We start from the raw sequence: 288,358 nt of genomic DNA on the forward strand, positions 1-288,358 counted from the left end.
TGAAAGATTCCTCGAATCACTGGTGAGTGACGCGGTTAACAAGATTAATATCACATAGGTTTGTGTTCAACATGCTAGCCAGGATGTTACTAACAACACAAGGTAAATCTTAAAAGAATACCCTGGTGCTGTTTATTTTTCGAGTTCCTTAACTCATCTATCTAGTTCTTTAATACCGCTCAACACTGGCTCTGACTCAGACCGATAATACCAGGTCTGTGTTAACCGCAACACCAAACCCTTGGTGTTAAAATAACATGCTAAAGAGATAGTCATGCTAGGACCACTGGCCTGTATCAAAATGTCCTACTCTTTCATTCATCCTCCTAGTTCTTTAACACCACTAAATACTAGCTCTGTCTTAGACCGATAATACCAGGTCTGTGTTAACCGCAACAACGGACCCTTGGTATTAAAATAAAATGCTAAAGTGGTAGTCATGCTGGTACCACTGACTTGTATCAAAATATCCTACTCTTTCATTCATCTTCATAGTTCTTTAGCACCACTCAACACCGACTCTGTCTCAGACCGATAATACCAGGTCTGTGTTAACCGCAAAACCAAACTCTTGATGTTAAAATAACATGCTAAAGAGCTAGTCATGCTGGGACCACTGGCCTGTATCAAAATTTAATTGTATTAACACTATCTTTTTGCAATGTACCCAGTGCCATCTATAGCTTTGCGTCATTTAGTTTATATTACTCTTCAAGCTTAAAACGGGCTTATATACTGTTAATAATTTAATTGCCTTTCATCCGTTTAATAATACTTACTCTATAGGCATAGAAATGGATCTATCTTTGTACGATCCGTCTTGTCGTCGTAAAACATTGAATAGAGTTCCAACGGCTGTGGAAGAGAAGATTGATTTAAGTTAATCTGTCAAAACATGTTTCATAATTGCCTGGCATAATATAATAGCAAGAAACTGTACCAAAACTTTATGATGAATGTTTCTACAGTTTGGTAGTAATTACATAATTTTTCAGGAGTATCTCAAACTTTACCAATGTTTATCATATCTTCGGAATAGTTTTATACATGGCTGCCAAGTTTTCCAGAGAGAGAAAGGAAGATTTTACTTTTTCTTTTAGAAAAAAAAAAAAGGAAAATATGTGATATTTAGAATTTACATATAACAAAAACACATATGTTAGCGGTGCAATCAAGTGCTGTATGGAACGTGACTGACATAGACTATACGGAAAAGGCTCGTTTCTTCATTGTTCAAAAGCCAGAACTAGGGTACTGACAAACAGGTCTCTGAGCGGAACAATGTTGTAGTCAAGGAACATACTTAGGGTTGTCATATTTCCAAAATGAAAATCCTGGACGCTGTCAACGCATGAAACATAACACACTCCAAAACTCACAGGAGCACTGAGAAACAGTTAGTGCTCGTGTGAGTTTTGGAGTGCGTTGTGTCTCATGTGTTGGTAGCGTTCCGGATTTTAGCGTCAAGGATTAACTGTTTCTCAGTCAGACTAGTAACAAGACGAGCACTCTAGTGACTAACAAGAAACTAGATTTCACACTGTGACACTGATGGCTCAGAGCCCCCGCCAAGTGAACTTTGTGGTGGACAAACACCGTGTGCGTGGGTTTTCTCGGGGTTCTCCCGTTTCCTCCCACTTTCTTCATTCCACCATTTCATTCATCATTCATCATCACCGTCTCCTTTAGCATAACCGGCATAACCGTGGGACGTAAAACTCAAAGATTTCATTTCATTTTCACTGATGGCTCAGAAGGGACAACGGAAACGCGTAACCATTGTTGCGTTAAAAGAAACAAAAAGAAATCTGCCACAAATAATTAAAAAAAAAACGTTTTCCCCCACCTCATAAACTTGTATTTTTTTTAAAAAATATTCCAACATTTTCCCATTGTTGTCTGTTCAGTTTTGTTAATTATTAAAACAATATATTTTTCTTCCTGAATGTTCAGCGGAAAATTGAATGGTCAGGGATTACTGATTAAAATATTTCAAAAGCAAGAGGCAGATTGAATCAGAGTACTAAATATAACAATAAGATTAAGCAGTAAAACCTTTTGTCCCTGGCCAATGAAACAAATACTTCGTTCATTTCGAAGTAGTTAGATCGTAAACTGAATTAAATCCATGTTTTATGTATTCAAGTCTTTTTTCAACTTTCGAATTGCCATACTCAGAAGTTGAAGAGAATAATTACATCCTTAATCCTGTGAAAAAAGCACTGGCGGAAATCCCGAGGGAATGAGGGGGACATCCCCTCCAACCTTGGAACAGAAGGGGACTGTCTCCCTGAATATGATTTGAAATGTGTTTTTTTTTTTTTTGGAGGGGGGAGAAATTTGATGATGTGTGTCCGATTGTCACAAAGGAAAGTTAGATGAAATTGATGTCCCCCAGAATAAGCCTCAACTCTGTCCGCCTCCAAATGTTGAAGACAACTCTGCTTCCCTGATCCTCCACAGCATTATTTTTCTACTTCATAAATACTTTGAACATCACTAAAAAATAAAAAAAATAAAAAAAACATGGGAATGGTTTTATACATATACCTGTCCCCCCAATGTTCAAGACAGATTTGCGCCGCTGGAAAAAAGCAAACTATAATATTCCCTTTATTTCTTTTTCGCTGAAATCCGGGATATTTAAGCCTCCCGAGAAATATTTTCGGGACGTAGATCTCGATTCCACGACGGTCCTGGATTTTCCGGGACGAATGACAACCCTAAATATATCTACTACAAGTTTTCTCCAGTTTTCTACGAATTCATTGAAATGTACCGTACCCTGTTATTCGACGAGATGCTTCAATTATTAAACAACTATTGTGCTGCTGAAATATGTACTTTCTATGTCTTAATATTTACTTGTTTATTCCTAACAATGGTCTTGTCACCGTTTAGCAGACAAGCTGGTGACACAATTGTTAGATATAAAATATTAACCAACGAATATAAGATATATAAGATACAGTGAATACATACGTTCGCATGTCCACTGCACTGTTCTATTAGCACGCAGAATGCAACGGTCATTCAGGTAGCAACAATCATTTGTTGTCTTGCACTGTTATGATAAAAGAAAAAACTGATAATAAGTAAAAATGAAAGAGTAAAAGAAAAGTAGATAATATGTAATTAGAAATAATTAACAAAGATAAAAACACTTGCTGTTTGTCAGTAATGTATTGTTAGAATTTTGGTAAGGTAGCTCGATGGTTTATGGAAGACAATACTTCATGTCATGTGATCTTACAAAATAATATATTAAGCGGGCAGACTACTAAAAAATTATACAATAGCTAACCATTTTTCTTTTGCCCGTTTTTCGTAAGTGAAAAAGAGATAATGAAATGTAATTTACCACAATAATAGATAATATTATTCTACACCCGAAAATACGAATCAACAGAATTTTTAGTGTTGCCATCCATAGAAATTACAGTGTGGCCAGAATATGAATTACCCAAAAAGTTAGGTTTAAGGCAGCGACCAGAAAAATGAACTAAACGCTAATTGATGACTTATCATGTTGTTTTGGTTCCTTTTTAACTACTTTTTAAATAATATTTGTACTTATTTTGTACTGTTTATTACAAGTTTATTTATTTTGTACTGTTTATTACAAAATAAATAGAAATATTGTTAATATCCAGCTGCGTATGTGATCCGTATACGTTGGTATTTCATAGTGACATAATAGCTTCTTCAATTTTGAAAATTTTGGTCCTCATACTGTTCAAGTGCACCACTTCTTTCCTTGTATTAACTTTTGGTGCAGAGTAAGAATATGGAGACACTATTTCGAAGATTTACGGATAAAATGTATGTATTCGCAAAGAGAGAGTAAAATCTAAGGAACTTAAATGTTTGCGTAATAAGTAGAAATATCTTAATTAGTAGGTCTACGCATGGAACTAAAGCAATACAGTAAAAGAAGCACAATTACGGTGTCATTATTGTGTAATTCACCATACGGAAAGCAATTATATACAATATTAACTGATATTAGATCTGATACATTTCCCAAAGTAGCTATGTACCACATTTATGTAAATAGCTCTCCGCTGAGTACCTTCCGTCCTCTAACGCACTTGTTAGTTTACTGCCTTCGCTTGCAATGAAATTTCAAACTTACTTTTAAGAACTAAGAAGTAAAGTCACATTGCTTGTAAATAGAGACCGCAGCAGTGTTATCGGTGCCCTAACCCTCAGTGCTACTACTCTCCCGATTGGTTAAGAAATATTCTCTCGCACAAGCATGCCTAATAAAATAGAACATCGCCAATAGTTCGGTATTTTTTATGTTATTACGAATTTATTGTCCGCATAACGCAATATGTATATGGTTAGAACGCAGCACTCTTACTCTTGTTAATCAATGCATGAGAGATCTGAAATTATAAATAACGTTATATGCAGGTACTCGACCGAAAACAACTTCTGAAGTTGTTAGCGTACATGAAAAACACTTACGTATGCACGGATTATCTTTATAAACCACTCTCTATATTCCTAATGGAGATTCAAATCGTTCCCACAATGCAACGAAAGTGATTCGGCGACACTACCGGCTAGAGTTGTAACTAACTGCATCGTCTGCTACTGGCGGTAGCTAAGTGTATTATTGGCTAATTGTATCAGACTCACAAGCTCTGAATGATTTGAATCGTTCTTGCTTTTAGTAGTTCGTAGTACCCAACTTCTTTGAGAGGCGGCGCCACAGTCTCCACAGTTTAAGCGGGAAGAGCAGCTGAAACTTCTTATATCGTTAATCTACTTACAAACTATTTCGCATGTTTTTCCGTTTTCCATTTCTTAAACCATTATTTTTTCTACCAGTAGTGGCAACGTTACACTACTCGACGTCATGTTAAAAGTTATTTTCGTTTCCTACTTTCTAAACGTAAGATACAATATAGTTTATCTCTTTTATTCTAATATTATAGTTGTTTACCCTTAATAACTAAGACTCAAAACAAAACTAAAACGATTTTAAAAAACATTTCTTTCATCATTCAATAATCTCTAGAATCCATGTATTACCTTAGTGATCAGCCCAGTAACAATAAAAGAAGAATTTTATCTTACCTCCCCATATGTAAACACACATCCATAGCACATTCTGAAGCAGAGTATCATCAAAATCGTACATGTTACACAAGTGTAACTCTGAATATAGTTGTGCTTGATCATACTTCATTCGTGGAGGTTCACATTTCCAGATGAACGCTTAATACAAACTGTTAACAACGGTTCGAGTCTAGTACAACTGAGCCGGATTTTAACACGTCAGTCTTTATTTTCTCACATGCCTTACTTTTCAAACAATATGCTGAAATGTGGAAATAAATAGTAATAAGAAACGGAAGTCGTTAGCTGGGAATAAACAATATTTTTTTTTTTTAGTTTTTAATAGGAGACAACAGGAATAATTTTGTAAATCAAGATATTAAGCGGGAAAATGGTTCAATTATAAAGTGAAAAGAAATTTAAACCTTTGAATGCATGGTTATTTAATGGCTTAGCTTTGCGTACAAGATTAGTTTGTTTAAATGTAGTGCCCCTTTTCAACTTCCAGTGCTACGCGAGACATGCACTTCCAGTTTAAGGCGAAATTTGAATCATCGTAATGAAGTGAAATTTTTAATACTCTCCCATCAGAAATATAATCTTGGATTACGTGCACCAAAGGAGCAGGCCCTAGTCAATAGACCAGTAGAGACAGCTCTATTAAACTAGTTTCCTGGTTGATCACTGACAAATGAACTTAAAAGTATTCATAAAGGACAATTAGAACGCGAAGTGAGTTTTCAAATTTGTAGGACATTGGAGAAAGATTATTTAAATATTTAAACTACCGAGAGGTTAATATACACAACCTAGGAAGAAATTAACTCGTTATTAAACACAGTATGTAATCTTTAAACCCTTAATCAATTTTAACTAAACAAAAAGTATCTGTTTCTTGCAATGCTAGAGTTTATGACATGATATTTTATTTTGGCATTGCAGAAAATAGAGATGAAATGTTTAACCTTGTGATCTCACTAATGTCGTTGCCGTTATCAGTGATCGAGCATGGTAAAACGTTTAACCTGCCTGAGCAATTCAGCTGGCACCACAGGTCGAAGTATATCAGTTCGTTTACCAAGTACAAATATGGTGGTGAAAGGACCTGGTGCCCTCGTTGATGCAAAGGAACAAGCAACTGACAATTGAATCTAATAAACATAAGTTCTGCAGCAGATATTTGAAGATGAGTTCGCATTTCAAAATTCTGACAGAGGGAAATGTTAAAGTGAAATACCCCAGAATCCATAAAGACAGAAAAGTAGTTTAACCTGACACACAAGCTGAACTGTTCTGAAGTGAAGGAACCGTTGAACGGAATCCACGTTACCACAATGAATCATCGGCGGAAGACTGTGATCATTGGTTGAATTATGGGGAAATGCTGCTTTCTTGGTATGAAGATTAATTTTTTTTAAAAAAAAGCCTTTGGATAAATGAAAACATGTTTCATGCTTGGGGTTTACTTTCGTACAGAACTACAACGCTTGATAAAGTGGAGGAGCGAATTAGCTAAGTCGTTACAAAGTAACTGCTGGTGCTCGCTTATGCAACATTAAACGTCGTACCACGATTCGTAACTGATATCGGCAATGACACTAGCATTACTAAGATACCATGTAGTAGTTATCCTACTATTGAAATGAGCAAAATACTTTTTTTTTATTAACCTTGGTTTATCATTTAAAACATTTTCAATAGAATTAATACTAGTCTGATATACAATATACATTATATATATATATATATAATGCATCTCCACTGATTCACACACATTAGCTGACCTCCGAAACGATTGGGTCTAGGAACTGTAAATTTTGTACAAATGGCTTCTTGTATTGACTTTGAACCCTAGACTTTAGACAAAAATGAAAAATGAAGCCTAGGCAAAATGCGAGATCTAAACGGGAAAAAGGACGTTCAAAGTATTTTCGTCCTTCATCAATCTTTGAGCTGTATTAGGAATAAGAGTTTGAAAATTTGTATATTTCCCTGTTAGATCCTAGACAGAGAATAAGACGGAGTTTTGTGAAATGGAAATCCTAATGAAGAAAAAATAGACTTAAACATTTTTCGCCTTTCACTGAATCTCCGAAACTGTTAGACGTATCAACTTAAAATTATATATAAATGTTCTTGAATCCTAGGCGGAAGGTCACAACATTCTTTTAGTCACATTTGTACAAATTTAGAAGAAACCACAACCTGAAACAAGGTAAAACTAAAATAGTGTCCAAATAGGAATTTCCAAATTTGAGTTCATTCTTGTCTTAAAATTTGTGGTTCTTAAATTTCTATCCAGGTTTCAATTTCCACATTATTGCTGTGTTCATATTATACTACTTCGTCTGCGATAGTAGACACGTGAACTCGTTAAATATGTTTTCTTGACGTTCTTAAGTAACAACAACAATTGGACAATGAAATCCGTGTAACTAAAATCAATGATGTTATAAAATAAGGGATGTTTATGATGTTAGGTATAATCAATGATGTTATATGCCCATATGCATTTTCATCCTATTAACTCAATGAAGGCAGAAAACAAACGAGCATCAGCACGGCTGATTGGCTATTCTCGTCTCTGAGAATCTTGGCTCATAACATTGCGATGTTATCGGCCGAAGCGGGCAGAGTGGAGGTGATGAAACGGTGACGTGTGGCATCACGATTTTATTGTATAGGCAGATCCTCTATTTTATAACATCCTTGACTAAAATACAAATAACTGAAGAATATTTATAACAGATACTGTGTTTACTCACGACCCGCTCGGGAGAGTAATACTCCCGGAAGTACGTTTTTCCACGCGCTAGTCTAGCCAGCTGTTTTACGCGCTATCCTAACCAGTTGTTTTAAGCCGGTCACAAAATTTATATCGAAGTACAAAGGGAAACAAAACGAGCCCTATATCATGGAGTACAAGGGCATAAGTACTACAACTACTTATCTGCACAAAAATAAATAAATCACTTTTTTAAGTATTATTTTCATATTATTTTAATTTAATAAGTGTTATAAAAATGTAAAAAAAAAAGTAAAAAAAACTTTCCTCGGGCCGGGTTTGAACTCGCGTCAAAAGAGACTTTTAGTACTAGTATATAGCGCTAGCCCACTCGGCCACGAAGGCCGACAGGGGAAAGCGTTTGATTTCAGCTATTTTAATGCAACGTGGCACGAAGTGGATAACGCCAACCAATCAGAACTGTGTTTCTCGTTTCTACTTCCGGGAGCATTACTCTCCCGAGCTAGTCCTGTTTACTCACGGTTTTAACACAACTAGAAGAATATGATTACAACTAGTACATACTGAACTGTGTTGACAATTAAATAATAAAATACACAATGATTATTTTCCAAATTGTATATAAGCAATAAAATAAATTTCAAACAGTCAAGTTTTGTTACATTTAATACATAAAATGATTAAAACAAAACAACTCGTATTAAGTAAGAATCTCACAAAGAAATCTAATTACAACTTTTTCTTCAGCTTAATAAATGCGATATATTTTTCCTGGTTGTTTAAATTCCAGCTTAAATTGTAAATCCATTTCTCATATAGCCGAGTTGCTGAAAACGGACGTCGAACTTCAACAAAAAATCCAGTATTCTTCTTTCCACATTACTTCAATTCAATGTTCTATTCTTGATAGAGGTCTCAACTCTTGCAGTGATAGTAGCATTAGGCTAGCTAAGAAATTATATATCTAAATCATTTTAAGTAAAGCAACACTTTGGGAAATACGCCATTGTGTAGGTGAAAGTAAAGATAGATAAGGGAGTAATGTATCAAAGAACCTTAGAGATGTGGGTAATAATAACTAGGATTTACGGTGAAACTTTCAAATCTTTAGTTTTTTGTGTAAATTTCAAATTACGAATTCTCCCTCATATCCGTACTAAATTCTATATTCCTACCTCGTGTTATTATTATTACCTACTATTCATTCCGGGTAAGCTGATAGACAATCTTAACAAACTCCCCCTCTATCCATCTATTTACTATTGAAGAAGAGGAAAACAACTCACTAATATTGACAGGAAGGGAAGCTTTTTCAAAATATAATATCAGATAAAATCTAAATAATTCGGTTGCACTTGATGTTGGAAAGTTATTGCTATTCCTTTAAGCCACTATCTAATCTTGCTGTCTTTGTTATCATTCTCATTTTTTGCCTGTAAAAGCTCGTATTGCTTATTATTTATGTACACTCATGTCCAAAATGATTGTCGCATATCTATAACTGTCTTCTTGTAAGAATATAATTTGATCATGATTTTGCAGGGTACTTTTAATACTGATACTATGTTTATAGTCGGGAAATGTATATTTGTGGTAAATTTCATAGGAAAAGAATTATAAATACGAAAATTAGAATGAGTAAAACAAAATGTTGCTTAATGGACAAGAAAAGTTTCTTTTCGTTATATTGTTCTTATTTATTGCTCTTTTGACATGCAATTTTCCGCATACATGTCCTTGCCAATTACACACACATTAACATTGTAAGAAATACCGAGCGAACTCGTTATCAAATTATATTCCTACAACAACATATTTATGGACATGCGACAATAATTTTGGACATGGGTGTATTAAAAGTTTGACTCTTGTCGTATTTTTAAAAATGAATTTTCTAGAAATAAGTACTCATTTACTAAAAGTTAAATTCCACAATTCTTTCACTTAATTCGGAAAAGGTTGTTAATTCAAACCAATCCTGTTAAAATCCTATCTTTTTGTCTTTTCTTAATTAACATTTCAAGTTCCACTTTTATCATGTTGGCACTTCGATACTTTTCCCATGTAGATTGTATTTGCTCTTAGATTACATATTAATCTGAAATTATTGCTTGAAAACAGTAAATATCCAACCCTGTCATCGCTTGCAATTGAAACACCATTTCACAACCCTGACTACCAAGAAAACGACAATTGTTCACTTGAAGTCACTATTATACTAAAAGATGTGTTACTTATCTCACTAATAGATAAATTATTTTAAATTATGTGGAGTTATTATTAATAATTAATTCTTTAGATGTATTTACATTTATTCTATATCTCCGCGTGCAGGAATTAATGGCGGAAACATCGAGATCCACGTTTATCAGACCACGTGGGTGCACGTCATGTATAGAAAACTTGTTTTGATCTTGTCTCAGCTTATCTGGAATGAACTATAGTTTCATCTATCGCTCGCCACCTTTAGCTTATAAGGCATGACTAGGGATGCTAGACTGAAAATCTAATCGCATCACATTTGCCTGAATCTTCTATTTATTTACCTTCTTAAAAGAAATATTTTGCAACGAAAATTCATTACCTGTATCTAGAGAAGCTATCGTTCCTTAAATTTATTGATTTCATTTCCTTGTTTTGAATATTCACCAACAATAATATAATTTAATAAAACACAAGATTTCACACAATGAAAGAAAGTACAAGACAATGCGCAGTTTATTTTATTCTAGTTTTCAATCTTTACCTTGTTAACTTTTATGAAGAATTATATTTACGATTTGTTTACGCATTCCTTACGCTGTCGTACCATTTGAATCCTTGCACAGAACAATTCAACTTGGCGTAGCAGATTAAAACTCTTCACCTTCTTTTCTTCTTTTAATCAAGAGCATCTGCAAATGTTTTCAATGCGTACATTAGAAGAAAAAATATGTTCCGAAACAATAGCTTTTAAACCCTTAGTAATTATTCCTGGTTAATTGGCTTATTATAGCATTTAAACGAATTTTTTTTTATTTTGTTATCGCTAATAACTCTTGTTCTGCTTTCAGTACAATCGATTTCAGCTTATAGATACAGAAAAAAGCAGACGTTGTTTGAAAACATACTCCATGAAACAGGTAACCATATCCTTTTTCTGCACTATACAAGCTCCTAAAAGCTTCAGAACACCTAATTATATAACGACATTCATTTAGTTTGTATTAATTTCAAGATATGAACTTTAAAAAGGTAGAAACATGCATTTTGATATGAAATTTGGTGACAGCTCTCCTCATTATCAGTGTTACCGACATGTCCCTTCACAACGTAGCATGTAACGCAGAAACCATCATAAATAAAAAATTTCTAAACTAACTTAAAATATACCAGGTTTGTCCTGAAAGTAAAGTCAGTGAATTTATTGTGACGCGACTGTACGTTGGAGCGCGGTCTAACTGGCTGCAACTGGTAGTGGGGGAACACAGCTAAGCAGCCACAGACTAGAATATATAAGACCGCAAACTCAGCGGAAAAATGAAAACCTGGCGACAGTAGCGCCTCTAACACACGATGTCGGAACTAACCAGTCGATCTGAAGTCACATACGTGGAAATTTCGAAAGTAACCACAGACTAGATTATTTTTCTTCTCATTATTTTTCTTCCATTTTGTTATACAATCGTAATATTGGATAGTAGTATTGGCTTAATATCACTGCTACATCTGATAACTAGAGGGAATAAACGCTTGTATGTCACATTAAATATACGTAATACAGGATAAAATAAGTTATTTCCTCCATTTAGCACGTAAATCTATCAGTGGTGTTCTCTGGTGTAAACACTGCTCTGAAAGTGAACTCTTTTAAAAGGAAGAAAATTCTATCAATATAAAAGAAAAAAGCTGGAAAGGAACATCTAGTTCAGAGACAGTGTTGGCTGTTAAGGTGCAACACGTCCTTAAAGTTACATTTCTTAGATTCCCACTTGGACTTCTATCTTGACAACTGTGATATTGTAAGCGACGAACACGGGGAACTTTTCTACCAGCAAATTTCGGACATGGAAATGAGATACCGGGGGAAGTGGTGTGCATCAATGTTAGCCGATTACTGCTGGGCACTAATAAGGGAATCACTAGCAGTAACTTACAAACGCCAGGGAAAGCGGTTGTGCCTTCAGTGATCTTTCTCCGAAGAAAAACAACAAAATAAATACATGCAGAAGCTAATATAGGAAATAAAGTTAAGTTGTCATAACTTCAAAACGAGAGCTAATCTTGCATTTTCATTAACATTTTCGTATTCAGCAAGCCCAAAAACATAAAGATTAGCTGTGTTCATGTCAGTTACAGAAAAAAATAAAATTTTGTTGGCTAGTGTAATAGAAGAATTGCTAGAATAAAAAAGGGAGGAAACGGCAGTGTCTCGAGAAAATCCACGGACATGATGTTGTCTACCACAAACTTTCTTGGCTAGGGATCGAACCAGGGACTCCACAGTCCAGAGGCAAGCACTCTACCACTGAACCACCGTGGTGCCGCGTAAATAAACTCTGCTAGGCAGTAGAAAAAATCACAAGAAGTTTTAGATTTTGTCCGGTAGATGTCAACAGCTGTAAGATGCTTGCTGCTATCTAGCGGTGAAATGTGTAATTTTTACTACTTTTTTTCAATAGTAGAAAATGAATTATGGATAGCTACGATGAAGGTCACCGTTACCCAGCGGATGTTAACGGGTTAACTCCATCAGGTACGTCGGCCGAGATAATTGTTCCGACTAAGCATTGCGAAACACACAACTTTAAAATTCGGCTTCGTTAAAGAATTGTGTGGAGGAACGGACGTGTTAACACAATAATCTTTAAAGTGCCACTTTAGTGATTCTAATGAAATAAAAATAATAGAAAAATAAGTACATTATTCATTAATCTAACTAGATCTAAGATTAAGGAAGGTTAAACAAGAAGATAATATGCTTCATTAACAGTAGCGTACGCAGGACTTTATTTCGGGGTTCCAAACTTAATATAGGTATTTATATTAGAATTTCTAAAATTGCCCCTAAAATTAGGCTAAATTTACACAAAAGTCGAAATTTCAGCGGGTCCGGATCCGCAGGACCCACCCCCTGCGTACGTCCCTGTTCATTAGCCTACATGTTGTGATATTTAGAACGCTTGTGGCGTCCCTGATTCTAACCCCGGCCAAGTAAGTTTGTGCTGGACAACATCTTGTCGTGGAGTTTTCTCGGGGTACTCCTGTTTCTTCCCACATTTTTATTCCACCAAATTCTTGCATCATTATTCACTTCCATTAATTATCTGTCTCCCTTAGCCTAAAAGGGCATAATTGCGTGGGACGTTAAACGGAAAGATTTCATTTTCCTTGTTGTGATCTGTTTTTTGGAATAACAAGATAATATAATTATGAAGTACTTCTTACGTCAGATATTTTACACTTTACAGCCTACATTCGGAAATATAGTTAGCAAATCTGATAACGGAAAAGGGTCAAAGCCATTGCGAGGTCTAATCATAAATATACAAGAACAATAACACTAAAGCTATCTTGGAGAAAACAAGTAATGGTGTCACATGTACGCAGCCTAAAGGAGTTTGTTTTATATGGCATGATGTTTTCTTCACTAATATTGGAACCGGAAGTTGTAGTAGATTTCTACTACTTCCGGTTTTAATAGGAGATTAGAGTAGACAGGGAATATACTCTTGGAACGCATAATTGATTGCAGAAAACCGCTTCTAGTTATCTATTACCGTTTTCTACTCTACAGTGATAACGTTAGAACCGGAAGTGGTTGATTTCTGCTGTTTCCGGTTTGAATAGAGGGTTAACAGAGATGGGACCTTTTCTTAAAACTCTAAATAGATTTTAAAAAAACTGTTTATCTCTTTCTCTTATTGCTTTTATTCTATGTAGATCAATATGTATTGAAACCGGAAGTTGTAGTGGATATCTATCACTTCCGGTTTTAGTGGAGAGTTAAGGATGGGATAAAATGTCTTTGGAACGCTTAATCGATTGCAGAAAACCGTTTCCCGCTATCTGTTAGCGTTTATGTTGAAAGAGCGTTCAGTAACCACTTCGAGTCTGGTTGACTATTTCATTTATAGAGTAAATTATTCCGTTCTTACTATTCACCATTGTTAAACGAATCTATTTATTCAGAAACGTAACTAATTTAACTACTGCATTGTTGCTTAAAATTTAAAACGCAAAAATGTACTTTTTCTTCCCCCTTTTTTCCACAACTTTTATTTATTTATTTATTTATTTCAATTAACTCTAAAACAACTTTCCAACATTAATAATAGCAACATGAAATGAATTTATCAACACTACTCTAAAAATTAACAATATTTTTCAGAATCTCAAAGATCATATCCTCAAATAAAGTACTAATTAATGTTTTAGGAGGTCTCCATAGCAACCAATTGGCCTTTTGATCACGCGTTGTTTCGTTCACCACATACTGGCAATAATAAGGATCCTGTTCGTTACTTAGTACTTGAACTATATGTCTGAAACACTCATCGTGGACAACGTCCCTGGAAGAAAAGAAAAGCAAATCAATTCAAATCAAGGATCTTATAAAATAGAGGATTTGCCCATATGTATCTTCATCCTATTAAATCGGTGAAGCCAAAAAACAACCGATCATCGGCACGTCTGATTGGCTGCTCTCGTTTCTGCCATCGTCTGATTGGCTACTTTCGTTTCCGCCATGATTGTTGGCTCAAAACATTGCGATCCTATTGGGCGGAGTGGGCAGAGTAGGGGTGGCGAAACTGTGACGTATGGCTTCAAGATTTTGTTGTAAGGGCAGATAGTGTATTTTATAAGATCCTTGATTCAAATATTGCGTTAACCAAATTAACAGGGAAAAAAAAAGAAAAAATGAAATTCAAAATGATTAGACGTGAACTGGAGATAAGTTTGACTATTTACAGGTTTTGAAGTGATATACTGATGTAATCGTACATATAAATACATTCTGACTTGCGTCATATCTAACTTAATGATGGCTCCAGTAAGAATTGAAGTACCATATAGAATGATGTCCTAAACACAAGCAACAGTTGGGCGTACAAGAGAAGACATTGAGTTTCATTTGTTTTGCTTCACCTTTACCGAATAACACAAATAAATATTTATTTAACAAGGACGTATAATGAAATTCATTCTTTTAAAATTAAAGAATTTGATTTTTTCCCTATTTAATCACAATATCTGTTAGAAATTTTATAATTCACTACTTGGGTTTCTTAATCTTTATGAAAAATTGTCCTATGGTATATTAATTATTTTTTCTCTTCTTTTAACACAAAAATTTAGCCGTAGAGATTACGACCCGCTCGGGAGAGTAATATCTCCCGGAAGTACGTTTTTCCGCGCGCTACTCTAGCCAGCTGTTTTACGCGCTATCCTAGCCAGTTGTTTTAAGTTGGTCACTAAATTTATATCATAGAGTACAAGGGGAACAAAACGAGCCCTATATCATGGAGTACAAGGGGAATACTACTACTACTACTAATCTGCACAAAAGTAAGTAAATCACTTTTTGATTATTATTTTCATATTATTTTAATTTAATAAGTGTTATAAAAATGTAAAAAAAAAAATCCTCAGGCCGGGTTTCAACTCACGCCAAAAGAGACTTTTGTTACTAGCATATAGCGCTAGCCCACTCAGCCACGAAGACCGACAGCAGGAAGCGTTTGATTTCTGCTATTTTAATGCCAACGTGGCAAGAAGTGGATAACGCCAACCAATCAGAACTGTGTTTCTCGTTTCTACTTCCGGGAGCATTACTCTCCTGAGCTAGTCCTTAGAGATTAACATAAAAGTAAGTCAACCTAGAATAATGTAAAAGATTTTCTGCCAAAGATGTTATAAATGTTTTAGATAGAGAATATATATAGAGATATATATAACCAGTTGAGAATGCTCCAAGAGCATTGCCAGAACAAACTTAAAAAGAACTCTTTGTTGTCTACGGCAAATTTCATATATATACAGGGTGGACAATTTATGTTGATCATCCGTGATAGCAGAGAAACCAAAAGAGAGAAAAGCGAAACTGTACGAAGCAAGTATAAGGAGGGGGACATCGTTTTACATATTAAGCAACATCACCTAGTAAACAGTGCTGCCATCCCAATATAAAGTTATGTTTTGTCAAATGACACTACGTCAGATTAGTACATATTTCAAATCAACATGTCAAATAAAAACATAAAATACCACATTTATTATCCAGTGTTGCAAACTAAGGATGTTATAATTTGGATCACAAACATCCAAAGTTTAGAAGTCTCTATCACATATACAGCACAACGGAGATAGAAGTGATAATGCAGAAAGCGTTTGGTTTATACGAAGGAGGAAACCTGTTAAAACGTTTCACGATATGTTGTTTTACGAAGACACATACGCAAAATTGAAAAAAATTGCAAAATATCATCTCTCTATGACTTACGGTTCCCGAGATATGGCTCTCCCAAAATCAGAACTTGTTTGGCCAATATCGGAACTTTTTCGGTAACGGTAAGAGTGACGCAAAAAATTCTATCTCTTTCTCAGATATTTTTTATGCTCTATCGAATGGAAGGCTCAAAATGGAAAATTTCCCAAGTAACAGACAGACAGAGAGAATTCAGTAACGAATTTTTAAAGTTCGTTGAGTATGTAATACGATAATAAATTAACACATAATACATTATATAATAAATTGAAGTTCCTACCACAAGATGGCTTAATACTGACAAAAAATCCAGCGACGATTCCTTTGCTGAAGATAATAAAAAGTCATAGATACTTCCAAGTTAATTTAAAATTCTTATCACAAACTCTAGGTAGTTTTTGTTAGTATGTAATGAATACTTTCTTATATATACATATAATAAAGGGGAGGACAAGAAAAATGGGAGGAGAAATCTAAAATGGAACTTAGAGCGACTAAGAAGTATGGATAGTGATGTGAATAAAGAGATTGAACAAAAATTCTCTGCAATGGGAGATACCATTGACATTTTAGAGAATAGTTGGGGAAAAGTTAAACAGATTCTACTTGACAGACTCCACAATAACATTGGCAGGATGTAAAGAGCACCGAGAAAACCACGGATAACTGAAGCGATGCTTAAGAAGATGGAGGAACGCAGATGCGAAAAGCACGGACATCAATAAATACAGAAGGCTGAACAATTAATTAAGAAGAGAGACAGACAATGCCAAAGAAAAGTACATGGAACAAATATGTGAAGAAATAATGGAATTTCAACGGCGCGGTAGATATGATCTATTGTATCAACCACAAGAATTAGGAGGAAAACTCTAAAAAAATCATACGCACATTTGGAATCTAAGATCAACAAGGCCATATAGTCACTGCCCATCAAAGAATTCTTAGAGTTTGGGAAGAGTACATAAAAGATCTGTATGATCAGAAGAACCGCCCCGAAGATATTGCAATCTAAGCAGAAGAAGAGGTGGATAATGAAAAAAAAAGACCCAGTATATTGAAAAGTAAAGTAATACTAGCAATCAAAGACATGCGAAGGAGAAAGGCCACTGGAGACGACGACTTATCAGTAGATTTGCTCAAGGAATAGGAGATAATGCAATGAAAATACTGACTTCACTTATTAACAAGTGAGTGGAGAATGGCCAAAGGATTTTCTTGATGTTACAATGATAGCATTACCCAAGAAAAAGGAAGCAAAGAAGTGCAGCGATCACAGAACCGTTAATCTTATTTCACACACTGGAAAGATAATTGCGCGCATATTGAACAGGCGGCTGAAAAGTAAGATAAAAGAGATGTTAGAAGTAGATCAATTTGGATTCCGGAAAGGAAAAGGCACCCGAGATGCTATTGGGTTTATGAGAATTATATCAGAACGAGTTCTTGATGTGAAGGAACAGAGCTATGTTTGTGCTTCATCGACTGGCAAAAAGCTTTCGACCGGGTCAATTCGACGAAACGTTCGAAAATACTTAAAGAGATCGGAGTCAACTGGAGAGACCGACGACTCATTCAAAGCTTGTACATAGGACAACGAGTGAAGCTGCGCTTGAATGAAGGTGACCCAGTAGTGTGAAGATCGGAAGAGGAATCAGACAAGGATGTAGTATGTCACCACAATTATTCAACATTTACGATGAATGTTTAATGAAGGAAGCATTAATAGGAATTGGAGATTTCAAGATTGGAGGGCAGATCATTAACAAGATCAGGTATGCAGATGATACGGTTATAATAGCTAAAACCGAAGGAGGACTACAAGAGATGATTGACAAAATAGTTGACACTGGACAACTGTATGGAATGGAAATTGACATTGAAAAGTCGAAAGTCATGAAAATATCCCGTGGAAACACGCCCTTACGGATCAGAGTAGAACAAAGAGAACTTGAAGAGGTCGATAATTTCAAGTATCTGGGAAGTATTTTGACGAGAGACGCTTACTGCACCAAAGAGATCAGGTGAAGAATTGCCACAGCGAAAGAAGCATTCAACAAGAAAAGATCACTCTTAACTAGCAGGATCAATATTAGACTTAAGAAGAAGTTGGTCAAGTGCTATATATGGAGCATTGGACTGTATGGTTCAGAGACTTGGACATTACGGAAGTTAGAGAGGAAATATTTGGAGAGCTTCGAAATGTGGTGTTGGAGGAAGATGGAGAAGATAAAACGGACAGAAAGAGCAACAAACGAAGATATTTTAAAACGGATAGGAAAGAAGAGGATACTTCTAGACAGCATCCTTCTTAGGAAGACCCAATTGGATTGGACACATCTTGCGAAGAAATTGTCTTCTTCCTACGGCCATAGAAAGAAAGATGGAAGGAAAGCGAAGAATAGGAAGAAGAAGAACACAACTGATCGATGATTTGAGAAAACAGAAGAAAATATTGGACGTTAAAAGAGGAAGCTGAGGATCGAAAAACATGGAAGAAACATTTCCATGCCTAAATCTAAAATAAAAAAAGACCCTCTTTAGTCCCAGGACCTGCCGAAAGGCAGAATACTTAATAATATAATAATAGAAGTCAAGAATCAAAGTGACGGTATTTTTTAAATAACAAGTAAGAAAAATATTGCTTATGTTTCAATATGTGTTTATAATTTATATGTTACCGGATAATAAATTGTTTTCATATATTAACTTTTTAAAAAAATATATTGGCTAATACGAGCACATACATAATAGTAAACAGGGGGGGGGGGCTTTAGCGTTTTAATTTTCGGTAGGTCCGCTTGTTCGTTTATGGATACATATACACGTTTGATTGATTAATTTTCGGTGCTTGGGGTCCCTGGTTCGATCCCAGTTCGCGCCGTGTGGACTTTGTGGACACACCGTGCTCGTGGGTTTTCTCGGGGTTCTCCCGTTTCCTCCCACTTTCTTCATTCCACCATTTCACTCATCTCTCATCATCACCGTCTTCTTTAGCCTAACCGACATAACCGTGGGACGTAAAACTTAAAAGATTTCATTTCATTTTTTGATTGATTAATGATAGTAGAAAATTACTTTTACAGTAGTTGTTGACGCTATTTGTTAAATAATTATCTACCATTAATATAAATAGTGGAAAATATATTTAATCTTTACTGTATCTTTTAGTGTTTATATATTTTTCAAAATTTTACCCAGCCTACCCACTAAAACCGCCACTGTTAGTAACTCTTGCAATTCAGCTTTTTGAGATGTGTAAAAATTTCAAAATTCTTGTGTTGATAGTGTGAACTAATCACATCATCAGAAATATTTACTTTACGGATATTTGGTCAAATTAGGTTTAAAATAACTATCTACACTTATGAATAATTTTCTTCTTAGATTTTAGTTTAGAAAATAAGTACTAGTATAAATTGTAGCTCTTTTCGAAAACGAAAAGCAAAATCTAATCCAAATTTCTTAGCCATGATATCTCAGATATATGGTAATACATCACATACAGAAGAATTTTGAATTTTCTTATAAATTTTCTGGAAAGAAAGAGGAAAGTGCATAGTATAGCTCTTATGTATTACGAATGAAACATTCTAACTAAAATATTTTAATACCTATGATCTTACCAGATAATTTTCTCAAGTATATCTCCTATAATGCGTTTTCCCTTCTTCTTTAATGGCTCAGGCTGCGTTTTATCTCTCTTGTAGAGCTCATCAGGTGGGAAAAATTTCAGCTGATCATTCCATTTCATTTTAACATCTATATGTAACTCATCAATGATCAGTCCAATCAGCATTAGACTTATAATTGTAGGCTGAGGCTTCACTACTCCAAAATCACGATAATCAACAATGGGTTTCTGCAAATAAACAATGTTAACATATAAGTACACTTCTGTCACAATTATTCAAATTATTTTCCAAATGTTCGGATAATTAATGTTCAATGTGTTAACAATACAGTAAAATCAGTGCTGTTTTTTCAGCTGGTCCTTCGAATCGGTTGTTAAAGTTTTTCCGGTTCCCGGAACTGGTTCTTAAAGGTGTCACTTTCCTAGTCCTCATTACTATTACCACTGGATAAATAATTCTAAGAATAAATACATAAATTATATAACAATAAAATTAACATTAATTATTACCATATAATTAACACTAGACTAATCATAGAACCGGTTATTGAATACTAATCATAGAGTCGGTTGTTAAATGCTAATCATAGAGCCGGTTGTTAAATACTAATCATAGAACCAGTTTTTAAATAATAATCATAGAACGGGTTGTTTAATGATTTGAATGACTCCACTGAGCACAACCCTTATTGTTGGATTTCGCGTACGAGGAATCAGAATTACTAATTGCTGCGCTACCTTCGAAGTGTAAAGAGGGGCATGGCAACACATTTTCTTTTTAACAATTTGATACGATTAAACTTAATACGAACTGCTTGGATTTATGTATGCAGTCATATCGTTATGCCTCATGGTGTAACGAAGGGAAATAGCACTATAACTAGAGTGCGTGCAATGTAAAATCGACCCTGTGGTACATTCAAATTAAAACATTCCTCAATTTCGTTTAAAATGTTCGTGATTTGTTACATTGTTCTACCAAACTTGTACATATACATACTTATATATAACGGACCGATGTGAGGGAATACAAAGAATGGAAAGGGAAGGAAAAGAGAGAGGGTGGATCTCAGATATGAGTAACTGATTTTGAAGACAGTTTCAAGCTAAAACGAAAAGAATTATGCAAAACATTATGGGCTCATTATGCATTAGATTTTTATTAGGTAAAACAAGTGTTAACCTCTAACAAATTAGATATTAATGTAATTTTACTGAATTAAATACATCATTGTGAAGAATGTTTTTAACATTAATAGTTTCCATTCGTTTTGTTACTGTTTACTCGCTTGTGTATCGTCTCTTAAAAATATTATATTTGTTATTATTTGTTGATTATGTGAAATGAAAGGGATGAGATCTGTTAACAGATTTATTAGACAAATAATATACAATGTCACATTTTGCTTCTTTGCTATTACAGGCACGGTTATGGAGAATACTTAATTAGCTATATATGTGCCATTAGCATAAGCAGATATATTTAAACAAACATAATGATAAATCGGGAGCCAAATGAGATTTATATTCTCAAAAACAAATGTTTAGTTAACATGATAATTACATAAATGATAATTTTGAATGCTCAGTAGTATTAGTGAAGCCTGTTGTTGGAAGACCTACCAACAATCTGGCATAGCTAATGTCATCATAACAATAAGCAGTTAGGAGAGAAAGGACAATTTACTGGCCAGGAGAATGTGCTGCCATTCTTGAAAAACCTCGAAGAACCTATTCAAGATCTTGGTAGTCGAATCTTAAGTTGTTGTTAAGAGTGAGGCTTTTTATATGATTGTGGCAGAACACTTTCCCTTTTACCAGAAGTTGTTTACAATGATTTGTACGTCTGATGAAATACCTTGTTTTCTAAAGAGTGTTGCTATTGCCTTTATATTTAAATGAGTTTTAAAAAGTTTTAATTATACTCAATATCATTATCAAATTTATATTAAACAACACACTTGATTTTATTAATCAGAAGAATAATAAAATTTATATTGTTATATTTGTATGAAGTAGTTAAGTCTTCTGTTACTTAAATTATGTCACTTTACACAATACAAAACCAAGCTCAGAAAGTCTGACTATCAGTCTACTTACAGATTTCTGCGAAACCGGATTTTCACTCATGGCGGTGATCAAATTCAAATATAGGTCAAAAATAAATCTCCAGAAAGAGATATGTCTTGCCATTTCAAAATATATGCAAAGATTTAATAAATTGTGTGTCTCAAAACCAGCTCATATATATCCCATTGACTTTGCTCAACATTTAAATGTGCCAGTTTTTTATTATTTAAATTCCATTTCTGCTCGTATTTTCAATTTTAATATAAATATCTGAGTTACCACAATTTATAGTTATCAACATCGGCTAATAACATTAAAAGATGTAGTCATTATGTACAAAGTAGATCACCTGTGTTAGTGAGATATTTCCATTAGTGATTAATAAATGAAACATAGTTTATCATAGTGATAGTCTTTCTTTCAGGGACACATGACATTTCTGAGAGGAGAGGCGCGTTCAGACTTTGGTGGTTGAGGGGAGCCTCAACTGCAAAAAGTTTGAAAACCCCTGGTTTAGCCCCTCTCTTGATCCTATCCTGGATCCACCAATATACATACATACATACATACACACACACACACACACATATGGAAATATATCATTAACACAGGTGATCTACTTTGTACACACTGACTACATCTTTTAATGTTATTAACCGATGTTGATAATTATAAATTGTGGTAACTCAGATATTTATATTAAAATTGAAAATACGAGCAGAGATGGAATTTAAATACATCCATCTCTGCTGTATATAAAGAGTAGGAATTTATATACTTACAGATTGATAAAATCCATCTTCTGTGATGGTGAATTCCACGTTCTTTCTCTGATTGATGTATCTGAGAATCTGTTTGTTCGTTTCGTAGATATCATGTGCTGTCACATTAAAAATATAGCAATCAACTTTACACTTCACGGTTGATTGATAAGAAAGACTTTTCATAGTAAGCCTACAAGCAGTTACTTCTCCTGGTTTTAAGACTCCACAATCTGGTACAACACATATGTTTACTACATCATTAATAACAACATTGTTCCATATAAACTTGTATGTGTCACAAGAAACATTCTTCACAAAAACAATCCTTTCCACTTCTCTATGGACGACAAGTGGTTTAATAGTAATCAAAGAATCCGATAGAACAACCGGAATAGTAGGAATTATTGCCTGGTTGCGTGGGGGAACTTTCGCTCGTAGTGCTGTCGAATGGTCTTTGAATTGTAATAGTCCATTGCCATGAACACGTATAAACCGAGTTTTGTGGCCACATCTCATTCGCAAAGTTACCTGAAAGTTTGATTAAAAAAAAATAATAATAATAAGTAAATGCCTAATTCAAGTACTTATTTAAATAGAGAACTATTCATAATATCACTGAACACCAAGGTGACCAGAATTTTTACTTGCAAAAACGGGACGCATGCGAATCGGCGACGGGGGGGGGGGGGGCTTAATATTTGAGTTCCAGATTGCATTTTGGGACTCAGCAGTGTTCTCAATTTACAAAATACACAAGTAAGAGCTATAACACAGATTTTCTAACATAAGTACTATCCAAAAATATTTTTAACTACTTGAAAACTCAAAATTCCCACTCAATTCTCACTTGAACCACGAACATTCAATTCCCATTTGAAAATTCAGAAGTTCACGGCTGAACCTTCCCAACGAGTGTTGGTACGGAAGAGTGTAGAATTAGCATTGACCATTTATATTTTGAATAATAATTACGGGACACCTGAGTCATGTTTGCTTAAAAACGGGACATTTAGGCGTCCCGTTTGAGAATCAGAAAAAACCGGAACAACGGTTGAAAATAAGGGACTGTCCCGGCTAAAACGGGACGTCTGGTCACCTTGCTTAACACCAATACAGGGGACAAATTATTTTAACACTACTTTGTCTTTGCATTTTCCAAAATAAGCATTTATTTCTCTCAAATAGTGTTATTAGATGATAATAGGCCAAATTTATCTGTTACATTTGGTTCATGTTTGTTTGTTGCTTTATGCTGACATTGTAATACGCCTGTCTAATTATTTTTTGTTAATTTCTATTGGTGAGTCAATCTTATTTTGTATTTGTGAGATGTGCTAACTACCTATCTTTATATTTAATTATCAATTTTTATTTGAAAAACAATTAACCATAGATGTTAATATATGTAGAATGCTGAATTTACATCGTTCAGACAATTGCACACTTTTGTCATCACATTCATTTATGAATTAGAAAATTTTATGCTATTTTTAAATAGATGGCATATCACATGGCGGCAGTACGAAACTTTTAGTACTGTTTATTCTGTACTGTGTGAAATTAAGGCATTTAAATTCTATTCATACGGAAACAAAGACTTATATTGTGTGCTACTAACAATACTCGATTGGATAAAGAATAACATTTTGAAATATAATAAGTTTCTCGCGTTGTTTGAAGTCAATGATCATACGTGTAGCATTGTGACTCGAAAGTCAAGCTGATCTTAATATTATATTGTGACAATGTTTAGATTGTTTGATATGTGTATGAAAACCTATATAATGTGCTGCTAATAGTTAGACTTAAAGGATAGAGGCTACGTTGATAAAAATAGGTGCAGATTTACAGGAAGGAAATTAAGATTTAACCAAACAATAATAATAATTCACAAAATACAAATTAAAAGAATTGTCTTCTTTTCTCATTGTTAGAGTTTATAAAAATAGCTATCGATTTACGGGTGGGGATGGGGGGAATTTAAGATTTAAAGAGAAAAATGATTCTATATCTACAACCCAGAAAAATAATCTTCCTATTTCATTGATACAGACAGGCACGTAGCCAGGATTTGGAAATAAGAGGGTCCGCAACATAAAATACTATGGTTGTCACACCATGGGTTCGATCATTCTAAACCTTTTTACTGGCAACAAATATTTGTTCGTTTAGCCACGATTTGGTAATCGGGATTGGGGGGGGGGGGTGACATGAAATATTGTGGTTATCACACCAGGGAGTCGATCAATTAATACTGTTTTACTGGCAACATATATTAGTTTGTTAGAACAATAAAATGAGGACATGTTAGTAAGTATTTTAATAACAAAATATGAAGATATCTCGAGTAAAATAATATTAACAAATTATTTTAAAAATTTTACAATATCTACGTTCCTTCCTCTGTTCATTCAAATAAAAAGATTTTCCTTTCATTATGACCTCAACTATTATAAAATATACATATTCACTATTATAAAAAGTACATACTCAATAATGTCTTGTAAAATATTTTACAATATTTGTGTTCCTTTCTCTGTTGAACAAATTGTTAACAGAACTTTCTTTCCGCATAAATTTTTGTTTTTATTATTGCGTCAACTACTGTCTTCCAAATGACAAGTTATAGGAGCAGTAGAAAAGTGTTTCTGAAATAACGTGTTTGATATTGCAGAGAAGGAATGACGAAAAATTATGATAAATAAAATGTCCACACTGTTACAGAACGACACAATGTTTTCGAAATCTTGAAATTTCCCTGACTAGTAGCAGAAATTCTGAGAATTCCGTAACGTTTCTAGAAATTTCAAATTCCCTGACTTTCCCAGGATATTCCGGTCATTCGACACCATGTATTGCAAGTGATTCATTTAATGCGTTCCTCGTAAAGCTGGAGTGAAGAGGAAACAATGAGAAGGGCACATGCCGACAACGCTGTGCTCAAGTTTGCGTATCATTAGCTACCGCTCATATAACCCTTAACAGACCAAGCGGGGTTCTCTAGGTACCCCAGGGGGTGATATTTGGTGATACTGCTGCAACCTTAAGAACCAATTTCTCGATTTTTATATGTGCCCTGCACCCTTTTGAGATATCTGCTACATAATTAGATCAATGATACATTCGTTAAAAAAGTGCAAAAAATAAGTTGAGAAAATAATACTTAGGGTCCCTAGAAGACCTCAGCTTGGTAAACAACGTTGGCGATTTAGGCTTGGTGCGTTAAGGATTAACTTGTCATTTGGAACAGACAGTAAAACACACGTCAATAACTTCCTCATTCTGTCTAACAAATATTTTTCTCGTTTCTTTTTGTTTCATCCTTCCTTAATTTTTTCTTCATTTCTGGTTTCGAAGGGGAGGGGGTCAGGACCCCCTGGACCCACCCCTTGGCTACGTGCCTGGATACAGACTATAAAAGCAGGTTCGAATTTGCATTGAGCAAGTTAAGGTTTAAAGAGGGCAGCAAGTATATCCTAATTTACATGCTTTGGGTTGTAAGATATTCTCCGATATATTCATATTTAAATGGTTAAGTAGGAGACAAATCAAACATGGGTTTCAATACCACTTAAAACACTCTAAGTGCTATTAAATAAATAAATAAAAATTTTGGGCACCGTATTTGATATTTCCAGAATATCTTTCAGAGCCACTTTTTCACAAATTTTGAAGTACTGCAAAAGTTGTTAAAACAAAAGTCGGCCTTGAGAAAAGTAAATTTAATGTCTAAGTTTGACTATGGTAAGTAGGCATTAGCGTATTAAGAATTTTGTTTCAGGGGGAGTTATGCACAACACGGGGAAGCAGGGGGGGCAATTGCTCACCTGAGTTTGAGAATTAAATATATTTTAATCGATTGTCTATTAATATATGAGGGAAAAACGTGAAACTCGTATGTGGGTTTAGGATCTTACCCCCCTCCCCCAGGCAAATCTGAAATGACGCTCCTGCAAACACACGTTGAATACTTGTAATCTCATTTCAACTTAACTGAATTCATTTTAGAAAAAAAAATTGAAATATTCAGTTTTATCTGTGCACGTTTTTACCTTAATGAAAATGTTGAGACAAGTTGAAGCTGAAATATACTGCCTGCAGTTTTAATGGCAAGAATTGCAGACTGGTGAATCTTATGGGATATGATACAAAAATTTAGCACTGAATCTAACCTTTTGTTCTATTCATAGAAGGAAAAGAAAGCATCGCCTTGGTCTACCTAATTTCCCGGTCTACTAATTCCCCCATCCCCTCTTGATTTTCTTTAATTCAAACATTTACCTTTCTTTATAAATAAACGATGTAAATATTCCTTTGCTATAATAACTAAAGTCCCGTTATGTTGATATCCGTGGAATACCAGTTTCGCTTATCAGCTCCTCTTAATTTTGGTGTTATTGACGACGGCCGACTTGAATCACAACTAACAATGATCAAAAGTATGATAGGAGAAACGAAAGAAAGTAACAATTAAGAAAAAGAAACAGAAGAGTAGAACGCAGTTCTTACATGAACAAACGAAAAAAAAAAAAGAAAAAAAGAATGCAGTTCTTACATGGAATGAAATTTGACAAATACAGTATTATTTCTGAAGAAAGAGCATAAGAAAATGGAAAGTCATGAAATTCTTAGAAATGTTAAGAAAGATTATTGTCAGTGGTCGAAGTGAGACGGTATGCGGTGGAATGCTATACCGCCTCTGGTTTTTCAGTAATGAGGACATACCGTCTCTGGTTTTTCAGTTATCAATTCAATATTTAAATAGCCTGTATGTTGAGTCAAATCATAGTAAAACATACCGCCTCTGCTTTTTTCCCACTTCGAACACTGATTATTGTTATACGTGGAATGCGAAAAACTAACAAATTTATTTGGGGGGATAGGGGGAGTTTGAGCTCAATAACCCTCTAAATACGCAACTGTATGTAAGACAGAAATCAAAGAACATTTAAGATCATCTATTTTATATATAACAAAAATACGATGCCATAAATTTAATACTTACTGCCGTTCTTATCATTGAAAAATATATTCTTACGTTAAGATGAAGAGGATTTCAGATAAAACATGACAATCTCAGCTAATGGCAAGATAAATATCACAACACGAATTATTAATATGTTCATCTATATATTCAACCATAAAATAAGAGTCCTATATATCTACCTCATATGTTTTCATTGCAATGGGATGAAATGCAAATGCTACACCATGCAAACGTTTCGAAGCAATTTTCCCTTCTGGATTCAAACACGTTATTATAGGTTGTCCAAAGTTATTTTTCTTCAGTTCTTGCAATGGTTCTATGTCTATGCGATAAGCCTCTTCGACTACGAATGAGGAATTATTATATAGCCACAGAAACTGAAATAAATAAATAAAAGTTTATTAGATGGATCATATCTACAGAGAGCGATTCCTTACATAAACGAAACAAAATTTAAGTAGCTGTTAGTCTTTCAAAACGAAAAACAAACCTGAAACAGGACTCTCCTAAACCACAAAAATCGATTCAACAATCCGATCCCATCATTTCTCTTCAAAACTTAAATTAAGTTTGAAATAGTTAATCGTTTTCATATGCTTCATCTCAAACGTAAGATTTCTACAAAGTAAACATTGCAGGATTAGCCCAAAGTGACTGTGATGTCATTGAAGAAGACAAATTTCATATTGTGTGTGTGTGTTATTTATGGAAGTCGTATAAATTTTACATAAAGTATTAGATTAGATTAAATTTATTAATTATTCTGTGGACCATATTAGATGTACGTTTGTACAAAATGGTATAGAACTCGTCAGTATATAAAATAGACACAATACTTAGAACAAATGCTCTTCTTTTAACAGCTTGCGAATATATATATATAGGCTAAACCAATTCTACAATATATATATATATATGAGTTAATTAGTGTATATTTGTATTTACCATCTGATGTATATAATAAGGATTTAATCATTTTTCGAAGTTTCCCAATAAGCTGTTAAGGTATTCATCTAGTCTATATAATGTGTTATTTAATAGGAGTTTGCGCATTAAGTTGATAAAGAAGCTCTTTTCATGCCCAGGTAGCTTATTATACAGTTTTAAATCCATATGCATATGTGATTTTGCATATGTAGATGTTCTATGATACACAGTTGATAAATTATCTTTTCCACGCGTAAGAAAGTTGTATCACTATTTCTTTTAATATTATCCAAATGATCCCAAGTAATTTCGAGAAGTTCAAATATGTACAAAGAAGGAACTGTCATTACATTGAATGATTCAAATAGTTTCCTACAACTGGTGCGTTTCCGTGATTTTGTAATGATTCTTATGACATTTTTGTTATTTGAATACATTCTGAAGTTTTGGCGAAGACCCCCAGAAGGCAATTCTATATTCAATATGAGAATAGAATATGACATAGTACAAAGACAGAATTGATTGTAGATTCAGTATTGGAACTAGAGCTCGTATTATGTACATATTCTGAGTTAATTTTTGGCTTAGTTTGTCTAAGTGTTCTTGTCATGAAAATTTATGATCTAGTTACACACCGAAAAGTTTTATGGTATTAGTAAATGTATATACTTCATGATTCATGAATATCTGCGGTAGTTAGTGTAATGGTGTGTGAGATAAATGGTAGTAGATACATTTTGTTTTATCTGCATTCAGTTTTAATTTATTTGCAGAAAACCAATGCATAAGTTGGGATGTTGTAAGATCAATGACTTCTTGCAAATTATTTCTGTCTTTTTCAGCTACAATTACTGCTGTGTCATCAGCAAAAAGGAGTATGTTATTCTTTTCCATATTTAAGGATAAATCATTAAGATAACAGAAAAAAATAGTATAGGTCCTAGAACTGACCCTTGCGGAACACTTTTTTCTATTTTTATTTGACACTGAATTTATTTTGCTCAGAGTTTTAGTCATTTCATCCATATATATTACGAGTTGTTAGTGGTTTTATTCATGTATATTACGAGCACAAGTCGTATACATTTTACATAATATATTACAACCGTATAAATTTTACATTTTACAGATTAGTGACGCAATATTTCACTATCAGACCGGAAACTTTTGGAAATACCCTCGTAAAAACCAACTTCTATTATATGTTCACAATAATGACAAACTTACATTATATGCCTTACAGAAATGGGTCAATTAAATCATGACCAAATTACGATATGTTCCAGGTTCTAAAACTAAATGACCATAAATATAAACAGTCAATTAATGTGCACGTTCCAGGTTGTGAAACTAAATGACTGTAAATACAAGTATAAATGGTTGATTCATGTGTATGTTTCAGGTTCTAAAACTAAATGACTGTAAATACAAGTATAAATGGTCAATTCATGTGCATGTTCCAGGTTCTAAAACTAAATAACTGTAAATACATGTACAAATGGTCGATTCATGTGTATGTTCCAGGTTCTAAAACTAAATGACTGTAAATACATGTACAAATGGTCGATTCGTGTGCATGTTCCAAGTTCTAAAACTAAATGACTGTAAATACAAGTATAAATGGTCGATTCATGTGCATGTTCTAGGTTCTGAAACTAAATGACTGTAAATACAAGTATAAATGGTCAATTCATGTGCATGTTCCAGGTTCTAAAACTAAATGACTGTAAATACATGTACAAATGGTCGATTCATGTGTATGTTCCAGGTTCTAAAACTAAATGACTGTAAATACATGTACAAATGGTCGATTCATGTGCATGTTTCAGTTTCTAAAACTAAATGACTGTAAATACATGTACAAATGGTCGATTTATGTGCATGTTCCAAATTCTAAAACTAAATGACTGTAAATACATGTACAAATGGTCGATTCATGTGCATGTTCCAGGTTCTAAAACTAAATGACTGTAAATACATGTACAAATGGTCGATTCATGTGCATGTTCCAGGTTCTAAAACTAAATGATTGTAAATACAAATATAAATGGTCGATTCATGTGCATGTTTCAGGTTCTAAAACTAAATGACTGTATGTACAAATGGTCGATTCATGTGCATATTCCATAAAACTAGACAATTACAGTTGCTACAACTTTTCAGGTTTTATTGCAATTTCAATATTATTCATAAAGCACTAAAAAAAATTTGCGTAAAGCATTCCAAAATGTGCATATATGACTAGAACAATATTCGATTACATTTAACATAAAATAAAGCAAAATCTATGAATTTGAAACTGAGATACATACCTCATATGTAGGCCGTAAGTTTCCTATGAAGCTACCTGGAAATTTAACATTTCGACTGTAACATTCCACACGATAGAGCGACTCAATCACTGGTATAAGTGACAACTCCTTTTCTGATTTGAGTGTTGTAAAATTTGCGTACAATGTTATAATACGTTTGTGAATATGAAGGTCTGCTTTCACAAGATGATTGCCTGCTTTCGTATAATTCACATTCATTATTATGCTTTGACGTTCTTTAGGCTAAGATAAGGAATAAATACTTTTATTAGTATCATAGTAACGCAGATAATACCAGTATATTTGTATTAGTACTTCATAAGATTGTAATATAGACAGGGCTGTGTTTTACATTTTTGTCGCCCCAGGTCACTAAAAAAAATGCCACCCCATCAATATCAATAAATATGGATGTAGAAAATTTGGGACAGTAAAGTATTGAGTTGAGTTAATAAGCGTTGAAAACTGTAATCCTGGGAGTTAATCAACGATGGAAGAAAATAAATAACGTATATAAATCCATAACTAAAAGATTAATCACCACTTTTTAACCAGACAGATTTTTGTTGCTTGGACATTTACAGAAGTAAAAATCTAGTATCATGTCCATATGTTATAATAAATTTCTGAAATTTTCAGAACTGAAGTATAAAAATAAACTAGTTCACGAAATTCTACTTACAGATTTCTGTAATTCCTGAGTTTTCTTTAAGCTTTCAAGTTTTCAACTCTCCCCTGGAGTCTTGGTCACGCAGATTAAAAACAGGAAAAAAAGAACAGAAACATCAAGGAATAAAAGAGGGACGGACTTACCAAGCTTTCAACTCTCCCCTGGAGTCCTGGTCACGCAGGTTAAAGACAGGAAGAAAAAGAATCAAGCAATAAAGGAAGACAGGAAGACAGGAAGAAGAAGCATCAAGGAATAAAAATAGGATGGACTTACCAAGCTTTCAACTCTCCCCTGGAGTCTTGGTCACGTAGGTTAAAAACAGGAAGAAAAAGAACAGAAACATCAAGGAATAAAAAAAAGGACGGACTTACCAAGCTTTCAACTCTCCCCTGGAGTCTTGGTCACGCAAGTTAAAAACAGGAAGAAAAAGAACAGAAACATCAAGAAATAAAAAAGGGACGGACTTACCAAGCTTTCAACTCTCCCCTGGAGTCTTGGTCACGCAGGTTAAAAACAGGAAGAAAAAGAACAGAAACATCAAGGAATAAAAACAGGGACGGACTTACCAAGCTTTCAACTCTCCCCTGGAGTCTTGGTCACGCAAGTTAAAAACAGGAAGAAAAAGAACAGAAACATCAAGGAATAAAAATAGGATGGACTTACCAAGAGAGGAGCTGTGTTGTAGGGAAACACGTTGACAAGTACGTCAGTAATCACTAGATGAAGATGACGCAAACTAAAATATGACGGAGTCAAATTGTACGTCTTTCTTGTTCCTTATTGGAAGGTTGCCAACTTATGTTATTATTTTGATTGTGATTCAATGCCGTAAAAATTTTGTAATTACCGTCTCCCATTCGTTACTCAACTATTCCTTGTCTAGATTTCTTTTTTTTTTAAATGAATAAATACACTTTCAAAAACCAGTGTCTCTACTTCATTTCTAGTTTGAAATAAAATTTTTGAATCTTCTACCCTGTGTTGCGTTTCTTTTAAATGTTTCGATAAACCTGATCCCATTTTTTTTGCTTTTGAATCTCTAATATGTTCCTTTATTCGGACTTTCAGATTTCTTTTCGTTTCGCCTATATAACTCTTTTGACAAATATATTATTTCGTAAATACCCGATTTTTCTTTAGATCAGTGTAATAACTCTTAAATTGGAGCCCCCTTCCAAAAAAAAAAAAAAAAAAAAAAAAAAGAACGTTGGAGAAGAACATTACTCCAATTTCTGACCTTGGTTTTGCATTGTCTGTAGTTCACGAACATCTGCTGCTCCTTAAATCTTGCTGCTGAGAGTCACAGCCCATGCGTAAGTAATGAGTATTGATATGTCGTTCATTTTGGGGATAATATCTTCATTTGTTTCTTCTTGATTTGATCAATTCGATCTTGCATTTTTTGCTTTCGCATCTTAAATGATATTCTTTTGTTGCAGGAAATTTCAGTGTCTCAAATTACGATGAAGAACTGGAGTGAAGAACTTTCTTAAAGACACTTAAATAAGTTATTTAACGCTAATATCTCATAAGAATCATTGTAATTCCATATTATTAATTATATAAGTTAGAATTGTAAAATTCTACATGAGACATAATGAAATGTCGTAAATGCAGTGGTGCTATTCAGCCGGTTCGTAGCGGTTTGCTATTATCACGGAAGTTTCTCTCTAATATCTTATTTCTTCTTACCTGATAAAACATCAGCGAAAATTATTATTACATAGTTTTTTTCTTTATTTGTACTTCGTTGTTTTTTTAAAACTTATTTCTGGTAAGTTCTTTATTACCCTGGCATGTTTTGAGCTTACATTTTGAAACGTTATTTATAATACTACACAATAAATATATAACGTGCTAAAACTTTAAAAAATAATATATTTAATAACATTATGTAAGTAGTATTCGTTAACAATACAAGAAAACGTAGTCAAAACAAAATCTTAGTAAGGCAGAAACTGTGGTGTTTAACCATTTCTAGAAGTCATGTAGTCCCGCTGGAAAAAAGAATGTATATAACCCACTGTATAGGCTCGTAGTCCCACTGTACTAACCAAATCGTAGTGTTTAACAAATTTCAAATGCTATTGTAGTCCCGCTGCAATAATACAAAAGCTACCTATGTTTATTCTTGTCTTTGTGAAAATTCTATTCATATACGAGGGTCACTTCCAAAGTCTTGCACACAGCACATACGCTACCGTTTGAGTGGTGTGATCAAGTTCAATTTTATGTCAGTTGTGAGTCATAGTTTGGGCTTGACGGTTGTGTCTGCTGGTTCATGTGGCTGTGTTGTGAGAAATTCAGTCAGTGCTAAAATGGAAAGTAAACTCGACTCAGTTCGGATTACACTTAGTGACCAGATATCCTATATCAAGATCGAAACTCTATGTGGAAAGAATCCAACTGAAATTTACAATGCTTTGCGAGTGGTTTGTGAAAATAGTGTGGTGGATCGTAGCACTGTATCACGGTGGTCAGCTGGTTTCCGTGAAGGTCGTGTAAGCACTGTGGATAACCCTAGAAGTGGAAGACCATCAACTGCAATAGACTACACCTCTGAGATTATTGTGAATAACATTTTGAGAAAGGATCGACGAAAAATGTGTGAGGAAATTGCGTGTAAGGCCACAGTATTTGTCACTTCAGTTTACAGAATCATTACTGAAAAGTTAAAGATGAGAAAAATCGCTGCCAGATGGATTCTGTATGATCTGAGTGTAGAGTAGAAAAGAATCGCAGAAGAATTTCTTCAACTTCAAATACTTCACCACTCACCATATAATTCTGATTTAAGCCCACCAGACTTTGATTTGTTTCAACTACTCCGTGGAAAACGTTTCGATAAAATTGAAGCTTGCGGTGAGGTGACCCGAGTAATCAGACAGCTCAACAATGAAAGAGTCCTATCTAGAATACAGAATTTACCAAAACATTTTGGGAAGCTGTCATAAGCAAGAATGAAGATTATAATAAAGGCCTGTAAAGACATTTTGTACAATAAATTATTTACTTCCATAAAATCTTTTAGTGTGAAGAACTTTTGAAATTACCCTCGTATAAAAGAACTACGAGGTTAAACCATAAAGATGTAGTTCAATAAAATAATAATAATAATAATAATAATAATAATAATAATAATAATAATAATAATAATAATAATAATAATAATAATAATAATAATAATAATAATAATAATGGCCAATCACTAGGCTAGCATTTAACTAGTTAAAGAGGCTTGGAAATCTACGAGTTAACTTTCAGCCATGGCCGTAGGTCTAACATACCTTCTATAGATTTACTGTAAATGGTATCGTAGTAGTAATCATAATTTGTCACCATGTCTGAAAGAGCTAACATAAATTTACTTAAAGTAGATTATTGTTCAAGACAGAAAACGTGGATCTCCGCCTTAACGAGATTTTGATGTAATTACATGAATCTTGAGCTATCATATAAAAACGTCGCAGAATTTTACCTCTAATAGAATTTTACCTCTAATTCTCCAGTCGTCGGCTGAATCTTAAAAGCCTCCCTATGAGGACATTTATAAATTTTCACTCGTCGATATGGATTGTTAGGATCTTCTTTAATGGGACAATCACAATCAAATCGAGGTCGGAACATCCATTTGAGTGGCATCTCAGAAACATTCTCAATTGACATGTAAATAGTAAAAGCTGGTTTGCCCTCTGCACCACTAGGAAACACCATTTGAATTGCGTCTTTGTTGAATTTTGAGGGACAATGAGATGCCACGTAATTTAATCTACGAGAAAAAAAAACAACTTCATCTTAACATCGGTTTTCAAACTCAGAGAACGAGTCATTTCAGAAATTTCATATTAAGTTTCTTCCCTAAGCTCACCACTACTTCTCTTTTTTAAATTAATGAATACCTTAAAGACAATGACGAATATATAAAAAAAAATAGATAGTGAGCCAAGCGCTATCTAGAAAATGCTATTATATGAATTATAAAGATAACCAAAAAAAAAAGTTCTGACACTTTTTGTGGAGGTCAGTGTTATATTGGCCTTCACATCGTGAGTTGAATGCGAATAGAGATAAGGCGAAGGTCAGTTGTTAGTGTGGGTATATCCAACATACTACCTGGTTGTGGCAGTTCAGTTATCCTGTGAACTAACAGAAGGAGAGAGAACATTGGACCTCCACAAAACGTCATAAGGGCGCGTATGCTGTACGAGTTCAGCGGAAAGGAAGATATGCCAGGCCTTTAGTGAGGGTGTTGTGACTACGCGGACAGTGCAGCGATGGTTTAACAAGTTTAAGGACAGTGAAACACCCGAAGAGGCATCACGTGCCGGAAGACCGACACATGTGCAAAATGAAGATCTTCAGGCAGCATTCGAGACGAACAGTGGCCAGACATGTGAGGAACTGGGATTACAATTCAGTGTGAGTGGAGAAACCATTCGGCAGCACCTCCATCAGCTTGGGAAGGACTACAAGTTGGGTCAATAGTCCAGCATGATTTAACTCCGGACCAGAAGGCAACGCGAGCTGACATCTGTGTTTCTTTGCTGTCTCGTCTGAGGAAGGAGCCATTTCTGGACAGGGTATTGATATGTGATGAGAAGTGGGTCCTGTAAGACAAAGCTCCACGGTGCCGTCATCATTGGTTAGCATCCCATGAACCAGTTCCAAAAGAGCCGAAACCAGCACTGCACCAGAAGAAGTTCCTCCTGTGTGTTTGATGTACTGTTATCAGCTGGTCAGAGCATCAATGCAACAGCACACAGTTGTACCATGTTCAAGAAAAACTCAAACCTCTGGAACTATCAATTCTGAATCGCAAAGGGGTTCTCCTGTTATAGGACAACGTTAAGCCCCACATGGCTAGGATCACCCTGTGACCCGGAAATGAAATGAAATCTTTGAGTTTTACGTCCCACGATTATGCCGGTTAGGCTAAAGGAGACGCTGATGATGAGTAATGAATGAAATGGTGGAAAGAAGAAAGTGGGAGGGAACGGGAAAACACCGAGGAAACCCACGCACACGGTGTTTGTCCACCACAAAGTTTACTTGGCGGGGGCTGGGATCGAACCCGGGACCCTAAGCACCAGAGGTGAATGCTCTACCACTGGGCCACCGCGGCCCTTCCTGTGATCCGGGACACCATTCTACGCCTCTGGTGAGAAACACTGTTGCATCCGCCATACTCCCCGGACATTGTATCTTCCGATTATCACGTGTTTCATTCCTTAGTTCAATTGCCTACTAGAGGTGCAAAATGCACTTGCTACCTTCTTAACTTCACGGCCCACCAAATTCTAGCACGATGGAATCCTTGGCCTTCCAGAACGTTGGTATATGGTTGTCGATGCTGATGGGGACTATTTTTGAACTTCCAGGTAGGTCTTAGGTAACATATCGATGTTCGAAGGTGTGGGTGAAAAAGCGACAGAGCTTTCTTGGTTACCTTATAATAATTGTTTTCAACATCCTCCCTGCAGTTATTAATATTAATGAATAAATTAAAGATAATAAAGAATATAAATAATGTAGAAGTCAGATAGTATTTACAAAATGCTATTATATGAACTAATAATTGTGGAGTTTGATGTAATGAGGGAGTAAGCGAGTTTACACCCTTTTTGCATCAAACGCATTTGTGGCTTTTGCCATGCTTGTTTAACCTCCTGTAACATTTCAATTGAATATCGGAATAAAATGCTAAATGTTACATTGTTTTATGTAAGAAAAAAAAAACTACTTCAACATCGTTTTTCTCCAACTGCATGTCTCAGACTTACGCCCTTATTGCATCTAACTCTTTAATTGTTTTCAACACCCTCAGTGTAGTTATTAATATTAGCGAATAAATTATCATGCTCTGGACTAATCTTTCTGTCAGTGACGGGGAAAAGAATCGTGCTCTTGACTGTACTTTCTGACTTTCTAAACAATTACACAGTTGTTATGAACAAAAAAGTTTGATGTACCCATTTGCTTTTTAATTATCGTGAATATTGTGAAAGGGAAAGGAAAAAAAATCCTCTTATAAGGACCTTCTCTTAAACACAAATACAAGCAACGTAACATTTGCGAACGATTTAGTGCCAATACGCTTATTGCAACTAAAACAAAGACTTACTCGTTGATATTAAGCATTTTCCAGAGAACATATTTATTCGAATGTGGTGACAGCTCAGCAGTCTGAATGTCAAAGACTCTTACTCGTGGAAGACACACATAAAACGTAAGTTTGATGATTGGAATGAATGAGCTGGCCATAGTGGAAGTTCTCTTGCTTTCCATCAGGGCGTAGCATAGGAAGAACTCGTGGAAGCCGATATCCTTAGGAGCTATTTCAATCCTTATGGTCATGCTTTCGCTACTTTCCAAATCACCAGATATCGGTTGTAGATGAATACCTTCACAATCCGGGATTGTAATCATGTAAGGATTCAAACATTTTAGCTGGAATATAGCTCTGCTAATGCCATCATTTTGGATAGTAAATTGTTCTAATTTTGTGTCCCCATATCTTATAATCCCTGCATCTATGATGTCTGGAATGCCCTGAAAAGAACAATTAGTAGGTCAATTCTGTAATTAGTATTCGCTTTCCACAGCTGAGAGTTTTCAACTTTTTTTTCGTTAAGATTGGTTTAAAGGGACAAGTTTTGCCTTTAGATGTAACTACAGTCTTCGTATCTCTCCCATGTATTTTTTATCTTTCACGAAAATTGACGATTTCTTTTATAAATTTCAACGTAGAGACTTCAAATTTTTAAAGAAGGAACTTCATAACCTATTAAAGGGAACAATCCCTGCCGATTTTTTATTTAGAATTTTCTTCATTGTTGAAATGGCTTGATTATTGAAATGGATATCCAAACCTTTAACAATGGAATTGTTTCAACAATGAAGAAAATTCTAAGTAAAAAATCGGCACGGATTGTTCCCTTTAATAGGTTATGAAGTTCTTCTCTAAAAATTTGAAGTCTCTACGTTGAAATTTATAAAAGAAATTGTAAATTTTCCTGAAAGGTAAAAAATACATGGGAGAGATACGAAGACTGTAGTGACATCTATCGACAAAACTTGTCCCTTTACACTAACCTTAAGGACCTGACTTAGAAACACTAAAATAACAATGCCAGAATACTCAAGGAATTAGTATTTGAAGTGTATGTTGTTGGTGGTGGAAAATGCTTGCATTTAAATAATAACCAATGAGTTCAAGAGATTTATTCTGTGGTTGAAAAATCGGGTGTTGAATATGGCGTAATTGTAAGAACAATAAAGGACTTAGGGAAGTCCGATACTTGATGTATTTAAAAGTGTTATTAAGTCTATTTAAGAATGTAAGTCTGCTGATGGATTAAGATGAGTCTACCTGTATGGTAGCTACTCGGGTATGGATCAAAAAGTTCTGGGTGGAGAAATATAGCGATTGAAGACAGATTCCCAACGTATGTAATGTACTATTGATTTATATATTATCTATATATGTAAAAGTGAAAATGTCTATGTTTGTGACTTCGCACTGCTTGAAGTATCCAACCAATCTCCATCGAATTTTCAACATAGATGAAGTTTTGCCCTGGGAGTGTTTTTATCATTTCATTTTGACGGAACAACGTACGAGAGGAGGAGGGACGAGATATATATATAAAAATTAATAAAATGTAATAAGTCTTGAACCACTCAACCGATCTCGATCACATTTTCAACACAGATGAGCTTCGAGTCTGGGAGTGTTTTTATCTTAGAGTCTGGGAGTGTTTTTATCACTTCATTTTGATAGTACAACGTAGGGAAGGGGGAAATATTATATCACAATGATAGAAAATGACCGATATTTGTGTCGAATCCATATATATATATATATATATATATATATATATATATATATATATGTGTGTATATATATGTGTGTTTCTTTTCGTTACAAGCATTAGTTCCAAATATATTTTTAGTATTTATAACTACACAAGATTATGATAAATCACACCACAATTATACACTTTAGAATACGTATATTTCGTAATATATATCGAATTTGACTCATTAAAATAATGAACATTCAATTCTTACAAGATGGTTCTTCATTCTATATTTCTTAGTTACCCTATCAACGAGATAAACAGGTTGTCATAGCAACCAAAACAAGAAATATGTCGATACAATACTAATATTTAAATTATTTCTTTATATATTTTCTCCTTCTTCTTCTTAACAGCTTGTGCATTTTAAATAACACTTTCGTCCCTAAATAGAAACAATATTGGAAAGAACATACAAAATATACATAAATATACATTATCGTTGTATATACGAGGTTGGCAATTAAATAACGAGACTGCCCACCTCCTGTCGCGCAGGATCGTGGGGGGAGGTAGCTAATGATGTGTTGTTGATCTTGAACCTTCATGACCAGCCAGTTTGTTTCATGATTTTGAAAGCTTTTCTTTTCTTTGCAGGCCTGCATGAAGAGGACAGTGCTCTGTAGTAGTGCCGGAATCATGGTGAACAGTAAAGTTGAGCAGCGCATTAACATCAAATTTCTGGTGAAATTAAACAAAACACTGACGGAGTTTGCAACGTTAAAAGAGGTGATAATGCTATGTCACGTGCGCGAGTTTTCGAATAGCACAAACGGTTTTCAGAAGGTAGGGAGGAGGGTGAAGATGATGAACGACCCGGCCGCCCTTTGAGTTCAAGAACGGACGAAAATGTTCAAAAATTAGTGAACCTGCGCAGAAAGACACGTCTGAGCATTCGGATGATCGCAGACATGACGAACATTAACAAAGAGACAGTAAGACAAATTTTGTATGACAATTTAAACATGACAAAACTTTGTGCAAAAATTGTCTCGAAAAACTGCTCTCACGAACAAAAAGACATTTGAAAGACCATTTGCTGTGACGTCATGAAACGACTCAAAGCAGAACCAGACTTGCTAACACGTGTCATCACATGTGATGAAACATGGATTTTCCAGTATGACCCCGAGACTAAGTGTCAATCCATGCACTGGAAGACTCCCACATCGTCAAGAATGAAAAAAGCACGTATAAGCAAGTCGATAGTGAAGTCAATGCTCATCGTTTTTTTTTGTTTTTTTTTTCTTCGATATCAGGGGCATCATCGTGACTGAATGGGTGCCTCAGGGTCAAACGGTGAATCAGACCTACTACAAAGAAGTCCTAATCAAGCTGAAAAAAAGAATAAGGAAGAAGAGACCGGATTTATGGAAGAACGATGCATGGTTTCTCCACCAAGACAATGTGCCTGCCCATAATGCCCTTTCTGTGAAGCACTTTTTAGCAGCCAAACGCATTCCTGTGCTCGACCATCCTCCGTATTCCCCAAACCTGGCTTTCTGTGACTTTTATCTATTCCCAAAAGTGAAAAGTGCATTGAAGGGAACACATTTTCATCTGTGGAAGAGGTGAAACGAAAAACGGCAGAGTCGTTACACAGTGTGACATCTGATGACCTACAGCTTTGCTTTGAACAATGGAAGGCACGTATGCAGCGGTGTATAGATAGGGGAGGGGAGTATATTGAAGGGGATAACATCACAATACATCACATCTATGACACCAGTCTCGTTATTTAATTGCCACACCTCGTATATACAGGGTGTAACAAAAAGGTACGCAAAATTTTAGAGGTGGATTCCTTACGAGTAGACAAGCAAAAATGTTCAGATGACCATATGTCGGGAAATGCATCGTTACAGAATTACGGCCATTGAGCTGTCTGATTGATTGATTGATTTATAGTTTAGCGACGCTATGTGAGACGTTCAGCTACTGTTTAACGTGGAATCCGAATGACATGAGCTCCCGCCGGGAATCGAACCCGGGCTCCCACATTGAGCCGTCTATGCTGTGAAATAGTCACATTCTGGTCGCACCTTAATCTGACTCAATTTAAACCTCAATAACTCAGCCACTAATTAAGGTAGAAAGATAATTTTGGTATCAATGTGTTCCTGAAGGATGAAACTTTCCGCCGATATGTATTTTATGTAGGTGGGGGATACCATTGCGGACGTGGGAGAAAAACTACCCTTTTTTGCATCAGGATTTTGGAGATGGCATTCCTTCCCCCTTGGGGGTACACGCATAAATATTGGTGTGTGAATCAATGAAGTAGTCCACTACATGCTAATACCCCTGTATATGTACTTGTTGCTTACATGGGGTGGAGGGTGGAGAGCAAAGTTGGACAAGTTTTTGAGTTTCAGTTTTTAATGTAAATTACATTTGTTTCCAGGGCGGACTACTTTATTGTCTCACGTACCAAATTTATGAGTGTACACCGAGGGGGAAGGAATACCATCTCCAAAATCCCGATGAAAAAAAAAAAACAACGTAGTTACCCTCCCCGCCCGCCGTGGTAGCACTATATACATTAAATACACATCAGTCGAAACCCTAATCCTTCAGGAACACATTGATACCAAAATAATCTTCCTACCTTAATTAGGAGGTGAGCTATTGAGGTTTAAATTGAGACATTTTAAGGAGCGACCAGAATGTGATTATTTCACAGCATCAGACGACTCAATGGCCGTAACTCTGTAACGATGCATTTCCTGACAAATGGTCAATGGTCATATTAATTTTTTTGCTTATCTACCCATAAGAATCCACCCCTGAAATTATGTCGTACATTTTTGTTATATATATATATATATATATATATATATATATATATATATATATATATATATATATATATATATATATATATATATAGAGAGAGAGAGAGAGAGAGAGAGAGAGAGAGAGAGAGAGGGGGGGGTGTTAATGAACTATACCGACAAATTGTAAGAAGTGATTCCTCACATCAAAATAAGAGAAAAGTTCATATGGACCTATGGCGAAAAGTACATAGTTTCAGAGCTAGGGCTGTCCAAAACCTCGAAAAAGCCAAATTTCAAGAAGCCCTATTTCGAATTCGAGAGACTGTGGATGTGCTTTTATCAGCGTAAAGGAATCCACGCATACACAATCCAAAAGTGCATATTTCATCAATTGTCAATAGATGTAGAGGGTATTTCCTACAGGGTGTAATTCTCAGATATGTTTTAAATAGAGGTTTCAGATTTCAAGAAGGGCCCAAAATAGGCAGAAGATAGGCCTTGATAACAGTGGACATCCAATGCTTCGGAGGGAAGGCGGAAGTGCTAGGAACCGGCAGCTTCATGTTTCTTTGTGTGCGGAATAACGTGATGAAATGTATTTTGTCACGGTATATTTCACGTTTGCTTCACTTATAAGCGTGCAGGAAAACATCGCACCATGCGTTTTCTCAAGCACGAGAGACCGTGATGCAGACGATCCCTAACACTTCCGACATCGCGCCAAAGGATTCCGTGTTCACTGCTATCAAGGCTTATCGTTTGCCACTTTGGACCAATCATAAAGCCAGAGCATATCTCAAAATTCGGTTAATGGCATATCTGGGAATTTCACCCTGCAGGGAATAATCTGTACACCCATTGAACATTAATGAAATATGCATTTTTGGATTGCGTATGGGTGACTTCCTTTCCGCTGATAAGGATCACCATCCACTGTCTCTCGAATTCGAAATAGGGCCTCTTGAAATTTGGCTTTTTCGAGATTTTGGACAACCCAGCTCTGAAACTATGCACTTTTCGTCATATGTCCATATGAACTTTTTCTCCTATTTTGATATGAGGAATCATCTCTTAAAGTTTGTCGGTATAGTTCATTAACACCCTGCGCCAAAATATATAGTACTGAAATGAAAAGATGAACAAAAATTACATTATTGTCATCTGTGAGTTTATTTCACCTCAAAAGAAATTAACATACACACTACATATATACATACACACACACACTATTAGCGTGTTGATTTACCACGGTATGCGTAATGTAAGTGTTCAAATTGTGCACCGCCTCGCCGTAAACAGTGTTCATATCCTTCACGCAGATTCTCAAACATATCCTGAAACAAAGGTTGCTGCAGACTCCTGCAAAAGGGAATGATTATCTCACGTAATGCAGGCACAGTTCTTGGTGGATCTTCACAGTTGAAGACACTCTTTTTTAACGTTCCTCACAGTTAGGCATCAGGCGGTGTAAGATCGGGGGAATCGGACGGGTATGGGAAATGATTCGGTTCGTTCTGGAAATTTTTCCTGCAGCATGGCTAGAGATTCTCGAGCTGTATAGCTGGTCGCCCGTCCTGTTGATACCACTCAGTGGCGTAGGGAAGGGGGGGGCCCGGAGGGGCCGGGCCCCCCCCAAAGAGGTCCGACAATGTACTTTAGTACTTTGATGTTTGTAATTTTTTTTATATATTTTTATGTTTATATATTTTTTTGTTTGTAATTTTTCTATATGTACCTATAACAGTACTTGGGCCCCCCCCAAACACACATCCTGGCTACGCTACTGATACCACTGTCTTTTCATCTGAATGTTCCTTGTACGACAGAACCTTCTCAAATCCTGAAGAAATGGCTATATCATTAAACCCCTATAGTGTTCTTGGGTAACGGCAAGAGCATTGCTTTCCTCATCTTCAACGAAATAGGGGCCTAATAAACCGTGTGCTGAGATACACTATGTAGTCGTTTCTGGACGATAGTACCTAGCTGATTAAAACCAAGGACGCAAGTTGTCTGGCGATTGACGTAGTCGTTCAGGCGAATGCGACTTTCGTAGAAGAACCACACATTTTTCAAGAAATCTGGATCCTCGTACACCATGGCCAAAAATGTTCCACAACACACCATTCTGGTTTGCATATCTGGCTCTGTCAAGCGTTGTCCAATCTATATCCGGTTCGAAAATCCACCTATGTCCTTAAACAATCGGCGAACGGACGTACCGCTGACGTTCAGTTTCAAGATTGTTCGTCGTAGACTTCGTCGGGGCGAATGCAGCACCTACTGGAGAATATGCGCGTGATTCTCATTTGTCGACACAATTCCTGATCGACCAGACTTCCCCTTCCGTTGACACAGTACACTACCAGAACGGCGAAATTTCGTAACAATAGACAGCATAACTGTGTTACTTGGTGTCGTCTTATTAAACTCCTCTCGGAATTGTTCTGCCACCTTCTTCAAACTCGGTCCACCTTCACGACCGCTTCCGTATAAACGGAAATAATGCTCAACTATGAATAATCTTTTCCTCCGTCAACACACCTATTTCCAACAACTGCAAAATACAACTTCATTTTCAGTACTGCGTTCCACATACATATACATAAAAAATTTACGATTAAAGACAGGGTTGCGCGATACACCTGTTGGTTAAGAATTTGTTTACTTTGATTACCAGCTAGTTGTTTAGTAGGTATCTCAACAACGCTTTAAGTCTAATGTGTTTGCTTATTATTGGATGTTGCTAATTATTATTATCTTGGAAAATAATTAATTTAACAAATTGACGATTGTACAAAAGAAAAATAACTCAGCCTCATACTTACTGTAGATTAGCTTACTACCATCACCATAATATGGTATATGCTTTTTTCTTTTTATCAAGGAAAATGACGCATCGATCAATCACCTCAAAGTTCTGTGTTCTGAGAAAGAGAGACATACTCGTGTCTTGTGGAATGCGGTTGCAAAAGAAATTAGTCTATTGCTTTATTTCCTATTTTATAACAACTGTTAAGAATGGTTTTACAGATTTCTAATTCCTATATAAGATTTCTAATTCTTGTATGTCCCGGATCACAACGACAACTGGATGCTTGAAAAGTTAAGTATGAAGAATTCTGATTATGAAGAAATCTTTTATCTAATATGGAAATTAAACTTCCAGAATACAACAGAACGAGGAGCAGTCGGGTCCTTACCTAACGTTATTACTAGGACAACCCAGAAGCATAAAAAGCATAACAGCAATTTACACACATATGATTGGTACCTTGAACACGATTGTGGTTGTCTAAGGGTACAGAAGAAACTAATTTTAAAAGCACAATTTTAGAAAATAAAGCATAAGGCATAATTTAAAATATATAGCACAGTTCTTGGAAAATTCTGTTTAACTGCAAGTTTAACATACTATATTAATATTTTTTAAAACCAATATTTACAATGCAAAATCATTAAGAACATAACAATGCAACAATGAAAATCTTATTTTTATTTCTGTGAACTTCTCGGAGTAATGCTTTGATGTGGAGAAAAGAAAAAAGGAAAAGAAGAAAACTTTCCGCCAACAATAAATAGTACACAGGAACTCCATACTGTATTGTTATGTGTATCTCTTGAACTTGAGCATTTTCTGTACTTTTTGGTGGCATCTTTTATTTTCCCTTTCTGTATATATGCACCTCTAAAGCGCACAGAAGTAATAGAAAAAACTGACTGGAGTAAAGCACATCTCTTTACAGTGCATAAAGTAGAAAGTTCCTTAAATCTGAAAGAAACTGGTTGCATAAAATATTAATAAATAGATCATGATATTTAGAATATTTAATGTATAGTAAATATTATACGTTACACACGATTAATGTGAAACAATGATTGAAATTAATAATAATGCATAATAAAGCTAAAGCATAATGTCGATTGCTCTAGTTATTACGATATCAATATTTTGGTTACTTTAATAGAGTAACTATCATCAGGATCAAACTCGGACTTAAATAGGAATTTCTTACAAGTAATTTAGTGTACTAAACTTTAAGCACAGATTTATATTCTTGAAATAATAATAATAATAATAATAATAATAATAATAATAATAATAATAATAATAATAATAATAATAATAATAATAATAATAATATGATGATGATGATGATGATGATGTTAACTGGATAAATATTAAGTCATTGATACAATTTGTTATATACGAGGGGAAGTCAAAACTTTCCCGGAATGCTGTTGTAATTTTGGAATTTGTGATGCAATCACAAAAAAAAATCTTGTACAGTGCAGTTTTTAGGCTGCCTAATTATAAAATTGACAAGTATGAACAGGCCATATCAGGCAGTGTACGAGTAGTATAGCTGAACGGAGAGGTCTGTGTAGTGATCAGTCGTCCGAATTTCACAGATCGAGCAATGCGCAAACATCAAGTTCATATGCAAATTTGGAAAAATCTGATTCAGAGAGCTTGATAGGCTTAAAAACAGTTTAGCACCATCGGATATTTGCAGTGGCGTAGCAATAGGGTAGACAGGGTAGGCATTGCCTACGGGCGCAGGGAGTTTTGGTATATTAGGGGGCGTCCCAGATGTTTAATAAAAAAAGAAGCAAATTATATAAACAGAGCCTCAAGTTTTTGCTGTCTTCCTTTTTGAACATGGCAAGAATACAAATATCTGTTCACTATCAGTTTATTACATTTGCGTATCAAATTATTGGCATTACTGTAAACTCGTCTAGGTTATAGCACTGTATGATTAAGAAATTAATCTTCCTGTATTAATACGATATCAGTCCTATATTGCATGTATTGAGCTTACTAACTTTAAATAAAATTCCCCTACGAAACAGGCTTCAACAATAATGACAAATTCTATGACCTATAAGATCTGGATTACAACAAGTTAAAAAGTGTTGTCATGATTAGGAAACAGTACAATTGCCACGTGCCGCGGCTACACAGAACCAAAAACAAACACCCAGGGTCGGGCAAACCGGGCAACTGCTCAGGGCGCCAACCTCAGGGTTCCCAAAAAACACCCCAAAACAAATTTTCAAACGTATTTTGTAGTATCTCTGTAATAAAATATTAAAGATAGGCTAGGACTAGGTCGGGTGGGGTGGGGAAGAAGAAAACACTTTGATCGTGAAAATTGTGATCATGAATTGGACATCTCTAATCTGATAAAAAAAAAAATGCATAAGCAAAAGTGAGAAGAACACTTCTGATTTTGTATACAATTTGTCGATTAAAAAAAAAAAAAAAAATGAACATAGAAAAAATGCTTATAAGCGGTTTCACAAAATTTTATAATTATGTCAAATCGTAACATATATATATATATATATATATATATATATATATATATATGTTCATTTGAAATCGTCTTGATAATGCTGGTTGATACATTACTATTTATTTACACTACCACTGCAAAAAGTCCGAATTTTACATGAGTATATTTTTAATGAACAGGACACACTGTCCAGTTTACTTTTAAAATACATACCACAACGATATAAAAAGAAAAACGGTCAGTACCCTCGCACTGATAATTTTCGCATAATGATTGTTTCTGCGCGTACGATAAGTTATAGATGGTCATGCATGGGGCCTATTCGATGGGTGAGGGGACGCCACTAGGGATTTTGCCAACGGGCGCCAAAGACTATTGTTACGCCGCTGGATGTTTGGCTCTTTATGCGATGGAAGAACTTCGGAAGATACCAAAACGGGCCTTTCGCCGGTTTCCACCAATCGCAGGAGCGGTGGAACAAGTCTCTGTGTGTGTGTGTGTTCCGAAGGTGCCAACTTTGAAGGCAATTATGTAAATGTGTACTTATTTATTTATTTAACAATCACCAGATACAGCTCAGAGGCCATTTTACACTGGATATCCAACAACAACAACAACAACAATGGAAAGGATTTGGGAAGGTATCGGCCAGGGCCTGTTTTAGTAGGCACCATCCCGGCATTTGCCTGGTAGGACTGAGGGAAATCCTGGAAAACCACAGTCAAGATGGTCGGCAGTGGGATTCGAACTCACTACCTCCCGAATGCGAAGCCAATACTCTACCACTTGAGCTACTTCGCTCGATATATTGTGGTAATAACGAGCCACAACAGAATTCCGGGAACTTTCTGACTACTCCTCGTATTTTCAATTATTTCCATTGACTTATTGCAACTAAGCAAGTGAAGAACTTATTGCAGAGCATGGTTTAACCTGATGATGGTTATTCGATTAAAGTAACCGAAATATCGGTATTGTTGCTAATAAAACTACAACTGACCAAAGCAGTATATATATATTTTAAAATTATATATTTGTGTTACAGTTTCGGCTATGTAACATAGCCTTCCTCAGACAACATTATCTGACATAGCCGAAACTGTAACACAAATATATAATTTTAAAGTATATATATACTGCTTTGGTCAGTTGGAGTTCAAAATCAGTAATCTTGAATTTTCCAAAACTACAATGAATAATTTATCGATATTGTAATGACTAGACATCTGGTTTTCATTCAAATGCATAACTCGTTTGCTTATATACATTTCTGTTAAATCTGGTAGAGGTTTTCTAACAACAATAAAGCAGCATGAATAAGAATTATTTATTGTCGTTAAACAACATGATGTTGTAATAAACAACGTCAAAATTTAAGTTTGCGTACATATAATATTTACAATTATAATTTATCTATACAATACTTTATATTTAACCTAGTACTACTTTTCTATTCTAATCCTGAAATTTCTTCCTATTTCATTAATTTTAAGTATGCATAAAAATCCGACATCTAGTATATAACGATATTGTGTATTTTACATGTAATATTAAATATCATTTCTTGTATTTACGGGCAATATGTGTTACTGAAATATGCACAAGTTAGTTAGAAGAAGAAGAAGAAAATGTAAAAAGAAGTAAAAATTAATTATTTTCTGATATTATTATTGATATTTTGTTAACATGGTAATCTGACGATATGTGTAATTGGTCCTCATAGAAACGAGAAGCATAATATATATAACAGAAGATTCATTTTGTAGAACCGACATGTATAATATTTAAAAGGTGTAAATGTTTAATTTATTACATATGATAATAAAAAGGAAATATCAAAATGGTGTGTTCAAGTAAATTTCAGAAAAAGGTATTAGACTAGATTATATTTATTCGAACTGTAAGCTGAAGTGTAACTCTGAAAATACTAATTAAATATATTGGTTACAAGTAATGATATTATCTATACGTATAAGAATGCTATGAAGTTTTATTACAATGTATTTCTTACTTCTATAAATAAGTATTAACAGAAAAGAGGGACTGAAGTACAAAATATTATCTATTTGACACTCTTAAAGTTGCAGAAAATCTTACTGTACATCTTGAAATACAGGGTTTTCATAAAGTATGGACGGATTTAATCCGCTTATAATTTACATAAAAATGCTCATATTGAAATCAAATAAAGTGCAAACGGTAGCGGAAGAATTAAATTTTTGCCTGTAATCTGCACCAGCTCAGTTCATTCACCGCCACACCTCCAACTGGGCGCCTCACCCTTACCCTGATGCTTTCCCTTACCCTGCTCACTGTTGCAGGCGATGTTGGCGGCCTCCCACTTCGAGGACGGTCCAGGACGCTTCTTGTCTCCAAGAACTCACTTTCGGATTGCACTCTCAGTCGGTGCTGGCTTTTTGAACTCTTTGGTGAACTTTCGACACACCAGAATTGGTGATTTTAGCTCTGCGTACCACAGAACACATTGCGCTTTCTCTTTCACCGACGCCATCTTTGATACGGTAAAAAAAATAGTCTTCTCAAAGGAGTTTTTCATTTATTTATTTCTTTAAAAGACACACACACCAATACAGCTTACAACTTACTTTTAACAGTCAACATTGAAACAACAATGGATGGAATTTGGTAAGAAATTGACCCTTGCCCTCCCTCTCCCTCTCTCAACGTGTTCAGAGTTGCCGCTTATCTAACAGTGTTGCCAACTAAAAATTTAATTCTTCCGCTACCGTTTGCACTTTATTTGATTTATTATGAGCATTTTTATGAAAATTATAAGCAAATTAAATCCGTCCAGACTTTATGAAAATCCTGTACTTCTAATAAAGATTATCGGATGAAATTTTATATATAACAGCTATATTAATTCCACCTATAAATCTACGTAGAAACCTTGTACACCGAGTGCTATTACCAGTCGTTTATTTTTCCTTGGGAACTCAATCCTTTTTGTGCATTGAAATTATTTGTCCAGTACCTATGGCTAGACATAATCATGCTCTCATATTAGTGAAAAGTAATAACTAAAACTTTTTCTCACTCGTTACTGTAAGCATAATAAAAACTAATTATCATCCCCTTCCTACCTTTTCCGAACCGAAGTATCCAAACCTTTTCTTTTTTTTTTAAGAAAAACTTGATCCGATTATTATTTAACTACAACACTTACCAACAAGGATCCATGAACAATATTGCAGCTTGTTGGAATTGATATGGTCACAAATTTTGTATTATAAGTTATGTGCACAATTACATCTTCTGTAAAGGATCCAGTTGTTTTGGGTTTCACAGACCATACATTGTTAAGCACTTGGTTGGGCTCTATGACCATCTCGCTAGGGGTCACTGCCAAATTCAATGGTCCACCTTCTGGTACTTCAAAACGATAACTATAATAGAAATATAATAACAATATATTTTTTTATAAATATATACAGTTTTGTGGGGATGCTGTGCACAGTGAAGGTGGAAATTGAGTGATCACTTTGTTTGGGGTGGTTGAATGCTGAATGTTGAGTGACCACTTTGTTTAGGGTGGTTGAATGCTGAGTGTTGAGTGACCACTTTGTTTAGGGTCATTGAATGCTGAGTATTGAGTGACCACTTTGTTTAGGATGGTTGAATGCTGAGTATTGAGTGACCACTTTGTTTAGGGTGGTTGAATGCTGAGTGTTGAGTGACCACTTTGTTTAGGGTGGTTGAATGCTGAGTATTGAGTGACCACTTTGTTTAGGGTGGTTGAATGCTGAGTGTTGAGTGACCACTTTGTTTAGGGTGGTTGAATGCTGAGTGTTGAGTGACCACTTTGTTTAGGGTGGTTGAATGCTGAGTGTTGAGTGACCACTTTGTTTAGGGTGGTTGAATGCTGAGTATTGAGTGACCACTTTGTTTAGGGTGGTTGAATGCTGAGTATTGAGTGACCACTTTGTTTAGGGTGGTTGAATGCTGAGTATTGAGTGACCGCTTTGTTTAGGGTTGTTGAATGCTGAGTGTTGAGTGACCACTTTGTTTAGGGTGGTTGAATGCTGAGTGTTGAGTGACCACTTTGTTTAGGGTGGTTGAATGCTGAGTGTTGAGTGACCACTTTGTTTAGGGTGGTTGAATGCTGAGTATTGAGTGACCACTTTGTTTAGGGTGGTTGAATGCTGAGTGTTGAGTGACCGCTTTGTTTAGGGTGGTTGAATGCTGAGTGTTGAGTGACCACTTTGTTTAGGGTGGTTGAATGCTGAGTATTGAGTGACCACTTTGTTTAGGGTGGTTGAATGCTGAGTGTTGAGTGACCACTTTGTTTGGAAACTCAAATAGTTTATTCAGTTCAAAAACAATTGCAATGGTACCAGAATTCACTATACTGTGACCAAGTAAAAAATAAATGAAATGAAATAAAATAAAGTGGTTTGCATGTCAAAATGTTTCTATATGTGCTGCATTCACAACATGATATACATTCAGGCAATGATCAATTCCACTAGATCCTCTGACGTAACAGTGTCTACTGCCTCGTTGGTTTCTGTTTTCAAGTGTTTCAAATTACAGTATCTATTTTAATACTGTATTCAATGTCTCTGATAAAACCCCACAAGGAAAGGAATGTGGGGTGATGTCAGGGCTCCTTGGGGCCCAAGGAATGGCTCCGATCCATCAATCTCCAAAATGAACATATGGTTAAGCATTGGTAACTCCACATATGTTTCTTGCAAAAATATTACTTTACATTTCTGTTTTTTTATTATTCATTAAAAAACTGGTTGAACCTATGCTGTTCGCACAGCGCATCATTCTAATATGAACATGAAGTTCCTAAGCTCTCTGGTGGCGTTTTGTAGCACTATTTGTTTATAAATACTGTCGTTGCTGAATATACCGAGATGGAGAACATATCTTTCATCAAACAGGATATGACAAACGAATTTTATTAATATTAAGAGGACACAAAATAATACTTTTTTGATGTTTCCTTGTTGCTTTGTGGATAAAACTACATCGATATCATTTACCTCACCTGGGGGACGCGGTGGCTCAGTGGTAGAGCGCTCACCTCCGGTGCTTGGGGTCCTGGTTCGATCCCAGCTCGCGCCGTGTGGACTTTGTGGCAACTAAACTATTTTATTCAGTGTAAAAACAAAAGCAGTGCTACCAGAATCCACTATATTGTAACAAAAAAACATGTAAAAGTGCGTTTGTGTGTATGTTTCTATGTGTGCACTATTCATTTTGCTTTTCCACAAATCGAAACCATAGAAATATTTACTTTTAGTATTATTTTTCAGCACGATGGAGCAGGAGCACCCATTCACTTTGTTAGTATTTTTTTTTTTTTTTTTTTTTTTACGTGCTTTAAATGTTCATTTTGGAGATTGATGGATCGGAGCCATTCCTTGGGCCCCAAGGAGCCCTGACATCACCCCACATTCCTTTCCTTGTGGGTTTTATCAGAGACATTGAATACAGTATTAAAATAGATACTGTAATTTGAAACACTTGAAAACAGAAACCAACGAGGCAGTTGACACTGTTACGTCAGAGGATCTAGTGGAATTGATCATTGCCTGAATCCCAGATCGCATGCGTGTCTGGGAATGTTTATGATGCATGTGAGCCAGAGAAAAGTATACATACTGTGAAATGATAAATGGAGCAATTATATCTAAAGTTGCGTTTATTGAGTCACTGAGTTCTACGTAGCTGAAATGCTGTCGCACATCGTAAGGGAGCAAGGAAGGGAACATCTATCATATACCTCACTCAACACAGAATCGAGAATCGGGAAAACTTGAAACTGAAATAGTCCAATTCTCTATATCGGGGTATAAGACGAAGACACATCCCATTTTTGGATTATATATTCAAAGGGGGAAAAATGCGTTTTTCACAGTGGGAAATACTATATATTAACTAATGAGTGCATACAAAAAAATCTCAAAGCACAGCAGAATAATTTATTATCGGAACCATACCGCTATGTTAAATCAATAAAGATGTGACTACAAGTTAGATATCGAGCGCAATAGTTAGATCGAGTGCGCACAAGTGCGAGTGTGAGTGTGTATTTGTAGTCATCGAGTGCGAACAAGTTAGACTGAGCAGGAACTGCGAATTATATCACTCTGCATATTGGCCCGAATGAGCTTCAAGGAATTTCTACTTTGAAGAGTGTGATCTTAAGTTTGATTCCTTCTGGGGACAAAAGTTTTGCTGAATACTGAACATCGTAGGGCGTCTAAGTCAAAAGATAACAAAATGTGAAGCAGAAATCTGGAAATAACAGTTTCGGGAAACTGTATTAACCACATATCAAGTTCTAGTCGTTTACAAAACTAAGACTATTATTTTAACATTTTATGATTATGCACTGAGGCTAAGGAAGACGGGGATACGTTGATGATGACAATAATGAAGAAAGTAGTGGAATGAAAAAGTGGGAGGAAAAAGGGAAGAACCTCGGAAAAACCTATACACACCGTGTTTGTCCATCATAAAGTCCAATTGAGGGAAGCTGGAATCAAACCAGTAACCCTACACACCAGAGGTGAGCACTCTATTCACGGAATCATCGCGACCTCTTAAGTTTATAATTAGGATAAAATAAAAAATAAAGTTTTTAGTATCCATAATTTCTTAAACTTCACACTTACATAATTCTGTATCTTGCTAAGTTTCTCACTGGCACTCTAATCTCAACAAGAGAATGCGGGTATGTCCAGGGAAATTCAACGACATTATTGCTACCAAATATTACACAAGGCTCCTCTGCAAATCCACGAAACAAAAGAAATACCTGAAAGATTCAAGAACATAAAAAAAAGTTAAGAAAAGGTGTGTTAATTCTTTTGTAATAAAGTAACTAATGATATCAACATTAGCATTAAAAAAGAAAAGAAAAATAAATTAAGCACGTGTAACAAACATTTCTAAATCATTGAAGAAATATGTATAACGTATGCAAGAGGGATTCCAGGTTTAACTTTCACCTTGACCAAGATATACAAATATAAACATATACCATACTAAGATATGTATTCAAAGACCTGCGACTTAGAAACTTGAACTCCCATTGATGAATTTCTGCGTACGCCACTGTATGGTACTGTGCTCCTTATAAAAATGTGACTGTTTTTCCAGTTGTTTGCTATATTTGTCTCCTATATTTGTTATCTGTATATTAGACTCTAAATCCTACATTTATTAGTGTATCTTCCAGTTTGCCACTTACATATATGCATTTCAATAAAAAATCCCCCTTCCCCACAAACACACAAAGGTGTTCAAAAGATAACAATAATCCTTGAAAAAGTGTATATATTTTAAAAAGTAAAAAGGATAATAAAAAAATAAGGAATAAAGGATAAAACAGAGATAACAAGGATTACAATATTAGATGTGAATTCATGCTTCGACTATATTTTCATGTTTCTACTATAATATATGTATACTAGCGTATGTTTCACGTATTATCGCGGACAATATTTTTCATCCCCTCCTCTCCCTGCGTTTCATCCTTTTTTGTCTTTGGTACTGAATACATGCAAATAAATAACACTTTTATGGTTCAGTGCTCAATAATTTCCGTGATCTGGTAAACGAGAAAGAAATGGTTGGGCGTTGCATTTCACAAAATCTTATCTAATCTAGAGCCTAGGATGGAAGAAAAAACACACACAGAAAATGTCAATATTCTACGCCTGACAGTTTCGGAAATCTGACGAACGACAAAAAAACGTTTCAAGCACCCTTCCAACCCCAACACACGCACTCTTCCTTTAGGGGTGGCATTTCACAAAATCCTGCCTTATCTACAGTCTAGGAAGCAAGGAAAATATTTATACAAAATTTCAAGCTTCTACACCTAATAATCTCGGGGATCTACAAAACGGAAAAAAAAAAAAAAAAAAAAAAAAACTACTACTACTTCCCGCTTTAAAGGTCACATTTCACAAAACAAAATTTTATGCTGTACTCCTAATTGAAAAACATCAAGAAATCATCCAATTCCCACTACCTCCTCACTGTCCCTAATGGTCATGTTTTGCTTAAATCCATTTTATTTCAATCTAGGATGCAAGGAGAACCTTTGTACAAAATTTCTCAAAGTTTTACGTTAATAGTTTCGGTGATATCTTGATGAGTGAGTCAGTGGATTTACTCTTCTACATAGGTATAAATAAAAAATTAAATAAAATCTCTACAGTTTAACATCCCACGATTATTCCCTTTAGACTAAGAGAGATGAATGATTACGGCAAGTAAATGATGATGAAAGAATTGGTGGAATGATAAAGTGGGAGGAATCCGGAGTTCCTCAAGAAAACTCACGGACACAAAGTTGTCCACAGCAAACTTCAAATCGGATCAGGGATTTCACCCATCAGAGGTAAACACTGTACTACTAAGCCGCCATATTCCCTCTCTCCACATAGGCATATAGATTGTAGTACATTGAAACGCTAGCACACAATATCAAAGGAAGTAAACTAAAATTCTAAATTGCTTTCGCTAAATATTTCATCAGATAAGGACATACTATTTATTATCTTCTATTTTATATATATATATATATATATATATATATATATATATATATATATATATATATATATATAATAGAAGATAATAAATAGTAGTGTCAAGTATACACAACCTAAAAGTTTGAGTTTTTGCATCTCCTCCTACCTTTATTCCCCACTGAAAAACTTTAGTAAGACGAGTTAATATTTGGAAATAGAAAATATTTTAAGTGTTTTAAATTCGTCGAGTAGAAATCCATTTAGTTTCAGTTTAGCGTTATATTTTGCGGAAAAATTAGTATTTTGCATCCTGGGTATTATACTAACCTGCCAACCTCAATAGCACTACGAATAGTTTCAAACAAGTATGATATCAAAAATTACTCCCATAGGAATACTTGAGATTTTTGATTGTCCGTGTCTCGGGGTGCATCATGTCTATCAACAAACTTAATTTTTAACTTTTGATCCTCTTTATTCTGGCGAAAATTGATGGTGATCCATCAAATAATTGGTGAGATTTCCTCTCTTCCGGACGGACAATCGGACAGACAGAGTAAATAGGTAAAGAAGTTTTCGATTAACTAAATTCCTTAACATAATAATAATAATAATAATAATAATAATAATAATAATAATAATAATAATAATAATAATAATAATAATAATAATAATAATAATAATAATAATAATAATAAATACATATTACAAAAATGATTTGATTACCCCTACGTAACGAAGATAATTTAATTATGACATTCTGATATATTCTTTTATTATCATAATCTCAAACACCCTATTAAAATTAGAAACAATTTATTTTGGATTATTCCAGTCGAATTTAACATATGGCATTATATTTTGGGGAAATATATACAAAGCTAAAGTAATTTTTACAATACAGAAACGAATAATGAAAATGATGATAACTGCTAAGCCAAAAGATCATAGCAAACTAACATATATGAAATGAAACGAAATCTTTGAGTTTTACGTCCCACGGATATGCCGGTTAGGCTAAAGGAGACGGTGATGATGAGCAATGAATGAAATAGTGGAATGAAGAAAGTGGGAGGAAACGAGAGAACCCCGAGAAAACCCAAGCACACGGTGTTTGTCTACCACAAAGTTCAATTGGCGTGGGCTGGGATCGAACCCGGGACCCCAAGCAGCAGAGGTGAACGCTGTACCACTGAGCCACCGCGGCCCCAAAACTAATATTTAAAAAACTTCGTATACTTTCAGTACCCTGTTTGTATATCTTAAATTTACTGATATTTGTAAAGAGATAACTAGAGGATGTTCTTACGCAAGTAGAATAACAGTGTAATCATGATACAAGAAACAAACAAAACCTTTCTATTGTAGAACATACAACTGTATTATATGAAAAAGAGTGTAAATACGTGGATAAACATCCCAAAGATGTAAAGATTCAGGACTCTTACAATATTTTTAAAAAAATGATAAATAAGTAAAAAAAAAACTCCAAAAATATTTATCAGAACACTCCTTTTACTGGGTACAGGAATACATGAATTGCTAACAAAATTAAAATTTTACATATGTACAGTAAATCAATGTCTTTACTTGCTTGCAGCATTAGACATATATGCAAAGATTTCTACATACACTGCAAGTAATGTTACTTACTCTAACTTTAGATCCAAACAGCCAAAAGGAATAGAAGTCTGATGAAGACACAGTTATTATGTCGAAACTGTTACGTGATTGTGTGTGTTTTGTTACATATTATCACATAGCCTTGCTCAGTGTGTTGTTGTGTTATTGTGTCAAAACTATCCTTGTACTAAAAAAATAAAATGTACTACCTATATCCACTAAGCTGTACAATAAGATGCAGACTTACTTAAGGAACATTAAAACGGTATTGAGAATTGTTATTCAAATTTCTGTGTAACGAAAGGCATTACAATGTTAATGAATATTTAAATGATACTATGTACAGCTAATGTGCGAGGGATGATCAGAAAGTAAGGTTTCAAAGCTTGCAGTGAAACGTGTATATATTATTTCATACAACCAATACAGCCAACAGATAGTACATACATTAGATTGTTTTTCGACATAGTCTTCATATCGGTTGAGGCATTTGTTGCATCGTAAGATGAGTTTGAAGAGTCCCTCCTGGTAAAAATCGTGTCCTTGCATGTTCAGCTACGTGTCACGAAGTGTTTCACCTCCTCGTCTGAAGCGAAGCGACGCGACCTTGTAGATGCTCCTCCAAGTGCGAGAACAGGTGAAAGTCGCTTGGAGCGAGGTCCATTCTGTAGGGAGGGAGCTGGATCGGCCACTGCTTTCTTCGTCGGTGACGTTTTTCTCTACCAGTCGCAAACTTTCGATAACACTCTACGACATGCTGATGAGACATTACAGTCTCTTTCCGTAAACCTCTACCAGCTCGCAGTGAATTTCAGCCCCAGTTACATGTTTCGCGCACAGAAATCGAGTAACTGAACGTAGTTTTTCGCGAGACCAGTTTTTGCAAACGAGTTGCCATTTGTGTTTATTTACAACTAGCATCGTAGGTGGCTGAAACTGGGCAGAGTTGCAAATTCCAGGTACTTCTCACACTTCTCATTCCTCTGTAATAGACAAAACTCCATAAATATCGGCCTTTTAACCTCAGTTTTTGATCCTCCCTCGTAATACCAATGATATTCAAGTATCTCAATATTGTTTTAACAAAAGAGACACTGACCAAAGCTTAAAACTTTACTTTATTTTAAATTATAATTTGTAACTGTAACTATAATTATAATATATTATAGAAAACTTTGTTATAACAACATTTATATGTATGTCTGTATTTTCATTAATTTCGATAGGGTCTGAAGAAGGATATGCTAGATATCCGAAACAGTTACAAATTATAATTTAAAATAAAGTAAAGTTTTAAGCTTTGGTCAGTGTCTCTTTTGTTAAAACAATTAATACAAAGCCATGAATAGTCTTACTATCTCAATATTGTATGTCAATTCCTATTATATGTGCTTGTCTGTGACCGATTATATATTAAAATGGATGAATAAAGAATGGATGGATAAAATGAATTGCTCTTTGTCAAGGAAAACCCTCAAATGAGGAATTTTTTTTTTTTTTTTTTTTTTTTACCTCGTATTCACTGCTTTCATTAAGTTGTAGTGCCCACCTTTCCATGTACGGGGACTCGGTAACTAATATAGGCATTAGCTGGATAGCAACAATTTGATGCGAATGATTAATTATTCCTTGCATCGGCTTCACTACGTAAAAACTGGAAACAGAAAATATGAATAATTATCATAAAAATTTATTACTACTACATAAAAATACCAGTGAATGTGCATAGCCTCGAAACCAAATTAAGGCAATTAAGTGTTATTAAAAGGTAATTTATATCATAATGGTTCAACACTAAAGACTATACAACGGAAGATTCTACACCTCTACCACCACTTTCGAAAATTGAAAGTATGTCAGATTTGCAGTAGATCAAATTAGTGATAAGTAAGATAGTAATTATCATGGTTACATTTAAGTAAGAAATTATCCTTTCCTCATAATTTTACCTTCTTCTTTCTTTGTTCCACATTTCTATATAATTTTGACAAGAATAATTTCGGTTAATGTCTAAATTTGACGTACGAAGATAAAGGATGAGGCTCATTTCCCATATGCTATGTTCCCGGCAGATAATGCAATAAAACTTATATATGTTAAAGTATTACGTGAGTTAGTGTGTTAGTTTCCCATGTTTGTTTGGGCAAAGGTTGAACAGAGGCACGAATATTGAATTTGCAATTAACATTATCATCTATGGGAAAAGTACAAAAATAGACATAATTTTTCTTTTAAACCACAATTTGTGGATTTTTATTATATATTTCAATAGTACTTAGTAAGATCTTTAAAACAAGCAAATACTCGCTTTGAGAAAATGTGCCATTGCCGAGCTATAGTGAACAAAGAAATTACCCACATTCATTTTGATATATATGTTTCTCGATGAGTAGATTGACTTTTCCTGAAGCTACGTGTCATGAAAAGTTTTCGGCTAGCAGGATAGCGCACGTTTGACTGGGTGATACGTGGTCGACGCAACGACCAGCACTATTCTATCTGTCCCTTATCTTAATTCAAGTAGTTCTGACTTGCGTTATGATACTTGGTTAACACTGAAAAAATATGTGACGCTTGGTTACTAAACCAGAGATTATGAGGAAGAAAGGAGTGATTGTTAATGATTTAATTAAGAAATTAAACTGGAGAACGTGAAGGGGTCAGTCAGTTGCTGTCAATAAAATGGAACGGCATTGAATGAAGACTAAATTTTTAATACAATATGATGTATTCGATAATTAGAAAATGGTACACATATTCTCTTATATGTCTATCTGTATGCTCATTATTGAATGACGTAGAGACGAATTCCTTCACTTGGTATTTTATTGGACACAGAATGTTAAATACTGTGTTTAATAAAAGTCAGTTGGTTTACTGAAGTACATTCACAGCTACAATTACAATTATATGGGCGCATGAGAGGATCATTCAAATTAACAAGAAATTGGCTACTTACCAATGAATCCTCCCTTGGAAAGCCTAAATATTTTTTAAACGTGTAGGAACTCAAAGCTGGTTCCGTCCTCAGTGGCAAGGTGAAAAGGATTAAAACGGATAGGAGATAAAAGGTGTGAAACAAGGAATACATAAACCACTAAATAAATAAATGTAATGTAAAGAGTAAATCCTGAGATGAACGACCAGAGCAAAGTGCAATAGGAGTGAACTGAATCGAAGGAAGCGCGGTGTGTACATTCACAGCTCTTTCTTCACATATTTTACAATAGAATACGGATGTTCACAATTATTTTAAAGTGGATCTGTAGGAATGGGGAGGAATACCATGGTATGTTTAAAATAAAAACACTAATTAACTTATATGTTTATAATATTATAAAATCGAATTCAACATTTGTTCTAGATTTGAAATTAGTCTCAAAAATTAGGAGGAGCTAAGTACTTATTTTAGACATACTATAGTTGTGAGGTTAATAGGATTAACAAACCATCTCACATCAAATGTCATAAATATAACACAACTTGACAGCTAATATGCAATTAGAACTTACTGCTAATTCTGAAGATTTTTCTTTGGTTGCAAAATTATATTATTACGGTGTTAGGGGAATTGGGTTGTCATCCTAAAAGTCCTATCTCAGTAATGGACGAAAGACTGTCCGTATTGCAAATAAAAGGTCACATTTTTTTAAATGTAACATCAGAGGTGCCTCAGGGGAATATGTTAGGACCTTTACTCTTTCTTATCTATGTAAATGACTTCCCAAGTTTTCTATCTTACAAATCTGTTTTGTATGCTGACGACACAACACTTCTACGTTCAGATAAGACCGATTGTGAGTTAAAATTAAAAACAACGAAAAGTTAGAAATGTCATTCAACATGGTTAAAGTATAAAAAAACTTTATCTCAATAAATCTAAGATAGAAACCATTCATTTTTATCTTGGTATTCATGCGACTGGTGAAGATATGTGCCATTCCGTAAAACTTCTGAGAATCTATCTAGACCCAAAGCTAAACTGAAATGTACATTCTGAAAAATATATGTAAAAGTATATTGTTTCTAATTTGCAAACTAAGGACAATAGTCACTGAAACCGTGCTTCGTACAGCATATTATGACTTTTTTCATTGTCATTTACAATACGGTATATTATTATGGGGTAATTCATCGGGTGCTCAAAATGTCTTCATGTGAAAAAAAAAAAAAAAAACTATAAGAGCAATAAAAGATTGCCAGATACTGTATCATGTAGACCATTTTTTAAGAAAATACAGATCATGACAGTTCCTTGTTTGTACATTTATAGATGCCTTATGCACTTTACAGAAAATCAGGATGGTATTGGTTATCACAATAATATTCACTCATATAATACAAGACGTAAATATGATTTAAATTCTAAATACAACCCACAGGTTATTCTAAATACAACCCAAAGAAATTATAAATATATTGGCATGAAACTGTATAATGTATTACCAATACTTAATCTCCGGATGTGTATTGTCAAATTCGAAAAGCGTTATAAAACATTTCTTTTAAATAATGCTATTTATAGTATATATATTAATGAAAGAGAAACCAACCGATTTTCTTAACACACCATATCCTCTATAGATGTGAATTCAATACCATACAAAGAGTGAAAAAGTAAGCGACTTGACCGAGACTCGAACTCGGGATCTCCTGTATACCTTGCCGATGCGTTAATCACTACGCTCCCCAGTCCGCTTCCTAGCGCAGCCACTCACTCACTCACTCTCGAAGTCGGTACTCTTTACTCGCACCACATGGGTTATACCATAGACTCCCTGCTGTGCTTGGACAATCCCTGTGTTCATATATTGAACACTTATGACGGTTATAATTTCATATAAATATGAATAAAAGAGGAAACAACCGATTTTAATACACCATATCCTCTATAGATGTGAATTCTGTAATGCACAAAGAGTGAAAAAGTGACTGATCAGACCAGGACTCGAACCCGGGTCCGGCGGCATACCGTGTTGATGTGTTAACCACTACGCCACCCAGTCTGCTTATCAGAGCAGCCACTCTCTCTCTCACTCTAGAGATCGGTGCTTTCCACTCGGTCGAAGGTCCCGGATACGAATCCCGGTCAAGTCAGTCACTTTTTTTCACTTTTTGTACGTTATTTATAGTAATGATGAATTTGAAGAAAAGTGTAAATTATAAGAAGTAATCTGATTTTTGTATATTATTGACGCTTTGTATTGCAACATTCGTTGTTTAATGACCACAAAAAATATTCAATTCTATTCTATGTCATATTTTTCGCATATTTTACAAGCAAAAATATAATACTAGCCTGATTTCTAATATTTAATTATAGTTTTGTGCTAATTCTGAATATCACTGGTCAACAAATTTTCACTTTTTAATTTTTACAGAAACGAAAGTAGCCAATCTTTATAGATTTCGAGGCGCTGAACACGAATATCACACTTAAAATTAGCTGGTTGCTCAGGGTTGTCAGTAAATGTGGAATGTCTTTCACATTTATTTTTTTAGGTTTTACTCAGGAACGTATAATTACGTCCCTATTTATGGTTGCGGAATGTGTTATACCTCTTTCTATTCGTCGATGACCGTACTTTTTGAAAATTTAACAATCGTTCCGGTAGCCGGTACCATTGGGAAATTATATATCCATATATTCGAAAATATCCCTTTTTTAAGAGGAAAATCCGATTTTTTAAATTTTTTAGTGGCAACCCTGCAATAGTAAAATTATAATTTATATTTGAAAAGTAACCTGTCAATATTGGAAATGTTTTCTGCAAATGTCGTCATGATCGAAGCGAGCCGAACTGTGAAAAAAAATATTATCCCTTCTACCGAAATGCCGAAATTTTAAATACCTTTACAACATGTACATTAAAAATGTAATATTGACTTCCGTATGCCGAACAGAACTATAGGACAATACATTCAGACAATGTAACTATCATTTCGGTAGTCTGTACTGGGGTGGGGGATTTTATGTACTGAAATATTGCACGAAAAATTCCCTTTCTGCAAAATTCCGACTTTTTTCTTCCTACAGCTGGCAATCCTGCAATAAATAACTGGAAAGAATGCTGGAAAAGTTATTCTAAGACTGGTAACATTATGTGCCATCAAGAAGACCGAACTGAGAATAAATATTATCCTTTGAACTGAAATACCGCAAATTTCCCCTGTCTACTACATTTTTGGCCAAAAAAATAAATTGGTCCTCGGACCTTCATTATTGCTGCACAAAAGTAAATTGTACACATATATGTCATATTTTTCATATTTTAATGGAAGACGAATATAAAATTTAAGAATGTAAAATAAAAGTAAAGTTAAACCTTTCAGATGGTGGTATAAATTTGAAAGTCAATGGCAGATGTCCAAACTGTTGTATCAGAAGAGTCGTGTATCGTGGACTCTGAGGCGTACATGCTGGCAGAACTACATTAATGGAAGAGACTCGGTAATTTGGTATCCATGGATGGCATTCTGGTTGGAAACTATTTCCTAAAACAAGAGAAAGCATATCATTAACTCGTATTACCTATTTTAGCGTCTCAAAATTTACTTTCAAAGACAATGGATTGACATGATGTGACGTCAAATCCTCCTCTTTACTATGGGGGATTGCCATTTTATATTCTAAATAACACGAATGACTGCCTTAAATATAAAACAAAAATGCTGCTGTGTTAATTTCCGGATTCCAAACATTAGAGTAAGAGAATTACTTAGATTTTTAAAAAATATTTTCAATAAATGAAACTGAAAAAAAAATATAGGAAAAGCAATTAGGTAAATGATGTGTTAAATACTACTATATGTATGCGATAAGTATTTTATGAGAAATGAGTGAGCTCTGTGAAATGTTCTCTCTGACATCGTACATTTTATGTATTGAGACATTTTGAGGTTATATTAAATTTTAAACCTTACTCACCTTGTACATCGTCGGATATTAAATTTAAATATCGTATATCATATACTACAATATCATATCATATCTTATATAATATGATATCATATCTTATATAATATAATATCATATAATAAAACATCATATCATGTAGTACAATATCATATCATATAGTAAAACCTCGTATCATATAGTATAATATCATATAATATAGTAAAATATCATATCATATACTACAATATCATATCGTATAGTAAAATATGACATCGTATAGTAAAATATATCATATAGTAACATACCATATCATATATGGGTATCACATTTAATATTACAAACATGAACAGAATTACTGTTTAACAATTGTTTAAAATATGATTCATAGTTGATGTTTTCTTGTTGAATTGTCAGTATATCTATTTTTATAAGGAAATATCCAATGTATGTCCAACGATAAGAAGTCGATCCAGATTAAAATTTCCAGTACACACAGTTTTTTAAAAAAATTTGAAGCCAATATAATTAAATTACATTTCTATATTGTAAAAGATTTGCGTAAGAAACGTAAACGTGCCAATAGAATTATGCTTGGATTAATAGTTAATAATATATATATATATTTTTAAATCGTACATCTGTATTATTTTCTTTGTGCCGACAGCTAATCAATATGCACGTTAGAAAGTTTATATTGAATATAATTGCTAGTCCTTATGGTGGGTTACATAATAATGTGTTAATTATGCAATTTCTATCTCATCACTTTACTTGCATTTGTGACATCTGTAGAATAAGCTGCTTACACGTTACCTCTTACTTTTTGAATCTCTAGATTTTATTCCACCCGAAGTTTCCTAAATAATAGGCCCATACTCTTAGTCTGTAGCTTTCCCCCAACTTTATTTTGTCTTCAAAATATTGTACAATTGTGAATGTTTGCAGCCTTGTTCTTGTTTCTGATAGACATAACAATGCGCCTTTTGCTTCACACGATTTTGTATAGAAAAAATATAGCAATTATCATGGTAACAGCGAGGAAATGACGACATCACTATTCAGCCTCTTACCCACTTGCTCAGAAATTGTTAATGGTTCCTCGTCAGAGCTATAGTTTGTTAAAATCGACCAATCCATTGCTTCGTCATTATAGCATGATATCGTGAAAGATGAGAATATGATGAAAGTTAAATGTAACTTGAAACAACAGCTATTGAAAGAGGATCTTGAAAATAGCCAGATTTAATTCTTTAGTGATATACAGTATATTCACGGCTATAAGTCGTAATGTGAAGCAAATAGGTCTATCTAAAAAATACACACTATGGGCTATAAAGCATGAAAGGGAACAGAAGTCCATCAAAATTGTGCATTCCTAGCTAAAACTCATAAAGAGGAAAAAAAAGGTTATCCCAAAAATAAGGATCCTGTCAGAATTAGAGTCATCATTAGAGTCATCATTCTGCCTTTATTGGCACGTCACTTACCGCAACTGAGAAGCTTCCATGCTCCACGGTCTTCCGATAACCTCTTCGTTTCCGCGTATGACTTTACTGTTTTGATATCGTCCATTAATTGTAGTTTCCTTTGCTCTTTTTCTCTCTTTCCTGCCTCCATACCTTCTAGCACGTCCCTCATGATACAGTTCTTCCTTAGCCAATGTCCCAACTACTTTCTCTTCCTCTTCTTAATAATGTCTAAAATTGTTCTCTTCTCCCCCATTTTTAAGATTTTCTCATTCGTTTTCCGCTCGACCCAGATAATTCTGTCCATTCTTCTCCACACCCACATCTCGAAAGCTTTCAGTCGTTTTTCATCATTTTTGAGCAATGTTCACGTTTCTGACCCATATAGAACAATACTTCACACGAAACATTTTATGGGTCTTTTTCTCAACTCTATATTCAAGGTCCCACGAAATAGTGATTTCTTCCTCCTAAAGGCTTCTTTCACCATTTCTATCCTTGCTTTTATTTCACGTTCACACTTCATATCATTTACCCATGTATCGAAAATTAATCACCTGTTCTATTTTCTCCCCTCCTACTTCTATATTTGACACCGACCGCTTCCTTCCAATCACCATAGATTTTGTCTTTCTAACATTTATTTTCATCCCATATTCTTTACAGCCCTTATTTAAATTTTCTAACATCTTATTGATTTTCTCTTCAGATTCCACCGCAAGCGTCATATCATCTGCAAACCGTATACGAGGGGGTGACTGAAAAGTTTTGAGCCTAACATAGAAAATGAGAATCTAGAATAGAATAATTATATGTATTAGAATAGTACAACCTTTGGTATTAACGTGTATCAAGCTCTTGGTTCTAAGTAATTTGTTTTGTCTTTTACAGGCCCTTGAAGTGAGTGAGATGGCATAAGTTGGGAAAATATCAAGTATCTGCAATTAAAAGGAATGTCAGCGTCTGAGATCCACCAGGATATGGTCAATACCGTAGGTGAATCTGCGCCGTCATATGCCACCATCAAAAGATGTGTGCAGGAATTGAAGCGTGGTAGGCAGAGTGTTGAAAATAAGCCGAGATCTGGGAGACCGTCATGTGCTACCACCACAGAAAACATTGATCTGGTACTTGATATGACCATGGAAGATCGCCGATTGTCAACTCGACAGATAGCAGACAGGCTGGGCATACCAGGAGCGAGATCATATTCTGAAGAATGAGCTTGGTTTATCAAAATTTCTGCTCGATGAGTCCCACGTCTTCTGACGTCTTCTGGCTCCCACTCGGTACCTCCTATTCGTGGACAATTTGAAACTGTTAGAACGTGATGTGGGCGATTTTCTCTGTCGATTCATAACTATGGATGAGTGTTGGGTACACCATTACCAGCCAGAAACAAAACAACAATCCAAACAATGGAAGCACCCCTCCTCCCCTGCCCCAAAGAAGGAAAAGGTGATCCCCTCCGCTGGCAAAGTGATAGTCTGTGTTTTTTTGGATTCCCAAGGTGTGATATTCTTTGATTACCTGCAAAAGGGCCATACCCTCACAGGACAATACTATAGTGACCTTTTGAAGAAACTTCGAATGCAAATTCAAGAAAAAAGGCCACAAATGATGTCCAGAGTCGTTCTCTACCATAATAACAATGCTCCCGGCCACACATCAGCAGTTGCCATGGCTACTATTCACGAATGCGGCTTTGAACTTGATCCTCATCCACTCTATTCTTCAGATCTGGCCCTCTCAGACGTCAAGTTGTTCCCTAATACAAAAAAAGGTTCTAGCAGGACGACGTTTTGCAAGCGATAATGACGTCATGACAGCCGTGGAGGCGTTTCTGTGGTCACACCCTAAGGAATATTTTTCTACTGGGCTAAGAGCATTGCATTACAGTTGGAGGAAGTGTGTTGCTGTCCAAGGGGATTATGTTGAAAAATAAAAGTATTACCAAATATGTACTTCTAATAGTTTCCTTTAGGCTCAAAACTTTTCGGTCTCCCCTCGTACACCTAATCATTCTACCTCCTACTAAAATACCGTCTTAATTATGTAGGCTCTTTTTCACTATCTCTTTTAGATAGATATAAAATAATGTTAGCGAGAGACAACATCACTGTCGAACTCTCCCTTCAATTGAACTCTCCTCTGTAATTTCCTCCCCTATTCTAACCCTCACTTGTTGGTTCATATATAGTTTCTTATGATCCTTCGATCTTTCCATTCCAACCCAACCTTCTTTAGAACTTCCAACAACAATTCCCAATTCACGCAGTCAAAAGCCTTTTCTAGATCAATAAATACCACACACATTTCTTTCCCTTTTTCTATTAACCTTTCACCGATCACTCTTAATACTCCATTTGCATCTCTTGTGCCCTTACTTCTCCTGAACCCGAACTGTTTCTCCTAAACTTTTTCATTTTTTTCTTACATATAACTTTCTGTTCAAAATTCGAAGCAAATTTTTTCATGAGATATGAGACTAATAGTTCTATAACCCGCACATATCTTTGGGTCGGTTAACCCGCACGATTTCTTATCCATCGGTATTATGATCGTAGTTAGGAAATTGTTTGGCCATTCTCCTGTTTCATACATTTCATTGTAGAGTAGGAACAATTCTTTCTTTCCCTTGTCTCCCATATTCTTAGTAAATTCGTCTGGTATATTTATCTATCCCGGTTAACTTTCCATTTCTAATCTCGGATACAGCTTTTTCAAACTCATCCCGAAGAATCCTAAACCCTTTATCATCCTCGCCTACTTCATTTTCTACTTCAACATCTAGGCTACATGGTCTATCCCTGCCCCCATATAAGTCCTCAACATATTCTTTCCATCTTCCTCAGACTTCTCTTCTCTCGCAGACTATCTTCTCATTCTTATTTTCTACTTCAACATCTAGAACACATGGTCTATCCTTGCTCTCGTATAAGCCCTCAACATATTCTTTCCATCTTCCTCAGACTTCTCTTCTCTCGCTGACTATCTTCTCATTCTTATTTTCTACTTCAACATCTAGACTTCATGGTCTATCCCTACTCTCATATAAGTCCTCAACATATTCTTTCCATCTTCCTCAGACTTCTCTTCTCTCGCTGACTATCTTCTCATTCTTATTTTCTACTTCAACATCTAGACTTCATGGTCTATCCCTACTCTCATATAAGTCCTCAACATATTCTTTCCATCTTCCTCAGACTTCTCTTCTCTCGCTGACTATCTTCTCATTCTTATTTTCTACTTCAACATCTAGACTTCATGGTCTATCCCTACTCTCATATAAGTCCTCAACATATTCTTTCCATCTTCCTCAGACTTCTCTTCTCTCGCTGACTACCTTCTCATTCTTATTTTCTACTTCAACATCTAGACTTCATGGTCTATCCCTACTCTCATATAAGTCCTCAACATATTCTTTCCATCTTCCTCAGACTTCTCTTCTCTCGCTGACTATCTTCTCATTCTTATTTTCTACTTCAACATCTAGACTTCATGGTCTATCCCTACTCTCATATAAGTCCTCAACATATTCTTTCCATCTTCCTCAGACTTCTCTTCTCTCGCTGACTACCTTCTCATTCTTATTTTCTACTTCAACATCTAGACTTCATGGTCTATCCCTACTCTCATATAAGTCCTCAACATATTCTTTCCATCTTCCTCAGACTTCTCTTCTCTCGCTGACTATCTTCTCATTCTTATTTTCTACTTCAACATCTAGACCACATGGTCTATCCCTGCTCTCATATAAACCCTCAACATATTCTTTCCATCTTCCTCAGACTTCTCTTCTCTCGCTGACTATCTTCTCATTCTTATTTTCTACTTCAACATCTAGACTTCATGGTCTATCTCTGCTCTCATATAAACCCTCAACATATTCTTTCCATCTTCCTCAGACTTCTCTTCTCTCGCTGACTATCTTCTCATTCTTATTTTCTACTTCAACATCTAGACCACATGGTCTATCTCTGCTCTCATATAAGCTCTCAACATATTCTTTCCATCTTCCTCAGACTTCTCTTCTCTCGCTGACTATCTTCTCATTCTTATTTTCTACTTCAACATCTAGACCACATGGTCTATCCCTGCTCTCATATAAACCCTCAACATATTCTTTCCATCTTCCTCAGACTTCTCTTCTCTCGCTGACTATCTTCTCATTCTTATTTTCTATTTCAACATCTAGACCACATGGTCTATCTCTGCTCTCATATAAACCCTCAACATATTCTTTCCATCTTCCTCAGACTTCTCTTCTCTCGCTGACTATCTTCTCCTTCTTATTTTCTACTTCAACATCTAGACCACATGGTCTATCCCTGCTCTCATATAAACCCTCAACATATTCTTTCCATCTTCCTCAGACTTCTCTTCTCTCGCTGACTATCTTCTCATTCTTATTTTCTACTTCAACATCTAGACCACATGGTCTATCTCTGCTCTCATATAAGCCCTCAACATATTCTTTCCATCTTCCTCAGACTTCTCTTCTCTCGCTGACTACCTTCTCATTCTTATTTTCTACTTCAACATCTAGACCACATGGTCTATCCATACTCTCATATAAGCCCTCAACATATTCTTTCCATCTTCCTCAGACTTCTCTTCTCTCGCTGACTACCTTCTCATTCTTATTTTCTACTTCAACATCTAGACCACATGGTCTATCCCTGCTCTCATATAAACCCTCAACATATTCTTTCCATCTTCCTCAGACTTCTCTTCTCTCGCTGACTATCTTCTCATTCTTATTTTCTACTTCAACATCTAGACCACATGGTCTATCTCTGCTCTCATATAAACCCTCAACATATTCTTTCCATCTTCCTCAGACTTCTCTTCTCTCGCTGACTACCTTCTCATTTTTATTTTCTACTTCAACATCTAGACTTCATGGTCTATCCCTGCTCTCATATAAGTCCTCAACATATTCTTTCCATCTTCCTCAGACTTCTCTTCTCTCGCTGACTATCTTCTCATTCTTATTTTCTACTTCAACATCTAGACCACATGGTCTATCCCTGCTCTCATATAAAACTCAACATATTCTTTCCATCTTCCTCAGACTTCTCTTCTCTCGCTGACTACCTTCTCATTCTTATTTTCTACTTCAACATCTAGACCACATGGTCTATCCCTGCTCTCATATAAACCCTCAACATATTCTTTCCATCTTCCTCAGACTTCTCTTCTCTCGCTGACTATCTTCTCATTCTTATTTTCTACTTCAACATCTAGACTTCATGGTCTATCCCTACTCTCATATAAGTCCTCAACATATTCTTTCCATCTTCCTCAGACTTCTCTTCTCTCGCTGACTATCTTCTCATTCTTATTTTCTACTTCAACATCTAGACCACATGGTCTATCCCTGCTCTCATATAAACCCTCAACATATTCTTTCCATCTTCCTCAGACTTCTCTTCTCTCGCTGACTATCTTCTCATTCTTATTTTCTACTTCAACATCTAGACCACATGGTCTATCCCTACTCTCATATAAGTCCTCAACATATTCTTTCCATCTTCCTCAGACTTCTCTTCTCTCGCTGACTATCTTCTCATTCTTATTTTCTACTTCAACATCTAGACCACATGGTCTATCCCTACTCTCATATAAGTCCTCAACATATTCTTTCCATCTTCCTCAGACTTCTCTTCTCTCGCTGACTCTCTTCTCATTCTTATTTTCTACTTCAACATCTAGACCACATGGTCTATCCCTGCTCTCATATAAACCCTCAACATATTCTTTCCATCTTCCTCAGACGTCTTTTCTCTCGCTGACTACCTTCTCATTCTTATTTTCTACTTCAACATCTAGACCACATGGTCTATCCCTACTCTCATATAAGTCCTCAACATATTCTTTCCATCTTCCTCAGACTTCTCTTCTCTCGCTGACTATCTTCTCATTCTTATTTTCTACTTCAACATCTAGACCACATGGTCTATCCCTACTCTCATATAAGTCCTCAACATATTCTTTCCATCTTCCTCAGACTTCTCTTCTCTCGCTGACTACCTTCTCATTCTTATTTTCTACTTCAACATCTAGACCACATGGTCTATCCCTAGTCTCATATAAGTCCTCAACATATTCTTTCCATCTTCCTCAGACTTCTCTTCTCTCGCTGACTACCTTCTCATTCTTATTTTCTACTTCAACATCTAGACCACATGGTTTATCCCTACTCTCATATAAGTCCTCAACATATTCTTTCCATCTTCCTCAGACTTCTCTTCTCTCGCTGACTACCTTCTCATTCTTATTTTCTACTTCAACATCTAGACTTAATGGTCTTCCCTACTCTCATATAAGTCCTCAACATATTCTTTCCATCTTCCTCAGACTTCTCTTCTCTCGCTGACTATCTTCTCATTCTTATTTTGTACTTCAACATCTAGACCACATGGTCTATCCCTGCTCTCATATAAACCCTCAACATATTCTTTCCATCTTCCTCCGACTTCTCTTCTCTCGCTGACTATCTTCTCATTCTTATTTTCTACTTCAAATATCTAGACCACATGGTCTATCTCTGCTCTCATATAAGCCCTCAACATATTCTTTCCATCTTCCTCAGACTTCTCTTCTCTCGCTGAGTATCTTCTCATTCTTATTTTCTACTTCAAGATCTAGGCCACATGGTCTATCCCTACTCTCATATAAGTCCTCAACATATTCTTTCCATCTTCCTCAGACTTCTCTTCTCTCGCTGACTATCTTCTCATTCTTATTTTCTACTTCAACTTCTAGGCCACATGGTCTATCCCTGCTCTCATATAAACCCTCAATATATTCTTTCCATCTTCCTCAGACTTCTCTTCTCTCGCTGACTACTTTCTCATTCTTATTTTCTACTTCAACATCTAGGCCACATGGTCTATCCCTACTCTCATATAAACCCTCAACATATTCTTTCCATCTTCCTCAGACTTCTCTTCTCTCGCTGACTACCTTCTCATTCTTATTTTCTACTTCAACATCTAGACCACATGGTCTATCCCTACTCTCATATAAACCCTCAACATATTCTTTCCATCTTCCTCAGACTTCTCTTCTCTCGCTGACTATCTTCTCATTCTTATTTTCTACTTCAACATCTAGACCACATGGTCTATCCCTACTCTCATATAAACCCTCAACATATTCTTTCCATCTTCCTCAGACTTCTCTTCTCTCGCTGACTACCTTCTCATTCTTATTTTCTACTTCAACATCTAGACCACATGGTCTATCCCTACTCTCATATAAGTCCTCAACATATTCTTTCCATCTTCCTCAGACTTCTCTTCTCTCGCTGACTATCTTCTCATTCTTATTTTCTACTTCAACATCTAGGCCACATGGTCTATCCCTACTCTCATATAAACCCTCAACATATTCTTTCCATCTTCCTCAGACTTCTCTTCTCTCGCTGACTATCTTCTCATTCTTATTTTCTACTTCAACATCTAGACCACATGGTCTATCCCTACTCTCATATAAGTCCTCAACATATTCTTTCCATCTTCCTCAGACTTCTCTTCTCTCGCTGACTATCTTCTCATTCTTATTTTCTACTTCAACATCTAGACCACATGGTCTATCCCTACTCTCATATAAACCCTCAACATATTCTTTCCATCTTCCTCAGACTTCTCTTCCCTTGCTGACTACCTTCTCATTCTTATTTTCTACTTCAACATCTAGACCACATGGTCTATCCCTACTCTCATATAAGTCCTCAACATATTCTTTCCATCTTCCTCAGACTTCTCTTCCCTCGCTGACTATCTTCTCATTCTTATTTTCTACTTCAACATCTAGACTTCATGGTCTATCCCTACTCTCATATAAACCCTCAATATATTCTTTCCATCTTCCTCAGACTTCTCTTCTCTCGCTGACTACTTTCTCATTCTTATTTTCTACTTCAACATGTAGACCACATGGTCTATCCCTACTCTCATATAAACCCTCAACATATTCTTTCCATCTTCCTCAGACTTCTCTTCTCTCGCTGACTACCTTCTCATTCTTATTTTCTACTTCAACATCTAGACCACATGGTCTATCCCTACTCTCATATAAACCCTCAACATATTCTTTCCATCTTCCTCAGACTTCTCTTCTCTCGCTGACTATCTTCTCATTCTTATTTTCTACTTCAACATCTAGACCACATGGTCTATCCCTACTCTCATATAAACCCTCAACATATTCTTTCCATCTTCCTCAGACTTCTCTTCTCTCGCTGACTACCTTCTCATTCTTATTTTCTACTTCAACATCTAGACCACATGGTCTATCCCTACTCTCATATAAGTCCTCAACATATTCTTTCCATCTTCCTCAGACTTCTCTTCTCTCGCTGACTATCTTCTCATTCTTATTTTCTACTTCAACATCTAGGCCACATGGTCTATCCCTACTCTCATATAAACCCTCAACATATTCTTTCCATCTTCCTCAGACTTCTCTTCTCTCGCTGACTATCTTCTCATTCTTATTTTCTACTTCAACATCTAGACTTCATGGTCTATCCCTACTCTCATATAAGTCCTCAACATATTCTTTCCATCTTCCTCAGACTTCTCTTCTCTCGCTGACTATCTTCTCATTCTTATTTTCTACTTCAACATCTAGACCACATGGTCTATCCCTACTCTCATATAAACCCTCAACATATTCTTTCCATCTTCCTCAGACTTCTCTTCCCTTGCTGACTACCTTCTCATTCTTATTTTCTACTTCAACATCTAGACCACATGGTCTATCCCTACTCTCATATAAGTCCTCAACATATTCTTTCCATCTTCCTCAGACTTCTCTTCCCTCGCTGACTATCTTCTCATTCTTATTTTCTACTTCAACATCTAGACTTCATGGTCTATCCCTACTCTCATATAAGTCCTCAACATATTCTTTCCATCTTCCTCAGACTTCTCTTCTCTCGCTGACTACCTTCTCATTCTTATTTTCTACTTCAACATGTAGACCACATGGTCTATCCCTACTCTCATATAAGTCCTCAACATATTCTTTCCATCTTCCTCAGACTTCTCTTCCCTCGCTGACTATCTTCTCATTCTTATTTTCTACTTCAACATCTAGACTTCATGGTCTATCCCTACTCTCATATAAGTCCTCAACATATTCTTTCCATCTTCCTCAGACTTCTCTTCCCTCGCTGACTATCTTCTCATTCTTATTTTCTACTTCAACATCTAGACTTCATGGTCTATCCCTACTCTCATATAAGTCCTCAACATATTCTTTCCATCTTCCTCAGACTTCTCTTCTCTCGCTGACTATCTTCTCATTCTTATTTTCTACTTCAACATCTAGACTTCATGGTCTATCCCTACTCTCATATAAGTCCTCATCATATTCTTTCCATCTTCCTCAGACTTCTCTTCTCTCGCTGACTATCTTCTCATTCTTATTTTCTACTTCAACATCTAGACCACATGGTCTATCTCTGCTCTCATATAAGTCCTCAACATATTCTTTCCATCTTCCTCAGACTTCTCTTCTCTCGCTGACTACCTTCTCATTCTTATTTTCTACTTCAACATCTAGACCACATGGTCTATCCCTACTCTCATATAAGTCCTCAACATATTCTTTCCATCTTCCTCAGACTTCTCTTCTCTCGCTGACTACCTTCTCATTCTTATTTTCTACTTTAACATCTAGACCACATGGTCTATCCCTACTCTCATATAAGTCCTCAACATATTCTTTCCATCTTCCTCAGACTTCTCTTCCCTCGCTGACTATCTTCTCATTCTTATTTTCTACTTCAACATCTAGACTTCATGGTCTATCCCTACTCTCATATAAGTCCTCATCATATTCTTTCCATCTTGCTCAGACTTCTCTTCTCTCGCTGACTACCTTCCCATTCTTATTTTCTACTTCAACATCTAGACCACATGGTCTATCCCTACTCTCATATAAGTCCTCAACATATTCTTTCCATCTTCCTCAGACTTCTCTTCTCTCGCTGACTACCTTCTCATTCTTATTTTCTACTTCAACATCTAGACCACATGGTCTATCCCTACTCTCGTATAAGCCCTCAACATATTCTTTCCATCTTCCTCAGACTTCTCTTCTCTCGCTGACTACCTTCCCATTCTTATTTTCTACTTCAACATCTAGACCACATGGTCAATCTCTGCTCTCATATAAGTCCTCAACATATTCTTTCCATCTTCCTCAGACTTCTCTTCTCTCGCTGACTACCTTCTCATTCTTATTTTCTACTTCAACATCTAGACCACATGGTCTATCCCTACTCTCATATAAGTCCTCAACATATTCTTTCCATCTTCCTCAGACTTCTCTTCTCTCGCTGACTACCTTATCATTCTTATTTTCTACTTCAACATCTAGACCACATGGTCTATCCCTACTCTCATATAAGTCCTCAACATATTCTTTCCATCTTCCTCAGACTTCTCTTCTCTCGCTGACTACCTTCTCATTCTTATTTTCTACTTCAACATCTAGACCACATGGTCTATCTCTGCTCTCATATAAGCCCTCAACATATTCTTTCCATCTTCCTCAGACTTCTCTTCCCTCGCTGACTATCTTCTCATTCTTATTTTCTACTTCAACATCTAGACTTCATGGTCTATCCCTACTCTCATATAAGTCCTCATCATATTCTTTCCATCTTCCTCAGACGTCTTTTCTCTCGCTGACTACCTTCTCATTCTTATTTTCTACTTCAACATCTAGACCACATGGTCTATCCCTGCTCTCATATAAACCCTCAACATATTCTTTCCATCTTCCTCAGACTTCTCTTCTCTCGCTGACTACCTTCCCATTCTTAATTTCTACTGCCATCGTAATACCCACTTGTTTTCTCCAAAGTTCCATAGATTTCACCTCCTTGTACATTTTCTTATATTTCCCAACTCTTTCTAATTCTTCTATGTCCTCGCATTTTCTCTTGTAGGACTTTTCCATTGCTCTGTCTTCGCAACTCGTTGTTTAACTTTCTGTCCATCTTTCTGCCCTCTTCCGTATCCCCCTTCTTTCCCTCATTTTCTGCAACATCTATTCTGTAAACCATAATTTCTTAGCCGTTTTGTGAGAATAAGAGTATACATTCAAAATATAACGTGAAAATATTTTATATTGCAAATATTGGAGGAGGCTATTTATATATATCCCCAGGGGTGGGCCATTCTTGTTCATGATAAACTTGAGTGACTCAGATATACAGGGTCCGCCAGAAAAAACTTGAGGATTTTCAAATTGAAATTATAACTAGATTGATTCTTTCACGTATGACTTTTTGTTTTCCAGTTGACCTATAGCTCAAAGGGTTTTCTTTACAATAACTAGTTATGAAACATGCCACGCCTAATTTGTGAAAATTACATTTTTTTTTTAGATTTCCTCAATGTTCTTTGGAATCCTAACCGTGCGCGGTTTTCTTGAAGGACTCTTCTTTACAGTGCAAACTCCCCCCTCTCCCAAAGGTTCGTAATCCACAACAGTATTGTTTTGAGACTTAAAACATTGTAATCCCGATGAATGTTGAAAAGCTACCAAGAAATACGCTGAGTAAGAATCAATATTTTTTTTTCTTTAATATCTCCATAACGAATGCTCGATGTTCTGTTGACTAATGCTTTATGACGGATAAAATGATTTGAGCTGGCTACAACGTCAAAGTCAATCTAAACCCTCATGTCTGTGCAGAAATAATCTAATAAATAAATAAAGCAAAGGTTTCAGTTACACCAGTCATAGATACGGATCTCAGATGTGGGGAAAGCATCTGAAAAAATTGTCAAAATGTAATTTTCACAAAGGTAGATCTGGTATATTTCATAACTAATTGTTGTAAGAAAACCACTTTGAGTTACAGTTCAATTGTAAGACAAAAGATCAGATGTGAAATAATCAGTGTGGTTACAATTTCAATTTGAAAAGCGTTGCTTTTTCTCTGCCGACCCTGTACAACCCCTGTGCCCCTGCTAAATTTGGGAAGTGATCAATTGGTCCAAAATTTTGCATTACTGATGGTCAAACGCGCCAATAAAATCCATACTACTATAGATCTAGTTAATTAATACATTAATTCTCGGAGTTAATTACATGAAACTCGCTCAGATCAATTTCACACATCCCAAATATGGGTTTGGTATTGCCTTGATAAATTTGTCCTTGTTAAGAAAAAGAAAATATACTTTATAAGTTTGTTAATATTTGAAATCATACCTATAACTCGAATTATTATAGGAACAGGTACTTTCACTCTCCTTATTCCTTCTTCATCATCCCATTCTTCAGCAACGGCTGTTACACATTGTTCCATAAACGTATCTCGGTCACTTTCTTTGAGCATAATCTCTCTAAGGCTTCTATTGATGCAACCCTTCATAGGCGCTCTTTCCCACCAATACGCACAGCCTTCTAATTCTCCTCCATACAGTAAATCTACCGTTGGAGGGTGGAAAGAAATCTCGAAGATTGCAGACTGATTGCCCAATATCTCAACCATGGTTGGGTTGATTTTAAATATGTTATTTGTATCTGAAATATTTTAAGAAAAAAGATAACTTAAGGAACTAAATTGATACATAATTACAATTATTCACTTGGATTACTCTTGGTACACGTCTGCCATTTTGTAACTACCGACATTTTCAACGGAAATTGCTATCTTCCTCAGCGGGAGATGTAGAGCAAGGTTAGTTCTAGTGAATAAAGAAATATTACGTTAAGTTCATTAGAATAAATAAAGTTACGTCATTAGAAATGTAAAAAGAAATTATATATATACATCTTAGAATGGAAAACACCATTGAATCTACTAGGGCCGCGGTGGCTCAGTGGTAGAGCGTTCGCCTCTGGTGCTTGGGGTCCCGGGTTCTATCCCAGCCCCCGTCAAGTGAACTTTGTGGTGGACAAACACCGTGTGTGTGGGTTTCTTCTGGGGTTCACCCGTTTCCTCCAACTTTCTTAACTCCACCATTTCATTCATTACTCATCATCACCGTCTCCTTTAGCCTAACCGGCATAACTATGGGACGTAAAACTTAAAGATTTCATTTTATTTCACTTTTACCATCGAATCTAAGTCACAATTTAATCTTTGCTTCACATTTTGAAAGAAAGAAAGAAATACTTGCAATTTAAGGGCACACGAATGTGAATCAAATTGATCCTTTATTAGAAAAATACTGTACTTTTAACACCTACGAAGGTACTTTTCTCAATATATTAATTATTGAAACCTTGGGTAAGAAAGCGAGATTTCTTAGCCTGGCTGGAAGAACATCAATTACTATAAACAGAGAGGTACAAGAATATATATAAATGAGTTCTGAAAGCAGTAAAATAGTTACGCAATGACACAGTCATTTAAAAAAAAATCAGATAATAAGTCGAAGGCGTTCTGGGAATTAGTACAGAACGAGTAAAAAACACTTGTAATGTTGATGGTAACTTCGAGATAATTACCCACATAGCACAAGTACGTCCACGGGATGTCCGAGACTGAGCCCGCAACGGACGAAGGGACATCCCGGGATATCTGAATGTGCTCCCGGGACATCCACAGGATTTCCGCGGGAGATCCAGATGTCCGCTAATATCCTGGGATACGGGATATTCAACGGGACCACGAAGGGATGTCTATTGGTTTTCCCTCGGTCCTCCTGTCCCATCTGGGACGTCCCGTGGATATCCTACATCTGAATCCTTCAGGACGTCCCATGCAGGAAGTCCATGGGATGTCTTCTCATTGTCCCGATAATCCCGAGAACCGAATGGGATGATTGGGATCAAAATGGGACATCCCAGGGACGTAGTGCGCTATGTGGGTAAAAAATGGTAACATAAATAGAACAGACTTCACATAATGAGAGATCTATTCAGTAATTATTACAGCAACTTATCACAAATGTACAATAATGGGGGCAGCATTGCTCACTTCGAAAATAGCCTCAAAAATTTGTAATAATACAACGTATAAGTACTCAGTTACTACTACATAAATAATAAAACTAGTAAAGAGAATAGAAAAATTAAGTGGTAGTTACCTTAGATGATACCGTCAAATATTATAAAGAAAAAAACATTAAATATATTTCGATTGCCTGTGTTTCCTTATAAATATTTTATTGTTAAATGGAAAGTTAGTATATTAAAAATTGCAGGAATAAAACTAATATATATACAGGGTGATTATAATTAAAGTCTCACTTTCAAAATGTTGTCAAAAAAAGAACCACTGGTCAGAATGACTTCAAATTTGAACTGAATATACTTAAGAAGGGAAAAATAATAGATGATGCTGTAACCGGCGTAACGAAAATGGATTCGGCTATAAGTAGCATTTTGAATCGAAATACGATGGCTTTGGCATGAGTTGCACATTAAACCAACTGTACTGTTCAATGTGCAGGATTGTTTCGGTTTTGTGACGGAAACAATGACTTCCAAGTCATTCAGGCACTGTTAGTGAAAAGCCCATCTACCACAGCAAGCTCGTACCACATTGGACTTGAAAGTCATTTTTTCGGTCACAAAACCGAAACAATCCTGCACATTAAACAGTACAGTTGGTTTAATGTGCAACTCATGTCAAAGCCGTCGTATTTCGATTCAAAATGTCACTTTTAGCCGAATCCACTTTCGATATGCTGCTTTCAGCGCCATCTATTGATAAACTTTCGAACTTTTGTTTTCTTATGCCATACCATTTCTCCCTTCTTTAAGTATATTCACTTCAAAATTGAAGTCATTCTAACCAGTGTTTTTTTTACAGCATTTTAAAAGTGGGACTTCAATTATAATCATCCTGTATATATATATATATATATATATATATATATATATATATATATATATATAAAGGTGATAAATCAGGCCAAAGTCACTATATCTATCTTCAGGAAACTAGAAGATGAGTCTGAAAATTTATATACACGTAATAATGATGTTCATTTCAAACGAGAAAACGGAAAAATTATGACACAGCTGAAGATTTCTGAATATGAAAATTTTTAACTATATCCATTACATATTTACCTTCAAACCACTCAAAAATAATGTCAGAATCAGTATTGTTAGTAATACTGACTGTTTTAGTGGTGCCTTGTATATTACATCTTCCAAAATCTAAATTCTGAATGTTAATGGAAAATGGAGGTTCTTTATCAACATACTCCAGATGATCCATTAAATATCCTTCATATCCATCTTGACTTATACACATAGGATGCTGTATAATTTTCCTTTGACCTTTAGATGTTGCATGTGTTTTGCACACTCCAACCAGATTGAATATAATAGGAGCCTATATGGTAAAGAAGAAACAAATATCAGTACAAGTAAATTAAATTACATTATGCTGTATAGTCAAGAAAATGAAATTTGTTATTCGTATCAATTTCAAGTGTTTTCATACATGTGCTAATTTCATGTACGCTAATGAAGTAAAATAAAATATTTACGTTAGTACGCCTTTTTATAATTACTAACATATGCTCTAAGGCATATTTTCGAAAATCTTTTATTTATTCCCCAAATTTTCGGCAATTGTAAAGCATCTATTTTGAAATGTTGATGAATATTTAAATGGAGATTTAAATCAGTTCAGAATGCTCCAGAAGCATTGCCAAAACGAACTTAAAAAGAATTAATTTTTCTTATTAACCTCTACAGGCTTTATACCAATTGTTCTATGTACTTTATTATTAAACCCATGAACCAATTTTTGTAATATATCTATCCATTTATAGTTTCCTTGAGTACTAAATTTTTTCCACATGTTTTATTGAAGAGTTCTGTTAAAAATGTCTACGATAGGTTGGTTTACGAACACACATGCTCAAAATGGAGGGCTCAAAATTGAAAAATTCACAAAATGTCAAATCTCTATATGATTTACGGTTCCCGAGATGACTCCTTAACACTCCCGAAATCCGAAGATTTTTGGCCAATATCTGGGGTATGGTCGCCAGTTGGCCAGTGGCCACCAGTTTCTATTTGGTACCAAAATATTCACCATCCTCTTAGGCATTGATCAACATCAATATGGTCTCTCTGTGACTTACAGTTCCCGAGATATGGCTCCTTAAATCTCCCGAAATCCGAAAATTTTTGGCCAATATCTGGGGTATGGTCGCCAGTTGGCCAGTGGCCACCAGTTTCTATTTGGTACCAAAATATTCACCATCCTCTTAGGCATTTATCAACATCAATATGGTCTCTCTGTGACTTACGGCTCACGAGATATGGCTTCTTAAATCTTCCGAACTTTTTTAACAAATATCTTTGGAAGGATAAGGATGAGGCGAAAAATTTCCATCACTCTTTTCAGATAGTTTAAGATGCTCTATCAATTGGGGGACTCAAAATTGAAAAATTCGAAAATAACAGACAGATAATTCAGTAATGAACTTTTTAATTTCGTTGGAAATGATTTCTTCAATTAAGACTCACCCAATGTAGAATTGTACTTCATTTTAGAAGTTTTATATATACAGTATATGCAATTAATGTATGTATTTAACTATTTGTTATTCTAGTTCAAAGTATGATGAAACTATTATGTGTAATATACATTAAATTGAATAAAATTAATTACAAATAATTATCAATTATATGTGATTTTATTACTAACACGTCTTCTCTGAAATAATAATAATAATAATAATAATAATAATAATAATAATAATAATAATAATAATAATAATAATAATAATAATAATAATAATGTTATACATACTTTCTGTTTGGCAATTAATTTGCAAACGAAAAGAAAAAGTATAAGGTAATCAAGAAAGTTCTGCCACTTTTTCACCCACCACCTTCGAACATCGATATGTCACATAAGACGTACCTGGAAGATCAAAAATAGTACCCATCAGCATCGACGACCTTATTCCAACGTTCTAGAAGTCCGTGGATTCCATCGCGTTAGAACTTCGTGGGCCATGAAGCGAAGAAGGAATCAAGGGTATTCTGCACCTCTACTAGGAATTTGAACTCTAAAGTCATTATCCAAGGAATGGAATAGGTGATAATCGGACGGTGCAATGTCCGGGGAGTGTGGCGGATGCAATAGCGTTTCCCACCCAAGGCGTAGAATGATGCTCCGGGTCATCCTAGTCACGTGGGGCTTAACGTTGCCCTGTAACAGGAGGACCACTTTGCGATTCAGAAGCGCTGGCTCCAGAGTTTTGAGTTTTTCTTGAGCACGGCTCAATTGCTTACAGTACACAGTTGCATTGATGCTCTGACCAGCTGGTAGCAGTTCCTGATGCACGATTCTGCAAGCAGTCCACCAAACACACAGGAGGACGTTCTTCTGGTGCAGTGCTGGTTTCGGCTCTTTTGGAACCGGTTCATAGGATGCTAACCAATGACGACGGCGCCGTGGAGCTTCATACAGGACCCACTTCTCATCACATGTCAACACCCTGTCCAGAAATGGCTCCTTCCTCAGACGAAACAGCAAGAAACACAGGTGTCTACTCGCGTTGCCTTCTGGCCTGGAATCAAATGATGTGGGACCAATTGATCCAACTTGTACTGTTTTCCAAGTTGATGGAGGTACTGCCGAATGGTTTTTCCTCTCACACTGAATTGTAGTCCCAGTTCCTCACAAGTCTGGCCAGTGTTTTCCTTAATTGCTGCCTGAAGATCTTAATTTTGTGCATGTGTTGATCTTCCAGCACGTGATGCGTCTTCGAGTATTTTGCCACCGTCCTTAAACTTGTTAAATCACCATTGCACTCTCTGCGTAGTCAAGACACCTCACCAAAGGCCTGGCATAACTTTCACCCCGCTGCAACGCCGTTTGACACCAGTTTGAACAACTCGTATAGCATACACACCCTTATGACGCTCTGTGGAGGTCCCATGTTTACTCTGTCCTTATGCACGTTCACGGTGTAACTGAACTGCCACAAGCAGATAGTATTATGGACCCACCAACAATTGACCTTCGCATTATCTCCATTCGCATTCAACTCACGGTGTGAGGGCAAATGGAACAGAAACCTCTACAAAAAGCGACATAACTTTCTTGGTTACCTTTATAATTCTTATAAGCAATATATTGGTTAGTTAATAAAGCACATTATTAAGAGATGTTAGATGCAGGGAACAAAATGAAGAGTAATAAAACAATAAAATAAGTAAACTTAATAACCAGCAACCTGTAATAATATATAAATAATTATTAAAGAGAGCCGATGAATATATAATAATCAAGTAAGTAAGTAAAAAATAATTATTTCCCTGCACTATTATATGAGTAGTTTATGCAATATTCTGTCATGTCAAGTCATGTTGAAATAATTTGCAAATTACATTATCAAAATGCATTGATACAACCATTGAACCAACCAACCTAAACTCACAACAAAATGGACTTATTTTCATCAGCGTTTTAAATTGTCTCGTCCAATTAAGGAAACTACTTGTTATAAACTGTTTTATGAACATAGATAATCTGGATGTTTTAATAATTCATCCATATATTGAAGAAAATGACGGATATACACTAATTTCGTTGTTCATGTTTTCAAAGTTTAGAAAATTTTCTTATTTGTATAGCGTGGGAAATTCTAGAGCAAAATAGGAATTTCTGCCTCTCAAGATGGGATTTTATAATGTTTCAGGTTGGCATCACTGCAGCGTGCCCGACTACCATGGCGAGGTGTTTCTGCACTGCTCTACTCTGATTAGTCCGTTACATTTTTCCCTTTGATGTTTTAATTGCTTTTCTTCCTATTTTTACCTTCCACGAACAAGGCTTCATGGGAGCCAAAAGCTTGCAAGTATAAGATATTTTAAGCTTGAAATTATAAGACAATATGCATGTTAGCATATTATCTGAAGTTGAAAGTTCATTTGAGAATAATTAAGATTTTTAAAAACATCAAACTAGATTAAGTTTACAATAAAACCTAGAACATGAATATTTTCCAGATTTCACAAAAGTAGGTCCAACTCTACAGGCATTGTTTATCTATTAAAACAAATTCCTTATAGTACAAACTTAAAATTTAAAACCTTATACCTGATACAATATGAGACAAGCAAGTTCCTTGAAATATATTCTTCGTTTCTTTGGAGTAAATTTTACAATGATATGTACACAATCAACTGGACCAATAACTCCACTTGACGGATTGCATTCGAATATATTAGGTCCCTGATTAACATCGAACTGGTAAGTTGCGGGGACTTTTGCTTTGTTCACTAATAACAAATCTTTCGCCACTTCTACATATGGCTTTTTACAAACAAAAAATAGGACTTTTTCACTTGCAACCACTTCTGGACCTAGAAGAAATGGATAACAGAAATCGTTCAGGACATGACAACAAAACTCTGAAACTGAATAATACACAGAGTTCAATTACGATGTGCTCCAGATACATAAGAAAATTCAACTTTTAAAATGATCCAAGAATATACTAACTGATATGTTGTGGCATTGTAAAAAAATGAGTTTTACAACTTCTAAAATCTTTTACCACATTATCACAGTACCAAAGAAGATTTTACAAAGAAGTCTTCATTTCATTTGATAACGCCAGATCGTTTGGTAAAAGTCGTTTCTTTACGTTACTGTAACACATTAGCTTAACTAGGAATTAGAGAGTCTATTTATTAAGTTTACGGTTATGAAACATAATCATGAATTAAAAGTGTAAATGAATATTAACCCTCTCCGCTGGTCTAGTGGCTAGCGTGTGCGCCTTTGGTATACATGATTGTGGGTTCGATTCCAGGTGGGAGAGCACAAAAAATTATTTCACAATTACTCACTTTCATTTTCTTTGATCTTCTTTAGCTTAAAGGGCATAACCGTGAGAAGTTAAACCAAAATTTCATAGACAAGAAGTGTTGTAATTCAGAAAAATAAAGATATGAAGATAGTTGTCAAGTTTATCCTCAAAATAGTTACGCTAGTATGAACAGATCTTAGCTGTTCGATTATATAGCTTTGCATACAAAAAAAAGAATATACAATCACGTACAGTTGACATTGTGAGGAGGCCGCGATGGCTCAGTGGTAGAGCGTTCACCTCTGGTGCATGGGATCCTTGGTTCGATCTCAGCTCGCGTCAAGTGAGCTTTGTGGTGGACAAACACCGTGTTCTCGGACCTCGGGTTCTCCCGTTTCCTCTCACTTTCTTCATTCCACCTTCTCATTCATTTCTCATTATCACCGTCTCCTTTAGCCTAACCAACATAACCGTAGGACGTAAAACTTAAAGATTTCATTTCATTTTCATTGTTACTTGACATTGTAATAATAGTATGAAAATGAACAATGAATTGAGTGCAAAAAGGTTAAAAAAGGATTTGAAAAGTTTTACGAGTGCTTAAACATTTCTCAAATGTACTTCGCGAAACATCCACTTAATTATATTTAAAACGTACTAATAGAAAAAGAAAATAAACAAGCATAATCATTAATGTGGCCACCAACCACAAGAAGTAGTGAAGCTTGGCCTAGATCTACCGATTTTATCACTCAATAGAACACGACAGTGTGTTACGGTCGTCAACCCCTATACATGATATTTTGCCAGTTTCGTCTCTCCGTGTTTTACGAAGAACATCTTCTGAGGGTACAATTGTTGTCGAATTGACACCAAGTTTTGTTTCGTTTACTTTTGTTGTTGTAGTTGTTTTTCACTCTTATTACTGTTAGAGTTCAAATCGTCATTCTGCCGATTGGTTACGTCTACAGAGTTCTCTGAACAGCGATACTTATTTTGTGATAACCTGATATATACAGTTTCGAATGTAGAAAGGACCAAGCAGTTACGTGTACTTGACATCTTAAAATGGAAATGAAGATAGTTTTCAAGTTTACTCTCAAAACAAATAATGTTCCATTAGTCTGTATTCTTTTATTCTAATGTCATCTGTAGACCAATTCTACCAAACACTTAAGCCTAGGTTTCACTGTCTATAAGTACCATTACCTTTGAGATATGGCGCACTTACCAACACTTTTTCCTTTCGCTGTAATCTGTTTTCTTCCACCGTGACTTTCGTGTAACGTGAAATAATCGATGTTAACGGCATCTGGTACATTTGGTGAATACAATAGATTTAACTTCCCAACTTCACCTGGGCCAACTTCAACTTTATACTCCTCAAAGTCAAATGTATGATCTAAGGGATTTGTATGCGGATCTCTTTTAACTTCATATTCTTGTGACGACTGCAATAAGAAGTAATCTTTCATAACAACATAATTAAATATTCAGTATTTATTTTTATGCCCTTAAAAGGTATCACCAAAATATTGACTTTCATGATTATACAAAAACAGGAGCACAACATGAGTCTGTAAAATCTGAATTCATAAATTCATTAGTAGATTAAGGACTTAGATTTCTGGGCTTTCGGCATCTAAGGCCATTCAACCCTTCTCGTTTTGAGGGATGATGTCCCTCGGCGAGCAAACAATCCGGGGAAAGGGAAGGAAGAAAGGATTGGAGGAGGAAAGAAGCGGCCTAGGACCTATAAGTTAGGTACCACCCCGACATTTGCCTGGTGTAAATGACGAAAACCCAGGAAAACCTCATTCAGGGTGGCTGGCAGGGTTTTACACTCTTTCGACCGAGTGCCTCCACCGTGAATCAAACCCGGAACTGCTCGCATCGAAGGCGAGAGCGTTAGCGACTACGCTACGCGGGGCCACAAATTCATTAGAAGATTATGAATACTTTACAATATTGAGAAGAATATGTCCATAATTCCTGATAGGTGCTACAGCTGAGTTCCTTACAATTTTGAACAGGCTGAGAAATGAATTATAGCTATCAGGCAATGTATTCCAATTTGTATTCACGGGGATGATAACAAATTAATATAATTGAAATCTATAAATAGCGTATATCCTACTTTTCCCAAGAAATCGAGTTTGTTACAGTTTCGAGAAGTGACGTAGTTTATTTTCAGTGAAGGTCCACAGAAAGGCAGAAACATTCACACATATTTTCCAGCTTAGCAACTTTCAGAAGTCACCGACAAAGATGTCAGTGCACATAGAAACATTTGATTGAAGTACATCTTCGTGAGACAAGGTAAGTCTGTTCATGTTTGAACTATGCCAAAAGTTAAATGATCACTAATAATAAAGAGCGATTTTTCTGTATAAGATTTAAGGGATTAACTGCCGGAGATGGCGGTCCTGAAATACAAAATTTACAGAAAAATGAACAGAATCAGATGAAATATCAGCATGAGATTAATGGAAAAAATAATAAACATCGTCATTCTATTCTAATTTCATCACTGAAACTAGGATGAGTGGACTATATGAAATATCGTATTGATGAGATATTAGGTAAACTGACAATAGAGCATAATGTGTCATTGTTTGAAATCCACTATTTTATTAACTAACATAGGACTCTGCAATATTGGGGAGTGGGGAGAAATACATAAATGAATTGATTGATTTTTACGTCCCGTTCAGCAGCGAGGCTATATGAGACGTGGACCTACTTATTAACGTGGAATCCGAACCACATAAGCTCCCGCCGGGAATCGAACCCGGGTCTCCCGCGCCAAAGGCGCGTTCGCTAACCGCTTAGCCATGGAGGATCTCAAAATACATAAATGAAGAATGGCAGCAAATGAAACCAAAGTTCCATGTTAACCTAATATGATTAAGATTTACTTTAGATTAGTATGATTTAGTGATGTGCCTGAAATAGAAAAATATTTTGATGTCTAAAAGCCATTCTTTGATTATATCAGAAAAAACCAAGAAATGTCAACCCCCGACCACGTAGCTTCCTGCTAATAGTGGCAGCCACGCTCCATGAGACCTTTGAAAATTTTTCCTTATAGCTAGATGTATCAAAGTACGAAATTTTATATGGAACTCCACCCCAAAGCCCCAGTCCCTCTTCAACAGATATTTGGCAGAATAATCTCTTCAAACACGCAACAACAAAAATGACTGACATCGTTCATGAATTCTTAATAGCAGTTTTAAAGCTATGTCCTCTAACACAGTGAGAAGGTAAGGATTCATAGTTTTCGTTCATTTTTGAACAGGAGGAGTACGGGTGAAAGAGGATCAGAGGTGGTATTTGCCCCTCTTTCTTCCATACATAGGCCAATGACTGCAGTCATTCAAGGGCAATTGTTCTATTACCTTATATGTAACTTAACATCGTACGAATTTTGAGTAAAGATAATTTCAGTACTTTTTAAAATCATATATTCGATACGAGACCGAGATTTTCGAGACTGAGCTTAATCTCGTCTCGAATTAGAAGTGTCGGTCTCGTCTCGATTTACGAAAGTTTATCTCAATCTCGGTCTCGTCTCAAAATATCTAGACGAGAAAACCGAGACCAAGACTGATACTAGTCTCGGTCTCGATACCATCCCTTGAGAGTAAAATTAATTTCAATGTCATTGTACTAAAATGGCGAGGGCTTAAACCGAGTTAAACCCTTTCCTACGTCACTGATTGTTTAATCATCAACTTTGTTACTTTCATTTATCTAACTGGATGCACACAACTGCGATTTTATTGTGCGAGTGTGATTTTTTTTTCTTCTCTTTATCATTTTTACACATATAAAGACGAAGTCAAATAAATAGACTTGCTAAAGCAAAGTTTTGATTTTTTTGCAATGGATAACTAGATCAATTATCTCGTCGAGTTTGTTAATGGAGTCAAACTTCCTGACGGGTAACGGTGATTTTAACTGTGCCTATCCATACCTTCCTCGTAGCAAGAGAGCTTTCGGCCAATTGGCGCGTGCTTGGCTTTTGGCTTTTTACGCTTGCACTTGAAACCATGCTTTCATACAACCTGCCTTTTGTTGTACTTGCAAGCGATGCTTTAGACCCTTCGCAGAACGTTATAGTATCACTGGCCGTTCATTAGCTATTGACTTGACTTGACTTGCAAAACGCTTGCGTCAAGCTTGAAAGGAAACCTGAATGCAAGGTTGCCCCCATGTAACTTCGTTACTGGAATCCAGCTTGTGGCACGTTTGCACGCTTTCCAATCAAGCTGGATGCAGGCTTGGCCGACTTGCAATTCAAGCTTACAGCAAGCGGTTTGCAAGTTGTCTCTGGTACTAGGACCCATATATGGACATTTCCTCCATGATCCTCTCTATTGTCTTTGCCAGCGTTTATTAATTGTAAAATAAACTTTAAAAAAATCATTTTTCATTTCCTTTGGGGACTGTGACATCAGAAAGCTTAGGAAACCCTGCCCGTATGGAGTACAACTCAATAGCATGGATCAAGCATAACGTACTTTCCAAATCACTTATTTGCTATAGGTTTCATTATATATATATATGTATGCTATGTACAGCTTAACAATAGTTAATTTTGGTATTATCCACATCCCTAGCAGCACAAACAGTAGACTAGTCAACTACCAACGTTGATCCTACGTTGCGATTGATTTCATTGCAGAGCATTTGCCAACGTAGCCACTATGCAAGAAATAAAAAAATAAAAAATAAAGATTGGTACTGCCTGGTGGGTAAATGATAGTAAATTGTTGGCTAGCCAAGATACACTTTAAACTACGTTAAGCAAACAACGAAAATTTTTGGTTAGTCAACATACGTTGGGCCAGAATAAACAACGCCAAATTGTTAGCTGGCCAACATACACGTTAAACTACGTTGGACCAGGAGAAATAACGGATATTGTTGGTTGGCCAACATACACTTTAAACAACGTTGGGTCAGGATACACAACGGAAATTGTTAGTTGACCAACATACATTTGTTGGACCAGGATAAACAACGAAAACTGTTGGTTGGCCAACATACACTTTAAACTCCGTTGGGCCAACTTATTTGCAACTTTAATTTTGCAATTCTCAACTATGCTGGCCACTTGTCTATGTATCGTAGGGCCTACCAAACGCGCTGCTTGCGAAATAATACAATGAAAGGTAGTATTATAAGTTTTATTGAAATTCGCGACAGAATGCATTTTACAGAATAAAATGAATCCAAGAAAAGAAGGTAAGGAAACATCCTTGTAACAAATGAATGATATATATATATATATATATATATATATATATATATATATATATATATATATATATATATATATATATATATATATATATATATATATACTGGTTTATACTTTCTTTACCTAACATCTATATTACTTGAACCAAAACCATAAAACCAAAACCAATTTGGAATCTTGCATTTTCTTTGACATCGTAACCGACGAAATTATGCTTACACACAAAAAAATATTTTAGTTTAACATCTCATAGTTATTCCCTTCAGGCTAAAGGAAACAGATAATTAATGAAAATGAAAGTAAGCTACTGAAACGTTTTGTGCTCTCCCACTAGGAATCGAACCCGGGACCATGTGCACCGAAAGCGAAAACACTAGCGACGAGACCAGCGGAAAGGGCTATATATCCATATAAATTACATAAATTACATTGAATTAAACTTTTTAGAAACAAATACAAAAGAAATTCAAGAAATAGTTAATTCAATAGAAATATTTGTGAACAGGACGTAGACCTATGACATATTAGGTTCAAAATTTACGAAAATTATGTTTTCTGAAATAGCTTTGCAGCATGCTGTGTCCTGTCGATCTTTGTTGTGTTTTAACAAATATCCGGAAAACTTACCCTCGAATGGTTTTCAATACTCAGTGCCTTAACTTTCGTGCTTCCGGTTGCTACTTCGCCGAAGTCAAACGTGTAGCTGGATCGTATTCCTGAAATTAAACAAGCAAGTAATATATATATATATATATATATATATATATATATATATATATATATATATATATATATATATATATATATATATATATATATATATATATATATATATATATAGGGGTAGACAAAAAATCTAAAAACATTTCATACAGGACACGTAAGTTTGGCACTCCACAGTACAACACGTTTTTTGTTTTCCATATGTCATGTGGTCCTTCCTCTTCCGTGAGCAGTAACCAGTTCACCTGTGAGTGTCTTGCTGTGAAACTGGTGCGGTAAAATGGGCGATCGGACAGACTTCCAAAGAGGCATGATCGTTGGTGCCCGTCTGGTTGGAGCTTCAGTGGCAAACATCGTGGGGGTATCGAAAGGCACTGTGTCCAATGTCACGAGGGCATACACAATTCATGGGCAAACGATGTCTGCAGACACAACAGTGGTCGAAAGAAAAAAGGGACCGGAGGGCATTAAAACGCATTGTAGCAGCTAAAAAGGAGACCACTGCAATGAAAATTACGTCTGAACTTAATTGCGACCTACAGAACCTGGTTCCATCGAAAACAGTGCGATATCTTCAAACCCCTGGTCTCAGCTGGAAATGCGAAGAAGCGTATCCAGTGGTGCAAGGGCCACAAGGCGTGGACTCATGAGCAGTGGAAACACGTAATGTGGTCCGATGAATCGACCTTCACCTTGTTCCAACAACCGGTCGTGTTTATGGAGAACACCGACGCAGGCCTATGATACAGACTGTCTGCTCCCAACTGTAAAGCATGGGGGTGGTTCTGTTACAGTATGGGCAGTGATATCGTAGTTTTCTGCAGGTCCCATCATAGCCCTGCATGGAACGATGAATGCTAAGGCGTATGAGGCCACTTTGGGGGACCAGGTTCTACCCATGTCCCAAATATTGTTTCCCTGATCGTAATGGCATCTACCAAGATGATTTGACACCCTGTTACGCTGCAAAAACGATGAAATCATTGTTTGAGGAGCGTGACCAGGAGCTATCACACCTCCCCTGGATCCCACAATCACCACATCTGAACATCATTGAGCCATTGTGGTCTGAGTTTGAAGGGCGTGTTCGGTCTCAGTACCCTCCACCAGCATCCTTGAAGGAACTGGGGCATGTTTTGGAGGAACAATGGTACAAAATTCCACACACCACGATTCAGGAGCTGTATACGTGCATTCCACGTCGGATCCAAGCTGTTTTGGACGCAAAAGGAGGCCCCACACCATACTAGGTATGAATTTTAACTCTTTTGCAAACGTTTTAGATTTTTTGTAGGAAGCATTTGTGCACCCAGGTTGGTCTATACTTTTCGTCTTGTCTTGATGTCAGGAATCACCTCGCAAACTATGTCGGTGTTGTTTTGAAACACCCTACACACACACACACACACACACACATATATATATATATATATATATATATATATATATATATATATAAATATATATATATATATATATATATATATATATATATATATATATATATATATATATATATATATATATATATATATATATATATATATATATATAAGGTGATATAAAACAACACCGACATAGTTTGCGAGATAATTCCTGACATCAAGATAAGACGAAAAGTATAGACCTCTTTCACTGGAATGACTACCAAAGATCCGCACACGTGACTCATTGCGCAAAGTACAATATAAACTACCATATGGCTATGTTGAGCCCCGCGAACATCCTATGCTATTTGCTCAGGTGTTTCAGTTTTAACGGATTAAGGGAGGAGCTTAGGGGCTATAGAGCCAGGTCTCCAGGTGGACAAGGGCCTCCACTCGGATTAAAATCTTAACTGGCTGCCACAGACGCATACACTTGTATGACCAACATGAAAGATTTGTTTCATCATGCATGTTGGAAGAATGTTCTATCAACTTGCTGTCCGACTTACTAGAAGAATGAATCGAAGAAAAGAGTCACATGATTCCTTCCGCTCTAGTGATTGTCAGACCTAAATAAAACAAGCAACTTGCATGAACGAGCACATACGCGGTAAACATGCATGAAGAAAGAAAAAAACATCATGCATGTTTACAGAAGATTTTGAAAACTATCAACATGCATGAACGAGACTATACATGATCAACTTGCCTGTGGGTTTATCACTCTTCATGCATGATGGAAGATTTCTTCATGTCTGAGTGTATGGGCTTCTTAAAAAGAATCATATAAGATACAATCATCACTGTAAGATAAAACATGGCCGAAAATATGAAACAAATTTCCTCGTTTGTTACATCCACCGTCTTAATAAATTAGCATAAATTAGGTTTAGAAAAAAAGATCGAATATAGTGTATTCGTTATGAAGTTTCCGCCATTCCCGTTCCTCTTGGGTCGGAATATTCGTCTCAAGATTTTACTTTCATACACTTTCAGTCTGCATACTTCCTCAAAGTAAGCGACCATGTTTCGCAACCATATAATACAACAGACATCATAATCGTTTTACATATTTTAAGCTTCAAATTCCTCGATAGAATTCAAGATGACAAAAGATTTTGAACTGAATAATAACACGAATTCTCTGCTTTCAGTCGACATTTAATTTCTTCGTAGTTTTTCGTGGGTCAGTGGTAGAACGCACACTTCTAATGTGTAGGGTCTCTGGTTCGATCCTAGCCAGCGGCAAGTGTCTTTATAGGAAACAATCAGCATGTGATGGAATTTTCTCTGGATTCTCCCGTGTTTTCTCCCACTTTGTTCATTATCATCGTCACAGTCTCTTTTAGCCTTAGAGCATAATGGTCAGTTAAGCTAAAAAGAAGAAGAAGAAAAAGAAGGTTTTCACAGGATCTTCCCCTTCTTCTCATTACCTTCATCCTCATATTTCCCCCGTTATCATTCAATTGTGTTTTAGGTTGGTGAAGTATGTCCACCCTATGAGCGTAATATTTAAAGGTCTGAAAAGGAAAATATTAATAGTATCCCGGGTTAACAAAAAATAAGGACCGTCTCTCATCGTTCAGCCAAGGATTGTATTCTGAGGCGAGTTGAATTGAGTTGATTTTGAGTTTAACGTCCCTTTTCAGCAGCGAGGCTATATGAGACGGGACCTACTGATTATCGTGGAATCCGAACTAAATGAGCTCCCTCCGGGAATCAAACCCAGGTCTCTCACGCCAAAGGCGCGTAAGCTAATCGCTTAGCCACGAAGGAGCTCGTATTCTGAGGCGAGTCCGCAACCCAAAGAAGTTTTCAACTCCATGTTGAACCGCTCTATTATCAAGAAATGTCTTCCTGGTGCTAGAACTCAAGATACCGGAAGACACTGGCGTCTTTGATACGTAAAATTTGGGCGGGGGGGCATCAAAGAAAGTGATTTAAATGGCAACCTAACTCAACCTGTGTATTATCCACGACTCCATTTCTTACCTTTCTGCTTACCTTCACGTACTCCCTGAGGTATAGCAAGAACTCTGTTATAATCGTTTCACAGCCTGAATATTATATACCAAACTAGCAGCGTTCACCCCGCTTCGCTGCGGTCACCCCGGAACGCAATAAACTTTGTTACTTAGATAATTTTTACTTTTTCGCTTTCAAGTGATATGATAAAAACCATAGTAGATTGCAGTAAATGTTAACATTATATCGCCTGTCATTTATGTTAACCCGCCCCGCTTCGCTGCGGTCACCCCGGAACGCAATAAACTTTGTTACTTAGATAATTTTTACTTTTTCGCTTTCAAATTGCAGTAAATGTTAACATTATAGCGCCTGTCATTTATGTTAACCCGCCGAGTCACACGGTCATGCGGGTTGCATATAAATACGTTTATTTTTACCTATGATGAACTATTAACAAAGGATTTGTACGTATGGACACCTGAATGGTCAATTATCTCAAGACACTGGTAATTGAAAATTAAAGTGATATGGTAAAAACCATCTAGGGTCCAAATCCTAACAACCCCCCAAAAATGAAAGAAATTGGTTCAGCCGTATTAGCGTGATGAGCGGACAAAGGATTTTGTACGTTCTCTTTTATATATATAGATAAATATAAATATTATTATTTATATGTTATTCTGTCATCAGTATATAAATTAAATTAGAATAAAATATTGAATATTTTGTACTTCAAAATATTAGTGGTTCATTTTGAAATGCTGTGTCACAAGAAGGAAATGTGAAAACAAGCGGCGAATCGTGTGTTCAATCGCCACTTCTCGCCCAAGTTCACTTTTAGTGTTTTTCTTTTGCGGTTTGCTGTCCAGAATGTAACAGTTTGAATTCGTGAAGAAAATTCACTTACAATTGTGTGTTGTCTGCGACACTTTCATACGACCATGTTCAACAACGTGCACTATACTGACTTGGCACTCCAACCTGTTTGCTGGAAGTGTACAGAGTGTGTATGACGTTATGCACATGGCATTAATTTATCTCTGTGTTGTGTTGTTGAGGAGAGTTTGCCACCACGCATCAAATTTGGATATTTCATTCACACCAACTTAAAATTTTTCTTCCATCCCTGTTCGTCTACGGGCCATAATCGAATTGTAGTATAAATGAAGGGTGAGATGTACAATGTCCACTTTTATTATTTTCTTACGTAGACACGAGGAATTACACTCAATTTTAATAATAAAATTGATGCAAACTTCCCTAAATCTAAGCTACCTCAACTTTATTCTAATCTACTTATCCTTACTCAGTACCGGATTTACGTATAAGCTAAACAAATATAGCTTATGGCTCCACTCACTAGGGGACCAAAAAATTAAAGAAAAAACGGCATTTATTCCGAAGTTGGGCGTCCGCTTTCACCACGTTTTTTCGCTGTTATCTCCTTTGCACACTTTCTGAAATTTGTTATTAGGTTCATTAATCCATGCTCTTCACAAACTTTTAAAAGATTTTGTTCGTTATCAACGTATTGCTTCACAAATGTTAAAACTGGTAGTTCATTGTCCTTGTACATTCGCCATGTTGATAACATAAATGCTCGTTTCTTTCCCACAATGCAACTGTTTGATTACCTTGCGCCAAGTAGTTCCCTCCGCTCACCGTATAGTCCCATGTTTATAACCTCTTACATATCTATATTATAAAAGAGAACGTACAAATCCTTTGTTCCCTCATCACGCTAATACGGCTGAACCAATTTCTTTTATTTTTGGGGGGTTATTAGGATTTGGACCCTAGATGGTTTTTATCATATCACTTTAATTTTTAATTACCAGTGTCTTGAGATAATTGACCATTCAAGTGTCCATAACGTACAAATCCTTTGTTAGTTCATCATAGGTATAAAAATAAACGTATTTATATGCAACCCGCATGACCGTGTCACTCGGCGGGTTAACATAAATGACAGGCGCTATAATGTTAACATTTACTGCAATTTGAAAGCGAAAAAGTAAAAATTATCTAAGTAACAAAGTTTATTGCGTTCCGGGGTGACCGCAGCGAAGCGGGGTGAACGCTGCTAGTAACAAATAAACAGATTTTTCGAGACTCTTATGTATATTGTCACACACACAAACGATCAAATTATCCATATCTTTCCTGTAAATTATAAAAAATTTGCTGGAAACGGACGCCTAACTTTGGAATTTAACCCGAAAAAACTGATTGTAATGTAATTTCCAAATAACAAAAAAAAAGCAAATAAGATAAAACACACACACAACAATGGTGTTTTGTATTGTTATGTACTAGACTTTTATGAAGCAAGTAATATGGCTCTATTTCTCAGCCCCACTTGTAATGAGGTCCTTATTATCCAGTCCCGCTTATAATGGAGCCCCCGTTTCCCAATTCTGCTTGTAATAGGCCTTTGTTTCCACTTACAGTAGCTATCTATTACGTCCATAAATTAGCATTTAGCATGTATTCAAACCTAAAAATCGGCAATTTGTCGCTGAGAAAGAAAGCTCGACGTATAAAAGGCCCCTAAAGCTTGACGTTAAAGGGCCCCTTTCAATAGCTTAGAGCCCCATCAAACCTAAATCCGGTACTGTATCTACCCTTTTCTACAATACTGTTTTAAAGGCGGTGCCACTTATCAATGTGCAGCTGCAGCATGTATTGTAAACTTTAGCCCAAATTAAATATTTTATTTATTTATTTTTTGCTACCTTCGATTTCACAGAAAATATCTCAGTGTCCAATGAATAATTTACCTCTACTTTTAGATCTACCAGTTCTGGACGATATACGACTATAAGCCGGTGAACTGCTAATACTTTCCATATTAACACAGGAACTAGTTACGTCTTGTTCTTCGTAACTAACTTTTCATACTGTTAGAATAAATTAAACATTAACAGCAGTCTTATAATGAAATTCTTGTCACTGACGAAAGTAAAATTTTCAACATTGAAAAAATGTCTGACTGAATCAGACATATAATATGTTGGCATAAATTGTGTTTGCTTTTCTTTCCTTTCTTCTTAACAATTAATGCTAAAAAGTATATGGACCAGCACTTAGGTAAAGTCTTCTATGTAAGGAAGTTTGTTAAAAAGTAAAATATTAGAATACATTAGATAGAAAAATTCATCACATCTACGCTACAACAAATATGGCATAGACATATCTCTGAATCTGTTCATCCAAATGTGAAAGTTAAAATAGTATTAAGTGCTCATATTACATGCTAATCGTAGCACTAAATACAATTAAAGTGGTGCTGCTGTAGTTTTGACGCACCGCAATTTGGAAGATTTACAGGTAAAATTGAATACTTTGTATGAAAAGACATATTTATAAGGAACACATTCCACATTTTGGGTTTAAAAGTGCATTGCAACTAGTATGAAACTATGACAAGTGCTGTTCAAACTCGTATTTTTGCAAAACCCCACTTCTTTTCACTATAATCGCTTACGCACCACCCACCATCCCTGAAACTCCTGCTCCACTCAGAAACACACCCGCGCGATCCCACCAGCTTCGCCCTACACTGACTCGGTTAGAAAGCATTCGTGCTTCATAGTGGCCACGTAGCATAGGTTCGTTTGAGTTTTTGCACTCTGGTTCTTATGCCATACATCCGGAAGCCGTATTTATAAGCAAATAAAAAAAAATGTAAATTTTCAACAATTACTCCGATGGCCCCTTGAATTTTATCTATACCAAGTGAGATATTTTCATGTCGACCAGCGCAAATCTTTTAGAAGACAATAAGAAAGAAATAAGTGAAAGAATTATAATTTTTTAACAATTATTTCGAGTGTTGCGCCGAAAGTAAACCTACACGATTAAAATAACCACACATCATAAGGAAACTCTAAAATGAAAAACTATCCAAAATATAAAAGATTATTCTTTCAACAATCCTTTATATTTAGGATACTTTTTCATTTTAGAGTTTCTTTATGATGTGTGATTACTTTAATTTTATTTGACTGTTGAAAGAATAGTGAGTTTTAAAATTCTTGAATGAGATGGTCGCCATTTTGGCATTCTTCTAATTTTTTTTTTTTTTTTTTGAGCTTATGCTTATGTTGTCAAATAGATTCTAGAAGAACAATTCACTTATTATTAGACATTATGTCAGAGTTCTATTTCACTAAGAAACAAGGCTTGTATTGATAGCGAAGAACTTTCCAAAATCAAAAGATTTTCGTATATATAAAACTATATTACAGTAGTTGTTTCGTCCAAAATTTCGGCCTTTGGATCATGAAAGCAGCTACACATCAAAATACGCGCAAAGCAAAAGACTATATTAAATATTATTTTAGTCCTGCAATCATGAAGAAAATATGAGTGGTTACAGTAACTAAACCACATCTGTACCAAATGCATCCAATTAGATTATTAGGTGGCTAAACATGTTACAATAATATTAATGATCAAATCTAAATATAGTCATGCCTTTGTCCTATTTGATAATAACTAAATTGAAACAATACAATTTTTAAGTTGCAAATAAATTGTCAAAATTTTAAATAATTAAGTTGAAACAACACGATTTTCAAATTGCAACTAAACTTTCACACTTTAAAATAATTAAGTTGAAAGAATACAATTTTTAAGTTGCAATTAAATTGTTACACTTTGAAATAACTAAGTTGAAACAATACAAATTTTAAGTTGGAATTAATCGTCACAACAGTTTAAAGTTGGCGAATTGCCTGTGCACTTTAACACCCCATAGGGCAGGTAGCTACATGTACTGCCCTATGTAGGTGGATTGTTCATTGTTGGGACTCGTGTCGTAGAGACTGAGACGTTTGCCATTTATTATTACGATGCAGGGTGGCCCATTTATTTTGAAATGCTGTTGTAAAGAACAAAAGCAAATTAGAACAGATATTGTGGCTTCTCAGTGATCTAAACTAAGGAAAGAACAAAATATTTTCAGATTTATCCAAATGACTTGAAATACTCGTAAAATGTAGGTACTAGAACACAGTGTTTTTCACTTGTTTTCGTTGTGGAATGGACAATGTGTTTGCATGAGAAGATAAATTGTGTATCACTTACTTAATAAACAATCATGTAAATATTTTGAAAAGCTATGATCGAGTTGATCATTTTAACTATTACAGGAGGTTTGCTGACAAATTTGGCGAGTTTTCACTTGCAATCTATTTGAGTTTTGAAATGCATGTAACAAAAAGAACAATATCATTGTCAGAATAATTAGATTAAGGTAAGAGATTAAGCATACGGGAACCTGCAGGTAAGGTAAATACAAATCGAACATACTGAACAAGATTTAGCTTGTGTTCCATTTGATTTTTTTTTTTAATTCATTTAACATGAGAAGCAATAACATTGGGTGATCATATTTGTAGTGTGTAGATTCGTACACATACAGCGATTGTAAATAGCGGCCGAGCTTCCGTCTTTGGCGTCTTAACTTCAATGTTGTTCGCCTGCCTTTGCTCATTATCACTCATTCTTGTCTCTCACACTACCTACTGTCGCAAAACGTGCTTTCCTGCAAGTATTCTTAGTAAAAGTGTACAGTAGACACTGGACTAATTGCTTTTATTCCATATCGATCTATACCCATGTTGTAAATGTTACGCTGTTGATGGACAGTCGACTAGTGTCAACTTTCTACAATAGAACACGCGCTAGCAGCGTTTAAACTGAACGGAACTCTCTACTTTGGAGCAGTTTTATCACACTAACTGTGATGCGCAGTTTCATTGCTATTTAGCAAACTCGGTTACTGCTTACATGACCAACGTCCTCGAGAAAATAATCCTCTAATTTGATTCGATATGTGATGGAAATCGTGATCGTGTGTAAACCTTTTCATTTATGCTGACAGTGGTGCCTTCACTACATAGCATTTAGATTGGACCTAATGAAATCTTGAGAAAACAACAGGTTCTGGTAACATTGTGCTCACTGCAACCTGCTACTGCTTGTGGTGGTGTATTTGGGAATGGTGAATTTAGACGTGACGTAATGTTACTATATTGGAATTGTACTTTTTTGTGAGAAATGTCAATATGGTGAAAAGTGCAGTAAATTTTAGATACATTTTAACATTTTTGTTCACAATTGTGACATATTTTACGGATAAGTCCAATGGATATATGAATTGTAAGTATTCTGTGTCAGATGTTTTTCGTATTTTGTGTACATAATACATTAAAAAAAACCTTCAGAATGCTACCTTGCTTTGACTGTTAGTCATAGTTTGACCTACCTTGGGGATATGAAAAGGCTACAGCAGGAACTTAGCTGGATTTTACTTGTTATTGGAAAAGTTTAAGTAGGCCAACTATTGATAAGTTACAAAGTTATGCATATTTGTTCAAGGCGTTATCGGTGTAGGCAGAATAGTACAAGGTCGTTCCTGTCTTATTGAGATTTGTTTAGTAAGAATCATTGAAATTATTCAATATATTCAGTGCACGTGCGCATCAATTATAGCTAAATGACAATAACAAAGAACGTAAATAGTGATATATATAGTAAGTTTTAATAGGTTTAACAAGAACAAAATGCATTTCGATGTATGCCAAGTAAGTGAATGCAAATTCAGTTGAATGTTCGATAGTAATACCTTACCGGCGAGAGTATTGTTTAGTCAATTCAAAGAAATCTTCGTTTTCTGATTAGTTCAAAAGAAAAAGAGTCTTAGTTTGTTGTAAAAGAATTAAGGACATATGTGCTGTGTCGCCGGACCACATGAAAATCGAAATAAGCACCAATTGTATGGTGCTGGTGTAGTTTTGGCGCATCACATTTTGGGAGATTTACAAATAAAATTCAATACTTTGCACGAAAAGACGATTACAAGGGGAAGGTTTCTTCAGGGGACAGAATTTTACTCAAAGTAATACAGCTGTGTTTTAGGTTTCCAAATGTCGGGTTACTGGTATAAAATCATTGCAAGTGCTTTACGAGGGATGAAACAAGTGAGTGCATATAAAAAATGACTCTATGAGATGCTATTATCCACCGACGGTGTATTTCTGTACATTGTACTGAAGCTTTATGTTTACAAGTGGATTGCAATTAGTATGAAACCATGACAAGTGCTATTGAAACTCATATCATTGCCAAAACCCACTTGTTTTAACTACCCTAACTTACGCGTATACGAACCATTGTTGATGCGCCTGCTCCATTCGAATGCACCCCTGCGCTATCGCGTGGGCTCACCGGCTTTGCCCTGCCCTGATTCGGTTAGATAGCATTTGTGCATTTTTGTTGCCACCTGGCACAGGTTAGTTCGTGTTTTTCACTATATTTTTTATGCCATAAATCCAGACGTCGTATTTATACGCAAGTTGTAAAAGAATTGTAATATTTTAACAATTAAACTGGTGACCCCCTTGAATTTTATCTATGCCAAGTGAGATATATATTCATATCGACCAGCGTAAATCTTTTAAGGGACAATAAGAAGGAAATTAGGGAAAGGGTTATAGTTTTTCAACAATTATTTCAAGTGGAGTACGAAAAGTAAACCTGTACGTTTAAATCAGCGTGTACTGATTATTCAGCACTGTAAGCTTACGAAAAGTGACTGCAAATAGCTCACGTTTTTGCATGCTGTTGCTCTTCCCGGCTCGAATACTTCTCAGTGGATCACAAAGGCAGTTCCCTTGTGGAAGCATACCTAATAAAATTTCGTTAATTTATTAGAGTTTTTGAGACGGTCGGCATTTACAGCCGTAATGTGAGTGACAAACTATTAAACTAATTCGTACAGTACAGTACGCTAAGTGGTGGGATAGTATTTAGACTTCAACAAAATACTTGTTTCGGAGACCTCAAGAGTTTGAAGTAACAACGTCTGAGTTCTTAATGACAGCGTAATTATTAACCGCTTCTGAATATTTCAGATAACGATCTGGATATAACTTAATGACGTAATAAGATGCATATTAATAATAAATGTAAAAAATTTTGTCACTGAAGGATCCAAATGTTAAAACAGCGACCCGACATTGTGTTTCAGTCACCTCTTTGTCATATTCATTAAAAAGTACGGTAAGAGTGCACTTTGAGCAGAACAAATGATTTTTTGTCATAGAATGTCGCATTAGAGAAATAGAATCACTGTTATTTGTACGCAATAGGTTAGTTTACGTTAGGTTAGATTAGCGTAGGTATCAGATCCCATGAATGTTCTGCTCAAAGTGCACTTTTCCCAAAAGTACTTGTCTCAAATTGCCAAGAAATGATCGTTTCGTCGAAATGTTATTTCTTTCATCAAAACATATCTTTTCGGAAAATTAACAGTGATTGCGGAACTATATCTCATTGGTTATCTTCTTCCTAACAACGTTACTTTTCTTCCTTACAGTAGTCCATAAAATTTCCCTTATACCTAAATACTCATCGTCATAAACATTAACTGATCTTACGTAGCTGATTAATAATATTTAAAGAAACATCGAATCCACAATATTTCTTTTCATTTCCAAGTTTTTCAGATTATGTTGACCACACTTATGAACCTTCGACACTAGTACTAAATGTTAGTGTAATAGGAGGAAGCTTTTGTCAAACCCGTATCTGCTGAAAATCTCCCCCGTTGTGCCGTAACCTGTGTTGATTAAAAAAAAAAAAATAAAAATAATTTGTAATTATTACTTTAAATCTGCGACAGTACATTTACAGCCAACCAAAAGGGTGCATGTCACCAAAGATACCAAATTGAAATTTCAGTTGGATATTATTTTCATTTGTATCTCTATCAAATAAAATAAATTGTTCCAACCAAAAAAAAAAAATACTTGTCTCTATATTTTACCACCTTAAAAAAGTTCTAGTGTGAATCCAATCCTGTTATAACTGTAGAGCAGGGTTTCTGAACCTGTAGTACGTAAGACTTACGGTATTATTAACAGTATGCTTTGGTGGCAGGGCCGGCTCCACCATAGGCGCAACACATGCATTTCCACGGGGCGATAAGTTTTCGAGGGGCGGCCAAATCTGTCAACTATGTTATTTAAAATAAATATTTCTTGTTGGAAATAGACTTCATGATGATGGTAGTTAAATTTTAATAGTATGACCTATTTGAATACTACTTTCATAAATTTTTAGATCTCATTAGTTTAGGGTCCGTAGACAGTACTAAAGGAAATGGTCAGGCAAATCCCAGCATCAGTTGCGTGATTGTTGTCAAATACAAGAACTCAACTCTCGAACAGTAGCGAACACCTGTTCCATTTAGTTAGCACAGTTTTGATATGAAAACTGGTGTTGTCTTTCTCATAAATAAATTCCGCATCACTAAAGGTGGAAACAAGATTAAAAAAAAAAAATGTGGAAGGAAAAATCAAGAAATCAAAATAAAAGAGCTATAATGCTGCCAAAATGTCTTGAGCCGTGGCAAAAATGTGATCTAAAGCTCACACCCTCGCGTTGAGCCAATAAGGGTACAACCGTTGCTAAGCGAGAGAGCCTTGCAGACGTCTACGCCAAATGGAGTGGAATTCTTTCAGCCGACAGCAGCGCTTGGAATGGAAGACTAGATATCAAGTCAATGTGGTGTATCTTTAGTTGCATTGGAATTGCAAACTGATATATTGGGATTGGAGCTTGATTTTGAATTCTATCAAAAGGACTACTATCTTACCTCTGCAGGTGTGTTTGCTTTATCTTTCACTAACGTAATAGATTATTATTTAAAGAAAAAAATATACACAACTAGATTGTATTTCGCCGGGCCGCGGTGACTCAGTGGTAGAGCGTTCACCTCCGGTGCTTGGGGTCCCTGGTTCGATCCCAGTTCGCGTCGTGTGGACTTTGTGGTGGACAAACACTATTCTCGGGGTTCTCCTGTTTGTTCCCACTTTCTTCATTCATTTCTCATCATCACCGTCTCCTTTAGCCTAACCGGCATAATCGTGGGACGTAAAACTGAAAGATTTCATTCAATTTTAGATTGTATTTGTATTGTTTAGTGCTTTTTTCGTCCCTTTCGTTCGTGATGGGGTAGCATACTGAAAATCATGGCTTGTAAGATTTGTTCTTTCTGGAGAAAGATGGAAGGCGGCAAATAATGCTATTGCTCGGGCGGCAAATTGCCTAGGTCCAGCCCTGTTTGATGTTACGTCATTGCAAAAGGTTAAGAACTCCTGCCGCTAGAGTTTTTTTTTTTTTTTTTCCATATTGCCAAAAACTGTTTCAGGTGAATATGTACCTTTCTGAGACACAGCTCCTCATCTGAGAAATTACTGTATCAAGTATTTTAATCTGTTTTCATTATTTTTCAGACTCGATTGAAAGTTGGAAGCTGTGTTCACCTACAGGCCGAAAGGGTAAAATAGAATTATCAACGAACGAGAAGAGTGCGGCAATTGTACGAGAACTTCATATGTTTGATAACTGGCGAGGCTATAGCGATCTCAACTGTAAATTTGAAGTAGAAGCCAAATCGCGGTATGGAGTATTTGCTGTGATTCAGACGTTGTCGTTACGTCAGAATAAGACGACTAAAGAGTGCATTGACTATATTCAGGTGAGTGTTGTTATATTGACATTCGAAAGAACGTTTTATTTTTCACTTCCTTTCAAAAAAATTATTAAGAAGTGTCGTCAAAGAGTGTAGTAGCCAGCTCATTTAATTAAAAGGATTATGAAGTACTGTAATATCCGAAATTAAATTATCCCGGGACCAACAAACCCTCACAACAAGTAAACATTTCACTCGTTTCCGGCCAAAGTAGCGAACAGCAGGAATGCACGTCCTCGTAACTCAGTCGAAAACGCAGTTAACCCTTAATGGTTCACTACCTTTTCTGTCTGCTTCCGGCTCTGCTAACAAAACAACATATCCATAGACTACTTCTCGCTTAGAATTCACCAGAGTTATCACCAGGGGGCAACAGCTGCTCTACCATCGCGGAAAGTATGTACACAAATAACCACAACGAATAATACCTGAAAATAATACTCTTCAAAGACAATAGGCAAGATCAAAAAAATGTGTAGCCAAATGGTAACGAAAACTCGTTAATTGTTAAACAACATACAAGGAAAGTTAGCGACTAATGGCATGCGACTATAAACTAAGCGGATGATTCGGCTTGAGTAAATATTCGTCCATTGTTTTTACAAATCATGCACGCAGTGAAGCACATTTTCCTTTTTTTTTTTTCTGTGGGAGCTCGCTACTTGCTCCATCCAGCGCCAATTTCAAGAAAATGGGCGAGTCTTTCTTGCTGCTCGTGGAGTATAGCCGCTTCATAGGTTCTCTGACTGGATAGCAGCGTTGCCAGCCTGGATGACGTCACTCGGGTGTCTGTGTACGTCACTTGGAGGGTTCTTAGGAGGCGACCATCACAAGTGAAAACAGTATTTGTGAAGTGTATGTTTTTTTGCAGGTAATACAGAATGTCTAATGACGTTTGCAGGAGTCTGAAACGAAAATTAACGGAATGTTAAAGAAATTTAGAAATGGCTGTTGACAAATCTGGGATGAAAGAGTCATTATACGATGGATTTATATAAAGTAATTATTTTCAATTAAGAAAGAATACCGTACGGTAATGCACGTGAGTTTTGATGAGTGATCAGTCTTTCTCTAAATAAACTTCATCTGAAGTGGTGCACTTGGTCCATCGATGTATTACGTGGCGGATGCTGTTATTGTAGATGTCCTGTCGGATCGTTATTCGCGGCAGAAATAATGTACTTATCATCTCAGAATGCCTTCCGCTCAACAGTGACGTTCGACATAAAAAAATAAAAAAAGTTTTATCGCTACAGTCTTAACGAATGTACTAATTGTATACAGCTTTCAGAAGTTATGTGAAACTTTTTTCCCTTAGCTTGTAACGATAAAATTTAAATTCCGTGATGTTCCTTCTGAACTCCATCCCGCAACTTCGTTTCAAAGGTCTGGTAGTACCGCCCAATTGTGGTTTGTCCTTCATGGCCGTAAGTTGATCTTTTTATGAGTAGAATGACCTATAGTGCTCCTTATGCCTTCGTCTTTGGGTCGTAATGCTATACTCAGCACTCGTCCATAGCGATCAGTCTTTGGAAAGAGACAGGCAGGGCAGAGATGAAACATTTCCGCTGCGGTCTCCTTTCTGTTCTTGCATTTGAAATGCCGACTTCAAGATCGGGACCTAGAGGGTAGCACCCACCTTTGTGTAAAGCTTATTGTGTATTATCTTAAATACTGATTCCTGAGTAAAGTTAATTTCACCTGTACAAGGTCCAGGGTTCGATTGTTGTTGGAAGAGCCGTAAAAAATAGGAACATTTTATGTTGGTTCGGGTTCAGCCTTAAACGAAAGGTCCATGCCTGAGTGCTGAAGAGGAACGCTAAACCTTAGTAAACAAAGAAATGGAATCTCAGATGTAGAATACCTATGCAAGAGAATCTCCCGACCCTAAGACAGGTGGTGAATCCTCTAAATGTGTCTTTGTGTTCTTTCAACCGCATCTTCCGCCAACAACTGACTCTTGAAACGGTGTTCAAGGCTAGCGGGATCACCTTACCGATGCCCACCGATGGCAACGCACGTGTAATAATCGGAAGCTGTACGAGCGGCATCAGGCAAACCAAAGGTGGGGTATGTCGCTAATTAGATGAGGCGTGGATGTAGATGTATCATTCCGACTGTGGCAAATCAGAAGTCATCATATACAGAGACAAAGGCGCAAAGTGCTTCATAAGATGGGTTCGCGTATGTGGAAAAGCTTTCCCAAAAGAGTTCATGAAGGTTACCGGTTGCTGTCACCTTGGCAAACTCAAGATTCGTAGGGTGAAGAACTGGAAAATCAGCTCGCAATACTACTAGAAGATCCTGAGGCAGATCTACGACCAGGAACTACCAAAAATACACGGAAACGAGATCAAGATGTCCGCGTCCATCAAGACAAAGCTTCACAACACCTTAAGATTGCCCCTCGCATTCTACCAGAGTATAAGCAAGGCTGCTGAAATACCTATGATTTCTAGGAGATATCTATGAAATCTCTAGACGGAATTCAGTGGATTTGAACTGCGTAAAAAAGCTTTGAGGAAAAGACATGTGATAGCCGCGAGTGGACTATGAAATGTTGTGAAGATCCTCCTCGTAGCGGAGCCTTCTGCACAGGAAATTGTGTTGCAGGCCATTGTTCAAAATCAGGTGAGACACAACAACCACTGTCGCATCTGGCGCTATATATATATTTTCGTAACTATTTGGAAAGTGTAGTTTGGTCAGTTATACACGGAACAACCATGTAAAATAAAAATTTACTTTTTTTCTTTCTTCACAAAAATCCATTTTTAATATTTAACTCACCCCTTCTATAAAGAACTTCCATTTCTGAATGTATCTTCATACATAATAGTACAAAATGTCCGAACCTTTGTAATTTCTGGAAAATTCGAAAATAGGAAAGTAAGCCATCAGATAACAATATCGCATTCTATGTTTATATTATGAAATTTTGACTCTGTTTCTGTTTATCTAGGAGGAGGTATGTAACTTTGCAGTTCAGGGAATATTTGTAATTGGTACTGTTCAAAGTGTCGTATTGAGTATATCTTGTTTCCTAAATTTGACGTAGATTGGTAAACAAAAAGTGAGATGTTAAGACACCTGACCAAACTTACTTCGTGTTACATGGTTTCATAGGATGCTTAGTAAATATGAGCTGGAGTTGTCTTACCAATAACATCCAGATTAACTTGCTTTTTGCTCCTTCTTTCGTTGGTTATCATTTTATTTTGTTGGTTAAATATGCTGCATGTCTTTATAATTACAATACTCTCAAAATTATACAGAAATTCGACGAGTTTTCTCGATTTTGCTCAGAAGAAGCATCAGAGGTTTTCAGTAGTAATTTATTGTAATTTAGACAGTAATATTAATAAAATAATTATTCGTTCTTATGTATACAGTTCACCCCTGATAAAGGAAAACCCGGTCCAAGAATATGTGGTCAATGGGGAAAGGAGGATTTCAACATAGGACCCAGAAGGTCAGAGCAGGAACCTGCTCCCAATACGTCTATGACCAATAGCTTTTATGACCCGCATGGAGAGATGGAAGTGAAGATATTCGTCGGGAAGATTGCGTTAAATCCTGAAGAAAAGCTTGATTTAGAAATTGTGTTTACTGCGTACACAGGTATGTCATGGAATCAATAAGTGTAAGATAATGGAAATAATTAAGTTCGATTTACTTTTCAATAATTACTTAAATATGTACTTTTGTCTGATGTGTCAATCGAAGAAAGAAAGAAAGAAAGAAAAAAAAAGTCTTAAAAATGAATTCGACATATTACTTAATGAAATAATATTATGCATATCAATTAAGCATCCAAATAAAAACCAATCGCAAACGGTTGCTCCAGTAAATTCCTGGCCATCGTTAGTGCTTTTCTTTTCAAAACCCTGTGTTACTTGAAGAACTACATTTTTGCCAAATCTCCCCTGTAGAAATAATAGCTGAGAGTTGGTAAAGAGTTCTTCTTTGGTTTCCTTCCTTAATAACCTGAGTTTTCTTCTCATTTCCAGTGCATAAACTTAATCTAAATGGACGTCGACAGGTTATCCATCTGTACACAAAAACACTGAAATTCCCCACCATTTCAAGATAATTGACAGTCATAAGGTTTCAGTTGTTTATCGTTTCACAAGCAGTGGTAACAGTTTCATATACACAATTCAGGACGTAAGTGACACTATTCAGGATTTGGTGTTTTCATGCACAGGTGAATGATCTGTCGACGTCTATACGCACATTTTTAAACGTCAAATGTTTCAGTATTTTGAAAAGTCATGAATAATATATAGATTAACTAGAACATGGCATTTAGTTTTCCTATCCAGACAATTTAAATCACATTTATATTCTTTGAAATATTGAGAGTACAGGCTCTAATTGTAGAGAGCGTAAAGTCAGTAGGTACTTATATATAAATATAAACGTGAGCACCATAGATGGGCACTTTCTCCAAACGTCATTCACCCTCACATCACAAACTTGCCCACAACCTCAATCGTCCTACCCTCACACTTTTTACCACCCAGTAGTCTCACTTGTCCTCATCCTCATGGCCCATAATTATCACTCAGCCTCATTTACCCTCAACTTCACCCGCACGGCTCCTCACTTCCCTTCAATTCCGCTTGCCGTCAGCACCTCAGTTTCACCCACTTTATTCGTACATTTACTTTGAGGACGAGTCAGGTTGAAGGTATCTACCTATGCTGGCCACAACCACGTATTGACTGCCAAACCTTAGAAAAAAAAAAAAAAAAAAAAAACCTGAAATGATTCTTTTATATGATATTTCGTATGATTTCTTATAAAAGCATTCACCTCTACGTGTCGAAGATGGACTAAAGTAATGACTTACTGCATTCTTGAAAAGTTTAAAGAACAGTGATTTAGCAGCTGTAAAATTTTATGATAAAGTTGACTGTTGATATTTCAACAGAATTAGCAGAGAGATCTTTGTTGTAAGTTGGACCTTGAAATCGTCTGAACTCTTTTTATTTAAGTTATTGCTCTCTTGCATGTTAATAACCTACATACATTAATTGTTTTAAATTTTACATGTTTAATATTTCAGTTGCAAATTCTGTTTATTTGGTAATCTTCATTACGCAGTAAGATAGCAAGCTGTAATTTACTGGTACACTGACTTCTGTACTTTCAGATGCTATGCTACACAATAATTATTATGTCGTCTTCATTGGTTCTTAATAATCGTTATTATTGAAATGTTCCAGTGTTACTGGAATTCCATATGAGCAATGATACGACAAAGCTTATCTGACATGTTTTGCTAATGGTAGCTGTGAGATATTGTGACCTTCGGTATTCGCTGGTGCCCAAGTTATAATAGATTTAATATTCTAGGCCCTGGAAACAGTGATTAACACGTTCATCCCAGACGTGTGCCACCGGCGTACGTTCTACTAAATAGGATAATTAAAGGAACACAGTTGCAAAAGCGTTACCTTCACACACACACACACACACACACACACCAAAAAAAAAAAAAAAAAAAGACATTCAAATTTTAGCGAATTTTGGGGTTTTCTTTGAAGCAATCCATTCTGAGGTGCCTCTTTGTACATAAAATAATATTTCTCTAAAATTTTCACATACTTGGACTTGTGCGTCACCAGTGGCTCATTTCGGCCCGTGTTTATTATACCATCAACGCGGGCCGACGTGTGTTACCGGTGGCGCACAATAATTTTGTTAAATCTTTCCTCTTTGAAGGTTAGGTAGTTTGATGAATACCTGCATTATGGCATTACTTGTCAAAGAGTTGGAGTAGTCGTCTCGTGGATATTTTTCAAATTGTATATGCTCACAAAGAGCAGCATTATTACAGAAAATAAATATTGGTTTATTTGTTTGTGTTTGTGTTCGGAGTTTGCTCGCAGCAGCATTGTTGCACAAGCTGAAACTAGTATAATAACCGGTGCTGTTGTGTTGTTTTATCAGGATTAGGTAAATACTTGTAAAAAGTGGTAGTAAATACTTGAAACGTAAAATCCTGATAGGAAGCAATGAAACAGGATAAGGGAACCTCGACAGCTCGAAAATTGGCCAAACGTGTTTCCACATACTGCAATAGATATGGAGGTACCCCCCCCCCCTCCCTATGTGTCTTGAGTACGTATTTTATATTATAAAAGATGTCATACTAACCACACTTCATGTACAGGTGTATTTCCCTTAGAGGATTTATAGATCTGCTCCATAGATTGCCTGCGAAGTAGAAAGTCCGTAACACTGTTCTACTTTTCTAACTAAAAACCCAAAGGCAACTTATAGCCAGGAATATCAGAATAAAGATCGTGTACCACCGGCGGCGCACGTCGCGAACTAAGGAAGAATGGCATACACCACCGGTGGCTCACGTCGGGAATTTCGAAAAGCATAGCTTCTTCATTACCATCAGATGTCGGGCTGAACGTGTTAATGACCACCAGCAAACATGAAAATCACATCAACAGACTTAGTTCTTGTCTCTGGTTCAGAAGCATTTAAATTGGGAATTTGCTCGGGCGTTAATTGGTATCTCAAAATGAATTCAGTTATTACAGCTTGAAAATTTTAAGAAGTCATCTAACAACAGAGACTTAAGTAGTTTTCTTTCATGTAGACTAAATATTTACCAAAAATATCTATGTATGGCCCAATGAGATTGTAAAATTGCACTCTATAGAAAGGAAGAAATTTTACCTGCATCCGTAGATATTTATTGAGACCTCTACTTTAATAATAATAATAATAATAATCCTTTCATAACGTGGAAACACATGATACACAAATAACGCAATGACCACATTTATCACTAAGGTCCGTATAATGGATTTTTCTCACACTATTTAAATAACTTGCTTCACAAAATATTTGATTTCACACTTTTGAGGGAGCAGGGGAAAAGATGTGAATCTGCTGCTTCTAGAAGATACTCCCAGGTGTAAACCAATAGGTGACTCGTAGTTCTGGAATAAGTTCAAAAGGTTAATGGACTCTTCGATACAAGTAGCTGTTTTAACTTTAGATTACGACGATGATACGAATATCTTCTAATGCTTAACGATGCTCTAACAAATGCAGCCAATTTAAGACTTTTAGGTTCAATATTCCTTTGAGATTGACTAGAATTGTATCCATCGTAACAATAAATGTGCAAGAAGATATATTTGTGCACTGTCTTCGTTCCCTCAGTTTTTGTTATTTCAAATGCGTTCTTCTTTCACGATCGGGAAAATCCAGGTGTTGCAAGCGGCTTGTTGAATTACTGAAAATCCGCGTACTAATGTATGATGAGTGTAACAGAAATAATGCAAATAGTTCTGGAAATCCTGTGTTGCGTGTCAATCAAAACAATTTATGAAACCTGGGTTCGCTTCCCATAATGTTTCTAACTCAGGTTCGTGAAAAGTATTAATGGAATACTATATATCTATATATGACTAACATAGAAAAGGTTTAGTTCAAATATTAGTAATTATCAATATTGAAATGTTTCCGGTAGAGTCAAATAAAACGATCCGGAATAAGCCATTCACCTACTTAGTATAAAAATAAGTTTCTATGATCAATTTACGAAGTTTCTTTGTAATACAATAAAAAGTGTTTCTGTAATACAGTAAAAAGTGTTTCCAAATTTGATGTATCCTCAGCATACAGTAGTGGCTTCGGATAATATAGGTTCAATTTAGATTCAGGTTTATACAGGAACTCCTTTGCTCATGGCAACCTTTGGGGTGTATTGTTAAAGAAATCTTCTCTGTCCACAGCGACCTCGGGAGACAGTGTTGTGAGGGACCTTGTTTGCTCACTGCAGTCTCTGGAGATGGGTTGTAATTAGGATATCTCTTTTGCCTCCAGAGATAAGGTTTCTTCACAGCGACCTCAGGAGAAGATGGTGTTAGTTTAATTGATCAGTTATAAATTGATACATCGGTCCTCTTTTATGGATGTCCTCTCGGAGCAGGGTTGGCAAAAACCATGGTTTTTATTTAAACCAGGTTTTTTTGGTTTAAACAAGGTTTTTATGGTTTAAATAATTTGCTCTCTATATTTATATCATATATGGACAGAAATAAGTTTGTTTCGCCTTGATGTTATTATGCAACAACCGGGTTATGCTGGAAGGGGTCACATAAGCTTAAAGCGGAATAAAAACCGCTTCTCGAGTTACATCCGAGAGAAATTGTTCTCCATTTGAACTCGGAACCAGGACTAATTGGCCACAAATGCGATACGTCTGCCGACTCACTCACGAAGGAATCCTGATTTAAAAAAAAAAAAAAAAAAAAAAAAAAGTTGTACTGATCTTTACATGCTTCTTAATTTAACTGTCAAGAGTCACTTCAGAAGGACAAAAAGATAAACAGTTGCACAAGTGAAACCATTACACAGAATTACATATGAACAATTTCAAAGTACTACGGAGTACAGAAGAACTAATTTAGTTCAAGTTAGTTAACAACGACTTTTATTGGTCGAAATTAAAGAAATACACCGACTTAATCTGCGTATCAATAAGAAAAGTGAATAAAGATACGAATTATTTGAGTCCACTTTGGCTCACTCATTTATACATAAATAGATACCAAAGATACTTTTTTCACTTAATGCCTCTCGTGGGGTCTGTATGACCCCCCCCCCCCACACACACACACAAAAAGTACGGCATTTTCGATGTATTTTATCAATAGTAAACATTGAAACGCAACAATATTTAGAATGTTTCTTTGATTGCAATTACATAACAATAATAACAACTACCAAAAATCACAAAATAAACATTTATAAACTTATTAAAGAAAGTTGCTTTTGTAGTATAATCTTTTTGAGTAATGAATGGGGAATTTAGGTCTGAATATAATACGAATAATATACGGGAGTGAAACGTAATAACCCACAAATGTGTGTTCATCAAGATTTTACAAACACTTACATTTTTACGAACATTTTTTGGTTTTTTGGTTTAAACCAGCCAACCCTGTCTCGGAGGTTCGTCCATCTTCGGATTTCTCCGAGTCGGCTTTATCTCTTGTTGTATCCTCCTGCTACCGTCTGCTTGTAGTTGTGTTGGTAAACAATAACACTTGTTTGTACTGTAGAAGTAATATACCCTAGAAGATGTGGATTCTTACAGTATTGATATCTGGAGACAAAGTGGGTTAAGCCCACCTGGTGCAATGAAGAAGAAAGAAAAAAAAAAAACTTTGTTCTCTTACTTTCTGCGAAGTAAAACAATTTCGATTTCTGACGAGTTACCTTATCTCAAATGCTTATGTTCAGTTTAGAAAAGGGAAGAGTTTTATATCTAAAGCGAAAAAAAAAAGAAAAAAGAAAGTTGATTATCTGTATAGTTTAAGTTTCTTTGTTTTTTGTGTCCAAAGAATACATCAGAAAATGGATATTAACTTAAGTCGGATTGTATAGTCTGGGACAAAATAATTTACGAAACCGTTCCAAGCCGTTGCAGTACATATTGAATAATTAAGAGGTAAAAAGACTTTACCTTGTATCAGGGGAGATAGGTGAGGTGATATAATCTTTAACTTGATCTTTGATTCAATGGACACAGGCTTCTGTTTATTACATTTCTATACATCAGATCGTCATAAAAATGAATTTTCTGCAAATCACCACCTTCGTCGTAGTTCTAGAATTATCTATTCTGCAAAACGTCATATATTCTGTTTCGTATAATTTGTAGTATTAAGACACACACCAATTTTCGTTTTTTTTTTTTCCCTTTCTTTTTATTATTATTAAACTGCAGTGTAAAGTTATATTGTTAGAAATTACATATCATAAGTTAAAAACTGATATGTACAGTTCTATTCAAAAACACCTGGCCACCCATCTCTCTTTGGGAATTCTTGTACTCTTACCCGTAGTTGTAGTTAAATAAAACAAATGTAGATTTTTTTTGGCCAATTGAAATCTTCATTTAGAGCCAAGGTATCGGAGTGTCCTGTGCACGGTTGACAGAATATGGCTAATTAAACAAGATGGGTGGCCAAGATTTTTGAACAATACTGTACAAGGAGTATAATCATTTATATTTGTCCGATAGGATGTTATAATGAAAGGCAATCACATTTTTACTTCTTTAAGTGATTTTGTTGATTCACCAAAGTAAGTTGTGAAATGGATAAACGTTATTTTGGAAAACAGGAACTTTGTGTAACGTTTCTGAATTGAAGATTAATTCTTTTCAAAACTTGCTGTTTTTTAGATTGCTATCACCGTGAAGTTTCCCAGAGCTGTACCAAAGGTAAATGTATTTGGCAGAGCTTTCAGTGTGATGGCTATGTAAATTGTGGATTTGACTTCCCACATGACGAGCCACCCACATGCGAATATCCAGATGATTTTGGTAAGTGCTAAAACCTAAATTTTGTCCTTAAAATTCGAACTCAAGTTAAGTAACTCGTAACCGTGTAAATGTGCGAATTTGTTACCTGTATAATGCATCAAGGGTTATTATTTCCCTACTATAGATTTCGCCAATCCCACTGTTGCTTTTTCATGTAGTTCTCCAAATTACTTCCTCAACCGCTTCTTAATTTCTTTTCTTTTTTTTTTTTTCATTCGGGTTGAGGCTCATTTCCTCTCACTTTCTTCATTCCACCGTTTCATTAATTTCTCATCATCACTGTCTCCTTTAGCCTACACTGTATATTCGTGGAACATAAAACTCAAAGATTTCTTTTCATTTTATTTCATCCATCCATCCGTCCGTCGAGCCAGCGGGCAGTCAAAGAACATTGATTCGGAACCTATCAGCAGACCCTGCACTGCTTAGAAAACGACTTACCACCTGAACTGTGGGGTTGGGAGCGCAAAACAGACAACCAGCTCACCCCGGTATAGACTAAAGACCTCTTAGCACCAGAGAAGGTTTTGAAGAGGATTTTCTGCCAGTGCACCAAAGACTATAGTTGCAAATGTGGATGCTGAAGAGCCTCAAGAAATTGTTCTTTTATGTCAATACTGTCTGGGAAGTTGATCTAATGGCGTCCCCACGTTGGACAATGAGGAAGACGACACTGAGGAGATAGAATCCCAATCTTGTAGGACATTTTCTCAGCTTTCTTTTTGAACTTAACAACTTTTTCGCTACGATGCACCGTTTTCGACATATAAGCGAAAACCCCAAAAAAGTGACCTTCCCCCGCTCACCTCGTAGGTCCGGGAACTTTTAGTATGTTTACCTCCTAACTACTCCAAACACAGTCCTGAAGTCAAAAATTCTGTTCCCGACCATGTCCTCTACACCGTCTTCATTGACTGGACTATAGTGGTTATGGGTATTGCATTGTACTTCAAGTTTGAATATTGCATTTGTATATTTGGAAGTCTGCCGTAGTTTCATACTGTGAAACAAAACGAATATTTTAGAGTTGCACCAATAGTATTTTGCACTGAAAAGCAAAGTGTGTTTTTTTTTTTTTTTTTTTTTTTTTTTTTTTTTTTTTTTTTAATACTGAAACACTACTTTAATACTTTAAAACATTTTTTGCTGTTAATGCAGTTAAGCAGCCGTGCAACCTATAGCACTAGTCGCCGCTGATTATTATTATTATGGAGGGTTTTTTAAATTAGGGCTCGGCCTTTACTGTAATACGTCAGACTACTAGAGAACATATTTTAAATTGGAACCTTCACTGGCGGACACAAGAAATCTACTGTACTCGACGTTTGTACAAAAGATACTTGATAACTGCTATAATTTAGAATATATTTCTAAAAATATGGATCTAAAGTTTCAGTATAGGCATATAAGAACTAAACTTTTATCTCATCCTACTAATACGAAATATTTCAATATCTTAGCTTTTAATAAACTACAATAATTACATATCTTATAATTAGAGGTTTTATTTCAGCATATGAGGTGTATCTTAGATGGTATTTGATTGTAATTTTTGACTTCGTAATGTTTCAAATTAAGTAACTCGTATTGTCAGAGTCATTGTCCGCAGATTACATTGTCAGAGCTGACCTTTTCTTTCGTCCCTTTCTACGTTGTAGTGTTGGGCAATATCATTGAGTTATAATAAAAAGTGCCATACTTGTTCTAACAGCCGTTCGCAGCACACTAATGAAGTTTTATCATTTCTGCATGGATATCTTTGTTCTTCAATTCTTATATTCAGTTTCTAATTATTTTGAAGGCGAAGTTTTTGTTAAGGTTCAATTCATTCTGTTCTTATTCAATTCATTCTGTTTGTACAGAGTGTTTCTATTTTTGTACATAGTGTTTCTATTTTGAGATACAATGTCTGAAAATAAAATTGGGAAGTTGTAAATTTACTAACACTACTACACGATGACGACTATTAGATTACATTACAATAAATAAAAAAGAAAGAAACCCACTTTGGATAGAAAGAAGCAAGCCAAGAACAGAAGATGTAATATAAACAAATCGAGACTTGAAAATTATAAATTTGATGATTCTATTATTGTGTTGCATATCTACAATAACACAAAATAAATTAATATCTAGCTCAACCCTCCTGACATCCGGCGAAAGCCAATGGCGTCTAAGTGCGTCGATTTTTATTTCCTTTGTGTACAAGCATAACCTGAAATATTAACGCGAGACTATACAGTGGACTCCATTCTTCTCACTTGATTACTATATTCACTCGAATGACTACTAACTTGGCTTACAAAGCGACATATATACATTGAAACCTGTCATTGTTGCCCACCATCGGTTCCATTTAAAAGTAGCCACCTTAGGTAGGTGGCCGACGTACAGAAAATAAGTGTGATTGGTGTACTTTTACAATAAGATTTATAGATTATTTGACTGTAAAATTCTAATTAGGGTTGACACGACAGCTACTTTTAAATAATGTAATATGTAGAGTAATCATAATAATAATATACAGTACTAGAAAAAATTACTACAATATGTTTAATATATATACATACCTTTCTCTTCCTGAAAACTAGTCTAGTACACTGAATTATTCGGATTGAAAACACAATAACACAAACAACCATAAAATAGAAACATATGTACGCAAAATTTTGAAATTGATATTGTACTACGCTGAATTATTCAGATTGAAAACAACAAAAGCAAAATTATAAATTGAACAATCTATATGCAGTTTGTATGACTTTTCTTCATTTGTTAGTGTTCTTTTCTATTGCAAAATAGTCCTCTATTTTGCTTGCTTTCTCTTCCCTCGCAGCAAAAGATGTTTTAAGAACATCTTAAGGGAATTCATATCTCAAAACCTTTGCTAGCTTTCGACAAGCCATCAGTTGCCAATAGTTGACAATTGAGATGGTTAGCTTTAACCTTGAGAATTTTCCGGATTACTAAAGCTCTCCACTGATGAAAGGAACCAATATTATAGCTAATGGTTTTGCCAAAACGGACAGGGTAAACAAATACGTACAACCAATTTCCTGAATTCCTGTACGAGCTTTATCAGGGTAGTGTTCTGGCCATTGACCTCCAAGAGCAAATCGTGCGAATCCATGTTTCTTTGTTTTCAGTCACAAATATAGAACATCTGCCTCTCATATGGAAATACGAAAATATTAAGAAAAATAAACGATATTTTACGTGGCCAAGATACACAGGTAAATTTATCATTATCATCATAGGGTAAACATTGCTTCATTGCGGCCAACTTTCAAGATAAACAGGTGGACAATTTACAGAGTAATAAGTATCTACTGTCTTATGGGAAAATGCAGGTTCAACATGAACCAGGCCAAGATAAGCAGGTGGCCAACTTACAGAGGTGAGCAAGTTGACAGGCTTTACTGTACATAAAACATGATTGGGAGAACGAAGCGAACACTTGAACGAAGAAAATGGAAGAATAAAGACTGTTCTAGATTGACTTCTATATGAAGAAACAAATTACAATAAAATAAGAACCACTGAACGTAGAATCGCGCTTTTTTTCTTATCTACGTGTTTTTCCTCCTAAACATACGCTAACATTCTACAGAGGTTGTTCAGCTTACGTTTGACCGATTTCGTTCCACCCCCTTCCCGGGCAAAATGGACTCACCCGACCTGGCTCGTGACGTCCTGCAGTGTTGTGCAGTGGCTTCCTGGGAACGGAGTTGTTTTTTCGCGCGGACAACAATAACGCACAAAACAGGACCATTGTTGTGAGTGTTGTGTTAAATTTGTTTCCAAGTGTGTGGGTTTCCGCTCTGTGACCAAAATGCCGCCCAAACTACACCAGTTTTGGGAAGGCTATGTTGCGGCTCTTTATGACGTCCACTTTAGTGTTTCTGTCATTAGAAAACAGTGCAAGAAGAATGGTTGCAACATCAGTTTAAGTGAAATAAAAAATGTTGTTAAAAAGTACATGGGCAACGAAGCTCCACCATTTGGATCACCAACGAAGTTGCCTAGGAAGCGGGAATGCACCAAGGCCACCTCCACCATGCAGAGGAAACTTCGCAAAATGGCAATGCAAAAAAATCTGCCAACACAAAGGTGTATGGCTAATCGTCTTGATTGTCTTTGGGGACTGTGAGCCGGACGTTACACCATCAACTCAAGCTGGAAAAAATCATGAAAGCTCGCGGTCATCTCCTCACGGATGCCCACCAAAAGGAACGAAAGTGTAATGGTTGGAAGCTGTACGAACGGCATCTGGCAAAACAAAGGTGGATGTACGTCGTAACGCTCGATGAAGCATGGATTTACCTTACCGACTGCGGCAAACCGAGAGCCATCATGTACCGAAAGAAAGGCGCCAAGAACTTCAGAAGGTGGGTCCGTGTCTGTAAAGAATCCTTCCCAAAAGGGTTTTCATTGTCGTTAATGGCTACTGTTACTGAGGTAAACTGAAGATTCGTAGCGTGGCGAAGAACTGCAAAATAAATTCGCAGTATTTTCAGGAGCAGATCATACGGCCGATCTACGAGCATGAGATTCCAACAATGTACGGAAATGACGCCAATCTGGTGCGCATTCACATGGACAAGGCCTCATCACATACCTCACGATCGTCCTTCGCATTCTACAGGGAGATGGAGGAGGCAAGTGGTATACAGGTGATACCTTTCAATGAGGTACCTGTTAAATCTCCAGATGCAAGTCCTATGGACTATTGTGGATTTGGATTGCTGAAGCGGGCTTTGGGAAAACGGCGTGTGACAACTGTGGAAGGACTTTAGAAAGCTATGTAAAGGGAATGGGACAAGATTCCCCTTCCAGTTCTTCAGAGAAGCCTATTACAGTTGAAATTACGCTTTCGGGCTATTGTTAGGAACCAAGAAAACACTTGAGTACTTACGGGCCTGGTGCCATGGATTATTCTAAATTTCTAGGTAAGTCGAAATTGGCCAAATGTAGACTGAACCACCTCTGTAGCATTAAAAACTTTTTCGAACGCAAATAATACTTGTCCCAAGTTTCGGGCGAAGCAGGTCATATTAAGGAACGTCTCATGACATGCATTAGGTTTTGTGAAAATGAGGACACGCCACAGACGTCAGGAGGTTTGAACTGGGCCGTAAACTGAAATAAAATTTTTGATTAACATCGTTGGAATAAAACTTTAGGAAGTAGCAGTAAAAGCTTAAGAAAAAGGAAATTAGGGACAGTTTAAGAGCATAAAGGGACGGTCATTCCCCCCCCCCCCCCAAAAAAAAAAAAAGACAGAAAAGGTATTGGTAAATAATCTCTAATCCCATTTGGATGCAGCAGTTGATGCATTAGGTGTTTTGTGAAAACTCTTTTTTGCTCTCAAGAAAAAAATTGTGCACATCCAAAATCTTAACCCTAATTCTCATATTATTTTCTTTCTTTACAGAAGAGGAAGAAGGAACAAGTGCCTTAGTGAAAATTATTTTAACAGTAGTGATTTTGACAAACATTGCTTTGTTGATGGTGTTCGTTGCGTTCTTAAGGAGAAAAAAGAAATTGTGTTGGTCTGATCGATCAACAGATATTCCAGAAGACTCCAGAAGTCAACAGAGATCGAGAACTGCAGAAGGCGGTTCCCAGGCACCTATTGCTTTAAACAGAGTATCGACGAACAGTGAAGAAGTATCGCCAACCGCGCCCGCATTGGAGGATTTGCCGCCGTCGTATGAATCCCTCTTTCCAGAGATGGTGGCAAAAACTTAGTAACAGTATCCTTTTGAGTTTTGTATTACATTACGCGTTTAATTGACGTGTGTGGATTCATATGTTTCTGTGACGAGTTTACTTAAAAGAGAGGTATACAAAGACTGTTGTGTACGACAGAGCTTACATTTAATGCCAACTTCTTGATCTGTGATACGTAAGTAATTACCATATGGACATTTTTACATTAAAATAATTAATGTAATTCTGTATTCATTTAGTAAGCTTATTATTGCTACTGTTGTTATTTTAATTAGTTGCTATTAATTTGTATTAATTATACAATGAACTTTCTTTACATACGTAGACCAAGTGAAGTGCAAGCTATATTACATTAAGTATTCTTAAGTTGCTAGACTTTTTGAAGACTAAGAATAACATTTTGATTATTTATAATGTATATTTGTGTATATATGTATTATCTTAAAAATTCTTACTTCTTTGTAAGTGTAACAGGTATTTTCTTTTCAATCGAATTAGTTTAAAATGGACTTTCGTTTCATTACAAACGCTTTAGATAAATATGATATCGATAATTTAAAGCAATATACATTTTTCTGTTCGTAAACTGTTTTTTGTATATATGATAAGGCCCTAGAAATAATGGATTGTTTTATTTATGTATTTTTTTCGTATGGCTGTAATGATATGGAGCATTGCGTAAAGAAAGTTGGGAATGTGAAGGGCCTTCAAGTGTAATTTTATTACGACGTTGTTTTTGAAACTTCCTTTGATTTTTCTCGTGCGTTTTGATGTTGGTGAATATAATTATCAGAAACAAATGTACATACCTAGCTGATACATTGTCTTTTGCCAGTAACCTCTCTAACTAATTTAAGTACGCTGTTATTACAAGTTCTTAAAAAAAAAATAGATGTCTTGCGTATGAAGTGGATTCGGTTAACTTTCTCTTCGTTTCTGCTATTTTCGTAACCTATTAAAAGATCATATCTTGAGTCGTCTTTTTATACATCGATGTATTTAATTATCAGAATATTTGATGAATGCATTCTTCATCATCAAAAGTAAAAAATATAAACAGGAAATTCAATATCAATAATTTTTAACCAACTGGAATGTCTGTGAATGGAATGGCACGAATTCCAGTTTCTACTGCCGTTTGTTGGAAGAAGAGGCGCGTTGAGCGAGATGTGTGATTTGACGCCTGCACCTACACACCAATCTTGTCCCTCCCGTAGAGATGGGGAATGTCATGGCGATAAACGGGTGTTAGGACGTTAGCCTGATAATATTCCGAATTTACTGTCGTATTTTTGGCTGTATGGTCATGTTGCCTTGGTACGAGTATCCAGCAATGATCATGAAACCTGTGCCAAAACTTTCCTTGAATTCAGTGAAACATTTTTTGAAAGGCCCTCGTACCTGTCGACCAATAAAAAATTGCACGTGGCTTGTGACAGTCATCCAGATAAACATATGTATCGTCCTCTGTTACAACAAACTTCCACTTTTCATCGGCCAAGTACCGTTCATACAGCTTTCGACAGTTCGTGCGACGTTCCTGGATGTATTTTGGCAAGAGCTTATGAACAAGCTTCTTCCGTCGCGTTACCAGCCTCAAATCGCAGTGAATGATGGTGTGCACTGTCTTCGGTGATGTCTGTAGCCGGTTCGCGATACTCTTCTGTGTGTGTGGATTCTTCCTGGTGATCAGAGCCCCAATTTCCCTAATTGTAACTCGTGTGTGGCTAGTGGCAGGCTGGGGGTTAGCCTGTTTCTGTCTCACAGCAATCATCCCACGCCTCGCCTTACCTGCTCCTTTCAACACCCATCATATACCATTTTTGGACACAGTTAATCCATGCTCCTTGCATAGTTTGATAATCGCACTATAACTGTAGTTCACGTCGGAAAGAGCAGTTATGTAGCCCTCCCAATAAGCACTTATTTTCGGCGACATTTGTCCCGATATGCACTTACCACACGTGTCACGCGTAGTCAATGGTCCAAGGTGCCCACTCGACTGGCAGCTTCCTTCTCTTTCCGCTTGGTGGTGCTACGGAAGATGTATAATTTCGTCACCATAAATCGGAAATAACCTCTGTAATTTCGATTATTAAGGTACTATGACTATGCACTGTTCGTTACAGATCAATCCATTGAAGTTTTTTTGTTGGTTTTCATTAAGACTAGCGGTTTAGTACATTTGAAACATACTAGTAAATATCTCAAAAAAAATATGTTGATGGAATGAGATTTGATTGAAAGTAGCAGTCGATATTTTGAAGAACGCTGCTGAGGAAGATTAAAACTACTTAATCGAAATTTCCGGTAATTAAATATGTCGACGTATGAAAAACGTGAGTCAAGTGTAACCGTGCGTCAGTTTAGTTCCGTAAGTAATTAATAAACAGCCATTAGACAAACATAAGTAGTCGAATTTTTCCTTGCTTCACTGACAGCGTTTTGAGGACAGATTTATAGGTTGGGTTACGTTTATTACAAGTCGTAAAATAATTAGGAAATAGAGCAGTTGGTAAAAGGCATGTGTGAAAATGATGCTGTTACGTTCAATTTTGTCGCATATAATTGTCATTTTATAATACAGAGTGGCCCATAATTATATATAGGGTGTTTCAAAGACTGCGGTGAAGAAACTAGCAACATAACTTGAACATAAACACATTACTCACACATCTTTTCATACAAAAATTTTAATCTCTGTTCTCCATGGCATGGTTTACCAGTGCACCAGCCAAATCTATATATGTCTGGAGACGAAGAGCAGCATTGTTACAACAGCTTGACAGACCCCTACTGGTATCCTCCGTAGTTCTGTGATAGCTTCCCGTGGTTCGGCCAAATTGCGTATGTAGTATTTATATACTTTGTTCTTTAAAACACCCGATAAGAAAAAGTCAGGTGGTTTCAAATCGGGAGATCAAGCTGGCTATTCCATAGACCCAGGTCGACCGATCCAGTGAATCCGGAATGTTCCGTTCAGCCATCCTTGCACTGGTATGGCATAGTGTAGCAGTGTTCCAGCTTACTGCCATGACAGGTTATTCCTACTTGCAAGCTACACAATGTTGCTATATCGCAACTTTTTGTGTAAAATTACAAATACTATAGTCAGTCAAACATCTTATACATAACTATGCGCCATCCTGTAAATAAAATTGAAATAAATAAATAGTTGAATTATAGTTGTACACAAGTATTACAGGACGAGGGTCGTAGTAAAACAGGCTGCAGTCGTTGCGAAATACCTATAACATTGATTTAAAAGTCTTCACGAAGAGATTAGCGCAAATAATCTTTAATTAGACAAGAAAATGCATGATTTACATGAACAAAAGCTGTAATATCATTATTGATACTTTTACAGTCGCTGTCAACAACAAAAGAAGTACAACACAATGTAGTCGAGAGCTGGTTATATTTTGTAGTGTTCTAGTGTACACATTTCATAACTGCTTGATAAATGGTGAAGGGAAAGAAGCAAAAATCCGACTGTTTGTGTTTGCTTAACTAGTACGGAACATCGCAGAGAAAAAAGAAAAATAGTAGTTTGTAATTTATTCATTTTGTGTCGTTTTAAATGCACTTTTGATGAATAGAAATTATTTTCTGATTCTCTGTAAGTTACCGAAACCTTTACCCAAAATTGGTCAGTTTGTATTAAAATTTATTGATAGAATAAGTGTGTATTTTTGCTAGCTGTTGTAATAGGTGAGATTTTTACTTCACCCAAAGCAAGACAACAGAAACCAACCACTGTCAGCCATTTGTGTAGTACTTAGTAGGAAAGTGAAAATATGTCGAAGTACTTCCTCTGTCGTTAAATGTTTGATTTTTTTTTTCTTCCTTTTTAGGGAAGAGATGAACAAAACGTCTAAAACTTGCTCAAAATATCACTGCAACAAGTTCTTTTTCAGATGAACAGTTATCTCGTATCCATTATATTGTGTGTGTACAGTATGTGTACATACACAATATGCGCGTTTGTGTGTATGAATTATCAGATTTTTTTATATGTGAAATTTGAGGCATTTGTTTCATCTTCAATCTCCGTAATTAAAAGTATTCTCATCTTTTGATCTAAATGAGCTTCTTAATGTCTAAATATTTACAAATATGTACGAATTAACAGTGTGCTGTGAAAGAAAGCATGCTTGTATTGTTTTCCACTTGTATAGTGTTTAATATACATGTGTAATGTATGTGTGTGTGTGTGTGTTTTTTTGTACTTTTTTTTTGGTGGTAACAGTTCATATGTGTATAGTCCATACTAAATGTAAATACTAAAATACATAGCAGCGTGATTTTTCTTCAAACGAATAATTTGTGAATGAAATAGAAATTAAAATAAGTTTTGTTTTATAGAAAGTAAAAGTAATTTTTGTCTGTTGATTTTATGTAGATTGATTACTTTTAAAAATTGGCTTTCTGTTTTGTATATTTGATAGTGGAGTTAGTTTTTGAAACTCCTTTATGTCATTTTTTCTTTACCCATTTTTCTTTGTTTTTCCTTGATAAAGAAATATGTGTTATAAGAGAACATTAATTGAATATTTCCTATGCTAAATGATGTTTTCATCATCATCATTTTCACCTCAACCGTAGGTTGGTGGGCAACATGGAAATTTTAAAATTTTTCTTTCCCTTTGGAGAACTGTTTTATACTTTGATAAGGCATTTTCTTTGTTAATTGCATCTAGATATTCTATCCTTGGTCTTCCTCTTCCTGGTTTTCTTCCTGCCTTTCCCTCTATCAGCACGGTGATCCAATCGGAGTGCCAAATAAGATGGCCAACAATGCTGTTTCTTCTTTTTACTATTATCTTCATGATCTGTCGTCCTTCATTACCTTCTTTTAGTACTTCATTCCTTTTCCTTTCGGTCCATGTTATGCGTAGCATTGTGCGCCAACACCACATTTCAAATGCTTCTAGCTTGGATATTTCAGCTTTTCTCAATATCCACGTCTCTGATCCGTAAACCGCCACGCTCCATATCAGAATCTTAATAAATCGTTTTCGAACGTCCGACACATTTCTTTGGGTCTATAACTATTTTCATTCACGTCTGTACTAGTGCATACTACGGAAATAAGTTCGATTAAATATATAATTGTTAAATTCATACAATTACTAACCAGTATGAGTTTATGAACCCAGTATGAATAGTAATATAAGTTTACAATTATGAACCCAGTATAAATTTGTGATTATTTTATTACGGCAGTCTACTTTGTATTACAGTAGTTAATCTGGGAGTAAAAAAAAAGTATTTATTATGTTAATTGTTTTACATATGTATTTATGAAAATTTATACAATGTTGTTTCAATCATGCAAATACTGTAACTATGGTCACATGTATGCAAGTGTGAAAATAATTTAGTGGCAGCGAGACCGTTTCGTAAGAACAAGACTAAAGCGAAGATACTTGTTATGACGTGTGCAGACATTATATTGTTGTTTTAATCTTCTGAGTTTACATTTTACTTCTGATGAATACCTGTATGTTTCATCGAACGTAATAACTAAGTTTTAACATTCTGTCGCCTTAATATGACTGACAGAACTGATAAAACTGACAAAATAATTGACCGTCCAGATCTTGGTCTGATGCGTATTAAGACACTGCCACGCGTAGAATATCACTGATTTTATGACAGATTATTACGCGACGTACTTGGAACCATCCTGATATAACAAAAGTAAAAAGTAGGTGTTCGCCTCTGTATTCGAGAAGAAAAATGTAATTTTTATCTAATTTCAGTTCCCTCTGAAACCGTCTTTAGTAATGTTTCCTTTGCATAGTTGTCTTCGATAGAGATTTTCATGAAAGATTCGAAAGAACAGGATCATCAAAAAAAAAAAAAAAAATTCAAGTTAAGGTATCACTTGTTGCTTAGTGCCATTGTTTATATTTAGAACATTCCTATGTAAGTGATACGATTATATATTTTTTCTATCATATACATAGATGTGCTCTAAATATAAACTAACTAACTCTATGGTCTATGGAACCCGGAGGTTCAATGCTGCGTTCACAAAAGCTCTCCATTGACTTCCATCCTTAGCCAACTGGATCCAGTTTCTACTTTGTCTTCCTATTTCTGCGAGATCCATCTTGATATTGTCTTTCCATCTGCGCCTAGGTCTTCCTAATGGTCATTTTCCGATTGGTAGAGGTCTGCGCGGATGCGGATATCCGCGGATATATCCGCGGATATCCGCATCAAAATGGGTATTTGCGGATATATATCTCTTTTCTGTGCGGATAGCGGATAAAGTTGCGGATAATGTTTCCTACATTTTTCTACCTAAAAAAATGCTGTGAATTTTCTGATAATGGTGGAAAGAGCACTAGAAACGTTCGTTTTGAAACCAGTTGAAAAATACTAAAATCAAAATACAAGTGTGTTTGAAGTTTGTGACTCAGTGACAGCAAGAGGACAAAAAATGACACGAGAGAGTTGTCCTTTTAGTGCTGTTTTCAATATTTTTAGCAGCCGTTTTGTAGGTGAATGACATCTCTGACCTAAACAGAAAGAAACGACAGGCCCCATCGCTACTCCTCAAGTACCACTATTTGCTGTAAAAAAAGAAAAGTAATTGCCGCCAAAGCCCCTCTGATAAAGCTGAAAATTTTCAGACCATTCGCCTTGAAGAGGAAGAAATGTCTTCAAATAAAGTTCTTCTAGCCTGAGAGGTCAGGAACCAATACCCTAATTTGAAACACCGCATCCCCTTCCATAAACTGAAAACTGGTCAGCAGAATTATCTTTACCTTTTGTGACAAACTGGAGAAGCGTGTAGGTTACCGAAATAGTAAACAAATCACAACACACGCTCATCTTTCTCTCTCCCTCTCTCTTAAAAAAAGAAAGAAAAACCTTCTTCACTGTTTCCTTTGAAGTACAGCAGATACTGAATGCACATTTGCGACCCCACAGATTTCTCTCTTCGGAGAGGTGCCACTTAGCTCAATGAACATTCCGAGGGATTGGAGTTTTATAACAGCAATTGTTTCTCTCTCTCTTTCTTCTTGTGTGTATGTGTATATGTATGTATGTTTTGGGCCTCTGCTAAAGAAAGAAAGAACAACCAATGCGTTGTTTCTCCTACCCTAAATGTGTCCAACAATGAGTGGGGGCTGCAAAGAAAAGCAGTAAATTCTAAACTACCTCTATTGCTTCTTCCCAAAATTAACGGTAGGGTCTTTATTCCTATTTGTATTCGAAGTTATTTTCACTCCTAGTTTCAGTAAAAGCGTGATCGTGAAAGCTTGAGTTGATTTTGAGTTTAACGTCCCGTTCAGCAGCGAGGTTATATGAGACGTGGACCTACTGATTAACGTAGAATCCGAACCACATGAGCTCCCGCCGAGAATTAAACCCGGGTCTCCCACGCCAAAGGCGCGTACGCTAACCGCTTAGCCACGAATGAGCTTGGTCGTGAAAGCATGCATTGTATTGCGTTGTTAGTTTCGTCACTTAATTATTTTTAAATTTAGTGCAGTTACTGGTGCTAGTGTCAGTTCGGGATATGTGGATGTGTTTGCGGTCCTGTGATTAATTTTTATTTATTAATAACAATTATTTCTATTTCGCCTTTGTGTTTAGAACAAATGCCCCCTTTTTTATGAGTAATGATGAAGTTTAAAGACTTAGTGACGCGCTCTAAAATTAGTCGATTGAGGGGATATTACCTACGTGGCATTATTTTGGTCCGATATCTGCATTTGAAGATCTTGGGTAAGTACATAAATCGTTCATTAATTTCTAATTTGTATCTGCACGGTTTATATTGCATTTTATTTATCGTAGTTGGTATTTGATTACGAGGAAACTGATATAATATATTGTTTCGCTTGATTCAGAAAACTACGTGTATTATAGAGTATTATAAGTTGTATATATTTGCTACCTCATTATCTGCGGATACGGATGCGGGTGCGGATAAAGATGTTGCGGATGCGGGTGAGGATGCGGATAGAGATGCTGCGGATGCGGTACGGATGCGGATGCGATATTTTGTATCCGCGCAGACCTCTACCTATTTGTATTCGAAGTTATTTTCACTCCTAGTTTCAGTAAAAGCGTGATCGTGAAAGCTTGAGTTGATTTTGAGTTTAACGTCCCGTTCAGCAGCGAGGTTATATGAGACGTGGACCTACTGATTAACGTAGAATCCGAACCACATGAGCTCCCGCCGAGAATTAAACCCGGGTCTCCCACGCCAAAGGCGCGTACGCTAACCGCTTAGCCACGAATGAGCTTGGTCGTGAAAGCATGCATTGTATTGCGTTGTTAGTTTCGTCACTTAATTATTTTTAAATTTAGTGCAGTTACTGGTGCTAGTGTCAGTTCGGGATATGTGGATGTGTTTGCGGTCCTGTGATTAATTTTTATTTATTAATAACAATTATTTCTATTTCGCCTTTGTGTTTAGAACAAATGCCCCCTTTTTTATGAGTAATGATGAAGTTTAAAGACTTAGTGACGCGCTCTAAAATTAGTCGATTGAGGGGATATTACCTACGTGGCATTATTTTGGTCCGATATCTGCATTTGAAGATCTTGGGTAAGTACATAAATCGTTCATTAATTTCTAATTTGTATCTGCACGGTTTATATTGCATTTTATTTATCGTAGTTGGTATTTGATCACGAGGAAACTGATATAATATATTGTTTCGCTTGATTCAGAAAACTACGTGTATTATAGAGTATTATAAGTTGTATATATTTGCTACCTCATTATCTGCGGATACGGATGCGGGTGCGGATAAAGATGTTGCGGATGCGGGTGAGGATGCGGATAGAGATGCTGCGGATGCGGTACGGATGCGGATGCGATATTTTGTATCCGCGCAGACCTCTACCGATTGGACTTCCAGTTAAAACTTTGAAACCGTTCCTAGTTTCTTCCATTCTGGCTACATGACCTGCCCACCTGAGAATTCTAGACAACAATGTTTGGTAAACCGTATAAATTATGTAGTTCCTCGTTATGAAGTTTCTGCCATTCATCATTCCCGTTCCTCTTGGGTCCGAATATTCGTCTTAGGATCTTATTCTCAAATATTTTCAGTCTACGTTCTTCCCTCAGAGTAAGCGACCATGTTTCACAACCATACAGGACTACAGGCATGATTATCGTTTTATATATTTTAAGCTTCAAATTCCTCGAGAGAATTCGCGACGACGAAAGGTTTTGAACTGAATAATAAGAGGAATGCCCTGCTTTTAGTCGACATTTATTGTCTTCGTGGATATGGTTTTTGGTCTGTTAATATTGATCCTAGATATTTGAAAGTATCCACTTTATCTAAATATAAACAGTGGTACTAATAATTGGAAAGTTATAACGTTTGTCTACAGAATTCTATAAATGAAGGAGCAACGTGGAGCAACAAGTGATACCAAAACTTGAATTGTTTTTCGGATGATCCGATTTCGTTCAAATCTTCCAGGAGAATTTCTGTGGAAGGTGATAATGTTTAAATAACCAAATACAACTAAGATGAATATTACTAGCGAGACTTCAGAGAGAATCGAAATTATATAAAAACGTAATTTTTGTTGTGAATACAAAGGTGAGTACCTACTTTTCATTTATGTGATATGTTTTCCTATAGCGTCAGTTAGCTGATATAACAAAGTTTAACGATGCAGTAACAAAGAAAAATCTTAAATATAGATTGACGGAACTCGAATTTCTTTCGTCCATTTGCTGAGCAGTTGCTTTACCCGAGTCCGTAGAGAGTGGAACAGGTCCTTTGTTAGTATTATGCCGATCCACTCAGGGTCCTTTGTTAGTATTATGTGGATCCACTCAAAGTATCACACTATTTATTGACTCGCCTTTCGCCCTCCCTAGCTTAACTTGACCGAATTATCAAGTGACATGACCAGATTCTTTTTGTGTTTGGCGCTGTATTCCTCAAATCCGCAGACTAGAAATATCCAAGTGAACTTTGTGGTGGACAAACACCGTGTGCGTGGGTTTTCTCAGGGTTCTCCCGTTTCCTCCCACTTTCTTCATTCCACCATTTCATTCATTACTCATCATCACCGTCTCCTTTAGCCTAACCGGCATAACCGTGGGACGTAAAACTCAAAGATTTTTTTGTCATTTCATTTCGTGTGTATTAAGTACAAATAAACATATAACATTTGATAAATCAATCGTACGTGAAGTGGGGAGGGAGGGGGGGGCAAGAGAAATTCGAGTCTGTGTGAGTCCAGCGGCGAAACTTCCCGTGCTATTTTGTTCTCTTTCCGTACTTTTGAAATAATTGACATAGTTTTGGTTTTCCAGTAACACGTCATAACACGTTTTTATTATATTATTAAATTGTATTTTTTTAAAAAAAAAAAAATTCCTCTAAATATAAAAGTTTAAGTATTGTATATCGAATGAAGTTCGTTTCATGAAATTCAAATAATAGTATATTTATTTGATGTACGTTATTGATAATTTTATAAAGTTCACCATTGAAGTGTGTATCCACATTCTATTTGTACAGTCAGCGAGAAAAGTTCTTTCCACTTGGTACAATTTACTTTGGGAATAACGGTGATATGGCTGCAACTTACGACGGTGGTATGGCTTGAACGTACAGAAAATTATATTCTTTTTAATTTACTGAACACTGTATTCAAATTGTCCTTCCATTCGGAAGCTACTTGCGAAACTAATTTCATCGAACGGAAAGAATTTTTGTCAAACTGTGAATAATGCAAACCTTACATTTCGTTTCTGTACATGGAATAGTATTAAAGGAAACAGGCAAAATAGAAGTGGCTAAAATTATTTAGTGACTTATAGAGAGTTATAACAATGCCAGGACAATAGACAAGAGAAGAGTTATAATGGAGTGTGACTACATAAGTCAACTTGACGTTTTTCTTGTATCTGTTGTCAGTCACTAAACGGAGTGATCCGGCAACATTCCATCGCAATTGTTGTTTCTGCTGTCCTGGCCTCGTGACATTTTTCAGAAGTTACTGTAATTTAAGCAGCTTTTAGTATGTTTATTTTAAATCTTTCTAGGTAAGATAAGTTTTTTTTTTTTAATTACATATTTAGCTTTGTCTACTGGCAGCTATCAATAGAATCGTCTTCGGTTTCTAATTAAGTAAATTGTAGGTTTTGTAGTCAATTTCTGACCCAGCTCTTATTGCATTAATTATGATGGATTCCGCAGCTAATTTTTGAACTGAAAAAAAAAAAAAAAAAAGAAAGAAAGAAAATGCTGTACTCACCTATCAGCTTCTTACAAAATGAAAGCTGAAATTAAACGTTCAATGGTTATGATCTACAGACGAATGATAAAATAAATGTAAATAATTAAGGGGAAAATTTTGTAAGAAGAAATGGGAGAACTCCAAGAGAAACTCAAAACATGTTCATGTCTACTATAAACTGACATTCCCTGAGATTGAACCAGGGACTTCTTTCATAAGTTTAACCCCTAATGTGCCAAATTAGATTGTAAGGAGCAAATTGCTATTTTTTTTAATGTATACTGTTATTTTAAGACGTGTTTTTACAACTCTTGTTTGGTCGCAAATTAATAGAAAAGAAATTCTACTGGACGCTAAAAATACTGATAGACACGGTTGGCAAGAAGTGGTCGTCCCTTAGCCAGTTACAAGTACAGTGAATCTGTATGTACTCAGTCGTGTCCCACATTCAAGCAAGGCGTTTCTGCGTTTTTTGTGATGTGAAACAGTATGATAGTGCGAAAACCACTTTACCACAAAGCAAATGCTTATTTATAGTGTAGTGGTGCACAGATACAAGTACATTCAAATATGATCCGGGGTAGTAGAAAGATTAAAAAGAAAAGGAAAAAGAAAAATAGGTATGCAAGTGCAGAACCTGTCATTATTCGAAGTAATCTCTCGTGCGCCGCAATTCATTGTTCTCAGCGTCGTGGCAATTGTGTTATTTCCCCTTCAAAAAAGGTTTTCAGGCTGTGTTTCGAACAGCTATAATGATGGTAGCAATATTGTCCAAATACCATACCTCCAGATCGTGTTTCAAACTTTGATAATAGATAAAAATATTTGTAGCAGCTAAATCAGGGATTGTGGTAGCACGTCCCGCAAGCTGTGTTGTAGTCTCGATGACTCTGAGGCTTGTGTGGAATTGTCGTGAAGGAACAAATGATCCCTCTTTTATTCCTTTTGTGCTCAACATTTGCTGTACTCTCATTAATAAATGGGAGTAATAATCATCTTAGATTATCCTGCGATACGGTAGAAACTCGACGTGTGAATTATTCCCTTCAAGCTTAAAAATATGTCACCAAAATTTTTCTCTGTTGAGTTCTTTGACATCTTGCAGTACGGTTAATCTTCACCCACTTGTATTCTTTAACGGCAAGTTTTGCATTACATTCAAATGCATTAGTTCGTGATAAGTACATGCCGTTCTCCTTCTTTATTTAGTTTTTAGTTTAGTTGACGTGCGCGCCTGGTTTTTGATGCACGGAGTCTTCGAATTCGATTCCGGTGGCAGTGTGTTAAAGTTTCAGCGCATTACAGTGGCTCGGATTCCACCTTAAACTGTATGTTCATGTCTCATATGGCCTTCATGCAGAAAAAATGCTAAACTTCAAGAAACAACAACAAACCAGCATTTACTCTGCGTATATGTTGAACTTTTCTCCCAATTTTTATATTTCTCAATAGCGGAAATCACAACTCTTAAGTTGTTGTGTGGATAAATCAGTTTAAAAGTAGATGAAGTGCAGTAGCAGTGGCGTTGTTTTTCTATCAAATCCGATGGTTCCGGTCATTTAGTCTGTAATCGAACTATGTACTCCATCGCATCGCCATCTTCAGAATAAGAACGGGTGGGACATGTCCCCTCCACAATAATTTTCTGTGTTATACCTAAGGTTGCCAGTTAGCCGGTATTTTACCGCTAGGCACTATGCCAGTTAGCTAGGCATCTATCATAGGCAATTTGTGAGCGTGACGGCAATTTAATTTTACAGAATTTTGAACCTTAGTTATTTCCCATATCAATGAGTCTGAGTGGGATTCTACTTTAATCCTACCTGGTAATACTGGAACTAAGGTTCGTATCAGCGTTGTAATGTCTTCCCTCCGAAATGTCCTTCCCATCATACATTGGTAATGTTGCCAGTGAAAATGTCCGCAACAGCAGTCAAAAACTTATTAATAAAATGATGGACTGATTTCATTAATTTTTCGTAACTTTTTTAAATAATAATAATAATAATTATATATATCTCGTACATAATTTTCATGGAGATCCACAATTAAATAAACATTTGGTATTCCATCCATGTTTCGGTTATTCACGTTTCAAACACACGGACTATCATCATCGTCAGAGGCAACTCTGATAAAGACAGACAATTGCCTTTGAAACGCCAATTAAAATATATAAAACACATACTCGTAAATGAAACACCGAAAGGTTAATTAATTTATTTAAAGTATGACCTACTACTGTAATTGGTTAGTTGATACGTTAGTTTTCTGGCAAAGTAGTTTCGTTAGTAGTAATAGATATTGTTAACTATCATGAAGTAAGTTTTCCATGTACTATAAGTCACTGAATACAGTAGTCAGAAAGATTCAACTTACTATGTTGTAACTATTGCATACTATAATAGATGTAAATTGCTTGCGATCCATAGAATATTATTTTACTTTGCATAGTTTGCCACATTGGTAATTTTATTGTATATTATATTCCAACTGAAATCAGGGTGTAGTAAAACTGTTAAGTTGATAATATAAAAAAAATTGTGTCCAAGTAAAAAGAAACTGCTGTGTGTGTGTGTGAGTGTGTGGTGCAAAGTTCATGAGAACATAAATGTAAACTATTTCTTTCTAAAGACATTTACAAGTGATGTTAAACATTAATAATTGATGTTTCGCATACATGCAACTCTAATACCTGAAAATTCTTGCACTTTCAGCTCCTGGTTCTTTGTTCACGGTGGATAGGAATAGGAGTAAAATTGATATATAAGGAAATGAATTCTGAGGCAGAGCAGTTCAGTAACACCTTATTGATTCCTGCCTTTATATTTCCTTAATTTTATTCGATTTATTTCTATTTTTATCCTCCGTGAACAAGCCTTTAGATCAGGGACGACACCACTTTTTCGTTTCTGAACGAGGAAAAGGGGACAAGTGGATGGACACAAGACTTTTATTTGGGGGGGCAGCTGTTTATTATTATAAGGAAAGGGGGCATGCGTACCCAACGGGGAATCCTTGTTTCCCTCTATCGTCGTCACTGCTCCAAGAAAGAGCCGGATGCTTGGCAATGCAAGAATTTTTTAGGAATCAGAATTTAAACTAAGTGAAAAGATGTTTGAAATTCTGAATCTGTCAGCAGATCGTCTGAAACCGTAACTGAATTTAGGTTAACTGCTAAATGACGATCGCATGAGAATAAAGCGCAACAGAATAAGGTTCATATTACTCGTAATTTGAATAACTTGTACCCTACAGTATACTATTTGTACAAACAGTTTCATAATTGTGCACTGTCCGTTATATACCTCTTTGAATGTGTGCCTTTACCTTTGTATCTATATTTCCGTAGTGAAGATGTCATTTCTAAATATATGTTACGGTGTATCGGAATATGTATAATTAAAACAAACAAAAAGAATATGTTTTTCTAAATAATATAATTTATAATAAATTTTACGTCTTTTTTTTTTTTTTTTTTTTTTTTTCTAAATGGAAAATTATTCAGAATATTTTGTACACTATTCAAGATGATTCTTATAACGTTCAATCACTCATGGATCGTATTTCTTGGTGTCATTTGAATCAGAAGCTTCATGTAAGCATATGCATGTAAAACTCTACATTCAATTTATTGTTAGCTACGGAATTTTGCTCGTTTTTGAGCACCAAAGTTTAAAGAAGGTGATGTGAATGTTCATAGGTGCCATTTATGAAGAAACTGTGGTGATACCTGATACATTTTTTAAATAATAATAACCAGGCGCATGAATTGTACTTTTCCTAAGAAAATCACTGTAAAATATAGTTTAGAAATAGCTACAAAAAAGATTATGTATTGTATTATTTGTGTAATAATTCCATTAATCATGTCAGAACAATATTCTTTCTGTTTTGCAATGAATTTAATTTATTTACTTGAATAATGTCTTCAGTAGGTATTCTGAATTGAACATCACTTAATGAGCAGTGGAACATTGTAGGAAAATTGGAGCTAAGGTAGGGTGTATACAGATATTTGAAATATTGGAAATTATTGTGTAATACTGGAGAAATGTAAAAATTCACTTCAAGATGGTGATAAGGCTAACTGGCCAATCACTGGAAAACTACCTAGGTTGAGAAAGAAAATGGATGTTTATAACGTAAGATCTGCGTATAATATAGAAATGTCTTATGGAAAACTTGCACAAAGACAGTTTTGTTTCCCACCAGGATTTGTGTAATGCTGTTTCTGCCCCAGGGAGGCGTTCCGTATGTAAATATTTCCAGAGGGATGATTCAGGCTGTGGGAAATTCATCAATAAGAACTGGTCTTCTACCTTAACAGTGTTTTCTGTGCCAAACGTAATACGAATGTTTAAAAAAAGAATGACCGTAATATGATGAATCAAATTAAAGATGTGAGTGGTGAGCTGTGAGGAATGTGTGAAGGTCAACACACACACACATTTTTGTGTGTAGATTATGACAGGTATTTTGTGAGAAATAACGCCCAGAAAACACTTTTTTTCCTTTTTTCTTCTTCGATTTTAATCTTCTAGTTTCTGTATATTCTTTCTGTTAGACTATTGAAGAAAACTTGACTTTTCCAACATAATTTACAGGCTGTTAAAATATCTCAGCATACAGCCGTATGTGGCACTCACCATTTTTTCCCAGTTCACCTGAATATACTAGAAATTTTTATAGCAGGACACTGGAAATACCCAAGTCAGCTGCAGTAGACACCTTAATTTCGTTCGAAACTGTATTATTATTATTTTAATTTTTGTGTTACACCTCATTGGGGCAGCATTTCGCAAAACCATGTCTTATTTACAGTCTAGGACCCACGGGGAATATTTATACAAAATTTCATGCGTGTACGCCAAATAGTTTCGAAGATCTATTGATAGGTGAATCAGTGTATTTAGCCTTTAATATATATAGATTATTCAATATTTCAACCTCTAATGGTTCTGAGGTCTTTGTCTGGATTGTTTTTTTTCTAACATGTAGAATCGAACAGATTCTTATGATCACGTACCTTGTTAGACTGAAGAGTCGTAAAATGAGAAATATGTAAACACTATTTTCAGTCTTCAAGAAAAGCCCTCCATGTTGATTTCTAAGAAATCATTGTTTATAAAAAAAAAAAAAAAATAAATAAATAAATGAGTCAAGTACTTTTTGTTACTTCCGCTGTCAACATAAGTGCAAGGTTCCAAAAGTCACGTTTTTGGTTTCAAACACTACGTTTGATCGGTAAGGAAAGAGTAACCATTCGTTTTATTTTATTTTATTTATTTATTTATTTTTTTTTTAATACGTTCCTTTATATTTGATTCACTTGCTCTTTTATTAAAGTTCCTTGTTTCGGAAATTGAAACAAAAATTGTAAATCTCACCGTCATTATAATACTTATAAAGTGAAAGCAAAACTATTAACCATTGTTAATTTTCATATGTAGTTCATGCCTTAGAAACCTATGAAAAACAGATGATGTCGGAAATAGTGATAGAAGATAAAACGTCGACCCATCTATTGTAAGACCATAAATAGACTAAACTTAAAGAATTATTACTAACCATCAAACAACGAGAGTACGTAACAGGTTTGCAAGACTTTGTGTATCCAATAAAAATATAAACTACATTCCTCAATGTTTGTGTGAATTTATAAACGTGTTTGTAATTTACAGTGTCATAAATTTTCAGATGTGAAGTAATGAATTCGTAATTTTTTCTTTTCTGTTTGTGCATCGTATGTATGTATGTGTGTGTGAGTTCGTTGTGTGTTTATATGTGTTATTTACTTTAATCGAAAAACAAAACAGTATCGTTTTTGTTGTATTATACTTTATATGTATAAATAATGTGCCTTATATTTAAAAACAAATCTGTAAGTGTAAAAAATCATATATATATATATATATTGGATGTTTATTTTTGTAACTCGTCCATTCTATATTTTTTTTTCTTCTAATTTCTTCACATATGCATTGTTAGTTGAAAGAAACACATTTGTACTGTAAATAGGATATTTTAATAAAATATTGGTTGCGGAATTAGTTTTCACTTAATTATTTATAAACCTCGGTGGTATTCAGGCTGGTTCTTATATATAATCAACTGGCTTATATGCTGTAAAACAAGCTGAATAGGATTATTTTTATTACATGCTTTTTTTTTAAGCTTATAATGAATAGTTAATTATGTCCTCAAATCATGCAGCCATAATTTAGCTCATTTCCTGACGTCGAACAACGAAGAAATTTTGCACAGCGACATAAGTCGGGTGACAATATAATAGGGCATTGTTACTTTTCTTTTCTTTTACATTTCTATATATTTAAGTATTTTTTTTTTAACTAATAGTCCAGTCAAACTAGACAAGAAAAAAAATAAACCCAGAAAAAAAACACAAGCTGAAATTTGGCACATACCTTTGGGAAGGTGTATATAAGAACATACTAAAAGTCCTGAAAAATCCGGTGACGGGTTTGGCCGCCAAACTAGTTTTTAAATGTAATATCTGGTTCTTACTTTAATAGCTGTAACTCACGTTGTATTCGCACTATTGATGTTATTTTTACTTCTTTCGAATAACAAAGGACTACGCTTACAGACACCAGTCTACTACACACATGGGGGAAGTAACGGAGGGATTGAAAAAAAAATCCAAAATTTCTCTTCTTCCGATTACTTTTTTCTTAATCAGTTCACAATCTCGTTCTCTGAGAGTAGCAATTGAACTTACATTAAATACTCCACAATACACACGATATAACATAAAATATCATTGAAATCATAGTGATAGAATCGGAATAACAAATAAAACTTCATTAAGTACTACTCCTTGACTACGCATAGAGCGAATAAGGCATTCTGTCAAACTACATTCCTCAACTGTTATGTTTACTTCTTCAACGCCAGTTGTCACATCTCAAGAGAAGTTCTTTGCAAATCTGAAGAAAATTCTGGATTTATTGAAATAGTTTCTAAGCATCTCACGGCTGCTGGTATCAGTGTTCTTCAATCCTCTGGAGACGCAGATACCCAGATTGTGCGCACAGCAATAGAACTCTCTCAAACAGCCAGATCCAATATCAATTATTGGGGAAGATGCTGATCTGTTTGTACTTTTGGCCTTATTAGCAAGTGAGGAAATAGATGCTACATCCATTAACCTAGCAGGAGAAAAGTTCCTTCTAGTCTTCAGTTCAAGAAAATTACAAGAAAATTTTAAGAGAGAAGAAGACATTTACCATTTTTATATGCTGTCACAGGTGCGATACATATCAGCTCCTTACCGTCAAGGAAAGAAAAAGTCATACCATTTGCTGAAGAAACGCAAAGACCTACAACAGCAAGTCGGCATTTTCAACGATGAAAATGCGACTCCTGAATCCGTCATTGCTCCTAGTGAATTGTTTCTTCTAACTTTGTACGGTGCTGAAAGGTCAGTACTTACCTTAGATCAGCTGCGTTATGCAACATTCATAAAATGATTGCGAAATATCCCATCACAAGTGAAATTCAAGTGGAAGCTTTGTTACCTACCAGTGCAGCAGCCCACCAGCACTTACTTCCGATTTACCATCAGGTACAACTCTGGAAAGGTAACAAGCTACCTCTTACTTCTTGAGAATCGCAGAGAACTGAAACATGTTTCGAACCGATCATGACAGTCAAAGTTCCAGCTCTGGACTCTATTTTAACTTATATTTTGTAACTGCAAGATGGGATATGAATGCGTATTTAAGTGCAGAAAAACAGAACTGATATATACCTCATTGTGTGGACATTTTAATGGCAGTAGTTGCACCAATTTCTATTATGAGGAAATCAATCCCGATGAAAATACGAATGTGGACACTATTGAAACGTAATAATTGCAGGGCTCATAGCGAGTCACTTTTTAAACTAAAAAGTTATTTTTTTTTTCAAGTTGGTCACTAAAAGTTACTTTTTTTTTCAATTTGTCACTAAAAGTTACTTTTTTGGGAGGTAAAGTGATTTTTTCGTGTGATTTATGTTTTGCATTGGCAGTTTTCTAAGAAAAATATAAAAATAAATGGAAAAAGATAGAAACTTGTTACTCATTACTCTTCTGAAAGCTTCAGTACTTGCTGTCACATGTGAAACAGTCAGCTTTATTCTCACTTCAGCTTTTATTCTTTCTAAAGCACAGTGGACGGTTGGTGGATGCTTAAGCTCTCAATGTGGGGTTGAGAACCCTTCTGTGTATATTCTTTCTTCTATCATAATAGTCTTTGAGTTTTCTCTCGTAATAGTTAACGCTCCGCTCAACGTTGTGTATGTGTGTTTGTGTGGTTCATCATGTTCGTCTTGTGTTATGCTTCTTGTATGTTCTTCTTAAGAGTAGGTGATGAATTTGAATATTTCACGGCTTTGAGAACTCTCAATGCTAAGTTAAATATAATGTCTGGGATGAAGAAATTCTGAAATAGGCCAGAACTGATTCCACTTACTCAGAAGTTTCTGACATCTGCTAAGCCTGCTTACCGTAACTACAAAGCATACTTTGAAAACCTAAGAAAGGAGGAAGCTCAAAAAGAAGAAAAGATGAAACAAAAGAACAAACAGAGAGAGGTGATGGAGAAATTGACAAAGGAAAAAAGAGGCATGATGAGATTTTGATCACTCTTTCTTGTGCTTTTGGTCACTTTTCAACTATTTACAAGAGACCAGACCACTATGAGCCCTGTAATCGTTATTGAAAATCCAGACTGCATTTAGAAGTACTGTTTACTGAAAATGCCACTCTGTTCTTAACGAATTTTTAAAATTATTATTGTCTTTCATTTCGGATACATGAAAACACTGTAAAAGCTTCTTTAATTGGAACTATTGTAGACTGTGCACGTTATCAGAATAATTCATTTATTGATAAATTAGAGAGAATTTGGTGACTTGTAGATGATTTACCTAAGATTAGGGATAAACTGGCCTCCAATAGAACCCTGCTACAACAGTTGTATAAATATTTGTTATTTCTTTTCTATTATTATGGTGCCAATGAAACTTGGAGGCTATATTATGCGTCAACTGATTAAGGAAAAAAGTAATCGGAAGAAGGGAAATTTTGGGGATTCCCTCCATTACTTCCCCCATGTGCAGTAGACTGGTAAGTGTCTGTAAGCATAGTCCTTTGTTATTCGACTGAAGTAAAAATAACATCAATAGTACAAATACAACGTGAGTTATAGCTATTAAAGTAAGAACTAGTTATTACCTTTAAAAACTAGTTTAATGGCTATTTTCCAATATGGCTGCCAAACCCGTTACCAGATATTTCAGGACTTTTAATATTGTTACATACACCTTTTTCAAGGTATGTGCAAAATTTTACCTTGTATGACTTTTTTCTGGGTTAATGTATAAGAAAACTAATCGGAAGAAGGGTAATTTTGTGGATTTTTAAAAAGAACTCGTGCAGTAAACTAGCAAGTGTGATGCATGGTCCGTAAGCCTAATCCTTTGTTATTCGAACGAAGTAAAAATAATATAAATAGAGCAAATACAACGTGAATTATAGCTATTAAAGTGAGAACCAGTTATTACCTTTAAAAACCACAGTTTGGTGGCCATTTTCCAATATGGTGGCCCATCCCATCACCGGATATTTCAGAACTTTTAGTACCGTAAGACTAAAGTTTTACTTCAGGGACAACTTTGCACAAAATATGAAAAGAAATGAAATCTTTGAGTTTTACGTCCCACGGTTATGCCGGTTAGGCTAAAGGAGACGGCGATGATGAGTAATGAATGAAATGGTGGAATGAAGAAAGTGAGAGGAAACGGGAGAACCCAGAGAAAACCCACGCACACGGTGTTTGTCCACCACAAAGTTCACTTGGCGGGGGCTGGGATCGAACCCGGGACCCCAAGCACCAGAGGTGAACGCTCTACCACTGAGCCACCACGGCCCAAAATATGAAAAGAGTTGCACAGTCCTCTGTCAATAAAACCATAAACTAAAGAGAAAGTTTCAACTGCCACCGTAAGATAGAACATCTAACTGTATTTTGGCCATAATATTGGTGGTTAACGTAAGTCCTAATCACCCGGAGGGTTTGTTGTTGTAGAAGTATGGAAAGTAGTCACTGTAAAGGCCACCAAAATTTGAAAGATATCACATACAAGAATTTCCGTCAAAGCTAAGTCAGTTTCATAAAATACTATTGTGTATAATGGAACTTTGATGCAATAATTGAAATTGAAGTGTGAAATGTTTTAAAGTAATAATAATAAACTGGGAGAAGGCGGTTTCAGCCTCTAATCGGGGTTACTTTGTACCGGTCCAAAGTAACCCCTTAGATACGAAATTATTACTGCTGGTACCTTCTGACTTCTAATTTTAGGTAAATTTCCTATTTAGGCAGATGCCGGAATGGATTTCTTGTTGGAAAATAAATTACGAACAGTGGCAGATCCAGAAAAAATAGTTTGAGAGGGTCTTCACTCAGAAAGGCTTCGTGGTTTTTTTTTTTTTTTTTTAATCACTAGGCTTTGGGGGGCGGGGAGGGAGCTTGAAGCTTATACGCATAGGAATGATTAACATTAGATATTTTAAAAAGAAATCATACAATTTGGGTGGACTTCAGTGGGAAAACCCCAAACCCTGTAAATCTTCCACCAGTTATTTTTGGGATGATATTCTTGGATATAAAGAATATAAATATAAAAAGCAAACCAGTTCACAGGAATTTTTTCTGTTCTTGAGTTGGCATTTTTGTGAGGCATGCTAAACTATTAGAATGTGGTTCCTGTGCCGGTATCAGAAAATACATAATTTTCTTTACAAATATCGATAATTCATATTATGTACTGGTTCCGGTATCATCATTCTAATATCAATATTTGTAGACTGCTATAATTATGTATAATTATGTAGGGAGTGAAATGAATAAATACTGAAGGGAAAACGTTGTACAGAAACATGATGTTCGTATATTGAACATACTTTCTTGTATGTGGTGCAAAGTATCCTCAGCTATGGGGTTATATTGTATCAACGTTTATATTTCAGTAACTATGGTCATACTGAATGTTTACTAATGAACTTGCACTAATGTTTTCTTATATATCTAACTATTATGTTTAAAATACAGTGTTCTAAATCATTACATTTGTAAGTTGCATGCGATTTTCTATAAAATAGCTTAAATCTACTGCAAACGGTATGTTATATACACCTTCCCAAAGGCATGTGCAAAATTTCAGCTTGTTAATGATTTTTTCCGGGTTTGTATATATATTGACTGGACTATAAGATGAATTGAAGAGGAAAGCAAAATACCCTTTATCATAGGCAACCAAGAATACTTTGCTGATGTTCAGGTTGCATAGAAGCATGGGAATGTCAGATTTTAACAATTGTTCAACCGCGTCCTCAAATCTTGCAAACTCAACTCATTTCCTAACGTCATACAATGATTAAATTTTGTACAGCTTCTTAACTTCAGGGACAATATAATACTCAATGGCTGCTCTAATATATATATATTTTAAAGTTAGATCTCTTGTTTGATTTTAAAGATTGATATGAGCCTTTCCAGGCACGTAGCCAGGATTTCGTAAAGGGGGGGATCCGCCACATGAAATACTGTGGTCGTCACGCCAAATTCTCGATCATTCTTAACTATTTTACTGGCAACATATATAGGTTCGTTTAGCCAGGATTTCGTAATAGGGGGGTAACTTCACATGAAATACTGAAGACCCAGAAGCTCGATCCATCTAGACTATTTTACCGGCAACATATATTAATTTGTTAGGACAATAAAATGAGGATACGTCACCAAGTATTTTAATAACAAAGTATGAAGAAATCTCGAGTAAAACAATATAAAAAGTATTGAAAAAGACTTTACAATATTTAAGTTGTTCCTCTGTTCATTCAAATATAAGAATTTTCTTTTCATTATGACCTCAACTATTATAAAAAAATACACATCCACCCAGTGGCGGCGATTGGACGTTAAAAGTGGGGGGCAAGATCTGATCTGAATATTTGTATATCAACGTTAGTTTTCTTAGTTGTTTCTAATATTTTGTTTGCTGAAAGGTTGCATAACTAATAGGATACTATGTTTTTTCAATTAAAATATCGTATAATGTATTTCATATTTTATTAAGTAAATTGGCAAGGGCAACCTAAATTGGTACTAACCCTTTGTACTATTAAACAACGAAGGTGTAAGAAGAGATTTGATTCTTTGCTTATGGACATCTTAAAATTCTGTCTGAAAAATTGTGTGATCAGATTATTTAATAACAAATTTGTAAAACAAATAAATAGAAAGGATAATATTAATCATAGTAATGAAGAATGACATTTTAGGCACTGTCAATTTTTGTGCAATTTAAGAATAACTTGTGAAAGAATTATTATTTCTTTTGCGAAATGTTCTCTCAATTAGTTTCAAAGCGGCTGACTAACATATCGAGTCCTTGTAAGAAGGAATTGTTGCTACGCTAGAATTGTTGCGCTCCAATGGGTTAAATTTTGGGCAGGACCGTAACTTGTGGGGGGCAGGGGACAACTGCCCCCCAGAGAAGCTCTCCGCCGTTCGATGCGAGCTAATTTTAAGACAAAATTTTCTTACTCCATATACGGTACGAACATGGAAAATATAAATGAAGCATCAAACAGTTTCACTACATTACATAAACTAAAAAGCACACAAAAGGTAAATAAAACAAAAATAAGTTGTGAGCCCATTTCAGTAAAAACTGTCTACTATTAGGGTCCCTAGAAATAATATTTATTCATATGGCTTTGAGGTTTGTGAATATTGTCCCATTAATTAATTTGTCATGCATGAAACGGGCCCAGGGGAATAACTAACGGCCCCGCAGATCATGCCGTGCGGGAAGGCCCACAGGCTCCGGGGTCCCATAAAGAGTAAGAGAAAGATGGAAAGAGGGGACCCAAGAATTAGAAAAACAACTTTTTCTAGGGGGCCCAAATACCCGTATTAATGCTTGCCTCCCCCCCAAAAAAAATCTAAGTTACGGCGCTGTTTTGGGGTCATTTTCCGTGGCAATTGAAACGGAAATCCTGTAGCTTTCTTAACTCGACGGGAAGACAAATAACCCATACGTCCTCACGCAACGGCAAATATTATATGGCGCCATTTTTTCTATGAAGCAGTAATATACACAAACTTTACATTTCCAAATGAAATTATGTACTTTAAGGGTCACTTCAAAAAAGTGAGGGGGCAACTGCCCCCTCTTCCCCCCTAATCGCCGCCCATGCATCCACCATTATAAAAAGTACATATCCAATATTGTCTTGTAAAATATTTTACAATATCTGTGTTTCTTTCTATGTTGAATTAAATGTTAACAGAACTTTCTTTCCACATTAACTTTTTTGTTTTTATTATTCCGTCAACTACTGTCTGTTCCAAATGAGAGGTTAAAGTAGCAATAGAAAACTGTTTCTGAAATAACGTGTTTGAAACTGCAGAGAAGAGATGACGAAAAATTATGATTAAAAATGTTCACGCTGTTACAGAACGGCACTATGCTTTCGAAAGCTTGAAAGTTTTTTTGACTAGCAGCAGAAATTTTGTGAATTCCGTTACTTTTCTAGAAATTTCAAATTTCTTGACTTTTCCAGGATATCCCGCTCATTCGCCATTTATTGCAAGTAATATAAATCTCTTCATAAGAAAGAGTAACCAAAAGCTTGCTGTAGCTTTTTATTTTTAACGCTGGTACTTCTTTTTCTTGTTTCTGTTTGTTTCATCCTTCCTTATTTTTTTCGTTTCTGGTGTCAAACCGGGGTCCGGACCCCCTGGACCCCCCTTGGCTGCGTGCCTGGTCTTTCGTTATTGAATCGGCTTCACTTTTCACCACAAGTTTGAACAAAGTTTCAGATATTTACAATTTTTCCTAACACATCTGAAAAATAAAGAAAAATATCTTTATTTTTTAAAAAATGCTTTCTTTAAACAAAATAGGGGTATTAAAAAGTAAAAAATAATTCCGTTTTCAAGAAAAGTGCTTTTTAAAAAATTCTTGTATTTATGCATAACTCAAAAGAAAGCATTGGGAGCACTCTTATATTCAATCACTTGAATAAATTATTTGTATATAAAATCGCTTCTCAAGTATATCTTTCTTTTTAGTCATGCGTAAATTTAAAAAAAAAAAAAAAAATTGTGTAAAGTAATTTTCTTGAAAACTGATTTCTTTTAGTTTCCAGACGAGTCATCATTCTTTGATGTCCGTTTCTCGGGGATACATGATCAAAATTCCAAGTCTTCAAATCTGCATCAAGATAGCTATGTTATTAATCTACAAATACATTTTCGTTAAGTTACAGTGAATAATATAAAAGTTTTATGTCTTGTAACCTTTTTCCGGGTCATCCCTCGTATAAATTTAAAATTAAACAACCACAACTACCTCAGAGTAGCATAAGCAACGAAGAAAGATTTTAAAAAACGACCTTGAAGGATTTGTTTTCTTGAAGGTTTTATTTAACCACTGATGCAAATTAACAACATCAATTAACGTCTTTTGAGCTGCACATATCCATCTTACGTATAGCAACTCTTTAAAAAACTATGCTCTGTGTTTAGTTTCAGTGAAGTGATAGTTCTGTATTCTGTGTTTTAATAACTAAACTAACGTGGAATCAAAATATGGGATCATTTCGTGTTGGGAAGTTGTGTTAAGAGCTGAAAGCGTCACTTTCTAAAGCTGAAAATTGGGTAAGTCAATAGAAAATTAATAACTTTCGGTATTAATTGAAACGGGTGTAAGGGAACTTTAACCTTTCAATTAACTAGCATTTGTGTATCTGTTCCAAATTTAATGATACTTGACGTATGTCTTCCTACAAACTTAGGTTAAGATTAATTTAAATTTAACGTCCCTTTAAGCAGCGAGGCTATTTGAAATGAAATGAAATCTTTCAGTTTTACGTCCCACGATTATGCCAGCTAGGCTAAAGGAGACGGTGATGATGAGAAATTAATGAAATGGTGGAATGAATAAAGTGGGAGGAAACGGGAGAACCCCGAGGAAACCCACGCACATGGTGTTTGACTACCACAAAGTTCACTTGGCGGGAGGTGGGATTGAACCCGGGATCCCATGCACCAGAGGTGAACGCTGTACCACTGAGCCACCGCGGCCTCTACGAGGCTATTTGAGACTTGTACCTACAACTTACGTTGGGATTGGAACCACATGAACTCCCACCGGGAATTGAACTCGACTCTCCCTCGTCAAAGGCACATACGCTATCTACTTAGTCATGCGGGGGAGATGTCTACAACCTTAGGAAATAAGTAATGTTTCTGAGTTGAAATTCGTCAAGAACGAAGGAGGAAATACTTTGCAAGTTCGAAATGTATGTACACTCTATTCCAAAAGGAATCAGTGCAATGATTATGAGTGTTTTAAACTTAACATTTTCTAAGTCCAACTTTGGGTATCTTGGGAAACAGTAAGTCAAAAATGTTAGTTCGAGCCCCCAAGCCAAACTTCGATGTCGTGAGAAAATGTGGAGATGTATTCTTCTTTTACGTGTAATAAGGCATGTTGAAATTTTATAAGGTCTAGAAAAATTTACATAATGATATAGTAGGCCTATTTCGAAACTTTGTATACATGTGAGTACATACTAGTTTTCTCCCCTGCATTTCCATGCGTAAAAAAAAAAAAAGGTAAGACAGGGAACATAGTTCTCGCGTCCATAGAAAAACAAAGCCAAAGGGGAAAAAATATAAAACTGATTTGAATGTAATTGTCTTGGAAATTCAGTTATATTTCTTAAGATGAAACTCGGCAGGACTGTTCATGTTAGCTCAATGGTATGCCTTTGGTGTGCGTGGTCCCGCGTTCGATTCCCGGTGGGAGAGCCTTTGGAATTTTAAATGTCCTCGATGTTTCTATGTTCGTGTTCCTGTGGAGTCTAGTAATCCTGAATAATGGTAGGAGGAGGAAATAAGGTCCAGGAAGCTTTATATATATGAAGTGTTAAAGCCCAGGATTTATAATCGTAAGGTTATGAGTTCGATTCCCATTTGGGTTAAACTTTTTGACATTTAATGATATATTCCTGAAAGCATGAATAATTATATAAAATAATGAAATGAAATCCTTCAGTTTAACGTCCCACAATTATGCCCCTCAGTGGTAGAGCGTTCATCTCTGGTACATGAGGTCCTTGATTAGATCCTAGCTGGTGCCAATGAGTTTGTGGTGGACAAACACCGTGTCCATGGGTTTTCTCGAGGTTCTCTCGTTTCCTCCCACTTTCTCCATTCCTCTATTTCTTTCATTATTTATCATCACCGTTTCCTTTCACCTACCCGGCATAACCGTGGGATGTAACACTAGAAGATTTCATTTCATTTCTTATCTTTATTCTTTTTCGCATTAGAAACACATTGTACTTAATGTAATCTTCATAATACGTTGTTCAAATGAGGGCTTGTATTACCGATTAGCAATCCCATTTAATAGGCCTGTAACATTTATATATTTTTTTTATTGCATCTAGGTAGTCAAAATGTCTATCTTTGTACTTCTATCTGTAATTTACTTAAAAGTAACCTTGTAATTGTAATCTTGTAATTTACTTAAAAGTAAAACACTTCTTATTTGTTTCTATTAAGATAAGACTCCATTTGAAACATTATAAGAAAAGGTTAAAAAAGAAAAAAAGAACGAACCTTTCTTGGTAATTTAGCAAAATAGCTGACAGAATAAAGGAAACAGACTAAAGTAATCCTTTTGAGATAACCTAAGTAGTATCTTTTTTTCAATTAATTGAAACAACGTTTCAATCTACGAAAGGATATGATAAATTAACGACATACATTACATATTTAAATTAAAGTTAAATATCTAAAGAGATAAGAAAAGAAAGCTATCGTAAGTACAGACTCTCTCTTTGTCTCTCTTTTGTTTTAGATTTAAATGACGTAGTGTACTTAATAATAGAATCTCCATTTTAACAGAGAATACTGCCTTATGAAAAGTAACATCATCATCGTTATAGGTATTCTGCCATTATTAGCAGGTCATCTACCATGTTCCACTGTCTTCTGCTAACCTCTTTGTCTTTACATACGATTTTTGTATTTTGATATCGTCCATTAATTGTAATCTACTTCGCCCTCTTCCTTTCTTTCCTGCCACCATATTCTGTAGCACGTCCCTCATGATACAGTTCCCTCTTAGCCAATCTCCCAACCAGTTTCCCTTCCCCTTCTTAATAATATCTAAAATTGTTCTCTTCTCCTCCCACTATTTCTAACACCCTTTCATTCGTTTTCCGGTCGATCCAGCTAATTCGCTCCATTCTCCTCCACACCCATATTTCTAAAGCTTCCAGTTGTTTTTCATCATTTTTGTATAATATCCATGTTTCTGTTCCATACAGTACAATACTCCACGCGAAGCATTTTATAAGTTTTTTTTTTTCTCAACTCTTTATTCAAGGTCCCACAAAATAGTTTTCTTCCTTCTAAAGGCTTCTATCACCATTCCTATCCTTGTTTTTATTTCATGTTATGACAAGTAACAATAACATAATAATTTAGAATAAAACATTACAATAAAAGCAGTGTCGGCTCCAGAGGTCTATAAGGTAGAAGTCCCATTGGTAGTAGCACTGAAAGCGGATTTCCCTCTTTCTACATAACAGGCTTTGGGGGCTCTACTGATTTTTTTTTTCTAAATTTTAAATTCTGATTACAGAAATAAAAACAATGAATTTATCATTGCATAATCATATATCCAGTATATGTCTGATATGTAGAATTACTAAACTTAATTTTAAATACATTACTCAGCACAAATAATTCAAACTATCTAGAAGTGGAAAATTAAAAAAAAAAAAATATTTCCAACACTGCTCAGCCTATTTCTTCTGTTTCAATTTCTTAATCGATTCCGGAAAAATCATTCGATTACATGTCTATTAATACAAGTACTTATTAACAGTGTAATTTGCAACGGATACAAAAGCTAAGTAATGGTGAAATGTTAATTAATTTGAAAACTATTTCAGTTTAACGTCCCACGATTATGCCTCTTAGGCTACGGCAAGGGTGCCGATCCTGGAAGGGGGGCGAGGGAGCCCGGGCCCCCAAAGTTCATGTGGACCCCCTCTATTGTACTTATGAATATGCAATATTTGGTACAATTTGAATGTAATTTGTCTTAAAAATCCTGATATATGACTTCTGCATCTGAATGCCCCCCCCCCCCAAATTACAGAGAAATCTGCGCTCTTGGGCTAAGGGATACGATGATTAAGGCAAACGAATGATGATGGAAGAATTGGTGGAATGAGAAAGTGGGAGGAAACGGGAGTATTCCGAGAAAACTCACAGACACAATGTTGTCCACCACAAGTTCACCTGGCCGGAGTTCGAACCTGAGACCCTACGCACCAGAGATAAGCGCTCCACCACCGAACCACTGTCTCTTCCTTTAAGTAGTTTAATTTATCGTATATTTATTAACATTATTTATTAAGAGACATGGTAATACTTCCATGATTCATTAAAATTCAAGTATGCACTCGATTTTGATCGTTTCTAAAGTAAATGAGTAATTGAACCATTCATTTCAAAAAGGCCATATATCCACCAAATTAAATTGTTGAACAGAAAGAAAAAAAAAAAACTTTGGATTGCAAACTCGAGGTGTACAATGGCATCGATGATATTAAGGCAATAGTGTAGGATATGTAACATAATGTGATCATACAATTGGTCTTTTCACAGCGGATTTCTTCGCCTACGTCTCGACTTTGCACTAAAATGAAAATGCGGTGCGGATGGACATATGGCCTTTTCGCAATGACTGATTCAATTAAAGACTCGCTATAGAAAGCACTGTAAGAGCCACCTTGAAATTGTTTCACTTATTTTATTTGTTTAATAATTTTATGCCTTAGTTAGATTAGCTAGGTTGTATTTCTAAGCAATAGTATTTTCTATTTTGTGACGCTTGGGCACAATTTACTATCTTTTGTCTCTACTGTTACAGTAACTATTGTTTCTGGCACTTACATTGTTTTCTACAACGAATTTTCAACTGTTCAATCTTCTTTTTAACCCTTTAATTGGCAGGCATTGATAGCATTACCATTAAAATATTTAGTTTGCTTTTATGGTTGAACCATGTCTTCCTGATCATAATTTTGTAATTTTTAAAGTATTTTTGTACTTTGGTTACAAAATACAGAGTGTTTATTTCAAAACAACATTGCCAATAAAATAGGCCTTACGTGTAGCTACTAAGCAGCAATGCCCTATTATGGTTAAATATCATAAGAATACGCTCAGTAATTACCAACAGTTTCGTTGAAATATTTTCCTACAGAGCGAGAAACCACAAATGAAAAAAAAAAGAACTTTCGTGGAACGTAGGAGATAAAGCTTCTACAATCCTAAATTTGACTGTCCCTTGCTGACGAAGATTAGAAATATCTAAAGAAGCGGCCCGCAAATCATGTATATGAATATTGTATAAAAGCAATAATGCCTATTAAATTATCACTGAAGTTAAAGTTCGTGCGGATAACGCAATAGAATGCGATGTTGCTTGAGAGCAACAGTATTAAATAAAGGCGTTAAGCACTAAGACGTGTAGACCTACTATTTAACATAGAATCTGAATCACACATCTTTCTACCGGGAATTGAAAACACTGGTATCCCATGGCGAAGATGCATTTGCTAATTGTACTCGGGTTAGCCGTTTGGTTGTCCGCGAACTCCTCCTAGACCGTTTGGCCGATCTCAACCAAACTTAGCACGCTGATAGAGTATGTCGTGCTGAGTGACAACATAGGTCGAAATCAAAAATCCGATGTACCATCGAGGAATAATCACCGAAAAACGCTTTCTCCTAGACCGTTTGGCCGATCTCAACCAAACTTAGCACGCTGATAGAGTATGTCGTGCTGAGTGACAACATAGGTCGAAATCAAAAATCCGATGTACCATCGAGGAATAATCACCGAAAAACGCTTCCTCCTAGACCGTTTGGCCGATCTCAACCAAACTTAGCACGCTGATAGAGTATGTCGTGCTGAGTGACAACATAGGTCGAAATCAAAAATCCGATGTACCATCGAGGAATAATCACCGAAAAACGCTTCCTGATTACGTAGTTTAAGCTCGCTCAGCTCATTTCATTGCAATCGGGTGGGTATATCCATTGCATTCCTAGTTATATATCCACAAGGAAGCGTAAAAATATGCATGAAGTTTCGGAAGTCTAGCGGGGATCGAATTTACTGAACGTCTGTGACTGTTTTTCCCTCTTAAACCTACAATACATGTCTTCACAATTAAGTCAAAATCACAATAAAACTGATCTTTGGGTTAGTAAAACCAAGATTAATTTGTGTTTGTGTAGTATTTTCTTTGTAAAATTTGAATTGTATTTTTCGACACTTTGCTATTCTCTACTTAGTTGTAGTTTATAGGTATTTATTTGAATTACATGTGTTACTCTTATATATGATCTGTGGCTTCGCATGTATGCTTTCACAAACATTTCAGATGTAAATCAATTTAAAATATAGTTCAAGAAAATTCATTCATTCCTTAAATCATTACAAGAAAAAGCACACGGGTGTGTGATCAAAAGTGTCCGGACACCCCCAAAAACATATTAGGTGTATTGTGCTGCCACCTACTGCCAGGTACTCATTATCAGCGACCTCAGTAGTCATTAGACATCGTGAGAAAGCAGAATGGGGCGCTCCGCGGAACTCACGGACTTGGAACGTGGTCAGGTGATTGGGTGTCACTTGTGTCAGAAGTCTGTATGCGAGATTTCCACACTCCTAAACATCTCTAGGTCCACTGTGTCTGATGTGGTAGTGAAGTGGAAACGTGAAGGGACACGTACAGCACAGAAGCGTACAGGCCGACCTCATCTGTTGATTGACAGAGACCGCCGACAGTTGAAGAGGTTCGTAAAGTGTAATAGGCAGACATCTATCCAGACAGGAATTTTAAACTGCATCAGGATCCAATCCAAGTACTATGACAGTTCGGCGTGAGGTGAGAAAATTTGGATTTCATGGTCGAGTGGCTGCTCATAAGCCACACATCACGCAGGTAAATTTCAAACGACGCCTCGCTTGATGTAAGGAGCGTAAACGTTGGACGATTGAACAGTAGAAAAACGTTGTGTGGAGTGACGAATTACGGTACACAATGTGGCGATCCGATGGCAAGGTGTGGGTATGGCGAATGCCCGGTGAACATCATCTGTCAGCGAGTGTAGTAAGAGTAAAATTCGGAGATGGTGGTGTTATGGTGTGGTCGTGTTTTTCTTGGAGGGGGCTTTCACCCGTTGTTGTTTTGCGTGGCGCTCTCACAGCACAGGCCTACATTGATGTTTTAAGCACCTTCTTGCTTCCCACTGTTGAAGAACAATTCGGGGATGGCTATTGCATCTTTCAACACGATCGAGCACCTGTTCATACTGCACGACCTGTAGCGGAGTGGTTACACGACCAAAACAACCCTGTGATGGACTGGCCTGCACATAGTCCTGACTTGAATCCTATAGAACATCTTTGGGGTGTTTTGGAACGCTGATTTCGTGCCAGGCCTCACCGACCTACATCGATACATCTCCTCTGTTCATCACTCCGTGAAGAATGGGCTGCCATTCCCCAAGAAACCTTCCAGCACCGATTGAAAGTATGCCTGCGAGAGTGGAAGCTGTCATCAAGGCTAAGGGTTTGCCAACACCATATTGAATTCCAGCAGTACCGATGGAGGGCGCCATATATATATATTGTGCGATCATTGGCAAGCCATTTGCCGCAACTGAGAAACTTTCGCTAACCTTTCGTCAAAACGTACGATTTTTGCTACCATAGCCTCTAGAACGTCTAGGAACCCAGTGAGGTTAATGTGCGGAAGCCCAGTGAGATACATGAGCGGAAGCCCAATGTAGTTAATGAGCGGGAGCACAGTCAGGTTAGCAAGCGAGAGCCCAGTGAGGTTAATGAGTGTGAGCCCAGTAAATTCTAAAATGCATTAATCATTAGTGATCAGTCAATCCTTTCATTTTGTTAAGAACAATGACTTAGTAAAGGTATCATAACAGCCTCTATCCTGTGTATCTGGTAGGCACAGTTATACTGTAAGTCTCAACGTATATGTTGTTTTAGAATTATAAATATCTAAATAACTGATATTACTAATTTATTTGTTTTTATTTTTTGCTACGTGCAATGCATTATGCGGTATAGTATTTAACATTTATATGAAGTAAAAAACTACATATTATAAGTTCTGTGATCTTTCACTAAAGTAGTTTTGTGAGCAGATCCATTTTCTGACAAAATTACATGAATAGAAGTGCCGCCATTTGTTTTGTGCATCCTAATGAAGGACGACATATCATGAAGATAATAGGAAAAAGAAAAACAGCATGCTTGGCCATCTTATTCGGCACTCCGACTGGATCACCGTGTTGATAGAGGGAAAGGTAGAAGGAAAACCAGGAAGAGGAAAACCAAGGATAGAGTATCTAGATGCAGTTATGAAGAAAAGCCCTTATCAAAGAATAAAACAGCTATCCCATAGGAGAGAAAAGTTTTAAAATTTCCATGTTGCCCACAACATATGGTTGAGGTGAAAAAGAAGAATACATTTTTTGTCAGTGTGTTTAAGTCCTTAAAGACTCTTCAAAATGCAGATAAGCTAAGAACATTGGACACCGTGTTTCTTAATTTACTGACCACTTCTTAGTGCTCTTCTTTCATTCAGTGTGGTGGCCAAATTGCAACAATTCTTCATAAGCACTTATAAATAACTTAGACTACACTTTATTATTCCTCAATAGTAACTTCGTTTTATAGGAAAGCAAATGTTTTTGTGTACGGTACCTAGTTGTTTGGCAACTGTACACAAAACAATACCAGTATTGTGTTAGTAAAATGATTCCATACTACCAGTCATAATGTTAGGTAGTTGATTTAACCTACCATTTGAATAATTTACTCCAAAATAGCATCAAGTTGACCGAGCACCGTCAAAATTTAACATCACTGGGGTCACTCACAATCATTGTGTTCAATTAACACAGCTGTTTTTTTTTTTTTTTTTTTTTTTTGTATTCATATTAATAAAAGATCAGTAGCTATTACAATGGGACGTATTGTCATTTAGACTTCGTCGTGTGTGACTCGTATAGTATATATACAGGGTGTTTCAAAACAACACCGACAACGTTTGGGACGTGATTCCTGACACCAAGATAAAACAAAAATTATAGACCAATCTGGGTGCAGAAACCAGTCATTTCGGAGCTATAGGCTGCCGAAAACATGAAAAAATGAACTTTAAAGGTCCATAGATCCAATACTATGGAACCCACCGTAGTCGGGTCACGATTTCACTCAGGAACTAGTATGTGCCTTATAAAAATCTCCATGTTTCAGGATCCTGCGGCACTTCCGCAACATTTATATAGAGGTAGTTGGTGAGTACTTCAGATTATATGTCCGTAGCCAAACTCCCTCTACAAAAATTGTTGCGTGAGTACCTTAGGATTCTGAAACATATATTTTTGGATAGTGCACATGTTAGTTCCTAAGTGAAGCCTTGATCCGTCTACAGTAGATCCCATAAGTTTGGAGCTGTTGACCTTTAAAGTTCATTTTTTCATTTTTTTTTTCGGCGGCCTATAACTCCGAAAGAAAACATTTGTGCACCCAGGTTGATCCAGGCCCGTATTTATATATTGTACGCCCCTGTGCTCTAAATAATTTGCCGCCCCCGCACAAAACTTTTCTCCCCCACCCCTCGAAAACGACCAATATTAGAGTTCAATTCATAGTTTCTGGGATCGCTGAGATGAACAGTGACAGTTTTAAACCAATTCAACGTTAAGGTCATACTCCACTCCACAGGGAGTGGGCGAGATTTGAAATGGAACCGAAAACGACAGATATTAGTGTTGAATTCATAGTTTTCGAGGTCGCTGAGTTTAACGGTATCAGTTTTCATGATGTTCAAGTTCATCCTCACACCTTTGGATAAAGGTGGGAGAGAATGACTTAAAAAAAAAACAGATAAGCTAGCTAAGTAACTACTGTAATTAGAGTGAATTAAAAACATTAACATATTTTCTCGCGCTTCCGCGGGACTCTGCGGGTTGCTAGTTTTATTGTGAATGTTTTAAAAAAAATCCGGAGGGCTGCGTTCACCTTTGGTGCATCGAGTTCTTGATTCGATCCCAGCTCGCTCCAAGTGAGCACTGTGGTGAACAAACACGGTGTACATGGGTTTTCTTGGGGCTCTCCCGTTTCCTCCCATTTTCTTCATTCCACCATTTCATTCATCCTCATCATCACCGTCTCCTTTAGCCTCGTTGGCATAATTGTGAGACGTAAAACTTAAATTTCATTTCATTTCTTGTTAAAAAAAATCCAAAATTTTGCCGCCCCCTAAATTCTGCAGCCCTGTACTCGAGCACAGAATAGCACTTACCTAAATACGGGCCTGGATTGCTCTATACTTTGTCTTATTTTGGTGTCAGGCAGGGTCGGATTACAGGAGGCTGTTGCTGCGGGCCTCCACGTAGACTGGGGCTTCTACTCTGATCAAAGTCGCAACTGGTTATGTTAAAAAAAATCATAAAGATACAATCATCATTATAAAATAAAATATGACCAAAATTATGAAGCGTATTCCCTTAACTTTCCTGTTCTATTTTCACAGAAAAGTATTAAGTGAAATCAGTAGGGGCCACATATTCTTTTCTAGCCCCTGGTATCCGGATGGGTTAATCCAGTCCTGGTGTCGTCCTCCGAAACGTTGTCGGTGTTGTTTTGAAACACCTTATATATATACAGTGGCGTATTTAGGGGGGTGGCTTCCGGGCTTAAGCCCCCCGAAATCTTTCTTAGTATAGTAAAGTAAATGAAATATCTTGCAGAATTTTCACATTTCCAGGCAAAGCCCCCCCCCCCCGAAAGTTAGCAAAGCCCCTCCCGAAACAAAATCGTAAATACGCCACTGTATATATATATCGCAAATATAATCTGTTATCAATTCCTATACACAACATCAATATTGTGTCTAAATATACGTAAATGCTGTGACATGGATAGTAAAGTTTGGAAATAAAATTCATCATTCTGACTGTCAGCGGTAAGTATGCAAAATTTTCGATCATCATTGTCATTGTCCAAGCACTTGTAGAATGTTACTCTTTTAGCACAGTAAAGGTCAATTGCTTTTGTCTTGGAGCACTTATGAGAATCAACATTTTTATGATTGATGAATCTCCTCGACACTTGAAGTACCTCCTTAAACTTGCCAAGACACGTAACTCTTTAAACGTCATCTGCCAGAAATGTTAACGGTCGTTTCCACATGAAAGCAAAAGGCATTAAGCGCGTTTAAACAATAAAAGAAAAAAATAGTATCGAAATGACGTAGTGTCATACGTAGGTCTTTCCGAGAATCAGATTATAAGAACTGATAATATAGTTTGTTATTTTTTTAAATCTGTTTTTAACAACGAGAGAAGGGAATATACATTTGTCGTAGGTCATAGTTTTAAGTTACCTGGACAATGTTTGTTCTGTATTAGAATAATGAAATCTCGATTTTTAACGTATACTTCAGGAAAGGACACCCACATAAGTTTATTTTTACTAGGGGGAAGGGGAAAACACACATCGCAAAACTTTACTAACTTAGGTAAGGAATAAGATTGAACGAAACCGGTTTCTAGAAAAATCGACATATCGATTTTCTCCATAAGGGGTTCGGTTTTCTTCCCCCCCAAAAAAAAGAAAAAAGAAAAAGAAAGAGAAAGAAAGAAAAAAGAAAAGAAAAGAAAAAAAAACTCAAATGATACTAAATAATACTATTGCACGGGACGGGAAATGGCCTGGCCGTGGCCCCATGGTTATACTAGGTGGTGTTAGTTATACAAAGCCAAATATTTCTGAAAAAGGAAGTTCCAAATAAATTAGTTTCCAATACTGGCAAATATCTTTTTAGACAATAGGTGAAAAGCTTTAGATTATATTTAGAACCGAAGTGATATAATCTAAAGCTAAACTATTGTTTAAACATACATTTATATCACCAACAAAACCATATTTTCAAGTTCACAAGAGTGAGAAATGTAATTATATTTAATTAGACAAGTGAAAAGATACCAGGATAAAAAATATGACGTCGCAGATAATCCCTACCCTCCTTCTGGGAATCCATCACACACATCTTGCGGAGGTTTGCAACATATATTTTTCAATCGAGCAGGTATGACTTCTAGCGTCATGTTCTAAACCGCACTCTCTACGTTGTTGTTGTTTTTGAATTAGAGCCCTCTAAAGTTCATTTCCCCACGCTTCCAGCACCTTATATCGCCGAAACTATCCCTCACTGACCAAAGTTCCGGAAGACTTTTTTTTTTTTTTTTTTGCTTGTTTCGGTGTCAGAAATCAGCTCCCGAAGTTGGTTGAAATTTCTTACTATTGGAGATTGGAATATATATTGGAGATTGCTATAGTACTCGCGCCGAGTCGTGAAGCTTGACCTAGATCTACCGATTTCACCACCCAATAGAAAGCGAGGGTGTATTCCAGTCGTCAACCCCCAACCATCAAATTTTGTCAGTGTCTTCTCTCGCACTGCACGGAAAACATCTCCCGAGAGGACAGTGTTGTCGGATTGGCGTCAAGTTCCGTTTTGTTAATTCTTTTTTGTTGCGTTATATTTTCGTTCTTACTATTTGTGCTATTGTTACCATTTTAGAATAGCTGTTACAGTAGTTATTGTTGTGTAGTGTTATTATTGGCAATTTTTGAATGCCTTTTTTTATATACTCGTTTACTATGTCTTCAAAGTTTGGCAACATTGTTGGTGAATTTCAGCTGTCCGACGTTTCCCCAAATGTGCGCTCGGGAAGCGGCTCCACGAATTGTACCGAAGTTTTCCGATGTGTCGGAGCTCAAGCAAAATATATTTATGATTGGTTTAGAGTCCAAGCTTCACGACTCGGCGTGAGTACTATAGTTCTGTGACTATACTTAGCCTTGGCTCTTTGACCTTCATTTAATAGTACCGTACACTTTTAGCATTACTTGGGAATACAGTTCAGTATTTTTATTTTTTTTTAATTCTTTTATCAATAATTTAACAGGACAGAGTAAAGAGCACATATTCATTAGAATCTCTAATCGTTCATCTGAGATAATGAATGGTTTCTTTGTTATCTGTGTCAAAAGCAGTTTTCTTAAAAAAAAAAACTGTATAAAAGTGCAACTGATGACGTCAGCGCATTCGCAATCTTCAATTGTTCGATATTTTCAACCACACCTGTCAACTAACCCACCAATCACATTCGTGTTCATGAGGTATTCACTTCCGAAGTTATTAATAACCTACGATAACAATTATGTCAATGTGGGTTAAAAAAAATAACGTTAATTAGGAATGCTATTTTTAACAACAAGAAAGATAACTTACGGAAAGTTAACAGGTAAATAAATTCAGTGTACCAATTATTGAACTTTTGTAAAACATCATTATCAAGGTAATTAAGGTTGATGCCATTGTGATTAATCAAATAATAACTAATTAACTAACTCTATGGCCTGTTGAGCCCGGAGGTTCAATGCCGCGTTCACAGAAGCTCTCCACTGACTTTCGTCCTTAGCCAATTGGATCCAGTTTCTACTAGATATTCTGTCAAATAATTCGGACGTTCAGAAATGTTAATTACTGTAATGAATTTTTCACTAATAGGAGATAGAAGAACAATACAAAGAAATGCAGAGATCTTATTAAAACGCTTGCAGGGACATGGGTTTAGAAGTAAATGCAGAGAAAACTAAATACATGGAAGTGCGTCGGGACCGTAATACATCAAATTATGGATTCGTTAAAATATTAAATAATACTTTTGATAAAGTGGATACTTTCAAATATCTAGGATTAATATTAACAGACGAAAATAATATTCACGAAGAAATTAAATGTCGACTAAAAGCAGGGAATTCATGTTACTATTCGGTTCAAAATCTCTTGTCGTCGCGAATTCTATCTAGGAATCTGAAGCTTAAAATATACAAAACGATAATCATGCCTGTTGTTCTGTATGGTTGCGAAACATGGTCGCTTACTCTGAGGGAAGAACATAGACTGAAAGTATTTGAGAACAAGATCCTGAGAGGAATATTCGGACCTAAGAGGAACGGGAATGGGGAATGGCGGAAACTTCATAACGAGGAACTACATAATTTATACGGTTTACCCAACATTGTTAGGGTCGTCAAGTCTAGGAGGCTTAGGTGGGCAGGTCATGTAGCTAGAATGAAAGAAAGTAGAAACGTTTTCAAAGTCTTGACTGGAAGACTAATCGGAAAACGACCATTAGGAAGACCTAGGCGCAGATGGGAGGACAATATTAAGATGGATCTTGCAGAGATAGGAATACAAAGTAGAAACTGAATCCAATTGACTAAGGATAGAAGTCAGTGGAGAGCTTTTGTGAACGCGGCATTGAACCTAGGGATGGTACCGAGACCGAGACCAGTCTCGGTCTCGTCTCGGTCTCGTCTCGAATTATCGAGACGAGACCGAGACCGAGACGGACTTTTATATATCGAGACGAGACCGAGACCGAGACGGACTTTTACATACCGAGACGAGACCGAGACCGAGACAGACCTCTATAAATCGAGACGAGACCGAGACGAGACCATGGTCAGTCTCGAAAGTCTCGGTCTCGTCTCGAATATTGATAGTTATTTTGCCTTTACGCAAAATTTGTTTCGTTGCTGTGTGAGTTAATATGGGAACGGTTGACTGATGTACAGTGTCGTATTTAGGGGGTAGGTATCGGGCTCAAGCCCTTCCCGAAATAAATTTGTAATCATTTTTTTTGCATTGCACGTACAACACAAATGTTTGTTACCTGTTCGTCAAGCCTGTCCCAAAACAAAATCCACTGCTGTTGTAAATAATCTTCTCTCTCTCTGTCTCTCTCCCTCTCTCTCTCTCTCTGTATATATATATATATATATATATATATATATATATATATATATATATATATATATATATATATATATATATATATATATATATATATATACCCATTTTAATCTTTCCACGGAAATATCTTGAAAACGGTTGAATATAAATGAACTGAACAAAAACTAAAATTAGAAATACCATGGGGCAGATTGAATGGCGATGTCACGGTACCCCCCAGGGCCGCTTTTCAAGAGGCCCGGGGTCCAACTTTAAAATCTTAAATTGAAACATGGGTCGAGTGACACCTTATTCGATAGGTCCTTAAAAACTAAAAAGCGATTTGGCAAAAGATTTTTCATATCGGTCACCGTATTCAAAATAGCCCGCAAGACATATTACCTGCATCAGATGAACGTCCAGTAGCACTAATATGAAAACGGTTGAACATAAATGAACGAAACAAAAATTCAAATATTAAATCCACGGGACAAATCGAATGATGTTGTTGCGGTGCCCCCCAGGGCCGGCTTTCATGGGGGCCCAGGCCCAATTTAGAAATTGTAAACGAAAATATGGGTCAAATGATACCTCGTTCGATAGATCTTCATACACTAAACAGTGTTGTGGCAAAAGATTGTTCATATGGGTCACCGTTTTCAAAATGGCCGCCAAGACATGGTGCCTGTATCAGATAAAACGTCCAGTACCACTAATATGAAAATAGTTGAAGATAATAACGGATAAACAGAATAAATCTCCTATTGGAAATCACAGAGGGTATTTATCATTCCAGGACTCGAAAATGTTGCAACAGAGGAGAAGATGCTTAGAGTAAATGTGCCATAATGCGCAGGAGGAAATCTAGTTCCTAGAAAATCATCGTTCCAACGTCCTCCATAAGTGGGTGAAGCGGGACGGGAAGAAAAGGTGAAATTGCAAATGAGAATCTTAGTTTTTGCAAATTGTATCTAACCAACAAAATTATCTGAAATGTGATTTTATAACAGATATTTATCTGTAATAGAAAAAAGTAGGTAACATTCTTTTTAAATATTACTTTCCATTTTTATTGCAGGCAATGATTTGTGCAAAAATGAATCAACTGAAATGCGAAACCAATTTGTCGAACAATGCAATTTTAGAACAACGTGTACAATTGTTGGTTTTGCTCAAAAGTCGTCTGCACAATATTGGTTCATTACTTCATTACAGTACCAGTCACTTGTACACCCAAGTGTTTCAGACAAACCATACCTATTGCAAGTAAAAGTGGGGTTTTCATTTGAGATTTTACCATTCATTTCCCCTTCACCCACTTACGGAGGGAGATCGGAAAGATAATTTTCTAAGAATTAGATTTCCTATTTAGCATTATCTCACTTATACTTTAATAATCCTTTTCTCCGTTGCATTATTCTCGAGGCGTGGAATGATAAATACTTTATGCGATTTCCTATACGAGTTTTATCCTGTTCATTTGTCTCCAACCGTTTTCATATTAGTGGCACTGGACAATTAACTGATACAGCTAACATAATTATCTTGGCTGCCATTTTGAAAACGGTGACCGATATGAAAAATATTTTGCCACATTCCTTTTCAGTTTTCAACGATCTATCGAACGAGGTGTCACTCGCCCCATGTTTCCATTTAAAATTTTAAAGTTGGGCCACGGGCGCCCTTGAAGTGCGGCCCTGGGGGACATAATGACATCACCCATAGTATTTCCTATTTGAGTTTTTGTTCAGTTCATTTATGTTCAACCGTTTTCGAGATATTTCCGTGTAAAGATTAAAATGGGCCACCCAGTATATTATATATATATATATATATATATATATATATATATATATATATATATACAGGCGCGGATCCAGGATATGATCAAAGGAGGGGCTAAACAATACTTTGCCTCTTTATCCAGTGTAAAGCAGGTTTGAAGCTCATTTTATTCAGTGTATACCTGAGCGTTAAGGGGGATATAGCCCCTATAGCCCTTCCCTTGGATCCGCGCCTCTATAAACAAGCAGTGTTACCAACGTAAAATAAAGTTGTATTTTCTAAAATTGCACTATGTAAGGTATTACCTATTTCTAATTTAGATATTAAGTAAAACCACAATACCACATACATTATTCAGTGTAATAAAGGACAATACAGTATCACTAACATCAACATTTTGGAGATCTCTAGCATAGATGGTTCAATGCGCATCATTTGTATCTTAACGCCAAAGACTATGATCATGGTATAATGTATTTCGAATGAAGGAAGAAACAAAGTTACAAGAAATAAAAAAAAAAATAACTTTTTCTAGACTTTACTTCGAAAACGTGCTGATATATATCATGTCTCATCATGTAGATGCTTCCAAAAGACTTAAGTGATCATAATGTCATTTTCAAGAATTATTTCAAACCGTTTCGGAGATACCAAACACATGGATAGTGATTGTTTTATTGCTTAAAATAACGCATTTGTGTTAAGTTTTTATAATGATTGTTGTTTTAGTTTGCTTCTATAACATTACAACAATATTTTTTGGTTGTTTTAATTACAAGTTGCAGTTCCATTATTTTAAGCAGTGTTGCCAACTTAAATAAATTGCTAAATATTATTCTAAATATAGTGCAAAGAACGTAACTAAGCTGCAAAATATTTTAATAACTCTTAATTTGCTATATGGTGCAAGAATGGTTTCCAAAGATGACGTTTTTCATAGTCTTTGGGCTATTTATAATGTTAATGTCAAAGTTTTCGTTTCAGCAATACATGTAAATGCAAATTGTAACTGAAATTAAATGTAACTGATAACTTTCCAGTAACACTAGTTGTTCCACTAAGCCTTAGACCTGATGTACCAAAACCATGCTTAATTAAAAGTTCTAAATACACCCTAGTTACATTTCACTTGTTTTAGTTTGACCACCGACCACCTCAAACTCCATCCATACCATATAGCTATATGCAATTGTTCAAAGGACTTACAGTTAGTAATACACATTTTGTTGATTTTTGGTTTGGTTTGTTTTAGTTTAACGTCCCATGATTATGCTAGGGCGGCTAAAGGAGACGTGGAGCTTGTGATTATAATGGAATCCGAACCACTTCGGTTGCTCAACTGTACCCCACTGGAAATCGAATTCGGGACTATGCGAACCGAAGTCAAGCGTGCTAGCCGCTGGACCAAATGAACGTCCTCACATTGTGTTGATTTAAATCATTCAGTCGGTATTGCCAGATTCGAATATCAAAACATAGCGTGTCGTAGCGGATTTGAACTATTTGTGGGCCAAATATATACAGTAGAAATTAATTATTTGGCAACTAATGACTGGTACTAATTGAATAAATTTTAACATGGGCTGGAAAATATGCTGGACATATTGCAACAAATTACGATCGATGAACAAAAACAATTCTAGACAGGATACCACGAGATAAAAACAGCCTAGGAAACGTCCTTATACAAGAAGGTTTGACGAAATCAAAAACAACTGGGGAGTAACCTTAAAAAGAATTGTTCAGATTGATAGTTGTGGAGAAGACTTGGAAATACCTTCATCCAACAGTTGATTGGCAATGGTTGATTATGATTATGGCTATGATTTTATTATATCTGGACCTCAGAGACAAACTAAACCAAGTCATAATTTCGTAATTTTACAATAGAAGCGAAAAACCAGTTCCTTAAGTAAGACCTATAGTACTGTTTTTAAACTAGATTAAGTAGTTACAAAGTAATAGGATGCTTTTAGACTTAAATTGTTACACCTCTAGAAAGAACATAGTCTATTAAAAAGTATTCTTAACTCAATTTCGACCAAAAAATGACTTAGCATAGTCTACGTCTAAAGTTCATATATATATATATATATATATATATATATATATATATATATATATATATATATATATATATATATATATATATATATGTATGTATGTATGTATGTATGTATGTATGTATATATATGTATATATAACTTTTACTAGGTAAGGCAGGGTAAAAACACATCCAAAATTTAACGAAATTCGTACAGCGAAAAACAAATTTGATCCTTCATATTGCAGCAAAAGTACGAAAATTAATACAAAAGAAAACTAGAAAGTTAACAATCACTTGCTTTTGCCGGGACAGAGAAAGACACCGGAAACGACAGGCTGTACGATAATAATACTTTCACAATTTTAATTTCATACTATTTATTTCGAGACTTTCGAGACGAGACCCGAGACGAGACCGAGACTTGGCCTTCGAGACCGAGACCGAGATCGAGACAAGCATATGTTGACCGAGACGAGACCGAGACCGAGACGGCGATTTTTGACTCGAGACGAGATCGAGACCGAGACCGCTTCTTATCAACCGAGACGAGACCGAGACTGTACAAAGTCTCGTCTCGTCTCGTCTCGATACCATCCCTAATTGAACCTCCGGGTTCCATAAACCGTAGAGTTAGTTAGTTAGTTTATTCTTCACTAATTCCTTTATGGAAACCATCATCATCTGTGAGTGAAAGATAGCTACGCCTCTTTAGCTCTGTAAGAAGTCAGACTGACTTGTATGCAAGTTTTTCATCGTGCTTTTTTTTTTTTCTTTGTGTGTGTGTGTCTAAAGTCCCATGATTATGTTCCGATGCTAATTGAGACGGTTATGAAGATAATGAATTCTGGAATGAAGAAAGTAGGACCAGACGGGAGAACCTCGAGAAAACCCACGCACATGGTCTTTGTCCGCACCGAATTTCATTAGACGCGAGCTAGGATCGAACCAAGGAAGGACTCCAGGTACCAGACGTGAGAGATTGATTAGTTAATTTAGTGTCCTTTTCAGCAGCGAGATTATATAAAATGTGGTGTTACAACTTGAGGTGGGATCAGAATCACGCCGGGGAATCGAACCTAGAGGTGAGCGAAGTGTCTACTTCTATGATGACGTCATAAAACAGTTCTTATCAAGGATGTTATAAAATAGAGAATCTGCCCATATGTATCTTCATGGTATGAATTCAGTGAAGCCGAAAAACAACCTAGCATCGTCTGAACCGTCACGTCTGATTGGCCACTCTCGTTTCCGCCATGTCTGTTGGCTCGAAACATCTTAGTGGCTCAGAGTGGGTGTTGCGAAGCTGTGACGTATGGCTTCACGATTTTCTTTTATGGACAGATCTTCTATTTTATAACATCCTTGGTTCTTATATACATTGTGCGCTTATCCTAATTTTTTAACTTATTCCTTCACTCCAGCTTCTAATGTCCAGTTCGTCGTAGTATCCTCTGAAGCACATGAATAAGGAACTGGATACACAATTCCAATCTCCTGACTTAGTTTAATTGTCAGTAATTTATATATGTACTCGTAATTTATCTATTGAAATGAAAATGAAAAGTTTAAAGTTTACGTTTCACGATTATGTCCTTTAAATTAAAGGTGACATGATCCCGGCATGCATCTAGAATTTTTTGTTGGGAGGGTTCCAAACTTTTGGGGGGAGGGTTCAATGTAGTATTGATGGTTATTATTCTGCACCCGAAAAGACGATCAGTTATTTTAAAATACTTTAAGCTATACTTTCAGAAAACAAATGATAGAACTAGATTGTTTATATATATATATATATATATATATATATATATATATATATATATATATATATATATATATATATATATATATATATATATATATATATATATATAAAAGAGAAAGAATACATATGAAGTGTAAGATCAAATTTTTATGCTACAACAATCACTTTTCTTTTAAACAAGTAGGCCTATAGTTTTGTTGGGAAGGTTTACAAATGTATGTTGAGTAAGGAATTTTTGGGGGGCAGGATCGAAACCTGATAGGGACCAGTGGCATATTTACGATTTTGTTTCGGGGGAGGGGCTTTGCTAACTTTCGGGGGGGATTTGCCTGAAAATGTGAAAATTCTGCAAGATATTTCATATACTTTACTATAATAAGTATGATTTCGGGGGGGATTAAGCCCGGAAGTCCCCCCCTAAATACGCCACTGCTAGGGACTGTTGTATCAACGGAGTAATCTGTTTAGGTTACTCTATTCGCATTCGAAAAAGCTTCGGCTTTTTTTTTTTCAGTCTCTTTCCCTCGTCACCAAGTTGAGTTGAGTTGAGTTGAATTTCAGTTTAACGTCCCATTCAGCAGCGAGGCTATGTGAGACGTGGACCTACTGATTAAAGTGGAATCCGAACCACATGAGCTCCCGCCGGGAATCGAACCCGGGTCTCCCGCGCCAAGGGCGCGTACGCTAACCGTTTAGCCACGGATGAGCTCTCTCATCATCAAGTTATCAGTCCCCATTCTAATATGAAATATTATTAACATATTTAATATTGGGAAGTACCTGAAAGAATGTACACTCATGATAAAGATGATGTCGAGACGAGACTCCATACAGGCTCGATCTCGTCTTGTCTCGTCTCCATACAAATAGCGGTTTCGGTCTTTTCTCGAGTCGAAAATTTTCCTCTCACTATCGGTCTTGTCTCGATTAACAGATACTTGTTTCGATCTTGGTCTTGCTTTCGAATATCAAATGTCAATCTCGTCTCGATAGTCTCGAAAACACATGTAAAACGAAAATTGTATAAACAGTAACCGTAGGCGAAAACCAGAAAAAAATGGACGGTATTGTTGTAAAAGTCGAGTTGAAACTTATGACACCCCAGATGGCCTACAAATCCATCGCTGAGCAGTGAGTGATAAACCATTTTGAGAAAGTTGGCTGCAAAACAGAAGCTCGACGTTAGAGAGCTATATGATCTGGCTCAAAAACATTTACTCAATAGATTTTCTATCTACGAATCTCTACTTAGACGTAACTAACTCGAGCCATTTCTGAAGAAGTTGATTACCAGTGATGAAAAGTGAATAACTTCAACTAATATACGAAAAAGTTTTTGGTCGAGTTGAGGAGAAGCTCTACAGTCTGAGGCAAAGCTCATGGTGACGTCTAGAAAGGTTATGCTATGCATAACCTTTGGTGGGACTGGAAGGTTATTGTGCATCATGAACTGCTGCCACAGAAGGCAGAATGATATACTCGGGTTTATATTGTGGACAAATAGCTTGAGTGGACCTAGCAATTCGAAAGGAACAGCCGGAACTGGTCACCAGAAAAGGTGTGTCGTATACCACGCTGACAACAGTAGATCGCATACATCTTTAACGACCCGTCAAAAGTTGCAAAAACTTGGCTGGAGGTTTAAGGTTGGTTTAAAGGGACAAGTTTTGCCGATAGATGTCACTACTGTCTTCGTATCTCTCCCATGTATTTTTTATCTTTCACGAAAATTCACTATTTCTCTTACAAATCTCAACCTACAGACTTCAAATTTTTAGAAAAGGAACTTCATAATCTATCAAAGGCAACAATCCGTGCCGATTTTTTATTTAGAATTTTCTTCGTTGTTGAAATGGCTTGATTGTTGAAATGGATATCCAAACCTTTAACAATGAAACTGTTTCAACAATGTAGAAAATTCTAAACTAGGAATGCAATGGATATACCCGATTGCAATGAAATGAGCTGAGCGAGCTTAAACTACGTAATCATTGCATTCCTAGTTTTCACGCGCAGATTTTAATTGTTGACAAAAAAATCGCGTGAAAACTTTTTTCCCATGTTAAGTCTATGAAAGCGTTTTTCGGTGATTATTCCTCGATGGTACATCGGATTTTTGATTTCGTCCTATGTTGTCACTCAGCACGACATACTCTATCAGCGTGCTAAGTTTGGTTGAGATCGGCCAAACGGTCTAGGAGGAAGCGTTTTTCGGTGATTATTCCTCGATGGTACATCGGATTTTTGATTTCGACCTATGTTGTCACTCAGCACGACATACTCTATCAGCGTGCTAAGTTTGGTTGAGATCGGCCAAACGGTCTAGGAGGTAGCGTTTTTCGGTGATTATTCCTCGATGGTACATCGGATTTTTGATTTCGACCTATGTTGTCACTCAGCACGACATACTCTATCAGCGTGCTAAGTTTGGTTGAGATCGGCCAAACGGTCTAGGAGAAAGCGTTTTTCGGTGATTATTCCTCGATGGTACATCGGATTTTTGATTTCGACCTATGTTGTCACTCAGCACGACATACTCTATCAGCGTGCTAAGTTTGGTTGAGATCGGCCAAACAGTCTAGGAGGAGTTCGCGGACAACCAAACGGCTAACCCGAGTATAAGAGCTTCGCTTCGCTCAGCTCAACTAGGAATGCAATGGATATACCCGATTGCAATGAAATGAGCTGAGCGAGCTTAAACTACGTAATCAGTTGATTGTGACTTTTTAAAACATTTGTCTTTGATCGTTTGCGGAAATTGAAATGCGCGCAGATTTTAATTGTTGACAAAAAAATCGCGTGAAAACTTTTTCCCCATGTTAAGTCTATGGAAGCGTTTTTCGATGATTATTCCTCGATGGTACATCGGATTTTTGATTTCGACCTATGTTGTCACTCAGCACGACATACTCTATCAGCGTGCTAAGTTTGGTTGAGATCGGCCAAACGGTCTAGGAGGAAGCGTTTTTCGGTGATTATTCCTCGATGGTACATCGGATTTTTGATTTCGACCTATGTTGTCACTCAGCACGACATACTCTATCAGCGTGCTAAGTTTGGTTGAGATCGGCCAAACGGTCTAGGAGGAAGCGTTTTTCGGTGATTATTGCTCGATGGTACATCGGATTTTTGATTTCGACCTATGTTGTCACTCAGCACGACATACTCTATCAGCGTGCTAAGTTTGGTTGAGATCGGCCAAACGGTCTAGGAGGAAGCGTTTTTCGGTGATTATTCCTCGATGGTACATCGGATTTTTTATTTCGACCTATGTTGTCACTCAGCACGACATACTCTATCAGCGTGCTAAGTTTGGTTGAGATCGGCCAAACGGTCTAGGAGGAAGCGTTTTTCGGTGATTATTCCTCGATGGTACATCGGATTTTTTATTTCGACCTATGTTGTCACTCAGCACGACATACTCTATCAGCGTGCTAAGTTTGGTTGAGATCGGCCAAACGGTCTAGGAGGAAGCGTTTTTCGGTGATTATTCCTCGATGGTACATCGGATTTTTGATTTCGACCTATGTTGTCACTCAGCACGACATACTCTATCAGCGTGCTAAGTTTGGTTGAGATCGGCCAAACGGTCTAGGAGGTAGCGTTTTTCGGTGATTATTCCTCGATGGTACATCGGATTTTTGATTTCGACCTATGTTGTCACTCAGCACGACATACTCTATCAGCGTGCTAAGTTTGGTTGAGATCGGCCAAACGGTCTAGGAGGAGTTCGCGGACAACCAAACGGCTAACCCGAGTATAAGAGCTTCGCTTCGCTCAGCTCAATAAAAATTCGGCACGGATTGTTCCCTTTAATAGATTATGAAGTTCCTTCTCTAAAAATTTCAAGTCTCTAGGTTGAAATTTATAAAAGAAATTGCAAATTTTCGTGAAAGGTAAAAAATACAAGGGAGATATACGAAGACTGTAGTGATATCTATTGGCAAAACTTGTCCCTTTACACTAACCCTAAATGCATCTACCGTATATCTACCTGACACCGTCAGCCTATCATTTGTTTAGATCTCTGCGGAATTCTGTCAAGAAGGAAAGAGATGTTCGAATGACATGGAACTGGAGTTGGTTTGGTTCATGAATGCAAAGATTTACAAACCTATTTCCTTCAATTGTTCCAGAATTGATATTTTCAGTTAATTTCAACCTTTTTCTAACTCATGTATGATAACTGTTTTTTTTTCTTCTCACGTGCAGTATGTAGTGAAATAATACAGAGATCAAACCATTTTTTTTTTTTTTTTTTTTTTTTGTGCATCAACTCCACAGTAAAATCCTGATTTAGTGGCCCACAGACTTATCAATTGTTGTCCCCTGTTTGAAATGTTGGAAATAAGTTAAATTAGGTTGCAAATCTAGGCGATATGTCTAGGCGTTTGTGATAGTAGCAAAAGTATTGATCTCTATCTATGGTAGTTATAGCAGTCAGGGTGGGGGAGATACTTTTGCTGTTTACTGTACATATTTTAAGAATAAACTAATCACTCTAGATGATTCACTTTTTTTTAATTTTTTGTCTGTATTCTTTGAACTTGTCAAAATTATCTTCCGCAACTTCTTTAGCGTTTTCATCTGTTATTATAGGAAGCTACACACAGAACTTGTAGGCGCTATCACGATGGACGAAACGCATCATGTAGGCTGTTTTATTTATTTATTTTTAACGAAAAAAAATACAAATTCATCCTTCTGCTGTAGTGATGTGTTTCGAGCCTCTAAATTACGTAGATTACAATATTTTCGATTAATACCATTCTGTATTTTACATAAATGTTCAACCCTGGTATACACAATTGTGTACGTCCCACAATTCTGTAAATATGACATTTGGAAACAAAATGGCAATTTATTTAATTTGTTAAGGCAAAAAGCATAATAGTGCAAAAGAGAAATAAAAACTGGTGAATAAGAGAAAACTAGGGTCGAAAGTGTTGACGGTTCGTGTGTTTCTTATACGATTATATCGAAATTTTATTATTATTATTATTATTATTATTATTATTATTATTATTATTATTATTATTATTATTATTATTAGTAATAATAACGATAATAATAATAATAATAATAATAATAATAATAATAATAATAATAATAATAATAATAATAATAATAATAATAATAATAATAATAGACTATTCCAATAAAATAAAAGCTATCAATTGCATCAGATTGACAATGTAAGAACATTTTAACGACATAAAATTTAAAATCTCTCGATTTTATCGAAAATTACGCATAAAATGAAATTTAAAAAATGATTTTTTTTAAAGTTTACCTTAAGGGCATAATCCTGGGATGTTAAACTGAATCTAGCGTTTCTTTTTTTCCATTACACATACCGACCGTACAAACAAGTTCTGATATGTTGTTTTATTAAGGTATTTTTTACGGAATATTTTAAGGTTTTCCAAGAGAAAATAAAAGTTACCCGCGGCCTTAGTTTCCATAGTTTTCCTCAGTTTTTCTAATTTGATGTAGCCTAACTCCTATAGCAAGGTAAGAAAGTCAGTTGATGACCACAATGCATGTAGGTGTATCAATTTAAAGCAAGTGATGTGCCAGTAACAGTACACCAGGCACGCACCCAGATATTTTTGTTTGGAAGGGTCCAACTTTGGTGGAAAGAGGATTTAATATTGCATAACACTACGTCTATATAGTGTTGAACCAGTGTTATTTTACACCTGAAAAACTATAACTAATTATTAAGTATTGCCACCCTATATTCTCAGAAAAACTAGATTACTTTATATACAGGGTGTTTCAAAACAACACCGACAACGTTTGGGAGGTGATTCCTGACACCAAGATAAGACAAAAAGTATACACCAACCTGGGTGCACAAATGCTTCCTTTTGGAGTTATAGGCTGCCGAAAACATGAAAAACTTAACTTTAAAGGCCCATAGCTCCAAAATTATAGGATCTATCGTAGTCAAGTTAAGATTTCACTTAGGAACTAGTATGTGTCCTAACCAAAAATACATGCTTCAGAATCCTAAGGTACCTCTGCAACAATTTTTATAGAGAAAGTTTGGCTACGGGCATATAATCTGAAGTACTCACCAACAACCTCTATAAAAATTGTCGCGGAAGTACCGCAGGATTCTGAAACTTGGGTATTTGGTTAGGATACATATTAGTTCCTAAGTGAAGTCTTGACCCCACTACGATAGATCCCATAGTATTGTAGCTATGGACCTTTAAAGTTCGTTTTTTCATGTTTTCGGCAGCCTATAACTCCGAAAGGACACATTTGTGCACCCAGGTTGGTCTATACTTTTTGTCTTATCTTGACGTCAGGAATCACCTCCCAAACGTTGTCGGTGTTGTTTTGAAACAACCTGTATAAGAATAGAAAAAGAAAATATAAAATGTCAGATCAAATCTTTGGGCCATGTCAATCATTGCTCAGCTAAACTAGTTTTTACTAAGAAAGTGTATAAATATGTTGTGATATTTTTAGTAAGGGTCCCGGACCCTGTGGACCCCTGAGTGAGTGCGACCATGTGGATCACTAATTAAAATGACGATGATGATAACACAGTAAAACCTGTTAACTTGGCCACCTGCCTAAATTGACTTCGATTTTGTTGAATATGTATTTTACTTTTATTAGTATTACTATGTACGTTGAGTGTTGTTTAGCTTGGAATTTAGCCGCACTCAAGCAATCTTGCTTCTCTGCTGGTAGGCGCGGTGACTCAGTGGTAGAGCGTTCACCTCCGGTGCTTGGGGTCCCTGGTTCGATCCCAGCTCGCGCCGTGTGGACTTTGTGGTGGACAAACACCGTGCCCGTGGGTTTTCTCGGGGCTCTCCCGTTTCCTCCCACTTTCTTCATTCCACTATTTCACTCATCTCTCATCATCCCCGTCTCCTTTAGCCTAACCGGCATAAACGTGGGACGTAAAACTTAAAGATTTCATTTCATTTCATTTGCTTCTATGCTGCTAATGTGAAACCCACCTCTATATGTTGGATACATATGTAATCTTCACTTATAGAGTAAACCTTTTCAGAACATCTTTTACTTTTATCTTTTGGGAGGTCAATAAACATTAACAGAAATAATAATAATAATAAACTTTATTTTACGTGCTGAGAACAAGTGAAACCCAGTAAAAATACAGCAGTTTGTCATATTCTACAACATTGTTTCAACTCTATAATATAGTAAAAAAGTTAAATAATTATTAAAGTTTTAACACGAGTTGATAATACAATAAACTCTGACAGTCAAATTTATGTTAATTCCTAAAACACTGAGATGTTAAGAATTAAAGTACTAAGTTATATTAAAAACTCTAAAATAAAATCACATTTTAAGATATATATGCGTCTGTTATCGTTTGTTAAAACTCTAGAGATTAAAATATGTTTCGTATTATGTAGTTGCAATCAGGGCCGGATCCAGGATTCACTGAGGGGGAGGTGCACCAAAAACTACCAGTACATTTGAATAAAATTTGAGTTTTTTAAAATGCCTTTAGGCATCTGTGATGTGAATGAGAAATTCCTTCGGAAATACTGAGCGTCTGCTCTTGATAAATTCTTTTCCTTCAACCTTCAGAAAATTGACTTAAACTATTGATTTTGCAAAATTCACTGCTAGCTTCTCACTATAGGTAGTGTATATTTACAACGAAGGGGGGGGGGGGGTGCGCGTGCACCTTTGCACGCCCCTCCCCTAAATCCGGCCCTGGTTGCAATAATTTTTTTCTCTTGTACCGTATATTGGAACTTTAAAATCCACAGTTTTAAAAATTGAGTAAACATCAGTTGTCATGTATCTTTTCTACAAATACAGAGTCAATTAATTTTGTCCTATCAACCAGTTGTTTTAATGTAAAATATGTTTTGCAGTATTCATACGTGCTAGAGTAATAATCCAGTCCTAAATTAAAACAAAGTATTCTCTGGAACACTTTTGGACCATTTCAAATTTGTTCATGAAAGTATTTGCTACACGGTAAAAAAAAAAAAAAAATGGTTGTGTTAATTCAATTCAAATTTAACACAGGGCAGTGGTTCCAGCGTGACTACTACTATACGGTGTTAATTCAACACACCCTGCAATGTCAGCGTTTAATACAGGGGGTGTGTTACGTTTTTAACACACAACTGGTGTTGAGCGGTGTTAAATTCGGATCTGTGTTAGTATTTTCGGTGTTGATTCGACACCATGTGAGGGTCAGTAGTGTGGGGAAAAGTGTTGAGTGTTACTTGTGGCGGTGTTGTACCAACACAAAGAAAGTAACACAATGTGTAGTGTATTAATATTACACCAACTCAAATATCAATATAACACAGTACTTGTGGTATTTCAACACCATTTTCTTATTATTTCAACACACAATCTGTCATAATTCAAGGTCAAAGCCGTATAAGTAACACCGTTTTGGTATTAATTCAACACTCCCTGCGTTAAAATTCAAGGTCAGGCCACCAGATTATAACCCGTTTTTGGTGTTTGTTCGACTCCAGTTCTGTGTTACTACGACACCTATTTTGGTGTTGAAATAACTCCGTATGCGGTGTTGATGGAACCACTTTTCTGTGTTGGAAAAGGTTGTGGTGTGCATGCTTACGATTACCGAAAATTCTAATTTTAAAATAGGAATAGAAAACTACAAAACACTTCATTTAGAAAATCTTCATAAACCTTTTTGTTCTCCTGGCCAACACATATTGTGAAGTATTTCTTGATGGTTCGGAACACAACCTTCACCAACAACTTGTTCAAGAATAATAGGAAACTCTTACCTATATCCTTATAGTATGTTTGGCTCTTAATCGTGTTTAATAATAATAATAATAATAATAATAATAATAATAATAATAATAATAATAATAATAATAATAATAATAATAATAATAATAATAAACATTGTCCATTGAAAGCGACTTTTCCACAAATGCAACACGCAAGTGCTCCATTTACGTTGCTCTGCGTTTCGGAAAATCACTCTTGGTGTTTATGTAGTAAGAGGAGTTAGATAGTATGTATAAATGTTTTAGGTATTTCCTAGAACTAACGTTCTTATCTGAATCTACCGTCATAGGTGAAAGAAAGAAACCAATAATTAGTGTGCCGTAACGTTTTGTAGCTAATTAACATGCCGAAGTTTTATTTAAAACAGTGCGAATATCAAACAAAAATTAATATTTTTACATAAGATGGTTTTATGTAGTAGTATACTAGGAATGCAATGGATATACCCGATTGCAATGAAATGAGCTGAGCGAGCTTAAACTACGTAATCAGGAAGCGTTTTTCGGTGATTATTCCTCGATGGTACATCGGATTTTTGATTTCGACCTATGTTGTCACTCAGCACGACATACTCTATCAGCGTGCTAAGTTTGGTTGAGATCGGCCAAACGGTCTAGGAGGAAGCGTTTTTTGGTGATTATTCCTCGATGGTACATCGGATTTTTGATTTCGACCTATGTTGTCACTCAGCACGACATACTCTATCAGCGTGCTAAGTTTGGTTGAGATCGGCCAAACGGTCTAGGAGGAGTTCGCGGACAACCAAACGGCTAACCCGAGTATAAGAGCTTCGCTTCGCTCAGCTCAATAACGTTTTTACTTTTTAAAATACAAACTAATACAGTAGACTACCGCTAATCCGGCCCCTCAGTATTCCGTCCTCTTGGTAATCTGGTCCCAACATCTAGCATCTGCCGCATAACGTTACAACAATCTATCAACAATCCTCTCCATCTGGTAGCGCGGGAGGTCTCGATGGTCTTCGCCGTTCGATTCTTAAAGATCTCCTATCCTGTCAAGTACTTGAATCGAAGGAAAAGCTCGTAAAATCATTATGCGATCTGTTCAATTTAATTATTTCAGGAAAAGTTCCCTTGGAAGTTCGGCCATTGTTTTTCGGAGACAAGCTTACCGCTCCGTGAGGTGCAGTGCGTGAGTGCGTGAGGTACCGTTATCACAAGTCACCTAGTGGCTTTCCGTTTTCAGCTGTTTAGAAACGCGAAAATAAATGCCGATTTTCAAAATGCCTCGAAATCGAAAGCAGATAAGTGAGTCGTGATAACGGTTTCTTATGTAAAATAATATTGTCTAGGGCGCTCTTGTTCCACATTTCGATTATCTTTTATCTATTTGAAGATATCACATAATCACTGTAAAATTAGCGGTATTTTAATTTCGTCGGGATGAAGACTCTTAAAAAGAAATGTGGTGGAATTAGATCTATTGTCATTGGGAATGTCTGGCGCAGAATATCAACAAAAATTATAAGTTTCGGAACACGAGAGCATTTTAAGAACTTTTTGTCTCCTCATCAACTTGGTGTTTATATTTCAAACGGAGCCGAAGCAGCTGTATATGCAACCAGGGTTTATTTTTCCTCCATTCACAATGCTCCTAAGGCTATCTTAAAGCTGGATTTTCGCAACGCATTTAGCGAGCTTCGCCGGGACTCCATGCTCACTACAGTGTTAAATGAATTTCCTTCAATCTATCCATATGTTTACCAATGTTACGCTCAACCCAGTGATCTATTCTTAGGAGAAGACACTATTTCATCCCAGAGAGGAGTACAACAAGGCGATCCCCTGGGCCCAGCACTTTTTGTGATAACCATTCATTGTTTATTGAAATAAATTAACGAAGAATTAAATATCTGGTATTTGGATGATAGGACTATCGCTGATGAACCTGAAGTAGTTCTTTCAACTCTAGCACAAATAAATGAGAAGGCATCTGCACTTGGCCTACATCTGAATTTTTCAAAGTGTGAAGTTGGATTTCTTAGGTCAGATGAAGCCAAGTTTGACCTATTATTTAAAAAAAATTGACGAAGCTGCCCTAGGAATACGTCTTCTAACTAACCAGGATGCTTGTCTTCTAGGCGCCGCTCTCACAAAGGAAGCATTTATCAATGTCCTGTTAAGCAAAATATCGAAGTTAGAATATTTTTTGTCTCGTCTCGCCTCGATTTCTGTCCATACAGCTTTCTTTCTTCTACGTGCCTCTTTGTCGATCCCTCGTTTAAACTACTTCTTACGATGCTTTCCATCTTGGAATGAGACTCCACTACTGGAGAAATATGATTATATCCTTAAAATGGGTCTGGAGTCAATTTTAAACTGCTCCTTAAGCGACAAATCTTGGATTCAAGCATCCTTACCTGTGAGATTAGGGGGGTATTGGTATTCGGTGATCCGTGGATATGGCGATTCATTCCTTTTTAGCGTCCTATCACGGATCTCTTCGTTTAGTCGAGGCTCTTCTTCCGCAAGGTTACCACCTAGACCCAGATGGCACAGTTCAAGAAGGCTCTACCAAATGAAAAAAATTAACAGATACAGATCTTCCAGAAATTAACAAAAGAGGTTCTCAGGCATGTTGGTACACACCAATTGCAGGGCATTTTCATGAACTTCTCTTACAGTCAGATATTGCTCCAGACGATAAAGCGGGGGGCGCGGTAGCTCAGTGGTAGAGTGTTCACCTCCGGTGCTTGGGGTCCCTGGTTCGATCTCAGCTCGCGCCGTGTGGACTTTGTGGTGGACAAACGCCGTGCTCGTGGCTTTTCTTGGGGTTCTCCCGTTTCCTTCTACTTTCTTCATTCCACCATTTCACTCATCTCTCATCATGACCGTCTCCTTTAGCCGAGGGACGTAAAGATTTCATTTCATTTTTCAGAGGATAAAGCCGGGATTCTTGCTGCCGCATCCCTACATGTTGGGGCATGGTTGAATGCAATATCCTTCCCACCATTAGGTCTTCATATGACTAATGAAACATTTCGAATCGCTGTCGCCTGAAAATTAGGTTCAGCTATTTGTGAGTCACATCGCTGTCCAGCTTGTGGGGATCAAGTTAACCAACGTGCCTTGCATGGGTAGACACGCTAGACACTCCTCTGTGAATGATATCATTTTACGAACCCTTACCACGGCTGAAATTCCTTCCATACGTGAACCTGCAGGACGTTGTCGTTCAGATGGTAAACGATCTGATGGCATGACATTAGTTCCTTGGTTGAAAGGCAAATCACTAGTATGGGACTTTAAGTATTCAGATACATTTGCCCATTCAACTCTCCCTTTAGCTGTTATGAATGCTGGAGCTGTTGCTAGTCGTAGAGAAGTAGAAAAGCAAAGGAAATATAACAACCTCCTTGATAAATTTATTTTTGCTCCAATTGCCATCGAGACTAGTGGTGCTTGGGGATCTGCAAGCCTTGATTTTATTAGAGAAGTAGGCAGACGCATTTCTATCGTTACTGGAGATGTTCGTTCAACATCTTTCCTAATTCAACGCAGATCTATTGCTATCCAACGTGGCAACGTTTCTTCTGTTCTTGGCACCTTACCACATGGAAAGGAACTAGATGAGGTGTTTCTTCTCTAACACAAAGGATAACACTGAACATTTATAGAAGTGGACGACATACTGTACAAATAAGGTCAATATGGTAATTGGAAACTAAATAATTGTAACATAGTGAAACACATTGCTTGTGTCGAGGAGGAGCAAAAATACTATATATGGGACCGAAGATGGTTAATTTAATGGAAATTTACTGTTCTATTGTCTGAATAATAATAATAATAATAATAATAATAATAATAATAATAATAATGTATTGTTCAAACAAACATATTTTATTATTAGTTATCAATACTCAATTAATAGCAATAATTTACTCTCTGTCACTCACTTTTGACTATGTTGATCTATCAACATGTATTTGTTTATACTGTAGCTGCGGCGTAGATACAATACTATTGTGGCTTCCGTGTATTGTTACTTATAAAGCGGTTACGTGATAATACATGTCACCGTCGTGCATCTTCATTTCTTCAACAGAACATTTGGGAGTTGTTTCATAGTGAGTGACAATCTCAAGCATTAAGTTTCTCTATTTTTTTCTGTGAATAATGTATACAACCTTATATTTAATAAAGTATAGTACTGTATGTGTTAAATTCTATTTCAGACACTCTCAATAATCCTGCACTTTCTCTAATCCAGCACCCCTCTTTGCAACGAATGGTCGGATTAGCGAAAGTCGAGTATACTTACATAATAATTAGTCAATGCATTAGAAACGCTTATAATGTATTCTACAAATGTTTTTGCTTCAAAATACACTTATTTTCTCTAAGTTAGCTACATGCCTAAGGCTGGTCACTTTTCCACGAAAACAATTATCCCCAGCATAGTTTTCACTGTGCTTCAACCATACAAAGATGGAAGTAGTACTAAAGCAGTGATGCCAACCTGAAACAATATGAAATCCCATGTCGAGAGGCAAAAAATCCCATTTTACGTGTGAATTTCCCACGTTACACTAATTAAAATTATGCTATAATATTAGAAATTAAATTTGGAGTATGTTTAGTACAAGGGGTCCAGAAGCTCGTAGAAAACACAAAATTTACAGGAGAAATGAATGATGCAAGTACTTAGACGTAACATAACGTAACCAAATCTAACCTAACCTAACATAAACTAACGTAAGCTAACCTGAACTAACCTAAACTAACGTAATATTAGTAGAAATAAGTGAAATTGTATCATTTTTTGGAAAATTATGCGGGATCCCTACATTAATATAACATAACCTAAAGTAACCTAACGTAACCTAAACTAGCCTAACCTAACTTAAACTAACCAACCCTACCCTAAACTAACCGAATGTGAACAGAAACTACCAAAATTGTATCATTTTTTTAGAGAAAAAAGCTGGACCCCTTCTGCTAAACATAGGCCTTAAATTTCTCTGTGTTAGTCACTTTTTACAATATCTAAATGAATAAGCCGTAAATTTCGATCTCCTCGAAAAATCCCATATATGCTGCTTATTATCCCTTTCCGAGAAAATAAGGTCAAAAACCCCCACGATATGGGATTTTTCCCACAGGTTGGCATCACTGTATTAAAGTTTTCCCGTCAGGAAATCGTTACTGTCAGATTTCACGTAGCTGATACCCTTAAATGATGTAACATGTTTACTCTATTACAGTTATAAGATGTGTTTCCGAGTCCGTGATGGACAGTGCTTTCTGATCAGAGATCAATAAGCATGTTAGAATGGCGTGACTTCCCATTTCTTTATGTTTTCAAGTGCTTTTTTCTTCTTAGAAACAATGTAGAGAACAATAATCAAGTTCATTCCTATAAATATTTCAAGAACGCAGAATAAACATGTTTAAAAAAACTTAATGTGTGATATATTTACTCAACCAGATGTAATTCTTTTTATTTTTAGAAGTTCTTACATCATTCGAAGGAAACATCCGGGGAACATTAAATGTACCAACGAATATGTGTAAACTGTTATTACTTCAAATAAATTTAGAATAATTTTATTTAATCTCTAACGATTACATAATTAATCATTGCATCGTTTTAAAACAACGTTCGTAATTACCAATTTTCAGTCTCAAACTTTCTTCACACTAAACATTCAAAATAATAGAATTTTTATTTGACAATGAACTATTCAAAATAATCATAGGATTGAGTATAGCCCGCTTCCCCCAGTGATTTTTTAACGAATCATAGTGATTCTAACGATTCCTTCGAACGTGTATATACTAGTTCATAATGAATCGGAATCGCATGTTACAAAGATTTAAGATGTAAATCTTGCGGTAAGGAAGCTTCTTAGTATAAGTAGTAGTAGTAGTAGTAGCAGTAGTAGTAGTAGTAGTAGCGGTAGTAGTAGTAAGTAGCAATAGTAGTAGTAGTAGTAGTAGTAGTTAGTAGCAATAGTAGTAGTAGTAGTGGGAACTTGTTAGAAGTCCCGCAGGGGTTGGTTGGGTTCTGTTCTCGATATAAGTAGTAGTAGTAGTAGCAGTAGTAATAGTAGTAGTAGTAGTAGTAGTAGCAGTAGTAATAGTAGTAGTAGTAGTAGCAGTAGTAGTAATAGTAATAGTAGTAGTAGTAGTAGTAGTAGTAGTAGTAGCAGTGCAGTAGTAGTAGTAGTAGTAGTGACTCTTCCAGTTCCGGTGACAAAGAACTGGGGGGAGCGGGCTATACACAAGCCTAATCATAAGTTATTCGCCAGGTGTTTTTCTCATATTGTTATTATTGATATATACACCACTGTTATGCACCATTTGTTATGCGACAAATGCGGAATCGGTAGTCCGTTTCTTACCATACGCGAATTATCTGGTTATTGAACTTACTGCTAGTACAATTCGATCTCGCGAATCTAGAAGAGTAGCAGCAGGCGTAGGTGACACTTACACGGTACGTATGTAAATCTGTTTATGACGAGGTGGGTTTTTGTCGAACTTACAACGAAATATATACGCTACACTGTAAGTAGGAATGGATTCACTCTTTGTATACTTGCAGCACACAAAACGACTTCTCTTAGGCCGTCGCCATTTTCTCGTAAACAAATTACAGCGCCGCTGTAGGCATTAAGTGGAACTAATACGTAAAGGTTTAAAACTTTCAACTTTCGTCTATCTAGTGATGTATCGTAGTATCTATCTAGAAATAAATATTTTAAATCTGCTCCTTCTCTTGGATCCGATCTTGATATAGAGGTAGACGCAAAGTAAATTTTGCATAATAGGAAAAGTTTATAGACTGTGCATAGTATGAAAATACTGGTGTTGACATCTAGCGACTTAAATCGGATTATTATAGTCTTGCCACGTTACTCAAACATTTCGTAAGTTGAAACAAATTTGATTGTCTCATTTTTATAAATGACATTTTTTGTATATTTATTTTATTTGTCCTAATAATGTTATGTAAATTTTCCTTTTTTTAAAAGATGCGGAAGTAATTCCAATTGGTCTGCTCAAGTGTTATTGTATTAAATTACAAGTCTGTTTTATGACAGAAAATATGATCCTTGATATGCCATCCTTCATAAAAAAAACTTAATGTTTTATAGGTTGCATTATATCCAATTAATATTTTCACAAAATACCATAAGGTACGTAAAATAAACGTTTCCGTCCACTATTTGAAATTTTTTTTTCGTGTTCACTGTTTAGAATTATTATAGGTATATTATAATTAATTATTAATATTAATATTATATAAGTAGATATATTGATATAATTAAAATTATTAAAGTTCATACATAAAAGTTGATTATTTGCAGGGTACGAATTACCGGGGGGAATGAGGGGGATTTCCCCCTCAATCACATTTTGTTCCCCCCCAAAGAAGTCAGCTGAAGTATCCCTACCGGGGATGCTCGCTTCCCCCCCCCCCCCAAACTACGCTTAGTATAACGTCAAATTTCACTGGATTTTGTCATTTCTTGTACGTTTAATCTTCTATCTGTATTTCGAAATTAGCGGTGTAAACTATTCAGTTTTGGTCATTTCTAATATCCCCACTATTTTTACTGTTGTTTAGTTCAACTATCTTATTATGACTATGGTTCTTACTTGCAACCGCATTTTCGTACCCTTCAGTTCGTCATCGTGAATTTGAATTTACTAATTGCTCTAATGGATTTATAAATGCTCTTAGTGGTTGGCCAAGAAGAAGTAAACAAATAGTTTCTTCCACCATACTTGGCGATGGTCGGACATATCATATTCATCCTCTACATTTGTATCGATTATTATCTTTCTTTAATTTTTGTTACATTTCATTTTCCAGTGTATTCTTTGTTAGCGCATGGTTCTCATTCCCTAGTAGTTTGCGTGTATGCAACTCGAAAGTTGCATTTAATAAGTGATAGCAAAGTAATCACCGCCTTTTATATTTTACGGAAATGAACTTTTGAAACCGTACTCAAAATCTGAGATAAAGGCATTCTCTTGTGGCTATATGTTAACGCACACGCTGGGAATGCACCTCTAGTTATAACACTAGTGGTTCGTGTTCTTGTTCGGGAAGGCCATTCTTACAACATGGTGGGGTTGGATTCCCGCTTGTCCCCTTTTGGGAAGACATTCTCATGACCTTCTGAGTTCGAATCTTGTTCGGTACGCCTTACTAATGGTGATTTTGGTGGTTAGAATTCGTATGAGGAACTGCACCAGATTACAACTTGAGATGAGTCCGAACCAAACTGGCATATGCGCGTACCCACCTTCAGTGACACGCCTACTTCGCATACACTCAAGTGTTATGATATTAACTACTGAATTCTTACCGTTCTGGTAGTGATCGATGCGAGAAACATGAATTACAACTGAAAACAAGAAATATACACGAAAATGGTTTTACTCAAGCACAAAATATTACATATTTCATATACATACTTACTTCTGTATTTTGTTAATATGATTATTATTGACACCTTTTGAAGTTTTGGATTTTAGATTTTTCTTTTTATCATTTTAACATAATGAATTTAAGCCCATGTATTTGCTAATAAAAGAATAAAAAAAAATAAAAAAAGGAATTTTAAAATTTTAACTCAAAAATATATTATATGACGACGAAGCCGGCTTATTGTATGATTAGAGAAATGATTATTTTTCACACGTTACTCACTGAGCACTAATTCACACAACATTTTGGTTTTCGAAATTTCACAAGAAAAAGGGGGTTTAGTGGACTCTTTTGGAGGGCAATCCCTTTTTAGATTCTTCTCCCCATTTTTGAATAGTTTCCGACTTCCTTGAATAACTCCAATTTCCATTATCCGGCTGGGTAGTCGACCATAAAGTTACTTGTGGTGCCACTGATTAACAATTAAAGAAGTAAATTTATCCCTTGTCTTACTTACGTTACTTTATCGCTAATACAAGTAAAATTCAATAATTGATTTGGTATTTGTTCTAGAACAGCAACATTTGTAAGGAACTGAGACGACGTGGCATTTCCAATCTTAGACACATTAAGTTGTTGCAAAGCGTTTTCGTTGAAATTTACTTTAATATACGTCAGTGACGAAATGACATAAGTTCCACACTTCACTCATACATATTTTAACACCATAATATAAATGATGACCAAATAAACGACGGATTTCTTTGCTGAGTCGTTCACATCTTTTCTTTTTAATGGCGTCCCTTCACACAATAGTTCTCGCGGCTTCTTTATCTAGCGTCGGTATACTTGCGCTTACGATGACAGAGAGAAATTTTAATAATATTTATACGAAATGTTTTTTATAAAGAATATGTATATCAAAAGGCGCTTTAAGGATTTGTCATTAGGGCAATATATGCAAAGTATTGAAAATAGTAAAAATGTTCTTCGATTACATCAGATTTTAAGGGACTATTTTTATATAAGGTCACGACCACATAACATTCCTTTGTGCGATGCACAAGAAGTTCAAGTCACCATCCACAGTACTGCCAACTCCTTGAAAAGGATAAAACTAACAAAGTTTGCGTCGACGTATAATCCATGGAGCCTTATTCCACTTCAGCCAAGAGAAACTGGGAAAATTAAAATGGAATGGGAGTGGGGGAGGACACACGCTCACATAGTGAGCAGACATGTTAGTGAAGGTGAGTAAGCGCATAATTGAAGATTTGTTTCAGCGTTTGGTAATACGACTAGTTCTCCGTGTCATTGTCTGTGTCTGTAGAAGCACTTCAACTGGAGCGGGCTTTTTAAAGTTGATCCTTCATTTTTCAATTTTTCTTTTCGCTGTACAGTTTGCTGTCCACGCCAATAATGTTGTCTGGCGTGGACAGCAAACTGTATATAATGTTCACTATATATAATGTTCACTGTATATAATGTTCAAACTTCAATATAATGTTTATACTTCATTTGATAACGTAGCACATAGTGAATAAACTTCGCTGTAACCTAACAGTAAAGTGTTGACTTCCTGAGCTCCGTCACGGAATCGATATTTGAAAACACAATCGTGGAGAGCGCAGCATTATCGAGGAGTAGAAGCGCAAGCTCGAAATTTGAATTGAGAGTTTTTAAATATTTGGCCTTCGATTTGACTTTGATGCCGGAAATTGGGACCAGGAACAATCCATTTCTCGTATGATAGGTTAATGCTGTAACGTTCCTCTTTGAGCGTTACATTTTCTCAAAGAGATTATTTGTAGTGCGTAGATTTTTTTTTAAAAAATGTAAGTCCCCTTTAACTGATACTTTTAGTGGTTTTCATAATACTGAAGTAGGTTGTTTTTTGTAAGGCTCTGTGTAATAACACGAAATAGAAGATTAGTTGAAAAATTAACATATGCTTGTGATCATGACCATCGCTCGGGCCGAATTATTAAGTAAATAAACCTTAGAGAGCTAGCCCCTTCTGCACAAGAGTGAGTACAACATTTAAACACGTTCAGAAATGCTAGGTGTGGTGTGTACATGTCAAACAATATACACGCACATACTGTGGTGCTATTCGACCGGTTCGCTAGAACCGGTTGTTAAAATATTTCGTTCGCAGAACCGTTTGTTAAAATATTTCTAGTTCGAAGAACCGTTTGTTATACCCAATCATAAACACACACACACACAGTATATATATAATTATAAATACACGTGACCTAGCCAAAAGTGAAAGAAAGAAACCGAACATACTTGTGAAAACACCTCTGTTCTTTGGCAGTTAGAAATTTGAACATTGAATTCCAGGATACTGGGATCTGTAAGTGTAACGAATGTGATACTTATCTAATGCCTATTACGTGTGTTACCTACCTGTTTTTAAATGACTCCGATATCTTCATTAGTTCGGAGATATGCGCCTTGGAAACAATGTATACGAAATAGGGTAGTCTTTTCATCGATATCTCGAACGATTGCTTGAATAGCACCACTGCTTACATAGTTATTGTCGGTACATTTGTTGAATTAATAAATTTCTTATTTATTACAGATGTCATATTTATGTATGTTTGTGTGGGGAAGGGGTAAGGCGTTATTGTCTCATTTTGAATTATTGCACCTTCAGATTTTACGTCCTGAATACATAGTTATTGTCGGTACATTTGTTGAATTAATAAATTTCTTATTTATTACAGATGTCATATTTATGTATGTTTGTGTGGGGAAGGGGTAAGGCGTTATTGTCTCATTTTGAATTATTGCACCTTCAGATTTTACGTCCTGAATACATAGTTATTGTCGGTACATTTGTTGAATTAATAAATTTCTTATTTATTACAGATGTCATATTTATGTATGTTTGTGTGGGGGAGGGGTAAGGCGTTATTGTCTCATTTTGAATTATTGCACCTTCAGATTTTACGTCCTGAATACATAGTTATTGTCGGTACATTTGTTGAATTAATAAATTTCTTATTTATTACAGATGTCATATTTATGTATGTTTGTGTGGGGAAGGGGTAAGGCGTTATTGTCTCATTTTGAATTATTGCACCTTCAGATTTTACGTCCTGAATACATAGTTATTGTCGGTACATTTGTTGAATTAATAAATTTCTTATTTATTACAGATGTCATATTTATGTATGTTTGTGTGGGGGAGGGGTAAGGCGTTATTGTCTCATTTTGAATTATTGCACCTTCAGATTTTACGTCCCGTTGGACTAATGTTATCCTCCCCCAATATAGATTATCTAATTCGCACACTGATTATTTGTTTTCACGTTATAATTTCTAAATTAATAATAACTTAAAATTCATAAGTTCATAATTCTTGTTTTAGCGTTTTGAAATTTGATCTCTCGTTTTCCACGAACACCTTCTTTCTTGATAATAAGTTTTCTTGTCTTTTAGTTGTGTTAGGTAATTATTGATAATATTTTGATTAATTTTGTCAAAATTGATTTTAATGAGACTATTTATGTTAAAATTGGATTAGAAAACCCATAAAAAATACTTGAAAAACGTATAAACTCGGTCTTCACGTCATTTTGTTATCTCGAATATTTGAGATAAACTTAGTGTCATAGAAAAATAAAGTATAGATAGGTTTAAAAAGCAACTTTAACAACTAGATGCTGCTAATATCAATAGAGAACGCAAGTAATTCCAGCTGTTTTCCCATTATATTCCCCGATAGACGTACGTAGTACATAATACACACTAAGTAAGCATATACAATATTTTTCTGTACAGACCCATTGTTCCTGAGTTATTATTAATCAAAGTTACGGTTTTAATTTAGCCAAATTTTCGAAGAAAAAAGTACTAATTGCCTACCTAGAAGAAGAATTAGGGAAAATATATCAAGGAACAAATCTATCAAACGTTAAGTAAAATAATATATCCGTTACTTTTAATAGAGATTTGTTATAATCAAAATGGATATTGTTTCTTGCAATTAGACAATTAATTTTACAGTAATGTTTTAAAATAATTCTTCTAAAGAAAATTGAGTTCAAGAAATTGAAGAGACTTCAGTCACGTTGCATGTTTCACACAGACAAAATTGAATCACTAATCTGATGATTCAACCACAATTATCTTCTGTACCATTGTTTATTTCTGTTTGTACAACAAATTTTATTTGTAAAGCGATTTTATTTTGTTAAGTCAAATTCCAAAAGCAAACATTTACCCTACTTTTTAAAAATTATAGTTCTATAATACGTACATTTGCCCATTGTATTTAAAACTACCTGAAACCAGATTGTGTTAAACGATCTTTCTCTATTTTCACATGATCTGAAAACAATGATAAAAACAGTTAAAATATATTGTGCCATGTTATATTGACAATATTAATGTCGTTATCCCCGGTTATCTAATAGGCTATTTCACGTTTGTAACTGTTACCAGGTACAAATGAAACAGATTTTAAGATTAGGTTTATTAAAAATATATATATATTTCAGTTCAGAACAATCGATGTTCTTTGCCAAATCAATATATTTTTTGGTGTTTTTCGAGTTTTTTTCTTTAAATGATTAAGGATCAGTTGTTTATAAAGCTCTCAAAAACACTTTTTGTTCTTCCCTTAAGTAATTGTATGATACATGTGTGATGATAAGACATGCTCTTAATTTTATTAATGTTATCATTGTTAATATTTAGAAAGCAGAAAGTTTGAAAAAAGTTATCTGATTTTTGTCCATGGTTCAAAGAGATTAAAATAAATAGCAATTTACATTTAGGTATTATTTGATATTGAAGCAGTGTTGCCAAGTTTTGTTTCTCCAAAACATTACATCAGTATTTATCACACAGAGTTTTTTTTTTCTTTTACTGTGTGAGATCTGGACAGTGACGACGCTACACTTAACTTCTTGGGAGACTGAAGGAGCAGAGAAATTTTTGAGGAACAGCTTTTTCATACGTAAAGTAATAGTTTAATATTAATTAACCTACTTTACAACACAACATGCCTAAGAGAAGGGAGCAGACCATGTCACCGAAAGGGATGGGCGCTCCCATCTAGCATCGTCACTGGATCTGGGTTCTGTTCACAATGGGAATCAGCGCCGTTAAAGTAAATCCATCGTCTGCCACGACTCCCGTTCTGATTATTTGAATTCAAAAGATACCAAATAAAATTTCAGTGCTGGACATGGACCGGTTAAAATATAAAGCCCTAACGTTAGTTGACGCAGAGTATGTTATTAAAATATTGTGAGGAAAGATCTTGTAATACGTTGAAAACCTTAATCACTTCTGTCGATTATCATTTTCAAACTACCGTTACCAAAAGGAAATCCGATAATTGTTCTCGAATCTCACTTTATTTCGTTGCTATGTGCAGCATTTCTCGAGGTTCTTCCGTCTCCTCGAACTTTCTTCATTCCACCATTTCGATCATTATCATCATCACCGTCTCCCTTAGTCAAAGAGCACTATCGTGAGACGTTAAATTTTATTTTAAAAAATCGTTGCTAAGTTCTGAATTACTCTCTTTTACACAACTAACACTAACGTGAATTAGTGCATCCATTAACAACGCTCCTCTGCTCGTGCTAATGGTTAAAGTGTCCCACACCTGTTTGGATAAATGTCAAACTACACATTTTATGCTAATTTGATGACACGGAATCCAATATACTTATTGAGAACATATCCGTTTACAGGGTCACGAGAAAATGACCTGAAAGTTTAGATATTTGAACGAAAGCAAATCTTCCTGTGTGAAGTAATAGACTAAAAACTGAAGACGACGCAAATAGCGACTCAGCTCTTTCAATTACTAATACGTTTCTAAAATGTAGTATACGGGTCGTGAAAAGTTTAGTGCACACGATCAATATTCTAGAGCTTTCTTTGTTTTTAATTGTTCAATCCATTGTTTTCCACCACACTTAGTCACAGCGTAAGGATAAAAACCGTTTGATAAATCTAAAATAGGATATAGAAGAATGAAGGGATGAGCTTATATATAGTATGGTCACAGATAATATCTGCACAATTTGAACAATGATATTTGGTTGATAAAGTTCTTCACAGATCGACATTATACAATGGCAACAATCTTAATGAATGAATGAATGAACGAACAGAAAGAGCAGCCAAGAGTTGGTCTATAATAAACTTAATCTGGAAAGACATAAACGTCGGACATAAAACGCAATTGAACATGAAACCATTATCGTTAAGTCATAAAAAGAATGTACACTCATGCCCAAAATGATTGTCGCATATCTATAACTGTCTTCTTGCAAGAATATAATTTCATAATGATTTTGTAGTGTACTTTTTATACTGGTACTATGTGTATAATCGGGAAATGCATATTTGTGGTAGATTTCATAGGAAAAGAATTATAAATAGGAAAATTAGAATGAGTAAAACAAAATGTTGGTAAATGGACAAGAAAGTTTTATTTTTGTTTTATTGTTCTTATTCACTGCTCTTTTAACATGAAATTTGTCACACATATGTCTTTGCCGATTATACACATACTAACATTATAAGAAATACCGGACGAATTCGTTATCAAATTATATTCCTATAACAACATATTTTATAGACATGCGACAATAATTTTGGACATGAGTGTACACCAAATACTTTCGATCTAATAAAAAAAAAAAAAAAAACGTGTAAACGAAGTCAAAATCACCAAGTGGGAGAAGTGCGAAATGTACAGTCAATCATAAAATTTTATTTAAATATATGTTATGAATAATTTATGCGCCATATGTAGGAAGCTATAATCTGTAGAAAGTTCCTAAAGAATTATTCTGCAAAGCAAGATTATGCCCAGTGATATTAATATGTTCCTTAATAAATTAATATATATTTGTGGATCAGTTCTCGTACTTAACTGGGAAATGAAATTTACAAGACATTAAATGCTATTAGGACAATGGAAAGAAATTAAGGTAAAACCGAAATTACGAAGGAAAAGCAGGATTGTATTCTACACAGTTATTCACTGAAATGTATCTACAAGTTTTTTTTATTTATTTATTTTATTTATTTATTTTAAAGAGGCCGCATGCATTTTCTGAAATTTCTGATTCGTCCCCAATTTCTAAGCACAAGCGCATTGTCAATTCAATTTCAGACAATTCACATGGAAAGATATCTTTGGCCTTTCGTCTTCAAAGAAGAGATCGTTAAAAGAGAGATCTACGGGAATATATAAATGAACATGATGCTGTGTGGATACTCTTGTTTAATAATTTTCCACACATTTCAACTTATTTTTCATAATGTTTTAAAAGCAACGTTGAAAATAAAGGATTTAAAAAGTTACTATTCTTGTGTCAAAATTTAATGGGTCCAAATGAAAGGATATCTAGGATCAAGGATGTTATAAATAGAGGATCTGCCCATATGTATCTTCATCCTATTAAATTGATGAAGCAAAAAAAAAAAAAAAAAAACGAGCATCGGCACGTCTGATTGGCTACTCTCGTTTCTGCCATCGTCTGATTGGCTACTTTCGTTTCCGCCATGATTGTTGGCTCAAAACATTGTGATCCTATTGGACGGAGCGAGCAGAGTACGGGTGGCGAAACTGTGGCGTATGGCTTCAAGATTTGGTTGTAAGGGCAGATCCTCTATTTTATAAGATCCTTGTCTAGGATAGATGTTTTTGGAATGTTGGAGACAGTATATAAGGATAGACTTTAAAATATATGTGATAAAGAAAATTTATAAATGTATAAACTTGTTCAAGGATATAACTGTGAGTAAAGGTATTTATAAAGAAACAACATTGTAACTGAACTTAGAGCCTGTTGTATTGAATAAATAAAATAAAATAAAAAGTTTATACGGTGTAATTTTAATCAGATGGAAGTGTATCCATATTGTGGCATTTCAGAATATGATAATCCTATATATACCATGAAGTAACAAATTTGAAACGTACAAACCGCAGTGGCGTACACAGGACTTCATCAAGGGATGTTTAAACACCCAATTTCATATTGTTGAGCACTTGCATCTGTATTATTATGCATGTACGTTACCTTCATATTACCAGTTTTACCTAGTGATCATCGTCATTCGTTTTCTTATTCGTTTAATGTTGAAAGGAATCAAACGAAAAATAAAGTTTACAATACCAATTACACAGGAATGAACGAATCAAAATATTAAACTCAACTAAGAAGATTATCATGATGTGGAATTCAGACTATACCCAATAATAGGCCTATTTTGCTGCTCCAACTGTATATTACTATTTTGAAAGAAAATAACTATTTACGATCAGTATACTGTGTAAAACTGTTAAGGCGAGTGCAAATATATATATATATATCTTTCATCAATAGATGACCACGTTTCTAATATCTTTTCAATGTATTTCTAACAAATTAACAATAATTTATTCAAATTCAAGAAATGGACTTTGAAACTTCGTCCAAAGGCACAGGGAATCGATAACCAGATTCACGTTCATTTTTTATTGAGAAAGTATTTGATTGGAAATATGATATTGCAGTGTTAAAAAATGTATCTTAACTGTGAATGGAACATAATTAAAAGTATACGGATTATTCTCTGAAATTTGATTCGATCTGTCTTTGAGTAAAATTTGAACATCAAACTTCGATGCAGAATTATTATGAATAAACCGTTCCGTCAAAAAAAAAAAAAAAAAAAGTGCAATTCTTGAATTTACTGTAATACCGAAGTTCGAACAGCTATACTTATTTGATCCTTACTTTTGTAATTGTTCTTATTTAAGCTTTCGTCATTCCCCATTTCCATCCTTCTTGAGCCCGAATACCGATTTCTCTGTAAATTGGGGGGGGGGGGAATTAAGATGTAAAAGGTATATATATATGAGGATGTTAAGACAAATTGCATTCAAATTTGCCAAATATTGTATATTCATACAAACACCGTGCTCGTGGGTTTTCTCGTGGTTCTCCCGTTTCCTCCCACTTTCTTCATTCCACCATTTCACTCATCTTTCATCATCACCGTCTCCTTTAGCCTAACCGGCATAACCGTGGGACGTAAAACTCAAAGATTTCATTTCATTTTTTGTATATTCATAAATACAATAGGGAGGTCCACATGAGCTTTTGGGGAGCCCGGGCTCCCTGGTCCCCCCAGGATCGGCGCCCTTGCCGAATACTCGCCTCAGGATTCTATTCTCAAATACTTTCAGATTGCACTCTTTCCTCAACCATGTTTTATACTTATTTATTGCATTTTGTATATTTTATGTTGCATTGTTTCAATGTAACATTGACTGAAATCTGTATCTGAAACATTTGTAAATAAATAAAAATAAATCATTTTAATTAACAGTGTAATAGCAGCAGGGAGGAAAAAACATCCATATAATCAATATTACGTGTATTTATTTCGCTTTAAAAACATGCATACTCTCATAGATGAATTCACTATCACAAACCCCACGTGGTTGACTGGAATCGAACTAGGGGCCTCATACACCAGAGATGAGTGAAGTATCTACCTGTGTAATGATACCATACCAACATCATTCTTGTGTACGTGGAATAATGTGATTTATTACAAGTAATTTTCCATATAAGCTAGTGCAAGTACCGAGCTGGACCAGCCATGTATTTAAACACCTAGTGGTGTTGTGTTTCGTGATTGGTACTAGTGATGACGTCATACGTCTTCGCTTTTTTATCTTGTAGTTCCGTATTGTTGGCATTGAGTTCAGTGTTGCCATCTTAAGGGATAAATCCCATGTTTACATATTTTTCATTCGTTGCCAATCTGATGCAATTGATAGTTTTTTATTATTTTGGAATTTATTATTTGTTTATTTATGTCCTACACATGCAAGGTTACTAATTTTCATGCATTTAGAAAAAGGGCATCTAATTTCGAGTATTGTTATTTGTAGCAAAACCTGAGATCCGAATCACACAAGTTCCCACGAGGAAGCTCTGAAAAAAGATTTACATAAACTTGCGATTTATCCCTTAAGATGGCAACACTGATCTCATGCGAACAATGCGAAACTGCAAGATAAAACAAGCGAAGACGTATGACGTCATCAACAGTACCAACCACAAAACACAACAAGACCACTAGTCGTCTAAATATGTGACTGATTCTGTTCGGCACTTGCACTAGCTTGTTTGGAAAAATGAAATGAAATTAAATATTTCAGTTTAAAGTCCCACAATTACGCTAGGCTAAGGGAGACGGATGATTAAGACAAGAGAATAATGCTGGAGGAATTGGTGGAATGAAAAAGTGGAGGAAATGGGAATACTCTGAGAAAACCCACAGACATGATATTGTCCACCCATAGGCGTCTCTGGCGAGGGGGACGAGGGGGTCGCGTCCCCCCAATATTTTGAAGTACAAAATATTCAATATTTCATTCTAATTTAATTTATTTACTAACGACAGAATAACAAATAAATAATAATAATAATAATCATATTTATTTGGAATACATTATTCAGGCTGTGGAACGATTATAGAAATATCAGAGTTCTTGATATACCTTAGGGGATCCGTGAAGGTAAGAGAAAGGCAACAAATGGAATCGAAGATAATAAATAGGTTGGGCTAGGTAGCACCATTTTAATCACTTTCTTCGATGTCCCCCCCAAATTTTACATACCAGAGACGCCAGTGTGTCCACCACAAACTTACTTGATCGGGGATCGAAACAGGGACTCTGTGCCTGAGGTAAGCACTGTACTACTAAGCCACCGTACCCTCCTGTGCCGGATTCAAACCTATGTTAATAAATGAAATTACGTCAGATTTTTCAATTTTACATTCCGTACATTATAGGAGATGCATTACTACTGAAAGTGAATGATAACGAAAGAATTTGTGGAATGAAAATGTGGAAGGAAACGGGAGAACCCGAGGAAGCCACGAACACGGTGTTGTCCACCACAAACTTACTTGGCCAGGAATTGAATCAGGGATCTCACGCGCCAGAGGTAAGCACTCTACTAGAGCCACCGAGCACTGGCTTATTTTTGGAGATTACTTGTAACATATCACCTTGTTCCACGTACACAAGAAATGTGTTGATATGGCACCATTACACAGATAGACACTTCACTCATCTCTGGTGCATGGGGTCCATGGTTCGATTCCAGCTCGCGCCAAGTGAACTTTGTGGGATGAATTTTGCGTGCGTAAGTGGATTTTATCGAGATTCTCCCGTTTCCTCCCACTTTCATGATTCCAGCTTTTTCTTCATTTTCACCATCACCTCCTCCTTTAGTCTCAATGGGACGTTAACCTAAATAATACTACTTTTATTGTTAATAGTAATAATCCTAACAAGTGAAAACCATATTATTTGTAAATAGACACGACCATTGCTGAATCGTGTGTGGTTTAGTTCAAAGGAATCGTTAAGGACAAGAGTCATAAAAACTCCGGGTAGAGTATTGTTCTATATGGATCAGAAACATGGACATTACGCAAAAATGATGAAAAACGACTCGAAAGCTTTCGAAATATGGGTGTGGAGAAGAATGAAGAATGAGTTGGGGCGAGCGGAAAACGAATGAGAGGGTGTCAGAAGTAGGGGGATAAAAGAACAATTTTAGAAATTATTAAGAAGAGGAAGAGAAATTGGTTGGAACATTGCCTAAGAAGGAACTGTATCATGAGGAATATGTTAGAGCAGTGGTCCTCAGATTTGTTGTTACCGCGATCCACATTAAATAATAAAAAGTATCTTGTGGACCACTTACTTTTATTCAAATACACATTGATATTCTACGTAATGGTGATGTGTTTCAAAGCAATTAAATTTTGTAAATAATATCTCTAATTCCAGTTCGTTCAATAACAGTTCGTACGAGTGATTAACATGGAATTTATTGGAGATGATGTGAACATCCCGAGCGACAAAGGTTACAAAAGTAGAGCTCGATGCTTAAATTTTAATAAATCAAAATTTAGTTCGTTTCTCTTGAGTCTGTCGTAACTAGCTCACTTTCAAACTAAATTGTAATGTAAATTTATGAATATAGTGGCCCTGTCGGCACGAGAATATTAGTCGGTGACTATCGAGCAAGTGTAATGTAAATTTCGTTCTCAATATCATATGAAATTATAAACATGTGTAAGAAGGATGAAAGTAGCTCGGTGGTAGAGCGTTCACCTCTGGTGCTTGGGGTTCCGAGTCTGATCCCAGTCCCCACCAAGTGAACTTTGTGATGGACAAACACCATGTGCGTGGGTTTTCTCGGGGTTCTCCCGTTTCCTCCCACTTTCTTCATTCCACCATTTCATTCATTACTCATCATCACCGTCTCCTTTAGCTTAATCGGCATAACCGTGAGACGTAAAACTCAAAGATTTCATTTTTTCCTTCGTGCCTAAGCTGTTAGAGTACGCGCCTTTGGCGTGGGAGACCCGGTTTCGATTCTCGGCGGGAGCTCATGTGGTTCGGATCCACGCTAATCAGTAGGTCCCGTCTCATATAGCCTCGCTGCTGAAAGGGAGATTGATTCCAAATTAACATCAACATATTTATAGAAGAAAAAGGAAGCGTCCCCTTGGCCTACCTAATTTCCCGGGCTACTTATTTCCCCCTCTTGATTTTCTTTATTTCAAATATTTACCTTTATAACTAAACGATGTAACTATTTCTTTGCTATAATAACTAAAATCCTGTTATGCTGATATTCATGCAAGTTGGTGTGGAATACCAGTTCCACTTATCAGCTCCTCTTTGTTTTGGTGTCACTGACAACGGCCGACTTGAATCACAACTGACAACGGTCGAAAGTATGATCTATAGGAGAAACGAAAGAAAGTAACAACTATGAGAAAGAAACAGAAGAGCAGAATAGACAGAAGGAAGAAAAAAAAGAATTCAGTTCTTACATGGAATGAAATTTGACCAACACAGTATTATTTCTGAACAAAGAACATAAGAAAATGGAAAGTCAATGAAATTCTTAGAAATGGTTAGATGGATTATTGCTGTAAGTGGAATGCGAAAAAAATAACAAATTTATATGGGGAGGGGGCTCGAGAGTTTGAACCCGATAGCCCCCTAAATACGCCATTGTGTATATATATCTAAAGTTTTATTCTGTGAAGTTTGACGAGCTCTCAAAGTGCACATGAATTTAAAACATAGTTTGAATTGTGCAATATAATGCTGTCCTTCAAACATTGAATGGTTTCTAGAATTTCTAAAATTTGAGAAAAGAAGGAAAAATGAAAAGGAGCACTTGAATCTAAGGTGTACTGCTCTAATTTTAGTGCATTACGATCGCAAAATAGTAATATTTAATAATAGTCATCCAGTGTCCAATTTACTTTTGAATTCTAGCTAAAACCTGTAGCTCATATACATAGAAATGGCAATTAACCATAGGCCTAATACCATTTCCACTTATAACGATTAGTTGTTAGAAACAGATAACAAGCAATAAAATTGACATATCTGCAAGTCACTTTGTTTAAATATGTTTTCTGAGAACGAGAAACCATGCGCAGAATATTCTAAATATAGGTTCCCATTGTATTTTCTTTTATTTAAAAAATACACATACAATAAGGGTTTTATTTGCTCATACGTAGAGGTAAAGTATTTTTATGTTAGAAATGAAGAAAATGCATTGTAACTGATGATCGATTATTTATGCAGCTGTCCAACAATTCAAACAACTTCCACACAAATTCTTTAACGTCGCAGAGAATAAGTTCCAATGGATTTTACAGAGTAGCAAGTACACTGTCTGTTTGTCATATTTCATTTTCATTTTTTAAAAAAGAAAGTTTAGTTTTTTTTAAAAAAAAAAATCCTCATATATATCGTGTCTATGTATCCATCCGTTCGGGAAAAAAATCTCAAAAACTACTTTGACGAATCTCCATAATTTCGGCCAGGATTAGGAATCAGCTTTGTTAATGGACGTAATACTGACACCGGAAGTGGTAGAAATCAACCATATCCGGTTTCTACTTTGATCATTATAGAACAAAAATGATAATAGATAGCTAGAGCATAGGCGCCAACTACGTGGGTGCTCTGGGTCCCAGGCCCGTATCCAGGAAGGTCTAGGGGGCCGGACCCCCCCGTAAATTTTTGCGGGCCTCCTAAAATTTTGACGGTAGGCTTGCAAATGAACTATAATATGGTGATGAACTATAATATTTTTGGATCGGGCCCCCCTAACTTCAGCCGGGCCCCCCTACATTTTTGGGCTTGCTACCGGTCTGCTGGGTCCCTATCATCCATTGGTGTTATGTAACGAATTCTGAGCACCAATTGAATGTAATAATAATAATAATAATTACATTTTCATGTGGTGAATAATAAAAAGAAATTATAGTGCATGTGATCACAGATGAAATTTTAGACAGGGACAGGGGTAAAAGTGAATTTGAAAAGGTAGGGGAACGCATGATGTCACACTATCCCCCGTTCCTATCTTTGCCCATTGTAATTTTTTTTGAAAGTGGGGGGACGCCATGTATATTTTCTGTAAGTAGGGTGACGGCGTACCCCCGCGTTCCCCTCACTTTTACCCCTGGATGAGGACGCATATGTGTTGGTATAATCATTTACCAATACCTATTTTAGACTCTTCAGGTTTTCGGCACATCAAGGATCGAGCAATGTAATATTATAATGATAATAATAATTTTGTATAATTATTTCTTTAAAGAGTTTGGTGTTTGATGTTGTTAACTTATGTTTTAAAAACATAAAATACTTTATGTGATTTACAAGTCAGTTGAATCATTTTCTATTTTCACTCAAATTGTCCTAAAATGTTCTAAAGGTTTGATTGTAATCATTATTATTTTAATAATTTTCTATCACCTTATTTTGGCCAATATTGCTAAACACGTTTGAAATTCACAAACAAAATCATAATGTTTAGGAATGTTGTTCAATACGAGGGTCACTACGAAAGTTTTGAGATGTGAAATAACTTACATACTTAAAATCAATTTAACACTTACACTTTCTCAAACTATTAACCATTACACTGTACACACTTTTGCATCCTCGAAAACCACTTTTGGAAGCAGTGTTGCCAGTCTTTTTCTTCAAGTGTTGAAAGCTCATTCTCGTAAACCATTACAGCTTCTTCAGGGCTGCAAAATCTCTTCCCACGCATGCGATCTTTGATCCTGGGGATCAGAAAAAAATCACACGGGGCCAGATCAGAGCTATACGGCGGATGAGTCACAAGTTTGACCTCCGTAGATTCTAAAAACCGAATTGTGATGTTGGTCGTGTGTGCGGACGCGTTGTCATGATGAAGCAGGATCCCACGCAATCCAGTGCTTGGACGCCGTTAACGAAGCTTCTGGAACACTTTTGTTAGGCAAACAGTGGTGTTCCACTGAGCAGTAACAGTCCTTTGTTCTTCAAGTGGAACAGTTGCAACATGGCCAGATTTGGAGAAGAAAGTTGCGATCATTTTCTTCCCCACACTTCACGGTCGCTTCACTTTCGTGGGTGAATTTTCGTCTGGAAAGATCCAAACTGTAGACTGACGTTTATTTTAAGGGTCAAATTGATAGATCCTTCACCAGTAACAATGTCAGAGACGCGTCGAGAATTGCCTCCATCAAATCTTGCAAGCATTTCTTCACACCATTCCACACGCATACGCTTCTGCTGTTCAGTCAAAGTGTGAGGCACCCAACGAGATGAAACCTTTCTGAGCCGAAGATGATCATGGAGAATTTTTGTTACTGCTGGCGATCCAATGTTCACTGGAGATTCAATGTCCTTGAAAGTTGTTCGAGTATTTTCTCGAATCATTTGTTCCACAGCGGCAGTTTTCACCTGACAGCTGTTGCCGGACATCCAGCTCTCTCTTCATCTTTAAGGGATGTCTGGCCTCTTCTGAATTCACCAAACCACAGAAAAATTGTAGCACGGGAAGGAGAATGTTACCCAAATGCCCCCTGAAAACGGTCAAGGCTTTGTGTCTCGTTCGAACCAGTTTTGAAATCGTTAAGAATCATTGCCCGGAAATGTTCCCTTTCGAGCTCCATTCTAGACAGCCGAATAATGCTCACATTAACAAACAAGTGAAGGCGATACGGCCACGCCGATGAGCGAGGCGAGTTGAAATTTGCTTCGCTTCTTCGCTCTGGATACACACCGAACGCAATTGTTGGAATTCAAATACTGTGCCACAACAATGCGTATCTCAATACTTTCGTAGTGACCCTCGTATAAAGGTTAGGAAACCGTGTTTTTGTAAAAAGCCTTTTCAAGTTAGAAATAATTGCACGGTATCTTTTATTTCAGCAGCTTTTGTTAGTCTTTCTCGCCTCTCACCAAGAATTTGGGAACCACTGCTCTATTGGATCTACTACTACTACTACTACTACTACTACTACTACTACTACTACTACTACTAGTACTAATAATAATAATAATAATAATAATAATAATAATAATAATAATATTAAGTGAATATTTTACGTTAGTGCTGACGCCTGAGCACCCATTCAGAAACTTAAAAGTCGGCGCCTATGAGCGAGAAGCAGTTGGTTGAAATCGATTAAGTATTTCAAGAATATATTTCATCTCCATCTTTAACTCTGTACTAAAGCCAGAAGTGATAGAAAACCATACAACTTCCGGTTTGAATACTGATCTATGATATATATAGCAAAAATGATAAGGGCTTAACCCGATATTCAAACCGGAAATTACAGAAATCAGCCACTTCCAGTTTTAATGTTAATCGTTACAGATTAAAAATAGGTATATATAGCGGAAAGCGATTCTCTGCGTCTCAACAATACATTTAACCTCTCTACTAAACCCGGAAGAGGTCATTTCAGTACTAATTGAGAAGATACTACGCCATACAAACCAAACTATTTCTCGTGGTGTACACGCGACACTTCTACTTGTTTATGTTAGAAACAGCAGCTTCTAATAGAATAAATATTCTACATGGGTTTCTTTCCAAACTTTGACATGGAGAATTTATTTGGTTGTCTTTTTTAAATTCACACATGACGTGCCGTGCCCCGACAATCTGTCTTGACGAGAAACAAGTCCGGTCGTGGCTCGTCACCCGTGATCCTTCGGCTTTCTTCGGAGCACACGAAGCGACACGAAGTGTTCCAGAACCAAGACAAATGGTGTAGATAGCAGCAGCGGCACGGCATGATATTTGTGAATGGTCGCGGCCGTGGCCCGGACGAAGCATGGCAGGGGAACGGCATGAATAAGGCACTCTATGTGTGAATCATCCTATATACTTTAATGGGCCCTATATACCGAAAATGGGGTTTTCAGAAGTCTGTTCGTCCCTACATAAAATACGTACAATATGTATACGCCTAGAGACCATATCTTTCAACGTATTGAGATCAAATTTTAAAATTAAGGTTTTCATAAGAATTTCCAAGGGAGTTTTTCGAATTCTCTTCCTTATATCCAAAAATAAAGGCAATTTATTGAAAGATGGTAACAAAAAGTTTCAATTTCTCGAAAACTGTTCAAAAAATTCGGTTCATATAACAACGCTATAATACGATATGGGCTATAAGCTTTTTTTTTTTTTTTTTTTAAAGAAGAATAAGTTCAGAAGGGGTAGTTTAATTTTGTGGGCTGGTTTTTCCTGGACAATATTCTCGAAAAGGACAACCCTACAATATGTTAGAGGTCACGGTGGTTCAGTGGTAGAATGCTTATCTTCGGTGCGTAGGATCCTTGGTTCGATTCCCAGACAATTAATTTTGTGGTGGACATCTGGTACTCCCGTTTCCTCCCATTTTTCATTCCACCAATTCTTCCGTTATCATCACTTGCTTTAATCATTGTCTCCCTCAATCTAACAAGCATAAACGTGGAACGTTGTATTCACAGATTTAATTTCAGCTCCTGTAAACCAAGGTGACCAGAATTTTCACTTGCGAAAACGGGACGCATACGAATCGGCTACGGGGGGTGGGTGGGGTGTATCTGACTTCCAGATTGCATTTTGGGACTCAGCAGTGTTCTCAATTTACAAAATACACAACTAAGAGTCATAACACACCGTTTCTAACTTTACATGTACCGCACAACAAATAATGGTTCCCGATTGCAAGTTCTACCCAACAATTGTTTTAACTAGTTGAACACTCAGAATTCCCACTCAATTCCTACTTGGACCACGAACACTCAATTTACATATGAACATTCAGAAGTTCTAGACACGGCTGAACCTTGGCAACGATTGTTGGTACGGAAGAGAGTAGAATTTGCATTGACGATTTATATTTTGAATAATAATTACGGGACACCTAGGTCATTTTTACTTTAAAACGGGACATTTAGGCGTCCCGTCCCAGAATCAGAAAAAAACGGGACAATAGTTGGAAAAAAGGGACTGTCCCAGCTGAAACGGGACGTCTGGTCACCTTGCTGTAAACTCGAACTAGTTTCTTTTAGCTAGAAGCCAAATGTTGTACCGTACGTGCTTCCGTTACTCTTATCTCTCATGCTAGTCAAAGAAAAGGACACTTCAGCTTGTAAAACGTAAACAATGAGTTAGTTTGCAACAGAGCGAATCAATGAATATGATAAAAAGCTAGACAAGATTTAAAAAAAAAAAAAAATCTCGTATTTGATTAAGTGATAAACATATGTGTGATGTCATACAGTGGCAACCCTGTAGTTGCAAGAGAATGAAACATGTCGCTATGGATACGGATAGATATACAAAAGCTATATATACACACTCACTCTCACACACAAACACACACATACACGTATATACATATATATGAAGCAGACGAAGTAGTGGTAAAAACCTTCATAATGTTTTGTGATTGTGATAAGTTTATGTCCGTTAACATGGCATTGTTCAACTCGATTGTGTTCTTTTCAATAGTTTTGTTTTGTGCTTGTCGCGAGATCTGTGCGATGGAGATCCGTAAAGAAGGTAGGTGAAAAACACACTAATTTAAATCTAGTAACTTTTTTTCTTTAAGAAATATTTTTTAAAATAAGTTTTCGTGAAGATGTGCGATTATTGCGTGTGACCCGGCTTCGATGACCGGTGGACACAGAACTTTTCGTTGTTTTACTCAGTCAGCATACGTCAATTTAAAAAGAGAATTGTGCTCATGTACGTCCATCAAAGTTCTGGACGTTGTTCTTTACGACTATCTCGAATTTCAGTACAATTACGCCCAGGCTAGTATTTACATACGGACACAGGGGGCCATGGCTAAGGTGACATATTTCCACGGAAATTTTGAAAATGTAGATTACAATTTACAATGATAATGGCAGGGCCGTGCCGTGGAAAATCAGCGCCCGGGGCGAGAGTATACAACGGCGCCCCCATACATATATTCCAAGCAATTTTTCCTATCTTTTTTCGTTTTTCCTTCCGAATTTTTCGCCCCCTTACTTCGGCGCCCGGGGCCGTCGCCCCGCTCGCCCTCCCCCCACGGCATGGTCCCTGGATGATGGTAATGTGATGGAAACCTTCGACCAAGAGAAAGTGCGAAGAGAAACTCTTCAGCAGTAACATCATGTTGATGTACAATCAGATCAATTTTACTTTAATTAACTAAAACTCACTTATATAGATACTATTTTATTATATGTTGATTATTGACTTCACTATATCACATTTTCTTCCATAGTATTTATTGATATTTTGTGGTAGCAATTTTCTAGTGGCCCGCTTATTAGCGTCATTTCAGGTTTTGCTTAGTGGATAAAAACTCTCCTATATAAGCAGAGTTTCATGTTTTCAATTACTACATTATTGATTAAAATGCGTATGTATTTACACGCCAAACTCATGGGGAGACAAGTGGCCCTCTACAGCCCCAAATGATGCGCGTGAGGCCGATGTCGGCAAAAAATGTTAAATATGATCTTGGTTAAGCCAGCAATAAAATACCAAACATTTTGAAGGCAATCCAACTATTGTCTACAAAAAGGAGACGACCAAACTCCTTTTTGTCGGGTTTGGGTTGGCCTCGACCTCAAGAATTGAGCGTAAGCACGTGTTTTCACGAGCGCTATGGGTGGGTAGCAAGTCCAAACCTAAGTTTGAGCGAATGTGAGCACCAATAAGGTTAATGAATGCAAGCACGAGCAAATGCGAAAGCCATTGAGGATTGGGTGACCGAATCCTTAGCGAGCGTAAGCCTCAATGAGGTTAGTGAGTGTTAGCATGACGAAATGTGAAGGCCATTGAGGATTGGGTGACCAAGTCCTTAGCGAGCGTAAGCCTCAATGAGGTTAGTGAATGCTAGCATGACCAAATGCAAGCGCCGTTGAGGACAGCGTGACTGAACTTTAGCGAGTGTGAGTCTGAGCTAGAGCGAGACTCATTAAGATTAATGAGGACAATGATTAAGTCATTTTTACAGTCATTGCCACGAAGTGCTATCACATAAGCAATAATGTCACGGGTACACCGTGCTAAGGAATTTGTTTGATGCGATACTTCTTCAATTAATATTGATACCAGAAGTGGTGGTAGATATCTAATATTACTGTTTTTAGTACATAGAAATTAAACTGGAAATGGAATATATTCTTATAACGATTAATTGATAGCAGAAAGTCGCTTTTATTCTATATCAATCAACGTAAAAATCTGAAATGGTTGGTTTCTACCATTTCCGGATTGAATCAGGGCTAAAAGTGGATCTATTAAAGGGAGGGAGAGACTCATGACGTTATGCCGTTTCCCAAGCCTATCTTTGCCCATTCTCTGTTTTTTGGAAGTGAAGGGATGCCATAGATATTTTTTGGAAGTGAAATGATGATGTTCCCCCGCGTTCCCCCTCACTTTTATCCCCCTGGTTTGAATATCAACGAAACTCCATCCGAAACTTTTGACCATTTACATCTTTGCTAAAAATAATGGTGAGCCATCAATTTATTATTATTATTATTATTATTATTATTATTATTATTATTATTATTATTATTATTATTATTATTATTATTATTATTATTTTGTCTGCTGGACGGGCGGACAGACAGTGTAAATACATAAAGTAGTTCTTGTTGGCAAACCAAACTCCTTTTTTATAATAATAATAATAATAATAATAATAATAATAATAATAATAATAATAATAATAATAATAATAATAATAATAATAATAATAATAACTGCAGCAATTGAAAAAGAAAAAAAGAGTATGTTCTAAAGATTTGCTTTGTTCCAACTCCGAATGCATAAACTTTGCATTACATAATATTTATTACTTACTAGAAGTTCTTAGTTAACAACCATTAGTACCAATTATTCTTCGAGTACGAACTGTGCAACTAAACACCTCCTGTTTGTTTGTCTTTGATTTCGTTTTGGTAACAGTTCATAAAGTTTTCTTACAATGTTACTAGGTTTGAAAAATACTTTGATTACTGATTCGTGTCAAAGGATTATAGGACTTTCAGTTAAAATTTGGCTAGGGAAAAATCTGGTAGAAAACACTAAACAAATGACGTTCTTAACCCATTATCAGCCATTGTCCCTTTTTTGGGACGGTTTATTTTACTATTTTTTGAAAGTGTTTGGAAAGATATTCTTCCAATATTTCATTTCCTCTCATTTGTTCACAGTCTCTTCTGCATGATACAGAATTCACCTATTAAATTCCCTGCTTTTAGTCGACTTTATATCTCAAACAGTTATGAATAAACACATTTTATGACATTAACAACGATACAAGTGTTTGGCTGGTAATGGGTTAACTTATACATATGTTGTAGAATCGTAATTTTGTTTTATATTAACCCATAACTACCCGAATTATTTTTTTTTTTTCCGATTTTATAATATTTCCAGTTACGTTTGTTCCGTATGACCGTAGTAAATGTGAAAATAACGAAATTTTTGTTGTTATTGTTGTAATGTGTTCACTGTGAGCCGTGTCACAAAATTCCACACACAAAATCTCCGAGGCATAAAAAGTTATCCCTATTTGCGTGTCCATGTGGACACGCTGGGAAGTTATGGGTTAAATTAAAAATTGTAATTTTATTTTTTTGTTGATTTTCTTTTAAATATTCTTGTGAAACGATTTACACAAACAAAATCTGTATGCAGCATCGTGCTAGACAATAATACAGTAAACATTTAAACAACAATCTTTCCGTATTAACTGCTAAAACTGATGCGATACATTTATAAATTTATTACAATCACGTGACTGGCTTTTAAAAGCTTGTAAAGGATTGTAATAACTTCGTCCGTCCCTTATGTTTCGTAACTTTAAAATAAAAAAGATTGTTGCTAATTTGAATTAATAATTATAGAATATTGCTTATTGTTTATCCTCGGTAGAAAGACAATACTACTTCAGATGTATCTTGATTATTATTGAAACAAGTTACATAGAGAAGGTTACAAAATAATAAATATAGAAATTATAAACTTTAACATTTTACGCCTGTCATGGAGGAAGACCTCCATGCATGAACTTCTTATGTGTTGCTTCTTCGCATAATTAATGAAGTACTTACAGGAAAGATTGAGATGGTATAGGCTGAGATCCATACTGACAAGGATCCAATCTAAAAGTCGACTCACGACATCCGTTCTGACTGACCAATTGACTGGTCCAATGACTCACCCTTTGTTTACCATTTGTTTAATTTAAATACCCTGTTTTTAGCTTTTCACCTGTATCAGTTCCTTATTTTATGTTTGTATTTTGACATTTTCACTTTCATTTTTAAATTTCACTTCCTTGAAAGTGCGTTTACGGAACCTCAGCTTGTTTGTTTTTAATTTTAAAAGTTTTTAATATACATTGATGAGTTGAATTTACATTACACTTAATATAAACGATTAGAAGATTGTAAAAGATTGTAGTACGTTCTTCCGTCCGTTACTCCACTCGATTAAGATATATAAAATATTATAATAAATTCGTCCATCTCTTACTCGACACAATTAAAAGATTGTAAAAAATTGTAGTACGTTCGTCTGCCCGTTACTCGACACTACTGAAAGATTGTAAATGATTCTAATACGTTCGTCCGGTCGTTACTCGACATAATTAAAAGATTGTAGTGCGTTCGTCTGTCCGTTATTCAACATGATTAAAAGATTCTACTGCGTTCGTCCTGCCCTTACTCGACACGATTAAAAGATTTAGTATGTTCGTCCGTCGTTATTTGATACGATTAAAAGATCGTAAAAAAAATGTAGTACGTTCATCCGTCCGTTATTCGACACGATTAAAGGATATTGTAGTCCGTTAGTCCATCTGTTACTCGACACGATTAAGATTGTAGTATTCTACATTCATCCGTCCGTTATTCGACACGATTGAAAGATTGTAGCATACTCTTCCGTCCGTTACTCGACACAAAGGATTGTAGTATGTTCCTCCATCCGTTACTCCACACGAAAAAAGATTGTAGTGCGTTTGTTCCTTCGTTCGTTACTCTATACGATTAAAATATTGTAGTACGTTCGTCCGTCCGTTACTCGACACGATTCAGATTCTAATATTCTACGTTCGTCCGTCCGTTATTTGACATGATTAACAGATTGTAGCACGCTCGTCCGTCCGTCAATCGACACGATTAAAATATTGTAGTACGTTCGTCCGTCTGTTACTTGACACAATTAAAGGATTGTACTACGTTCCCCGACCGTTACTCCACACGAAAAATGATTGTAATCATTGTAATCAATCCACACGAAAACGGCGCGTTCGTCCGTTCGTTACTCGACACGACTAAAATATAGTAATATGTTCGTCCGTTCGTTACTCGACATGATAACACTTGGACAGTAACTAATTTTTAAATTCAAATTTCTGCAGTAAATAGCTAAAAACGATATTCTAGGCCGACTTCGTTAATAGGGCCAATGAGTTAATATCTTCATAGTAACGGTGACTTTCACGTGGCTATCCATATCCCACGGTGACTTTGAAATATCTACGTTTCGCGTGATTCTCTTTACTAGTGTTGCCCATGGGATAAGAAATTTGTCGTCTCAAAAACGAGGACGGGAAACATAGTTTCAAAATTGGAGACAATACTAGAGCCAATCTATTTCAAGTGTACCCCAGCTGGCGCTGCTGTCGATGTATATTTTCCCGTATCTCCCTTGAAAGAGAAGGGACAAGTTGCTGTGGACGAGATTTTTCAATAGTTGGATACAGACAGGGTTGCCGCATTGCATTATTTCATGGGCCTTCCTGTGCACTGTTTCGTTAGCCGTTCTAAATAGCCTACGATCTTCACTCACCAAAACCAAGCAATTGAATGACAAATTGGCAACATAGCCGAGGTCATTCACTTCTTTCCCCAACTCAAAGAGAAGGATTAATAAGTAAGAGGGCGGCGGGGATGGGGACGAAGTATGTTTCACATATTTTCCGAGGGCACACTTGAAATAGAAAAGGTCTAGAAACATGACAATTCTTAAGTCTCGTGGATATCACTGGTTCAACCAAGACGTAGATGTTAAACAATGTTTTAGTATTACATGATTCGTAGTATTTGAATTATAAATTGATAAAGGGATTGTACGAACACAATAAAGAACATCTATCAACGTTTAAAGATATTCAAGTCATTGCACAATCTATCTATTAAAATGCTAGTTTTATATGTTTGTCTCCGATACTTTCGACAATGAGATCTCGAATACCACAAGTGCTAGAAACGTGCCACTTTCATTGGTCGATTCCAAATTTTGTGTAGATTGTCCAGTTCTAATTGAATATATATAAAAATCATGGTCTTACATATTTAGGGGTACACTGTAAGTGTGGAAATTTTAAAAAGTAGAGCATCATATCCTATGAGTTATACATTCCAATACAACGTAGTTTCAGGGGTGGTATATCTCTCAGGCGTTTGTTTCATCGTCAAATGATAATGAAAAACGAAGGCTAACCATTTCTCCAGTCTAACTAGTAAAATGATTTTTTGTTGTTTGGAGTGTTTTGCCCAATGAACACCATATATCACTGACACTATAATCAACTGTGTATGTAATGTATTTGCTTATTACATACTGCATGGAAGAAGAAAGAAAACACTGATCATACATGAATTAGAAACTCCAACAGGAAGTAGGCTCAAATCTTGCAAACTGTGCGAGATATTAAAAAAATAATCGAAAAATATCTCCCCTTGCCGATTTTTATCAAGACGTACTTCACTTCTGTCTGCAAAGGAACATGCATAAATGTTGTGAGGAATGACAAGGAGATTCATGTTCATATGTGAATAATGCGCTGTGTAGGGAGCGCAGGTTCAGCTAGTTTATATATAAATTGATAAAGTGGCTATGTTTGTGACTCTTAATCTCTTGAACCACCGGACTGATCTCGATGAAATTTTCAACATAAATGAGGTTTGAGCCTTGGATGTTTTTTTTTTTTTTATCATTTCATATTGACGGTCAGCTTACGAGACGGGGAGGAGCGAAAGGTTTAAAAATGATCGAAATGACCGATATTAGTGTCGAATCCATGGATTTCGGGGTCGCAGATTTGAACAAATACTTCCGATGCAGTTTAAATACAAATTCAGCCCTTTAGGGTCCAAAACGAAACGTGTTCTCTCTGTGCAAAGAACGGGTATTCTGCTAGTATACTCTAATAATAAGTACAGTTTAAATGTTTAATAAATATAGTTTATATCACATCCTTCATGGATCTCTCCTGACGTGCAATTATTTTGATAACTTCGAGATTTTTTTTCTTAAGTCAGTGTATAAATTTTGTATATAAAATCGCAAAGCGAAAGGGAAAAAAATTCAAGACAAGACAAGTAAATCTTTCCGAGAATCAAGACGAAGCGAGAAACAATTCCTCGAGAATCGAGACGAGACTAAAGTTCTTTTTTTTTTTTAAAAAAAAAAAAGTCTCGTCTCATTTCGTTTCGTGGGCAACACTAGTCTCTACCAAATTTTATTAATTATATCTACTGCATACATATTTAGACTCTGTGGGTTTTGAATCTACTAATTGTTAATAATAACGTACAGTCAGCGACAAAATTTCTTTCCATTTGGTACAATTTACTTTGAGAATAAAGGTGGTATGACTTGAACGTACAGAAAATTATATTCTTTCTTTTAATTTACTGAAAAGTACTCAAATTTTTCCTTCCACTCTGAAGTTATTTACGAAAGTAATTTCATCAAACGGGAAAAAAAACTTTTCTCGCTGACTGTCAACAACGTTTAACTTTATTTGATGATTCACTATAACATGCAATTAAAAAAAAGAAATCACCTATTTGTATTACCACATTATGCTTGAAGCTGAATTAAAACCAATTTTTAAACATAACATATAGATGCATAATTATGAAAATAATTAACATTGATTTTCTTAAATTTCAGGTACAACTTTTTATGCAAACAATCAGTGGTATAAATTCTCCTTAAATGTGATGGATGTGCCGATTGACAATGACCCTTGGAATAATGATGGAGGCGTCTCTACAGCTCCAGTTGGCCATGGTAAATAATAATAATAATCTGATTATAAAAACGAAACAAGGCAATTATTATCTTAAAATGTCCTTATCTCGGAATCACTGAACTCTAGAGACATCAAATTTGATATATGGATTTCTCATTTAAAATAATTAAACGCGGTCTCACAGCTTTTTTTTTTATAAAAAAAAAAAGATATTTGAGTTAGAAGGGAAGAAAAGGGAGTGAGAAGGAAAAGGATTGGGAATTACAATTATAATGATAAGATGTCTATATCTAGGAATATTTTAAGATTATAAACATAAAATTCGTTATTCAAAATCCTCATTTAAAATAATTGGACACATCTTTCACAATTTTTGTTATTTTTTTTTTCTAGAAGGGAAGAAAAAAGCGGATAGAAAAATCTAAATCTGTTAAGATTAGAGACAGGAAATCTGCTATTCATACTTTTAACTTAAAATAGTTAATTATATATTTTAGCATTTTTGGTACATGTAGAAAAAAGATGGATAGAAAAATTAGTTCGAAGTTGTAATTATTATAACTAGCTGACCATATCTCGAAATCCCTTACGGTTAAAGGCATGAAAATTGATGTTTAGGTGACAATCATTATGGTAAAATGTCCATATCTCTAAATCTCTCAAAGATAGAGAAGTGAAGTTTGGTATATGGACTTCCCATTTAACTCTTTAAAGACTGTTCTTTCATATAAACACACAGGCGGTCATTCTGTTGATGACGTTTGTGGTATATAAAAATGAAACCACATCTAGATAAAGAGTAGGTGTGGTATATAACCTTCAGTTGTATTTAAATTGTCAAATAAATCACCCAAACCCCAATCTTGGATTGCTTTTAGGGAGTCCATTTTCTTTCGTCCTCAATTAAATTAAGGAATAAAATAATTAGACATGTGTTTCATCGTTTTTTGATATTTCCCCTAGAAGAGATGCAGAAAAGGCGGGAAGAAAAAGGTTGGGGTTAAAAATAGATTGTTATAACAAAATGATCATATCTCGAAATCCTTTAAGCTTGGAAAGAGTTATTTTGGTATTTAAACTTCTCATTTGAAATAATTAAAGACACGTTTCTGCATTTTTTGATATTTTCCTTATAAGGCAAATGGACGGAAAAAATGGTTGAAGTTGAAATTGTTTCATAATGAAACAAATGTCCAAAGATGATATATACAGGGTGGTAGGTAACTCCACCGACAAACTTTGGGAGGTGATTCCTTATATGAAATGAAAGAAAAAAGTTCTAATAAACATGGGACGAAAAACGTCTCCTTTCAGAGTTATGAACCGCCGAAAATTCGAAAATTCACTTTTCGAAACGCTCTACCTTAGAAACTACATGATTGATCCCAAGCGGCCTCCGTTATCGGCGAAACGAATTGTAAAAAGGAAATTGAGGTATAGGGATACTCCTTTAAGTACTAATAACGCGTTCGTTTCGCTGATAACGGAGGATGGTAAAACATGGATATTTAGATAGTTCGCATACTAGTTCCTGTGTAATTCCTTAAACCGCTTGTTATAGGTCCTATAGTTTCTAAGGCAGGGCGTTTCGAAACATGATTTTTCGAATTTTCGGCGGTTCATAACTCTGAAATGAGACGTTTTTCGACCTATGTTTATAAGAACTTTTTTCTTTCATTTCATATAAGGAATCACCTCCCAAAGTTTGTCGGTGGAGTTACCTACCACCCTGTATACTAGTCCATGATCTCACTGAGCTAAAACTTCTATGGATGAGTGTATAGTTTTAGACGAAATCTAGATGAACTAAAAAATTATGTGAATAAGTGCATAGTTTCCGAGAAAATCTAGATGAGCTAAAATTTCTATTGATGAGTATTCATTTTCAAGAAAATCTAGATGAGCTTAAACAACTATGGATGATTGCATAGTTTTCGAGGAAACCTAGATGAGCTAAAAATTCTATGACTGAGTGTGAGGTTTTCGAGAAATTCTAAATGAGGTAAAAGTTCTTTTTAGGAAATCTAGACGAACTAAAATTTTTATTGATGAGTGCATAGCTTTCGAGGAAATCTAGATGAGCTAAAATTCTATGGATGAGTGTATATTTATGGGAAAAATCTAGAAAAACAAATATTTTTCTTTATAAATCTGAAAATTGAAGTTGTACGGTAATGCTTCCGTCTATTAACATGATACTGGTAGTAAATGAGAAAGCCTGATCAAGCTTCTCAACGAAGATGAAAGTGTACAGTATGGTTAATGAAATATAGTCAAAAATTACCATCAATTCCTTAATTTACAGTATAGTTAATGAGATATAGTCGAAAATTACCATTAATTCCTTAATTTACAGTATAGTTAATGAGATATAGTCGAAAATTACCTTTAATTCCTAAATTTATAGTATAGTTAATGAGATATAGTCGAAAATTACCATTAATTCCTTAATTTACAGTATAGTTAATGAGATATAGTCGAAAATTACCTCTAATTCCTAAATTTATAGTATAGTTAATGAGATATAGTCGAAAATTACCATTAATTCCTAAATTTACAGTATAGTTAATGAGATATAGTCGAAAATTACCATTAATTCCTTAATTTACAGTATAGTTAATGAGATATAGTCCAAAAATAACATTAATTCCTTAATTTACATTATAGTTAATGAGATATAGTCGAAAATTACCATTAATTCCTCAATTTACATTATAGTTAATGAGATATAATCAAAAATTACCATTAATTCCTAAATTTACAGTATAGTTAATGAGATATAGTCGAAAGTTACCATTAATCCCTTAATTTACAGTATAGTTAATGAGATATAGTCGAAAATTACCTTTAATTCCTAAATTTATAGTATAGTTAATGAGATATAGTCGAAAATTACCATTAATTCCTTAATTTACAGTATAGTTAATGAGATATAGTCGAAAATTACCATTAATTCCTTAATTTACAGTATAGTTAATGAGATATAGTCGAAAAATTACCATTAATTCCTAAATGTACAGTATGGTTAATGAGATATAGTTGAAAATTACTATTAATTCTTAAATTTATTAGTTTTTGTTTAACTATAGCATTGTGGAAAAATGACACATGTGTCAGTAGGTAGTCAACATCAAGTTGAATAGTATAGCATCGTTGAGCTTAAATTCTCATGCGTAGTTTTTAAGAAAGTTGACCAAAATTATTTTTATGACGCTATAATGTATGTCATTCTTTACGAATAGTTTTTTTTTATTCTGCTAAAAATAAACTGTTTAGTTATTTATTTACTGTTAACGAAAATAAAATAAAACGCACTGTTAACTAGAATATTATTTATATACTATCTTTTTATTATCTTCAGTAATGTACGTACTTCTGACATGAACATACTAACAATAAATTGTATTTAGAAATCAGGATTATTTTTTGTTGTCTCAGCTATTAAACTTTAAATTATAACATTGTCGACACCAATGAAGACGTTCTTAAAATAAATTCCTTCGTATTTTTTTCTTTGCAGATGAATCTACAACGGGGGTATTTACCATTATTTGGTACGTTGGAGCTCTGGTGTTAATATTAGCTGTGACTCTTCTTATGATAATCTCAGAGTGTTGCTGCAAGAAATCTACGGAAGAACGTCAAACAAGTGATTCCTCACTTTTTGTTATCTCGGACAACTGCGAAGAAATATTACCTCCTCCACCGCCATATTGTGAATTTCAACCACCATCTTACGAATCATTATTTGGCAAAGATACGGAAAAGAAAGACCACACTTATGACAATAACAATCACTGTTCTACGTCTTCACCTCCCAAGTGTTGTGATGTTCTACCCGTGTAGCGACAGAAGTTCGTTTTAGATCAACGAAAATGGTTTAAAGTTGTTGATTTATTGAAGTTTTTCTGCCACCCTGTAAGAAGGGTGAATATGGCACGAAGAGCAAGCATTAGATCGAGGAGGAAATTTTGTATGAAGCTTTGGGGAACAGATACCATGAAAGAACAAGACGCACACACAATGTGTATTCATAAAGAGTGAATTCAAAGTGAAATTAGATTGTGTTGGATCGTTGATATCCTGGAATTCATCATGCTCTATATGAATGCGTGAAAATCATAATGGCATAAGTGCATAAAAAGTGTTTCTGAGAAAAATAAGTTTAAAGTTCTCTGATCCCAGAACTTTCTGAAGAAAAGTGCGACTACAAATAACTATACCTCTAACAAAGAACATTATTCTGCTTAAATCTCTTTTCCGCACGAACTTTCTTGTATGAGTTGTCATTTATGAACTTGTGTCAAATTGAAATTTTGACCAAGATGTTACTTATACCGTAAAGATTTTCATTTATTCATATAGCATTTTACTGTTGAGGAAACGTAGAAACGAAACTAGAACATATTTAGATAGTTAAAAGTTTGTTCTAGTTCAAGCCTTACATTTACATATAGATATTATCGGAAATTAGTAGCGATGTTATACTTTTACTCTTAAGATACACGAGAGTTGTAATGTGTTACGAAACAGCAAGTTACAATTGCAGTTGACATTCTATAGTATAGTAATATCGACTCTGCATTCTAAATCATATTATTTCTCAACTTTCTCAGCATTTTGTAGTGTTTTGCCAATTTAAATGGTAGCTCATTCATACATCAAAGTTACGCCATGTCATTTGCTCTTCTATCAGTTTTACCCATTTCCACACTGATTGCTGTTTTTACTAAGCCTTCTATGGGCTGTTTTATATTTCACTTATTCCATAGTTAAATTTACCATCGATCACTTGTATCCATTTCTTTTCTTCACACTTTCATCACCATTACATTTCTTTCCACGAAATGATCATCATACTCATAATATGCATATAGTCAAATCATCTGAGCAGTATCCCTTATATGTTCTCCTTCAGGACTGCTATGTTTACTATATTCCTTATTCGTTCATTCCTCGTTCTATCCACTACCTTAGTATGCTCATTTATGTTCCTTTCGTCTACTCAAGTTTACTGATTTCAGGGGTGTTGTTTCTATGACGGCTGCATTCAACTATTTGAATTATTTAGGTGTCTGTTTGTTCTCGGCTCCATTTGACTCTTGCATCTATCGCTGCTTAGCTTTCAGCTGTCAGTTATAGCCAATCAATGAAATAGTCACGTGAGCTATCGGAAACTAATGAAGAAACAAAGGTTTTTGAACAGGCATTACTGTGTTGTCGATCTTTTCTTATTTTGAGTAGCATCTACTGCAAATTTTTCTGTGTGTTTGGTTCATGTATTACTGTAGTTTGTTATAGGATACATTAAAATGAGAGCAAACAACTAGATGTTAGTATTTATAAAAATGAAAAAAGCCTTACGCTATTCTAAAATAAAAATACTCATCTATGAGCCAAAAATACTGGTAAAGCTATAAAGTTAAGTTCTTTTCGTATAAATTAAGTTCTGAAGAATTGTTACTATACACAATGGGTACTTAATGAAACATATCTTTTCGTATAAATTAAGTTCTGAAGAATTGTTACTATACACAATGGGTACTTAATGAAACATATCTTTTCGTATAAATAAAGTTCTGAAGAATTGTTACTATACACAATGGGTACTTATTGAAACATATCTTTTCGTATAAATTAAGTTCTGAAGAATTGTTACTATACACAATGGGTACTTAATGAAACGTATCTTTTCGTATAAATTAAGTTCTGAAGAATTGTTACTCTACACAATGGGTACTTAATGAAACATATCTTTTCGTATAAATTAAGTTCTGAAGAATTGTTACTATACACAATGGGTACTTAATGAAACATATCTTTTCGTATAAATTAAGTTCTGAAGAATTGTTACTATACACAATGGGTACTTAATGAAACATATCTTTTCGTATAAATTAATCAGAGATAATTTGTATAGATATATGATGATGATATTGGATGGATGTAAAAGTTAAGCATAAAACAATGAAGATTGAGAGTTTTTCCAAACAATAAGGGGAACTTTTGGTGTTTAAAAATAAAAAAAGAACCAACGAGTGAAAGGTATACAATGATGGGGGAACTTCACACAATAGCTACGAGTCACCGGGTAATAAGATCAACATATTGCTAGAATGGGACATGGTACATGTTGTATAGAGTCCGGTGCTAATTAAGAATACGATGCCACTTTTTAAAATAGAAATTTACATGTAAAATCTCTTGTTTCACAAAACAGAGTAATGTTTAAAGATATTCTTTATTAAGACGAAGAATATGTAAGTCATGTGAAGGAGAAATAACGTTAAAAGGTATGGTTAATTACTGTAGTACTACAATACAAATCTAGCTGGTAGTGACTACCTAACACTAATTATGTGTTCACACTTGTCTTCAAATGTTTTTCACACTTGTCTTCTTTCGCATGCACACTTACTTCCTACGGACGCACCTCGCCAAGTCGCGCGGACCTCCACCTTTACTTTACCTTGAACCGAAATATATTCTATACTTGTTTGTAGTGAACAGCTAGTACAGGTTGTTGTGATGGTTTTCTTACGAATAGTCGTTTTAATGAAATATAAGTTTGCAGACATGTTAGTTAGGTCATTTAAATTTGCAGGAATATTGTAAATCTGTACGCAACTGGCAGACAAGTGACAAGTAACTAAGCGTCTAGAAGGCATTAGCAGATAATCGGTGAAATAATTATATTTTTGAACAAATATTTCTGATTCTGATAGCATCACCCATCCTCACCTATGCAAAGTGAGTGGGTGTCAGCACGCTCCAACAGAAGGACATGTCACTGTTATATTTGATTTGATTTGATTTTGAGTTTAGCGTGCCGTTCAGCAGCGAGGCTATATGAGACGTGGACCTACAGCTTAGAATAGATTGCGAACCAGATGAGCTCCCGTCGGGAATCGAACATTGATATATAAATTTTGATACCGTATTCTACTTCTGCACGTAAAACTCAAGTTGACATTCTTCAGGAAAAAGGCCGAAATAAATTTATTTAATCGGAAACAGAAAAATACGAACATTTCGGATCGCTATAGCCACGTGGGAAACTGAATTTTTCGAGCCCTGCTTAAACTATTTATAAATAACTTAATATCGACTATTAAAAAATGTACACATAGCACACACGTGCATTACATAATCTTTAGTCCTTTATGAAACATTACATCTATAGGAAGTACGAACATTTCTATATTATCATAGTCCAGCAACATACTTGATGTTAATTAAATAAAAATAACATACATTTTTTATTGTATTGTAAGTGTTGAAGCACACTTATATCTGAAAATAATGTTTTACAAGCATTTGTACATATGTGTATATACTTGTATATTTATAATCTCAAAATTTTCTTCCATTTTTTTTTTTTTTTATCATTCATGAAATACAAAATATTTTTTATTTGCTCATTCACTATTTATTGCATATTTATTGTAGCAATCATTGCAAAGAACTATTGTTTTCTTCAGTATTATTTTCTAAGAAAAATAAATAAAACTATTTTAATTAAAATATTTTTAGTATTTTATGTATTTATGGAGTTCTTTTTTCAATCGATAACCTTTTGTCATCCTCTAGTTTCTTAAGAGTCTTCATCCCGGCGAAATTAAAATACAGCAAATTTTACAGTAATTATGTGATATCTTCAAATAGATAAAAGATAACTGAAATGTGGAACAAGAGCGCCCTAGACAATATTAATTTGCGTGAGGTACCGTTATCACAAGTCAGCTAGTGGCTTTCCGTTTTCAGCTGTTTAGAAACGCGAAAATAAATGCCGATTTTCAAAATGGCTCGAAATCGAAAGCAGATAAGTGAATCGTGATAACGGTATCTCATGTAAAATGATATTGTCTAGGGCGCTCTTGTTCCACATTTCTATTATATTTTATCTATTTGAAGATATCACATAATTACTGTAAAATTAGCGTTATTTTAATTTCGCCGGGATGAAGACTCTTAACTATATATAAAAATAAATTTAACGTTTTTAGTTTAAATTTGGACATTCTGGCTGAATCAGCTACTCCAGTTTTTCATCGTTAGGACCTACGTCCAAGTTCGTTAACCCTTTAATTGGCAAGCATTGATAGTATTACCATTAAAATATTTAGTTTGTTTTTATGGTTGAACCACGTCTTCCTGATCATAATCTCGTAATTTTTAAGTTATTTTTGTACTTTAGCTACAAAATACAGAGTGTTTATTTAAAAGCAACATTGCCATAAAAATATGTCTTATGTGTAGCTACTGAGCAGCATTACCCTATTATGGTCAAATATTATAAAAATACTCTCAGTAATTAGCAACAGTTTCGTTGAAATATTTTCCTACAGAGCAAGAAACCACAGCGGAAAGTAGAAGATAAAGCTTCTACAATTCTAAATTTGACTGTCCCCTGTTGACAAAGATTAGAAATATCTAAAGAAGCGGCCCGCGAAATCATGTATATGAATATTTTATGAAAGTCATAATGCCAATTAAATGATCGGTGACATTATAATCCGTGCGGATAACGCAATAGAATGCGATGTTGCTTGAGAGCAACACTGCCAAATAAAGGGTTAAATCCAGATCCGTAAAAACAATGGATGATTGTATTTAAAGTGACCATAGTGAGTTTCTAAAGATTAATATATTGACACATACATAGTGTACCGTTCTCATACCATACTCTGGTCCACAAAGTTTCTCTTCAGATTCTAACATTGAAAATTCATTGGGTTGTTTTTTTAATTCACACATGATGTGCCCCGACTGGAAGAGAAACCAGTCCTGTCGTGGCTCGTTGGCCGCGATCCTTCGGCTTTTTTCGTAGTACATGAAGCGACACGAAGTTAACCAGAACCAAAGGAAATGGTGTAGAAAGCAGTAGCGGAAGAGCATGGTATGTGTGAACGGTCGCAGCCATGGCATGGACGGAGTTCAGTTCGACTCAAACCGGCATTTGTATGTCTGCATATCTGTGTGTTCATTTGTCTGTCCTATGACGACTCTCGTACATTAATCATTCAATTTTAAGCAAACTTGTTATATCTGTTGCTCCAACCTTCTGACATAATGCCATTGTTTCGGGGTGCAATCCATCAGAAATGAGAGGTAAAAATCCATTTTGTTGCAAGTTCTCATATATGAAAAGTAAACAATTTTCCGGCATAAACTACGCAAAAATTCGTATATTTCTAAACATTCCCAGTCATATTAAAAGCTTGGGTTTAGAATCAGTCGAAGCTTGAGTTTAGAATTCAAAGAGCAAACAATGACAGCTGAATGTGATATTTTAGCCCGCTTGGGGAGCATGAGTTATTTTCTTACGAGTATTAGTGATGGGAGATATCGTACACCACTAGGGAGTCGAAACAACAGCCAATGTAATGGCAGCACTCTGGTTCTGCTAAAACGAAGAAATTCAAGCAAACACTACCAGTACACAAAACCACGGCAGCCGTGATTTAGGACTAAAAGAATGTGATTCTTGTAAAATTCTTGGAACTAGGACGATCAATTGCCAAACATGAAATAATCTGCAACGTGCCATCCAAAATCGGCGGAGAAGAATTATTCTGATCTATGACAACACCCACCCACGTATAGATGCTCATACTATTGAGGCAATTTCGATGGAAAGTACTTAATCATCCCCCTTACAGCCCAGACCGTACCTCTAGCATTTCTTTTTCTTAACCTGAAAAAGCAGCTTGCATCGAAGTGTTTCAACGACAATGAAATGCTCAAGACATGAGTTCTGGTTGGGTACGATCTCAGGTGGCAGATCTTTACACAGAGTGTATACAGAAGCTTGTGTCATGCTACCAGAAATGTCTGACTAGGTTTACGGACTACGTCCAAAAATAACCAAGGTATATACTTGTATATCAATCATAATAAATTTTCTCTTCTTTTTTAATATTGTCTTTTTTCTCCATACGCTTCCTACATATTTAATCCATTTATGCCATTAATGCTTGGACCGATGCAACTTTACAAAATAATTCCTTTCAGTAGTGCTTACCATGTTTATTTTCAGCTATCAGAATTGTATTTTCAAACCTCAGAAACGTGAAAACTTAATTCTTTCATAAAAAGAATTTATTTTAGAATAAAGAAGTTCAAGATTTTAAGATTAAAACCAGTGCTACGTGCTTAACAGGTGTTTTTTTTTTAATTTTCGAGGCCATCATCACCCGTTATCTATAAAATCAACTCTAGACTCGAGTGTAACAAAACAATCACGACGTTTGAAGTTTCAATTTATTTATTTTTATTTTAAAGGAATCGGATAAACTTTACATTCTCCGCTGCAATTGGTATACTTACACAGACATGGACAATGGCATTAGTTTCAGCTGTACTTGCATATGATGAAACAAATAGATTTTTCTTTATGCGCGTACTCACCTTCACTATCGTGCCTCTTTTCGCGCAGGCCCTCTTGTTTCGTCCTACGCTGACGTAAATTACTTGCAGTACTAGCTTGGTAGTGACCACCGATACTTACACGTTGTTCGGTGCTTTCAGCACAGTTCCACCGAGCATTCTTTATCTGTTAAGATACAATAGGCATGACTTATTTCCTCTAGTACTTCCGGCATAATTTGTATCCGATGAATTCCAAAGACATGAAATATGGTAGAGTTTACAGTGGTTATGTTACATATTGACTGAGAGAGAATTGAAAATCTTGAAATAAGGAACGTTACAAAGCAAATAGATGAAAGATAAGTAAATGGGTAAATATATTTACATGAAAATAAAGTGAAACATACACCATTCGTGGTCTGTTAGAAGTAATGCTTAGAATTGAAATATTAGTTTTGAAACGTTATACTTACATGGAGAGTGGCAGTAACAAAACTACTTGAATCATCCAAAGATCCAACTGTTGAAAAATAATTCTAAATAAATACTTTTTGATGTACATGAAGACGAACTGGAGCACGTAATGTAAAGGTACACTGTTAAAAATACTTTCTTAAATCTGAGAAACGGTTTCTTATCTGTGCACCGAGAATATATTTTCTTAGAAACAAGAGTTTGAAATTCTCATTAATGAGAAATGAAGAAAAGTAGATGAAGTTGTATAAAGCGAAATGAGGAAATATACTATTACTTTCGTTACGAGTGAGAATTGGCAACTCTCATTTCTAAGAAAATAGTGTCTCGGTGCACAGATAAGAAACGGTTTCTCAAATTTAAGAAGTTATTTTTAACAGTGTAAGAAAATCAATAAGTTAACACTGGAAGGCTAACTGAATTCTTGTTCTAACGAGAATATAGCCTAATAACCTAGTCCTTGCATTTTTTTGTAAGTTGCTATAAGAAACGAGGAAATGAAACGTTAAAAGTCAATGCAAAAATATGTGTTGAAAAAGTCGCACATTTCTAAAATATTAAAGCACATTTTTGGGTTTGGGGGAGGAAGAATTTTTTTGACTTTCTTATTATATTTTCTGTTTTTTTTTTTTTTTTTTTTTTTTTTGTTGGTTCAGGTTAGGTTACGCTACCGGTATATTAGATTAGATTAGATCAGGTTAACTTTGTATTGGCTCAGTATTCCAAAACTACCTAATATTAATTATGTTTTTCCTTGAAGTATATACCTAGGTATATCGTGAAGAAAGAAATTAATTGCGCTGTTCTCCTGGATTCCATGAAGTCAGCGAAATTTAAAATATCGAGTCATAGTAATACTTAGATGAATGACCGTAGAGGAAGCCATTTTAGATAGCGTAGCAGTGCCTCATATACCCAGCGACTTGAGTACAAGATGGAGTTACTTGGTTGTAGAAAAAAGTATTTGACTACATTCAAGTAAATCAGCAACTGTAAAGAAAAACGAGAGTCGGGATGTACTGATCACATATTCCTAAGATACTTGGTTAGCAGGCCCGCAACCAGAAGGAGGCCTGGACCACATTTTTTCATGGACCCTCAAACTTTGACACAAAATGCTATTATTAATTTTAAAAAAAACACTTTAGCTATTGATAAGAGAATATTTAATGACTTGGCCCCTCCTAACATATTTATGCCCTCCCAAACCTCTGTGGCTGCTTGCGGGCCTGTTGGTTAGTATCAGGCTTTATGACGTCCATACCAAGAAGTTTAGTGTAGTGTAATTTATACTATAAGGATTGAAACTTCGTCAAACATCCATTATATTCAATCATTTAACAACAACAATAACAAAAAGTTGAAAATTGGAATCACTGATTTAAACTATTGCATCATAAGACGGTTATTTCCAACAGCTACTTAACTAAACACAAGAAATGATGTAGTCCACTTAGAAATCTTCGCGCTTTGACGATCGTATCAAAACAAGATCTATATTTGTGCCCAAACCCAAATCTTCGACTCCAAAATGGAAACATCCCATAGTTTTTATGTGTTGGTTACATTGCCAAAACTTAGCCACATCCTCTGCTCTAAAATTTCTGCTAGCGTGTGTTAAAAGCTCAATTAATTTACTAGATATTGCAGTAGCACAAAGAGAAGAAAAAAAGTTGTCTTCGACAGCCTGGATAAACACTGTCTCCAAACCAGATGTGCTCTCGAGAAATAGTTGCGCCAATTTATTTGTTGCTGGAGTACAGATCCTTGCTTTCCTTAGTTTTGTGTGTGGTACCAATTCATTCATGTTACTCCAAATTAGGTTATGGTGAAATGGATCAAGAATTTCCAGTTCTTCCAAATTAGGACAATGTTTTAAGTAAAACCACAAGTCATATGATGGTAAATTGTGACCCAGATATAACTTTCTTAAATTAATTCCAACATCACTTAGATACTGTTGAAACTTTGATATCATTCCGTCTTGAACATCAATGAAAAACTTTATATTTAATTCATTAATATTGGGGAAAATAGATTTGATCAAATCCAAATATTGTGGTACCACACATATGATCTGTATTGACTTAAGACTAAAGTTTGGATATTGAAAGCTTTCACCACTTTCTTTGTAAAATTTGTATAAATCCGTTACATCTATGCAAACTGTCAGGTGTTCCAGATTTGTCAAAAGAATCAATACCATAAGCAAACATTCAGGTGATATATCACGTCTATTAAAACTAAATGTCTTTAATGTTAGACAAACACGTGATTGGTGTTTTTGAATATTGAACATGATGTCATCATTTACATATTCTTTCAAACCATACTCGGACATTTTTATAACGTGTGATATGTAATCTTTCATTGAAAATTCATCCTCCATGTCTTCTATCTCAACTAACTTGTCCTTAGGATGGTCCCATACTCGAGTAAGATAGCAGATGCCGTTGTCATTTATGCAGGACTTCGATACATTCAAATGCTGAAGATGTTGACAAGTTCTTCCAATTATCCACAAAACATGATTCGTGGCAGCTGAATTCAAGTCGAGATATGTCAAAGAGTTGTTTCTTTCTACTATAGTCTGAAACAACAAAATTACTTTCTCTTGTGACTTCTTAGTTAGTTGTTCGCATGGCCATCCATTATGATTATTTTCTGACACATTTTTTCGTATTATGTAAGGTAGAGTGATTGAATGTACATTTTCTAATTGCAAATCAACCAACAACTGCAGAAGTTCTTCGAAGTCTTCTGGAGACATATAATTGTACAATTTGTAAGGAAAGTGTATTTTGTCCATATTTGGCGACAGAAGTAAGAAAGCTACATAGAGCAATCCATGATTTGGAATTGGTGGAGGGAAATTGCCCAAAGGTCGTATTTTTTCCAAGTGCGATTCATACTGCAGTCTGATGGTCATTTCAAACATCTCTTCGAGCACAGTTCTTGGTAGCCGTTGAAGCTGATTTCTCACATTGACTACCTCAGGGTTCACTTTCCTAGCTTTTAAAGGTTCAAATTCGTCAATTACACTTACCAGCTTTTTAGCTATTTGGATTATTATCGATTTTACTAAGCTCGTGGGCTTTTTGTAAGTAATATTCACATCCTTACCATTCATGGCTCTAAAAATTTAGATCTCTGTGTTTATCATATATTTTTTTTGATTATTTTACTTTTTGCAGAACATAAACTTCCATTATCGATATGAATCCCATCAATAAACAAAGATTGTTAATCGTTCCATAGATCACTTACCGTATCAGATAGTTGCACACATCGTTGTTGACATTTTTCTTTTCTTCTTTTCTGAATTGAAGTTTTATAACTTCAGATGCAAACCCAGGTTCCAGTCACCTACATAACTTAGTATTGTCATAAAATATATTAATAAATAATTTATATAGTAATTTGTGTAAAAATTGATGAAAATTATGGATGATGATGATGAGAGATGGCGGATGAATCTCGTCTGATATCTGACTAGGGAAAGTCGCGGGGTATTACTCTGACTTCATATCGATATGAAACAATTACGCAAACAGAGAAAACCTCGATCGCAAACGTGTTTGAATTTCGAGCGTTAAAAGTTCAAAATTGAACAGATTTTGCAGAAAGCTTGCAGTAAATATTTTTTAAAGATACACGCTTCATTTTTAGTACTGGGGAGTTTTCTTGGGTGCCCTGCACAGTGGTGAGGTCAAAACGTACGCATTTTGCAAGATAAGGGCACTTTTTAAGGGAGAAGGTGAAGGGTAATAGTGTCTTACAAATTGCCTTCTGTTTGGCACACTAGGTATATAGGGTATGAAAATGTATTTGCCAGCTGTATTCGACTGTATTGTCATCCAAAAGTCCTTTCCTATGTGGCCACCCTCACATTGAACAATGACATTTGTCTCCGAAGCGCTTGGCCGCGGAACTAACGTGAACTGGACTCCGAACCCAGTCGGCTTCTGCTTATGCATTGTGGAAGAGGTTGTTTCAATATTTCATAGCTATCATTTTTTAAAATTATTTTTCAACGGATTTTAATGACGATTGACAGAAAACAGTGGCCAAACTTCGGGAAATATTTTACGATATTTTCGGTGATAAATGTGGTCAAAAAAAAAAAAAACAATCGGCTAGCGACGATGTATGCAAACATTGGTTTTCTCCAGGATAAAAGCGACCTTGTTCACAACTTCGAGAACAAATTCCTGCTAATCAGCTTTTAAAAAATTTCGGCCTATTCTGTCCACGTATACCTTCAAATATTCCCTGTAGTTTGACCAATATTTTCGCATAATTGGTATTACTTCAATTCACTGAAAACTATTTTTTTTTTAATGGCAAGGATGATGTATTGAAACACCGTCTTAGGCCGACAGGGTTCAGAGTACCGCTCAGGACAGTGCCGCGGCCGGCCATTCTGGCGCTTCGCGATCTGTTTGAAACGCCAATCCCGCAAGAGTGACTACAAATGAAATGCTAGGGCTGAAAACTGATATTCGTATTAACTATTCAGTGCCAGCCTGTGGCAGATAATTTGATTGGTTTAATTTCATTTTAAGAATAAACTGATTTTTGTTTTCCACGTATAATATTATGTAGTAGTGCGCAAAATGTAAATTTTTTGCTGGATATCTGATCCGGGAAAAACACCACCTTGGTGACAGAACCTTTTGAGAAATATCGGTCTCATTCCTAGCTACACAAGCCAAGAAAATCACAATATTGATTATCTCGAGATTAATTATGAATTTCCTCACTGAATTTCTCACGCCTGGCAAAGCGTTTCCGAGACAAATACCATTGTTCAATTTTAAGGTGGCCACACAGGAAAGTGATATTTGAATGACAATGCAGTCAAACAGGAGTAGCAAATACATTTTAGTAGATTATCGACCCGGTGTGCCAAACAGGAGATAATTTGCAAGTTACAAGATGTCATCACCCTTCACTCCCTCCTTAAAAATTGCCCTTATCTTGCAAACTGCGTATGTTTTGACTTTATCACCAATGTTCCTTGCAGACTTTTCTTTCTTTTTTTTTTTTTTTTTTTTTTTGTAATGTCTCCCGGAGCTCTGAGAGTGTCCCCCTAGAAGACCAAGATAACACGTATATACTAATAAATAGAATACCAGCACATTGCCCCGGAATATTAAGAGTGCCCCCCCTGAAAGATATTTTCTGAAAGAAACACGGTTCATCGCTGCGCTGCACACCCAAGAAAACGCTCAATACCAAAACTGAAGCGTCCCCTTAAGAAATGGCTACTTCAAACTTTTTTGAAAAATCTGTTCAATTTTGAACTTTTAACGCTCGTAATTCAAATCAGAGATGGAGTGGGTCAGTGGGTCAAGTTTTCTGAGTGGGTCAGTGGGTCGTGGGTCAACAGCATGTGACCCACTGTGACCCACCACCCACCATGACCCACTTCGACCCACCGACTCAGTATGATCTACCGACCCTCTCTGCTCACTGCATTGTAAACAGTATTTTCTGAAGACTGGTAAATTTGTCTCTGTTTTACTTTCAAGACCTTCATTTCCCTTTCTTTTCCACTTGTTTCTGTCTACTTACCTGAGGTGAGTATATTTAACCAAGTGAAAAAAGAACTTCAGGCACTTTTGGATATTGATATTTTTAATAGTAATAATAGCAATAGGACTTACACTACAACTTGGCTGTGGGTTTTTAGAGCTAACTACTGGAAAAAATACATTTTTAAATCACTGTAATATATAAATTATTGATAAAAAATTGAATGTAACTATGTGTGCCTGATCATCACAGTCAAACTGCAAAGTCAAATGAAATTACTTTTGGTATATAGTTAAGCCTTAATCCAAATTGGGATGTTATATGGCTTTTATTATAATGCATAATATCCTAAGGAGGTAGTGAGGATCCGAATTTTTGCGAAAAAATGAGTATCTCGCAAGCCGTTAAACTTACGGAGCTGAAATTCAGTGTATTAATTCTTTATTGAAAATAAACAGAATGTGTCCTAGCATTTTTTTAAAAAATTATCCTTTATATGGGGGGGGGGGCACTTTCTATATATGGAAAATTGCTAGTGAGTTGGTTTGTAAAAATGATCGAAAACGATCGATGTTATTTAAGAAAAAAAATCAGAAACAAAAAAATATAGTGCTTGGCTTCATATATCCATTGCTTTCTGCAATAATAATTGCTGAAGCTTACATTTATTATATGGAGCGCTCACAGCACAGGGCAATCAACCCATAAAGTTGTGAGAAAAATGGGCATAAAATTTGTACTGTAAGCTTAATTACACGGAAATTTGAAGTTTGGATTGTACGCATAATTATATGGAAATTTTTTTTTTTCCCCTTTACGTTGGTCTACTTACTTTGATTTGGAACTTTGAAATTTCATCCTTTTTTCCACTGAAAAGTATTGATAATTCAACAAGGAAATAATTATACTATGATAATTTAATTGAAATTCATCGTAATTTGGCACATGGCAAACAGCAGTGTGGTAATTGAAGTTGTAGAGGGAGGGAAATTCCCATTCACCTCTGAACACTTTCCAAGAACCTCGTTCCCTTTCGCCTCCTAGACTGGGGAGGGAACTTGGTAATGGTATCAAACCTTCATGTGTAATTACAAAAATTAAATTTATAAACAAATAAGAAATCATCAGTTTATCAGGTTTTAATTGATAATTTATTTACAAGATTCCCTATCGAAGGCGTGATAGATGAAGTTTCTGTTCGCCATGAGTCGACATTGCCAACGGACATGAAAAACAATGTATATAGAGTATTACAGGTAGCACATTTTCTGCTATCGAGAGAAAATATTACCCAGAATTCTTGCGCGACGTGACGTCACGTGGAAGAGAGCACGAAACAAACACATTGTAGGGAATACAGTAAGCGGTGTTGATGCGTGAAATTTATAAAGAATGGGTAATTATTGAGACAAAAATGAATAAAAATAACTTTGTTGTTGCTCAATGTCTGAATTGAGAAAGGAAGACTCCATGTATAACATAGCACCCCTTTAGTAAAATGTTGGTACAACGACAGCGAGTTTCTCGGTGTAAACGCGCAGACAAAATCGGTGTGAATAATGGTAATATTAATTCTATTAATTTCTTACCGAAAGATATGAGACAGACTTACAACACGAACTTCATAAGCTACCTGTAAAAAAAAGTTCCACCCTCATGCAATTTCTTCTCTGCATATATCGAATTGGCATGGAATTGTTAAGAACGAACAGAAGTAAAAGGTTAAGAGAAAATGATTTATTTTTCACATATGAAGTTGAAGAACTTGAAAGAAAGGACCCTGTGTAAGTTCTTGTCAAAAATAAAAGTTCTATTTGCCCCGCTTTTTTCCTGTATTCCTATACATATAAATGCAAATCCTCAAGAAAAAAATATTTCGACGACACTGATAACGATTTCAAGAAAGTAGGGCCAAAATACCGCACATGTTTATAATGGAGTATATGGGAAACTACATGTTATATTCGGATTCTTATAGGTACCGTCTACAACTCTGAGATCAATGATTTGCACATATGATGTGCATCAGAGTACGGGGCAAATAGTAGGTAGAAACGAAAGTGGTGTTATGTTTCCTTTGGCTGATACAGGGTGTTGAAATTGGGCACCATCTGGTAGTTTAATAGACTGTATGGGAGAGTATTTGGTGGCTGGGAATTGTATTACGTACCATCAGCGCCTCCAAAATGCAGATCAAGATGATGTGGTGTTCCTCCCGAAGGAGGGCTGGACAAGGTGAGCCCACGATGGTTTGCCATTGCCTGCCATGAGGTCATGACGTCCGAAGGATGGAACCTACAATTGAACAAGCGATCCGGACTTTCTCTGTCCGCACCGGGAATCGAACCAGAGATCCCTTGATTACAAGGCGAAGAGCTTATCCATTCATCCACCGGAACATATTCTGACAAATAAGACCATTGTCATATTATGATGTTCAGCAGGGTAAGGGGCAAATAATAGTTGAAAACGTCAATGGCATTATGTTCTGCTTGACCGATCCGGACGTTTGAGGTTGTGTATATGCAAACATTCGCTTTATATTCGCTATCTGTCTGTTGCGAGGCTACCTCTATCGAGGGAAGTACAGTAGAAGAGTCATTGTGGAGGTGTTCATTTCTGTAGTAGCATACTCGTCTTTAGTGAGTGCAAGAAGGTGGTGATCGATTCGTGTGTTGTGCCTACTTCATTGTGCCTGCAAGAAGTTGCAATTCCTGCATGCTTTTGTTCGGTGACTTTTGTGGTTCTATTTCTCGCGACGTTTATGCGAACTTCGTTGTTGTGTACTATTTGGTGTTGTTTTCTGGTAGGTTTCGCCAGTGTGGAAACGTGTAATGCATTAATCATATTATTCATTTCAAAATAATTTGGTGACGTATGTGACAAATGGCTTCCGGTGGAAGCACGGATAAACATCGGCAATGTTCCGTGTGCGAACTATGGTTTAGAGGGCAAAGAAAGCGCAGGGTGTGTGGAAGTGAGTTCTTACAAGCGGTTAGTAACGTGCGTGGGAGGAAAGGTAAGTGCTTCGGTCCGTCAACAGTACTATGTACAACATGCTACATAAAGACAAGTTCTTATGTGAGAAGTGTGCAGAAACAACCAGAAATGGGTAGTCAGGGATCGGATCTCAAGTTGCGTCAACTGTGCCTGTGCACATGAAGGTAAACCTCGCAGAAATTCCTGAAGAACAGTTAGTAGTGTTCACGGGATTGAACAATACACAGTTGACTGTGCTGTGCAGTTTCTGTGACACCTTACATAACAGTAGTGTTACAAGCGTTGAAACCAGACTGGGCATATTGTTAATGGAATTCAAGCATGATCTTTGTAATGACTTTCTGGGAGCAATATTTGGATATCTATGCCACGGAAGTGTGTCAAATGCATTGAAATCAGTCAGATAGGCTTTGATGAGGCAGTTTGTACCGTCCGTATTGGATTCAAAGCATTTGTCTCGTTCTTTTCTTTTGAGCAAGATTCCAGCTTATTTCGCAAACTTTATGGGGTAGGGGATGACAAACAGGTTTTAGTTTTTGACGAACATACATTTACACCGAAAAATCGACGAACTACACTCTGCAAAGGCGTCTGTATAGTGTGCAAAAAGGACGTCCGTTAGTGAAACCCATGATGATCGTTACACCCAGCGGGTACATTGTTGACATTGTTGATCCATATGTTGGTGTAAATAATGATGCTAGTATTACAAACTCTATGTTCGCCGAAACAGCAAATGCTTTAAACCAGCTCTTACAACCAGGGGACTGCGTTTTGGTTGATAGGAGATTCCGAGATTCCATGACGGTGTTGGAGGAGGCGGGGATCATTGCGAAAATGCCATGTCTTTTAGAAAAGGGAAAGAAACAGCATGACTGCCTGGCTTCAAACCAATCCCGTATTGTCACAAAGGGTAGGTGGTGTATAGAAGCGAAAAATGGCCATCTCAAAATGAAGTACAAGATGTTTAGGGATAGGGTTCCAATTGCGGCTCTTTCCTACTTACGCGAGTATTTACTCATTGCAGGTGCCTTAGAGAATCAGTTTGCACTTCCATTGACCAACGATGCACCGGAAAAGTCTGACGAAAGTATTGAAATCTTACCACGTACTCGTTTAACAAACGAACTACAAAAGAAACTACAGACATCCGGTCATATTGACAAACGCTCAGCAAAGATTTGGGAACCATGGAACGGATCGTCAATGACTGACTTCTCTCGATTGACAGAAGAAGACTTATTCAAAGTCACGCTTGGAATTTATCAAACCCAAAATGCTCATGCATATGCAGCAGAGCACATGAAATCTGATAGTAGTGTTTCACTGTTCCATTTGCATATTACTCCACATATCCTGAGGTTTAAAATTCAATCTCGACAGGTACAGAGTATGCAGTACACACTTTTCATTGAATATGATCCATAAATATCAGGATCCGACGCTATTCTTGGATGGTACTGCAAGTGCCCCAGTGGAGCTCGTGTTCTCGGATGTTGCTCGCATGTGGCTTCCGTTCTTTGGTATCTTGGTGTTGCTCGTTCTGAAACTGTTTATTTTCCAGCTTTGCACCTAAGTGGTATTTTTCTCGACACTAAGGACATACACGGTAATGAAGATTCAGGCATGACTTAACTTTGGTTATAAGGAGATCTGCTGCACATTTTGACCACTAATCGTGGTGTTGTCATTCACATCTACAGACAATATTATCCATTCCCATAGAATTTAACACAATGTGATCTTCATGTTTCCGATGCCTTATTTGTGTGCCTGTGTCTGTGTCTGTGTGTGTCGCTGTGTGTGTGTGTGTGTGTGTGTGTGTGTGTGTGTGTGTGTGTGTGTGTGTGTGAAACAGAGTCAAATACTTTTTTTCTGCCTATTTCGTAATGTTAAATATCATAATATGACAATGGTCTTATTAGTAAGATTGTTTCCCCGATGGATGAATAGATAAGCTCTTCGCCTTGTAATCAAGGGATCCCAGGTTCGAATCCCGATGGGGACAGAGGAAGTCCGGATCGCTTGTTCAACTGCAGGTTCCATCCTTTGGACGTCATCACCTCGTGGCAGGTAATGGCAAACCATCTTGGGTTCACCTTGCCCAGGAACCTTCGGGTCACAGCCCTGCCTTCGGGAGAAAACGAGGAAACACCACGTCATCTTGATCTGCATTTCGGAGGCGCTGATGGTACGTAATACAATTCCCAGCCACCAAATACTCTCCCATACAGTCTATTAAACTACCAGATGGTGCCCAATTTCAACACCCTCTATCTGCCAAAGGAAACATAACACCACTTTCGTTTCTACCTATTATTTGTCCCGTACTCTGATGCACATCATATGTGCAAATCATTGATCTCAGAGTTGTGGACGGTACCTACAAAAATCCGAATATAACATGTAGTTTCCCATATACTCCATTATAAACAATTGCGGTATTTTGGTCCTACTTTCTTGAAATCGTTATCAGTGTCGTCGAAATATTTTTTTCCTGAGGAGTTGCCTTTATATCTATAGGAATACAGCAAAAAAGCGAGGCAAATAGAACTTTTATTTTTGACGAGAACTTACACAGGGTCCTTTAAACTAGAATCATGGATGCCGATCCTGTAGGACAAGCAAAAATGTTAGAAAAGAGGATTTGTGCATTTTGTCCCCAGAACTCAGTGAAACCAATAATAATAATAATAATAATAATAATAATAATAATAATAATAATAATAATAATAATAATAATAATAATAATAATAATAATAATAATAATAATAATAATCGAGACAAACCTGATTGGCTGCTCTCTTTTCACCAGTAATGCTCGCTCAAAACTAGGTTTTCCGTATGCCAACATGTAGTGTTCATTGTGTTTATTCTTATTTAAATATTCACTTTAACGTTTAAAATGGTTACATGTGCAGCTTATGGATTCGTGTTCGTTACCTTCAATGGGGCTCGCGTTCTTATTTCCGTTGAGGCTGGTGCTCACTTGGGCTAAGACTCATCCTCCAATAAGGATCACACTCAGGGTGGGATCAAGGATTCTCTGAGCGGGGGTGCACCAATAATTACCAAACTAACCAATCACACTGAAACTCTTCAAAGTGACATGTGACAATATTCTTTACCCTTGCCAACGCTGATACATAGAACGGGGTGGGGGTGGGGGTATTTTAAAGAAGGTCGCATGTTTTTTGCCCTACTTGGCAAATGTTATATTGTTTATACTTGGTGAATCCTTTTCCTTCAACCTTCAGAAAATCGACTTATGGTATTGCTTTTGGAAAGTTCTGCTTTCTCTTAAGCCCCAAACCGAAAAATAATGGCAGAAAGATACGTAAAGTGTTGCTATTTTCACTGCTAGCTTCTCATTTTAGATAGTGTATATTTACAACGAAGGGGTGCACGTGCACCGGTGCACCCCTAAATCCGGACCTGATCACATACACTAGACTGCTCTGAGCTCGCGCTCACTAACTTCATTGGGGGTGAGGGCGCGTTGGCTCAGTGGTAGAGCGTTCACCTCCGGTGCTTGGGGTCCCTGGTTCGACTCCAGCTCGCGCCATGTGGACCTTGTGGTGAACAAATAGCGTGCTCGTGGGTTTCTCGGGGTTCTACCAGTTCCTCCCACTTTCTTCATTCCGCCATTTCATTCTTTTCTCATAATCACCGTCTCCTTTAGCTTAACTGGCATAACCGTGGGACGTAAAATTTAAAGATTTCATTTCGTTTCATTTTCATTTTCGTTTCATTGGGGTACACGTTTATTAGATTTCGGCTCACTACACTCAATAAAGCTCGGGCTTACTAATCTGAACTAGAGTAAGGGTCACTACCATTAATGATCTCGTGCTCAATGACGTCAGTGGGCTTGCAATGAGTTTATTACTTTCAGTGGGGAAAGTGTTTACTATTCTCGTTAAGGCTCGCTCTTACTCAAGCTCGGGCTCATATGCTTCAATGAGGCTCGCATTTACTCGGTCTTGGTCTCACATCCTTCAGTGAGGCTCACTCTCACTAGGTTCCTTGGAGATCGCGCACTCTAATCTATTTCGAACGAGCACACGATTAGTTAGGTTCGGGGTCACTAATCTTAATTAGACTCTTGCTCACTCGTGCGTGCTATCTTCCGTTAACTGGGCTCGAGCTCACTCATCAATGGGGCTCAAACTCACTGACACCACAGTGTGTATTAATGTGGGCTCGGGTTCCATATTTTCAGTGGGGTTTCGCATTTGAGGCTTGCGCTTTCTTGGTCTAGGACTCACATTCTTTAATGAGGTTAGAACTCACTAGGCTCCTTGGAACTCGTGATCCCTAGTCTCCTTCGGTCACGCACTTGCTTGGATTCGGGCACACTAATCTGGATTGGACTCGTGCTTACTTGTGTTGGTTCACTTCCGTCAGCTGGGCCCAATCTCAATACCATCAATATAGCTCGAGCTCACTGATACCAGCTCGGTTTTCACTAATGTGGGCTCGGGTTCATTACCTTCAGTGGGCTCGTGCTCAGAGCCGGATTTAGATTTAGGCTTGGTGGGGACCTACGCTATTGAAGGTAATGAGGGCCCCTTTATGTATTTTGTCATAAAGGGGCCCCTTTATGTGTTCAGCAAATGAAGAAACTAGTGATATTTTAGAAAGCAGGCTAGCAGAAGGGGCCCCATTACTTACATCATAAAAGTATACAAAACAACGAGCACTATAGTTGCTATATATATATATACAGATTTTATTTTATTGTTTTTTCTTATATTTTGGAAATGTACATAAAGATTTTCCTTTAATTGTTTGTTGTCCCCAGCAGAGTGGACCCTAAGCTATAGCTTTTTTAGCTTAACGTAAATCCGGTACTGCTCATTATTCTCGTTGAAGCTCATGCTTATTTGGCCCCGCGCTCATATCTTTCAATGAGGCCTGCACTAACTAGGTTCCTTGGAACTCGTGCTCTCTGATCTCTTTCGGGCAAGCGCTTACTTGGGCTCGGACTTCAACTATCAGTGGGACTCGAGCTCACTGGCGTTAGTAGGGCTTGTACTCATTTTTGCTTGGGCTCACATCCTTCATTCAGATTCGTGCCTACTCAAGTTTTGGCTCAGATCCTTTAATGAGACTGCAGTTATTAGCCTCCTGGCACTCGCTCTTACGAATTTTGTTCGGGCACATTTTCCGCGAACTAAACCCAATATATAGTAGAAAAACATGTAAAAACAAGAACATTTATTTGAGCAATCTCAACCTTAAAAAATAAAGCCCAGACAATGAAGAAACACAGTGCAAGGAAAAACAATCAATGCGTTCCGGGTTCTGTGACTTCTGAGGGCTGCAATTAGAATTATCACTAACATTTCTTATCAATATTCATAAAACAATAACAATGAGTGGATGATAACATTAATATAAATTTATTATAATATAGCAATTTATCCTGGGTATTTGTAGTGTTAGAATTATTTTTGTCTCTAAGTAGTTTCAACAATCAAATGAAGTTACAATATGCTCGGAGTATACAAAAAGTATATGCTAAAAGCAGAAGACGCGATTTTCTCTCTTCCGCGTGACGTCACATTTCCAGCGACCAATGCCGTTCGAATCGCATATTTAGCAGCCCCTGCATGAAAAAGATGTATGGTTATAGAGAGATGATACTTCTTGCTGAGTATTTCAAAACTGACCAAGAAAAATCGTTATCAGACTCAAGTCTAACAAGCAGATTGTCGATGAGGAGTTGCAGAAATCGGGTAGAAGTTTTACCAGTTTCCACGACAGAGTGCGAACGGGGATTTTTCCCTTATGAATTTACAGATGACTGATATTAGAAATAGACTAAGTGCTCAAACATCGTCTCACTTGTTCATCAACGTTAATGGCCCATCGCTAGAAAAGCTCAAAGTAGACGAGCTAGTTATTTCTTGGCTGAAGGATGGACATCATTCCACTGCGGATGATTTACCGCCAAAAAGTTACCAACAGGAAATAAATCCGATTTCAGATTTGTTTTAAGGTGGAAAATTACGAGTTATGGAAAATGTATACTTGTGTTACTAATGGCTTATTTGTGTTATTCAACTTTGTACCTACTTTTTAGTAAGTCTCTTCTTTGCTTTAGGTAAACTACTTTTGAATAAATATTCATAATAATTGCAATTATTCATATTTGTAACTTAAATTTAACGTGGTGTTTTAGTGATTACACAAATTACAATTATGAGCATACTTTATGGAGATGCTCTCACATAGGGTACCCGAGCACCTTTGTACCCTATGAACAACTGATTTTTCAAGTCTTTTGTAAGAAAAATACTGTGAACTGAGAAACCATAACCTTTTCCATATTGTACAGGAATATTTTCCTGCGAATAGAAGTTTCTTATGGAATGCATTCAGAAATGAACACTTGCAAGAATACTCTCTTAGTACAAGTCGATGGTTGAGCGCCATAACGGCGTAACTGCAATTTTATTAGTTTAGAGAAAATCTAGTTTTAAAATGTGGCTATTTTACTTTTCACAATATCTTCTTAATATGTTTTCCTTTGAAAACTATATTTAAGGTACAATTCAAGTTTAGGAAATTTAACATAGATACTTATTTTGAGTCCCGAGAAGGGAAAATAAATTTGAATAAATTGTAGATAAATTCAGTTACGCCTTTTTGGCTCCAGCAGTCATAATGGTAAAGCCAATAAAATCAGTTAAGCCCTTTTTGCGTTAAAGATAACAAAATGTCTAGACTATAAATTTTAACTTGTTAATTTTAAAACAAAATATCATACGGTATTGTATGTTCAGAAAGTTTTATCTGAGATTATAAAGAAAACAGTGTTTTCAAAGTAAGGGTATCCATAGCTGTTCTATACATCTTGTAAGTGTTGCAGTCTCTTGTAACAAACCACAAAATTTATAATATTGTCACTGTCATAGTCCTGTTTTTCACTCAATACAATCAGACTCATCAGATTCGTCAATATCTGGTTCTGGAAGACGATCCTTGATCGATGGCGATGTAGGTAGTGATAAGTAATACTGCTGATACATGGAAGGAATTGCACCATCTTCGCATAACCGAACAAGATCACTTTTCTTGGCTTGAGAAATTGGAACCTTAGTTGCATATGCAGGCTTTTCCATGTTCAATGTTTGCCCTCGTCGCTGAGAGATATCCACTCGTAAGTATTCACTGTGGTAACCATACTTAAGGAAAAAGCATTTTTCGTGATTCTTCGAAACTTTTATACATACCACTTTTTGCCGTTTTACCTTGTCACCGTCTTCAGTTCGCCAAAGATGACTTGACAAAGAGGAAGCCATATGTTTAGTGTCTATGAAATCTGTATGGCAAAGTTCAATCACTTTAAAGGGATTTCTCCTGGCCATTGCAATAACGTTTTCCCACTCATGTATGGAATATATCTTAACAGTTTTCTTTGCATGTTCAATAGCAGCTTCCATAGCATCGCACTCCATGTAAGTGTGGCCCTTTTCAAAAAATGTCTGTTCTATTGAATTTATTTTGAACTTGTTGTGAACTGTGCAGTAGAGTAGAGACGTTATGTACTGGTTCCTCTTTTGTCCACAACATCCATCGGAGAAAAATGAAACATCAAGCACGTTTTCAGGTATGAGTCCAAGAAGCTTCTACAAACACGTTCCTATTTCATTTGAACCTCTTCGACCTTCAAACTCAGGTCACAAAAACAACATTCATCATTAGTAGGGCTTTGTTGGTACACTGTAAAGTTGAAAATATTTAACTTCCGCTTGTAATACAAAACACTAACTTCAGAACACGAAGTATACAGTACAATCCATTGTGAAGGACTCGAACGAAGAATCCTTGATTGCAGCTTCCTTATCTTTAGCCTTTTCATTCTGTGCACATGTTTTCCTTTGCATGTGTTCCTCATATTGTGATTTCATCTATGTGTTTTCTTCACCTTTTGACGCCTCAAACTTTGTACAAATTACACACTGATCCTTTCTGGGTTCGTGAAATCCAAGATTAAACTCACTGTTGAAAATGTTACAATAAACTCATTCACTTGCTTGCGTAGGTAATCCTCTTCCCTGGCAATATTCCTTGTACAAATTGTACATACGTCTTATGTTTAATCCTGATTCAACATATTCGCGTGAAGATTGCTTTCTAACATAATGACGTCCCATTCGTGGAAAACTGCTAATGTGTTCCTTCACTCTTTCTTTTTTAGTTTCATCAGTTGCGTTCCATGGCTTATGCTTGCCACGTTGATCTGTAAAACCGGTGATGCCCATGTCATTGCGCATGTTCACTGAATTGCGGACAAACTTATCTGCACAAGCAAGTGTTGCCATAAAGAACGCTTTACATACTCTAATTCGATTATTGTCTACAGCCAAAAAATACTGTAATGACCGTACGTTTTCCTTTATTTCCATGCCTCTTTCTAGTCTCATTCTGTAACACCATCGATGATATAAAGTCACGACGTCTAACATCAGATGCCAAACTTTGCCAAAACATTCTGCATAAGTCACACTGTTGTTCACGGGTTATTTTGTCTGAACACTTATTTGTATGTTTACAAACAATAAAACGAGGTTCTCTTGCAGAATCAAGTTTTTCCGAAACACTCACGTACGACAATCCTCTCTCTCGCTTACTCTTTCTGACATTCTTTTTCCACATATTAGGATTTGCCTTTCGTTTTTTTTTTTTTTTTTGTCCTTTTGTTTTCCTGGGGATTTATTAGTGTCTTCTCCTAATCCAGAGACATGTTCTAGAAGAATTTTGCTACTCATCAACTCATTGGAAGACTCATCAAGCTCATCAGACTCCTTGGATGACTCACCTTCATCTGAACATAAAACAGAAAAACGTGTAAGATAATGGAATCTATAAAATGTCCCGCAGTCCATTTTTCAATATTTTGCTTTTTTCTTCTCAGTTGAAGATAACTCAATAACTATTCCTCTCCGCCTAGACCCGTATTTCAGGTATGTACATGCAAATGTCAACCCTAGGGCTTCTTAATGTTTCCAAGCAATAGTTATTGCATATTCGGAAGTACAATGGAACAAATCCCATTTCAACATCAAACGTCACTACAAACTTAAACAAACCTAATATCAACTAGCACGGGCAACTTCTAGAACTCAACATACTCTTGCTTTCGGAGAAAGATCTGTTGCTCACTCGTAAATTTTTGATTTCAGATAACTAAGTTTCTTAGTGACTTTTGATGCGCAAAATGTGAGTTGTACCCTTGGCTTTCAGAACAAGTAAGAACTCTTAATTTGCAGCTTTGTGAAGAAGCTTCATGGTTTGCAATTTGCATCAAGCTATCTGAGACACAGGGCCCAAGTTTCCATCTGACATTTTCATTATTATCTGAAAGCAATATCTAATATTCTTTCTAACTTGTGATCATTTATCCCAGAAATAATAGCAACGTCCCCGATTTGATTTCTCACTAATTTCAATAGTAAATTAATAGCCGTGGCTAGGCTTCATTTAATAAGGTTGAGGCCGATTCCGTGCAAATCCTTTCCTTTATTGATTCTGTCATTAAATATTCTGTACAATGAGAATGTCAACAAGTTGAACTCTGTCAGTTTTAGATAGGGCTAACGTAAGCCAGACGAGTTCTATTGCTACGGCCCTGTTATATATAATATGAGAACATTTGAATATATTATGGATTCTCGATTAAATAAGAGACCAATTTCTCCAACAATGTAAGTAACAATTACTTTAAGTTTCCTTTAGAAAAACAATACGGAGAAAATTTGCAATATTTACTATAATTTATTTCAATTTTCAAGATATGCGTATATGCACGTATATCATCCTATATAGATTTCAGAAAACAATTGCCACAGAAAATGCCGAAAGAACGTACTCACTTCCCGTGGATGAGTAGTTAAGCTCGTCGCCTTGTAATCAAGGGGTCCCGGGTTCAATTCCGGATGGTTTGGATACCATGCTAAACTGTAGCCCCCCTTAGAACATCATTATTATCACATGCAAGACAATGACAAACCGCCATGGATTTATCCTGCTCAGAGAACTTCGGGTCAAAGACTAGCCTTAGGGCAGAACAAACATGAGCATCATCATTTTAGATCGGATATAAAAATCGATAATATATCTTTGTTTGTAACTGCTTCGTGTGAAACAGAAGTTAAAAAATATTTTTAAAACTTTACTTACCAGTTAATACATAATTTGGATCCTTAACAGAATCGTCTGATTCTTCCAAAATCTCAGCTATATCAATTTCTGTTAAGTTTGGTTTGTCTGAAGAGACATTACTTTTTGTCGTGTTTGCTCCTCGGCGATCAAAAACACACTGCACAAGTGTAACTGTACTCTAACTATCGGTATTACTGTATAACTAAATTTTCATAACAATGAAAACAACATTACACAGCATTGCTGAGTGTTGAAAATTAATTTAGCTCCATTTTGCACACAATACTTTGAAGAATAATTATTTTAAACTGTGAGCCAAAAAGGCTTAAGTGATATGTGCCTCTCTGGCACACAACCAAATGCTAATAACTCAGTTATACCTTTATATCATTTTCGAATAACGTTCCAACGATAGAGATTTTCATTAAGGCATCTTGGCACAAGAAAATTCAATCCATTATACATGTCCTCATAGCATTAACTCAAAATATGAAAATTCGGCAGTTACTCCCTTTTGGCACTCAACCATCGAAGTATATTTTAGGCACACACTAATTCCCCCCCCCCCACCTCGAACTGTTTCAATTTCCTCGCTGACAAACACTTTACCATTTTATATCGTAAAGGTCAGATCCGCCGTTATTGTAACAGAGTGGTGCTTGAGCGATTGACTAGAAATTCAAACTCCGATTAGTGACAATTTCACAGTCTTGTTTTATTACAAGTGTAAACTCTTTAGTCAGTTCAGATGAGGCCGTGGATTAGGGATGCGCACGAGACAAGATTCGTGCCTGTCTCGTCTCGAAAATGTGCTGTAAAAGTGATGTCTCGACTCGAAAAATGTATATTTCACTATTGCAAGACCGTGTCTTCACTCGAATTTTGTCAGGAAAATCCTGTCTCGACTCGTCTCGTGCGCATCCCTACCGTGAATCGTGTTCAGAGTTGATGACGATGGATTTTGGTGAGTCAGAGTAGGTAAAAGTGGATGAGAGTGGTTCATGGTGGGTGGTGGGTCACGGTGGGTCACGGTGGGTGGTGGGTCAGAGTGGGTGGACCGTAGGTGGTGGGTCAGAATGGGTCACCGTGGGTGGTGGGTGATGGTGGGTTGTGGGTCAGTGGGTCGTGGGTCAAGTTTTCATTGACCCACGCCAACTCTGATTCAAACACGCTTGCGATCGACGATTTCTCTGAGTAATTGTTTCATATATAAAAACGAGTCGATTGAGCATAGTATCAATATGAAGTCAGAGTAACACATTTCTGAGTTCAGTGGCATAAACTAGTCTGATGACTTGGGCTACCACTAACCTTTATAATAATACCTTATATTATTATTATTATTATTATTATTATTATTATTATTATTATTATTATTATTATTATTATTATTATTATTATTATTATTTATAAGTTTCGACGTTCTTATACAGTCTTCAAAATAAGAGAAAACCGTACACGCTTTCCATTTATCTAGTAGGTAAAATAATATGATTTCTTCTTCAACAGAAAGACTTATCTTATTAGTACTATAGAAAAACGATTGTACATTTCTATTTTCATTTGCTGCTTGAAGTATCCCTACATTTTGCTTTGAATAGGTGGTCATTCTACATACCAAAGTAAATAGTAATTATGCGAGTAATAAGGAACGCTGAAATAGACGATTAGCCAATGAAGAGGCCTCAGTCTGTAAGAGCCTCCGCAACGAAACGCAAATATGTAACAAATAATCATAACAGCTGTGCCGATTATAGGAAATCCTCTAAAACACAAAGATCACGTAACGTTGACGCAAATCGCTACGGAACGAAACCCAAGATGTCCGAGACAATTCCTAGAGACCCCCAAAAGGCACTGTCATTACTTGTATAATTTCCGTTTAGCTTTTGCTTACGTCTAAGAAACCGATTACTCTAGAGGGGATTGGTATTAACTGGCAGCCCGTTCGTATGTTGGTGGTGGAGATGGAGCGAATGGAAATGCGCTCATAACTATACTGGATTCCACCTTTTGATCAGAGCACTTCGTGCCTCGATGCTGCTCCTCTTCACCCACTCGCCAACTTGCTGCGTTGTCACTTCGTCATAAACGCAGAATTAGACAATTCGTGTAGCTACTCGTGCGAGGGAGAGAGAGAGCATTTGGCTGAGGGTATGCCGTGCATAGAGTGATCCAGTTCGATTCAACCGTAATTTATTGAGCGCAATGATTTTGGACCCACTTTATAGAAAACTGCAGGTACTTTTCTTAGGAAATGCTATGTAATGCTCGATAAGAAATTTAATTCAGTTACGCAAAATTAGACGCTATAGAATTAATTAGAAGAATTAATTTTGGTTCTGAGAGCAAGAACGAACGAATAAATAAAGCACCTTTTCGGGTATACCCGCATAAAAGCCCATTTATAATATGTAAATTGTATATGGGAATCAGACACCGGGCAGAAAGAGCTGTGTCCTGAAGGAATGGGATACTCTTAGCTCGTCATGAGTAATTAAAAGGGCATAAATATTTCACTTGATTTAATTTTCTGCCTAAAGTTATATATATTGCAAGTTCATATTACAGTAACTACTAAGAATAATGCAACTAAACTACCTCAGCCATTACCAATCTAAAAATCACTGAAATTGTAGTCTTGCCTACTCCAGGAGTATACTAGACATAGTCATTTCTATCTTGCCACCGTCTACCATATAGGTAGGCCACTTAATCTCCCTTATCTCTCTCTCTTGCTCCGCGGTGGCTCAGTAGTAGAAACCTCATCGAACAATTTACCAGGTGACAATATACCCAAATTGAACGCCAGATTACCTCGCTGGACTGTTATATGCAGATGTACATTGTATAACAAACTTAGTAGCGCGATTGTCACCAGTAATGTCGGCCTACTTTTGTGTGTGTGTGTGTGTGTGTGTGTGTGTGTGTGTGTGTGTGTGTGTGTGTGTGTGTGTGTGTGTGTAGAGACTGCGGGTCGCAATAGTTCCTCGTGATGAAGAGAGAGTGAGGGAAAAATGTGTAAGCAGGTTAAACTCTACAGAAGAATCTCTTGTTTTCGGCGTCTAACCTGGCCGGCTTTCTTTCGCTCCACTATTTCTTCCCAACAAGGAGGCGGCATATAAACAGGATGAGGTAAAAGTTCGGAGCTTATAGTCCAACTCGGTTACTATTGCAGATATGAAAACAAGGTAACATATGTAAGGATATTTTTAAATTCCAGCAATAGTTTTGTTTCTGTACTAGTATACCGGCCAATAAAGAAAATACGTTACCATACGTCATGTTGGACAACATGAATGAAAGAATGTATGGCTTGAAGTTAGCCACACTGAGAAGAATTGAAAGGAGGCACAATGAAGGATAAACATTTGACTTTAATATCCACACCAGTAGCGTGGCAACAACGGTTCTGGTAGAGAGAGCAGATACGAAAGATACAAAAATTGAATCCTGCATTATATCCTTGAGTGTGTCTTTTTTTCCGTTCTCTTTAGTCAAAATAATTTCAAACTACAGTTTCTTTCATTCAATGTTATCCAACAGTGGCAGCGTTGTACTTTTCTTACTACTGGGTGGTATATTAGTATAGAATCAAAACTGTTGAAGGGAATTTAAAAATACCCTTACATATCTTACCTTGTTTTCATAACTGCAATAGTAACCGAGTTTTCCTATGGGCTCCCGACTTTTGCCTCACCCTGTATATATACCGCCTCCTTGCTGGGAACAAATAATGAGTGGAAAATAGTCGGCCAGCCTGCGACATACAGTTGAAAGACGCCGAAAAGACGACCTGCCACAGAAAGATTTTAGGTCGGCAAAGGCGCGGCAAACCACGCCATTGGTTATAAAAAAGACGTCAGAAAACTACATTCAGACGGTTGATTTACATTCGGCAAACAGCGACGTAGCGGTAGGCAGTATGGCGTTTCGAAGGCTGGTTTAGGGTCGAGAAGTAGGCGGGCTAGCGGCTGAGTCATCACAAAACGACGGCGGCACAGGGGCTCTCACTTTCTTCGGCAGAGAGTAGGATCTGTGACTGGCCCTGCCGCGAAGTCGCGTCGGCAAAGAATCGGGCCACCTGCCGCCCCTGATCCGATCCGGCAAAAATATGTTTTTTTTTTTTTGGTACATAGTCGTGCATGATACGTCGCAACACCGTCGACGGTACCCCCTCCCCCCGCTTTTCGACCGCGATTTCCCTATGGGGATGGTTGCATGTATTTTTTTTACCCTGTCTGTTTTGGTAAAAAAAAAAAATAGTTATATAGGTTTCCTTCATCATTGGGGAGTTTTAGTAATTCCAGAAATTTCTCAAGGTTTAATCTAACCATCTCAATTGTCACCTGTTGGCATCTGACGGCCTGTCGAAAGGTGGCGGAGGTTTTGAGATATGAATTCCCTTAAGATTTTCTCAAAACATTTGTTGCTCGAAGGAAACACTTGTAGCTCATTAACAAGAAGTACAGGTAGTTAGCTACAAAATTAGAATGTTCAATGTGCCAGAAAGAATAAAAAAATACAGTACTATATCGGGTGTTCTAAAAATGGGTCCCACGGACCACAGAACACTATTCTACAAGTCAAATCAAAACGAAAAAAAATATATATTTGCATACCTTCCGTGTCCTCCTCCGGAAACGTGAATTCCACAATGTGGCAACGTCGCAGATAAAGAATCATAGAGTAGATCTACCAATCCATCAAATACTTACACATTCTTGCCAAATGGTAGTTAAAGTCGACAGATGTCATCTTAATAGTACCACTTGTTAGCGTAAAAATTGATGTAACTGCTTGTTGAATTCGTATAATAATGTTAATGGTTCCAAATTAATCTGCGATGTTGCCACATAGTGAAATTTTAATTCCCCATAATGGCTGAAGGAGGCCGTGGAGGGTATTTCATCATGTAACATTTTCGATTTATTTTAACCTGTGGAATAGTGCTCTGTGGTCCGTGGGCTCCATTTTTAGAACACCCGATATGTTGTTATGATTACTCTATATAAATTATTTAAAAGTAGTTTTCGTGCCATTGCTTATTAAAATTTTACAATGAAATAGTTCTAGAAATAATATTCTAAAAGTACTCCAAGCAGCCTTATTTTCTGCTAGTTGACTACCTGTTTAAGTTGAACACTTTTCAATGGAACCGATGGTGGCCAACTTAGTCAGATTTAACTGTAGTTGTATACAATATATAGTGATGTAGTTGACAGGGGCTTAATTTCCACTACTTGTATAATAATACCTGGTATAATTTAAATTAAGTAAAAGTAAGTTCACCAGTTATTTTCTTATCGAGTTTCTAAACTACTTTTTAGCATGCAGATTTAGTGTACGGATCCATACATAAATTCATTGCATATGTACTTCTTTTTCAGTAAATCGACTTTTCTTATCTTAAACAATCATTTTTGGGTAATGGACTTACATCCCTCTGTACAGATTTATTTTAGGAGAGCTTCAGTGTACGTACACGATAAGCAATATTGTGCAAAATACATTAACGAACTTGTGTTATGTGGCCACTAAAAACCAAAAATGCAATCTAACCGAGTTAGACAGGAGCGTGGCAGGTGTTCCCGAGACTAGCGAGGGGCTGCGTCTGTAGTGAGAAGGCGCGGCAACGAGAGATGTGTATACAAATAAAACAGAACGGCACAAAACACTGTATCGGCATGAAATGACTTACCTTACGTGTTAAATTATGTATTTGTACGTTACTAAAGAGATAAGAGATAATATGTCGATATATTTTTATTACTTACATATTTGTGTTCCAAAGTAATCTAACACATTACTATCCCTTAACACTCAAACATGTCTACAGTTATGTGTCATGAATATCACATTGACTTCGAATACTTCACTTCATTTGTATGTTGTGATTACTAGGTACCTTATGGGCGAATCTGTGCGTAACAGGATTGACTTTCATTAATATATTTTTACGTGGATACGCATCTCACAGGTAACAATGCAATACTAGACTATTAAAACATAATTAAAACTTTGTTCTGTAAATTTTACAAATCTGTGGATCCGTATAAAAAATGTGCACCCTTTTTAGATTTCTAAAGTATGCTCTGCAAAAGTGCGGGGAGTTTTCTCCAACAGCTATGTTCTATATCCATAAATCTGTCTATAGACAGATATCAAATCAAAAACAGTTGAGCGAGTAGACTAGACACGACTTAATGCAGCGACTACTTACTTCAGATCCACTTGTCAACAGTATCCGGATATCTCTAAAGACTAAAAGGAGTAAACTCATGTCTGACGTTCTGTGTTCGTTGAAAGAACCACCTTACAAGCTCTCTGACGATGATAATGATGGAAATTTCCAGCCCTTAGATCACTCAGATACTACTGATTCTAAATAACTCTTAAATATGTGCCATGTTGTACAAGAAATTTAAGTAATACTGTATTTCATTATTTTTCTCATCTGCAAAAGTAATACTTTTGTGTTTCAAATGTACATCAATCACTTTTATCCTTCTATTATATCCAGGACATTGTATATACTACAAACGTAGGTAAACGCGCCGGATTTCGACAGGTTAAGGACCTTTTTCAAAATCATATGCTTATTCTGGTCATAATATTGGTCGGTGTTGGCCCATTTTTTTCCTTGAAATGTACAGTCTCTACTAATACTAAAAGTCACTTCAAGACTCAAATGCTAATGTTAAATTTTTTTATGAAACTGGAACTCGCCAATGGGACCCGAATTCGACACACTTCACCTGGTTTCGACAGTTGCGGTACCTGAATTCGATACCTTCAATTATATCCATGTAAAACATTAAGTCGGCGTTATTAGTAGTAGTAATCTCTTTTCAGCTTCAAATATTGTTTTATTATTATGCAGAAATTATCAGACGGGCAAAAGAACACAACTTAAATTTTCAGAACTGAGTAGTTTCTTCGATGATCCTCAATTCGACATGCTGGTACCTGATTTCGACATTCCATGTCGAACCGTGGTTACAACTATCGGAGAATTATGCAACAAATAGCTTTATGAAAGACTTTGAACATACTTGTACGTTTAGATATTCAGTTAAAATTATATTTGCACTATTGAGCATGAATTCGACAACCTTGTCGAAATCCGGTTCACGTTACAAATAAAGGCTCGTGTTTTCGACAACCCGCCGTTCATGTTACATCACAACCTTTGTCCTCACAGAAGAAAACAAAACGGTCCTTATTTGTTACAAACTGTGAAAGTAAAACTGAATGTGAACGGACAAATGCGTGAAGTAAGAGCTTTAATAGATAATGGTTCTCAGCGCTCTTACATTCTGAAGCGGGTCGCAAGAGAACTGAATCTTAAAACCCAAAGAAAAGAAACCGTGAAACATATTTTGTTTGGCGGAGTTGAAACAAATAAGGAACAGCATAATTGTTATACGATCACTGTCTGCGACATGCAAGAAAAGTTTTCATGTGAATTAGAAGTATTGGAAAGATCTGTTATTTGTGTTCAAATACCAAGTTTGAAACCAGGGCCATGGGTTGCAGAAATGAAAAGAAACCAAATTTGGCTGTCAGATTTCGGAGGTCATGATACAGAAATAGAATTATTGATCGGTGCAGATGTGGCTGGTCAACTTATGACAAATAAAGTGCATAAGTTAAAATGTGGATTAGTTGCTGTTCGAACGTTGTTAGGCTGGGTTATGATGGGAAAGGTCCCGATAAACAAACAAGATAGCTGTCATGAAGTTTCAACATTAAATGTTATTTCACTATTGACACAGAATGCAAATATATCAGATTTGTGGAAGTTAGACACATTAGGAATTTTGGACCCAACAGAAACAAAATCCAGAAAAGAATCGGATGAAGCGGCTTTGAATCATTTTAAAGAAACTGTACGAGTTAATGAGGAGGGACGGTACGAAGTCAGTCTTCCATGGAAAGTATGTCACCCAGAACTACCTGACAACCGAATACAAGCAGAAAAAAGGTGTGTTTTGGTTACAGAAAAATTAATTGTAAATGGAAAGTATGAAGAATATGAGTCAGTGTTCAATGAGTGGTTGCGTGATGGAATAATCGAAGAAGTGCCACCAGATGAGGTTACAGATTCAGGATATTATTTCCCGCATAGAGCTGTTTTCAAAGAAAGATCAACGACTAAAATTAGACCAGTTTTCGACGCTTCGTGTAAAGTACGAAATTCACCTTCGTTGAATGATTGTTTAGAGAAAGGTCTCAATCTTGTGGAGTTGATTACTGACATTTTGTTGAGATTTCGAGAACATAAAATAGGGGTAATATCTGATATTGAAAAGGCATTTCTACAGATAGCTGTTAATAAAAGGGATTGTGATTTTTTGAGATTTTTGTGGTGGATTTTGCTGAAAGAAACTCAAAAGTGTACCGGCATCGTAGAGTAGTTTTTGGTGTCAATTGTAGTCCATTTATGTTAAGTGCTGTTATACAGTTCCACTTAGAAAATGTTTCTTCTGAGTACAAGGGTACAGCTAAAAAGTTGAAAGAATCATTTTATGTTGACAATTGTGTTACATCAGTGCGTAATGAAGAACTCACCTCATTTATTGAACAAGCTAAGAAGTTATTAGCTGAAGCACAATTTGATTTACGTGGATGGGAATATAATGGTGTAGATGATAGTGAAAATCATGACAGTACCAATGTTCTAGGCATGTATTGCAACAAACAAAGGGATGTTATTATGTGTGATCTGAATAGTTTAAAAGGTGTTGAAGAACCTGTGACCAGAAGGAAAATTTTGGCGGTAGTACATAGCATATTCGATCCATTAGGATTGTTGTCGCCTGTGACTTTAGTACCTAAACTTTTGTTACAAGACAGTTTCCGCAAGAAAGCAAGATGCGACGAGGAAGTATCTCCTGAAGTAAAACGAAAGTTTGATCGATGGGTAAAAGGTTTATATCAGCTAAAACAAATAGCAATATCGAGATATTTGTCGGTAGATGAATCAAGGAAGTCATGGTCTCTGCATATATTTTGTGATGTTTGTCAGTATGCATATGCTTGTGTCGTATACTTGAAGAGTGAACATAATGGTAAAGTCGTAGTTCAGTTGGTAGCCAGTAAGGCACGTATTGCTCCTATGAAGGAAATAAGCATCCCTCGTCTTGAGTTGTTAGCATCTTCCATTGGTGCACGTCTGGCGAATAATATTATTAGTAGTTTGAAATTAAATATTCCCGTAAATTATAGGACTGATTCTACAACTGCGTTATATTGGATTCGAAAGAACGAACCATGGAGTGTGTTCGTGTTCAATAGAGTCAAGGAAATTCGTTCGTTGAGTGACATAGCGTGTTGGAGACACGTACCTGGTAATTCTAATCCTGCGGACATTCCCAGCAGAGGTTGTAATGCCGCAACTTTTGTGAAATCCCGTTGGTGGGAGGGACCGGATTGGTTGAAGTTAAGAAAAACTGATTGGCCTACAGAAGAAAGCGCTTGCGACGAAGTTGAAATAAATAAGGAAAGAAAGAAGACGGTAGTTGCGATGACTGTACAGTGCAAAGATGAGTGGTATTTGAGACGTTTCTCCAAGTATCAAAATGTGTTGCGTATGATAGCGTGGATGCGCAGATTTATTGTAAATTGTCGGACTGTACCAGTTAACAGAAATGTCGGAGAGTTGACTGTACAGGAGCTCAACGCTGCAGAAAGGCGGTTAACATATCTCATGCAAAAGGAGAGTTTTAATGACGACAGTGAGAAATTGAAGACGTTGATGACTTTCAAGGACGAAGAAAACTTGATCCGAGTCAAAACGAAGATTGTTAGAAGAGATGATAAAGAGAACTTCAGGAATCCATTTGTACTTCCGTCAGATCATGAGTTAGTTCACAGAATGGTTATGGAGGAACATGTTAAGATGAACCACGCAGGAACCCAAATTTTATTATGTAAGTTAAGACAAAATTACTGGATATTGCGCGGAAGAAAAACTGTACGGAATGTAATTCGAAAATGTGTCATATGTAGGAAACAAGACGCTGCAAGAATGACTACAGTTACAAGTCCCTTGCCTGATGATAGAGTGCGTGATGCCTTAGCATTTGAGATAACAGGAATTGATTTGACAGGACCGCTTATATTGAATGATGGAAATAAAGTTTGGATAGTGATATTTACTTGTGCGGTGTATAGAGCTGTGCATTTAGAATTAGTGTCTTCCTTGTCTTCCTGTGAATTCATGTTGGCAATGAGAAGATTTATTGCACGACGAGGTAGACCAAAGGTAGTGTACAGTGACAATGGAACGAATTTTGTTGGCACTGTTAATTTGTTTAAGTCTATTGATTGGAAAGAAATAGAACTGAGTTGCTCTGTATATAAAATTCAATGGAAATTTATTCCCCCAGGAGCTCCATGGTGGGGTGGATGGTGGGAGAGAATTATACGTACCTTGAAAAATCTGTTGCGAAGAACACTAGGAAAAGTTTCGTTGAATTTTGAGGAGTTTTCTACTGTTTTATGTGACCGCGAATCCGTAATTAACTTTCGTCCTTTGACGCATATATCTGAGGACACAGAGGATTTCGTTGCTTTAACACCCGCTATGTTCATACAGGATGTTCAAGAAGTTGGAGTGCCTGACCTGGACAGAGTGGAGAACACATTATTAATCAAGAGATACAAGAGGTTGAGTGCTATTAGACAACAATTACGAGACCGGTTTAGAAATGAGTACTTAAGTCTATTGGTGCAGAAGCAATGGGATAAAGGACATGGTAGAGAAGTGCAGCTGGGAGATGTTGTTTTGGTAGCAAAGGAAGATAAGAAAAGACTTAACTGGCCACTAGGGAGAGTTATAGAATTGTGTCCTGGTGTAGATAGTCATGTTCGAGTGGTAAAGGTGAAAACATCGAGTGGAGTTTTAACTCGACCTATACAGAAATTATATCCTTTAGAGATAGTGTTTCCGACCGATCAAAGTAAACAGGTTTCGTCAAAAACTGTTGAGAAGATCGAAAAATCTGAAACAGGTGAAGAATCGATGGCAGAGCCAAGTGGTGATGAACGAAAAGTAGTCACTAGAAGTGGACGTGTTGTAAATGTTCCATTACGGTATTTGTTTTGATTGCTATTCGCAATCAAAAGGTGGGAGGATGTAGCGTTCTGAGAAGAACGAGTGTAGAACGAAGTGGGACATTTTTGTTTCATGGAACTTCTGTTTTCTAGGAAAATAATGTTTGTCTTACCTAGAGGTTATTGGAATGAGTTTTGGCTATATTAAGAAGATGTATAATAGATATTGTACCAAGTAGTTGAATGTTGAGAATAAATGCATGATTTATTCAACGTGGGAATTATAGTTTTTGTTATGAATGTTCGAGATACGATGCAATTATTGTCTGCACATGGTTTGGAGACTGGTGGAAAATATAGTTAGGTTATTGGTAGCAACTATTAGAGTGTAATTGGTGAGATTTCAGTAAAAAGGTAAGCTTCGCAATAATAGAATTAACACACTGATTAAAACTCCTTTACAACATTAAAGTACTACTATTTGCTTGAAGCAAACCTAACTTTAATAAAAGTCTTATGAAAATAACATGCCGTCTTATGATTTTCTTAAGATTGTGTTTTTTTTTCGAAGAGTGTATCACACACACAACAATGTACTTCTTTTCTCCATGCGTATGACTCATCTACTGTAACCGCACTTCTGACACGAGAAAAGACACTCCCACAATGTTGCCACTTCTATGCACGATCGCAGGGATGACATCTTACGCTTATTTCACAACATTTAAGCACGGATATGTCGAATTCGGGTGCCTGTCGAATTCAGGCGCGTTTACCTTAATGGTTCCTATTCATACTTCATTTTCTTTCTAGCGACGTGTGAACTTTGTGGTGGACAAACACCGTGTTCGTGGGTTTTCTCGGGGTTCTCCCGTTTCCTTCCACTTTCTTCATTCCACCATTTCATTCATTTCTCATCATCACCGTCTCCTTTAGCCTAACCGGCATAACCGTGGGACGTAAAACTCAAAGATTTCATTTCATTTCATATTGTTTATAACATAGTCATCATGTGTCTGCAGATATTTTTTTATAACCTAACACAAACTCTTGGTTCCTGATCACATGATGCGGGGTTATTGCAGAGAAGATAATCACTGCACGTATGTATCTGCACATATCAAGCATGGAAATATAGCCCAAATTACTTATACAACATTAATTTCTATGAACCACACAGAAGACTACGTGTAAGTAACACGCAACATTTAAGTTCCGCTAGATTGCTGAAATTTCGAACTGTGCATGGACTTAATAAGTACGATAAATATGTAATTAGAAAAACAAGTAAATTTTGAAGGTCAAATGTGTCTTCATGCTGCAACGAAAGACAATTTTCTAAATATATGAATATTTTTAAAATTTGAATTAACCTAATGCTTGTGAGAGTGAGAAGAGGGCCCGGAAGGAATGGGCATTACGTACATTTTAGTATAGGCAGGATTGATATGAAATCTTTTGAACAAGGATTCTATAAACCTACGTTTCATATGCAGTGTTAATGATGACACCAGAGGAATTTACTTGGCAGACACGTGCGTCATTTCGTATACTCTCTGTCAGCGCATGATTAATGGAGTAAAAAAGCCAAGATCTTTTTTGGCTACCGTGATTTTTGCTAAAATAAAGTTCTGTGCAAGTATAGAAGTAATGTTTTCATTTTCAGTTGTTTTACCTGTTAGTATCAGAGGTAAAAGTGAGGGGAAACTCGGGGTGACGACGTTACCCCATTTTTAACAAATATCTATGGCTTCCCCCCCCACTTCCTAAAAAAATTACAATAGGCATGGAGGACGGCGTGACGTCATCCATTCCTCTACCTTTTCCGATTCACTTTTAGCCTACCCCTGGTTAGTAGGCTACTAAAAGAAAGTTCTGAGCAAGCTGTAAAAGTTATATTTTAATTTTTAGTTGCATAATCTGTTCGTGCTGAAATTAATTTATGTGCAAGTAAAAGTCTATTTTCAATTTTAGTTGTTTAACCTTTTTGTGCTAAAATTAATTTCTGTGGACATAGAAGTTGTTTTCATTTTCAGTTATATAATTTAAATTAGAGTTTTATGCAAGTGAAAAAGTAGGGTTTTTTTTCAATTTTTAACTTCTTTTTCCACAGATAAGACTTAAAAAATACAATTAGAGTGTTTGCACCTTTTATACGCGAATATTTTCCCCATGAAAGTGCAAGTAAAAATAAAAGTGCGCTTTATGTACGGTTCTCTGTATTTTTAAGGCGTTATCGTCTTCCGTGCTTAATGTTTTTATTTAGTCTGTGGTTGTTGCGCGAAACATAAAATGAACCAATATGCTTAGAATTTAGAATACCTATTTGCCGCTCTATTCTTCAACTTAATTCCTAATCTATTTAAATATCTTATCAAATTTAAATGTGTTTCCTACAAGTGTATCATTTATTATATAGGTCAAAGAAACATTGCGGAAACCAATTATTAAGTATTACAATTCAGAGCTCTTCTTCTTCTTCTTCTTTTCTCTCTCTCTCTGTTTCTTTCACAGACTTAATTTCTTGTTGCTTAGTTCAAGTAACACTTATTTCTTTTGTCATTTATGACCAATCGAAGTTATCTACACTTGTTTGCTTTCCTTTTCTAAATACACAACATTGTTACAAATCGAGTGCTTTTGTGCATGTTATCACGAATAGAGAATGTGTTACATTAAAGAAAAGAAAAAAAAAGGTAGAAAAATAAAAGAAGTGCTTACTGCAAATGAATTCAAGGACATTGCCTAGGATATACGGAAACTGAGTAAGGAAGCTATTTTTAGAGTCCCACACAGCATGTTCGAATAGATTATTCTGATAGAAACTGAGAATTGACATGGGCTCGGCCTTTGTCTTTTGTTTTCTCTTCTACAACTAAACTGCTATGATTAGGCATTATCAAATTGTTACTATAGCAGTTCACAATAGTGTGTTTCGCAACTCTGGCAACTTTTATTATTTTTATCCTTCCAATCAAGTTGCTATCAACCTTAAGAGTTTATAAGTTACTGCAATATTTTTTTCCAATGAGCATCATCCAGTAGAAATGAGTTGATTTTGACTTTAACGTCCCATTCAGCAGCGAGGCTATATGAGACGTGGAACTACTGATTAACGTGGAATCCGAACCACATGAGCTCCCGCCGGGAATCGAACCCGGGTCTCCCGCAGTCCAGTAGAAATATTCCTGAACCAATGAACGGTATGGAACATGGCATACAGCCTTTCTGAATATACTAAGCATTTGTTTACTACTTTCGGTTGTCATTTTTAAAAAGGTGATTTGTCCATATTAGGTAATTGCATACAGTGACGAAACACGTTAAGGACAATGCCATTTCTGCTTCTAGTTAGGGCTATGCGATATGTCGATATATCGATATCGTCGATATCGATATCATCTTATATCGATAATCGATATCGCAAAAATATCGATGTTGATATATCGATATCGTCGATATTTGATATCGATATCCGATATCGTCGATATTCGATATCGATATCCGATATTATCGATATCCGATATTGTCGATATCCGATATTGTCGATATCGATATCCGATATCGTCGATATTCGATATCGATATCCGATATCGTCGATATTCGATATCGATATCCGATATCATCAATATCGATTTTCGATATTGGTGTTTCACACTTCCTCGAAAAAAATTGCGGCGGGTTTTGCTTTATATATATATATATATATATATATATATATATATATATATATATATATATATATATATATATATAACGCTTTTTGGCTCGCGATAGTAGCTGCATTTGCATTTCTTAACCGAATGAAACCAAACTACACGATACTCGTATGAGGCAGAAAAACGCCCCGTTTCATGAGTCAAATTAATGTAGGGCTTGGGGACTATGCTTCCCAACATTCAATGTTAATATTTAATTTTCTCTTTTGACTTCATTTCTTAACAGAATGAAGCCAAATTTACAGAGGATTAGTATGGGTTAAAATTTGGTTCCTTTTGAAGATAGTCCAAATCGGCGGCAGTGGGGTAGGGATGTTTCTACGTCTACTTAATCCTCCTAAATATTGTGTGGTTTATTTAACTTATATTATCGGCTACATTTCTTCACCGAATCAAACCAAACTTTGTGCAAAAATTGTATTGGGCAGAAATGATGTTCCTTTCGAAGATAAAGTCAAAGCCAGTGCAGAGCCGGGGAGCTATGCACTCCAAAATATTTCTCATTAACATGGCTACATTCCTTAACCGAGTCAACTTGATATCCTCTCTACAATTAATGTTTGTGCTGTATTGCCATTGCGACTGAAAAATCAAATGCCTGTGCTAAAATTTGCTTAAATCTAAACAGACAGGGAAACAAGAATTTACTAGTTTTTTGTGCAAAGTAGTAATTTTCCGTTTATTTGTATGTGGTTACTAGATGTAGATAAGTTGAGCCACATAACTCAGCCCACTAAAACAAACAAAAGCCTCCATTCTGTCATTTCACTACACAGACCTACATATTCTGTTTAGGTAGTATTAACACTTCCCTATTTCTTTGGATTTGCTTAAGTATTAGAATATGCATTATTAGTTGCACTGTTATTAGGAATGACTTAGAACTTTTCTAAATTGATTTCATAAGCAGAACTGAATAATGATATAAGACGTAAGGTTTAGCCTAAATTTAATAAAAACATGAACACTTTTAGATATGAGTTTGCACAAAACCAATAACAAGAAACCTCTTAAGCTCATGTGGTAGATGTCACGTCTTTGCGTGAAGCTCTTTAATACAAAAAGATTATCAATTTAATAATAACATGAAAGAGATCTCGATTGATCGAGTGCTTTTTTTTATTATTGGATATTAAAATAGAGTCCAAGTGTTAAATTTGTAAAGCCAACGGATTAACTTAGAAGAACACAAACACACATATCACACATACAGCGAAAAATGAACAATAACTGTCTTGTTTAGAAATATGCCTATTAGCACTGAGTATTCAACTAGAAATGTATGATGCATTGAAGTTCATGACACTGCTATTTAGGAACGAGCTCTTTTGTTCATGGAAAGAAAATAAGTTGTTTCGCATGTTCTGCACTAACTGTAAGTGAAGTATGAGCATCAGTTACGATATTGCATCCACAACTAAATACTCTTTCCGATAGAACGCTGGTACCTACACAAATACTTACGAGCCAGAAGAGCTAATTTTGGAAATTCACTGTCATGAGATTTCCTCCAGTGAAGGAGGTTTTCTTCCATATCTGTAGGCAGTGGTGCTATTCTAATTTTTGGCGACTGATTATATTATATTATATATATATATATATATATATATATATATATATATATATATATATATATATATATATATATATATATATATATATATATATGAGAGAGAGATAGTAGATGGATACATAGAAAGATACCTCTCTCCAGTGGCGTAATTAAGGGCTTGGGGGCCACCCCGCAGACAACGTGGAATGGGGCCCCTTTTCTACGTCCTACATCACAATTTGGGGGCCCCGTAATGGCTTGGGCCCCTTCCGATGCGGGATCTGCGGGGCCCTTATTTACGCCCCTGTCTCTCTCCCTCTCTCTTAGGAAGCAAATCATACAAGATAGACAAAGGTAAATTTTTCACTGGATGCCACAAGTGACAAGTAGAGACCTACACAGCAACCTAATATAAGGTGTTGTGACGAAATTAGGTAGCACTGCGAATATCTTGGAGACAAATTATCCAAAATAGATGTTTGTCAAGAAGTATTGGAAACACCTTAACCCAGCAATGGATCAACAATTATTGATAATGGTATGTATGCGTTTCAGATGTAAATAACCCTCACCACTGCACTCATGTGATCCCGGTTTTCATTCTTGATATCTAACCAGCCCATTTGAAATTAAGAAAAAATCGCTTATACCTTACTGTGAGAGATCATATATCTAACCCTGTAGCTGTAAGAATTTCTAAGGACAAAGCTAAACAAACTGAAACTTGCTCGTTCTTGGGTATAACTGAATAAAATTTACTGTTATGCCTTGGTATAACAAACGGTTTAGCAAACTCGAAATATATTAACAACCGGTTCTAACGAACCGGTGCGAACCGGCTGAATAGCACCACTGTCTGTAGATGGCACTGAAAGATATGTATCGATTTCCTGTTGCAGTGAGGCCTCAAATGATTAGCACAAAAGAGAAACGGGGATTCCCCGATTTTGCTTTTGTTGATCGGGTACGTCATTCGTCAATGTCTGAAATGAAATGAAATTTTTGAGTTTTACGTCCAACGATTATGCCGGTTAGGCTAAAGGAGACAGTGATAATGAGAAACGAATGAAAATGGTGAAATGAAGAAAGTGGGAGGAAACGGGAGAACCCCGAGGAAACCACGCAACGGTGTTTGCCCACCACAAAGTGTTCACTTGGCAAGAGCAGGGTTTGAGCCCGGGACCTCATGCACCAGAGGTGAACGCTCTACCACTGAGCCACCACGGCCTCTATCGTCCATATCTGGATCAAGTATTGTTTGTGGGTGAGCTTAAAATACAACACACGTACGTGTTATGATATAGAAAGAACTTCTCTCTCTCTCTCAAACGCATACCGCCGCATGTGCACATTCACAAATGCATATACATGAAATAAACACCTACACACAAATAAAACACGCATATTCTATGGCACCGTGTTTCACTCTCATTATTTCCGCAATGAACAATATGACCAATATGATAACTGAGAAAGACAATTCAATGAATATTTTTATTAACTTTTTCGGAGAAAAGAGCGGTGGATTAGAAGGAACACAAGTCTGTTTTCTGTGACTAACAGGTATTCTGAGATATCTCCCATTGAAAAGTTTTGAGACCAGATTGTTTATATCAACATGAATGAAATGAAATGAAATCTTTAACTTTTACGTCCCACGGTTATGCCGGTTAGGCTAAAGGAGACGGTGATTATGAGAAATGAATGAAATGATGGAATGAAGAAAGTGGGAGGAAACGGGAGAATCCCGAGAAAACCCACGCACACGGTGTTTATCCACCACAAAGTTCACTTGGCGGGGGCTGGGATCGACCCCGGAACCCCAAGCACCAGAGGTAAATGCTCTATCACCGAGCAACCGCGGCCCCCATCAACATGAATATTCAAGACCAATCAATATGTTGAATATCCATATTTGATGTTGTCGATATCAATATTGGATGTTGTCGATATCGATATTTGATGTCGATATCGATATTCGATATATCGATATTCGATATTGTCGATATCCGACGTCCGATATCGATATTATCGATATCCGATATTGTCGATATCGATATATATCTATTCGATATCGATATCAGAAAAATATCGAATGTCGATATCGAAATTTCGATATCGCACAGCCCTACTTCTAGTGAGCCTGCGTTGCATAGTTCCTAACACTCTCGTGTTGGTGTCTGCTGGGGATGGGGGATAGTTGGTCAAAAAGGTGTAAAAGGCCAGTCATTCTGAGTGAAGTTTTCCTTCCCCGGATTCTGTACTCAGCGAGGGACGTCATTCTTCATTATTATTATTATTATTATTATTATTATTATTATTATTATTATTATTATTATTATTATTATTATTATTATTATTTAGTTTTGTGTTTTTCTTCAATCAATTAACACGCATCGTATATAAGTTTGTATGATAATCTAATATGCTTCATTCAACATACAGTATTTCGTTCAACTGAGTGTCACTAGAGCAGTTTGTGGTCGAAACTTCTGTTTTTTCTTATTCAACATACAGTATTTCGTTCAACTGAGTGTCACTAGAGCAGTTTGTGGTCGAAACTTCTGTTTTTTCTTATTCAACATACAGTATTTCGTTCAACTGAGTGTCACTAGAGCAGTTTGTGGTCGAAACTTCTGTTTTTGTTATAAAATATAGAGTATTTCGTTCAACTGAGTGTCACTAGAGCAGTTTGTGGTCGAAACTTCTGTTTTTTCTTATTCAACATACAGTATTTCGTTCAACTGAGTGTCACTAGAGCAGTTTGTGGTCGAAACTTCTGTTTTTTCTTATTCAACATACAGTATTTCGTTCAACTGAGTGTCACTAGAGCAGTTTGTGGTCGAAACTTCTGTTTTTTCTTATTCAACATACAGTATTTCGTTCAACTGAGTGTCACTAGAGCAGTTTGTGGTCGAAACTTCTGTTTTTTTCTTATTCAACATACAGTATTTCGTTCAACTGAGTGTCACTAGAGCAGTTTGTGGTCGAAACTTCTGTTTTTTCTTATTCAACATACAGTATTTCGTTCAACTGAGTGTCACTAGAGCAGTTTGTGGTCGAAACTTCTGTTTTTTCTTATTCAACATACAGTATTTCGTTCAACTGAGTGTCACTAGAGCAGTTTGTGGTCGAAACTTCTGTTTTTTCTTATTCAACATACAGTATTTCGTTCAACTGAGTGTCACTAGAGCAGTTTGTGGTCGAAACTTCTGTTTTTTCTTATTCAACATACAGTATTTCGTTCAACTGAGTGTCACTAGAGCAGTTTGTGGTCGAAACTTCTGTTTTTTCTTATTCAACATACAGTATTTCGTTCAACTGAGTGTCACTAGAGCAGTTTGTGGTCGAAACTTCTGTTTTTTCTTATTCAACATACAGTATTTCGTTCAACTGAGTGTCACTAGAGCAGTTTGTGGTCGAAACTTCTGTTTTTTCTTATTCAACATACAGTATTTCGTTCAACTGAGTGTCACTAGAGCAGTTTGGGGTCGAAACTTCTGTTTTTTCTTATTCAACATACAGTATTTCGTTCAACTGAGTGTCACTAGAGCAGTTTGTGGTCGAAACTTCTGTTTTTTCTTATTCAACATACAGTATTTCGTTCAACTGAGTGTCACTAGAGCAGTTTGTGGTCGAAACTTCTGTTTTTTCTTATTCAACATACAGTATTTCGTTCAACTGAGTGTCACTAGAGCAGTTTGTGGTCGAAACTTCTGTTTTTTCTTATTCAACATACAGTATTTCGTTCAACTGAGTGTCACTAGAGCAGTTTGTGGTCGAAACTTCTGTTTTTTCTTATTCAACATACAGTATTTCGTTCAACTGAGTGTCACTAGAGCAGTTTGTGGTCGAAACTTCTGTTTTTTCTTATTCAACATACAGTATTTCGTTCAACTGAGTGTCACTAGAGCAGTTTGTGGTCGAAACTTCTGTTTTTTCTTATTCAACATACAGTATTTCGTTCAACTGAGTGTCAAAAAGCAGTTTGTGGTCGAAACTTCTGTTTTTGTTATAAAATATAGAGTATTTCGTTCAACTGAGTGTCACTAGAGCAGTTTGTGGTCGAAACTTCTGTTTTTTCTTATTCAACATACAGTATTTCGTTCAACTGAGTGTCACTAGAGCAGTTTGTGGTCGAAACTTCTGTTTTTTCTTATTCAACATACAGTATTTCGTTCAACTGAGTGTCACTAGAGCAGTTTGTGGTCGAAACTTCTGTTTTTTCTTATTCAACATACAGTATTTCGTTCAACTGAGTGTCACTAGAGCAGTTTGTGGTCGAAACTTCTGTTTTTTCTTATTCAACATACAGTATTTCGTTCAACTGAGTGTCACTAGAGCAGTTTGTGGTCGAAACTTCTGTTTTTTCTTATTCAACATACAGTATTTCGTTCAACTGAGTGTCACTAGAGCAGTTTGTGGTCGAAACTTCTGTTTTTTCTTATTCAACATACAGTATTTCGTTCAACTGAGTGTCACTAGAGCAGTTTGTGGTCGAAACTTCTGTTTTTTCTTATTCAACATACAGTATTTCGTTCAACTGAGTGTCACTAGAGCAGTTTGGGGTCGAAACTTCTGTTTTTTCTTATTCAACATACAGTATTTCGTTCAACTGAGTGTCACTAGAGCAGTTTGTGGTCGAAACTTCTGTTTTTTCTTATTCAACATACAGTATTTCGTTCAACTGAGTGTCACTAGAGCAGTTTGTGGTCGAAACTTCTGTTTTTTCTTATTCAACATACAGTATTTCGTTCAACTGAGTGTCACTAGAGCAGTTTGTGGTCGAAACTTCTGTTTTTTCTTATTCAACATACAGTATTTCGTTCAACTGAGTGTCAAAAAGCAGTTTGTGGTCGAAACTTCTGTTTTTGTTATAAAATATAGAGTATTTCGTTCAACTGAGTGTCACTAGAGCAGTTTGTGGTCGAAACTTCTGTTTTTTCTTATTCAACATACAGTATTTCGTTCAACTGAGTGTCACTAGAGCAGTTTGTGGTCGAAACTTCTGTTTTTTCTTATTCAACATACAGTATTTCGTTCAACTGAGTGTCACTAGAGCAGTTTGTGGTCGAAACTTCTGTTTTTTCTTATTCAACATACAGTATTTCGTTCAACTGAGTGTCAAAAAGCAGTTTGTGGTCGAAACTTCTGTTTTTGTTATAAAATATAGAGTATTTCGTTCAACTGAGTGTCACTAGAGCAGTTTGTGGTCGAAACTTCTGTTTTTTCTTATTCAACATACAGTATTTCGTTCAACTGAGTGTCAAAAAGCAGTTGGTGGTCGAAACTTCTGTTTTTGTTATAAAATATAGAGTATTTCGTTCAACTGAGTGTCACTAGAGCAGTTTGTGGTCGAAACTTCTGTTTTTTCTTATTCAACATACAGTATTTCGTTCAGCTGAGTGTCAAAAAGCAGTTTGTGGTCGAAACTTCTGTTTTTGTTATAAAATATAGAGTATTTCGTTCAACTGAGTGTCACTAGAGCAGTTTGTGGTCGAAACTTCTGTTTTTTCTTATTCAACATACAGTATTTCGTTCAACTGAGTGTCAAAAAGCAGTTTGTGGTCAAAACTTCTGTTTTTGTTATAAAATATAGAGTATTTCGTTCAACTGAGTGTCACTAGAGCAGTTTGTGGTCGAAACTTCTGTTTTTTCTTATTCAACATACAGTATTTCGTTCAACTGAGTGTCAAAAAGCAGTTGGTGGTCGAAACTTCTGTTTTTGTTATAAAATATAGAGTATTTCGTTCAACTGAGTGTCACTAGAGCAGTTTGTGGTCGAAACTTCTGTTTTTTCTTATTCAACATACAGTATTTCGTTCAACTGAGTGTCACTAGAGCAGTTTGTGGTCGAAACTTCTGTTTTTGTTATAAAATATAGAGTATTTCGTTCAACTGAGTGTCACTAGAGCAGTTTGTGGTCGAAACTTCTGTTTTTTCTTATTCAACATACAGTATTTCGTTCAACTGAGTGTCACTAGAGCAGTTTGTGGTCGAAACTTCTGTTTTTGTTATAAAATATAGAGTATTTCGTTCAACTGAGTGTCACTAGAGCAGTTTGTGGTCGAAACTTCTGTTTTTTCTTATTCAACATAAAGTATTTCGTTCAACTGAGTGTCACTAAAGCAGTTTGTGGTCGAAACTTCTGTTTTTGTTATAAAATATAGAGTATTCCGTTCAACTGAGTGTCACTAGAGCAGTTTGTGGTCGAAACTTCTGTTTTTTATTCAACATACAGTATTTCGTTCGAGTGAGTGTCACTAGCAGTGGCGGCGCAAGGGTGGGGCGAGCGGTGCTCCCGCCCCGGGCCCCGCTTTGTGGGGGGCCCCGGACGGTAGGTTAAAAATATTTACTAAGGAACCTTGTTAGCATGAGCCATACAAGGGCCGTCAAGGTTTATAATCCACACCTTCCCTAAATGTAAACGCAATTAATTGTCAATCAATATATCATCAAATAACGGATGAAACAACAGAAATATCTGTCTAATATAGCTAATCAATGCTGGATTTCCGTATAAGCTAAACAAACTAAGTTTCGGGCCTCACTCTCTTGGGGACCCGAAAGAAATTTAAAGAAAAAAAACTGAATGTAGATTAAAAATAAATAAAATAAAAGTTTCATTATCTTGAAGGCTCCCAAAGAAATTTAAAGGAAAAAGCTCTGAATATAGGTGGAAAATATAGTAAATGTTTCATAATCTTGGGGACCCCCAAAGAATTTTAAAGGAAAAGGCTGTATGCAGGCGAAAAAAATAAAATAGACGTTTCCCTTTCTTGGGGCCCCAAAGAAATTTAAATGAAAAAATGTATGTGGATTAAAATATGAATAAAATAAGTTTCATTCTGTTCAATAACCTCAGAGAAATTTAAAGGAAAAGCTGAGTGTAGATTAAAATATAATGAAAGTCACAGTATATTGTGTTAATTTACATCTAAGGTCTTATAATGAAAGTAATGGGGCCCCGTTTGCTAGCCTGCTTCCTAAACTATCACTGTTTATTTACTTATTTATTTATTTATTCACATATCAGTTCAAGAGAAGGGTAGAAAGAAGGGATCAACGTATATAATGCTTTATTAGGGTACTAGCATTCTGTTCTTAATTAAAAGCTCTTTGGTGCAGACGCTATTCACTTCTTTATCTTCTGTCTTTACTCTTTTGTCCTTTACAAGTCGAATTTTCAGCGAGCGAAACCCTTTTGCTTAGCTGGTTTTCCCATTTCTGCTCTTGTCTTTTGGCGTATGAATTTACATTTCAGCCCACAAATTTAGAGTGAAGAGAATGTTCAATAAGAAAACATGATCAAAATACTTCAGCATTATATTTAATTCAACTACTGATTGTTCTCATATGGAACACTTGTCACAAATCATTCGATTTATTGACATACAACGTGATTCTGTTCAAGTTCGGGAAGCATTTATTGATTTCATCTCTATCGAAGGAAAGACTGCTGAGAGTATTTCTGTTGAAATACTGAAGAAACTTCAATGTGATAGGCTTGGTATTAAGATTCCAGAGGCCAGTCTTGTTATAATCAGGCTACAATGGCCGGGCAATATTCTGGAGTTCAAACTTTCATACGGAATATAAGTTCTTTGGCCATTTTCGTTACTTGTAACAATAATTCACTGAACCTTGTGGCTTACATGCTGCGCACGTTAACGTTCTGGCGGTGACTTTGTTGGGAGCAATGGAACGTTTGTTGGTATTCTTCTCTAGATCTACTCACCGATGGAATGTGCTGCAAAATCACGTAAAGATTGGTCTGAAACGTGAAAATGACACTAGATGGAGTTCAAAAGCAGAATCTTTAAAGGCATTTTCTAGTCAATTGGATTAAGTAATTGATCTGTTGGAAGATCTGCGTGACACTTCGATTGAAACGCTTGATACTAGAAGAGATGCTGGTCTTCTTGCAAGCATCCAGTCATTTAACTTCATCGCTTTACTATATTTCTGGTCTGCAAATCTCTCTATATTGACCGGATCCAAAAATGCCTTCAATCTCAGGATATGAGTTTCAATCAAACTCTTATTCAGTTACAGAGCCTGGTTAACACCATTAATATCTGCAGACTTGAGCTGGGCAAGGAAATCATATCCACAGCTGAAAGAAGTTGCAGGGCATGAAACATAACTGTGGGTACACACAGTAGAAGGAGATGCATGTCTGGAGAAGCAAAGAATGAAATGTGACTGCACAGGCCGAAGTGTGAGAGCGAGGAAAGGCTAAAAGATTGTTGCTCGGATTTGGCTTTGTTCTAGGGATGTTCTAGGGGTGTTCTAGAGATGGAGACTAGTCTCGGTCTCGTCTCGGTATCGTCTCGAATTATCGAGACGAGACCGAGACCGAGACGGCATTTTATATACCGAGACGAGACCGAGACCGAGACGGCCTTTTATCTACCGAGACGAGACCGAGACCGAGACGGAGCTCTATAAATCGAGACGAGACCGAGACGAGACTTAGGTCAGTCTCGAAAGTCTCGGTCTCGTCTCGAATATTGATATAGACAACTATTAAGATTGACCTTTACTCAAACTTTTTTTCATTGCTGTATTAGGTAATATGGGAACTGTTGACTAATGTTCAGTGGCGTATTTAGGGGATAGCTATCGGACTGAAGCCCCTCCCGAAATAGATTTGTGATCATTTTTCGCATTGCACGTACAACACAAACATTTCTTACTCGTTCTCAAGCCTCTCCCGAAACAAAATCCACTGCTGATGTGTATAGTCATCTCTGTCTCTCTCTCCCTCTCTCAACACACACACTCTCGCCTGTATATCATATCTAATATAAGTAAAAGGAAGAGTTTGTTTGTCTGTGTGTCTGCGTGCCTGTCTTTCTGATTGCCTGTGTGCGGCCTGGGGAGCAGACGAGAGTCCAAGAGTTACGAAATTTGGGTGACAAGTATCATGTCCCAGGCCTCAGACCAAGAAGAAGCGTTTTTTTTTTTTTTTTTTTTTTTTAATATTGAATCAGGAGGGGCGTTTACCGGGACATATAAAAGTAGTAGAAAATGACCGATATTAGTGTCGAATACATAGTCTTCGCAGTCACTAAGATCAATGATGATACTTCCATTAGCGATGACTTTCAAAGTCAGCTACCAGTGGATGCGGGCCGTGGTTCACTTACGGGGGAGGGGAGTACCGAGACGTAAAAATAATACAAAATGACTGATATTAGTGTCAAATAGTTTTCGCGTTTTCTGAGATCAATGGTGAAATTCCGATCGCATTAACCTCCAAATTCACCCCATTCAGCTGCGGGCCGGAGTTCACAGGAGGGATGCTGAGACATATAAAAGTAATCCAAAATGGCCGATATTAGTGTCAAATGTATAGTTTTTGCGGTCGCTGAGATCAATGGTGTCACTTCCATTAGCGATGACTTTCAAATTCAGCTACCAGTGCATGCGGGCCGGGGTTCACATGCTGGGGAGGGGGTACCGAGACATGTAAAAATAATACAAAATGACCGATATTAGTGTCAAATACATAGTTTTCGCGGTTTCTGAGATAGTGATACTCCCACAGGCCTTGACTTCCAAATACTGGTCGCATGCGAAAAATGGGTATTTCATCTAGTTATATATAACAGTCATATATATTAAAAATGCTGAATTTTTTAACATGCTGTGTGAAATATGAAAGGGGAAATTCTTCTAGATACTCTGCAATACCACTAGATGAACAAGCAATGTTGCCAACGCAACATAAAGTTGTAATTTCTCAAATTGCACTACGTTTGATATTACATATTTCTGTTCAGTTAATTTAGTTTAGTGCGTGGGTTTTTTGGGGGTTCTCCCGTTTCCTCCCACTTTCTTCATTCCACCATTTCATTCATCTCTCATCATCACAGTCTCCTTTAGCCTAACCGACATAAACGTGGGACGTAACTCAAAAATTTCATTTCATTTTTTAATTGAGTTTAACGCTTCTTTCAGCAGCGAGGTTATATGAGACTGAACCTACTGATTAACGTTGAATCTAAACTACATGAGCTCCCGCCGGGAATGTAACCCGGGTCTCTCACGCCATAGGCTAACTGCTTAGCCACGAAAGAGCTCTACATATTTCTAATTTAGATATTAAATTAAACCACAAAAGCACATATATTATTCAGTGTAACAAAGGACAATACATATCACTAACATCAACATTTTGGAGATCTCTAATAACTCAAATGGCAGGAACATTATAACATTAGTGTTCAGTAGTTTTAATTACAACAAGTCGCAGTTACATTATTTTAAGCAGTGTTGCGAACTTAAATAAATTGCTAAATATTATTATAAATATAGAGCTAATAACGTAGCTAAAAAAAATGCAAAATATTTTATAATAAAATTACTTGTAATTTGTTTTATGGTGCAAGAATGTTTTCAAAACACGATGTTTTTCATAGTCTTTGGGCTACTTATAATGTTAATGTCAAAGTTTTCGTTCCAGCAATACATGTAAAAGCAAATTGTAACTGAAATTAAACGTAACTGACAACTTTTCAGTAGCACTAGCTGTTCTCCCTAAGCCTTAGGCCTGGTGTATTTTTTAGATTAAAACACTGCTTTATTAAAATTTTAATTACACCCTAACTGCATTTCATTTGTTATATTTTGAACACCGACCACCTCAAACTCGATCCATACCATATAGCTATATGCAATTATTCAAAGACTTACAGTTAGTAATACACATTGTGTTGATTTTTGGTTTGTTTTGTTTTAGTTTAACGTCTCACGATTATGCTAGGGCGGCTAAAGGAGACTGATCATAGTGGAACCCAAAAACTTCCGTCGTTGAACATTACCGCCACTGGGAATCGAACTCGGGACCATGCGAACCAAAATCAAGCTTATTAGCCATTACAGCAAATGATGGTTCTTACATTGTGTTGATTTAAATAATTGAGTCAGTGTTGCCAGATCCGAAGATCAAAAAGTAGCGTGTCTGTGCTCCAAAAATAGAGGATAGTTCACTATTTGTAGCCCAAATATATAGAAATGAATTGTTTGGCAACTAATGACTGGTACTAATGAAATAATGTTTAAAATAGACCGGAAAATGTGATGGACATATTACAAGACGAAATTATGATCGATAGACGAAAACAATTTTAGATTGGATACCGTGACAAAAACAGCCTAGGAAATGTCCGCATACAAGAAATTGTGACAAAATCAGGAACCACTGGGGAGTAACCTGGAAAAGAATTACCCAAGATAGATAGTTGTAGAGAAAACTTGGGAAGACTTCATCCAGCAGTGGATTGATAATGCTTGATTATGATGGTGGTGGTGATTTTATATCGAGACCTCAGAGGTAAACTAAACCAAGTCATAATTTCGTAATTTTACAGGAGAAGCGAAAAACCGATTCCTTAACCAAGATCTATAATACTGTTTTTCAAACTATACTAAGTAGTTACAAAGTAGTAAGATGGCTTTAGACTTACATTATTACACCACTAGAAAGAACATAGTCTATTAAAAAAAAAGTATTCTAACTCAATTTGACAAAAAAGTGACTTAACATAGTCTACCACTAATGTTCAGATATATATATACTGTATAAATTTACTAGGTAAGGTAGGGTAAAATTGGATCCAAAATTTAACGAAAGTCATACAGGTAAAAAAATATATATATATATTTTTGACTATTTAATACTTCATATTGCTGCAAAACTACGAAAATGAATACAAAAGAAAACTAGAAAGTTAAGAATCACTTGTTTTGGCGAGAGAGAGAAAATAGATACAGCTAGCTCGAATTACCTATATACTTATATAATATGTATGTTCATGTTTCGCAAGTAATTTGCAATGTAATTTTCAAAATTTCAACGTAATGAACGCAAGATTGGTTTTCTCGAATAAAGATCACATGCACCGCTAAGAGCTCAGGAATAAGCTTAATCTATGTTACGGCAGTGGATATACGTATGCGTATGTAATGCATTACAACTTTAGGAACTTGTATAAGAAACAGAATGTACTTAAATTTAGACGCGAACTATGCGAAACATCTGACTTTGAATCTAACTTGTTTCGTGATGCAATCCGAGGACACACATAGGGCAAAGATGAGTGCCGTAGCTCCCACCACAAAGTTCAGGAATTTCGTGTTATAAGGTGTCAATTAAAGACGTAGATGTGAAACGGTAATAAAGCATTTGATCAATTTTAAACAAAATATATTGTAGTAATAATTTACCCTATTTGTTCAGATAATGAACGTTATATTATGTTTTTAAAATGACAGTCAAAACAGAATGTATTGGATAATAAATGAGAAATTGTAAAATTTCAATTTCGGTACGGTTAAATGCATTCATGCTGCTATGTGTTGCGTTATCCGTTAGAATGTATTGAACAATTCTTATTCTAAGGAAGGAAATAAACTACTGTATAGTACTGAAGTTAATTTAATAGAGTTTAATTGTATAGGCAGTACTGAGGCCATATGAGAAAGTCTTTTGCTGAAAGTGAAATATGGGTTACTATTAGAATTTTATCCCAGATATGATTTACCCACTGATGATTGAAACTGGAACACAACACACGCATGGAAGGCATGGCATCAGCGCTAGCAAAGTAGCTCTGAAGAAGTACACCATACTATAATTCTAAGTCAAGAATAAGGCCAAAAATAAGAAGCAGAAACGACTGACTTTACAATAATAATACTTTAACAATTTTAATTTCAACTATTTATTTCGAGACTTTCGAGACGAGACCGAGATTTGGCCCTCGAGACCGAGACCGAGAACGAGACAAGCATTTGTTGACCGAGACGAGACCGAGACTGTACAGAGTCTCGGTCTCGTCTCGATACCATCCCTACTTTGTTCTACCCGAATGACCTGGATGGCTTATTATTATTATTTCAGGATTGTAAGGATTTAATCCGTTCATTAAGGTGTGCTCAGAAAGCTAAAGAACAGCTTGACTTTTCACCACAAGTTATCCTGAAATATATATCTTCAATGAGGCTTGAAATTTACTAAAGTTTGGCAACCGCTCTTCAGATTTTGATAACACTGACCGTTTCTGTCGCATCATGTGAAAGGTTTTTCACCAAAATGAAATTGATAAAATCACACTTGCGTTCCACAATGAGTCAGGAAAGATTCACGAATCTAGCCATTCTTTCTATCGAAAATGAAATAGCATCCACTGGATTCTGATAATATAGTTGAGACTTTCGCTGCTACCAAAGCAAGGAAGGTATCATTCTGAATGTTGGTGGAACATAGGCTGATACGATAGTGGAACTACTGTCGAAAGTAGTTTCAAGTAAAGGCAATAAAAATACAAAAGTACCAAAAGAAAATGAAATATTTGTTTTACGTCCTACGGTTATGCCGGTTAGGCTAAAGGGGACGGTGATGATGAGAAATGAATGAAAAGGTGGAATGAAGAAAGTCGGAGGAAACAGGAGAACCCCCAAAAAAAAAACCCACGAGCACGATGTTTGTCCGAGACCCCAAGCACCGGAGGTGAACGCTTTACCACTGAGCTACTGTGCCCCCAAAAGTACCAAGAGAGTAATAAAAAACTCTCAAGATTTGTCAATTGGCTGGTGATAGGTGGTAATGAAAAGTAGGAAAAGTGGTATAACCCGGGGTAGAATTCTGTGCTTACATATTTAATCTATAATATCACGAATTATTCGATATATTCAGAATTTTTTTGTTATAATATATTCTAATACTAAGTATGTTAGTAAATGGTAATGGAAATAGTCATAAGTGACAGAATATAAACATGACTGAATTATTAAATACAAAATAATATAATCATAAAACAAGTGCGAAATCTGGAAACAATAGTTAAAAAGACAAGCAGGAGAGACATATTCTAGTGCTTAACTATTCATTGATATTTCGGTAAAAGCAGCGGGACTAAATAGATCGTACATTATCACTGGAGAGAAACTGAATATTAAAGTGAATGGGGCTAATTGTAGGAAGAAAAATCTAATCAAATAAAACCCATCTAACGTAAATTCAGACAGTTGAGAAACCATGAATAAACTTAATATGAGAAATTGCGCAGGGGAAACACCAAAGGCGAGAACCGAACAAAAATATTCTAGAAAACATAGTACTTACATTTAAAAATCGCATCGGTTATATTTTTGCAATTTTTGCAATATCAGCTCATTGTTACGTTTTGTACGTAAATTTATCTCTTAACTGTACTATTAGGAGCATTGCTTCCACTATTCCATCTAATTACAGTACGCGTTGATACTACGATAGTATAGGTGTAGGGTAATTTCTGGTTTCTTGATTGTTACGTTTTGTTTGTTCTTTAGATTGTTATTTCTGTTGTGGGTTGTAGTTTCCGTTACACTTGTATCCCTAATCCTTTTTCTATCGTGTCCTTTGTTTAAAAATGAATAAAAAAGAAAAAAATATGCAATGATAATTGTGGTCCAGTTTTATTTGTAGGTACCAGCCTGAAGGCGGTTCTAAGCATTTAAAAAATAGACAGGGATGCTGAATGTCACTCTATTTGTTTAATATATCCCAGATTATAATGATCTAAACACACACACCAACGGAAAGGGGGAGGAGCAAACAGAAAGAATGATTATGTAAATGAATGTCAAAAATAGAAGTGTATAAATCACGATTGTTTGAAAAGGGGCCCCAACCTACTTTACTGGCCCCGGGCCCCAGTTTGCCTTACACCGCCACTGGTCACTAGAGCAGTTTGTGGTCGAAACTTCTTTTTTTGTTATTCAATATACAGTATTTCGTTCAATTGAGTGTCACTAGAGCAGTTTGTGGTCGAAACTTCTGTTTTTTTATTCAATATACAGTATTTCGTTCAAGTGTCACTAGAGCAGTTTATGGTCGAAACTTCTAAACTGTGATTTTGATAAGTTAAATTTATTGCTAAACCATTATGGAGATGCAAGCTTTAGAAAGAGATCTTAAACATTAAATATCTCCAAATCACCAAAAGTATTCTTCATGCTCTCGTTGAGTTAACGCGCCATGTCCTTAACAAAAAGGAAATAATCGAAGGGGACAAGAGTAGGAAGGTCCGTAGAATGTTCTGACCAATAAAAGAGGTCCGCAATTGAAGTTTGAGAAACACCGTACACGTAGGTTTGAATATAAACATATTACTACTGTTTGAATATATACATACTCAGCTACTATTTGAATATAAACATACTCAGCTACTGTTTGAATATAAACATACTCAGCTACTGCTTGTATATAAACACACTCACCAACTGTTTGTTTGAATATAAACATACTCAGCTACTGCTTGAATATAAACATACTCGGCTATTGTTTGAACATAAACATACTCAGCTACTGTTTGAATATAAACATACTCAGCTACTGTTTCAATATAAACATACTCACCTACTATTTCAATATAAACATACTCAGCTACTGTTTGTTTGAATGTAAATACTCGGCTACTGTTTGAATATAAACATACTCAGCTACTGTTGCATAGCTGAGTAACATCAAGAGTGTGATTGTTCCTCTTGAAGCGGATACTCATAAGCAGAGCAATAACTTAGCAATATCATAAACAAGATATTGAAAAAACACTCTACTGAATGATAAGAATACTTAAGGATCTTCACTAAAGTGAAATTAAACTTCCGCTAGTTTTAGAATTTTTCTGTAATACCTTCAAAACAAATAAAAAGTAAGGTGAATTGTGGTAAAGGTATTACATGCAAAGTCGTATTGTCGAATATTTTTATTGCTTTTTGAATAGTTTTACTGTGTTTGTTTTGAAGATATTACAGCAAAACTCCAAAATCAGCGGTAGTTTAATTTCGCTGTAGTGAAGACCCTAAACAGGAGTACTCCAAAACACCAAATGTAACATGAAACATTTATTTTATTAACAACTCACAATGTTACGTGTACACCACTTGAAGAAGTTTAGTTTCTATGGTCGTTTCTCAATTATTTTTGAAACCGAAAGTGGTCGTAAATTTCTCCTAGCACTGTTAAAATTATTCGAATATTTACTATTCGATTAATTTGTTTGCTGCTGTTTTAATATTCATTTTCAATATTTGAACAATTATTCGAATTTTAATAATACTAATTTCTATCACTTCCTGTCTTAGTAGAAAAATTAGAGTAGAGATTGAATTCAATCTTTGAATGCTTGCTTGATTGAAGAAAACCACTTCTCAATATCTGTTACAGTTTTTCTTCTATCAACGCTATATCTGGTTATATAGGATAGTTTTTGCCACTTCCAGTATGAATAGAGGGTGAACAGAGAAAATGGCATGTATTCATAGAACGTTAAATCGATTCAAAGAAAGGAAGAAAACACATTCTCGCTGTCTCTTACCGTGTTAGCTCTGGTAGATTAATATTGAAACCGGAAGTTGTACTGAACTTTTACCACTTCCGGTTTTAATAGAAATTAGGGATTATAATACGAAATATATTCTTGGATGGTCAGTCAAAACGCGTCTCGCCATCTATTACCGTTTTCTGTAGAATTTAGATTTCTGGGTTTTTGATATCTATGACCATGTTAGCCCGTCACATTTGAGGGATGACCTTCCTCGGCGATCACACTATCCGGGGAAAGGGAAGGAAGGAAACTGCCTGGGACCTAAATGTTAGGTACCACTCCGGCATTTGCTTGGTGTAAATGAGGAAAACTCAGGAAAACCTCATTCAGGGTGACTGACCTGAAGAAGCTTTTATACTTTTTCGACAGAGTACGCCCATTGGAAATCGAACCTGGGACCGCTTGCGCCGTTTCCTGTTCTATAATGATCAACTTAGAACCGGAAGTGGTTGATTCATTTCACCAACCACTTCCAGTCAGTGAATATATAACGGAGTGTTGCACTCTTTTAAAAATAGGCTAGTGAACATATTTGATATTAGTTAGGAAAGTGTAATAAAATATGTGCAGGTACAAATTACGAAATAGATAGTTGAGAGAAAGGTAAAGGTGGTATTGTGGAACCCCATTTTATTTCTGACATGTAAAATTTTATAGAGCACATAAAATACACCCAAACTTTGTACACACAATCTGTATTATGTTTGCCAGTGCAACATACCACTAAATTCAGATAATATGCATAATTAGATAAAAATAATTTTCATGAACACTCCAAATTTGGTCATTTCAAAAGTAAGGTGGTAATGTGGAACCCCAATATCAATATACTTAAAGAATTAAAAATTATACCAAATGAAATGCAACAAATGTATTCGTTTATTAAGGTATCTAGGTTTACATTCCCCGTAATTGGTGTACGAAAAGCAATCGACGCTATTGTCGACTATGTAGAAAAAGCTCTCTACGGTCTGCAAAATATACACGCTGCATCGTCAATGTCCGGACAAATCTCTATAACCAGGATACTTAAAGCTGATCCCTCAGAATCAATTGATTCGTCTTCAGACGAAGATGCAACTTCAATTAACAGTTTTCGTGTACATTTTGTTTTTGTCCTTTGTTTTGCATCTGTTGCATTCTTCTTTAATTTGAGACGATTCTTCAACGGCTTTGCATTGTTTCCCTTAGCTTTGTGCAATGTTCCCTCCAATACTAACTTGTAAGGTGAAGTTGTAAGAACTAATGTACTGGATGCCTTCCGTCCTCTATTAGAACACTTTAGGTATTGAGCTGATTTCTTGAGGAGACTCGAGAACACTCCCGAAGAAACTGGATTCCTGTTCTCTTCGCTCGCACATCTTTGACTGCGTGGAATAGTAGGTCCACGTCTCATATAGCCTCGCTGCTGAACGGGACGTAAAACTCAAAATCAACTCAACTCAACGAATCTTACCTTGCAAAAAGTTCACAAAAAGAAGAAAATCAAAACATCTTTCTCCACACGCACACGTCTCATCAAACTGAACTCGAGCACTATGTTACGGTATATTTTTCACTACCGGTAACATTAGATAAAATGCTATATTATAGTATTCCTTGTACATCGTATCGGTAGGTTATTTTTATTATAATATGTATTACTGCTGACTAGCATATTGTAAATCAGTACCGACAATGACATTGATAGCTACATAACGTAAGTGATGTAGCATGACAACTCAGATGATGTGCTTTGCAGTCACTATATTTATCTTGTTAATACTACGGAATTATACTACGATGAAATGAGATGGCGCAGAAACGCCATCTCTATTCGATGAGATATGACAAATCTAAGTTTTCTTCTTTATCTGATTTTGCCTGGTCGATAATTGATTCATATCACTTGGTCGTAAGTTCACCTTCAGATTCGGAATTAAAGGACTTAATTCTTGATTGTTTACCTGCTGACGAGAAAAAAATATTAAAATTGGGTTCTGTAAATTCTGTTCACGATTTAATGATGAGATTAACAGAATTGGAGGGTGAATCTACTGGTAATTCCGGAAATGCGTCAAATTTGAAGATTCAATTAAAGAGACCCAATATTAGACAAGCTAGTATAGGTCACAATAAGCTCTCTAGAACTGACAATTCGGCTCAAACGGAACCTATAAACATGGAACCTAAATTTGAATAAAATTACTCGACTGGAAATAGAATTTTTTCAGGAATAAAAATTAAAATACTCAACGTAAAAATGAACGTGCTAATAGAGGATTCGGTTCCTTTAACCAAGGTTGGCGTTCCGGAACGAATAACAGTAATTCTTTTGTCCCAGGAATAAATTATGGGAATATTCCCCCACCATATGTGACAAATACATATGGAGCGAAGCCACCATTTGGCGCATTTTCTCCGGTCACGTTGTTTACACCGAATACCTCTCTACCGGTTCCGGGAATTACTACAGTGACATCTGCTCTGACTCCCCCGTATTCTGCAGTAGGAGTGTATCCAAATAACTCTAATGTTTTACAATCCGGTAATTCGAATAATAGTTTTTATACTGGACCGGAAAATACAATATAGAGTCGCCCTGAAGGGTAGGCGTCTGTTTTCCGGAACTTCTCTCTCTCTCTCTATGAAAAAAAAAATCTTATTGAAATTACAGAGATTTAATTTGACTTATAAACATTTTAAGAATACAGTTTGTTTCTAATCGTTGAAAAAAAATTATTGTTTGGAACATAAGATAAATCATATTCTTACTACACCCTATAATCCTAAGGCCAACGGAATCGTGGAACGTTCCCATCGGGAATTAAACCGAATTATTCGATTAATGTGTTACGAGAATCACACTAAATGGAAAAATGTATTAAAAGATGCTCAAGATTTGTAAAATTATTCGTACAACAGCGCGATAAATAGTACTCCAGCTGAACTTTTCATTTCATATTCAGCTATTGATAGATTTAAAGAAAGTTTCCCTTGGCCATTGGAATTGCAGGGGGTAGAGGAATCAAGGCGATATCTACAGGCGTTTCCTCGAATGTTAACCAAACGTAAACGGAAATTATGTGCTAAATCAGCGCAACCCGTAATTATACAGGAGGGTAATTTAGTAATGGTTAAGACCCACTTTCTTTCAGATGCATATAAAAGAATCACTCATAAATATATGCCCATATACACTGGTCCATATGTAGTGGTTCGAATTCATCACAATTCTGTGTTTTTGAAAGATTTCAAAGGGAGAGAAGTGCCGAATCAAAATTTAAGTAATGTAAAGCTTTTTGATTGTTCGGCGGAGAAGAGAGCAGATTTATTAAAGGATTACAAATAAAAAAAATTCAGCTTTAAACATTCTTCATATTTTTTTTTCTTAACGGCCGGGGAAAAATGTTACGGTATGTTTTTCACTACCGCTAACATTAGATAAAATGCTATATTATAGTATTCCTTGTACATCGTATCGGTAGGTTATTTTTATTATAATATGTATTACTGCTGACTAGCATATTGTAAATCAGTACCGACAATGACATTGATAGCTACATAACGTAAGTGATGTAGCATGACAGCTCAGATGATGTGCTTTGCAGTCACTATATTTATCTTGTTAATACTACGGAATTATACTACGATGAAATGGGATAACCTATTTATTATTACGATTGTAGTCAATAATAATGAAATTGTTTTAAATCCAAAAGTTATTCGGCATTAATGTACGAAAAAAAACGTTATAGGTTATTTTTGTTTACATAATTTTAGGCCTAATGTTCGACCGGAAGAAAGATAGAATTTATTGTTTATCTTTATAGAGATTCAAATTATATTTAGCATAACTGCCATTATTCTCATAAAAGTACGAACACCTTAATGTGTTCCATGATAAGCTTACCTGGTCTGGGGTTTTGAAGTCTGACCTTGCACGAATTGTGCGTCTTTTTGAAATGTAAACAAACGTTTGCCATGTTGGTATGTCTCAAAGTGGGAATAGCCAAGTTAAATACTCAATATAGAAGAAAAAGAATAATGGAATATGCGGAAATAAATAAATAAATTCTCTTTTCTTTTTGTTAAAACTAATTTTATATTTTAAGAGTCATAAAAATTAAATATCAATACTTATTATAGTTAAATCTAGTGTTGTCAAGAGGGGGGTGTAAGGTGTAAAGAAGATCCTATATACAACATAATAGTGAAAGAGCCCAAGAGCCCTTCTAAAATATAAAAGGAAAATGTGCATTTAAAACAAAAGTTTTGGCTATAAAACCTGTAAAAAAGTTATAATTGAGACAACCTGGCACGTAATTAGGCAGAATGGGGCTCTTGGGATATATTAATTGTGACGAGTAGTGTTTCGTTTGGAGACGGCCTATCTTTAACATGGCAATTCAAACGGAGGTTAATCAAAATAGAGGGAAGCCGTCCAAGATGTTTTCTCGGTGCTATTCAAGGTAATTTGGGAACAAGAAGGATGCTCAGGTAATATTGGCACCAACCAGATAGTCAACCAGGTGGTAAATTTTAGTACTGTGTGAGCATCTCAGGATACAGGTTAGTGACTATATCCTCCATTTTGTTGACTTCTAGAAGTTTCATGAGAACTTCTCTTTAAACCACTTGAAGTATTAGTGACTTTGGGGTATCAGTGACATTGTTTTGATGACTAAATTAAAATTGTTAACCAGGGATAATAGTCATTTCTCCATTATGTATGTAATGATGATGGAGAGTTGTTAAGCGTATCACTAAGTCACACAAGCGCAAACAGTCTTTAAAAGGGGAAGGAAATGAGTAATAAAAAAATCTAATAGTCATGAACTTCGAGTCTCATAATTAGCTGCTGCTATGAGACCAGATAGTGAAAGCTCTGCACATCGTCTTGATGTTGACATCTTAAAAGCATGTTATTTGATATATATATATATTGATACTGTTGACGGTACTGATTCCATAGTCACTTTAAGTTAGGATTTTTTTCTTCTTTCATGAGCGTTGTTGTTGTGATACTGTTAACATATAAATTCAAAATTCCACAGAAATTGAATTATGCTGTATAATCAAAACCTAATTTGCATACTGTCGAGAAACTATTGAAAAATAAATTTGTTATTCCTGATAGCGTAAATAGATGTTGAGGCAACTCCAGTTATAGCGTGCAATTTATTTATGTGTCTGATTTCTTTTATTATTGTGTGAATTTCGTATGATGTGAATATATATAATGTGCAAGTTATCCGCCTTCTTAAATATGAAATGTGGTTTCAATATTCGTACTAGATGAGGTAAAAGTAGGATAGTTATAGGTTAGGTTAGATTAGATTAGTTAGGTAGATTTCTTTCTTATTGTGTGTTGTATTGCTTTGATATTAATGTCATGCACGGTCTTGCGGATAACTAAGTAAATATTGTTGAATGAAATGAGATATAGATATCAAGCCTTTGCCCTCCGTAAAGGGAAGGTATTCAGTATTTCAAATATGCTGAATTATAGGGAAAATAATAGTAACATTTTTTTGTGTTGTGTTTTTATTGATTGGAGATTATAAGTATGGGCACGCCTGGTGAGATATGGAGTTAACCTCAACTGTAAACTATACTATGTTTAGTGGTAGCAATGAGTTATTTTCCTTTTCCAATTTCTTAAAGGAATCTTGTTATCTATTCTTGAAAATGACTCCTTGAAGATGAAGGAGTATTATTGTTAATTAAAGAATATGAAATTGCAATAAAAGATATACAGATATTTACATTTTTATTTGGTCAAATCGAAAACAGTACATATTTGTACATACAGTTGATTGAATATTATTGTCTTCAAGTTGAGGTACTATAAATAAGATTAATGATAATCTTCATTTAAGTAAAACTTAAAGGTTTCGATGCTGGGTGTCGCTTCAGCAAGATCTTGGAATTAATGACACAACATGTTTTTTTTTTAATAGTCAGATGCAATAAACGTTCGTTAATTTTAGAAACAAAACTTGTCTGGTCAGAATTTGAGTTAATCCTTTTAAGCCATTGTGGTTGTTCTGTACTGCATTGGATTGGCGCGCGAATGGTGGTGAGGGCCACACTACTCTTCGGGCATCTGTTCAGTGGGGTATAGACGAACCAATAATTATGGCCTAAAAGGAAAACATCATGAATAGGATTTTTTTTCCTTTTCTTCAAAATTTATTTAAAATTTTATGATTCATACTAAATATAAATATAAAATAAAACATCTACATTAAATTAACATTATGGGAAATATAAACGTTACAACTACAGTGGGCTGTTGGACAACTAAATATGCAGCATAATGTCTCGCTCTTTCCAGTAGGCTGGAGCAATTGAAAGCTGCGATATGCAGGGGTTCCACTTTACCAGCAGGGTTCCACAATATCACCTTTACCTCTATATATCATTACTCATAAGGCATAAATGCATTTGTTCTCAATACCCAGGGGAAATGAAGATAACGAAAGATCATCGAAAAAGAAAAATAAGCCAGCTCAAATAAACTTACCTAAAATGACAACAGCATTTCATTTTTATTATAGGGGTATAAAGTAAATAAACCATACCAGAAATTGAAAAAAAAACTTTTTATTTTAGAAAAGCAACCAACCTGGATCCATGTGGCTGTTTGGGTTTAATTTCTTTTTAATCTATGTGATTTATAAATGAAGATAAATCATTGTCATAATTTTCAACAATTTTCTGTTCATTGGCAGATAAATACTTCTCCAAGACATTCCATGTTTCTGTTCTTCTCATAGAATTCTTTGTTTTTCTGGTGTTCATAGCTTGTTTGTTTGTTTATTGAAGGTTTAGGGTCTGTTTCACCACCGGGGCTATATGAAACATGTACCTAAGCTAAAATATTATCAGAATTACTGTAATGCTTTCCCACCGGGAATCGAACCCGTGACCACATACATATAAGGTACACATGTTAGACACTAGATCAGTAGAGGGGGCAAAGTACGTATCTTCCGCACTTTGCCAACCTGCCACTCTCAGTACACTTAAAATTTCCATGGTTGAAGAACAAACAGTGTTTAGAAACATTTAGAAAAATAGTCTAATTGTTTCCGTTTATTAACATTGTAAAACCCACTATGTTGGCCACCCCTAATCCTATTCAAAAATTACCAACTTAAGAAAATAGTACCGGTATATTTTGAAGCAATAACTGTTATAGATTATAACATAACATTTCTGATGGAGCAACTACAGTGAGACCTTGCTTAATGGAGAGCTACCTAATGACTAAGCGGTTAGCGCACGCGTCTTTGGCGTGGGAGACCTAGGTTCGATTCCAGGCAGGAGCTGATATAGTTCGGATCTGACGTAACGCTGAAGGTCCACGTCTCATATATCCTCGCTTCTGCAAGGAACGCTAAACACTCATTAACAAACCAACCATTTATAACCTTTTCCCGCTATCAATTACCATTCTTACTTTATAGCGATCAACCCTCAAACCGAAAGTAGATTACTTGTGCTACTTTGATATCAACAGAGGTTGAGAGAGAAGATGGAGCAAAATCGATTACAAAACACCGTTTCTCGATATCTTTGACCGTTTTTGTTCTATGTAGATTACTTCGATGCTGAAAACCATGTTTATCATTTTGATTTAACTTACTTGAGACTATTCTGTATCAGATCTTGCAGAAAGAATACCCCAACAATTATATTATAATTCATTCATTATTAAAAAGACCTTTAGACCCTATTTACTTATTTTACTTTAGTCGAAAGATTCTCTATCTTGTGCCTTTAATAAGGAATTATAACGCATTCCTTACTGAAGAAAACCTGATATTGTAGTCTCATAGCCTGAATTCGATCTCCGATGCTTGAAGAATTTTATTCTCCACTCTGTTCTTATCCTAAAGCGTCTCAGAGGCAGTGCTTTATCCAGTCTTATCGTTTTTGGGGGGAGGAGGAATCAGGCCCGTAGCTAGCTCGAAAATTTAGGGGGGGCCCGGTGGAAGTTAGGGGGGGCCCGGTGGAAGTTAGGGGGGGCCCGATCCAAAAATATTAGTTCATTCCATATTATAGTTCATTTGCAAACCTACCGTGAACATTTTAGAGGGGGCCAGTAAAAATTTAGGGGGGGCCCGGCCCCCCTAGACCCCCCTGGATACAGGCCTGGGAGGAATCCAACGCTTTAGGTATATCTTCAAAGTTTTTTCTGGAGTCTGGATAAAGCACTGCTCAGGGGTTCAAATAACCCCTGCAAGATGGGTACCTGTTACACCTGGGATAAAGGTGATAGAAGCTTGTTACTACCATGGCCCATGGGACATCTCTATCACATTAAAATGGCATATCCTTTATTCTTTATCTTTACCATATGTTTAGAAGAAATGCTTTTACCATACCTTCCTGAAGACTTTAATTTATTTCCTACTTTGTCGCTAGATGGAAACATAGAAGAAGCTCTGTCTCACTGGAGACGTATATACTTATGCCATCTAGTGACAGTAATTACAAAATACGTAATAATTCAAGATAAGGCAAGTTTTATTTCTGCCATAAGATAGCAGCATGTTCGAGAAGATACTGAGATAAAGGCTTATACACTTGTGCTATCTAGCGACAACTGTTAGGTATTATAATGAATTCTTCATCTTCAATCAGGATTTGTTTCCGATTTTTCTTTCTGAAACGGATGTTGTAGGGAATTCCTTTTACAATAGGCTCGTTGGTTGGATTCGAGCTTAAAGTCCCTTTTGAGCACCGAGGCTATATAAGACATGGACATGCTACAGCTTAACGTGGGATCTGGAAAGTATATAGATTTGGTGAACGATGAAACAAGATTCAAGGCTCCCTTTCCCCCCGTAAGATTTGCATTTTTAAAACTTTGTATTTTGCTCAGCCTATTGTTCAAGAAGAACATTTGTATAAACTGTGAAATCCATACGCGCAATAGATTATAAAATGGTAAATGGTGATCTCCCTACCCTGCAATTGAAGAAAAAAATAAATAATGTTTCAAATTTCTATGCCTAACAGTTTTAAAGATGTTCTGAACGACGAAAAGAAACTTAGAAGCTCCCCATTCTCTCATTAACTCTTGAAATCCACAAAATATAGCCTAGGGTGCAATGAAAACATTTACTCAAAATTTTAAGGTTCAACGTCAAAACCCTTCGGATATTTGACGAGCGGGAAAAAACAACCCCCCCCCCCCAAGGGGTCGAATTTCACAAAAACCCGTCTAATCTACAACCAAGGGGTTAAGAAAATATTTACAAATAATATCATGGTTCTAGGTTTAATAATTGTGATGTGGTATTCAAACCCGGTTTTCCCCATTTAGAGGTTCCATTTATTTAATTCGCTAGGATGAAAAGACAACATTTATACAACATTTCGAGGTTCCATGCTTAATAGTTTCCTAGATCTGGATAATGGTAAACCAATCATTCGTTTATTCTCTTCTCTCTCTTCCCCATCCCACTTTAGAAGACGAATTTCGAAAAAAAAAAAATATATCGTTTTATTCATATTTTAGGATGCAAGGAAAATATTTATACAGAATTTTGAAGCTCTACGCTTAATTTCGGAGATTTAGCCATCGTCAAAAATCATTGAGGCTTTCTTCTAGTAATAGTACCGCCGAGAACAGTCTCGTTTGAAATTTCGATATGAGACAGTGTTTATAAGTTGAGACGAAACGAGACTCAATATATCGAGGTATTCAATATATTTTATTCTCTTCCTATCCATTTTATATGTGTACTCAACATGTTGCCAACATATTCCGAAAGTTATTTTGTGAAGGAAACACATGAAATCTCAATTCTTAAAACGGTGTTTTCCCACAGGGTTCAGGAATTCTCCAGGGGAAGACACATTTAACAATTACGTGTTCTTTTGCTGCATCCGTTCATATATATATAAAAAAAGGGCGCCGACTTGGACATAAAACTAAGGTAAAATCTTCAGATTGGAATTGGAGCAAGTATTCCAGAATAAGAAAGGTTAAAAACCACAGAATTACGTAGAACCATCAAGATGTCAGCACTTTACATTAAAAACATGCATCAAACTGTATATACAGTATAGGCTATACGAATAAATACTAACCGATAAAAGTCAAAAAATGATCTAAAATAAATGTTTATATAAAAGGTTTAATAAATATTACTTCATTGTTAAACTGGCTTTTCTACATTTATAAAATTAGGAAAAACTTCATGATTACTGTGTAATATATTTAATGTCCATCTTTAATTTAGTAGTTACAGTTCAGAACAGATATATGAAGAACTTACTTTATGTATTCTCTAGAACAGCTGTACGATGAACGATACTTCTATTAAATTAGAAGGTATAGGTACACTCTCCATTCGGAGAAGGTGAAATGTCCACAGGCTGTGTGAAGGTACGGATTTATATTTCCATAACATTGATATTGTGAAGAGGTGATGTAATCGTTGTCAAGAACACGCTCTGGCCGCCTTTAGCGTATGGCTACACGAGGATGCGTTTCCCCCCTAGTGAACGCGATCTGGCTACCCGGTAATTTTACTTTCGCCAGAATTATAAATCATACTGTGAGCCAGTTAGGGTTTGCAGGCCTTACTGCTACACTCTTATTCTCATTCATGCGAATCACAAGAAATAAATCTATTGTGTTACATAGATTTTTCTGTGCTTAGCTAATTTTTCGGAATTTCCTTGTATTTTTGTGAATTTTATTTTGTTATCGGCTACACGCATATATTTTATAATAACAGAGTTCCAATACTCTGCACAAAGCATCTTCCAAACAGCTGTTTCTTGCTAAAAATCCCCTTACCTGGCAACACATCTTTCCCAGGTAAGGGGATACAATGCAATGCAACACTGCAAACTACAGTCGTATTTCAGAACTGAAGAAACGATTACTTATATTAGGTAGTACATTGCTGATTAAATAGTATATTCAATCATAGTAAGAAGGAGAAAGAAACTCAGTGTACGTATATAACAAGCAAAACAACTACCATTTTTTATTCTGTTCTGTAGATATTGGTTACCCTCAAAATGCATAGTAGTATTTTCGTGTTATACAGGGTGTCAAAAGTCCTCTGACATTGGGTAAATCTGTTATCATCAGACTTACAAAAAATGTAACAGGAATAACTGTCTCCAAATATGATGTTTTCAATCTAAAGTGAAGGAATATTTTTTTAAGTCGGACGAGCCGTTTGGGCTGAACACTCTTTATGCGCCCAATGTTAAATGAAAATGCAACGTTGCCATTTACCTGGAAGCACAACATAAGTGAATGAAGTTACTGTTTGAAATGAGGGTTGGCCATCGACATGTTAGCGTAAAAGACAGTAACTTCATACACATATATTGTGCTTCCAGGTAAATGGTAACGTTGCATTTTCATTTAACATTGGGCACATAAAGAGTGTTCAGCCCAAACGGTTCGTCCAATTTAAAAAAAAAAAAAAACTTTCACTTTAGATTGAAAACATCATATTTGAAGAGGGTTTTTCCTCTTACATTTTGTTGTAACTCTGATAATAACAGTTTCCCTATGTTAGGAGACTTTTGAGACACCCTGTAGAGGTCTATATGTCTACATAGCAACTTTTGATTTTTAGAAAATGAACGGGAGTTTTCGAGAACAGAGACAAGACGAGACCAACTCTAGATGTAACTAGCATGTGTTTCCTGGATAATGCATAGTTGTAATTTGTAATGGTTTGTGATGTAATTCGAGGTAAAAAAAAAAAAAAAAAGTTTGAAACGCACTATCCACTGTAGTCATTTTTTCACGTTATATACCGTATATTGGCGAGGATATGAATGTTCATTAACTTCCTATAATTCATATTTATATATGTTGTAGCCTTCCATTTGCATATACCAAAACTTCTTGCTTCATTCTCGTTTTCGTAAAAAGAACCAGAAAATAATAATAGAATCATTATGATTTTTACAGTAACTCTTATATATTTGTTTCTTTCATATCTTGTATGACTTGCACGTTATTGATACGGAAAATTTAAGAGTCTCATTGCTACTGACAGAATATCTCATTGTTGCAGGTGATCTAACTGTAAGACGCGTCTTACAGTGGGACAGATGATAGAAATGATCCTAATATCCAAAGAACACAGTTCCAGAGATAATGCAGAAGACTACAACAGATTGTTCGATACACAACTCCCAGATAGGTCACCGTTATTCCGTGGAGTGGCCATCTAGGTCACCTGATTTTAAACTCCTTGGTTTCTATGTACGAGGCCAACTGAAACAGATTATGTATGCTGAGAAATCCCACAGTATAAGGAATCTACAGGAACGCGTTAAAAATACCAGAACAACTTGTAAATTGTTTTGCTTGTAAGAAAACATCAAATTTTAAATTAACGTAAAAAAAAAAGTTTATTAATTAACAAGCTTAATGGTAAAACGATTTTACATACGATTTTTTTATTTTTAAATACATTAGTTTTCATTTTGAAAGTAGACTTTTAAAATATAGGGTGGAAATTTAACATAATCTTTCAAGGATGCATTACTGGAACGGGCCGTATTGTTGGCACAATTCTCTTATGTAGTGCTATGGCATCAACAGTTTTTCAAGTCAGACATTCTTAGGATTAGATAAATACATACGATTTGTCACTTCAGATACATCTACATACAGAGTCACAGGGCTTTATTATAATTACACGTATCATTAATAACGGTATTATTTAATATAATAGAATATTTAATATAATTGATTTAAGTTTCTTAAAGAAAGAAATTACAAGCAATATTTTAATACTTGAATTGAAAAATATGAGCGTCATTTAACTTAAGTTCTTAACTTCAATTCATTTCTGACCAAGTAATCTTTGTATCTATTATTGTCCTCGACAGAAACAAGTGCCAAGTCATCTTTACTTTGATGCAATTCACCTGAACAAGACCTAGAGTACTTCCTACAACACAAATGAACATGTGACATTAAGTGCTATTTCACGATTCCAAGCACCTTTTCATTTGGACTTTAGGCTATAAAAATAAAGGAATAAGTAATACGTTATCTGCATTAGATTCTTTAACGAAGTTTGGTTTATCAAAACTCATTCACGTATTTTCCCTGTCTGTTCGTTCAGAAGAGAAAAATCTCACAAGTAACACTTCACTCCTTTGAATTTGGAATGGCGGGATGCGACACATCCTGAAAGAGCCAATTGTAATTACGATGCTTGTGGATTTCCAGCGTCAGTCAGCAATGTATTTCGGAATGATGGGAACGTAACGTCTATACATTTTCTTCACGTCTCTTTCTGCTAACCTGACTGTAGTGTAACGCTGTAGACGAAGACACGTCACAAGAGTCTGTATGTTCGTCGGTGATCCCAAGAATTTGGCTGGAACAACGCTACCAGTTTAAGAACTTGATTCGGTACGCTTTCTACAAAGTTGGTTACTTGGACGAAGCAGCGGGAATGTGGATTTTCCCTTACGATTACTGTTTTGACTCAGTCAACAGTGACATGTGTTCCAAGTGTAATAAGCAGGGCCCGGATCTTGTTGACAAGTCAACTTTCTTCTGTTCTGCATAGGAGAAGGCAAGTTCAAGTATAAACGTTATCCATCAACTCTAGGTTCTAAAAATATAGTGTTTTAGGATCAACTTTTGGTCTCTTTTTGCTGTTTTGAAATTTCAGGTCATTTTTAAATATTTTAAGGTAACTTTTAGGTCACTTATGGTCTTTTTATTCTTTTTTTCTACATAAGAAAATCTTTAAATGAACACGGTTTACGGATGGAAAAGACGAAGTTGAATAATCTCTTTTCTTACTTCCTGGCTATTGGAGTGGAAAAACTGCATTCTTAACAAGCTAATTAAAACTAAACTGTAGCTGGTTAACGAAAGGCGGGGGTTGGTAGGTGGCCAAACAGATAGTTTTGGGTTATTGACCACAATGAATGTTATCACGTGAATAACTAAAAATGCATTAGAAGGCGTACAAGGGCTTTAAACGTGTTTTTATCTATTATTTTCCTGTAGTCTAAACTTGCTAAGTTTTATTGTTTAAGAGTGCTTCCTAGTTTCAACTCGGGAGTGAACTGACGCTTTCAATACTTACAATGCCGTACAATGGACTGATCAATGGACATAAGTGATAAATGGACTGCAACTAACTGAAACAAAACTTTTTGAATATGAGTGAGAAATGTTAATTAAAAATCCAATGGATATTAAAAAATGTCAATGTTTAATGAAATAAAAGTTTGAGAAAACGTAAGTTTTAAGGTCAATTTTTTGTGATTTTAGGGTCATTTTACAGGAATTTTAGTGTCATTTTATAGGTCACTTTTTAAAAATTTTTAGGTCAACAAGATCCGGGCCCTGGTAATAAGTGAGCTTTTGTCAGGTGTGTACACTGTGAGCAAACTTTTTGTCCTTCTCATGGTCTTTTTCTCCATGTGATTGCTCTCTGGAAATGCTTCCAACGTGCCTTCAATAACAATCCTTTGATTTAAACTCAAGTAAGTCGTGTTGTCTGTTCGAATGCTATCTTCCCCTTGCCTTTCGTGCTTTATAGATACAGTAGTATGGTTTCTATGTAGAATATCACATAAGTTACAGATAAAGTCATCGAGAAAATGCCTTCACATTGTATTTCCTATGGTTTCCTATATTAACTTTACAGGCGCATCACTCCCGA

At 36.0% G+C, this 288,358-nt stretch overlaps 5 protein-coding genes and 1 long non-coding RNA gene across 8 annotated transcripts in view; 4 read left to right on the plus strand and 2 right to left on the minus strand.

The window, feature by feature from the left end:
• Positions 1-10,539, minus strand: part of LOC145676127 (uncharacterized) — a 15,320-nt gene extending 4,781 nt beyond the window's left edge. The window contains exons 1-4 of one of the 2 annotated variants that reach the window (XR_014129300.1): positions 10,401-10,539; positions 5,089-5,332; positions 2,983-3,064; positions 780-855 (exon numbers count right to left, since the gene is read on the minus strand). This is a non-coding gene — a long non-coding RNA (uncharacterized LOC145676127). Of the gene's footprint in view, positions 1-779; positions 856-2,982; positions 3,065-5,088; positions 5,333-10,125; positions 10,277-10,400 lie in introns of those variants that run through there. The other variant, XR_014129301.1, reaches the window with a different exon arrangement.
• A 3,521-nt stretch (positions 10,540-14,060) lies between these two features.
• On the minus strand, positions 14,061-98,258 carry LOC145674871 (cilia- and flagella-associated protein 65-like). Its single transcript, XM_081745114.1, has 17 exons — positions 98,044-98,258; positions 91,773-91,861; positions 87,108-87,327; positions 85,162-85,427; positions 81,159-81,426; positions 78,342-78,656; positions 64,058-64,226; positions 59,244-59,385; positions 54,240-54,382; positions 50,774-50,993; positions 37,769-38,196; positions 35,143-35,416; positions 30,978-31,220; positions 27,918-28,115; positions 22,770-23,279; positions 19,910-20,145; positions 14,061-14,367 (listed from the first exon to the last, which is right to left on the minus strand). Exons 1-17 carry the CDS (start codon positions 98,111-98,113, stop codon positions 14,163-14,165), a joined length of 3,996 nt encoding a protein of 1,331 aa, XP_081601240.1. The 5' UTR covers positions 98,114-98,258; the 3' UTR covers positions 14,061-14,162.
• A 2,908-nt stretch (positions 98,259-101,166) lies between these two features.
• LOC145675476 (uncharacterized) lies at positions 101,167-136,639 on the plus strand. 2 transcript variants are annotated; one of them, XR_014129128.1, is made up of 6 exons: positions 101,167-101,431; positions 105,571-105,815; positions 109,202-109,430; positions 116,038-116,178; positions 121,613-122,086; positions 125,766-136,639. XR_014129128.1 is itself a non-coding variant. In XM_081745912.1 (5 exons), exons 1-5 carry the CDS (start codon positions 101,338-101,340, stop codon positions 121,927-121,929), a joined length of 1,026 nt encoding a protein of 341 aa, XP_081602038.1. In that variant the 5' UTR covers positions 101,168-101,337; the 3' UTR covers positions 121,930-136,639. The 2 variants fall into 2 exon arrangements, 1 of the variants encoding a protein (XP_081602038.1); XM_081745912.1 differs by having other exon boundaries at positions 101,168-101,431; positions 121,613-136,639.
• Positions 136,640-203,760: 67,121 nt separating this feature from the next.
• LOC145675553 (uncharacterized) lies at positions 203,761-215,683 on the plus strand. The gene is made up of 3 exons (XM_081746055.1): positions 203,761-203,918; positions 211,335-211,454; positions 214,937-215,683. The coding sequence occupies exons 1-3, from the start codon at positions 203,795-203,797 to the stop codon at positions 215,260-215,262; spliced, it is 570 nt and encodes a 189-aa protein (XP_081602181.1). The 5' UTR covers positions 203,761-203,794; the 3' UTR covers positions 215,263-215,683.
• A 32,557-nt stretch (positions 215,684-248,240) lies between these two features.
• Positions 248,241-249,392, plus strand: LOC145675895 (uncharacterized). The gene has a single exon (XM_081746689.1). The coding sequence runs from the start codon at positions 248,241-248,243 to the stop codon at positions 249,390-249,392; it is 1,152 nt and encodes a 383-aa protein (XP_081602815.1).
• Positions 249,393-249,418: 26 nt separating this feature from the next.
• LOC145675896 (uncharacterized) lies at positions 249,419-252,085 on the plus strand. Its single transcript, XM_081746690.1, has one exon. The coding sequence runs from the start codon at positions 249,419-249,421 to the stop codon at positions 252,083-252,085; it is 2,667 nt and encodes an 888-aa protein (XP_081602816.1).
• Positions 252,086-288,358: the final 36,273 nt, after the last annotated feature.

This window comes from Thermobia domestica, chromosome 18, assembly GCF_964235325.1.
Source record: "Thermobia domestica chromosome 18, izTheDome1.hap1.1, whole genome shotgun sequence".
NCBI lineage: Eukaryota > Metazoa > Arthropoda > Insecta > Zygentoma > Lepismatidae > Thermobia > Thermobia domestica.

What these genes read in the sequence shown, in the direction of transcription:
- LOC145674871 (XM_081745114.1), bottom strand. Translation starts at nt 98,113, where the DNA reads ATGGAAAGTATTAGCAGTTCACCGGCTTATAGTCGTATATCGTCCAGA. An exon ending in CTTGTCTCATATTGTATCAG is followed by an intron (nt 81,427 to 85,161) that starts GTATAAGGTTTT and finishes TTTACCATATAG; the next exon opens with GCTCCTATTATATTCAATCT. An exon ending in TATTTTTGAGTGGTTTGAAG is followed by an intron (nt 78,657 to 81,158) that starts GTAAATATGTAA and finishes AAAATATTTCAG; the next exon opens with ATACAAATAACATATTTAAA.
- LOC145675476 (XM_081745912.1), top strand. Translation starts at nt 101,338, where the DNA reads ATGGTGAAAAGTGCAGTAAATTTTAGATACATTTTAACATTTTTGTTC. An exon ending in GTCCAATGGATATATGAATT is followed by an intron (nt 101,432 to 105,570) that starts GTAAGTATTCTG and finishes ATTATTTTTCAG; the next exon opens with ACTCGATTGAAAGTTGGAAG. An exon ending in TGTGTTTACTGCGTACACAG is followed by an intron (nt 109,431 to 116,037) that starts GTATGTCATGGA and finishes GCTGTTTTTTAG; the next exon opens with ATTGCTATCACCGTGAAGTT.
- LOC145675553 (XM_081746055.1), top strand. Translation starts at nt 203,795, where the DNA reads ATGTTTTGTGATTGTGATAAGTTTATGTCCGTTAACATGGCATTGTTC. An exon ending in GATGGAGATCCGTAAAGAAG is followed by an intron (nt 203,919 to 211,334) that starts GTAGGTGAAAAA and finishes CTTAAATTTCAG; the next exon opens with GTACAACTTTTTATGCAAAC. An exon ending in TACAGCTCCAGTTGGCCATG is followed by an intron (nt 211,455 to 214,936) that starts GTAAATAATAAT and finishes TTTTCTTTGCAG; the next exon opens with ATGAATCTACAACGGGGGTA.
- LOC145675895 (XM_081746689.1), top strand. Translation starts at nt 248,241, where the DNA reads ATGCGTGAAGTAAGAGCTTTAATAGATAATGGTTCTCAGCGCTCTTAC.
- LOC145675896 (XM_081746690.1), top strand. Translation starts at nt 249,419, where the DNA reads ATGTTAAGTGCTGTTATACAGTTCCACTTAGAAAATGTTTCTTCTGAG.